This window comes from Lepidochelys kempii, chromosome 10, assembly GCF_965140285.1.
Source record: "Lepidochelys kempii isolate rLepKem1 chromosome 10, rLepKem1.hap1, whole genome shotgun sequence".
NCBI lineage: Eukaryota > Metazoa > Chordata > Testudines > Cheloniidae > Lepidochelys > Lepidochelys kempii.
The window spans coordinates 63,419,041-63,707,398 of record NC_136389.1 but is presented as its reverse complement, the minus strand read 5'-3'; the positions used below and the strand labels follow the sequence as shown (position 1 = coordinate 63,707,398).

Below are 288,358 nucleotides of genomic sequence, written 5' to 3'. Positions count from 1 at the left end.
TAGGCATCTCAGATCTTGAAACACTGAGGTCAGTCTGCTTGCTTGCTTATGCAGCATTTGGGCTGTGGATTTCATATGCAGTTCAGAAAGAAAGAGCTGTGATTTGTAAGTTGCTATCCGAAGGCTAAGCTATGCATGGAATTCAGATACCAGAAGAGAGAAACATTTTTTCCTCTCTGTTGTAGAATTTTTTCATTACCTTATTCATTAACCTTTCCTTGGGCATTAAAGTATTCATTACCCTTTCTTGTGCGGTATGTTCAAGCCACATTACTCTTGATCATATAAATTCACAGCAGGGTAGCATCTAGCTAAGATAATCTTCAAAATGGCAAGCTGAAAGTGAACCACACTGGAGCTTAATGTTGTCATGATAGCTTCTGATAATGCTGCTACAGCTCCAGGGGAGGTTTCAAACCCTCATGTGGCTGAAACTATGTTAGCATTCAAAGTCTAATACCAAACAACCACTAGAAAAAGCAATATTTGACAATACTAATTCCTAAATAGAGTTGGTCAAGAATTTTTCCACAAAATCAAAACTTTTTGCAGAAATGTAGCCATTTTGTCAGGAAGGTTACTCAGGTGCAGGTTGGGATTTCTGGACAAAATGAGAACACTCAGCTCTAGAGTAGAATAATTTGGGCATTCACCTGAGATATGGGAGGCCCAGGTTTAAGTCTGCTCTCCAAGGCAAGGATTTGAAGCTGGGTCTCACTCATTCCAGGTGAGTGCTCTAACCAGTGGGCTCAGAGTCATAAGGGAGGTTTCTGTTGCCACGGCCAGCTAAAAAAAAATCTGTTTGGGTCCTAATAAAACATGTTTTATCAGATTCACCAGAATTGTCCCCATGATTTGATTCAGTTGTACCAAAGCCATAATTTTTTTCAGAACTGCCTGCAAATCAAAAAAATCAGTTATTCATCCAGGTGTAGAGCCAAGTACTTTCACTCTTCTCATCACGCCTAGATGCAACTTTTCTTAGGAATCTTATTTCCTCCAACTGGTAACAACATTGGCGCATCTTGCATCCAAGAAATCCAGGAAGTGACTCAGCTTGCTAGATTTTACAAAGAATATTACTTCAATCTGAGCTACTGATAAAAGACCAGCAAATACTATAATGAAGCTTGGGACTACACACAAGAATCATACAGGGCCTGAGTTTGAAAAGTACAGAGCACTCACAGCTTCATCTGTTATCAGTGAAAGCTGTAGTTACTCAGCACTCCTGAAAATTGGGTCCATAGCAGGAGAATACCGCCATTCTACAAGGAGCTAAGGAGGCCATATTTTGAAAACTGTATCCAGTTCCTGTACCTTTATTATGAAAAGGAACTTAAAAGGATACAGGTGAAGGCAAGTGGAATACTGCAGGCACTAAATCTTAGTTGCTCCTACAGAGGTAGGATAATTTAAAAGAGTGTTATTCCTCCTGAAAGAGTCTTGAATGACACCAAGTACTTGATACAAGGTATATATTTTTTTTCAGTTTAGAGCAATGCAAGACTCCACTTCAGCAGGCTTATAGGCAAGAAACTATTTCCCTTCACATTATTCCCTGTGTGAGTGAAAACTTACTATGGTTTGACAGATATCTGCAGCATTTCAGAAATCTCTGGAGGTGTTCCTACACGGGCTTCAGCAGCAAATAATTAGGTATTTGCTATGTGGATAATAGAATGGATCCTTCCAGAAATATGCAAGCATGAAGGGAGAGTTATACAGCAGTTTCACAATCAGCGAATCAGACATATCCCATCAAAACGTGACCTATTCAAATGGCAAGCAATGTAGTAAGGAAAGATCATCTCAGCAGCTAGGTACATGTAAGTCCAGCAAAACTGTCAAAACCCTTAAAGGCAAACAGCCTATTACAGAGGGTGAACGTTGAAAACTATTAGCACTGCCAAGGTAATTTCAGATAATTTCTCCGGAACTGAGTAACTGACATGTTGTCCTTGAACTTTCCTTATTGAATCTACAGGTAGCAGGGCCAGCTCCAGGCACCAGCGAAGGAAGCAGGTGCCTGGGGCGGCCAATAGAAAGGGGCAGCACTGTGTCCGTGATCTTCGGCGGCGGGCCCTTCTCTCCCTCTTCGGCAGCAAGCCCTTCTCCTTTTTTTTCTCTTTGCCGCTTGCGTTGGCAAAAAAGCTGGAGCTGGCCCTGACAGGTAGATAGATCATCTATTCTGATAAATATACTTAGCACTAGGGACGTTCTCTCCCTCCTGAAAAACGCCGAAAATATAAACAGGTCAATGGCCAGCCCATTTAATCCACAAATAAACTACTTTATTTACAGCAGCATTCCAAGGCTACGGTATCGAAGTCTCTTTAAAACAAAAACAAACTTTTTTTGTTGTTGTGTTATTGTGCGTTATTTAACAGTACAGAGTTTAAAAATCAGCAGGATGAGTACGCTACAACAGCGTGCTGCCTGGTATATCAAGAATACAGATATATTCCAGCACTGATTATCAGCACTCACAATGCCGAACAAAGGCATAAAATAACATGCTAAAACATATTAATTAAGGCATGTTAAATCACAAAGTTAAGGAGTTAAGCCGTGATCATATAAAGACTTTTGCAAGGGCTCAACTTTACACACCATGAGGAGTCCTAATGACTCCAGTAGGGCCACTTGTGTATGTTTTTGTGTACTGGGGTTTAAGTCAGAAAATGAAAGCATTATGGTTGCACATCAGAGTTTAATTTTGTCCCCTTATGCTGTGCGGCATTGTGATATATCTTTAATTATGGGATCATACTCTGTTTATCAACCAACACTACAAAATGCAAAATGTTTTTATTTATTTTGCTTTCCATACCCTAATGCTTATTAATATTTCAGGCTCTTCAATAACTCCAGCCAACAGATAATCCACAGCATTTGCCAGAAAACAATTTGCCTGATTCTTCTCTTTCTTATTTCAGTTTTGACTGGTGTTGCTCCATTGACTTCTTTAGACTTAATCCTGATATGGTCTGGGATGAGAAGAAAAGTCAGACCCTATATACACAGCTGGTTTACAGTGAGTGCAAGGAGATTAGAAAAAACAGGAATAAACACTCAATATGCTAAAAACTAAAAAGAGACTTAAAGAGAACATACACATCGAAATGTTGGACTTATAGAAAGGAAATTGTCCTTTAGACCTTGAAATGACAATTCCAGTATAAATTGCATCTGAAGAGATCAAACAACTTGGCACTTTCAGCTCTTAATGTCTTTGTCTTTAGTATATCATTGCATCTGATTCTTCAGCCAGTCACACCAGTTTTATAACAGAGCAACTCCATTACCCTCAGAGGTGTTAGTCCCAATATACAATAGCTTAAAGGAGAGGAGAAATCAGGCCTGTGTTCAAGAGTTTGGGGGCCGGTGCTTTGTCTCAGAATAGCTTCAAAACAAACAGTAACTATGGCCTCAGAATATGAACGGGTATGAGACTATAGCCAGCAATTTCTTATCCTGAAAAACTCGTTTTATAGAGCCCGGGTCTTTGTATTTCTAGCACTCAGCACTAAAAATGTATAGTGTGTCAGTCAGCACATGTGTGACAGTCAGGGTTCAGACAGCTCATGGGGAGAACAGAGGGTCTGAACCCCAGAGAATAAGCAATTGAATCAACTGGTTGTATACAATGTTATTGTGTATAACAAAATGCCAAGTAAGGCCTGTTATGAAAGCTTGTAATTTTCTGAACTTGATGGTCATTATGAGATATGTATACAGATTAGAGCAAGGGTAATCAATTATTTTTTGTCAAGGTTCAAATTTCTTGGTTCAGGTATAAGTCCAGACTCAGGAGAAACTAATACAAAAATAATAACAAATAATGCTAATAATGAGTAAATGAGTTTTTTTTGTGGTCAATTCAAAAGCATCCAGTGGTCCAGATTTGGCCCGCGGTACGCCTACTGACTACACCTGGTATAGAGTTATCAGTATATGCACTTATACATACAGAAATGTATGCTCATGAGCAGAACTACAATTTCAAGTCCATCTCACAGCATAGAGGAGCTCCTTCCAGGTAACTATTTACATGAAACTAACTTCAAGTACACATCCATTTATCCAGCCAGGAAAAGGCAATGGGGGACCATTAGAGTTAATGGGAAAACACAGAAACAACTTGAAACTGAAAAGAAAACCCCAGTCTTGGAAAACTAATAAAGGATAGAATTTCCCCTACCATGAATCACCTAGTCTAAGAGAAAGGGGAAAAAATGCAAACCCTTAAAAAGAGAAGAGGTTTGAAGTGAAGAACATTCCGAAACTGAGGGCCAGCATCTATGCAGGCTGCTTTCCATGAAATGCTGTAGTCCCTCTATGACATTATGTTACATATCCTGCTCCACACCAATCAACAAAGAATGAGAGTCTGGTAAAGCCCCTAGCTACAGAGAGTTTAGCTCAAGCTATAAAGACTCAAGCTTTTAACTAGAGGTTACCAGCTCAAACCCTGATATCAGCCAAGAGGGTGGCCATGACACTTGTGATACAGCATGGTCAACGGGCAGCAGGAGAGTATTAGAAGGGAGGCTTATTCCCTGTAGAGGGAAGGAAGTTTGCTATAAATTAATTAAAGCACCTGAAGCCAATTAAAGCACCTGAAACAGTCACATGCTAAAAAAAACCCTGCTTCAATCAGACAAGAGGGGAGTTGAAGCAGAGTGGATTGATGTAGGAGCAAAAGGCAGTTTGGAGGCGTTGAAGCAGAGTAGATTGGTATTGGAGCAGAGAGCAGTTTGGAAGGAAGTAGAGGAGAGTTTGGAGAAGTGCTGTGGTGGGCTAAGAAGACCAAGACTCTAGGTAAAGGGACACCTGGTTTGTGCAGAGGGCGGGCAGGAGAGGGAAGTAGCCCAGGGTAAGGAACTGCTAGTTCTAGTGGTTTACTGCTATCCTTAGGGCCCCTGGGCTGGGACCCAGAGTAGAGGGTGGGCCTGGGTCCCTCCCTCTCCACTCCCCTCCTCTAGAACACTAGTGGGGCAGTTAATACCCCAGTTCAGGGGCAAGAAACGGTGCCCTGAACCCCCCCACAAGAAGAGAAAGCGTGAGAGCCATCATAGTAGTGCCGGCAATTTGCCACACACTTCTGTATTCCTCTTAATACAGCAGTTTTTTCTTGTTACATATAGTTCTAAAATTCTGTTACAGTCATGAGCATTTCAAAGGCTTGTATCAAGGTACCACCCTATTGTTCTCAACCTTTGAACTTAACAGGAGATTCTGTAGTAGCTGCATTTGTAAGCAATGACACTTAGTGTGGTGCTCTGTCACCTTCTGGTGGTATCTGGGCCACCTAGAGATTGATGAGCCCGCTACAGCCTACACTGACAGAGCTGGGTCTTTCAGCTCAGGTATTAGATGCTCATGCCTTAAGCTTCACATCTCTCAGGTTCAGGGCTGCATTAATCTTTTGTGTGCCCTGGTGCCCAGACCATGGCCCTGTTCCTCACTCAGCCCCAAGGCCCTGTCACTGCTCAACCTCTTCCCTCCAAAGTCCAGCCTGAACTGGCTCAGTCTCTTCCCCCCCTGAGGTCTTGCCTGCCGCTCGAATGGGGGGTAGAGAGGAGTGAACATGGGCTGAGGGAAGGAGGAGGTGGAGAGGAGCAAGTGGCAGGCAGGTAGGGCTCGGGGTTGAGCACGGGTGGAGCAGGGGAGTAGAGCCCACGGTCCGGACACTGGGGCCCCTTCTGAGTGTGGGCCTGGTGCCATTGGCACCATTCTAAACCTGGTACTGCTCAGGTTCAGTCACTGCTGATGACGACATGGTCATTAGCATTACAAATTTTATGGAGCTCAGGTGTGCTCTGAGATTCAGATCCAATGCTTATGAAAATGGCTTTCTGTAAAGCCACAGGTTCAAAAAATTTCAGCCCTAAAGAATCCCTTTAACTTGTATACTGCACCTACTTATGTGCGACTTAAGGAATTCCAAGCTCTTCTCCTGGTATTGCTGTATTGTTTATGTTCTTTGGTGCCTGCTCTTCATACTTTGGCACACTTCCCTGAGTGAAGTCTTCCTCCAGGAGTATTGCAATCATCTACTTGCCCATGTAACTCATTTGTTCTGTGAGGATTACTAAAACATATGGCAAATATTGCTAAAGAGTTTCTGCTAACATGGATTTGAAATTTTAAATGAACTTGCTTCAGCTATGTTCACTTCTCTTTTGTGTTTGCTTCCATGAATATTCATGTGATTGAACTTCACTAGCATGAATGATCATTGAAAGTGAATTTTAAATTTGCTTCTTTTAAGCATTCAGATTAGAAACATGATTCAAAAAAAGTTTAGACATTTATATGGATGAGAGCAAATAGTTATATTAGGATTAAAAAAATATATATAAATCCTCATGTTTCAGGACATAAACCAACTACAGTGAGATCCTAATCTGTGATTGGTGCCCGTAGGCCACTGGTGGGCAATCTGTGGCCCGTCAGGGTAATCCGCTGGTGGGCCGTGAGACAATTTGTTTACATTGATCGTCCCAGTGGCTGCGTTCACCATTCCCAGCCAATGGGAGCTGTGAGAAGCGCCGTGGGCTGGCAGGTTGCCCACCATTGCCCTAGGCACTATAAATAATAACTGAAAGGATTCAAGAAGAAACTTCTCCTATACACAGTTTGTTCCATAATTGTCCATTAAGCATTTTTAGCACCGTTCCATGAAACACATGGTAATGGTCCAATCTCATATGGCAATTTGTATGTTCCTATTGTAAGAATTGCACTCTCCAGTCTGGGAACAGAAATAGTACCATATGATTTATGTGATCAATCACAACTAACTCAAAAAGTCAATTGTAGGAAGAAACTCCATGGACAGAAAAAGGCTGATTGATAATTATGATTTGATCAGTTATAATTACTAATAGATACCTAAACAGAATCCTTCAAATTGATCCATTCTTGTCATGCTTTTAAGGCAGTTGTTTAGCATTATGTGACATTTTACCAATGATTTGTAAGGCAGTAGTTTGGCATTTTTTACTTTAGTAATATTTAACTTCATTTCATCCACCTATCAACCAGCAGTTACAATTTAAGTCAGTTTGGCAATTAAGAATTACACATTCAAGAATGAAAAACTAATCCACAGGAAGCATTTTGTTTTGGGGAAACATAGATTCTTGATTTCTTCATGATGTTCCCAGCTATGGCACATCATCATCTTACAAAACATGGAGGTACTAAAAAGAAATAGGTCACAAGCTCAGACTTGTAAGGTTAAAAAACCACTATGAATCTCACTTTTTCATCACTAGATAAAAACTTACTAACTAAATCTGACCAAAATAATTCAAATTCCAAAAATTTCTCAATGAAAAAAAATATTTTTGCAAAAAAAAAAAATTCTGTTTTCCAACTATCTCCTTTTGGTATCTTCCTAACAGTAAACTCTGCAATTAATATCTCTATCATTAAAAACTGCAGAGAAATGATGGAATACATTCTACGTCCTCTCTTTCCTGGTTTACTCAGACTGCAATCAGAGACAAATGTATTGGCAACAACACAAAAGCAGAGCATAAACAAGAGTACTCTGAGTGACAGATTTTTTCACACCATGGAGGGAGATTTCCAGGGAGATCAAGCACTAATGCTCATGACTTGTCAACAAAGTCACTTGACATTAAAGCTCAAAGACTTTAATGAAGAAACTACAGAGGATTTGATTGTTGTGGTCTTTAAAGCTGCTGCATTATATTAAAAATGTGATGGACTCTAAGTGACCAACATTAAATTTTAAAGCTGTTTAAGATGCATTTCTGTTCTCCCACATCCTTGACCCTGACTCACGTCCTTCTCCCACTCAATGCAAATACTGCACAGTGTCTGCAATCACTTACAAAAAACAACATAATGTTGGAATAATTGTGAGGGGGAATTGCTTTATCTCTTATCTGGACCTACTGTAACCATGTTTATGATGCATACTCAAAAACAGTAGACTCCAACAGAACAAAATGGAACAAAGATCCAGATGAGGTTTTATGTAAGTTGGAGGTTATATATCGAATATAAGACAGATAAGCCAGTTATGAATAGAAACTAGACATACTATGGAGAGTTTTTGAAAACAGTATTGGTGATGGATCTGGAGACTGAAATTTTCCATTTATCCACATCATAAAGTACAGCAGAGACAGTGGATATGCAAGCTTCCGCATGCAACCCAACCAATAAACCTCAACCCCAGCCCGGAAGGGCTACCTTTAAGGTGAGCCGGACATTCAGTCTACACATCTGTCCACTCCTAGACCTCTCAGCTGAACATGCCAATACAGGTGTCAATTAATGCCAAATAACGTTGGCTTTATGAAGTGGCGTCTGTCCATGAGGAATGAAAGAGGGAATGATACCATAAAAGAGCCACCAGATGGTGACAGATTTCAATTCCTACCAGCTCTGATTAGCAACCAGAGTAGTTTCCTTGTAAGGAAAGGCTATACCCGCTCCTGCCATTCCCAAAAGTTATCCATTCTTTCAGTCAGAGATTTTTGTAATCCACTCTGTGCCTTTATATAGTGTTTAATATAATGCAGGGCTGCCCTAATACGCCTCCTTTTTGTCAAACTTGGCACTGCAACTGCTCCCTGCCTCTGTTTACAAGATGCAGAAGCCCCTTCATTTTCAATTTTAACCGATTTTTACAAAAAACAACCCCTGGGTTTTACTAAATATGTTTTTTTCCAATTTTTACCCTACATTCAAATCTATAAAAATAACTTGTTTTATTAGGAAAATACAATACATTGCATGAGATACATGTATTGTGATAATATGTTACTCTGTGTGTATATGCAAAGCTGCCTGTTGAAGTCCAGCTATGTATTAATCTAGAAGATACACACAATAAACAAACAGGTTTCAGAGTAGCAGCCATGTTAGTCTGTATCTGCAAAAAGAAAAGGAGGACTTGTGGCACCTTAGAGACTAACAAATTTATTTGAGCATAAGCTTTCGTGAGCTACGTAAAAAATAAATAAATTTGTTAGTCTCTAAGGTGCCACAAGTCCTCCTTTTCATTTAATAAACCAACAGGCATTTATGAAAGCTCTGAAGTATGTGCACTTCTAAATGTACTGATGAATCTCACGCCCACCACGTGCACATTTCAAGCTGTTAGCAGAAAACTGTTTAAAGAATGGACACACTAAAATGGGAAGAAAATGAAAATCTGTATCAGAATACATTTCAGAACAAAAGGAAGTACAGTAACTCCTCACTTAATGTTGTAGTTCTGTTCCTGAAAAATGTGACTTTAAGCAAAACGATGTTAAGCTAATCCCATTTCCCCATAAGAATTAATGTAAATGGGGGGGGGGTTAGGTTCCAGGGGGAAAAAAAAATTGCCAGACAAAAGACTATATGTGTGTGTGTGTGTGTGTGTGTGTGTGTGTACACACACACACAATATAAGTTTTAAACAAACAATTTAATACTGTACACAGCAAAGATGATTGTGAAGCTTGGTCAAGGTGGAGGAGTCAGAGGGTGGGATATTTCCCAGGGGATGCTTTACTGCTAAATGATGAACTAGCAATTGGCTGAGCCTTCAAGGGTTAACTCGTTGTTAATGTAGCCTCACACTCTACAAGGCAGCAGGAATGGAGGGAAGGGAGACAGCATGGCAGACAGAGACACACAGTGTGTGTGTGTGTGTGTGTGTGTGTGTGTGTGTGTGTGAGAGAGAGAGAAAGAGAGATGCGCATTTGCCCTTTAAGTACACTGACACCACTGTTAAGTACACTACCTTGTTAAGTTAATCAGCAAGCTGAGACCACAGAAGCTGCTGCCAGGAAGCTCCCTCCATCCTGAGCCTTGTTGTGTGTCTCCTCTGCTCTGCAGATATGGGCTAAGCAGGGTGCAGGAGCAGGGGGGAGGGGGACACCCTGACATTAGCCCCCCTTTCCTGCCCCCCCCCACTGCAGCAAGCAGGAGGCTCTGGAGAGCAGCTCCAAGGCAGAGGACAGGAGCAGCACATGGCAGTGGGGGGAGGGACAGCTGAACTGCTGGCAATTGATAACCTACTGAGCAGCTGCTGCACAGGGAACTTAGGGGAGCGGGGAGCTGATAGCGGGGCTGCCGGTCCACCCTGGTTCCAAGCCCCCACCAGCTAGCTGCAATGGGCTGCTCTTGCTGCAAGCAGTGGACAAAGCAGGCGGCTGCCAAACGACATTATAAGGGAGCATTGCGCAACTTTAAACGAGCATCAGCAACGTAACAAGGAAATTGATCAGCAACGTAACAAGGAAACAATGTTAACCGGGACAACTTTAAGTGAGGAGTTACTGTATTCAAAAGTTTTTAAAAAACAAAAATAGGAGAAAAAGATTAAGTTTGGTGTATGCGCTGCAAAAGGTGTGACCCAAATATTAAATGTAAATATTTATAGGTTAACAGTTCTATGTCTAAATCAGTAAACTATTTAAATGAAAAGTTTTATTTGGGGATTAGAGATATATTTTCTTAAACTCAGAGGTGGCATTGTGTTTTGAGTTCTGTTTTAGTTCTTCAGCAAACCACATTGAATTCCATTAATCTACGGACTACTTTTTCCCCATCCTTCCATCCACCAAAATAAACCCTAATATTTACTCAGAAAAATCAATCATTTTTCCACCGACTTTCACCTGTTTTTGTTGTTGTGGTAATAAACACTGATAAATTTTTTAAAAAAACACCCAAACACGAAGGGCCCAAAAGATACGGCAGCCTGCATGGAGCGGAGCGACCCAGGCCATAAGCTTGGCATCAGTCTTTAAACAATAACAAACTCTGCTGTCTGTGCCTTTAAACCAACCAACGTAACAGGCAGCTGGTTGGCGGCAGTGCTTTCAGCCAAAGCCAGGCACAGGTGCCAACTTTCCTTGGCGCCATGGGAGCTCACGCCCCCACTGCCCCCGGCCCGACTCCAACCCCTCCCTGCCCCTATTGGACCCCTCTCCAAATCCCCACCCAGGCCCCACCTCTTCCCCGCGTGCGCTGCATTCCTCCTCCTCTCCCCTCCCTCCCAGTGTTTGCCATGCAAAACAGCTGTTTCGTGGCATAAGTGCTGGGAGGGAGGGAGGGGGGAGAAGCAGGATGTGGTGGCACGCTCAGGGGAGGAGGTGGAGGCGAGGCGAGCTGGGGCGAGTCAGGGAGCAATTTTTCCCCATGGGTGCTCCAGTCCCGGAGCACCCATGGAGTCGGTGCTTATGAGGCCAGGCCCTGGCACTGAGGTTCTGGCCTGGTGCTGAGAAGCGCCTCTCCCTGGTCCAGCCTCACCCAGCACTCCCCCCAAAAGGAAGCAGCTAGCCTTACCTGGACTTCTAGCTCCTGACTGGTCAACATCTGCTCCTGGCCCTACTAGGCCTCTTGAGGACTAAGCCTTATTGGTAGCTTAGCCTAGGGCACAATGCCTCCAGCAGAGGACAAAAGAATGCCTAATAGGCCCGTATACGCATAGCAAATCCCCCCGTTATACATTTATATCACAGGTCAGAGTGGCCCAATTGCCATCCCATTAATTATCCAAAAAGCAAGGAGAGGCTGTTCTATGTATGCTAAAGGCCGCCAAAGGTGTGGTGGCAAAAAGATGGAAGGTTTAAAGTCAGTGATTTAATGGGAGAATGACAAAGGAAAGCATTAGATTTCTTTCTTTGTTCAACTTTAATGTCTGCACAAGAAGAGCATGGAATATTTTCATGTGAATATTTGAAAACCAGTGAGAGACTCTTTCCCCACAGCAACAAATGGGAAGATACATACCGCACCAGTTTGTTAAACTGTGTCACATTTATCAAAGCAGAAACAAACGTGTTAGCGTTCTATAACCCCAGAGTACACTGTCCAAGTTATAGGACAAAATCATTTCCACGAGATTAGATGGATTTTCTTCTTTAAGAAATGGGTGGGGGTGGAGAGCACATGGAAATGATATTAATATCAGAGTTGGATCACTTTACAAGATTTGCATAGCCATATGCCACCAAGATAAGAAATGACATGGTTGCAGATTAAATCCTTAATGATTGATATTACAGTTCCTATGTTCTAAGAAGAGAATGAAGTTCGGAAAACAGCTTTTTTATTGCTACAAGAATTGGGAAATATTGTAGAGTCCACATGTTCCCTTCCACAGCTTCACTTTTTGCAAGATAATAGGCTGATGAAATGGTTGAGCAGTCACTTTCACTAGATTTTATTGTCCATATTAAGGACATTTCAGCAAAATGCAGGTCAGTCCAGAGAATGCCTGAGATAAATATATCATTGGCTACTATGGAGTTTAAAATACAGTACTAGATGTCCCTCCAGTAATAAAAGTGAGATCCAGTCACCTACAGTATTATTGACCTAATTTTCATTGTAATTGTACTGTATCTGGGAGTTATTTCTAGCATTTAAAATACTTCAGAAGGAACTGGAACGTATTGTACAGTGTATGTTATATACCTGATCTCCCAAAAACTATTGTCCATAATCAGGATTATTATGGTCAAGTGGTACATTTACTAGAAAACTAAGTTTATATTAGAAACTGTCCTAATATGGATATTCAGAGAAAATTGGCTTGTTGGAAGATGAAAGTACCACTGGATGGAGAATATGGTGATCCATCATGACTACTGCATCTTATAGCAATTCTGTAACAGGGTATTCATAAACAAGTGTATGATTTAGGTCAAGAATCCTATCCAATACAAGATTTCACATCTGTCCGGGACAAGTGAAAAATACCAGTTACCATACAGTAGTAACTAAACATGGTCTAAAAGTGTGGTTCTTCTCTGGAAAATGGCATCCTAGGTTTCACACTAGCTTTCCAGATTAACTGTGCTGTTTCATGTTAAAAAGATGGTGGTTTTGTTTTGTTTTATTTCCTAACTACAAAATCTGCAAACTCAGTCTGGGATCTGAGAATCAAGCACAGTTCTTGTCATCTCATGCATCATCATTATTCATAAAGATTCTGAAGACCATATTGCTCCCCTCAGTAATAACTATGCACCTTCATCATTGCCTCCAACCGGTTTGTGATTAGAACTTCGAAAACAATTCTGCTGGTGGTCCACAAGAAGGAACAGAAACCTGCTCTCATACATGTGTTGTCTCCACAGGGCTAACAGGAGTAAAATTCAGTGTAAGCTTATCAGGCCTGAGTACACATAAGGAACAAATCAGCTGAGGAAGAAGGTGTCATTTTTAATTGCAATAATCACTTTCCAGAGCAGGACAACATTTAAAGACACTTTTGAATGTTAAGTTACATCTTTTTTTATTCTTGATTAGGAAAACCTGAACTAGTGACTACAATTGTGAAGTTCCTATAAATGTTATGGGGTTGATTTAATACCTTCAGATAACAAGAATTTGGCAGTTATGGTTTAGAGCTAACAGATCACTATTAAAAATCCAGAGGAGAACAGAGGTTCACTATCTTATTTATCACTTACTTTACCATTGTCTATGAAATACGAGGTCACTTACATTTTTGTGTGACCCATTCTGAATGCTGAGAAGTCAAAATGTTCATCTCATAATTTTTGTAATTTATTCAGGAGAAAGGTCCTCTTTACACTCTGATTTTACCTCATTTGCATAAGAATAATAGAAATGTTGTCAAGAATCCAAAAATATACACTTATAGCGGAGTAATACAGGAATGTTCAAACTTCATTTCAAATGCCAAAGCACTTGTGTTACTGCATATTTATAGAGGCACCCAAATAATAAGAGGGATGAAGAGAAGAACAACAAGCTCTAGGGATGGGGGAAGCAGCCAGTAAAATATAGAAGCAAAGCAGAGGAGATATGTAGAGACGAAGGAAAAAAAGCTTATGCGGTGTCAGAGACCTATTCAACTAATGCACATTCTTAAAGATCAGTATTATTATAGGCAGGGCTCATAGCAACAACTATTATTAAAGTTGCCTGACACATCCCATTATAAAACCCCATTTTCAATAACTTTAACTTTGCAAAACTGTAGCCATCTGAGCTGAAGTTTTCTGTGCTGGCTGTCTGCCTCAGGCTGAATTTTACTGGAAATTTTCAGCCAAAACAGTTCTGTAATTTCTGCAAATGAGGCTAAGGAAAGAAGTGTTATTTTGCCAATGTTAAGAAATGCTGGTGACCATTTCTTTGAAAAACTTTATTGCCTACATAATTTGGAGCAGGGACCTGAGATCTGGCAGAAAGCTGACCTTTCCATCAGGGATGTGCTTTTTTTGCTTTCTTCTTGAAAATCCACCCAAATCTGGCCAAGTTATAAACCTTTGTGTGGGAGGAAATATTTTAAATTGCAGTTTGTAGAAGCTCAATAGAGACTTAGATTTTAGTGGCTAAATTCCCTGCAGATTCTGCCTGCACTGGGATGTTCAAGCCTGGGGTTGAAGAGGAATTTCCCTACAGTTGTAGTTCTGGGCTGCTGTGGTCAATTCCAGGTCTGGATCTGGGCACCAGAATGGAGAGCAGAGAGACTGCCTCTCATGTGTTCTCAAAAAGAAAAGGAGTACTTGTGGCACCTTAGAGACTAACCAATTTGAGCATAAGCTTTCGTGAGCTACAGCTCAGTTCATCGGACGCATACTGTGGAAAGCGTAGAAGATCTTTTTATACACACAAAGCATGAAAAAAATACCTCCCCCCACCCCACTCTCCTGCTGGTAATAGCTTATCTAAAGTGATCAGCTATTATAGATAAGCTATTACCAGCAGGAGAGTGGGGGGGGGGGGGAGGTATTTTTTCATGCTTTGTGTGTATAAAAAGATCTTCTACGCTTTCCACAGTATGCGTCCGATGAAGTGAGCTGTAGCTCACGAAAGCTTATGCTCAAATAAATTGGTTAGTCTCTAAGGTGCCACAAGTACTCCTTTTCTTTTTGCGAATACAGAGTAACACGGCTGTTACTCTGAAACCTGTCATGTGTTCTCAGTAACACCCTTGCTGGGCCCAGGCAGTGTGGCGGAAGAACCTGCCTAATTCAAATTCAGGTCCTGCACTGCAGGGGGAGGGGAGAAAAAATTGGACAAGAGGAGAGTGGAGACAGACTTGATGCTGATGGGGGAAAGATGGAAACTGGGTCTGGAAAATCAGGCTCACCATTCCTCTGCGGTCAGCAAATATCTATGAACCCCATTAGGGCAGTGTCCTATCCCCTCGCTACAGCTTATGCACACAGAGGATGAAACCAGTTACTTCATTAGCTCAACTGGAAGAGGTCTGTGCAGTGGATCTAAAGGCTCCAACCCAGCTGATGATCCATGTGGGTGTCAATATGATGCCAAAAATTGGGTATTCCATTATGTAAGTTTGCTTTTTCAAAACCTAGGAAATTATACACACACAGACACACACACACAAAAAATACATTAAAAGATCATTAAGGTTTCAAAGTCAAGCACACGAAAATTAGGAAATGCTGGAATCAAGGTTGCCTGTGTAATCTTAGGGCTTGTCTTCACTACCACGCTAGATCGATGCAGCTGCACCAATATAGCGCACCTGAGGAAGACACACCAGGTCAACAGGAGAGCGCTCTTCCATCAACATAATTACTCTACCTCAACAAGAGGCAAAAGCTATGTTGAGGGGAGAGCGTCTCCTGCCAACATAGCGCTGTGTAGACAGCGCATTAAGTCAATGTAACTTAAGTCGCTCAGGGAGATTGTTTTTTCACACCCTTGAGTGACATAAATTACATAGACTTAAGCATTAGTGTAGACAAGCTCTTAATGTGCCCTCCTTGTGTTTTTCATTACGACACAGTCTTTAATGGCATGATCATTGATTTTTTTCCGACAGGACCCCTGCCTCATTCAGTTCAGAGGATGAGCCTCCTCTGGGAAGGAATCAAGGTTCTGTACTGAAGGAGACTGTTGCCTGCAGGACCCAGGCTTTATTTGCTGGAGAAGTTGGAAGGTGTGTAGTCAGTGAGGCAGGAGATTGCAGGAAGAGATAAAATAATCTCATGATTAAGTTGAATGATGTGGTGGAGAATGCTGCCTTGGAGAAGTGGATTCTATCCCTGCCTCTGCCATAGAGTTCCTACATGATGTTATACAAGTCAGTTAGTCCAAACTTTGCACAGGGGGTCACTAACTGTGTAGTCCTCATTTTCTGGGAACCTCACTTGATCTCACCAGACTCTGGGGTCTGATCTGGAGAAGTGCTGAGCATTCACAGCTGCAACTGAAATAAATAGGAATTGTGCTTTAAACTTATTGTTGCTTGTAACGGGGTCAGCACCTGCCTCTCACAAGCACCTCCTTCTGGTCGGGTGTTATTTCTTAGTTTGGAATGGGGTGGCAGCCACCTATCACAAGCACACTGCCCCACCGGCCCCTCCAGCCAATGATTTCTTTGGTGGGTCTTCACTGACTCAGATCTCTGGCTGAATCTCTCTCACTGCCTGTAGGTGGAACAAACAAAACCCCTTCGGGTGTATACAGTCTCTACCTTCTCACAGCCTGGTATGGGACTGTGACGGGTCTTGCACCACAGCGGCCCTTTGTGGCAGGGGTGGATGGGGTGTTGGGGCCTCACCACTCCTACGTTCCCACGCCCGTCCTGTAAGGGTGTTCCAATGTGGCCCAGTGGCCGGTCTCCCTGTGCTCACCCCTTAGTCAGGGTAGCGGGACCTACAGGCTTGAGTCCATGTGTCGCCCCAACCATCGGGCGGCGTGGCCCGAAGGCCGGGTCCACATAAATCGCTCCCCATGTTGGGACAGTGCGGCCTAGCGGCCGGAGTCCATATAATCCCCCTCACAAGCGGGGTAGTGGGCACTAGGCCGCACAACACACCGAGCATCAGTGCAGCTTTCACGCTGCCTGTCTCTAAGATGCCCCTGGGTCACTTCCTACCGTCAGTGTCACCTTCTCCACTCCTGGGGGGGGGGGGTCCTCTAGTCCGTCCCCTCCGGCCGAAACCTCCATCTTGGATGTCGGATGCATCCTGGCTTGGCTGTCCCCTGAATCCGGGAGTTCTGGCTGTCCCTTCCCTGGAGCTGGCAGTGTGCCTCCTTCTCCTCTGGTGGTCAGCCCAGACTGAGCACCTTTGTAGGCTTTTATACTTATTCCTCAGTTGGAGCATGCCCAGCAGGGCTTCCAGGGCAGGGCTACCTCTGCCAGGAAGGAAGGGTTAACCCCCACAATACCAGTGTGGGGCCACTCTGCCCCATCACAGGGACCAACAAGGCTTCCTTCCCGGAGACACTGCCTTCTATAACAGTTGAACAGGGGTCCATCATGATACCGTCAGTTGGTGTGTTCTTTTCAATAGCCCTCCCTGGGCTCAGTCTCTAACCAGACCAACAGGGCCCTCTGCTGTAAACTTGCTTGGTCTAACTAAGTTCTGGGCTCAGTCCTTGCTCAATCCCCACAGCCAGCCAGGAGCGCATTCTTAGCTCTCTCAATCTTCGGCAGCCCGCTCAGGCCTGGCCTTACTAAGTTGTCTGTGGTCCTGCTGCTCTTCTAGCCAGCCAGAAACTTGACTTTTCCTCTTCCAGCTCCAGGCAGCAACTGATGGTGCTGTTGCTCCCTTTTATATGGCCCTCCTGACCCCAGATTGGCTGCTCCAGCAGCCCCTCTGGTTGGCTGCCTCCCCTGCAGCCACTCTAGACTGCCTGGAGGACTACTTTTCTTCTCTTTTCTGGGGCAGGGGGAGGCAGAGCTGTGAGGCCTCCAGCAGGGGGCCTCTGGACCTAGTCAACCGCATCACATTACCCCTTGATCCTAGCAGTTAGCCAATATTCAGGGCCTAGAAGGGTTGTTTCTGCTGAGAGAGGAAACTGATGGTAAAGTCACATATATTCTTTGATGCAATCCTGTTTATTTACAAAGTCCTGTTTCCCTGAAAAGAGTAGAAAAATGACAGGAGGCAGTTTCCTTGTTCAGAAATCCAAATTTACCTTTTCAGCAAGTTCTCTGAGGGGAAAAAATAAATCAGTCTCTTGGCTTCTTCTTAGGGTATGTCTACACTAAGGAATAAGGTCAAATTTATAGAAGTCAGTTTTTTAGAAATCGGTTTTATATATTCGAGTGTGTGTGTCCCCACAGAAAATGCTCTAAGTGCATTAAGTGCATTAACTCGGCGGAGTGCTTCCACAGTACCGAGGCTAGAGTCGACTTCCGGAGCGTTGCACTGTGGATAGCTATCCCACAGTTCCCGCAGTCTCCGCTGCCCATTGGAATTCTGGGTTGAGATCCCAATGCCTGATGGGGCTAAAACATTGTCGCGGGTGGTTCTGGGTACATATCGTCAGGCCCCCGTTCCCTGCCTCCCTCCGTGAAAGCAAGGGCAGACAATCGTTTCGCGCCTTTTTTCCTGAGTTACCTGTGCAGACGCCATACCACGGCAAGCATGGAGCCCGCTCAGGTAACCGTCACCCTATGTCTCCTGGGTGCTGGCAGACGTAGTACGGCTTTGCTACACAGTAGCAGCAACCCCTTGCCTTGTGGCAGCAGACGGTACAGTATGACTGGTAGCCGTCATCGTCATGTCCGAGGTGCTCCTGGCCACGTCGGCTGGGAGCGCCTGGACAGACATGGCCACAGGGACTTAATTTAGAGTGACTTGACCAGGTCATTCTCTTTAGTCCTGCAGTCAGTCCTATTGAACCGTCTTATGGTGAGCAGGCAGGTGATACGGATTGCTAGCAGTCGTACTGTACCATCTTCTGCCGGGCAGGCAAGAGATGAGGATGGTTAGCAGTCGTACTGTACCATCTTCTGCCGAGCAGCCATGAGATGTGGATGGCATGCAGTCTTTCTGCACTGTCTGCTGCCAGCCAAAGATGTAAAAGATAGATGGAGTGGATCAAAACAAGAAATAGACCAGATTTGTTCTGTATTCATTTGCTTCCCCCCTTCCCGCATCTAGGGGACTCATTCTTCTAGGTCACACTGCAGTCACTCACAGAGAAGGTGCAGCGAGGTAAATCTAGCCATGTATCGATCAGAGGCCAGGCTAACCTTCTTGTTCCAATAAGAACGATAACTTAGGTGCACCATTTCTTATTGGAACCCTCCGTGAAGTCCTGCCTGAAATACTCCTTGATGTAAAGACACCCCCTTTGTTGATTTTAGCTCCCTGAAGCCAACCCTGTAAGCCATGTCGTCAGTCGCCCCTCCCTCCGTCAGAGCAACGACAGACAATCGTTCCGCGCCTTTTTTCTGTGCGGATGCCATACCAAGGCAAGCATGGAGGCCGCTCAGCTCACTTTGGCAATTAGGAGCACATTAAACACCACACGCATTATCCAGCAGTATATGCAGCACCGGAACCTGGCAAAGCGATACTGGGCGAGGAGGCGACGTCAGCGCGGTCACGTGAGTGATCAGGACATGGACACAGATTTCTCTGAAGGCATGGGCCCTGCCAGTGCATGCATCATGGTGCTAATGGGGCAGGTTCATGCTGTGGAACGCCGATTCTGGGCTCAGGAAACAAGCACAGACTGGTGAGACCGCACAGTGTTGCAGGTCTGGGACGATTCCCAGTGGCTGCGAAACTTTCGCATGCGTAAGGGCACTTTCATGGAACTTTGTGACTTGCTTTCCCCTGCCCTGAGGCGCATGAATACCAAGATGAGAGCAGCCCTCACAGTTGAGAAGTGAGTGGCGATAGCCCTGTGGAAGCTTGCAACGCCAGACAGCTACTGGTCAGTTGGGAATCAATTTGGAGTGGGCAAATCTACTGTGGGGGCTGCTGTGATACAAGTAGCCCACGCAATCAAAGATCTACTGATATCAAGGGTAGTGACCCTGGGAAATGTGCAGGTCATAGTGGATGGCTTTGCTGCAATGGGATTCCCTAACTGTGGTGGGGCCATAGACGGAACCCATATCCCTATCTTGGCACCAGAGCACCAAGCCGCCGAGTACATAAACAGCAAGGGGTACTTTTCGATAGTGCTGCAAGCTCTGGTGGATCACAAGGGACGTTTCACCAACATCAACGTGGGATGGCCGGGAAAGGTACATGACGCTCGCATCTTCAGGAACTCTGGTCTGTTTCAAAAGCTGCAGGAAGGGACTTTATTCCCAGACCAGAAAATAACTGTTGGGGATGTTGAAATGCCTATATGTATCCTTGGGGACCCAGCCTACCCCTTAATGCCATGGCTCATGAAGCCGTACACAGGTAGCCTGGACAGTAGTCAGGAGCTGTTCAACTACAGGCTGAGCAAGTGCAGAATGGTGGTAGAATGTGCATTTGGACGTTTAAAGGCGCGCTGGCGCAGTTTACTGACTCGCTTAGACCTCAGCGAAACCAATATTCCCACTGTTATTACTGCTTGCTGTGTGAGTAAGGGGGAGACATTTATGGCGGGGTGGGAGGTTGGAGGCAAATAGCCTGGCTGCTGGTTACGCGCAGCCAGACACCAGGGCGGTTAGAAGAGCACAGGAGGGCGTGGTACGCATCAGAGAAGCTTTGAAAACCAGTTTCATGACTGGCCAGGCTACGGTGTGAAAGTTCTGTTTGTTTCTCCTTGATGAAACCCCCCGCCCCTTGGTTCACTCTACTTCCCTGTAAGCTAACCACCCGCCCCTCCTCCCTTCAGTCACCGCTTGCAGAGGCAATAAAGTCATTGTTGCTTCACATTCATGCATTCTTTATTCATTCATCACACAAATGGGGGGATGACTACCAAGGTAGCCCAGGAGGGGTGGTGGAGGAGGGAAGGAAAATGCCACACAGCACTTTAAGCACAGCACTTTAAAAGTTTACAACTTTAAAATTTATTGAATGACAGCCTTCTTTTTTTTGGGCAATCCTCTGTGGTGGAGTGGCTGGTTGGCCGGAGGCCCCGCCACCACGTTCTTGGGCGTCTGGGTGTGGAGGCTACGGAACTTGGGGAGGAGGGCGGTTGGTTACAGAGGGGCTGCAGTGGCAGTCTGTGCTCCAACTGCCTTTGCTGCAGCTCAGCCATACACTGGAGCATACTGGTTTGGTCCTCCAGCAGCCTCAGCATTGAATCCTGCCTCCTCTCATCACGCTGCCGCCACATTTGACCTTCAGCCCTCTCTTCAGCCCGCCACTTACTCTCTTCAGCCCGCCACCTCTCCTCCCGGTCATTTTGTGCTTTCCTGCACTCTGACATTATTTGCCTCCACGCATTCGTCTGTGCTCTGTCAGTGTGGGAGGACAGCATGAGCTCGGAGAACATTTCATCGCAAGTGCGTTTTTTTTTCTTTCTTAGCTTCACTAGCCTCTGGGAAGGAGAAGATCCTGTGATCATTGAAACACATGCAGCTGGTGGAGGAAAAAAAAGGGACAGCGGTATTTAAAAAGACACATTTTATAAAACAGTGGCTACACTCTTTCAGGGTAAACCTTGCTGTTAACATTGCATACATAGCACATGTGCTTTCGTTACAAGGTCGCATTTTGCCTCCCCCCACCGCGTGGCTACCCCCTCAACCTTCCCCCCTCCCTGTGGCTAACAGCAGGGAACATTTCTGTTTAGCCACAGGCAAACAGCCCAGCAGGAATGGGCTCCTCTGAGTGTCCCCTGAAGAAAAGCACTCTATTTCAACCAGGTGACCATGAATTATATCTCACTCTCCTAAGGATAACACAGAGAGATAAAGAATGGATGTTGTTTGAATGCCAGCAAACATACAGTGCAATGCTTTGTTCTACAATGATTCCCGAGTATGTGTTACTGGCCTGGAGTGGTAAAGTGTCCTACCATGAAGGATGCAATAAGGCTGCCCTCCCCAGAAACCTTTTGCAAAGGCTTTAGGAGTACATCTAGGAGAACCGCGAATGCCAGGGCAAAGTAATCCTTTCACCTGCTTGCTTTTAAACCATGTATAGTATTTTAAAAGGTACACTCACCAGAGGTCCCTTCTCCGCCTGCTGGGTCCAGGAGGCAGCCTTGGGTGGGTTCGGGGGGTACTGGCTCCAGGTCCAGGGTGAGAAACAGTTCCTGGCTGTCGGGAAAACCGGTTTCTCCGCTTGCTTGCTGTGAGCTATCTACAACCTCATCATCATCTTCTTCGTCCCCAAAACCTGCTTCCGTATTGCCTCCATCTCCATTGAAGGAGTCAAACAACACGGCTCGGGTAGTGGTGGCTGAACCCCCTAAAATGGCATGCAGCTCATCATAGAAGTGGCATGTTTGGGGCTCTGACCCGGAGCGGCCGTTCGCCTCTCTGGTTTTCTGGTAAGCTTGCTTCAGCTCCTTCAGTTTCACGCGGCACTGCTTCGGGTCCTTGTTATGGCCTCTGTCCTTCATGCCCTGGGAGATTTTGACAAAGGTTTTGGCATTTCGAAAACTGGAACGGAGTTCTGATAGCACGAATTCTTCTCCCCAAACAGCGATCAGATCCCGTACCTCCCGTTCGGTCCATGCTGGAGCTCTTTTGCGATTCTGGGACTCCATCATGGTCACCTGTGCTGATGAGCTCTGCATGGTCACCTGCAGCTTGCCACGCTGGCCAAACAGGAAATGAGATTTAAAAGTTCGCGGTTCTTTTCTTGTCTACCTGGCCAGTGCATCTGAGTTGAGAGTGCTGTCCAGAGCGGTCACAATGGAGCACTCTGGGATAGCTCCCGGAGGCCAATACCATCGAATTGTGTCCACAGTACCCCAAATTCGAGCCGGCAAGGTCGATTTAAGCGCTAATCCACTTGTCAGGGGTGGAGTAAGGAAATCGATTTTAAGAGCCCTTTAAGTCGAAATAAAGGGCTTCATTGTGTGGACGGGTGCAGGTTTACATCGATTTAACGCTGCTAAATTCGACCTAAAGTCCTAGTGTAGACCAGGGCTCAGAGCCAGATGCATCACAGCTTCTCCCACTAGAGAGACAAGGAGTAATCTCTTTTATTGGACCAACTTCTGTTGGTGAAAGAGACAAGCTCTCATGCTACACAGAGCTCTTCTTCAGGTCTGGGAAAGGTATCAAGAGTGTCACAGCTAAATACAAGATCAGACAGACAGTTTAGCATAAGTAGTTAGCACACATTCCAAGGAACAATTCAAGGTGAAGTGTCCTGTTAACACCTCTGCAGTCATAGGACAAAAGGGGATTAGGGGATTACAGATTGCTGTAATAAACCATCAGTCCAGTGTCTTTATTGAGACCATGATTGTTAGAGTGTAGCTAAATTATGAGTTTTAGTTCCTAGGCTCATCCTTTGAAAGGGCTGTACAGGTTTCCCACTATCTGCTCACTTTTCCGCTTACATACATACACTTTCATAGTTGATTGCAGTGTTGTTAGTCCGAGGCTACTAAAAAGACAAGGTGGGTGAGGCAATATCTTTTATTGGACCAACTTCTGTTGGTGAAAGAGACAAGCTCTTTGTAACCCAAAAGCTTTGTCTCCTGCACCAACTGAAGTTGGTCCAATAAAAGATATCACCTACCTTGTCTGTCTAATATACATAAATACATACTCTCTCATACACACACACACATACACACCCACCCCTGCAATCAACAAATGTGTCAACTCCTGCATTTGCATTCAGTCTTCATGGAAACCCCTCTGGCCACATGGCTCTTGGCTTCACCTCAGGCCTTGGCATGCCGGCCCCTGGTTTGGGAGGTAATGTCCCTTGGGAGGCATTGTCTACTAATTCAGCTATCACTAAACTGTGGATAATTTAGTCTGAATGAAGGGTGCTTAGTACACCCGTTTACTTTTACCAGGTCTGTGACTGATGGCTGCCATTAACAGTTTCTAACATAACACTATAAAGTGCACAGGCAATCTTAACTCTGGCACTTCCTAATTTATGACTGCTTGACTTTGCAACCTTAATAATGTTATTTTAATGTAGTTTTTGTGTGTAATGTATTATATATAGTTTGCAGTACTACACTTCATAGGGAGGAACCTAAATAGGACTCGGCCATCTCTCAGGGAACTAATTTAGCCTAATGGCAGCGAAAGGAAACAATCACTGTGTAATCAATTAGTATTAGCAAATATTTTGCTTAATGGGGGAAAATATTGTTGGTGATATGAGACTACTGTACTCACCTCAACTCTGCCATATTCCCTTATCTATTTATTAGGAACCTTCTCTTTTAAAACTCATAAAAGAAATTATTTCTGCTGTGAACAATTCCGTTCATCTTTAATAAAACGTTAATAACTAACCAGTGGAGGAATGCTAAATTCTGGTCTTTTAATACAGATGTTACCATATAGAATTTTTTTTAAAAAAAGGATAAACTGAAATGGCCATGGTCATCACTGAAACTTTTGTACCTCTGATCGGAACAGTATTTTTATACATTTAAAAAACCCCTCTCTTCTTTAAATACAGCTGCCTAATCAAGAGGCCATGTCATCGACTGGGGTGACCCGACTCAGAGCTTTCAACACATACTTCCTTCAGATATAGCTTGATTTTTAAGAATCACTAAAATAAACAAAGTTTGAATAAATTCTGTTCAGTCATTTTCTAGTTACATTCTTTGTTCTTTTATCCCAAGCCACTTCAAAGTGAATGAATACTGAGGGACTCTGGCATGCTTTCTTGTGACTTAAACCTGCAGGGACTTCATAAGCCCATCAAACTTCTTAAGGATTTTAGGGAGTCTGAGATATCTAAGATTTAGAAGACATATAATCATGAGGACTGAGCACTGTGCTGAGAGCCCACTGCGCCTGTGTTCTCGTGCCACTTTTGCCACTGACCAATGTCAATAATACTTCACTATAGGGTTCCATTAAATAGGTAAATATGAGGATCCCCATCTTACAGAATCTGAAGTGGAGAAATTAAGGTCTTGTTTTGAAGAAAGGCTGAGCACCCAAAATCGCAAATGAAGTCAAATGGGAGCTGCGGGTCTGCAGCACCTGTGAAAATCAGGCCTTAAGTGACTTGCCCAACATGACATAGTCAGTATCAGAACCAGAATTAAAATCCACATTTCTTGGCTGTTTCTTAGTGCTATGGAGTCACATGGCTCTGAGTCCTATTCCTATTCTCATTCTTCTGTGGCCTCTAGGATCCTCCCCTTCCTCCACTCCACACCACCAGACTTCAGCTCCCATGACGACATGTAAGTGTCACATGTTCTGCATAGTGCAGGAGCTATGATCTGGGTCTTAGCAAGTCCATGGCAGAGCAGCTATGCCACACAGTGTTCCCAAAGCACACTTGCCACTTATGTGCTTTTGACAAAACCCATGCCCAAGAGATGCAGACTTCCTAAGAGCAAGAAAAGTCAACTTGCATTTTAGAAACCCCATGGAGTATCCAAGGTTTGATATTTTTTAATTTCTACTCCATACTAATAACAGGCACCAGTTCTCACCCAGGGAAAGAAAATAGTTCCAAAATCGTTGCAGTTAGAAAAAGAAGAAAAGGTTAGAATTATTTGTAACAAATAAAGCTTCCCACTCATTTCTCTCAAACACCTGATTGGATCCACCTCAGCCTTTCCAGAAAAAATAAAACTGTACAGTAGCCTAAGATTTACATCTGTTATATTTCAAGTTAATTGGTTTAATTTTGAGGAAGTGGGAGAACGAAGAAGAGCATAGAAATGGCCTGCTAGGTCAAACTCAATATCCAACTAGTCCAGTATCCTGTCTCTGATAGTGGCCAGAACCAGAGGCTTTAAAGGAAGGTATAAGAATCCTGTAGTAGGCAGATTTGGAATAATCTATCCCCATGTAGGTCTCTTCCTGATCTTGATGTTTAATATCCCTTCCAAATTTTTTGTTGTAAATAATTAGTATACTCTGGCTATTCTTGATATCCATATAAATAACCAATCTATTTTTTTAATGTTAAGTTCTAGGCAATGAGTTTCTGTGGCAATCTTTAAAACCTTTTATCAGTTTTAAATTTCCTATTTATTTTATTTTTGAGGGGGAACAAAAGCTCCCAATCTATCTTCTCTAGAGAATTCATTATTTTATATTCTTTTAGCATATTGTCTCTTACTTGACTAGTTTTGAAAATAAAACAACCCCAATTTTTTCTCTCTCTCTCCATATGAGAGTTCTTTGAAGCCTTTAATTCTTTCACGTTGCTCTTCTGTGAGCTCCCAGTAAGCTCTGCAATACAGGTGAGTCACATCATACGTGCATTTAACTTACGTGAATTCAACTATACACGCTTGGCAAAAAGAAAAATAACAAGATACCTGTAACTAGCGCAGGCGATTCCGCCCACCATTCCACTCAATGAGCGTATGCCCCAGAGTGAGCGTGAGATGGGAGACATAAATCTGCTGTTCCCTCAGTCGGTGTCAGTTCCTGCGTGCCTCTCATAGTGTGAGCATCTCACCACGCTGAGTGTGATTCTAATGTTTAAAGATACTGTACATATTTTTCATACAACATGGCCCCTAAATGCAAGCCAACGACTTCATCTGGTGCTCAACCAAAGAAACGGTGATCTGTTCCAATGCTGGAGGAAAAACTGGCTGTGTTGGACTTATTGAGAGACGGTATGTCGGTCTCCAATGTGGCACATAAATATGGCCGCAATGAATCTAGCATCTGTGCCATCAAGATTCAAGAGAGAGAAATTCCTCAAGCCGTAGCATCAAGTGCTCCAATAACTGCTAAGGTGACAAGCCAGGTGCATGACAACACTTTAGTGAAGACTGAAAAGGCATTAAACTTATGGCTGGAAAACATAAACCGTAAACATGTGCCTATTGATGGCAACACGTTGCGAGAAAAGTCTCTTAGCCTCTATGCGCTGTTCAAACCTCCCGCTGAAGAGGAACAGCCTTCTGATGAGAAGGAATTCAAAGCCAGCCAAGGTTGGCTTAACAGTTTTAGGAACCGCTTCAACCTCAAAAACATGCAGACTACTGGTGAAGCTGCCAATGAAGAGGCAGCAAAAGCCTACCCCGAACAACTAAAGAAAATCATAGAAGAAAAGGACTATCTTCCAGAACAAGTTTTAAGTGCTGACGAGACAGGGCTCTTCCGGAAAAAAATGCCCAACCGCACTTACACTTCAAAATCAGAAAGACAAGCCCCTGGCTTCAAAGCAGCTAAAGACCACGTGACTGTGTTGTTTTGTGGCAATGTGGCTGGGCATTTAATAAAGCTGGGTTGCTCTACAGGGCTGCAAATCCCTGTGCCCTAAAAAGCAAGAACAAAAATCTCCTGCCTGTGTTCTGGCAATCAAATAAAAAGGCCTGGGTGATGACAGCATTATTTCTGGATTGGTTCCACAAGTGTTTCATTCCGGAGGTCAAGCAGTGCCTCGAAGAGAAAGGACTTGACTTTAAAGTGTTACTGATCGTAGACAACGCTCCTGGCCACCCTGCAGCACTCCGGTTTGTGCAGAATGATGTTGAAATTGTCATCCTCCCCCCCCCCCCCCCAAAACCACTTCTATCTTCCAACCTCTCAACCGAGGCGTGATTCGCTGTTTCAAGGCCACGTACACGAGGCTTACGTTCTCACAGATACGTAGCGCTATGGATGCTGATCCCAATTTTAATGTGATGGAGTGTTGGATGTCCTTCAACATTGCTGATTGCATCACTTATATTAAACAGACAATGGATACAATCAAGCCTGAAACAGTCAATGCATGTTGGTGAAACGTATGGAAAGAACGTGTGAATGATTTTAAGGGTTTTCCGACCATTGACAAAGAAGTGAAACGCATTGTTCAGGTGGCCAGACAAGTGGGTGGTGATGGCTTCGTTGACATCCTTGAGGAAGAAATTGAAGAATTAATTGAGAGCCACTGGGAAACTTTGACTAACAAAGAGTTAGAGGAACTGATAAAAATAGTCTACAGAAGACGAAGATGACAACGACGAACAGGAAAAGCCAGCAAGTTGGAATCTTCATAAATTTGCTGAAGTGTTTCAAGCAGCGAAACACTTGAATGATTTAATTTCTGAATACGGTCCCTCTATGGAACGAAGCCTCAAAATCACGTCTTATTACGGATGAGTTGAGACCGTATCAAGAAATGTTTGAGCAGCTCAAGAGACAACAGCGACAGTTGCCGATCACCATGTTTTTCAAGGAAAAACAACCAGCAGCTGATGAGCCTACACAATCAACTTCTCGAGCTGAACCAGAGCCAACCAATTCATCTATGACTCATAGAATCATAGAATAACAGAGTTGGAAGGGACCTCTGGAGGCCATCTAGTCCAACCCCCTCCCCAGAGCAGGACCAATCCCAACTAAATAATCCCAGCCAGGGCTTTGTCAAGCCTGACCTTAAAAACTTCTAAGGAAGGGGATTCTACCACCTCCCTAGGTAACGCATTCCAGTGTTTCACCACCCTCCTAGTGAAAAAGTTTTTCCTAATATCCAATCTAAACCTCCCCCACTGCAACTTGAGACCATTACTCCTTGTCCTGTCATCTGCTATCACTGAGAATAGTCTAGATCCATCCTCTTTGGATCCACCTTTCAGGTAGTTAAAAGCAGCTATCAAATCCCCCCTCATTCTTCTCTTCCGTAGACTAAACAATCCCAGTTCCCACAGCCTCTCCTCATAACTCATATGTTCCAGTCCCCTAATCATTTTTGTTGCCCTTCGCTGGACTCTCTCCAATTTCTCCACATCCTTCTTGTAGTGTGGGGCCCAAAACTGGACACAGTACTCCAGATGTAGCCTCACCAATGTCGAATAGAGGGGGACGATCACGTCCCTCGATCTGCTCGCTATGCCCCTACTTATACATCCCAAAATGCCATTGGCCTTCTTGGCAACAAGGGCACACTGTTGACTCATATCCAGCTTCTCGTCCACTGTCACCCCTAGGTCCTTCTCTGCAGAACTGCTTCTTAGCCATTCGGTCCCTAGTCTGTAGCAGTGCATTGGATTCTTCCATCCTAAGTGCAGGACTCTGCACTTGTCCTTGTTGAACCTCATCAGATTTCTTTTGGCCCAATCCTCCAATTTGTCTAGGTCCCTCTGTATCCTATCCCTACCCTCCAGCGTATCTACTCACTCTCCATTACCCAAGCTCTCCGTCACCTCCGTCTCCTGGATCGACATCAAGCCCTAATGACCCCCTGTAATTAAAAATACAGTACTGTAAAATTATATTTTGCATATGTACTCTTTATTATATACTGTACATTACTGTATACATTTATACATATTACTGTACAGGGTTGTATACACAAAACCATGTACAGTATACTATACTTTGTGGCACCTTAGAGACTAACCAATTTATTTGAGCATAAACCTATACTTTGTGAGAGATTTAAGGGATTTTCAAGGGTAATTTTGACTATACGCGATTTTCACCTTACGCGCTGACTTTAGAACCTAACACCTGCATAAGATGCGACTCCACTGTATCCTTTTTTGAGATGGGGTGACCAGCACCTTTCTGTGAAGAGTTTAGCTTCTCACTGCTACAGAGATTTAAAAAATCAAGAGAGGAAATAGCCTTTAGTGGAGTATGTGGGGTTTTTAAAAAAAAAAAATTTGTCATATATTTGATCTCCAGCTCTCATTTTCTTTCTGTCATTGTCTGCTAAGGTTTCACAATTTCTGCAGCGAAGTGAACCTCAAAGTACCAGCTGGAAACTGACATGCAATGAACACCGGTAACCACTTATAAAAGATTTTTTTTTAATGTGGTTGTACTCGCCATCTCAAATAAAAAACATGCTCCCTCTCTCATATTTTTCCTCTATGGCTCACTATATCAAATATAGGCAAGGTAGGGAAAGGGAATATCATTCTGGTCCTCCTGACTTTCCACTAGGCCATACATTTTCTTAGAAATGGTTACAAGCACCACCAGTACTGAGATGGCTGAGCCAACTGCTGCTATGTCAAGAGGTTTCATTCAGAACTGGAGTTCTTTTCAGAACTGAAATACCAAGTCAAAGGGGAAAGGGAAGGCAAGGGCTCAGTCAACCATGTAAATGGATCAGAAGAAGCGAATTTGATAGTGTCTATTCATAGGACAGAAGGAGAGGGGAAAAAAAGAGAGTAATTAACATCTGCTTCACCAAGCCTTTTGAAGTCCCTATATGTGCTACAGATGACAGTAGAAGTTCAGACAAACCAATTATATTTTAAAGATAGAGTACCGCAAAATAAAGGCTATACAAACAAGTGCAAGAAAAAGCGACAATGACGACTCCCCAACATGACACTTAGCAGTGTATCCTTGAATACATTAATCGTCACTACAAGAGGAGGTTTGTGGAGGGATTGTTGTCAATTATAAAATACAAAGTACTTTGCTACATTATTTATACTGAGGTCTTTCAGATGACATCTGGTCCTTTCTGTGCTATGAGGACATTAACTGTCCCATGACAGGTTTCAGAGTAACAGCCGTGTTAGTCTGTATTCGCAAAAAGAAAAGGAGTACTTGTGGCACCTTAGAGACTAACCAATTTATTTGAGCATAAGCTTTCATGAGCTACAGCTCACTTCATCGGATGCATACTGTGGAAAGTGTAGATGTCCCATGACACTTTTTGTGAGACTACTCTAACTTTTTAAAGATGGAGAAGACCTATTAGATCTTGCAGTCCATTCCCCAGCCAGTGGATTGCAGAAAGCTATGTCCCCCTCTTTCACTGCTGTACAAGATACTCTGTTTAATCATTTTCCACCCCCAAAATAGCTGGAAGTTATGGGGGAAGCGATTTCCCACTTTGTGTCCTTCTACGCTCATCATCTCAAAGCCCTTTTTCCACACGACTGTATGAGCCAGGATTCCCCTTCTTTATCCAACCTGCCATGTCTTCACCCTTCCCTCCTGAAAGCCCCTCTTTCCAAATGCCTAGGAATACTAGAGCTCCCCATGAAGATGTGTTAATTAACATGACAAAAAAGTCTTACACACTGGGACACATCAGGCTACAATCCTGACTGAAAGAAAGGGAGTACTTGTGGCACCTTAGAGACTAACAAATTTATTTGAGCATAAGCATGCATCCGATGAAGTGAGCTGTAGCTCATGAAAGCGTATGCTCAAATAAATTTGTTAGTCTCTAAGGTGCCACAAGTACTCCTTTTACTTCCATAAAAAAGAAGCTTACAAGAAGTGGAAGGTTGGACATATGACCAGGGAAGAGTATAAAAATATTGCTCGGGCATGTAGGAATGTTATCAGGAGGGCCAAATCGCACCTGGAGCTGCAGCTAGCCAGAGATGTCAAGAGTAACAAGAAGGGTTTCTTCAGGTATGTTGGCAACAAGAAGAAAGCCAAGGAATGTGTGGGCCCCTTACTGAATGAGGGAGGCAACCTAGTGACAGAGGATGTGGAAAAAGCTAATGTACTCAATGCTTTTTTTGCCTCTGTTTTCACTAACAAGGTCAGCTCCCAGACTGCTGCGCTGGGCATCACAAAATGCGGAAGAGATGGCCAGCCCTCTGTGGAGATAGAGGCGGTTAGGGACTATTTAGAAAAGCTGGACGTGCACAAGTCCATGGGGCCGGACGAGTTGCATCCGAGAGTGCTGAAGGAATTGGCGGCTGTGATTGCAGAGCCACTGGCCATTATCTTTGAAAACTCGTGGCAAACCGGGGAAGTCCCGGATGACTGGAAAAAGGCTAATGTAGTGCCAATCTTTAAAAAAGGGAAGAAGGAAGATCCAGGGAACTACAGGCCAGTCAGCCTCACCTCAGTCCCTGGAAAAATCATGGAGCAGGTCCTCAAAGAATCAATCCTGAAGCACTTGCATGAGAGGAAAGTGATCAGGAACAGCCAGCATGGATTCACCAAGGGAAGGTCATGCCTGACTAATCTAATCGCCTTTTATGATGAGATTACTGGTTCTGTGGATGAAGGGAAAGCAGTGGATGTATTGTTTCTTGACTTTAGCAAAGCTTTTGACACGGTCTCCCATAGTATTCTTGTCAGCAAGTTAAGGAAGTATGGGCTGGATGAATGCACTATAAGGTGGGTAGAAAGCTGGCTAAATTGTCGGGCTCAACGGGTAGTGATCAATGGCTCCATGTCTAGTTGGCAGCCGGTATCAAGTGGAGTGCCCCAAGGGTCGGTCCTGGGGCCGGTTTTATTCAATATCTTCATAAATGATCTGGAGGATGGTGTGGATTGCACTCTCAGCAAATTTGCGGATGATACTAAACTGGGAGGAGTGGTAGATACGCTGGAGGGGAGGGATAGGATACAGAAGGACCTAGACCAATTGGAAGATTGGGCCAAAAGGAATCTGATGAGGTTCAATAAGGATAAGTGCAGGGTCCTGCACTTAGGACGGAAGAACCCAATGCACAGCTACAGACTAGGGACCGAATGGCTAGGCAGCAGTTCTGCAGAAAAAGACCTAGGGGTGACAGTGGACGAGAAGCTGGATATGAGTCAGCAGTGTGCCCTTGTTGCCAAGAAGGCCAATGGCATTTTGGGATGTATAAGTAGGGGCATAGCGAGCAGATCGAGGGACGTGATCGTTCCCCTCTATTCGACATTGGTGAGGCCTCATCTGGAGTACTGTGTCCAGTTTTGGGCCCCACACTTCAAGAAGGATGTGGATAAATTGGAGAGAGTCCAGCGAAGGGCAACAAAAATGATTACGGGACTGGAACACGTGAGTTATGAGGAGAGGCTGAGGGAGCTGGGATTGTTTAGCCTGCAGAAGAGAAGAATGAGGGGGGATTTGATAGCTGCTTTCAACTACCTGAAAGGGGGTTCCAAAGAGGATGGCTCTAGACTGTTCTCAATGGTAGCAGATGACAGAACGAGGAGTAATGGTCTCAAGTTGCAGTGGGGGAGGTTTAGATTGGATATTAGCAAAAACTTTTTCACTAAGAGGGTGGTGAAACACTGGAATGCGTTACCTAGGGAGGTGGTAGAATCTCCTTCCTTAGAGGTTTTTAAGGTCAGGCTTGACAAAGCCCTGGCTGGGATGATTTAACTGGGAATTGGTCCTGCTTCGAGCAGGGGGTTGGACTAGATGACCTTCTGGGGTCCCTTCCAACCCTGATATTCTATGATTCTATTCTATGATTCTTTTCCTTTTGTGGATACAGACTGACACGGCTGCTACTCTGAATCCTGACTGAGTAGTTGTGTCACCTCTGCCCTCTAACCTGGGTGCCCTTACAATGCCTTGCTCATGGGAGTTGGGTAAACTGTGCTTTTGGGGAGACTAGCCCACCGGCCCAACCCCTTCTTCCCAAACCCCACCCCCTCATAACAGGAGAATCCCTGAGGGCCCCTCTATGACCAGAAGAGCCCAGGCCTCCCCACCCCAGCCACACTGGGCTGCCCCTCCCGCAGTGCCACCAGCCGCTGCCCCCACTCCCCACCTGCGCTGGGCCAGCCCCAGGTCCCGGCCAAGCCATCTCACTCTCCCACCTGCCACTGGCTCACTGCATCCCTCCTCACTCCCCTGCCCCCAAAGAGGAGGGACACTCGAGCAGCGGGGACCTCTGGAGAGGGAGGGATGGAGTGGAGGACTTATCACAAGGCAGGCAGGCAGCAGCAGGCAATGGGGGCCTCAGGGTAGGGGCAGGGACACCGCAGTCCAGGTGTCCAGCGGCCCTGGACAATACAAGTTTATATGAAGTCTGTTGTTTCTTTAATAGAAATAATATGCACACAACTTGCCACCCCAAATGCAGTTTCCCAAATACTTTAAACACACTGGATCTGATAAAGCAATAAAACCATAAAACTGCAGAGAGAGATTTTAAATGAGTACAAGTAATGAGGCACAGAAGTCAGAAATGGTTACAAGAAAAATAAAAGATAAAACACTACTGGTGCCTAACTTAATAAACTATATCAGATTCAAGCAAAGTTTCTCACCATGTGTTTTCAGCAGTCTTCCTGACCAAACCCTAGGTCAGGACTCCTTCTCCCAGAATCAGATGGAGGATTCCTTTGTCACTTCGGGTGCCATGAATGCAATGGGCATGGGAGAAATATGGTGTCTTGAGGTGTTTGCCTGTTCCTTTTTTATAGTTTCAGCCCCCCTGATGAAAAACATTTCCAGGTGGGTACCAGCGGGCAAAATGTCTATGTGAAAGGATGTTCCGTGCTGCTGCTTTTTTCTCACGTATGTGAGCTTTGTCTCCCCTTCCTGCATGATGACTCTGTTTACTGCTCAAATTTGTATTAAGCAGAGCACACATTCCTTTGTTTAGGACAGACCTGTTTGCCAATTTCTGCTTGGGCAGGGCTGTGGTTTAGAACTTGTGTTAATAACATCATACAGGGAAATCTTATAACTTCACATACAAGGTTGTCGCACATTTTACCAGAACAATAATGACCAGTAAATTATGTGTTTTCAAATGATACCTCACAAGGCACACTTCGTACAAAGATTATTACAATTGAGAGTAGGCACAGGTATATTCTGTCAAAAACACAAAGCACAGGGGTTTTTATTATTTCCAGCACTTTTAATCCTAAAATATATGCTCCTCCGTGGGCTTAATATAGGGGTATCTTGGTGAAATTTAATGCCGTGTGATATACACAAGTTCAGACTAGATGATCTAATGATTCCTTCTGGTCTTAAACTCTATGAAACTAGAATGGGTATTTCAACATTGTCACTAATGTCCTCATCATAATATGATACTCTGTTTTGTATCAAATTTGATACCTACATAAGCTCATCCATTTATTGCATTTTTACAGTACCCATCTCTGTAGTATCCACCACTTCATCAATGAGGCATTAACCCTTACATCACTCCTCTGAAGTAAAATGATATTATCCCCATTTAACAAATGGGGAAACTGGGATGCAGAGAGGTTAAGGGCCAGGTTTACAAAACGTATTAGGCATCTAAAGATGCAGATTGAAAGTCAACAGAAGTTTAGCACCTTACTTGCCTAAATGCTACTAGGCCGCCATCTGAATCTTTAGGTGCCTAAATAGCTTTGTCATTTTGGCCTCAAGTGTCTTGCCCAAAATGACATAAAAAGTCTGTGGCAGAACCAGGAATAGGACCGAGGCCTATGCTATAATCCCAAAGCCCTCTCCCAAGTCAATAACTGGCTAGTATGATATGTCAAACAGTTACAAGTTAATCAATTCAGTTTCTTAAAAAGGATTTTAGAATAAAAGGTCTCCACTCTATGTGGAAAAGCTCTTTAAACAATAAGACAAAGTTAGCACACAACTTCTTTAAATATTTTCCATCCTATCCATTTCTCTCTGCTCCCATCAGAACAGTTCATGACACATTCACTTCAATATTCAGCTTTCAATACTGGTTTTCATAGGTGCAATGCTTTATAGACATCTGGCTTAATTCCTCACGTTTCCTTCCAAATTTGCCATTCATCTGGATTCTATTTTTCACAGTCAATGGCCTGAACAAGACAATCACTTTAAAGTGAAAGGACCCACAATGCAGTATGAGAGAATGACATGTACAAGATCATCCTGTACTACTTAAGCTAATGTGACCAAATCAGAATCTGGAAAACCATTTTGGAACTGTACTAAGTTTTGGAAGATAGTTCTTAATTGAAAAGTTCATTACTAATGAAAGTGTGAGGTGGCAAAATGTTGGACTTGCAGACTAAATCATTTGAGTTAATAATACAAGTTCATTTTAATTCAGTGAAGCACATAACTGGCATCAAGCTTTCAAGATCAGCACACTTTGCTGTGACTGAATCCCTAATATTATAAAACTTCATAATTTATGTATGTAAATATTTTCATTATTTGCATTTTTAAGTTAGGTTACTGTTTGGTAGCTCAGACTAATTATATACCTGTTGATTTTATTGAACCCAATGATATCCACTGACCAGTTACAAATCTTTATAAGTCTAAACTTGAATTCCTTGTAATTATTCTGCAGTCAGCTAGGACTATGGTACAGAGATGAATGAGTCCCTCTGAGATTACTCCACCTTGAATAATTGGAAGAGGTCAATGGGGTCAATTACTGTTTCAGTTTGCTCCATAGCTGCTGCATGTAAATCAGTTTACTAGGAGCTTGGAAAGTGCTTTGATAACATTTATTTCATTACCATTATCTCTGCAATTGCAGGCATTCGTGATGTAGGACAATTAAATTCACAAGTAGAAATGTGCTGAACTATATGGAAATGGTGGTAGCTGTTGAAACACAAGTTTGCAAGTACAGAAGCTTTGTGTAGTTCATAGCAGCACTGATACCATCAGTTTCAATGGTAACAGATGCATCAAGGTCAGATGATATTTTATGGAAGGATGTGAGCTTCCAGTTTATATGCCTCTAAACAATGGATTGCATGTTTCATGTTAGAAATGCCAAGATTTTCTTAGTATTCAAAGTTTATTTGAATATTCATATTTTGATATTGGGATTTAGGCATGTCTGAAAATTTTACCCAACAGAAGTTTGCAATTAATATTCTTAACATAACAACAGGTTACAGTTAAAATTCTTCTAATTTCACTCTGCATATGATTATTACTGTTAGAGTAAATTGAGATTATGAGGATCTAATTTTTTGAAAGAAATGATGCTCAATAAACAACAGAGAGAGAAGTCTTTTGAAACTGCCCATGGCTATTTTGAAATTACTGGTTTGCATCTCCTTACAAAGGCTTACAGCCATCCTTATCAAATTTAGAGAGAAGTAACATATTGGAACATACTAAATAAACATGCTTTAAACTATTCAAGGGAGATGTCCAAAGGCCACAGTGGGAATTAGCTGCCCAACTGCTACTGAAAGTCAAGGGGAATTGGGTGAACAACTGCCCTTTGTGCTTTTGAAAATCTCTCCCTTCAACTTGCTATAGACTAGCACGTACAGTCTTAGGGCAAGATTTTTCCTAGCCTTACTTGGGTGTACAAGTTGGGAAGGTGGGGGAAGAGAAGACATATGGGTGAAATCCTAGCTTTGTTGAAAATAATTATAAAACTCCCATTGACTGCAATGGAGGCAGGACTTTACTTGACTATCTTCACTGCTCTGCAACCTTGTTTGGGGTACAATATGGTCCTTGCCTTCACCTGAGTACAAGGACATAGGCTGCACCCCACAGAGCTCTTAAAAATATTGCGGCTTATTTAGACACAATGTCACCCAGTGCTCCAATTTGTGGCGTGCATTTCCCCCTGCACTCCCTCATGCCAGGCTGGGCCTTAAAAGTACAGTGGAGCTCTCAATTGCATACATGTTTTCAACGTTAGCTTGCAAAGCTGTTAAACATTAAGCCTGACAGATCTACCTTCAGATTTAATTATTTTTATTGCACACGATTATGTAATTTTTATCAATAATTCATAAAAACAGAATACAGTATCTTAGATTCTGACAAGCTCTATTTCTCCATGTCCTTCGAGATTCTAAAAGAAGGGAGAAGGGTAGATACAGTATGTTAACTTTAATTCCTTGATAGCATTTTGGCCAATCTCTGATGTACTCAAGGAGATCTTAAGTCATAGTTAATCAAACTACTTCTGACAAACTAGCATGCTTTCTCTTCCTCACACAGCACCAGAAGAGAAACTGAATACAAAGCTTAAAACCCACATTGTTTATAACATACAATGGGGACACATTTCTTTTATCAGCAAACAAGATCTACAATTTACACTGACAGAGTTTATGAGAACAATAGCAGCCCATTCTCTGAAATCCTTTCCAAAGCACAGTTTAGCAGTAGCTGACATCGTATTTTCTTTTTAATGAATTAAGAGGCATTATTAAAGCCTTTCCTCTGCATTGTTTTCTTTGAGATGATGTCTTTAACTTAATAAAAAAAGAAAAGCCTTTTTTCTCTCTTGGTTTGCCAACAGCTATGATCGTACTCCAGCTCTTAAACTATGTTCGGAGGGCTTGTCTTCACATATAATGGTGCAGCTGCACTGCTGTAGTGATTTAATGAAGACATTCCTACGCCAATGGGAGAGTGTCTTCACTAAGGCACCGAGAGGTGGTAGCTATGTGTATGGGGAAAGCCCTCCTGTCGGCATAGTGCTGTCTACACAGTGGTTTAGGTAGGTATAACTACATTGCTCAGGTATAACTACATTTGGATTTTCACCCTCCCTGAGCAAAATAGTAATACCAATATAGGTTAGTGTAGATCTGGTCATAATCAGAGAATATATCTGCCAGTTTAAACCATCTGGTCTGCAGTTTTGCCCTTTTTGCAATAAAAATTGATTCTGGCTGTGAATCAGGATAAAATGATTTACCTTGCAGATTGCATCTTCCATGCAAGAAACCATGATGGATACATGCTCATGGAAAGGTTCTTAGTATGGGGTGCTAGGGTCTCACAGTTTGATCCAACTCTCACTGGGCTAGACAAGCACCTTGCAATCTGCCCTGTGTAAAGCAGAGTAGGGATTAAACTGAGAGTCACCGTTCAGTCCAGGCTTTCTCTGATTGCTCCAGGCTGGGGGGGGGGGAGTGATTAAGATGTGCCAGCTATTTTCCTGGCAAAGCTCTCCACACTCTGCTATACCACCCGGTGAGTTGGGGGGTGGAGCCAAGACCCTGCCCTTTCCCCACCCACTTATGCTGGAGGGTAAGTAGCAGCCCCACAAGAGCAGGTGTCCCTGCCAGCATTGTGACCAGTGATGCACATACGCCAGCTCATTACCGATCCATTTAAAGTCAACAGAAGTTTTTCCATTGACATCAGGAGAAGCTGGATTTGGCCCTCAGTCTCTGCACTAGAAAGAGGAAGGATAAATATGAGAGTCAGAGATCAGTCCTGATGGCTCTCCACATATGAACCTCCTAATAAGGTCCACAGAAATGCTGTAAGTGGCAGGACTGCATGATTTAGGCTAGTAGCGTGTGGATTATTATATCAAATAGTAATGTGATAATGGGCATCTATTTATAAATGGTATAAAATACTAAAATGTACTGATTTCAGTGGAAGTTAGGAGCCTAAATACCTTTGAGGACCAAAGTTACTACAGTACATTGGCAGCAGAATTTTGTTATAGTTACATTGATCAAAAGGAGCAGAATACTCAGGAACTAAGCAATAATATACCCTTGATTGTTTTTTATAAATAATATGAGACATATCAAAGAGGGAAATAGGAATTCTTAACTTGATTCTTAAGATCATATATATTACATGGCTAGAAATTTAATGGTGACTAGAAACAAAACTAAGATAATTGTTGTAAAGAGGAATTAAAATAGTTTTGTGGTGCAGCAAGGGAATGTATTATGAAATTCAACTGCTCCATCAACATAAGGTGACTACCCATAATGAGCTATCTGATCTTTTCTGCTTCTCTACCCCCATTATTATTTCCATTTCTGCTCTGTCAGTTTAAATACTGAAATCCATAATCCAGGTTATATTTTAATATTAAGTAAGCAATTAGCAGTCAGACACCAATATTAAGATGACATTTGATAGAGATTTTAAGATCCTCAGGGCCCACAGTTCAGCTTGTATATCCATTAACTAAATGCAGTATTTTTTAAGTAGCACATTATTTTCTAGGTTATTTGGTGATGTAATATAGCAATTTAAACAGCGAGCAAATATACCACTATTTCAAATGAAACAAACCAAGCAATGAAAAGCCACCTGCCCCTGTAATAGACCTCGCTTGTCTCATAACAGAAAGCAACTTCTAAAAAACATGGGGTCTAATTCTGATCATACTTACACCAGTTTCACACTATTCCAGCACCAGTGGTCCGGCTCCTCATCTAGTGTCATACCTCCAGTGATTTTAGTGGAGCAATGCCAATTTATGCCAGCTGAAGATTTAGTCCATCAACTTCAACTGTATGGCAAGATGTATCAGTGTCACCTAGAAGCCTATACAGAATGGACAGAAGCCAAGCACTTTCTAAATAAAACTCAGACAAATTAAGGGGGAAATTTCCAAGAGGGTTGTAGCTCAACCTCCCTTTCAGCATGTGGGGGAAAAAACCCTCATTTTTTGTGCTTGCAAAGTACGTTGTGGCCTCAAATCTGAGTGCTCACTCTAACTGCCTGATTTGCATCCATGGGTGCGTCCTCTCTTTGGGTTTGAGCCAACCATGCAATATAGATGTGAGCTCTATTAGTGGGAGGAGAAGTTCCCACATTGCATCTGAAAGAAAATATTAGAGAGCTGGGCAATAAAAAATTTGGGGGGTCAAAATTTGAACATTCTAACATCAATTTTCATTAAAAAATCTCCGCAATTTGCATTAGAAAAAAGTTCCCGTTTTTAATTAGCTGTAGTATCTGCAGACTGAATCCTTTCCCAAAGTCAAAATTTGAAAGTTTTCACCCAGTTCTAGTATGAGTTCTATCAGGAGCACAGTGCATTAATGAACTGTTAACACACATCATCAGGGTCCATGTGGACTAGTCCATGATTCACACCCCAGCTTGCTGCGAACTCAATTTTCATGTAGACAAGCCCTTAAATAACAACCAATCAACTTCTTCCTGGTGGTTTAAGTAGAGTGAAACAGGAGAGGGAGCTCCCCGTAGACCAGCCAAGGATTTGAAGAGCAGCACTCTACTAACCCTAACCCACGAGAGAAGTGGGAGCTGCCCTCCTTTTGCAAAGGAGGGAGCTGCACTCTACTTTATTTTAAGCCCTGTTTCTTGCCAGATCTTGCTCCTGAACGTGGCTGTTTCAAGAATTGATCTCAGCAGGATATCTCTGGTTCCTCTCCAGAGTGACACTCAACACATTTATATCCAGGATTAGAACCAAAGGGACTTTTCTAGCAGGGCTGCCAGCAGAACTCAGCAGAATTCCTCTTTAACCTTATGCAGGTTTCTGGAACTTGTCACTGTTACATGATCCTTTTGAAAATTTGGCCCAAATTAACAAAACCTAATAAGGCACCCACCCTGGATGTATTTGTCAGGGACAGGAGGCTTCCTCACCCCACTAGAAACACAGTCTACACAAGCTGTAGTGAATCAATACGTACTGCTTCCTGGGCTCTGGTTTTATTTAGCAAAAAAAGTCAGAGTAAAACATCACACAATCCAACCCCAGGCTCCTCTTCAAGACCTATACAACCCATAGCCTAGGCTCTCTCTTCCTCTCACTCATACCTCCCTTCTGAATGGGTGGGATAACAAACCACCTTCAACAGCGAAGTGGCAGATCATCTTCTGCTAACGGAATGAGACTTTCAAACGAACACTGCCAGCTGTTACAGATAGAGACTAAAATATGCAATTAGGGAGACAAGGAGGAGGATCACATCATCCTAATATGGAGGTTTTATTAACGACATCTAGTAGAATTTTATCTTAGTGTTTTTCTCTGTGACTTTTATTTGTAGACATTTTATTCCCACCATTATATTGTGCGTCTGGAATTAGAAAGAAGATAGAAATACCTGTAATATATAAAACCACTCAGTACAGTAAAAATCTGGTTGAAATCCAGACCCCTGAAATATGCAATGCTAAGCATGTCCAAAGTCAAATGGCAACAACCTTTCTGGCAGTCTCATGATGAAAGTAATGTTCTTAATGAGATGCCATGAACCCCTGGAAGAACCTTGCACTGAGTGTTGTAACACTTCTCGTAGTAAAGTTTTCTATTCAAGAAAAAATAGAACAGCTTTTCAAGTGTACAGTACTTTGTCTTTAGTTTACCTGTGTAATCGAACATATTGGTATAGAAGGGTACAGCTTGCTCAGGAAGGACAGGCAGGAAAATAGGAAGGAGGTGTTGCCTTATATATTAAAAATGTATATACTTGGACTTTGATTGAGATGAAAATAGGAGACAAACTTGTTGAAAGTCTCTGGGTAAAGATAAAAGGGGTAAAAAACAAGGGTGATGTTCTGGCAGGGGTCTACTACAGATCACCTAACCAGGAAGAAGAGGTGGATGAGACTTTTATTAAACAGCTAACAAAATCATCCAAAGCACAGGACTTGGTGGTGATGGGGGACTTCAAGTACCCAGACATCTGTTGGAAAAATAACACAGCAGGGCACAGATTATTCAATAAATTATTGGAATGTATTGGAGACAATTTTTTATTTCAGAAGGTGGAGACAGCTACCAGGAGAGAGGCTCTTCTAGATTTGATTTTGACAAATAGGGAGGAACTGGTTGAGAATTTGAAAGTGGAAGGTACCTTCAGTGAAAGTGATCATGAAATGATAGAATTCATTATTCTAACGAATGGCAGGAGGGAGAGCAGCAAAATAAAGACAATGGATTTCAAGAGGCAGACTTTAGCAGACTCAGGGAGTTGGTAGGTAAGATCCCATGGGAAGCAAGTCTAAGAGGAAAAACAATAGAAGACAGTTAGCAATTTTTCAGAGAGTGTTATGTATCAGCTCTGTGTTCTTGGAGAACCAGGGCCCAGCATCTGGCCTGTCTGACTCACAAAAGACCTCCCCCAAATCCCCCCAGCCTCTGCTTGAACCAAAGCTGATCAGAAGAAAGACTTACAAAAAGCGATGAAAAGGCAGTGGAAGACATGTCTAAACCCCCCCGGACAAGGGTGACAGAATTAAGGAAACTCCCCTAGCCTCATTTTCATCAAAGATGGGACAGGGAGACACCTCAATTAGCATACAGAATGGAGATCAGAGATTTCAAGGCAAGAACCACACTGAACTCTGAGACCAGAAAAGCAGGGAAGCACTGCATGATGGGGGATCTCTGCTCCAGATATTAATGAACCCACGCCTGCACACACACAGCTCAATAGTTATTAGACCAATTCTAGTAATAAATCCTTTATTGGTATCCAAAATACTGAAGATGCCTAATTGCATTGTGAGCTCCCTCGAAGGAACACCGTCAGTAGCCAGGAATGATCAGTTCCTATTGTCTAGCCTGATCAAAACTATTTTGGTATACTTCCTTAAGCCATCAGTTTACCCATAAACAAATCTAGTTTTCTCACTTGAACCGTTGTTCTTCCCCTACATAAACCCCTACCCATGCACAAGTAAGTGCTCTGATGCCTGGATCCAAAATCTGCATAAATTCCATTAGGACTTCATCATCTCCTGACTGATCATACTGGGGACTCTGCCTGTCTCCAACACTCCGGACCCTCAGCTACCTGGGAACCCCGATCAATTCAAGCTTCACGGAGTGGTGAGAACCCAGCTCTCTTGCTCGGTATAGCCTTCTGATCCTGACTTGTGTGATCAGTTATAGTTTTCTAAACCTTTCTTTTATAATCAAATTTAAGTTAGATTTAATATTATAACTGTTTTGTTTGTTTGGCTCCCCTTGTATGGTTATTACCTGGCAATAAATAACGTTCATGGTTAAGCTGGTTGCTTCTCTCTCTCCCCCTCATGAGTGTTTTTTGGCTTGTGTGTGTGTGTGTGTTCGTCTGATTCTGGGGCTGGAAGGGCGTAGCCCTGGGGAACCTAGATCCAGCAGGAGAGCTCCACTGGGAGGGAACTTGCAGAAGGGAGAAGTAGAGCTCCGTATGAGAACACAAATGACACAAGCAGTACATTGATAGAATTACAGAACTCCTCCCGTCCAGAAGAGTAACCCTAATAAATGAGCGTACTCCAAAGTAATAGGCAAACCTGGTAACAAATTGGTGGAGGAACGCGGTCAGCACATGACCCTAATCACATAGTACTTGTTGAGTAGTTGCTGCAGAGTAGGGAAACTGAGGCACAGACCTGAGCAAACTCTCTCTTCCTTTTTCAGACTAAGTTCCTTTAGTGAGGTCCCTCTCTCATAGAATATTTGATAACATCCTAGAATGTTTAAGTTGAGAATCGTGCTTAGAATAACTGTAGGACGGTGCAATAAGGAGTTAAGAGTTGTACCTTAAAAGTAAAGTTTTTAGAGCAATACTGTGACTGCGTGAAAGGGCTTTTGGTAGAGATTATTAGTGAAATAAGGGAAGTAGAGATGGCTGGAAAAAAAAAACCAAGAAACCCTTGGCTGCTCGCTTGAGACAGGAGAAAATCAACATGTTAGAGAGATGGGGAACGAAGAAGGGGAAATGCCCCTGAGAAAGGGGGTGCTTTAGGGATGAGAATCCCCTGATTGAAGCGAGTCTGAGCTTTGGACAATACTGTACAACCTTTAAGCCATGGGGTGGCACAAAGGATGCAGCTGCTGCATGGGCATTATTTTATGCCTGTCCAGACATGGTTGAAATGGTAAAGGGAAGTCAAGAACTGGAGCTGGAGAAAAAGCAGTTACAAAGCGTTTAAACAAATGTGAGACAGACAGATGTGAATTTATAGCAGAAAAGCGTAAAATGGTGATTGTACTTAGAAATATGCATGAGGAGAGAGACAAGGCCAGCAGAGATGCAGAACAGTATAGGAAAAAATTAACACACAAAAATTTTGTTAGAAGAAGCAAGAGCAGCAACTGGCTTCCTTGTAGACGAGAATAAGGCAGCAGCAGGCCATCAGAAGTGTGAGGCAGAGATTAGTAAATTGTGTGCCCAATTTAGCACCCACAAGGGGGTGGTAGCGGCTGTAAGGTTGAGAGGGGACTGTGATTTGGCGCCCCCTGGGAAAATAGAGATATCCCCTGGTGCTGACCCCAAAACCCATTCAACCCCAATTGGCCACACATGCATAATGTTACCCCTGTTTCCACAAGGGAGGTTAAATTTATAGTTGCAGAAGCCAACCTTCCTACGATGGAGCTGGTCACGGGCATAGTAAGATGGTCTCCTAGTCAGGCCAAGGCTATTGCCGAGAGACTGGGGCCACTGAACCGTGACACTGCCGTGGCACGGCTGGCTCACATTTGGCACAGGTGCCCCTCTGCTGACGACATGGATTTAACCCAATTGGCTCAGTTATGCGCCTCTCCTTGTGATGCAGATGCTCTGGACATAGGCATAGGTTCTTGGGAGCGGACTGCCGCTGGACCCCAGGAACGGATGAGAACTGCTTTCAAAACATTACTGCCTGCTTCTTCCCTCAAGAAACTATATATAATGGGAGAGCAGAAACCAAGAGAGGCCTGCAAAGTTTACCTAATTCAAAAAAAGATGCTGGCAGCTCACTCTGATTAATTATCCCAGACAGATGAGAATGGAATTATCACTTCCCATTATCAGGGACCCGAATTAGTACAGAGCCCTTATGCAGGACTAAATTCTCAGACAAAAATAACTATGCGGGCTGTGGCTGTAGAACACCTACCCCGGAATGAACTAGTGGCAAAAATCAAACAGGCAAGGATTTGCTGTGAGAGACTGGCGTCTTAAAAAGACAAATCATCAAAAAGACTACCTCAAAGCCAGTACAGGTTATCACATTTCTGAATAATGGTCCTCACTCTGCCAGTCTCCCTCCCAATTATAATCCCCTATCTCCCACAACCCTGGGCAGTGCCGACCCAAGGAGACCCTTAGGAATGTGATTTGGATGGAGCTGGTGAAGTTAGGGGAGGATATGGGAAAATATGATAGTCAGCCCCTCAGCATTCTGATGAATGCTTTGTCTCAGGTCATGCAGAGAACCGAGTTAATGCATGGAGCCCCCCCTCAGTCCACTGCCCTGGTACGGAGTGTGTCACCCACACCCACTCTCTATCAAAACCAGATCCCTGCCCCCTCTTCTGAGTGGAGGCTCTCAATGGAGTTGGCCAATCAGTAGGGGTGCCTGGTTCCCCATGGGCCTCCCCAGCTGATCGCAAGACTTCAGTGCAACGTATGGGGGAGACCCACTGTGAGGGCTACAATGGGGAACCCAGAGATATTAGCCCAATTGCTAGTGGACACTGGAGCATCAGTAAACATTCTAAGCCCTCAGTGGATCTCCAGAGGGAGACCCACTGATAAACAGGTTTCAGAGTAACAGCCGTGTTAGTCTGTATTCGCAAAAAGAAAAGGAGTACTTGTGGCACCTTAGAGACTAACCAATTTATTTGAGCATAAGCTTCGTGAGCTACAGCTCACTTCATCAGATGCATACTGTGGAAAGTGTAGAAGATCTTTTTATACACACAAAGCATGAAAAAATACCTCCCCCCACCCCATTACCAGCAGGAGAGTGGGGTGGAGGGAGGTATTTTTTTCATGCTTTGTGTGTATAAAAAGATCTTCTACACTTTCCACAGTATGCATCCGATGAAGTGAGCTGTAGCTCACGAAAGCTTATGCTCAAATAAATTGGTTAGTCTCTAAGGTGCCACAAGTCCTCCTTTTCTTTTTACTGATAAACAGGTTATCAAGGAAAGAATTGGAGACACCTGGCTGACTCACACCAAGGGGCATCAGAAAAATCACTCAGAAGAAGCACACTGAAACAACAGAGCTGATGCCTTAGCCAAATCTGCTGCTACAAGTAACTACACTAGAGACACAGATCAAATAGAACAAATAGAGGCACTAACTACCCAGGGCAAAACTTTAGGCAAAGGAATAGATACCTTGGACATAAGTACCCTTCAATTTGAACGAACCAATCGCACACTAAAGGAAGCTTTGAAAACAAGTAAATAGCTCAGGGACGGATTGGGATGAAAAACTACCAATCATCTTAATGGCTCAAAGAGGCTCTAAGACAATACATGGGTAAACTCCCTCTGAAGTTATGACTGGAAGGCAAATGCGCATGCCTGAAAGTTGGTGGTTGGGAGTGAAACTGCCTAGTGCCTGGGAAAGGAGGGTGGTAACAGATGAATGGGTACAAACCTTAGTAGAGACGATAGCTGCTCTACACAAGCAAGTGGCAGTACAGCTAGACATAGTGCAGCAAAACATGGACAAAAAACTAGGCTGGGGAAAACCTCCTTTAACATGGGAATTAGGCCAACCAGTAATTTACAGAAAGTTTTCAGTGAAGGAGCACTCTTTGGCACGCACCGGGGGGCGACCCCTGCTTTAGCGTGAATCGGGCCAGCCCCAGTGTTTATCAGGTAGAAATCCTGAATGGAAAAAATGGGAAACCCTGGCGGAAATGGTTTCATTCCTCACAGCTCAAAGAGTGGAAGGGTAAACCACCTGATGAACAAAGATTATAATAACAGTCTTCTCCATCCTGCCAGCCACCCTTCTTGGCTAGCAAGAAGGAACGGCTTGGGGCAGTTGGAAAATACATGTCAGGTGGTCTTGTCAGTGCCTACCCCAATGTTGAGGCAGGAAAAGGCCAGAGAAGTCCTCGACTTTATTATGGCCACTCTCACGTAGGTCATGGCTTCATGTTCACCCTGCAATATTGGTCCCAGATTCTCTCAGTATATACAGGGGGAGTGTGGGACCCCGACAGGTCCCAAACACAAGCCATGACCACCATTGCACCAGCACCCTGCTGTTCATAAGTGCCTGGAGTCTGATGCTGTCCAGGCACTATGCTGAACCTGTGATCCCTCTGAACCTCTGGAAGTGATTGCCAGCTGGAGTCCAGGAAGTAAAATTGCTGTGCCAGACGCATGGATTCTATGGGAATGGGAGCAACCCGCAGCCCTGCAGCATTGCTACTGGTTCTATGCTGTTGGCAACTTCTCAGGTTGCCCCTGGGAAAGCACTGCCAATTGCACGCAGAGTGCCACCGGGGAGTCATTCAAGTTTTGTTATGAAACTAAGACCACACCAGACTCCGTCCCATTCTTCTGTAAGCCATTGTGGTCTCAAAAGGGACGTACACCATCAAACGCAACCAGTTAGAGCCCCCCCAGGTGGCGGAAGATGCAGGATAGTCCTGGTTTCCTCCGCTGTTTGGGGAGCAACCATGCCCCTATGTGTCATCATTGTCTTCGGAACCCAGACACCTCCGTTTCTGAAGATGAACTGCAGCTGTCTCTGATCACCCCAGCAGGCAAGAATATCACATGGTTCCTCATAAACTGGGAACCGCTGAACTGGACTTTAGCTGGACATGACCTGATTCAACAAGGTCCTCTAGACTGGGTAGTTCCATTAAAGGGCACACATTGTGATAAGCTCATGCCAACAATTTGGTTTAAGTTCTATGGGCACATTGCCATTTTGGAGGATTCCATGAGTCTGGATTGTACAGAATGGAATTGGGCCAACAACAAAAAACAGTTTTAAATTTTGACCCTCCCGATCACAAACTCACTCCCCTCTAACATTTAAGTGCCGCAATTTCAGGACCCCATGTTTTGAACCAGGTTGAAGAACCAAATGTTCTTGTTGATACAATTTCAAGTCCACTTAGAAGGCATGAATATCTCTCACATTGCACTTGTATATGCACTCCCTTGATTGGAACTAGCCATAACAGTTGGGATGAATGGGTAAGAATGTGGCAAGGGGCTGACCATGTAAATAGAGTAAAAAGGGAATTAAGTGATTGGATTACACCTGTAGAAACAGGAATCTCTTTAGTTAATTGCCATAAACAGAAAAGTTCTGGCTACTAAACTATCATATGCCACCAAAAGGAAAGACGGGAACCCCTTTAACAGCATCTTTGAAACAGTTAAGTGAGGAACAGCAGTTAATAAGGTATTTCCTGTGTGGGAAAGACTCATATTAAAAGATGAAGAGTTAATGATGTCTGGTGTACAGTCCCTCCAGAATTATGTCTCATTGACCGCAGCGTATGAGCAAGCTCAGGCTCTCACCCAGAACGTAATCATGGTAATGATTTAGCAAGCCATAGCAGGACAAATCCCCATGGAGGTAATCAACTTGATTCGGCCCCATGTAACGGAGGAAGAATTAGACCTCCAGCCCTGCTGGAGACTAGTTAACCCTTCGTAAAATCAACAGCAGCAAAGCTTGCAGTTACTTCTGATAACTATAGCAGGCAAAGAAATTAGAGTAATCCACCCACTAGTCCCATTGGGATTACAGATTAATGATAGCTCAGTAATGTACTCCAGAGATCCTAACACTTGGGCCTGGCAGAAAGATAATGTGTGGAACACAGTAAGTGTAAAAGGGTGAAGGAGAAAAGAAGCTTTGGGCTATATCTGTGAAGACCAAGCATTGGAGGAACATAATGAATGCGTCTTCCCACAACCTGGGAATAAGTCTCACTGTCCCTTTGATGTTATCCAGGAAGAGGGGTCTATTATTGTCTATGCTGGTAATATATATATTACGTGTGTGTGTGTGTGTGTGTGTAAGAATGAGCTGTAATATTGTATTGATTAATGGACATTGGATTCAACCCATGGTGCCTTATGTTAATTGCTGTTTCTGTAATGTAACCACTATTGTTAGTTGTGATATTAAGTTTACTGTGCCTCTATGGACTGTGCAACATTTGAAAGCCTATCCTGAGCTCTACAAGGAGGTTTACCCCATTTCACTAGGAATGGGCCTCACTGCCATTAAGGGACTATTAACTCATCCCTATTTACAAATTGAGCTGCAGAAGCTCCAAACTTTGAGGGAGATTGAAAGTGCTGCTTGACCCAGCCTGCTCTGGTGTACTCTATTCCGGTGCAGTGCTCATGACGGCTTGGAGGTGGTGTTTGACCCAGCTTGCTGAGTCCAGGGACATGTAAGGGGTCAGCTTGGGAGTGCTGATGAACCCGGTCCTCTCAGACACACTCTGTTAATGTGACTTTGTTCGTCTGATTCTGGGGCTGGAAGAACCCAGCCCTAGGGAACCTAGGTCCAGCAGGAGAGCTCCATTGGGAGGGAACTTGCAGAAGGGAGAAGTAGAGCTCCATATAACACCACAAGTGACACAAGCAGTACATTGATAGAATTACAGAACTCCCCCCACCCCAGAAAAGTAATCCTAATAAATGAGCGTACCCCAGAGTAACGGGCAAATCTAGTAAAAAGAGACATTACTAAGGGCACAAGAGCAAAAGATAGGAAAGATAGGAAGTATGGCGAGACACCACACTGGCTTAACCAGGAGATCTTCAATGATCTAAAACTCTAAAAAGAGTCCTATAAAAAGTGGAAACTAGGTCAAATTACAAAGGATAAATATAAACACATAACACAAGTATGTAGGGACAAAATTAGAAAGGCCAAGGCACAATCAAACTATCTAGAGACATAATGGGGAACAAGAAAACATTCTAAAAATACATTAGAAGCAAGAGGAAGACCAAGGACAGCATAGGCCTATTACTCAGTGGGGGTGCGGGAATAACAACAGAAAATGTGGAAATGGCAGAGGTGCTTAATGACTTCTTTGTTTTGGTTTTCACCAGGAAGTTTGGTGGTGATTGGTTGTCTAAAGTAGTGAACGCCAGTGAAAATGAGGTAGGATCAGAAAAGGCTAAAATAAGGAAAGAACAAATTAAAAATTACTTGGATAAATTATATATCTTCAAGTCACCAGGGCCTGATGAAATGCATCCTAGAATACTCAAGAAGCTGACTGAGGAGATATCTGAGCCATTAGTGATTATTGTTGAAAAGTCATGGAAGATGGGAGAGATTCCAGAAGACTGGAAAAGGGCAAATATAGTGCCAATCTATAGGGAAATAAGGACTACCCAGGGAATTACAGACCAGTTAGCTTAACTTCTGTACCCAGAAAGATAATGGAGCAAATAATTAAACAATCAATTTGCAAATATCTAGAAGATAATAAGGTGAGAAGTAACAGTCAGCATGGATTTGTGAAGAACAAATCATGTCAAACCAATCTGATAGCTTTCTTTGACAGGGTAACAAGCCTTATGGATGTGAGTAAGCAGTAGATGTGGTATATCTTGACTTCAGTAAAGCTTTTGATACTGGCTCACATGACCTTCTCACAAACAAACTAGGGAAATGCAACCTAGATGGAGCTACTATAAGGTGGTTGAAAAACTGGTTGGAAAACTGTTCCCAGAGAATAGTTATCAGTGGTTCAGTCATGCTGGAAGGGCATAATGAGTGGGGTCCCACAGGGATCAGTGCTGGTTCTGGTTCTATTCACTATCTTCATCAATGATTTAGATAATGGCATAAAGTACAGAGTACACTTATAAAGTTTGCAGATGATACCAAGATGGGAGTGGTTGCAAGTGCTTTGGAGGACAGGATTAAAATTCAAAATGATTTGCACAAACTGTAGAAATGGTCTGAAGTAAATAGGATGAAATTCAGTAAGGATAAATGCAAAGTACTCCATTTAGGAAGGAACAATCAATTGCATACATACAAAATGGGAAATGGACTGCCTAGGAAGGAGTACTGTGGAAAGGTATCTGGGGGTCTTAGTGGACCACAAGCTAAATATGAGTCAACATTGTAATTCTGTTGCAAAAAAAGCAAACATCATTCTGGGATGTATTAGCAGGAGTTTTGTAAGCAAGACATAAGAAGTAATTCTTCTGCTCTACTCCGCACTGCTTAGGCCTCAACTGGAGTATTGTGTCCAGTTCTGGGCACCGTGTTTCAGGAAAGATGTGGACAAATTGTAGAGAGTCCAGAGAAGAGCGACAAAAATGATTAAAGGTCTAGAAAACATGACTGATGGGGGAAGATTGAAAAAATTGGGTTTGTTTAGTTGGAAAAGAGAAGACAGAGGGGATATGATAACAGTTTTCAGTATGTAAAAGATTGTTACAAGGAGGAGGGAGAAAATTTGTCCTTCTTAACCTCTGAGGATAGGACAAGAAGCAATGGGCTTAAATTGTAGCAAGGGCGGTTTAGGTTGGACATTAGGAAAAACTTCCTAACTGTCAGGGTGGTTAAGCACTGGACTAAATTGCCTAGGGAGGTTGTGGAGTCTCATCATTGGAGATTTTTAAGAGCAGGTTAGACAAACACCTGTCAGGAATGGTCCAGATAATACTTAGTCCTGCCACAAGTGCAGGGTACTGGACTAGATGACCTCTTGAGGTCCCTTCCAATTCTATGATTCTGTAATTATTCAGCTATTCAATAACAAGGACCATATGGGCCAGATCCTGCAATGTCTGAAACCTTGGGGGAAAGCATGGATGCAAAAGAGAAAGGCACATCCCTGGAGCACGTGGCCCCCATTAGGATCACCACCACCTCCAACGAGAACTCTCTCCAGATACTTTTGCAGTGGCACTGAGCTATTTAAATATTAGATTATCCTCTACATTTTCAAAATTGCATGGGATTTAAGCACAGGAGTTTTGCAGCTAAATCCTATGCATGCAATACCTTGAAGATTTAGGTAGAAGTGATAGTTACACTTTAGCACTATCTTCTATATATGAACTTTGGTATTCGGGAGCCAGGCTTTCAGAAAATTATCCTTTAATACTTGTCCTTCAGTGCTTCAGAAGAACATTCTTTGCCAGTTTTTCAGTGCTAAAATTCCCCCCTCCTTCTCTGCACATCCTTCGTCTAACCCTTTTGATTAATTTTTCTCTCTCTCTTCTGTTGAAGAAATCATCGTCTCCACCAAATTCTTCAGTACTGATTGTAATTAACAAGCACAGCCTGAGCAACTGTATTTACTTGCTGGGCATCTGGCATTTTTCCTGCAATCAGTGACAGAAAATGAGACTGACATCCTGGGGAAAAAACCCTAAAGAATCAGAGGCCTCATAGTTTATTTATTTGCTGTTTGAATGTTAGGAAATTGCATTATTATATAGACATCAGGCCATTCTTGGTAAAATAATAATAGACAATAAAAGACTGTCATTTTTTTAAACACAGTTGAAAGTAATATAGGTTAAATATAATAAGTCTTGCTGCCTTGAGCTAGTAGAGATGGGGTGCAGGAGAGACTTAGATTCCTTATCTTTTTCTCCTCGTATATTTTGATCCAAAAAGAGCTTGCAATTACAAATCAACTGCAGGGCCCTGGGTATCTCATGCCCATCTCCACCCCTTGCCACATAATTGTATTTGAACATCTAAAGAATCCTTTTTTAAAAAAAGTTTCTAATGCTTATGGTTACAAAGATGATATTGAAAATGTGAAATGAGTGCAAACTCATGTCATGCTGTCTTCATGAGTTTGCAGAACAATGATTCTGAAAGATGTGAACTGACTCTTTAGTTCAATGTGTTGTTGACTCTGAAACCTAAAGATGGTCACCCAAACAGGGAGGACTGGTGAAAAGGAGCTAACGAGGCTAAACACCATCACTAAGATCACAGCAGCATAATGTGGCTGATACAGTGGAGCTTGCAGTACACTTATCTGCCAGTGGGTGATTTCCAACTTGTAGCATATAGACTGCAAGCTTTAGAGGAAAGAAGTCTAGAGCAGGGAACGCAGGTTTCGATGGGGCTAGCTCCACAAGAAGAGTATAGAGTCCTGTACAGAGTCTACACACGGTCACTACAACTTGTACTCTTGCTTTTCCAGACTCAGCACAGTAACAGGGTATTTCTGAGCTGCAGGTGGTGGCTGTCAGGCACAAAGGACAAGGTTTCTGAGTCTGGGAACGATTTTTCTGAGCTTGAGAGAGTGTTGGGTAGGAGAGGGTTCTGAGCTGTGGAGTGATTAAGTGGAGGAGGAGGCTGTCCTTAATTAGATAGGTGTGGGAAGGGGAGGGATGAGTATGAGCAGGTGGGGTTTGGGTTGGAAGTTGCTGAGGGGACTTAGGTTCCGAGACCAGGAGTGGATGAGTTTCACTGGGAGGGCCAAGTGAAAGGGAGAGTGAAGTCAATTGGTGAATGAAGTTGTGGGTAAAATGTTGGTGTCTAGGAGCAGGGGAACTTCCAGTCAGCCACACCAGTGTGCTTCAGAATCCAGGTCTACCTTGCTGCAAACTACATGACCACTGTAAAACATTCCAGACCCTCACCTGATGCAAATAAACCTAGTTCTATTGACTTCAGTGGGACTTCAAGCTAGAATAGAGGGGCTGGTTCATTAGATGGACAGTTAATTGCAGCTGTAACATTGTTGTATTGCTTCTGTGCATTAAGAATCTATGCGCTCTGTAGAATTTAAAAATCAAGAGACTTCTTTTAAATGAAAGCTTTCTCAACCTAGCATTCAGGTGAGGTTTAAGGAGATAACTTTGGGTATGAATATATCGGGTAAGGAGACATTTTTGTGAGATGGGGGAGGAGCTGGTGTTTGTTTTTTGTGACTGATGAGAGGATCAACTTGCAGAAGTCCAGATTCTTGTTGAAATAAACACTAAAAATCCCATTGATTTGTCTACAGAATGTCACTGCTTGGCTTGATTTTTTGAACAAATTAGTGAGCATTTCAGTGTCCTGAAAGAAAAAAGTTATTTGGTAATTCGGTTTCTGGCATTACAAAGCACTAGCCTGGAATAATGGGGTTTTGGGAAGCATGCTGCTGCATCAACTAATCAGAGGGAGTAGTAAAAAGGCATAGAATTGTTGGGAGGTAATAAGGTTCTCTGACATCACAGGCCTTTCCTTTCCCCTTTGAGCATCTTCAGTTAATACCAAGTGAAAAGGAAACTCCTTTGATCTTGGAGAACAGTACAACAAGACATGAAGGAGAACTGTAGAAACCTGGAAGCACCACAATTTTTATAAATGATAAAACAAATATTACAAATCAATACAGCTCTTGATTACTAGAAAAATCCATCCAACTTGGAGGAGAGAGGCAAGTCTTCCAGATCTCTCATTTTTAACTCCCAGAAATTAAGTACAATTTTTCTTTCTAGTAGGATGCCTGTTGCCACCAGTTTAGCCTAATAGCCTCTGTGTAGCATTGTAGTATTAGTGGGGAAATAAACACATTGGATAAATATTGCAAGTTGCCATCAGATTTACTTAGCAGCCACTGTGTTCTGAGAACTCTGGCTGAATGCAGGAGCTACAGAAGCTAAAGTACCACTATGATAGTGCCTAGTACATAAACTTTGCAAGGTGCTTTGAATACGTGAAGTGCTATGTATTATTATAACATTTATGTGCTCTCCACAAATCAAAGGAATATCAAATTGCCTCTCTCCAGTATCAGAGCCAAACAAGGCTACAAAAGGAAGGTTCCCATTTTAAATGACAAATAGATATTGCTACACAAACTGTAGAAAGGACAGCCTCATTCCCATAAATTCAAGCAATTGGCTGTGCTGTGGGTCTTCCTGGTGTCTGGAAAGCTCAGGCCTAGTATTGTAACATTCCCCTGATGAGCGTTCCCAATAAGTTTCTGGCATTTAAGGAACGTAAATAGAGTTCTACAGTTCTTGCCCAATTAAATAAGAAGAAGCATCTTTGTGTCACTGCCTTGATTGCAGAATAATCCTCCTTAGCCTCATGAGAAGAAGGCAGCTAGGTAAACTTCTTCTATAGGAAGAGGACTTACCTCCGTGGTGAGGGACTATAAGAAGAAACATGTTTTACCTTAGCGTGGCTTTCCTTAGAACTCACGTTTAGTGACAGGAACAGGACAGGTTCCTTGTCTTGTTTACCTACCTGGAGACCTGATGGGGTGGAATAAATGACTTTGACCTCAAAGTTTTAGCTCCTGAATGTCCTGGTCAAATATGGAGCAAGTCAGTATGAAGTATAAACTGGTCTTACCCTGATAGGGTCTGGTTGAGAAGATGGCTACCTCTGAAAGGGTTGTGACCACTATACTGAGAATCTCAAAACTGCAGATCAGAATGCTCTGTACCCTACTGTAAAGCTGACTGAAGCTTTAGGGCCATGCTGGCTCACACTTCAGGCTGGCACGGTTTTAGGAAACAAATATGAGACTGGGAAACATTTCAATATCTATTCGCTCCCCAAAAAGTTTCTGGAATCTTTTCCCATCTTAAGAATCGAATGTAAGAGACTTTCAAAATACATTTTTTTTATGACAAAGGTTTTGTCTGAACTTTCTTGATCTGATGGATCAAATGTAAGAAAGAAAAAACCCTTCAAAATTAATTCCTTCACCCCTGAAACAAGTGCAGCTGTTTTAGCCAGCTATTTGTGGCGGAGACATGGATTGTGGAGAAGAGGCCAATGATATTGTGGAAGGGAAGAAATTCTTACCAGAGCTGTGTCTGTTGGCTGCTTTGCTTGTTTGGTTGGATCAGGAGAAAATATCAGTCTGGACCAGGACAACTGGAAACCCAGAAACACCTGTCTAAAGATGGAATGAGCTTGAGAGAAATGTTGTCAGTAATACATAGAGGATACCCTGTTACCTGTCGGGGGTGTCCCTAAATGGTGAGCTTTAAATGCTTTTTAAAATGCAAACTTTATTGCATTGTCATTGCATTCCAGTGCAAGAATTATTGCTGCAACATAATGTTGTCAAAAACCCAGGATATGGCCCTAGGGCAAGCAGATGTGCTTCCTTATTTTACGCTATACTACACCAGGAGGCAGGTAGCCCTAGCTAATTAGTTTTAGATAATGAAGCAGGTACAGTGTTTTGTTGCACTGAAGCAAAATCTGCTAACTCAACCCTGGGTGTAACTCCACTGACTTAGTGGAGTTTCAGTAAGGATTAGTTCAGTCCACAATAAAACATACATGGCCATTATATCTTATTGAATTGAAATCTGAAAGGACTAGCTCATTGTGCAGGAGGTCAGACTAGATGATCATAATGGTCCCTTCTGACCTTACAATCTATGAATCTATGACTGTCATCTATAGCAACTTCTTTGTACAATGAAGTAGTCTCTTCCTGCAGTGTTGATCAGGAAAGTTTCAGGTGATCTTCTTCTCTTATGTGGTGCTGAAATGAAGTATTTCCAAAGAAAATTTGACCAGAACACTCTGTGAATCTGAGTCCTCATTCTTTAATCTCTCCCAGGCTTTGTTTCCCCTTGCCTTCCCACATACAGCCTTTTCTCCTTCAGCACTGACTGACTGATCAGTTGTAATAAGCCTGGCATTGTATCTCATTAGAGATGCAGGTTCCTCTTGGTAAGAAAGAACAGGTAAGCACTTCTTTCTCATCTCTCCTTCCTGTCTCTGTATCCAGCACTAAGTACCCTTTGGCATTTGTAAAATGGCTGCCAGGATGTATGAGAACACTGTAAAGGCAGCATGAGGCAGCATTTAGATGCTCTAACTGGTATCCTGACATTTTTCTTCTTCCGCCTGAAATGATCATATTATTGCTGGCATTATCAAGAGAAGGACATCCTGAAGGATTTGGGTTGACTATGGGGGTGTGTGTCGGGGGGTGGGGGGAGCATTAACACTTAAGCACAGATTGCCTTGGGACAGCTGCAAGGACTAGTGTGGTCAGTAATAGAAGTGTCCAAAACAATTCCACTGCTGTAAAAAACAATGGAGGTTATGAGAAGGAAGGGGAAAATAAAAGGAAGGAAGGAAGGGGAAAATAAAAATAAATAAATAAATATTTTTGAAAGCTTTGTGAGAAGCAATACTTGTTCTGACTTGAATTGCCCCCCCCCCCCATCTTAACAGAACATCTTTCCACCTCGCTGGAAAAAAAAATCATGCCAGGTCCAAGGTCTCTGAGACCCAGCATCAATGAAGAAACCTCTTATGGGTGAGAGGGAAACCAGCCTACCATCCCCTGTTCCTATCTCTCTTGTATTCTGGCATTGCCACAGTGAGACGCTGTTAAAAACATCATATTCATTTATGGCAACAAGAGGATAGAGGAAGCTAGTGATTGCACCCTCAGCTCTTACATTGCCATATATCTGCTACTAAGAGGGCCAAACATTTGTGTGTTTCCAGCATCATGCAGACTAGTTCTAACTATACCATGTGTTTGGAGCAGTGCAGAGGTTCTCAAGAGTCACTTTGTTCACCCATGACCTGTGAAAATCTCTCACATTCTCTTTATGTTTTCAGACAGGACACTAATGGATGCAATATAAGGGCCTAGACAGAGTAGAATAAAATCAGAGATTACATTACTGAGTTTCCCCATGCATCAAGCAAAGAGACTTCTGTCTATTGCTCTTATTCTATAACATCAACATTTGGACCAGAGTCCAGACTAAAGTCTAAAATGGCCAGATTTGCAGACTTATCAGCTAACACTGCAAAGAACTGACAGAGGCCCCTGAAGACTCTCAATGTCATGGCCCTCAAAACTTCTTACCCATTGCATCCTCGCTCTTCTTGCCAGTCAGGGATTTAGAAATTATGCTGTGCTTCCTTTGCATCTAATTTACATCTCAGGCAAGGCTGTCACTCTAAAGCTAAGATGGACACAAAGAAAAAAAGAACACAGTGTGTGCCTGAGAACACAGTGAGGAAATTATACACTGTCGCCAGGACAGTTGTTTAATTACTAGAGTTATTCTGGTTAAAACAAAGGTAGATTCCCCATGCTAATCAGCCCCCTAAGATCCCTTGACCTCATACCAGTTGTGATCAGCTAAATAAGCTCCTACATTTTATGGAAAGAGAAAAACATCAGGATCAGACTCTGTGGAATGAAAATAAAATGTGTAATGAAGGATGCAACTTCTTTCATGCCATGTATACTTTGGTCAGGCTCATCACTCAGATCTGTCATTGCTAGAGCAACAATGTCCCCTTCATGTTACTGTGCCAGTTCTGAACATACTTGTGCAAGCCAAGTAATATAAAGAGGGAAACGTTTTCTTTAACAATGTTCGAGTTTGTTTGTTTCCAATCAGGAAAATTCCCTGAGATCCCTTCCCGTCCCCATACGTCCCCACTTTGTTACGTCTTCCCCCAGAGGGCACAATTGAGGACAACTTTTCCTCTCTATCTTCTGGCTTGGGAGATCAGGACCAATCTAAACTCAAAAACTAAACTGGTATCCATCCCCTGGCAGCACATTGTACAGCTACTGGAGCATAGGGCTAGCTTAAAATAAAATAAATAAATATGGCTCTTTCCATATCACTTCCCTAATTTTGTTTTACATTTGAACAAATGCTGCTTATTGCAGCTACCAAATAAGCATTTCCATCTTTAAAGGATAAAGTCTTAAAAAACAGTGGGACTACTCACATGCATAAAGGTAAGTGCATGTGCAAGGGGAGGATGGGGCTGTAGCTGGGAAGAATGGGATCAAGTAATATCAAGATGGCAGCAATTGCTAATGTGACACTTTTTTTGTTGTTGCAAATACAATGTTAGGTCACAACAGATACTCAAATGGCCAGATTTTCTATTGGTGTAAACTGGCATTGAGTTAAATGGAGCTGTGCTGATTTATACCCACTGAAGGTCTGGCTCATTTTGTTGCTGTTCATTTCCAATTGCTTTGGTTAATCCTTCAGGGCTCGGATTCATTAGCCTTCCCGGCACTATGCAAAGCTCATCTTTTCAAGAGCATTTGGGGCAGAGATAGATGGACAGACTCAGGGCTAAAGGATCTCAGTGGGCTTGCAACTGGGGTTGTGAGGTGGATTTGTTTTGCTATTATATTGTAATGTTTAAGTAGTGCCTTGAGTGTTATGTTTTAAATAATGTGACAAGCTTAGAGCTAAGTGCTAGAAAACAATCAAAATAACTCAAGTTAAAAAAAAATAAAGGTCCTTCTTTGAGTGGTTGTTGACAGTGCTGTTCTTAGCAAGTTCCTATCCACTGGGGTAATGTTTCTTCCATGTTCGAGTTCTGACCTCTTTTATTGTGCTATAGAAGTTTAAATAGTCACAATATATGGTACATCTGTTACTATAACAACTCTGCCAACATGTAATCTATTTTAATTCTACCAACATGTAACCTATTTAAGTTGTCATGGGATAAGAGGGAAGATCCTTTCATGGACTGAGAACTGGTTAAAAGACAGGGAACAAAGGTAGGAATAAATGGTAAATTTTCAGAATGGAGAGGGGTAACTAGTGGTGTTCCCCAAGGGTCAATCCTAGGACCAATCCTATTCAACTTATTCATAAATGATCTGGAGAAAGGGGTAAACAGTGAGGTGGCAATGTTTCCAGACGATACTAAACTGCTCAAGATAATTAAGACAAAAGCAGACTGTGAAGAACTTCAAAAAGAAGCAACAAAATGGCAAATGAAATTTAATGTGGATAAATATAAAATAATGCACATTGGAAAAAATAACCCCAACTATACATTCAATTTGATAGGGGCTAATTTAGCTACAGCTAATCAGGAGAAAGATCTTGGAGTCATTGTGGATAGTTCTCTGAAGACGTACACGCAGTGTGCAGCGGCAGTCAAAAAAGCAAACGGGATGTTAGGAATCATTAAAAAAAAGGGATAGAGAATAAGATGGAGAATATCTTATTGCCCTTATATCAATCCATGGTATGCCCACATCTTGAGTACTGCGTACAGATGCGTTCCCCTCATCTCAAAAAAGATATACTGGCATTAGAAAAGGTTCAGAAAAGGGCAACTAAAATGATTAGGGGTTTGGAACAGGTCCCATATGAGGAGAGATTAAAGAGGCTAGGATTTTTCAGATTGGAAAAGAGGAGACTAAGGGGGGACATGATAGAAGTATATAAAATCATGAGTGGTGTGGAGAAAGTGAACAAGGAAAAGTTATTTACTTGTTCCCATAATATAAGAACTATGGGCCACCAAATGAAATTAATGAGTAGCAGGATTAAAAGGAAGTTCTTCACTCAGCGCACAGTCAACCTGTGGAACTCCTTGCCTGAGGAGGTTGTGAAGGCTAGGACTATAACAGGGTTTAAAAGAGAACTGGATAAATTCATGGAGGTTAAGTCCATTAATGGCTATTAGCCAGGATGGGTAAGGAATGGTGTCCCTAGCCTCTGTTTGTCAGAAGGTGGAGATGGATGGTAGGAGAGAGATCGCTAGATCATTACCTGTTAAATTCACTCCCTCTGTGGCACCTGACATTGGCCACTGTTGGCAGACAGGATACTGGGCTGGATGGACCTTTGGTCTGACCCAGTATAGCCATTCTTATGTTCTAATCAGAATTTTAACTTCTTTTGAATACTTTGAAATTGGGACTGTCACACATTCATGTATTAAGGAAAGCTATTAAACGAGTTTATCATTTTCACTAAATAAGTTAAGTAGGCTGCAAGATCCATTAATAGTACTAACGAATTCCCATCTCAACAAGAAAGGGACTAACTATGCTTTCATTTCAGATAATGATTAGCTTAGGCTTCAGGCAACCACTTTGGTCATGAACAATTCTTTTTGTGAAACCACTTGGAATTTAGAATAAGATTGCATTTAACTGTTTCTCTTTTTGTTCTTGAATGATTTAGCTTCTAGAGAAAAAAAAAAAAGCAGAAGCTCTCTGTTGACCAGAATTTTCAGAATACTAGCAATCAGGATTAAAAAAAAATAAAATAATTAACAATAATGACAGATGAAAAGTAGAACAGTTATAGTCCACAAATACAATCATTTTAAAGGCTAAATGACTGACACATTTCCAGCAGATTCTTTCCCAAACTCTTCTAAAATTAAACTATTCTCTGTATCTAGAATATAATGCAGAAGCCTTAAATATCCAGCTGTCCTGAAGGAAATGGGAGGTTTGTTTGGTTTACAAGATCTCACTGTTATACAACAGAATTCACACTTCAGGGCAGGAAATCTAAAGACAGCTGGGCCCTTACCCTTCTGCTACAGCAATGTAGTAATGCTCATTAAAGTCAAAAGGAGTTATTTGTATCCCAAGGGTGCAACTGGGCTTTAGAACTGTAGGTTAATCTTCTCAGGATTATCCCATCAAAGTGCACCCACTCTATTATGTGGGCTAATACAGTTTGACCAAGAGAAGTTACTAATGTGCAAACTGATCTGTGCTATGCCAGCTGGGTCGTTGCATAGCATGCCTTGTTTTTGTCTTGTATAGTAGCACAGGTGACAGAAATCTATTGTATGAAAAACAAGAGCTGAGAGAAGGGAGACCTGCTTGGATCAGTACTGATTTCTTCATCCACTGAAGATGGCAAGCATATAATATCAAATACCTATGCGTTCATTTGCAAATAGGGTTGGTCTAAAAGTGAAAGCTAATTTTCAGTGAAAGAATTGGCACAAACTGAAAAAAAAATGTTTTGCTTAAATTTTTTTGTGGATTTTTCCATGCAACAATTAAAAATAAGTTGTATGAAATCCAAATGGAATAGTATCACGTGACAGGGATGTGGGCTGTCATGCCTGGTGGTTCAAGAATGAGTCATGCCTAATGGTCAGAAAAGGTGCAAGTTGCCAGGAATCAGGGCCAGGTGCCAGACCCAAGGGACACAGCAGGAATCAGATCCTAGGGTCAGGCCCAGCTTACCTGAAATGAGGCAAGGCATGAGCAGAGCTGGAACAAGGCAGCCACACAAGTTCTCTCAGTCAAGGGGCAAATGCTTTTGGCAGCCAGTGCACTGCCGCTTCTCCTGGGCTTAACAGCCTGTCTGCTGGCTCTTCCAACCAATCAGGCAGCCTACTACAGGCCAGCTGTGCTCCTTAGGTTGTCCGGAGACTGGCTCTGCTGCAGGGCCGGATTCCTGACTGATAGAATCAAACTGCATTTTTGGGGAGGCTTTCCATTTCCCCTCTTCCCTTTCTGTCTCTTTTCAATGGGAAAAAAAAATGGTCAGAGAAATGAAAAGAAAGGAGTGAAAAACCTAGAAAACTGAAAAATGATCACTTTGATTTCATTCGATTTGATGGAATAAAAAGATTCATTTTGAAACACTCCAAACATTTTTTGGTTTTACATGTTTTGTCGAAAAAAACAAAAACAAAGAAAACCTTTCCTTTCAGACAATAAAAAAAACTTTGCAGGTTTTACAGAAGTGTTTACATAATTTGAAGCCATTTTCCATTAAAAATTGGCCAAAAATGTCAGCCAGCTCTAGCTGCAAATATGGAAAACATCTCTCTTCTCTCATCAGCCTCAATATATCTCCAAGCGTTCATTCTTAAAGTCGACAGGCAAACATTTATCTAAATAAACGGCAAGAGGGATCAGATAATGAGACATAAATGAAAGAGGGAAAAGGAACAAAACCTGTAGAACTCACAAAATTCTGTCACAGTTGTAGGTTACATCTCTTTCCATGGTCCTCCGGGGTAAAATCCTTACCCTGTTGTGGTCAATAGGTGTTTTCCCATTGAGTTCTATGATTTTACCCTATCTGTTTGGCTTACTTAGATTGTAAGCTTTTTAGGGTAGGCACCCATCTTATTCTATGAGTTGCTTGTATGTGCATGGATACTTCATATTAAAAAATGTTTATAATAAATAAGCAATATCTGAATGGCTCAACTAGCAAAGGAGATGTAAATTCTGAGTGATTAATTAAAGTAATATTTCTTAATTTCAGCTCCATGTTCCCTGCCACCAAAGTTGAGCTACATGGGTCCTCTCTGCTGGTTGTTCCAGAATACATAGTTTTGTGACCTCTCAGCTACTACTTAATTGGTCTGGATTATGAAGATGCCCTATCAGATAACAGTATGATTTTTTTTATCTATATATATAAATATGTGCCATGGTATTGAAGAGAATTTTAAACATGATTATTATATACCAAAGGTGAGTGCCACTTATCTGACCAAATGGCTCTTCAGCTGTCCCAGATACTATTCACACTATGCTAGAATGAGGCATTCTGGGACTACAAATGTAGCCCGCTAACATGACACTGGAGGGGGCAAAGTAATTTATTGAAAGGTTTAAGTAGTTATGATGAATGTTCTCTGGCTAGCTGGGTCATCCAGCACATAGTTCTGCTATTAGTATGTTTTTGATAAAATTATTTGCAGGTCACTTTTAATGCTCTGGAATGGAACGAGAGCACTCTGAGGTCCTTCCACTGAAGAGCACTGAGAGAATACATTTATGCAAAATACTGTAAGCAGATTGTAAAATCTGTCTACTTTCCTGTTTTAAGTGGAATGTCCTTCTCTTGCCAAATACTGACAGCACTAGTACAGCAGCTCGTTGCTCCTAGTATAATTTTCTTGAGAACAATGACTGACAGCTATAGATGTGGTGTGTAGAGTAGGTTTCAGTTTGTACAACACTGCAGCATCTTTTCTCTAAATCATCCTGTCATAAATATAAAGGGAAGGGTAAACCCCTTTGAAATCCCTCCTGGCCAGGGGAAAGCTCCTCTCACCTGTAAAGGGTTAAGAAGCTAAAGGTAACCTCGCTGGCACCTGACCAAAATGACCAATGAGGAGACAAGATACTTTCAAAAGCTGGGAGGAGGGAGAAAAACAAAGGGTCTGTGTCTGTCTGTAGTCGTCTTGGCCGGGGACAGAACAGGAATGGAGTCTTAGAACTTTTAGTAAGTAATCTAGCTAGGTATGTGTTAGATTATGATTTCTTTAAACGGCTGAGAAAAGAATTGTGCTGAATAGAATAACTATTTCTGTCTGTGTATCTTTTTTGTAACTTAAGGTTTTGCCTAGAGGGGTTCTCTATGGTTTTGAATCTAATTACCCTGTAAGATATCTACCATCCTGATTTTACAGGGGGGATTTCTTTATTTCTATTTACTTCTATTTTTTATTAAAAGTCTTCTTGTAAAACACTGAATGCTTTTTCATTGTTCTCAGATCCAAGGGTTTGGGTCTGTGGTCACCTATGCAAATTGGTGAGGCTTTTTATCCAACATTTCCCAGGAAAGGGGGGGTGCAAGTGTTGGGAGGCTTGTTCATTGTTCTTAAGATCCAAGGGTCTGGATCTGTAGTCACCTAAGCAAATTGGTGAGGCTTTTTACCAAACCTTGTCCAGGAAGTGGGGTGCAAGGTTTTGGGAAGTATTTTGGGGGGAAGGACACGTCCAAACAGCTCTTCCCCAGTAACCAGTATTAGTTTGGTGGTGGTAGCGGCCAGTCCAAGGATAACGGGGGTAATATTTTGTACCTTGGGGAAGTTTTGACCTAAGCTGGTAAAGATAAGCTTAGGAGGTTTTTCATGCAGGTCCCCACATCTGTACCCTAGAGTTCAGAGTGGGGGAGGAACCGTGACATGGTGGCACAGTGGTGGGATTAACCTGAAATCATTTTGAGATCCAGTTGAGATTTTTTGAACTAGAAATACAGATTTTAAAAAGGAATTTGTAGGAAGTCCAGAAAGCAGCTTTGAAACTGAAAGCAGCTTGGTTTCTCTCTGCTTTGTGGCCAAGCAGAGACAAAAGGGGATTATCTTGTGAATTGCAGGTTTTCTTTGCCTGGAGGCAGGGTACTTAACTCCTGCAGGGAAATTCACAGTCTTCCAACCCAGAGGTTTTTTTTTTCTTTTCTTCCTAAAAGTAAATAGGGGGTGTGTGCTCTACCCATTTGCCTGGAGACAAAAGTGGCAGGGTTTTTTTTAGGATTTTGATTTTTTTTTTTTGTTTTACAAAGAGCACAGGTTTGAAAAGAAATTTTTTTTTTCTTTGGGCTGGGTAAGCAGGTTTCCAAGTAGTTGGAGGTTTTTTGCTTTAATTTGGGCCCAGAGCAGAGACAAGGGAATTGTCTTTTTCTGTAGGCTGACAATCACTATCAGAGAATAGGTATTCTATTCCAGCACAGCAAAATTTTACAGCCAAGTTTTGTTTGTTTATTTCTAAACCTCGGGTGTAAAGTTAGTTAAAAACAGAGAGGTTAGAATGGCCAAATCCTCGGCTCGACTACAGCTGGAATTAGCCAAATTTCAGGCTGAGGAAAAACAAAGGGAACATGAAAGACAGATAGAACTCATGCGGCTGGAGAAGGAGGTACAGGAGGCTGCCCACAAGAGGGAAATGGAGGCAAGGAAGCATGTGGAGGAGATGGAGAGGATAAAGGCCCAGCAGAATATACCAACAAACCCTAGCAATCCTTCTCCAGGTACCACTTCCCATCCCAGAAAGTTCCCCACCTACAAGGCAGGTGATGATACTGAGGCCTTCTTAGAAAACTTTGAAAGGGCCTGCCTTGGGTACAACATCTCTACTGACCAATACATGGTAGAGCTGAGGCCGCAGCTCAGTGGACCCTTAGCTGAGGTGGCAGCTGAAATGCCTAAAGAACATATGAACAAGTATGAACTGTTTAAATCCAAGGCGAGAGTCAGAATGGGGATAACACCCGAGCAGTCTCGTCGGAGGTTCCGAGCCCTAAGGTGGAAACCAGACATGTCATTTACCCGACATGCCTACCACATTGTGAAACATTGGGATGCCTGGATATCAGGAGCAAGTGTTGAATCTCCAGTAAATTTGCCCTTCCTAATGCAAATGGAACAATTCTTAGAGGGTGTTCCTGAGGAAATAGAAAGATACATCCTAGATGGGAAACCCAAAACTGTAATCGAGGCAGGAGAGATTGGAGCCAGATGGGTGGAGGTGGCAGAGAAGAAGAAAACTGGTCGCAGTTGGAGCGGAGACCAGAAGGGACCACCCCAGACCACACCCTATTACCGGGGGCCGCCCAAAGCCCCACCTACCTCCCAAAGAACCCTCCAGACCCCTTATCGTCCCACCACCCCGTTCTCCAGCAACCCACCTCGCCCCGGTGACCCGTCAGCTGGACGATGTTTTAAATGTAACGAGCTGGGGCATGTAAAGGCCAACTGCCCCAAGAACCCCAACAGATTACAGTTCATTGCACCGGAATCACACCAGAGGTCCACAGGCCCAGATACCTCCCAGATACCCTTGGAGCGGAGGGAAACTGTGAGTGTGGGCGGGAAGAAGGTCACCGCGTGGAGGGACACCGGAGCACAAGTGTCAGCTATCCATGCTTCCTTAGTGGACCCCAATTTAATCAACCCAGAGATCCAAGTGACGATTCAACCCTTCAAGTCCAACTCTTTCAATTTGCCTACAGCCAAGTTGCCTGTCCAGTACAAGGGCTGGTCAGGAATGTGGACTTTTGCAGTCTATGATGATTATCCCATCCCCATGCTGTTGGGGGAAGACTTGGCCAATCACGTGAAGCAGGCCAAGAGGGTGGGAACGGTCACCCGCAGCCAGGCTAAACAAGCCGTGGGGCCTAGCTCTGTTCCGGAAACTTCTATCAGGGCCCGGTCAGAGGTGATGGACCCGGACCCCAGGCCAATGTCTGCAACAGCAGTAGTGGATCCAGTCCCAGAGACCCAGACGGAACCAGTCCCAGAACCGGAACCAGCCAAACAACCAACACCAGACCCCGTGCCAGCACTGAATCCAGTACTTGCAACCTCAACACCAGAGGGCCCCACTGAACCTGAACTGGCAGCAGCCGATAACCCTACCCAAGAGGCTCAGCCGGAGCCTGAATCCCAACATAGTGCACTAGCGGAGAGCGGTTCACAGTCAACAGAAACGGCTCCATCCTCTATATCACTTCCAGAGGGACCAAGCCTAGGTCCACAATCCAATGAGGAACTGATGTCTCCAGCATCAAGGGAACAGTTCCAGACCGAACAGGAAGCAGATGAAAGCCTCCAGAGAGCTTGGACGGCAGCACGGAGCAACCCACCGCCTCTCAGCTCTTCTAATCGATCCAGAGAATTAAAGGTTTGTCAGTTTACAGCTCAGGGAGGAGATGACGCTGAGTGGCCTGAAGGTGTCTATTACGAAGGGAAATGTGCTGGTGGTGTGGAAGAGGTGAACCTCTCCATGACCCTTGGGCGTATGCAGCGACAGCAGATCCAGGAGCTGTGCACTAGCTACGCGTCAACGTTCTCAGCCACCCCAGGACTGACTGAACGGGCATACCACTCCATTGACACAGGTAATGCTCACCCAATTAGGGTCCACCCTTACCGGGTGTCTCCTCAAGCTAAAACTGCTATAGAACGGGAGATCCAGGATATGTTACAGATGGGTGTAATCCGCCCCTCTGAAAGTGCATGGGCATCTCCAGTGGTTCTAGTTCCCAAACCAGATGGGGAAATACGTTTTTGCGTGGACTACCGTAAGCTAAATGCTGTAACTCGCCCAGACAACTATCCAATGCCACGCACTGATGAACTATTAGAGAAACTGGGACGGGCCCAGTTCATCTCTACCTTGGACTTAACCAAGGGGTACTGGCAGGTACCGCTAGATGAATCTGCCAAGGAAAGGTCAGCCTTCATCACACATCTCGGGCTGTATGAATTTAATGTACTCCCTTTCGGGCTGCGAAATGCACCCGCCACTTTCCAAAGACTTGTAGATGGTCTCCTAGCGGGATTAGGAGAATATGCAGTCGCCTACCTTGACGATGTGGCCATATTTTCGGATTCCTGGGCAGACCACCTGGAACATCTACAAAAAGTCCTTGAGCGCATAAGGGAGGCAGGACTAACTGTTAAGGCTAAGAAGTGTCAAATAGGCCTAAACAGAGTGACTTACCTTGGACACCAGGTGGGTCAAGGAACTATCAGCCCCCTACAGGCCAAAGTGGATGCTATCCAAAAGTGGCCTGTCCCAAAGTCAAAGAAACAGGTTCAATCCTTCTTAGGCTTGGCCGGTTATTACAGACGATTTGTACCGCACTACAGCCAAATCGCTGCCCCACTGACAGACCTAACCAAAAAGAAACAGCCAAATGCTGTTCAGTGGACCGGAAAGTGTCAGAAGGCCTTTAACAAGCTTAAAGCGACACTCATGTCTGACCCTGTACTAAGGGCCCCAGACTTTGACAAACCGTTCCTAGTAACCACAGATGCATCCGAGCGTGGTGTGGGAGCAGTTTTAATGCAGAAAGGACCTGATCAAGAATTCCACCCTGTAGTGTTTCTCAGCAAAAAACTGTCTGAGAGGGAAAGCAACTGGTCAGTCACTGAAAAAGAATGTTATGCCATTGTCTACGCTCTGGAAAAGCTACGCCCATATGTTTGGGGACGGCGTTTCCACCTGCAAACCGACCATGCTGCACTAAAGTGGCTTCACACCGTCGAAGAAACTAACAAAAAACTTCTTCGGTGGAGTTTAGCTCTCCAAGATTTTGATTTCGACATCCAACACATCTCAGGAGCTTCTAACAAAGTGGCTGATGCACTCTCCCGTGAAAGTTTCCCAGAATCAACTGGTTAAAATCGTCCTTGAGATGTGGAAAATATTGTTAGTCTTTATGTACTTGGTAGTATATTTAGAGATGCATGTGTCTTATTAACTCTGTTTTCCTAGAGCTCCAGGAAGAAATCCCAGCCAGTGTTTCACCCTAGCTGAGATTTGGGGGGCGTGTCATAAATATAAAGGGAAGGGTAAACCCCTTTGAAATCCCTCCTGGCCAGGGGAAAGCTCCTCTCACCTGTAAAGGGTTAAGAAGCTAAAGGTAACCTCGCTGGCACCTGACCAAAATGACCAATGAGGAGACAAGATACTTTCAAAAGCTGGGAGGAGGGAGAAAAACAAAGGGTCTGTGTCTGTCTGTAGTCGTCTTGGCCGGGGACAGAACAGGAATGGAGTCTTAGAACTTTTAGTAAGTAATCTAGCTAGGTATGTGTTAGATTATGATTTCTTTAAACGGCTGAGAAAAGAATTGTGCTGAATAGAATAACTATTTCTGTCTGTGTATCTTTTTTGTAACTTAAGGTTTTGCCTAGAGGGGTTCTCTATGGTTTTGAATCTAATTACCCTGTAAGATATCTACCATCCTGATTTTACAGGGGGGATTTCTTTATTTCTATTTACTTCTATTTTTTATTAAAAGTCTTCTTGTAAAACACTGAATGCTTTTTCATTGTTCTCAGATCCAAGGGTTTGGGTCTGTGGTCACCTATGCAAATTGGTGAGGCTTTTTATCCAACATTTCCCAGGAAAGGGGGGGTGCAAGTGTTGGGAGGCTTGTTCATTGTTCTTAAGATCCAAGGGTCTGGATCTGTAGTCACCTAAGCAAATTGGTGAGGCTTTTTACCAAACCTTGTCCAGGAAGTGGGGTGCAAGGTTTTGGGAAGTATTTTGGGGGGAAGGACGCGTCCAAACAGCTCTTCCCCAGTAACCAGTATTAGTTTGGTGGTGGTAGCGGCCAGTCCAAGGATAACGGGGGTAATATTTTGTACCTTGGGGAAGTTTTGACCTAAGCTGGTAAAGATAAGCTTAGGAGGTTTTTCATGCAGGTCCCCACATCTGTACCCTAGAGTTCAGAGTGGGGGAGGAACCGTGACACATCCCGACTCTGTAGAAGCAGAAATATTGGGCCACATTGTATGCTGCCCCACAAAGGAAATGCAGCTAGGTAGGGGAAGAGCAAAGGTGGCTTCATAATCTTGGAATTCTGGGCTCAGTTTCTGGCACAATTTAGGGCAAGTCCAGGGTCCCCTAAATTATGGTGGCCTTGTCTGACTGCTTAAGGCTGCACATTGGTCCAGAACGATTGGAACATGATGCACTCTAGCCTCTCCCCAACCATCCCCCCACTGGGGACTACACAGGAAGGTGCTGGAGGACCATACACAAGCCCTACAGCAGTGGGGGGACTCCGTTAAACAAGCTGTATTCCTATGGATGCTGTTCTAAAAACCATAAATCACCAGAGCATCATAAAGAGACTGTAGCTGGGGACAGAATCAGGTCATTGTCATAACTCATGAGTCTTTCATCAGCAGCTTCACCCAAAGCTCTTATCAACAAATACTCCTCCACTTCTAATCCACCAGTGGCATGGGGTGAGTTAGTACAAACTTTTCATAGCCCCGGGACTGCCTGAGATGTTTATTTTGTGAAGAAATGTATCAAGCAAAGACAGAATGTACCTTTAATACTAATCAAAACTATTACACCATAAATAAGTTCCTCTGCTATGGAATAAATCCTCTAGAATAATAACCTCCCTAGGCAGAACCACTGCAAGAGAAAATGCTTCAGGGAGAGGCCTCTACAAATAAAACCCCTGCTAGGAAACTGCTTACAGGGAATGCCTCTCCAGACAAAATGATCTCGTGGATAGTGAGGGTGAGGCAACCTAGGGCACACTCAATCCAGTACTTTTATTTTGCAAATATGCAACTCGGCAGGGGGTTATGTAAATATGGTTGTGCATATTCATGAGTATGTAAATTACAATATTCTATTTGCATAACCCCTCCAGATTTCATCCTTAATATTTATGATACAGACTAAGATCCCAATACGGCAATGATTTATGCCTGTGCTTAACTTTCAGCATGTGACTAGTCCCATAGCTCAGTGTGGCTACTCATATGCCAGAAGTAAAGCATGTGCAGAATTCTCTGCAGGATCATGACCTAAAACAGAAATATACCCTCTTATCTCAAGCAATCAGACTAAGTTGATGTTTAAGCGGGGGAGAGGGGGTTTACACAGCTGCTGTCTGTATTGTCCATGTCCTGTGGATAATATAGAAATTCACTCAGATGCCCTCAACTTGGCATCTTCCATAAGTCCTAAATTTCACTTAGAAATTCCTCCTACATACCCAGTTTGGTGTGTGTCCATACATATTCATGTACAAAAAAAGCCAGATTTAAATCCTGACAAATATTTAGTTTTCTGTGATGAATGATTAATAGCTTACTAAACAATACAGCCCTTCTACTTAAACAGACAACATTCACAGGTTATTCCTTGTTCCACCTCTTGACTATTCTTCTGTCACATAACTAAGAAGTAATTTTAATCATCAATCAATATCCTTGCTGTAACTGCCTGTGCTATAGACCCATCTTTACCAGTACAGTATGCTCATTTTATACTTCCAGTGAAAAAAGCAGATTTATTCTTTTGGAAACTGGTTTGCTATTTGGCATTATTGGGCGGACTAATCTTTGATATGCAACTAAGGAGTCTTTAGTGTAGAGAAAAAGGGACAAATGCTTTAGAACTATGAGATGGGAATCTAACCATCTGACTGATTCACAGAATATATAGTATATAAAATTGAAACAGTTGGCATCAGTCTGTTCCAAGAGATGTCTAGACAGCATGTTGCTGATTGACAGTCAGACATTTTCCAGTAGACAGACTGGCACGTCATTCTGAGATATGTTTGCATATGTTATTGCTTCATGGGGAAAAACAATTAGCTATGCAAGGCCACAATGCAGAACAGGCATTTCTAATCAGGATGCATCTTTATGTTAGAAGTGGATGCTGTACAGTTCTCTAGAATGTTCTGAAGTTTTCCGATCTCCTTTCCACTTCAACTTTGGAGATCTGAATTAAGGACCAAGCACCTGATTTTCATTCTGGTTGTACAAACATCATGCTCATGAAAGATTCTAGACTGACAGCACTATAAAATGACGTCCAATTTCTTTTACAGAATGGACATAGCATGGGCAGCAACATGCTTAGTCCACGTGCCTCAACCCGGCCCCAGAATGGCCGCCACTAGGGGTGAAAGGGTAATTCATTTTCTACATCAGCACAAGAAGAAATTCCTACCCAGCCATTAAAAGCCCCTATAAGTACACTTTGTGTAAGTAACAAAATGTGGTTGGGCAGAGAAGAATTCAACAAAACCCCCAATCCAAGAGATGGTCATTGGGTTGTAGCTCAGCCCCTCTGTAGCAAATTTTCCAGCCTGCCAACAGGAATAATGTCCGTTGCCCTTTTGCACTCAGATGCAGAGGTTCCCAGGCACTGGATGAGTGTGGATTCAGAGGTCCCTTTCTCAGCCTGCCCCCATTAATCCCCACTATGATAGTTCATTCAGAGCTAGCATGGAGCCTACTTCAACAATGTGCAGGATATTCAAAAGCCAACCTGGGCACCCACTCCCTCTGCCTTTCCTCACCATGCAGGCACATTGAAGGGGGATCTAGGGCTTTGCATTGCTCCTTGGCCAACACATGAATTTTACTCTGAGTACTTGGTCACTCTGCATAGACTGCCAGTAGGGGATGCCAACTAATCCTAGCTGTAATGGCCTTTGCAATACTATCTGCATGCATATTTGGAGTATAAAGGGACTGTTCCTGAAAGATGCAGAGTGCCCTGAACCCCCAGTGAAGTTAGTCAGAACTGAGGGCATATGCACTTCCCATGAAGTTCTCAACACTTTGCAAGATTGAATTCAACAGCGAACAATTCAAACAGCTGGCCATGAGGTGGGTAAAGACAGGTACAAAAGAAGGGATATGATCATGGCTTAGCTGCAATTACATACTCATTGGTGAATCAAGGCAAACAGCCTGGGGAATTTTTAGTTACATTGTGAGTTTTGTTTATTTTGCACAGTACCATTTGCAGCAAAAATAACTCAGCATTGGAACCATCATTGGAAGCACAATAGCAAATGATCCAGTGACATGAAAAGGCATCCATACCTGGCCTGAAAATTCCTTTTCAGAGCAGTGTAAAGTAACCAGCATTTAGTCAAAAAGAAACCTGTTTAAAATAACACTGAGAAAATCTGTACCGGAGTAAAAATAAAATGGATGAAAAGTTACTTAACTGAAAGGAAGTCAGAGAGCACATCAGATAGGGTAATGGCACATTTAGGAGTCATGCTCTAGCAGTTTGGGGGAGGGGATGTAGAAAAGGTAATTCCCTAATGGAAGGAACAGGTTGAGACAAGTTTCCATATTCCGTCCTGTGGAATCCATTGGTCAGTCTATTGCATATTTAGTTTCAATATCAGTTAAATCATCACTGGGAAAGAAGATGTCAGCAAAATGAACAAAACAAGCATAAGAAATAATTACTCACCAAGGTCAAACTCTGGAAAGATGGTGGAAGCATCATTTACAGTGACTGAAAAGCTCAGAGGAGTTATCAGTTTTTCCGCTACGTGCTGGTTCTGTGACGAAGAACGCCAAAGCAAAGCGTAAGGCCACACGAGTTTGTGGTTGACCTCTTCTAATCAAATGATGGGGACAAAATTAATGAAAAGGTGAAAAAGTAGTAAATTAATATGAAGACCCCTTTCACAGTTGTAATGTCTATAGGTTTTCTGGCCAAATGTGAGGAGTGCCAGATTTTGTAATGAGTTTACGTACTCAACGAATAAGTTAAATTTGTCACTTTGAGCTAGAATTAGAAGCTGCCTGAATACTGTCCTATGTCACAAATTTTTAATTTTTTTTCCTAAAGAGATCTCATTGTGTCTTTCAAAGATCAGCATCTCAGCTATATCTTTGGATATTTCCCAAATGTAAGAAAATCATTATTTCAACAGCATTCTCTACTGACAAAACAGATTGAGTTCAGTGGTTACTTAGACACAATTTTCCAGGGAATTCAAACATCATTTTTCAAACTGTGAAGCTGCAAGTCTGGTGTTAGGAATGAAGTTACTTTGGGAATGGATAATATGAAAGAAATCCATAAGCCTGAACTCCCAGATTTGGACGGAGCAGAAACAGAACTACTGTCTCATCGATTGACATGTGGTAGAGCAAAGACCCAGACGGTATCAACCTGAAGTTCCTTTGTCTTTACCATTGAGATTGTCTGTCTTATCTAAATTACTCAAAAGAAAAGTGCAAGATTCCACCTTACTCAGGACGGCATTAATTAGGCTATACAAGCTAATAAAGTGAGAGAATTTATCTGCCTTCCTTTCACATCAGAATTAGATATTAATCAGAAAATGTGTCACTACATGACAACCAGTTCAATGACAAAAATCAGATTCAGGCAAATTGGCACCAGTCCCCTCAACTGATAACTTCTCTGTAAAATGTATTTTGTTTCATGGGCAAAAACCCCATAAAATTGCAGAGAATTTAGCTTTTTCTTATTTGTGGGTTTCATTTGGCTAACATTGCTGTAGAAGAATGGAACTGAACATGCAAGTATTTTTTCAGGATATTTTGTCCCATTCCTAAATATACAGGGTCCCTTCCATTCCCCTGCCCTCCTTTCCCTCCTCAAGATCTGCCTCTGCTAGAGCTGGTCAGAAAATAGGATTTTCCTCCTTGACAAATTTTAACTTTTTGGCAAGATACTGAAAACTAATTATTTTTAAAATTCAAAATTGTTTTGGGTTTACTGTGTGGTTGCTGGATGGTATTACTGGCCTGTGATATCAGTTCAGACTAGATGATCTGATGGTCCCTTCTGGCCTTAAACTCTATGACACCTTTGCAGCTTCCGAATCTTGGATCTGGCTCTAGGCTGCTGTCACCGTGTTCCTCTCCCAAGGCACACCCTGTGGCCCAGGACTGGGTCTTTGCCCTCACCCAGCCTCACCCGCTGTTCCATGGCATAGGCCCAGACAGCAGTAACACAGCCTGCCAGCTAGCTCCAGGATAGTTCACCCCTTCCAGCGTTGTTAGTGAAGAAAAGGAAACAGACAAAAATGAACTGTCACATAAACATGTAGGACTCTCTGTGCTCAGAGAGTATGTCTATACTGCAATGTAAGACAGGGCTGGAGCCTCGGCTCAAGCCTAACCCCTCCGCCCCTTGCATGTACACTACAATTGCACTAAACCAGAACTTGGTCCCAGGACCCTGCAGGGCTAGAGGTGGGTCCGAGCCCTATTGCTTTTCATTGTAGACCCAGCTCTGCTTGGCTTGCATCCTGGGAGTCACCCAGAATTATCCCACAATTACATGGGACAATTTCCTTAATCCTCTCTATCCCAACGATCTGCAATCCACTATGGTGAAAACAGAAGCCACCTCCTGTTTTGCATATGGCAGCAGTTCAGGTCAGAGTTAACCCATTCTCTTCTGATCACCGATCTGCAAGCACATTGTCAGAGAGACTCCTGGGTTTGCAATGGAGAGCGAACTGATCAAGTATTTCACAAAGCAAGCTGCTTCCTGGTAGTACGTAGGGTGGGCAGTGAAGTTTTCCTACAGTGCACTGTGGTCCTAGAGTTAGAATGGCCACATCTGGGGGAGTGGGGTCTTCTAGGAACTCTGGGATATAATTACTAAGACTCAGGTCTGCACAGTGCAGTGTGGGAGTCAGAGCCCTAGGTTCAAGCATGGGTTAGAAAAGTCTTAACATAGGGTTAACATACAATGTAGACGCTCAAGACCTAACACAGGTCAGCTGACTCGATTTCCAATAACCCTGGTCTTCCATTACAGTGTAGACATACCCAGAGAGCCCTCAGTAAGCAGTGACCTCAATCCAGCTCATCGACTAGACTCTAATAATAGTTTCACAACAGTGCTTCAGCATCAGGCCCTTCCTTCCCAGGAATGGGGATATGAGGCACCAGTTGCTCAAGAAGTTCCTGCCTTCTGCAGGAGCTGAAGATTAGAGCCCTGTTCTCCTCTCTAGTCTGCCTCCTACTGTGCTGTGGTCTCACCTTTTAAGCTCCTCCCATCGAGTCTGACATCTCACACAGGTGTGGGTGGGACACGGCTGACTGAGCCCACAATAACTCATTAACCCTGTGTTGCCCCGTGTGGGGATTATTTACCCCATCACAGCTGCTCTAGCTTATGCATGCTGGCCACAGTCCATGGAGATCAGCCAGACTCAACAGCATCCTGAGCTTGTCCCTTTTACTCAGCCAAGTCCTCTCATGCAGGAGTAGGAGGGGGAGGAATAGGAACCATAGTGACAGGCCTATGCAGCAGGAATTATCCACTGCCTAAATCTGCTAGATGTATGGCTGATTTGGGCCAGAAGCCAAATACAAAAAGAATGTGACCATGGTGCTGGCCCGTTAATTGTAAACAGAGTAAACCTAAAAAGACGCAGTGCCTATTCAAATGTATCTTCCTTACCCAGTCTCCTCTGAACTCGTGAGCATCGGGGATGGCACTGCACCAGCCCTGATACTAACCCCAATAACACTACTTTCGGTACTGGCATCATCCAAGTGCTAGGAGAACAGGAAAGGCAGCATCATCAATCAATATGGACGCTGGTTGGAGGTGTTTGTACCCGCCACACGAATAGCTATCACACAAAAGAAATATAAAGGCTAAGCATCATCCTTGAGGTTTAAACACTCCTGAATCTAGAGCTGTTCTTAGTGTTCCTTTTCTCCAGTAACTATAAATAGTGTATTTTCTGCACACTAAGCAGATGTGGATTTCATCATTTTGCATAATAATGTCCTAATTTTGATAACAAATGCATTTTGTTAAGAGGATGTATCCCAGCATTATGTACATGCTTCATAGATTTAGTAAAGGAAGACCAATGACAACAGCAGAGGGATGTAAAATTTGACCTTCAGCTAGACAATGATTGGCACTGACTATAATTCCTTATGAGATTAATCAACATGCTGATGTGTGTGGAGAGAGTACATAATCAGCTGCTCTTCTTCAGAAACCACTTTGTATGGAAAAACAATCCAATGACAGCTTTTAAAAAAAATGTAGGTACCACAGCAATTGAAACTAGAATACAGGACCAACATCAGACATTATAAAGAGAGCTCTGCACATTTTAGAGGGCATTTCTACACAGGAAGAAAAACCTGCGACTGGTCCATACCAGCTGACTTGGGCTTGCAGGGCTCAGGCTGCAGGACTGTGTCATTGCTGTGTACAATTCCAGGCTTGGGCTGGAGCCGGAGCTCTGGGACCCTCCAACCCTGCAGGCTCCTAGAGCCCAGGCTCCAGCCCAAGCCCAGGAGTCTACACAGCAATGGAACAGCCTGAGCCTTGCGAGCCCAAGTCACCTAGCACAGGCCAGCCACATGTGTCCAGTTGCTGGTAGACATACCGAGAGTGTTCAGGGTGTGAAGGGACTAGCAGATTAAATCCTGCAGTTTAGTTCATGGATGCTGGAAGCAAATCAACCCCATCCACCCATTTGAAGGTTCAAATTTGCAGAAGTCTGACTTCCAAAATGATCCCCCTCAGAACTGGTTCTTCTCTACCCCGAACTGTCACCTTTCCTCAAATTCCACTCAAGCCCCCCTGAAGATGAGGGGGGAGTTCCAGAGATGGACGTTAGTTCCAGAAAGTAGAAGCTGGAATGGGGAGCAGATCAGTAGGGTGTTCTGTACCTCATCCATTTCAACACACATCTAGAGATAAAAAAGAAGCTCATCTGTATACACAATTGTGCACCTACATTCTCTGAGGATAATATTTAAATTCTTCCACTGCTGTCATCACTTCCACTATACTACCATCCTTGAAGCACGGGCAGATTGCTGAAATACCTATTGATAAAAAGGCATTTATATTACTAAAACTAGATATTGCTTAACTGCAGACAAATGGCCAGTCAATCACCTAGCTAGCCATTAGCACATGCAGTTACCTCATTTGCATGTATGCTTGTAACAACTGTGGATGAAAAAGTAGACATACACTGCATTGAATTTGGGCCTCCATTAAAAAAATGCTGTGGTTAAATAGAAGGGTGCTGGTGTTTGCGGGTTTATTGAAAGAAGGAGAAATGCCAACTTGGACAAGGAGGAAGGTTCAGTGGTTTCCCAGCTGCATTAACAACCTTCAGCCAATGTTGTTGTCATCATTATTAGAGAAACTAAAGGTATACTCAGTGCTTTAACACCCACATGCACAACTTTAGGGGCACAAAGATGGAGCCTGTTCAAGAATGTATGCTAAGGTTCATGATTGCATTAAACCTCAAAAGCCAGTACCAAGACAAGTGAACTTGAGGTTTGATACAAAAAAGTCCCACACTGCTCTCACTGTGAGCAAATCCACATCAGAATGTATCAGATAAATCAAGAACATCCTCAGTGTTGACATTTTCTTTAGCAAATGTTTTGGTAAGAAGGATTTTAAAGTGAAATGCTTATAGCACTAGAAAAAGTGTATTTGGTTTATTATAAAGTTAATCAGATCATCATAAATGTGGAGATGGGTTCTTCATACAACAGTTAAACCACAGAGGAAGGAAGCTGTCAATTCAAATGCAAATGGATTTTATCTTCATCTGCTCAACAAACAGGAGTTACCGATCAATAGACTGTTGTACTTGAAATAGCTCCAGCCACTATACAGTTCATTCACGGCTCTGATCACGTGCATCTGTGTCAATCAAAACCGCACCCATGTGTCTCTGTACAGCCAGATCCCAGTACATACCCATCTCTTTTCCCATCCAGGGCTTCTAAGCTAATGTAAATACAAAGGTGCTGGAACTAGGGATGCTGCTGCACCCCCTGGCTTGAAGTGATTGCCAGCATATCCAGGGTTTACAGTTTGGTCCAATGGCTCTCAGCCCCCCCACTATAAAAATAGTTCCAGCACCCCCGTGTAAATGTCCTCTGTTTAAAACAAAACACATCCTTAGAGTATACAATTCACTACGGACAGCACTGTAGCATTAGTAAAAGCCTTAGCTGGGAGTGGTAGAGAGGCATATTGCCCCAGTAGGAGCTCCAGGAGGCATTGCACTGACTCACGCAGGGAGTCACGCTACTACAGGACCATTGGATAAGGTGTAGAACAATGTTCCCTCTAATTTTCGACAGGCCACGTGCATGAAAAATTTCTCCTGTGCAAATTGTTGTGCTTCTGTTCAAATGTTTGTGCGTGCGGTGTTTCACCGTGGGTGCGGGGTTTAGGATCAGTGTGCCCGCGCACACGCGCACAGCTTAGAGGGAACAGTAGAATCTGCTCCCCAACGGATTTGCTGACCCAGTGCAGCAGTAAGTGTGGACAGCCCTGCCCCTTCCACTTCGGGGGTGTCAGCACTCACAGCAGTCCTAGCCCTGTAGAGGGCACATTGGAGCACAGGGGTGGGCACGTTTGTAGAAACCCATTGAAAATCTGCACCGGGCCTATATGGCTACAGCTACCTACATGTAATATTTTAGGTCAGAAATTCAGTGCTGCCTGTGTAAACAGGAGAAGTAACTTACAAAACACAAGCGTGCTGTACACCTTTGGAATGAAAAATATGACAATATTTTACTTGTATTGGTTAAAAAAATATCAGTGAGGAGGTCATTTCTATTGGCCTCTTATTAAATTATTCATTGTTGTACACACATGGATTTTAGTACTATAAAAGGTCATCCCTTTTCTGATGCCGCAACTGTTTCTTGTGGAGTGAGGAAGTGCCCTATGAATATGCAGGCGCACACCCCTGTAACACTTCAGTCACTGTGCATTAATGTGTGTTCTCTGTATATTTCAAAGTCAAACAAATAATACCTGTCATGAACATGAATTTCTAATATCTTCTATATTTCATTTTAAATGAAATGTCAAAATGATGGAAAATATTTCTGAGAAAGTTTGCAAAGGGCAGTGTCTAGGAAAAAGCTGCAGTCTGTAATTCTGCCTGGGTGCAAAGCTTCATGAAAGGGATACTGCCACAGCTTAAAGTCAGAGTTGTGAAATCATTATCTTACTTGCCTTTGTCACTCCCTGTACCCTGGAATCTTAATATTGAAATCTCTTTGCAAATCCAATTTGTCGTTCTCCTTTTAGCTTGTAAGATTTGCCTGCAGCCAGGAAAATAGGTGCTGTTCTATTGGTTCTCTTTCTTTGTTCCTTCTGCACCAACATGTTGACATCATAATATTTACAGTACAGAACTGGAAGCCACATTCTTTCCCTTGGAAGGGTTGGTGTTTGCTGTGGTGTTAATTTTCCCAGATAAATCATCAGAAATGAGAGTGAACACATTACTCACTAGCATTAATTAATCTTATGTGCTAATAAAGTTTTAACCCATTTGGCCTGATGTTTCAGAAGCTGTATCATATAAAAGCATGTGCCCTACCTTCAGAGTTATAAATCAGGCCCTAGCAGCAATTCCCCAGCTCTCTCTCAGCTCTTTAGCCTGGCCCACCTTCCCTCCTGCTGTCGCTGGCAGCCCCTCCTTCCTCTCTCACAAGGCAAGTCTGCTGATTGTTCTGGTCTGCCTGCTGCATCCTGCTGATCCTCCCCTCCCCTCAACCCCAGGGGCTGACAGCTGTTGCAGCTACTGCTGGCCACCCAAGACTTCTGGTAGGAGACCCAATGTGCCCATCTCTCTGCGGGGTGTCCAAAAACTCAGTTCTCACCCACTTCTCCCCCAGCCCTACCACCCCCTACCAGTACTGTACTCACTGCCTCTATCTCCAGTTTCCCCATCTGTTCCTCCTTCCCCACCAACTGGCTCTCAAGTACTCCTCTCCTCCACATCCTCTCCACCTCTGCCTTTCATCTCCCACCCACCAAGGCTCCAGCTCCCTTCCTGCCCCCCTTTCCCTCCCCCTGACTCAGATTTCCTCTGTCACTTCCTACCAGGCCAAAGAACTTCTCCTCACTCATTCCCTGCTCAACCCCTCCATTCATGATCTTTGTACATGCACACTCACCCACCCACACATTTCAGAACTGAGGGGTTCATAAGAAACAGCACGTTTCCCCTTGAAAGTTTGAATTTTAATACATGCAGTGTACACAGAAAAGCCAAAGCCAAACTGCGTTCCTCTGGCTTCTTGATTCATAGACTAAAGCAAAGTAATGGACTGAATCCTTTCTACTCTAGCTGCTGTGTCCCATTAAGGCAGTTCCAGAAACTACTTTTCCCCATTCATGTTGTAGCTTACAACCTGGGACCTAGTAAATTACTAATCTCTTTACTCCCTTGCTTTCTCTCAAATGCAGGAAGGCATCCATCATCTGTTGATCTCCTCACAGGGCCCACTAACAGCCCATTCCACTGTCAGGACTTCAAGGAACTTTTGTAGAAGCCCATTAGAATCTGTGGCCACTGGAGCAGAAAGCAGCATCCTGAGGAAAATTCGAATAATCTCCCTTGAACTGGAGTCGCTTTTAAAGATCCCACTTCATGTCTGTTGAAGAGTTCCATGTTTGAATGAGCGTGAGAGCTCACTGAAGGCAGGGAGGAATCATGACATCTTCTGTTTGTATAGGACCAATCACATTGTCAGTGCCCAATAAACAATACTTGCATGAGTAGAGCTGAACAGAAAACGGGGTTTTCACATGCAAAATTTCAGCATTTTGTAGGAAAAATAAAAATATGCAGTTTTCAATTACTGGATTTCAGACCAACAAAATCAAAAAATTTTCACTGAAAGCAGATACTTTCCACGAAAATCCCAGTTTTCCCTAAAAGAGTTTCAATCAATAATTTTTGATCTGCTTTGGTTGTGAATAGCCCAATTTCCCTCTAGGAAGCAAAAGAGTTCAGGGCAGCCATCTGCACCTGTGAATGGTCTCAATAATGTTCAGTGAGGAAAGGATACAAGGAGGAAACAAAACATCTGATGATTTTAAAAGTAGCTTGTTTAAATCTTCTTTTAAACAAATTAGTGACAAGGAAGGCATTGAATACAAACTGTTATGTATGTTCATCTTGGTGCTTGTCGGATTCCCCTTAAAATACCTGCACAGTTTAGAGACCAGCATGCCCTCCCTTCAGCAGGCTGGAAGTGCACTTGTCCTCTTGGTCATTCACTTGAGAACAGATTCTGGCATACTCATGTTGAGCAGTACAGTTCTTTAACTCCTGAAAGTAACTATTACTGACTGAAATCAATGGGTCTGATCTTCAGCTGGTGTAAGTCTTTGTAGCTTCCTTGACTTCAGAACGTTGGATCATATGTTCAGTGGACCTGCTGAGCATCTGACCAGTGACACCACTTGCAGAGTAAGGCACTACTCTGCATGTGGCAGAATCAGCCCTGTTATGAGAAATTTGGATGAGGAAACTCAGATTTCCTTCAATTTACGTGTACAAAGCTTTTCTCTTTAAGTACCAAAGTCAGATTTGAAATACTGTTACCACATTTGACCTAAGTGGTTGGCTACGATTTAGGGTGCTGAGCGTTGTTTCTGTTAGGAGGAAACATTGATGATGGAGGTAGATATTTCTTTGATGCAGTCCTGTTTCTTTACAAAGTCCTGTTTCCCTGAACACAAGAGAGATCAAAGAACAGCTTCTTTGCTCACAGTTTGACACCTCCTTCCAGCCAGCACTCTGTCCAAAAGCTCGCTCTTACCTTCAGGGCTCACTTTGTAATGAAAGAGGTGCTGGGGATCAAGCAACTTATTTTACTTTCACAACTGATGTGGCAAGCCCAGAGGTGCCAGGGCTATGAACTGCCAAGCCTAGAGATGCTGGGGCTCAGTCCTGGAAATCCCTGGCACAATTAAGCCCTGCTTACGTTCTCAGGGTCATGATACACGTACTTATCTGGCTGTCTCTGTGGCTTCTGTGCGTGATTCTCCCTCACACGCGCACGTACGCACAATGCCATGAATAACCCAGCCCCCTGCATGTTTATTCTGCTCCTACTGAAAATCCTCCACCTACATAGCTCAGATTCCTGACTGCCTTGCTTCTGGCCTGTGTTTTGGACAGTAGCTCCTATTGTTTCAACCATCTATTCCATAAAGGAGCTTAATCGCTTTTTTCATTTATCTTGAATGTAGGCTGGCTGTTACACTCACCAATTTCAAGCCGGTTTCACCCAATCCCCAATATAACAACATGCTGTATATAGCTAAATTCTTTGTGTATTGTGCTAATGAATCTTTGTTAACCAAATAAATCCAATTTTCATTATATTAACCATGTTTATGAAAGGAGAATAAGTCATTAAGTCCAGTGACAGAATTTTATCATTAGCTAAGGACTACAGAAGACTTTTTTTTTAAATATTGGCACAGTCTCAGTCAATTTCTTTCAGCATTAATATTTCAGACTTCTTGTGATCCGTCCAAACACAGCTCTCACAGATGAAAAGATTAATCTTACGCACACACAAAAAAAAGCATTGATTTTCATGCAGCAAATGAATCTCTAATGTCCATACTACCTGCACTGTGATCTCAGGGAGATAAATCATTAATGTGAGTGTATGAACATCATTTTGTTGTGATTAGATTTCACTTACATTTTAATTTAAAAAAACTCACAGGGGATCAAAGAAGCAGCCACATAAGATAAGCGAGACAGTCAAAGTTTTATTTTTCATGTTTGTGTATTGGGATTATCTGGAAAGTTATCATTCATGCAGCAAATTACCAAGAACTACATTAAAAATGTGTATAGCTATTTTCATTTTTGAAAGGTTCAAGACTATAAATAATTAAATGGGTGAGACATCTGTTATTTATGAGCTGAAATGACAGTTTTAATTTAGTTCTTCATTTAGCTGAGCCTTACGTACTGAGACTCTGTGAAAGAAAACACAGGAAATATCTAAAAATGACATCTCACTGAGCATATAGACTTACAGGGGTGCAAATCAAACTCTGGTTATTTTTGTTTTCCTTCAAACCTCATCAGAAAACACACTTCATTTATAACCTAATATTACATATCCACGTGTATTCTGCTTGGCTTACATGAAGACCAGCCAGAGCAATTACAACGATTTAGTTTGTAAAGCCAATCTTTATGGAAGCTCTTATGAAATAAACTATTTGTTGTAAATGTTGAGGTCAGTCACCAATGTATTGGCCACTTGGGAAAACTAATTTAAAACCCCAACACCCAATGTGAAGTATATTTACTGCCTCCCCACTGTCATGTGCTGTAAGAGACCCAGTCTTACATATTTCAGAGACAATCTGAAAAATACTAGCAGCTGCTAATTTGCTGGAAGAGCAGACAGGAAGAAATCTGTTAGTGACAAGGAAGAAAAGTGAGAGAAATGACTCTTTCCCATCTGTATTGATAGCTCAGGCCTATTGCTGGTCATTGCTCAGCACGCCTCTGGTCCAATTCCCATTGATGTGAATAGGACAAAGTAAGGACACTGCGGTGAAGGATGTACAGATCTTTCACATTGCTATTTGGGGCATATATAAAAGAAAAGGGAAGTTGGGTCGAAGGGGAAGGGTACGTCCTCTCCCTTCCTGGCTGGGTATGCCTGTGAGAATTATTGTCCAGTATTTTTCAGATGAGTTTCTATTTGTTTTGTAAACGATAAAATGAGCCCTGAAGAACAGGCCTTAAAAGACTTAAAATAACTTTATTCCGATTTCCCTGACTGTTGAAACTACTCACTAGTTTACACTCCTATTGACTTCAGTGGAAGTTAGAGTGGGGCCAGAATCAAGACTTATTTCCAAAGTGGTGGTATAGAGTGGGTTAAATCTTGCTGTCATGGATTGGGTGTAACTGCTGCCCTTTATTTAGGATAAAGATAAAGAAGTGGCTGAAATAATACCAGTCACATCCAAAACACAGGCACGTGGCACAGGTTGAGCAGAAACTGAATCATATGGCCCAAGGAATTTAAAGTGCAAGTGGTAGGGCTTTGATTGGTGGACTGTTTTTGTCTGTGTGTGTACAAGAAACTAGGGGCCAGGAGAGGCCAAAAAACCAAGCAGACAACAAGCAATGGTAATGTAACCCTGAGGGAAAGCTAAGAAAGATTTTGGGCAGACAGTGCTGACTGGAAAGGCAAGTTTGGAATTGTGTGCAAAGGAATTGTCTCCTGTTTAATTCTTACTGTGTTCCAGGAAACAGAACTTTATGCATAATCTTTGCAAATAAACAAGACTACAGCAAAGAAAATATCTGGCTCTCCCATCACTTTCTCCTTCTAGCAGAAAGGACATGCAGGGCCCTGAACTTTAGCTAATGATTCAGGTTAAAAAAGGGTACCTGTGGGAAATTTAGCAAGCTTAAGAAATGCCTTATAAAAATGCTCCAGTACTGTAATATACCAAACCACAGCAGTACCAGTAGTGCAATTTCTTAATAAGACACAGCACATTGGTTCAACTAATGTTTTGGCTCAAAGTATCCTGAAATTCAGCAGCACCTCACTGGCAGTTTCAGTAGCAAAGATAATATTTGCTGCATGAAAACTGTTTGTGTGTTCACCTGCAGTTGTGTGTGTTTTCTCAGAATCTACTTTGAGGATGTTTCAGGTTTTCTGCAATTCTGCAGCTATCGCTATACTGCGTGCAAGCACATAGAAGAAAGATAGGTAACTACAGCAGCTTTAGAAAATCATAATTCACAGCTGTTATGGCAGCAGCAGGTTAATATAGAATACCAACAGCCCTCCACCATTCCCAATCCAGGATAATAAAAAAAAAATAAGCTAGTTCCATCAGCTGATTAAATTGTTGTTGGTATTTCAATATGTTAATTTGTGAGCTTTAAGAACTGCCAGTTGAATGTTTCTATTTTTACATGCGAAGTCTGACTGTCTCTCTCTGCCATGGCATCCTTTGGAATTTAAACAGCAAAACTTCTTCCCCCTTTCATCCATCTCTTTCTCTCCCTTTTCAAATCCCCTTTTCCTAGATCCTTCTCATTTTCTCCCGTTTACTTTCCTTTCCCCTGTCCATACTTCCACTGCTATCCTTTTTCTTCTCTCCACTTTTTTCATAGCTGTGAAAAGAGCACAGTTATGTATATACTTTAAAAGATATATTTATTTGAATAAAACCAAGAATTCAATTGAATAGTATTTACCCACCCCCTTTTATTTGTATTACAAAAATAGTAATACCAGGAAAAAATTGTTTGTAAAACTGTTCATGGAAACGGTCATGAATTCTAATACTAATATGTATTTGCATTGGAAATGTTCATGTGGTCATTTTGGAAGCTCTGTGGGCTTTGGAGTCATCCAATCAGTGTGTTGAAAAATGCCCTGTGACCTACATGACCAGTCACGCACCACAAACAAGTTATGAAGCGTGAATAGAATACACTATGCCATGAGAATACTCATGGCAAACAGTTTGCAAGCAATCCATAGGCTCATGTTCATTAATTATTAATTATTTTAAATAAAGAACAAACTAAAAGGAGCTCATGTTCATTAATATTAATTATTTTAAATACAGAACACACTAAAAGGAGCACTGAATGAGTTATTTGCTGTGAATGGTCTCCCAGCTTTAGATGTGAGTATGTTAGATCACTCAGCTCAATGCACCATGGTGAGATTAATTTTATTATCCCTATACCATCCCTGAGGTGGCTAGTTTAGCCTTGACTGTCCCAAAGAATACTGATTTCACAATCTCCCTGGACAACTTTGTCTATTGCCCAAATGTTTCTACAGTTACAAAGTTTTTCCTAATAATAGTTAACTTAAATTCTCCCTACTGCAGCTTATGACCAGTATTTCTTGTTCCGTCCTCACTGACTCTGAATAATTGGTCCCAGTTCTCTTTATAACATCCCTTTATGTTTGTAGACAGTTAGCATGTCTCCCTTCAGAATTCTCTTCTGAACTGAACTTGCCTGGTTCTCTTAACATTTCCTCATAAATCTTATTTTCCAAACTTCAACATTTTTGTTGCTCCCCTCTGAATTCAGTCCAATTTGTCTATGCCTTTTCAGCTCCAACTCAAATATAATGTTTTAGTTGAGGCCTAACCCATGCTGAGTCAAAATAATAACATCACTTAATTGGATGTGATACTTCTGTTGGTACGACTCAGGTCAGGTCTACACTACAAACTTACAATCGACATAACTATGTCGCTCAGGGGTGTGAAAAATCCACACCCTTGAGCAAAGGGAGGGCATTTCCCATCAACATAGCTACCATCTCTCGTGGAGGTGGGTTAACTATGCTGATGGGAGAAGGTCTCCCAGTGGCGTAGTAGCATCTTCACTAAAGTGCTATAGCCGTGCCACTACAGCACTGTACGTGTACACAAGCCCTTAGAATAACATTTTTTTCCAGCAAGATGGTTTCTCTTTTGACTGTCCCTACCAACCGTCATGTAGTCTGCAAGGCAGAAGGAGAGAGAGGTGCGGAGAGTAAGCACACAGGCATACGTACTGCAAGGGGAGATTGGCGCTGAGGGAGGTAGCCAGCTAAATTAGTTTTTAGTGGGCCCAAGTGAAAAACAACAGATTAAATGAACCATTTTAAAAACCTTTATCTTCTAAATGAAAAATAAAACCTAGGTCACCTGAGTACTCACTCAACACTGGAGCAATGCCCATTTCCCCATAACTCTAGAGGCAGAAGACCAGACACAGATTTATGGGTGGAAGGGAGGCTACCCAGTTTACTGACCAGACTGCAAAATTAATGATGACTTGTCCTGCAGTCAAGTGTGGTATACATGGACCTGCTGTAAGCAGCTCATGGGCCCTCGGAACTCACGCACAGCATCTTGAGCTCAGAGGTGGTGCGCTAGAAGAGCGGAGAGAGATGCAATTATTTATATAGGGTCATCTTAGAGCAGGTCTATCTGACAACTGGCTACCTAAATCCTACTGTTGAGGAAACCAAACTCAAGACAGGAAGGGACCAAAGTAAAACACAGGGGAAAAGCTCTTAGATGGAAGTCGCCTTCAATAGACAGAGGGGAGTGATTATTCTTTATGCAACAAAGTCATCACTCTTGGAAAGGGGATACTGATAGGACATGCAGACAGTCTGTGGAGAGAGGGGATTGATGACAGAGTATGTGGAAAGTGTTCAGAGACTTGCCTACAAAGTGAAAAGGTAGCAAAATTGACAACTAGACAAACTAGGACCACTTTTCCAAAAGCATCCACTAATTTTGGGTGTCTCACATGTGGAGTGATCAGTGAGAGACACTTTAGGCTTAATTTTCAGAGGTGCTGAGTAGTCACAACTCCAGCTGAAGTCAACAGGAATGACCAGTGCTCAACAGCTCTGAAAAATCAAGAACCTAGCAACTGCTGGAGAAGAGTCCGGAATTATGGTACATATACATATTGATACCATTGACACAGTGGCATGTAAGAAAGAGGTCCTGGAAGATACAGTTAGAAAGCTAGGGAAAAGGATTCCACCCATAGAGTCTAAAGTAACTTTATTTGGAAAATGTATAGTTCCACTCATAAGGTCAGCTATTTAAGGGTAAATTTAGAATTTCAAGATGGTATAAAAAGGAAGTTTTAAAATGAATTAAGCACAATAAATCTTTTGCCGGAAAGAAGAGCCTAAACCAGCTGGGATGGGTTCCTTGTGAAAGGTTAATTGTTTGCACAGAAAATCAACATGGGGAGGAGTACAGCTGATCCAAATAAAGTTCTTTCAAAAACAAAAAAAAGGGTTGTATTTTGAAAAAATAAAATAAAATAAATTTCTGGGGGGAAATACACAAATTTTCAGTATTTTTGAATTTTTTTTATGCTGGAATTGTGGGAAAACATACACTTTTGAACTTTTCCCCTTCTCCACCAGTAATCCCGGATGAAAAATTTTCATAAAATTTAAAAGTGAGAAAGTTACATTTTCATTTTTAAAAGTCACACCCTCACTTTTTAACTTTTTCTTCTCTTTAAGAGACAATAACACAAAGTAATACTTTGACTTTTTGTTGTAATAGAAAAATATTACAAAATGAGAGAAATTGGGTGTTTGTTTTTTAATCCCTCACCTGTTTTTTAGGGAGAGGGGCATGAGAGTGAGAGAAAGTGGGGGCGGGCGGGTTCCTCACAACAAAATGAGAGAAAATGTAAATGAAAATTTGAGATGAAAATGTAAAATCATCAAAACATTCAAAAAGTGAAATACACACACAAACTGCAGGTTTCAACCAGTTCTAGTTTGTGGGACTGATTAAAGTAGGATCTGGGGGATGCTGCCAACTGGTCTGAGAAGCACTCAGGTCAGACAAAGACAGCTGCTCTGGATGTCAGTAATAAAGGACAGGACAAAAATCAGAACTGAACTAGCAAGGGACATGGTTGAGATCCAGAATAGTAATGAGGTGCCAGAGGAAAAAATTAAACAACCGTCATACAGTCTGAAAGAAAAGCTATAGAAGAGCACAGCTACGCTGTTTATCCAATGATCACAATCATTTCTGTCAACAAAAATAGGTGTTTCCAGACAGGCTAGAAACTTAGCTGCACAAATCCTGTAGCTTTAAAATTGGGTTATATTGCATGTGAGGCAATCTAGTTTTTGTTAGAGAAATAACAAGTGAGGATGCTGTACACAACTAAACCCAACAAAAAAAACAACAAACAAAAAAACAAAAAACCACATACACACACGCACGCACCCACCCACCCCAGGAAGAAAGAGGGTAGTTAGTAGGATAATATTTCAGAACACCTGGAAATCAGATTTCAACTGGGTGGCTTTAAGTGAAAAGGAAACACTTGTTGCTATCACACTACATGTGGGAACAATTTGACAACTGGCACAGTGCACAACATGACCTGTAGAGACATTCTGCATGTGTAAAACACTTTCAGTGCAGAAACATTATTTTGCAGTACAGACTCATTCAGAGGTCACAGATGTTGAGGAGATATTTTAATATGTGAGCTGAGTACAACATTTCATCTGCTGGTCAAATTGCATTATGAATCTTTTGAAGTAGTATAGTGCAGGCCTAGAAATGAGATAAAAATTGGAGCTGCAGAGCAATGAAAGCCACCTGTATTGCTGATGATATCTCTTGTGCAAAACAACAAAAACTAAGTACTGCATGCCAACAGAAAACTTTATAAATATGGACCAAGGTTCAGATCCTGAGGATGACAAGGTGCTAGTTGCTGGGGTCAAATTTGTTCCCCTGCTTTTTTAATATGAAGAGTAGGACATATCATTTATTTGTTTTGTAGGCATGCCTCAGTGTTTGTCTGTAGCAGGCACAGAAATGTTTGACAGCCTGACAGACACACTGAAAAAGTTTGCCTTACCAGTCAGCAGCCTAGTGGCCTTCAGTTCCCCCATTGCTGCTGCAGTGCTAGGGGAAAAAATAATCCTGTTTTGTCAAGACTCAAAGCCATGAATCAAAACATTGTTAATGCCAGCTGCCTTTGCCACCTGGCAGATTTCCACGGCAAGTCTTGGTGGGAAAAAGCACTGATTAAAGGACAGCTATGTGATATTTATTGTTACTTAACAGCCATCTCCCAAGGACAGCACATGATTAAAAGGAATTTTGATATTTGCTGACGGTAGTCCATTGAAAACTGAACATGAGGCCACAAGTAGGCAGAGAACGGTGGAAATTCTTTGCCATCATAAACAAAAAACAAAGTGCAAGTAGAGATGGGAAAGTGTTCAAATGGGAAGCATCACTCGAAAAGTGGAGGTACAGATTCAGTGCTTGAAGAAATGACCCTCAGAATAACCTTCTATTGAAAACGAACAGGATGAGTTTTCTGTTTGCAGAGAGGACTTCCTAATTCTATAGTTTACAGTCCACCACCAGACGAAAAACAAACCCTTCCATATCAGAATATGGTGTCATAGGAAAGGAGGATCCCAAAACAACTTCTTCCCATCCAGCAATCATTTATTAAAAGAATAACTACCCAGAACAATTATCTAGGACATCATGTCAGCCTGAAAAGGACCAGAGGAATAAGTTAAACTTGTGTGGAAATACTTAAGAATTGGGAACTGGACAAAAATCAGTTCTAGCTATACAATGTTTTCTATTTAAGGAAAGTAATAACAGCAAATTAACTTCCCCTCAGGTTGGTATATGCTTTTCTACTCAAAAGGTAGAGATGAACAATTTAAAGGTTTTAACACTTACTGTGAAACCCAATGTCATAATGAAATGAAATTATTTAATAATTTAAGACTACAGCATTAGCAAGTTTGAAGCAAACAAGTGACACACCACTGTTATGATCAGAATTGACTCTCATATTAAAAGTGAAGGAATGTCTTTTGTTGAATATCATGAAGTTTGTAAATTCCTCCCCAGGTCTCTCTCCAAAACACTATTATTAGAAATGATTAATACTAAAGGTAACAGATTAAAACATAACGAACTCTAAGATCATGAATTTTGTAACTATGCTATGGGTAAAAGAACCTCAATATTCTAAGGAGAAACTACTTCATAGTGTTACAGACGGTCCAAATATATTATATCGAACAAATGAGTGATAACCCCACTTCCTCTGCTAAAGTAATCCACTCTGAAGGGGTCATTATCATCCTTAACTCATCAGATAGCTAAACTGGGGACCTATGGATGGACAGCTGACTGCTTTCCTAAACAGAAGGAAGGGACAAACTCCTTTCCAAATACTGTGAATATTAAGGGCCGGCAAAATCAATGGCTTGTTTTGTCACAACCCCTCCCCCCCCCTTCTACTAAAGAAGGGAAAAGACAGACACAGGTAATTCTTTGGCCCCAGAAGGAGGGAGCAGTGCTGAGTGCACTATTGTTAAACAATACCCATGATTCACCAAGGTTCTTAAGTGCATGCTTAACTTTTTTAAAGTTTTTTGTATACAAAAGTAAAATAAATACAACAAATTAAAAAATTAATGGGAAGCATGTATCATCTTCCCATTTGTATAAATAGCTGCCTTGATTTAACTGAAACCTTCCTCAGAACTTTAGAGCTGAGATTAATCATGGCAGTTTGAGTCAGTAAGAAGTTTTCAAAAATGTATAAGTGAAAAAACAGAGGGTTATAATGGAAGTCAGTTTACACCATTAACTCTAGTGTTTGCTGGTACAGAAATATCAGAAAATATCAGTATACGTCTTTTCCCAAGTAAACTGTGAATGCAATGTAAATGAAACCAAAGAAATTTCTTCACTGGATTTTCTGCAAGTATGAGGTGCATTACTCCAAAAGCAAAATATGGAAGAGAAATGAATATTCAACTTTGATTTCTCCCAGTCATTTCCTTGAGTTCCCTGAAGCAGGAAAAACTGCCTCCAGATGTACAACAAAAAGTCAAGGTCAAAACTTGTTCAAATAAGAACCATGTTAGCATTTCTCATGCGAGTTCTCATGCGACTAGTTATTCAGGCATGAAATAAGAGGTTTTGTTGATCCCGATGGCAGGCAGTGATACTGCTGTGTAGTGCAGTGGCAATTTCTATAACATTGATCAGTTTATACAGATCTTTATGGTCATATCTAGGAAATAAAACATTTGATATGAAGAATATGCATCCTAGAAATAATTCAGCAGTCTTTAGGCCAAGGTCTAATTAGAAAAAAAAGTAAGATTTCCTTGTGAATTGTTATAGATCATTTGGTATTTATATGGGCCTTGATCTCCATATCATTTGCTAAGACTTGTGTTCATAATTTCCAAAAAAGTAATAATTTTAATTTAAAAATAAAATAAGATGTTTTGCTGTTTATAGCAGGAATCCTTACAAACCAACAGAGGTCTGGTTTCAAGCCAGGATGAACTGCACAGGTGCAAAGCACTAATTAGAAGGACTTGTTCTGGTTCAGTTACACCAGGGACTGGCTACCAATGGTTGAAGCCCCCAGTGCAAACAATGCCTAATACTCTTGGATGTAAGAATTTGTACATTCCCTACTTATACTGTCAATGAGAAAACAGATCCCAAGAAATGAGCAAATTAATTTTCCATTCAAACATAGGGGCCATGATCATGTCTGTGTTAAAGTCAATAGAAGTATTCTATCAATTTCAATGGAAGCACAACCAGCACCTACACCAGGGGTGGGCAAACTTTTTGGCCCAAGGGCCACATCTGGGTATGGAAATTGTATGGTGGGCCATGAATGCTCACGAAATTGGGGGTTGGGATGTGGGAGGGGGTGAGGGCTCCAGCTGGGGGTGCAGGCTCTGGGGTGGGACCAGAAATGAGGAGTTCAGCGTGCAGGAAGAAGCACCGAGCTGCAGCAGGGGTGCAAGTGGGAGGATGAGGGCTCTGCTGGGGGTGCAGGCTCTGGGGTGCAGGAGGGTGGGAGGGGCATCAGGGCTGGGGCAAGGGGTTGGGGCGCAGGAGGGGGTCGGGGTGCAGGCTCCAGGCAGCGCTTACCTCAAGCAGCTCCTGGAAGCAGCGGCATGTCCCCATTCTGACTCCTACATGGAGGCGCAGCCAGATGGCTCTGCATGCTGCCCCATCCACAGGCACTACCCCTGCAGCTCCCATTGGCCCTGTTTGCTGGCCAACGGGAGCTGCGGGGGCAGTGGCAGTGTGCAAAACCCCCTGGCTGCCCCTATGCATAGGAGACTGAGGGGGGACATGCCGCTGCTTCTGGGAGCCACATGGAGCAAGCCCCCACCCCCACTCCCCAGCAGGAGCTCGAAGGCCAGATTAAAACATCTGAAGGGCCGGATGTGGCCCCTGATCTTCATGCATTAGTTTAATTAGCTGCATGCATCATAGTAGCTAACACATGCAAGTATAACACACATCAGGAGCAAGGATTGAACCCAAAGCCTCAGAATCTAAAAGTGTAAGTCTGTACTGCTGGAGCCAAGAGAGACAGCGCATTAGGCAAGGCTATAGAAACCTCAGCAACCTTAATAGGTGACCCAGTCTCCAGTAAAGGGGCTAGAGCACCATCCTGAGAGAGGCTTCCTGCATCCCTCCTCACTCCCTCGCCCCTGGGGGGAGGGGAGGTGAGGAGGGACATGGCAAGTGGCAGGGACCTCCGCGGAGGGGTGGAGGAGAGGAAGGAAGACTCACCAGGCAGCAGCAGGTAGTGTGGGCCTCAGAGAAGGGTGGGGTCATCACAGCCCAGGTATCCGGCAGCGGGTTGGTAGCAGTTGTGCCAGAGAAGGTTTAGCCTTCCCCAGCCTATTATTCCTGCCACCCATGAGCCAGAGTAACTTTTAAAAATATTTCAAACAAATGATGGCTCTAGGGGATGTTACCCTTCCTGCTTTTGAAAAAAAGTCAAAACAGGCTGTCTGACCTATTGAGACTAATTGGGGGAAGACATCTATGTATTAAAAGTAGATTTTTAAAATAAAAGAGTTTGCAGAATTGAATCAAAGTGGATCAGAAACCTGAATGGGCTGATGGGGGGGAGGAAGGAGGCATGCTGGGGAAATGCTGCACTCCAGTTATTCCCCAGAGTAAGTGCCTATGTTTAAAAACTTTCAATATCATGGAGAAAGTATCATGACTGAGTGCGGAGTTGAGTTCCCTGAACACTCTCCACCTGTGGATCAAGGTGACTCTGAGCTGTGAAAACAAAGAAAAATGCTTCCACAGAGTGGCCCACCTTTCTTCTCAGGTCAGCTTGCTCCATTCCCAAGATCCATGACCTTACACAGCTTCTGTAGTATACAAGGTTGCAGATCATTACAGCTTAATAGAGCTCTAATCAGAGGATCAGCTCCTTGCTCTGTTCCATGCATCTCTAGAGAAAACTGACATTCAGTAGAATTGTAATCAATACAAACCTGACAAAAATGATGTACATAAATTATAGTTGAAGGATTATTTAGATCCATTTAAACAATACAACTAGCCCTTCAGATGCACTGGAGCTACAGAAATGTAGTTCTTTTTATATGAAAAAAAAATTGGAGGTGGATAACAGGGCAGGGTATTGTTTTGTTTTGTTTTTAAACAGAAAGAGACCTTGTTACAAATTGCATGGGCTTAACTGTAATACAAGCTGTCTCACCAGAGAAACAATGCCCTGGATTGTAGGACGACTCCTACAATCAAAGCCCTTTCCATCAACGCTGATTTGCCTTAAGCAATTAAAAAAATTCCTTAGTCTTGCTAGCTTAGTCTAGTTAGCCCCACACATTTCCTTCTTCATGTCTTTTCATCGCTGTGGTCATCCTTTAGGCCAACGAATGCTAAATGCAGTGCTTGAACACTATGCATATATGGCCATCTCTTTGCTCAAGGACTTGAACTAAGTAAAGATACAAAGTTTAATTCTCATCTCGCTTACACCAGCTTTGCTTCAGGGTAATTCCCACCTGGGTCAGATCCTCAGCTTGTGTAAATTGGTGTCATTCTACAGTCTTCAATGGACCTATACTGATTTACAGCAGTTTAGGATCTGGTCCACTACTGTTACACCAGTATGAGTACAAAATCAAGGCCACAAAGTTTTCCTGAGGACCCACTTTTTCCACAGTGTCTCTGAGAGACTAGCTGAATTATCTTCTTACCTATATCGTGTATTTATCAAATGAGCAAACTGCATATTTCTGCCTAATTCTTCTTCCCTTTTCTATCTTTCACTTTTCCTCCCTTCTTTGCTTCACCAGCGCCTTCTCTCTTGCTCTAGCTATATGTGAGGGCAAAGACAATAAAACTGGGTTCACATATTTCTTTTGCTCTGAACAAGAACTCACTTAGGTACCCTCAAAAATATAAGGCTACAAAGTTTTATGCATGACGACTGCCAAGGTATCAGCTTCTGCCACAGAGATACTCCCTGTCTGACTTCAATGTATTAGCAATGTGCCAGCTTTAAAAAACAGTTGCTACTCTCATCTCATTCCCAATGTGTGGCCAGACGTGTTTGTTAATAAAATAGAATCATAGGACTGGAAGGGACCTCAAGAGGTCGCCTAGTCGAGTCTCCTGCATGGATAATTGTCATAAGCAACCTTTGTCAGCAAATTAGTGTTTGTTAGGTCAGCTGGTAGGAGTACTGAGAACAGTTCCTTTGATGTGGTATGCACAGGTGCTTGTAGGTATAGGAGGGTGTACAAGAGGAGGGAGACCAGCACTAGCAACAAGAGTATAAAGAATTGTTTTGTCACGGTAAACACAGCTTTATCATCAGCTTCCTTGCTCAATGACTTCTCCTTTTCTTGAGGAACACAACTTAATAGCCTGTCTCTGAAGTGGCTCTTCTGATTAAAATGGCTTGCTTATAGTTTAATACCTTCCAGCTTTTAATATCTAATCAGCTCCATGCAAGAGTAAGAATGTGAAATATCCCATTGAAACTTGGAACAAGCAATTCTATTTCCAATTACTATTCCTCGTTGCTTAGTTTGCATTCTCTTTTAACTTCTCAAAGACAGTTACCTTGCCACCAGTAGCAACATAACAAACATGTGGGCCCAAGTCTTGGGTCTGCTCCAACTGCTTTGCAAGACACTGACGTCAGAAAGCAGCTGGAGATCTGGTGGATCCACCATGGCAGGATTTCCCCTGCACAGAGGCAATCCATGGACGGGGAAGAAAAGGCACTAGCCCACACAAACTGTGAGCCTGCAGAACAGGATGTGCTTCAGAAGGAAAAAGTACATGATCAGAGCATATTTACACTCCAGCAATTTCCCGCTGCCAAGATGGCCCCTTTGGATTGTATGGAGACATAGAGAAGTTAGAGCAGCCTGGAGGCTGTTCTAACTTATGTCAGAGCCAGACTAGACTGTGGCTGCTCCAGGATATGGGGGAACAAAAAGAGGTGTACACTGTTTGCAACCCTATTCAGTCCTGGCCAGAATGCATGTAGGTCAGATCAGAGATCTAGTGCCTTTGTGTGTGTATTGTAATTTATACATTACAAGATTCTTCTGGATGAAAGATAACTTATTTTGGGCATCCAAATATGTAGAAATTTGAATAATTGTTACATAATCTGACTTATTTTGATACTGCATAAATCATTATCAAGACCTACTCTGAATGGTTAGCTATTCTGCATAGTCATAATACATCTCACACCAATAACTTGATAAAGTTGGCATGGTTTAGACAATTACTAAACATGATTCTATGCTGGTGTTTTATGTACTACTTATATTTGTCTCATAATAAGGATGAATTATGCTAAGAAACAACATGACTGAGCCATAGGAATAAAGATAACTATCTCTTTAATTTATAGCTTTAGTTGTGGACTTGTGCTGTGTGAAAAACAAATTGTTGGATAGCTAATATAATTGTATTTTTTTTTAAAATAGCAGGTGTCACTAGTATGTAGACACTTTTCCCAAAGGGACATGAGAAAGTTTATGGAATTATTTGATCATTTATATTTGTAGAATTAGTCCCCTGGCAGTGCATTTTATAGTTCCGGTTACAATTGATCATATAGTTGCTCGAATAAAATGGAAGGAAAAGAGCATTAAGAAGCATACTGAAATCTTTGACTGGAGGGGAAAGTATCCCATTGCCAAGTTGGCAGTCAGACAAACTGTCAGTGTTGAAGATCATAGTGTTTCCTGATAAGAGAGAAATGAAGGTCTGAAGGTAGGAAAACTCCAATGGTATCTGATGTAACTGCTGTACATTTAGTTAAATGCTTATCATGTCTTTTTAGCCAAGCCTTCAATGTACATGCCAGATATTGTAAATCACAGTGGATCAGGGTGAACAGCATTAACTGTATATTATCGTCTCCATTTATTAAATAGATTAATACTATTGGACTTTTCTTGGTTAAATTTTAAAATAGATTTAGATTACATGTGATTTCTGCTGTACTGTACAGTATGAGGAGCACACGAATCACGTGGGTGGGACAAGTACTTGGTTCTCTGTCTCTAGTGGCTTTCTGCCTAAGATATCTCATTAAGTTACTTTTCTTTGACTTTTGATGTATAAAATATTAAGCAAAGAGGATTTTTTTTTATTTGGAATTGAAAATCCTGCCTTACTTAATCTCTCTGGCCCTGTTTCATGATAGATTCTATCTATTAAAGTCAGACTTTCAGGGAAACTCAAAGTTTGCTGGAATATTTTTGCAGTTCAAAAATGTATTTGTTTAAAGTGCACAGATAAAGTATGCAAAACATGAAGCTGAGTAGTAGATGCTAAATGGACTCCAATTATCAGAGCTCTTGGTTAGCAGTCAATAGGATTATAGGAAAAGTATTTGCCAAACTCTATATGCTGTACAGGAAAGAAAAGTGGTAAAGACAAAAAATGCATTAGAGGGAACAAATGCAAAATGAAAGCACTGCTCATTTTTTCCAAGAGCAACATCATCTGTTCATTACAGCACTTTTAGCAACACATACAATAAAACAGTAACCAAATTATACCATCCTAACTGAATTTCCAGTCACCCTCATGATTTCCATGCCAGTCCAATGACCTCTGCCATGGAATACTAAATCCTTCACATGAGCTCAACACCTATCTCCCCACCATCATGCCTTGGTAATAAAGGGATAATATAATCATATCTTTACATTGAACATGTTGCTATGGATTTTATTCTCATCTTAGTGAGACTATGGAGTAGTGGAGGTGGAACGGAGAGCGGTGTAACCTGCGGGCCTTGGTACTGGATTGCATGGAAGCTTGGAGGGGATTCTGACAGTTCAGAAAGACAGGAAAAGACTGTACCTATCTTTTTCAGGTATTTCTAATCTGCTGTCACACCGCTGGTTTCTGAGCAATGGACAGCACAATGTAAAGGCAGCACTGAGCATGCTCCAAAAGGGCTCTATTCACTCTTTTCCCCCTTGTTCTTCTTTTACCCTTCTCATGTTGTTTTGCTCTTTTTTCCTTCTCTTGTTTTCACTTTTCCTCCACGTCTCACCACTAAGGCCTAGTTCTGGAGGGAGAGAGTTGAAGAGGTGAGTCCTGCATTTAGACTTTAATATGGTCAAGCCTGGTTTAGTCTCTTCCCGATAAGGCAATACATAACCAGGGTCCTGTTGGAGAGAATGCTAAACCTTAAAAAGGCAGCTGGGTTAGTTGTCCTCTTGCAATAAGCTCAGCTCTCACACTCCTTGCAAGGCCATCCATGCTTTTGTTGATCTTATTGGTTAAATAAGTGCAAGCTCTTCACATCTGAAAGACTTTGTGTAGGTCAGGGGCTGTCAGCTGATTCACTATATGGACTAGCTCTATGGGTGAGAGTTGATGGATACTACTATGAAGAGGGTGGAGAGGATTTCCACCTTCATTGCTATGGCACACATTTAGAGATGCAGATTGTGTTGTTGCTGGTCTGGTACTAATTCAGGGTTTGTGCCCTAGACAGTCTAATCTCTGCTTTTATTTTTTTACTTGAGGTAGTTCAGTTATATTTTATTTTACGTGTTATTATCCAACATAATTTCCAATGTTAGTGGCAAAGGTTTTTTACTGTCACCTTGATGAGATCTATATAGTTCAGCAGGTCTCCTAACTAGAAAATTTAGTTAGCACTTTTGCTCATTAAGAGGCCATCAAGAGATCAAATCTGAGAAATAATTTGTCTTGATTTTCTCCTATTATTAAAGCATTAGCAGTTCAAAGTACACAAACATCTCTTGTTGTCTGCAAGTAAGCTTAAATATTTTTTTTAAAAAAACACTGCAGATATCAGAGTAATGAACCCCTGTGACCTAAAAACATCTTAATGTCTATGTCAGCCCACTTGTCTGCCTACCTAGTGACCCACAAGCAGAGCTGTGTGAAAGATTCATAACAAAACTTGAAACCATGCAAACTTGCTTGTTTTTAGGTTTTGTAACCAAATTAAAATTCAGGTTATGTGAGTCTAAAGCTTTTGAGTGACCTTGGGCCCCTTTTCAACTGATCCTGGGCTGAGTTACAGTTTGCATTAAAATTGTGAGCGCTTGTCAGTTTCACATGATTTCAGTGGATGCCATGTGAAAGTTTGGAGTTTTGACTGAGTTCCACTTGCAGAATTGGTGATACTTTGCTTTTGATCCAGTTGGGTTCATACCCCAAGAAAATGAGTCTATCAAGTACACATCACTGTGGCATCAGGGCTTTAAACATTCATCATCTAACCCCTGTAAAGTTAAAACACCAAGTTTTACATAAGTATAATCACCATTTGATGTTGGGCTTTATCACTGGATTACAAGTAATTATGGCTCACTTAGCTGGCCCCAGATCACTTTCCTTGCCTCTGCCATCTCTTCTGAATCATTGGTATTACCTGTGATTTTTTCCAAAGTGTCCTTTTCTATTTGGAAAGAGATAGCAAGAAGACTTCCCCAAGGTCTTTTAGGGTTGAGTGACTTTTGGCCACTGCTCCGCAGATAGTGTTGCTCACATCCTGACTAATGGCCCATGTGGTGATCTGGCCTTTTCCCCCTTGAAACTCAGTTCCAGGAACCAATACAATTCTGATGTGAAAACCCTTTTTCTATCCTTTCCATGAACTGCCACTGTCTGCCCAAGCATGCCGTCAATGCCAGCTGAGCAAAGCTTAAGTTCCTCTATGAGTTTAGAAATATAACTACCTCTACAGTACACACAATTGGCTCATTGCCAGTAAATAAGGGACAAGGGCCCAACTCAAGCTGTTCACTTCCCATCTCAGAAGTGGAAAGCATAACACCTGCAGCATTCATAGCCCCAGATAGCCCGTGAAGTCAAATGTCCCACAAGTTGCTCTGAAATACAAGTCTTCACTTTCACCAACTACATTAGTCACAGGACTTTGCATGTGTATTTGTCATTGCAATATGTTCTTCAGTACCTTGCTCTGACATTGTGTAATCTGACAATGTTACATGAATTGCTCTCTCAGGGAGAGTCATTTTGTAATATTCCCAGTGCAGTTAGTTTCACTGCTGAGCACAGCCATTTGCAACTAGCTGGACAGAGGATTTGGTTATTGTACAATAATTGTTTCCATACTGGTTAATTTTGCTGCTGAGAGTAAAAGTGGCCTCACCAAACTTTAAAGAGTCTCTCTCCCTTAGGCAGGGACTCTTAAAAATGAAACAAACTGCTGACACAGCAGTGATTGACTTTATAGAGTTCTGCAGTGAGAGTTCTACTGCTCAAAAGTCTTTGGGCTGATATGACATTTTCATCCGAGAGCACCTGAAAACCACTGCACTCTAGTCCCAACTCAGCCAAGCACTGTAAGAACATGCTTAAGTCCCTCCCTAAATTAACAAATCACTTAAGCATGTGTTAAAATGTAAGCACTTGCTCAAGTTCCATTGATGCCTAAAGTTAAGCATATGTTTAAGCACTTTGGTAAATAGGTATGGAAAACTGAGCTGGGCCCTTACAAAAGAACAGCAGTTATGCCAAAATGTGTCTCCATGCCATATAGTTTATGAAGTTCAGTTCACTGAGACATTTTTCTTCATATGCAGTACACTGTATTCTGCATTCTTATCAGAGTTCTTATCAAAGACTGCCTTGTTTTTGCAATGTGTAAGTTTTTTATTTTACAGCTTTTATGTAAGGATTATTGTGATAATAACTAGACATGCAATGTTATCACAGATCTCCCTTAAAGCATATTTCATTGTAGCTTAATTTGAATTAAGGAACAGCTATCACTGCAATCGATGAAAAGTGCAACTCATTAGACCAGATTATTATGGATGTTAAAAAACAACAACAAAAAACTATAAAACAACCTCTCAACTATTTGATTACGGTTCAAAGAAAATTACCAAAACAATTATTACTGGTAACAAAAGTGGCAGAGATATATATTGCCATTTCATATGAGCATCAGTGAGGAGTAATATATCTTTTAATTTAAGTCATTCAAAATAATCTTCACATAGCCTTTTGCACATAGCCTTGCACCACCTAGTGCTGCAAACTTGTAGCTCATTACATTTCTCCATCTGTTGGAGAATCTCTCATACTATACAATTCAAAGATGCATAAAGATGATGAAGTATGATTGCAACACACTTTCCTGACTGCTCCTGCTGTGAGGTCAGGACTTTTTAACCTAACCATAGTTGAATGCTTTTATAATGAATGTTGCACTGTCTCAACAGTTTATTAAATTGCTCGTTGGATTGGAGCTTCATTTTTGCAGGTGATTTACAAAATGAAGTCAAGGGATTATAACGGTTACAAGTTGAAATCTCTGAATTGATCCTAATTTTCTAAAAAAGTCAGTTTCGAATGTGTATGCTTCAGATACATTTTCACGGAGTGCCACATATTTCCCTCCACTTTATTATGGATGGAATTCTAAAAGATCTCCTATTTCCTAAACGGGGGGAGAAGGGAAAAGGGGGTCGGGGGAAAGGGATTATCTGCAATTGCTTTGGAAGAACTTCCCAGTTTAGATGACCAATTCTGATTTCTTTTGATACCTGAATGCAGTTAATGCTATCAGAGATACTGAAATTAATGTTCAGGGGTGCACTGATAGCTAGAGCTAGTCGTGAGTACGTTGAATGATGGAGCTAATATTGAGCGAGCTATATGATAGGATTAAGGGCAATAACTGGTGGAATTAGTTGCTTTCTAGCAATATTGCACAGTTTGAGGAGCACACTAATAAAACAGACAGTAGAAATCTATCAGTAACATTGCAAAGAAATGACACATAAGAGAGTATGAAAAGGTTGGGCATATACCGACCAGAGAGAAAGGAGAGTTTTTAGCCACATGGACTATGGTGCTGGACATGTTTACTTCTTAAAACTAATAGACTGTGAAATTATCGACTGATGAATTTGGGTTGGATGCTGATTATGACTTCGACATCTACCCAGTGCTTCTATGGACCAAGACACAGCACCACACTCCAACTATCTTTTCTTTAATTCCTGCTTGCACACCAAACCAAGTATGCTCATCTTATGCCAAGAACATTTCAAAAGCAAAACATAAATCCGACAGCAAACACTTTCTTACACTCAGTGACCAGCACACAATGGCCACATTATGGGTTGGGGGGGGGGGTGATAGTTTTGGTTTTTTACTTCAGTCATTTTGATTGAAAGACATCATCACTGTTCTCTTCAGAAAGAGATTCAAACTGTAATTGATTGTGGCAAAAAATGGGAACTGTTACTTGAAAATTATACAATAATTTAAAGTGTTATGAAATAGAATGGCAGCACTGTAAAAAATCTAGAGAATTGCTGTCTGAATTAAAGAGGCTCAAATCAGGGATCTCTTGCACTGTGTCCCTTGCTGGGGAAATTATACATTATCTTTGCAACTCTACAGTACTTTATTTAAATTCTGTCATTTGCCACCTGTATGTGACTGCTATTCAGCCAACTGAGAAAAAGGGCACCATCTGTCAAGCTTGTTGCTGGGAGGTTAAAAGGGCAGGAGCACTTTTTGCTGCAACTTTTCCACTCCTGTGGCCCTGAGAGCAGAAGTCTTTCTGGAATGATACAAACATATATTCCAGAGTCAATTTTTCACTGTGAAGGTCACAGGTCTTTGTTGGGAGCTGGTAAAGAATTCAAGCAGGATAAAGCACAAGTGTTCTTGAAGGTCCAAACAGTATATATCTTGAACAGTGCTACCCACTCAGAAATGCTAATCCAGGTCAAATGTACTTTGAGGACCAATTGCACTGCTGACCTAAGTCGGCTCAACTCTATTGACATCAAAACCAGCCAATCTATTGGTATCAATAGAGAGTTTCAGAGTTTATGGCAGAGGTGAATTTGGTTCTAAGTGAGAGCAACATCAGTAACGTGATTGGTTGCATGTAAGCACTTCAGGTTGCTGCCAGCTCTCCACCTATTGAAGGGCTTTGAATTTTAGTTGTTGTTTTTTTAACATAGCTATTTACATTTTTTACGTGACTTCAGTGCTAGCAGCAAGGAACCATATTGACAGCTCTAGGAAGTGAAGTCCTCTCTTTGCACACTAAAAAGTTACAGCATGGACATTGGTGGAGCTGTGTGGGAAGGCTTGCACCACAAACCTGGAAGGACCACCTGTACAGTGCAGCCTCCATGCATAGTCGCCCATTGACCTCTCTGCTGAAAGCCGTTTAGTGCTAAGCATGGCAGTTGGTATGAGGACACCTGTCCACATAAAGACCACTGCATGATAACGTTAGCCTATTCTTGCAACATGCTGATAATGTCAAATGATTTTTTTGTAAAGCAGTATCAGTTCGTAGTGAGTGAAAGTCATCCCTGTAAAGAAAGCTGGCCCACGCAAGGACAATTCACCATGTAAAAGTCCCACTTAAATTCTATTTTTGTAGGCTTTAGTTAGAGATAGGTGGTGAACGGGACTTGTATGGGCCCTTTGTCCAGTGGCCAATTTCACCCAATATGATTTAGGTACCAAATATACTGGATAGAATATAAATTCTTCTGAAGTTGAAAGAAAAGTGAAACAATGTCTTTGCCATAGCTGCTTACTGAAGCTGCTCAAACGCTTAAGAATAAAGTTTAATGAAGTCTTTGTTATTTAATGACAACAAATACATGGATTCAAGGATTTACCTGATCCAGCAGAAAAACCCAGTCTGATATCATGCTAACTTAAATGCTGGAGAAGACTTTAAAGTTACATATATATAATGGGGATGACGTCAACAGAAATGGGCTGGAGAAGCCAAGTCAAGGAGGATGTAAATTCAAAGTATAGTATTGTCCATGTGGTCTTGCATGAATGCCATCTGAGTACTATGATCAGCAGCCCAACCAATAGGAAGGCAAATCATCAGACAATGATGACCTATTGTACTGGCCACAGGGTACTCCTGTGTAACTGTGCTCGGGTTTAGTTTGTTTGTTTGTTTTTTAAATTTTTACTTATATTTTTGAAATAAAAAAAAAGAAAGTTGGATATTTTCTGTTGCCTGATGTAATCCCAAATCTTTGCTGAAGTTTCTTTTCAAAGCCATCACATTTTACTAACGAACTATTAGAATTATTGCAGCTTTGTTCAAGTTAAGATGTTGTGTAGGGAATCAGAACTCATTAAACATTTTAAGTATCTGGGTGCTATGAATCAGAGAACTACTGTACATTTCTGGCTAGAATACAAATAAAATCCAATGTGAGAACAAACAAAGAATCTCACTGCAGTATTTGTGACAAAGAAGCTGATTTCTATGAGGTGGCTAGACTCCCCCGTTAAAAAAAGTTTAATAGAAAAAGTCTCTCAGCAATATTGATCAATCCATTTTTCACAAGGAAAAGCAAACTTCTTCAAACTATCAGTATTGGGCTCTTTGCCTTTACATGTTAAGTCTTACATTCTTTCATTTCAATGCCATTCTTTAAGAAAGGCCATCTAGCTTCAGTGGAACGTTCGGGGAGAAGCAGAGTCTGGCCCCTGTGAGATTCTGTATTGTGTTTCATCCTGACCTGGTGGTATTACCTCTAGGCATGAGTGGGAGGAGGGCACCTCAGTCTCCATGCTCAGTTGTGGTGGTTGGCCTCTGCTGAGACTGCCAAGAAGAGAGACCACTAGTGTCTGCTGGATAGCGATTCCCTAGAGCAATATCTCTATTTCTCAGAGGCCATCAGTTATTAACTAACTCTTTCCTGACCACTTTTAAGCTATATCTAGGCTCTTTATTCTGGACAGTGAGATTCCTTTTAATAGCAGATCTCATTAATAAGCTTGCCATTCCAGTAATTAATACTTGATGCAAATATCTTATGTCAAGTTACAATTTCCATTGAAGTCACTATTGGAGTGTGATGGGGTGAAACCCCATCATGGGCTGGAAAGAGTTAATAGCCAATTATTTATAGCACAGGTGCAACAGATGTTGCTTCTCAGATAGAGGGGAGGGAGGCATCAGGTGATAATATAATGAACACCTGGACCTCATGAAAGGGGAGAGACTTCAGCTTGAAGGGAGGAACAATGGAGAGCAGAAGAAGTCTGCAAGAGAACAGATGCCCAAAGAATCAGTGTTCAATACAGGTCGGAGAGAGGAGAGGATTCTGGAGTATTAGAAAAAAGAGACTGAAGACTAGAGCCTAGAGGGAGGGCTGATTTGTTGAGACATTTTGGACATTAGTTCCAGTAGGAGATTTCATATATATGAATACTTTTTCTACTACCTGGTCCTATAATCCTGAGTTTAACATTTTAAAAAAACAACTATCCCACTCATATGCAGTTTGGAATTTAATACAGTATTTTGTAAATTTGAACATTTGCTCACAACTCTCCCACCTCCACGCTTTACATTATGTTGCATGTGGATTTTGAGAGAGAGATCGGTGAAAAGAAATATCACCATCCCTAAAAGTGACTGTTACGTTTGCAGCTTCCATTCATCTAGAGCTGGTATTATTTGTAACAAATGTTCTGATTAATTGAATCCTTTCTTCTGTTCATTAATTGTTCTTGCTAATCTTTATGAATGTATTTCCAATTCATAATTGTTCAATAAACAGTTGATACAAATATACTTCAGCACAGGTTACTCAAGAACTGCATGCTTTTCATTTTTCACTTTTGTTTTTCAGTGGCGTGATTGGTCACATAAATCACATATTATGTTTACATTCCCTGACTGGACAAATGGATCATTTTTAAATAGGAGAATGATAAATAGCAAATAACCAAAATGAGCCTGGTGCACAAATTCCCTTTTTCATATGCAAATAGCAATATTCAAATAGCCATTCCCTAAACATCTATATGAACCAAAGCTCGTGTGAGTTGTTTGTGGATAACAAATAAACTGTTCAGAATTCAAATGAACTTTCACAACTAGTGTGGTGCATTGGGTTTGGTCCTATTGATGAATGTGGTGTTACACAGTGGCAGCTGGCTTTATTTACAACCTCATTTTCACATGTTGACAACTTTCTGAAACATTCACTCCGCGACTGAAATTTTCCAGGCTTCACCTTTTGAAAAGTAAGATTAAAATAGCTTATGTCATTTTTCCCAGTGCAAAGAAATTCCAACTATACTTTAATTTCTTATTTTTCTAAGCAGGGCTGCAGCAAAAATGGGTATTTGGAAACTGAATATGTGTTAGCGCAGCATGGTCCTCACTGAGGGCTAGTGCCTTTGCTTAGTTCATAGTAAAAAATAGTTTAAAAAAAAAAGTTCTGAATTTTCATTAGGCATCTGTTAAGATTTTTAATGGAGTCTTATGAGTCTTGGTGACCTTATTAGGTTCCCATGAACTCCCCACCAACAGCGCTGAAAAGTGTTTCCGTGTATAAAGGTGAGTTAGGTGGAGGATCACCTACCTGCCCCAGTTACTGTACTGCTGCGGGGCTCATGAGTCCAGGCATGGGGCTGCAGTGTGCATGTGTGGAGGCAGAAACATGGGCACCAAGGGAACTTTACTGCAAAAATGTAGACTCCAGCCAGGTTTGGCAGCAGCTAAGCAGGGATGTTGTGGGTCAGAGTGGGAGCCTGATTCTAGGATTCAGGCACCTAAAATCAGTCCTTTTGTGACTCTAGCCCTGTGTGTTACAGTGTCCTTTTGTTCTGTGGTTGCACAGTGCTAGCACAATGGGACCCTGCTCTGTGAAGGGGGCTGTACTACTATTTATTATAGGGCTGGGCAGGACATGGTTTTCCTATCCCATGAACATTATTCAATTCAGAGAGAATGAAAAAAAGAGTCAAAACCTCCAAAATTTTGGCAACGTGAAAAGATTTGTTTGGGTCAATTGCAATGTTACATTTTGATTTTAGCCCTCTTAATATTTCCCCTTTATGATATGCTTACATTTTGAAATGAAGAGTCATTTGGAACTGGAAAAACAGCATTGTTTTAAAAACATTTACATAATTTCAAAACTTACTTTTCAACGTTTTCTTGAGTCAAAAAATGCATTGAAATGGATCCTTCCCTGCAAAAAGTTTTGATTTGGATGAAGCACCATTTTCCAATGGAAAACCTGTTTTGTCAGAACAATCCTCGCCCTACTCTAACGCCTAACACAATGGGCTCCTACTCCTGTTTGTTTATCCAGCTTTACCCAACATAAATGCTTGATACGCTTTGTACTTTAAACTACAAGTGTTACACAAGCCACTCTTGCTTAAGGGATACTTTCACTGAACTAATAAACCCCTGAACAGAACTCCCGCCCCAAAAGTGTATTACAAGAAGCTGTCATATATGCTGACAGATCATTGGACAATCACAAAACTCTATAAATTGCTGAGCTAAGTTAATAAGAACAGATCCTGTTGCATTCCTTGAACATGTTGCCCTTAACACAAATTAAAAATGCAGACTCTGTTTACTCCTCCATAAGTAACTATCAGTCGGACACCTTGTTTCTCAGCATTATTTTTCTTATTCAATCTTGACTGGCACTGTCAGGGCATAGCAATCTGCAGTGCAATCTCCATGCTCATGATTAAATACCTCCTTGTGGTGTTATTCATTTCACTGGCAGATATGATAGATATATTCCTTAGTTAAAGGGATGCATCTGAAAAAAACATGGTATCTGAATATTTCAGCTCATGCCGTGACAAAATAGGACAGATATAAGAAAATCAATCCCACACCAGCCTCATTCTGATTTCATGGATTCTCTTCTGCATTCATAAGTGAGGGGCACAGGCAATCTGATTGGAAATACTGCCTGTCCTAAATTGATTAGTATTACCCAGAAACGGACAGTGCAGATTGTAATGACTACTTGCTGATGCAACAAACTTCGAGGGCAGAGTGCTTATTTTCAGGTTTATGCACTGGTTTGCCATTTCACTTGCTGTTCAATTCCAAGGCACAGACTGGAGTTAACAACGCCATTTACTGTGAAGCTGTGATTGATATAAGGGCAACCATACCCTGCCAAATTACCCTGAACATCTGAAATTACAGCAATCTTGTCTAAGACCAGAAACATGGAAATGCTTTAATTCATTGAACTAAACTAATATTTTGGGAGGTTGGGCAATTCTCTGAGCAGGCCTCTACATGGGACATTGAAACAAGATCACAAAAATCACAGACACACCCTTTATGCTTTGCTTCCAGTGAAAGGGTTGCCAGGAATTGCTGGGTTTTAAGTTAAGTTACATCTTTGAGTGAAGCCCTATAGTCTTTCCACAGGCAAATGACATCAGTAGGAATTTTTCCCAAGCAAGCACTGAGAGCCATGTTTTCTCTGCACAAAGCCCTAGCAAGTGGGTTTTATGCAGAAGACTGAAGAGAGGATTGGCCGGGGGCATAGGAGATCAGGTGTAAGTGTATGAGAGAAAGATTTCTAGGGGGAAGGGCATTGTTCAGGCTTTCAATACATGTACATCTCTTTGGTACTTATCACTGTAGTATCTGAGCATCTCAGAATTTTTAACATATTTATCTTCACAACACCCTGTGAGATAGGGAAGTGCTATTATGCCCATTCTACAGATGGGAATGGACACAGAGATTAAGGGTGGGATCCATGAAGGTACTGAGGCACCCAAACCCCAGACTCAGGCACCTAAGATGTTTAAGTCCCTGTCTTGGCTCCATCATGATCCACAGAACTTCTGCTGTAGGTGCCTAAACTCACTGGGCCCCTGAGTTTCTCCAGAGTAAAAGTTTCCTCAGTGCCTATGTTCCTGCCTCTGAGCACACACACAACTCCCTCGCTCTAGGCAGCCGGATGCCCACCTCCTGTCTAAGTCCCAGAGTGATTCACAAACCAGGGGAAGACAGGCATTTGGCCGCCTAGTTGCATGCAGGGCCTGATCCAGTAGGCATGCTCAGAGGGCACCTACCAGATTGAGTCCCATTCAGAATCTGGCCAGAGGAGGAAGAAGTGGTGTTGGTGGTGCCCACCTTACAACTGTTACATTAGTGGTTAGAGCACTCACCTGGGATGTGGAAGATGCAGGTTCAATTCCCCCTTGACTGAGGGAAGAACGGATTTGAAGTGGGGGTTTCCCACCTTTAGACTATCCCATAGCTCAGTGGGGCTCCATCAGTCTCACCTAATGAAGCAGTTGCACTCTGGATTGGAGCAGGAGGAGTGGACCCAGGGGCTCCCATGCCAGCAGGTGGGTGCCCTAATCACAGGACTACAGAGTCATTACCTTTTTCCTCTCTCTCCAGACCAAAAATTGTTCAAGTAATTATCCACAAAGCAACAGTGGTTGACTCCAGGCAGCTCCAGTTCATGGACTGCTAAGCAGAGTTGGCTCCTCCCAGGAGCCAGGATTTAGGGGTCTATCAATCCTGCTCTTGTCAGCACCTCCCACTGGCTAACTTAGACATGCTGTCTTTTGTGATCACATTCTTAGGTGCCTCTCTCTCCCCAGTCATTGTACAGGGAACCTCGGCACCTAACAGCTTTGTGGATCGCAATGTTGTTCCTGTGATTTTCCAGTGCCATGATGCTAAGCATTTCAACATCTAAGACCTGTCATGGATCCCACCATATGTGATTTGCCCAATGTTACACAGGACGTCTGTAACAAAGCAGGGAACTGAACCTGAATCCAAATCTAGCACCCTAACTCCTGGACCATTCTCCCTCACATAATGTAATGCTAGATCCACTGGCCACTCCATGCCCTGTCCCAGCTCTCCCTTCCTTCTCCTCTTATTTGCCACAGAAGGTCACTACAGAGCACAACACCATGCTGCAGCTGGGATACAGATTGCCCCTGCATATCCTTTTCACAGCCTGCCAGCCATGCACTTGCACTTAGGGCCTTATGCACACTTGCTGGAGATGGAGATAGGATTTGGCCCTGAATCAGACTGAAGAATTTGACCATGTATTTTTCTGACACATGCACGTTGCTCAAGCTTCTGGCCAAACAACTCTTAAAAGCACAATTATCAAAAAATCACATTGTTCCTGTGATTTTTTAGGTGCCCAAAAGCTGGGCACCGTGATGCTAAGCATTTCAACATCTAAGACCCTTCGTGGATCCCAGCCTAAGTGACTTGCCCAACGTTAGGCAGTCAGCCACGGGGGGGTGGGGGAGGAGGGGGGTGTGAAGGGGGATCATACAATTCCAGAGTCCCTAGATAACCATGGGAGTGCCCAGTCTTGTGAAATGTTAAACCCCACATTCTTGTGATTTATGCTGATCCATTATACCAGCACCAGCCACTCAGGCAACAACTTCTCTAATGCTCATAAACTTACCACTAGATGAGTGGTAGGACTTGACATTCCCAGCAAGCCTCCGTCGGGCTTGCAAGGAAGCACAAATCAGAAGAAAATACACTGTACAACAGAACTATTAACCAAGGGTGAAATTCAGCCCTCCCTGCATGAAGCTGGAGTAAGGGCTTCTTGGGGGAAACAAAGGAAGTGTTGGATAGAATATCTGTTGCAAGGGGGTTCCTAGATCTGTGGGAACGTGGATCCAGTGACTTACCCCTTAGTCCTGCATTCTCACACCTGGTGCATATGGAGTACAAACAGCCTATTATGGCTGCTCTGCACACAGTCCTCTGCACAGTAAAACATCGGGGCTCAAGTGGTGTGGCCAGAGAGCCTTGAGTAAGCCCTGTGATTTGATGAATTCCATCCAATAATCTAAACAACAACAAAATAACGAAGAGCCAAATCTTGCAGTCCGTATCCAGACAAAACTCCCATTGACTTCGCAGGGAGATCTGACTAAGTAATGAATAAGGACTGCAGGGTTTGACCTGATAAAATTATAAAACAACATTTAGCACTTATCTTCAAAGTAATTTGCAAACGTTAACTAATTAACATGAAATTTGTTCAAAATAAGGAACTAATTCACTTATTTGTTTACAAGACCAGGGAGTCAATATTGTAGCCAAACTGGTATTAATGAGAGTGAGAGAGATTTGGGGGGGAAAAGAGGGAGGAGAGGGGAAAGGAAGGAAATTACAAAAGAAATCAAAATACTACAATCAGCCTTTTCCCTAGAACTATCTGAGCCAGAGCAGAAAAAAATAAATTATATGCCAATTCACACTTTAAAATGCTACAGTGTAAGAGAAAAATCAAGAGAACAAATGAAGAACATCAACAAAGAAATGAAGAACATCAGTTAGATCACAAGAAAAGCACTTTCCCCATTGTCATTAATTCTAAGACAAACAGAGGAACCGGGAGCTGTTCCAAAACAGTATTTTAGAGTACATTTTTCTTCATTCACTTTAATTAAGCTTGTTCTGACTTGTGAGTCTAAAGAACTAGGAGAATATGTGCCTTACAAAGCCAGTTTGACCTCATGCAGGGTTTCCCAATGTGTTCTTTCATCTCCAATGTTAATAAGAATACAAATCCTAGAATAAATTCCAGGAAAATGTATCTCTGACCATAACCCAAGGTGGCCACTGGATGTCACTGCTGTTCCACACAAAAAATGCAACCATAGCAGCAGGTTATTAATTCTTTTCTATATATTTTCAGATGAAAGCATTTCTGTATGTTTTTGGCACTCTCAAAGTTTACAATAAATGTCCCCCTAATTTAAGGCCAGTATGAAATGTAAACAGATTAATAAATGTGAGTCCTGAATGTCAAGAGCTCACTGTGTTTCCCCAAGAATCAATACCATGTCTGCCCCAGTTCTGACTGAATGGGATTCGATTTGGCATTCAAGGAAATCTTGCCAAAGAGTAACAATACATGAAAGCAACTGTTTCCATGCAGTCATTCTGAGAACAGACTAACCTAATTAACTGGTGTCAAATGGAACAAAAACCCAATATGCTCTTGTGATAAAAATCAAGAGAATCTTTGTTATCATTTTTGTCAGTGATACTAAAATCCAAAACGTTGACAAGAACTTTTCAATGTGCTTTGTCTATGCATCTGGTTGATATGTAAGTAGAATTTAGAGGCAGGAGTCGATAAACCAGTTCTTTCTTTCTCCAGTAAATTAACTTCCTGTGAACAATATTCTACTTCAGCTTCGGTAACTCAAATGGCTGAAAAGGATTCTTTCCTTAGGTTTTGGGCAGGGTATTGTCAACAACTACAGTCTTCACATGACTGCTTAAAAGGAGATTTACAAACAATATCCAATTCTTCTAAAACTAGACTATTAAAGCACAACCTAAATTTTATATATATAAATAAATGTTATATAATATATATATATATATATAATATAAATTTTTATATATAATGTGTGTGTGTGTATATATAAGCAAACAGATATAAAGTAACCCCGCCTCAGGCCTTCACCCAGATACCCAAGTCATTTATGATGAGGATTAGTGAAAAATCTTATTCATCATATAAAAAAGTTCTACCAATCCCAAAGGATCAGACATATTACTTCTCAGGTTAATGATATTCCAGATCTTACCCAAATACAAGCTTACAGCCAATTCTTATTAACCAAAATAAAATTTATTAAAAAGGAAGAGAGACAGAGTATAAGTTAAAAGATCAGTATACATACAGACATAACTACAATCTTGAGCTTCAGATTCATAGCAGAGATGGTGAGCTTTGTAGATGCAAAGAGTTCTTTCAGAAATAGTTCATAGGTTATAGTCCAATGGTTGTATTCAGGGTGGGCCAGTCAGAACTGGGATCTCAGTCCTTGTGGCTTAGGCTTCCCCTGCATGAAACCTCAAGCGGATCTGAGATGACAGGATCAGGAACCAAGCCATTTTTTAATACAGTTTCAGGCCTTCTTTGACAGCTCAGAGTCCCTTGGTGAACAATAGACACTCATGGTAACTTGAAGTGGACCCATTTCCTAAGCATCACCGGTAATTATTCACACAGATCAACATAAGGCAATTGACTGTTTTTCCACCAGTCACAGATGAATTGCTATACATTTCAAAGAGAGATGAATACAGCGATATCCTATGTTCACAGTTCATTTAAATGTTAAGATGTCCCTTTGATCTCTGAATTAACAGAATACAGCATAGGCAGGAACCGTTTGATTACATTGTTGACCTCTACCAATATATATGTAAATACACAAAAGCACAAACATTATCTATCCATGTGTTTTTAAGGGTTGAATTTAAGTAATATATCCTGCAGGATGCTTCACCCTTTCTGGTCATGCGTCACACCCTACCTATATTTTCCTATGCAGACTATACCTTTTAATTATTCTCGTATTATAAACCTTACATACATAAATATGGACTACAGCGGATTTGGTCACCTGTAGGCATTTCAGCTAGCGACAGTCAGTCCACACAGCTGCAACTTTGTCCTACCAATGAGTAGAGCTTGTTTTAGCCTGGAGTCTGCTCTACAGTTTAGTTGGGCAACATAGATGGACACAAACTATGCATTTGCTTTTTCTTCCTTCTTCTCTTTTTCAGCTACCACATCAGACAGCTCTGGGTACCAATACAGTTTCTGCCCTATTCTGCTTTCAGATTGTAAACTTCTAGCAGATGCAGCAAGTGGGGGTGGAGTGGGAAAGGGGTGAGGGTGTAGGCTCTGGAAGGGGGTGGGAGGGTGCAGAGCTTACCTGGGCTCCGAGGCAGGGCGGGCCAGGGTTCTCCGTGCACTGCTACCCCTAGGCACTGCCCCCGCAGCTTCCTATTGGCCACAGGAGCACTTGGAGGGAGCAGCACGCGTAGACACAGACACAGACCCACCCCACCTAGGCGCTGCAGGGAGGGGCCAGCAGCCACATGGAGCGAGCAGGCAGGAAGCCGCTCAACTCTGCTACGCTGCCAGTGGTGGGGGGAGCGCCCAGGGGCGGAAGGCAGGGCCGAGGGAGAGACCTGGCCTCGAACATTGCTGGAGCCAGGCCCCGGGCCAGGAATATTCTATGGGCAAGGCACCAAGGGCTACAATCTTGAGCTAAGATTGCCCATGCTAAGATGATGCAGATTTTGGTAGAGCAGTGCTCCAATTAGCTATTCCTTAACTCCGACCTCACCTCCAGGGTGGAGCTTGGGAGTCACCTGGTTGAAACAGACATGAACAAGCACTCAAAGAGGAAGAAATGGTTATTCACCTTCTCGTAACTGTTGTTCTTCGAGATGTGTCATTCACATCCATTCCAATACCCACCGCCTTCCCCTCTGTCGGAGTAGCCAGCCAGAAGAAACTGAAGGGGGATCAGGTCAGCAGGGTCCTATATTGAGCGTCATGAAGGAGCCACTCCAGGGGACTCCACAGCCGACCCCACAGGAGCTGTTAGGGGAAAACTTTCTGATGACCGTGCATGCAGTGAACGCACACCTGATTGGAATGGATGTGAACAACACATCTCGAAGAACGACAATTACGAGAAAGTGAGTAACAGTTTCTTACCACCTATTGTATGCCACAGAAACTGCTCCCCATCCTTAAAAGTTCTAAGTTGCTTTCTTTCTCTATGAACTAGTTTATCAAGCACAGTAATATGAACAAAAGTTATTTAGTCATTGCTCCACAGTGACTTTGTGCACTCTTTAAAAATCTGTTTTATTTAGCAAGAAGCCACGTCAGAGTGAGTGAAGCCACTGGTCCTTTGGCCTCATGACTCACACTGCCCCCAAGATATGTACCAAACAAACAGGCTGCTAGTGCAAATCCTCTTGCAGATATTGCTTAACTGCCGATTGGGTTCCTTTCTATATACGCACATAAAGCAGAAGTTGTCAAGATGATTTTCTGGGAAGCTAGAACCAATTTTCAAGAAGTGTAATAGATTGGTTATGTTGACCCCAGGATGAGGAAAGTCTGCCAGTAGTGGAGACCAGTGACTGAGAGGTCTGTTACCATGCCCCCCCACCAGGGAACTCAGAAGCATGTGGCAGTCCCAAATAGATTGCAGAACCGAGCTAGGAGGGGTGAAGGCAGGGCCAAGGTAGATTCTAGATTTTTTTCCAAAACATATTTTAGTGCTGCATTTTCAATGACTAAAATCAGAAGCTGCAGGTGGCCTTTCCGGTATTCCATTATGACATATGAAATGCAGTATCTGCTATGGTGAAGTGACATTCATGTGCGCAGGTTGGCAACTTTCTAGGTGCAAGACCTAACCAACTCCTTTAATTCAGTATTGAAGGAGTAATTGCAAAAAACACCATTTTAATCTAAAAAAATATCATTGAGATCAAAATTAGCTTGGCAATTTAGGGTCTCAAATACTTTCTTAGAATTACTGATAAGAAATGCAATTTTTTTCTGTTTGATATTCTAATTGGTGAGAGGGAGAAGACTCTGTTCTCTTGTTCTTTGGCAATTTTGTTCCTTTTTCACAGTCTTGCTCGGATACGGTTTTCAAGGATAGAGTACAGCCAATGTAATGACACTATTTAAATTACAGTAAAATCTGACTGCAAAGTCCTTGTTTCATACCAATACTGGTACAGCATTTGTTGATAAAGTCCCAAACTTTGTTAAATTTAAAATAGGGGATTTTCTTCATTGCTTGTTCCACCCCAGAGATAATTAAGTCTCTGTTTTCCTTTCCTCTACCACTAATCTAATTTTAGCATCAGCTATCACGTGGTGTGCATTTATATAGGGTCACTCATGTATGCAGTATTGCTGCTTTTCTTTCCCCTATTGCTCTATGACTTTGCTTTATCATCAAGCACCACTTGGCATGCATTCAGCCGAGGAGAGTTGACAGAAAGAAACCAACAACTACAATCAGGTCAAAATAGTACAGAAATACAAGCAAAATTGTCTGATGAGTTTTCTCCCAAAGTGGGATACTACATCATGTGACTATAACCTTGTAACAAGGGGATGGGCCAGATCCTCTGCTGATGCAAATTGATGTAGCTTCGTTAAAGTCACTGAAGCTATACTTATTTATACCAGCCGAGATCTGGCCCAATATACTTCCAGGATAGGGGCCTTTCTAAATATACTAATAATGACTGTTCTAAAGAAAGGTGTTCTGGGATCAGATTAAGGATCCTTATAGCTGACAGCGCTTTGGAGTCTATCAACTCCCCCAAAACAATAGGCAAAGATTTCAGTAACAAGCATCCACAGAAGCAAGGCTTGAACTGTTCCATGGAAAGGCATGGTAGTGACACTGAGAATCTGAAGCTCTAAGGTTTCATTTACAGTGACAGTTTAGATTTGGATACATAATTCTCATGTTGAGGAAGCTAGAGGTTTTAACCAGCTCTTGTGATCATGGGGGAAGTGAATGACTTCTGAAAATATTCCTGAATGGGTTCCTTTGATTATAGAAGCAGATAATTTGACACTAGCCAGAGTGATGTTAAGGTTGCCCTGCGCCGTTTTTCAATTTGTTGGTTTTTCCCCCTCAACTTCTCTCTGAAGATATTTTCTTTGGTCTGTAATAGATTTTTACATCTGAAAAACTCCAGTTGTGCCTCTTTGGACATCTATTCTGGCAGTATGTGTCTTTTGTGGCATGCAACATACCTTGAGGATGCTTAGTCATTCCCCCGCCCCTTCCTGGCTTCTAAAAGAATATTCCATGAGGAAGGATAACAAAGGATTTGAGGATATTCCTTCTAACTGGCCATGGGAGACAGATGTGAACTTGGGGCACTAAATGGAAATTGAAACTGAATGGTAAATCGGTGTTCATTAGTTAAGAAATGGTGAGAATGAGGGAATAAAATGATGTTAAATTCACATTACCTCGGGCACCATAGGAGGAGAGCTTTGGAACACAGCCTGGCTTTCTTCAGCAGTTTCTGCTCCAGAGGAATCATCCCCACAGTGGGATCCAAGGCCTTCATAGCACCTGGTGTAAAGGGGCCAGAGAGGGTAAGGATCTCACCTCTTTGACTCATTTTGACCCTCTGTAAAATGTAGAGCTTGTTGTTTTCTCCCCCCAACAACAACAAAAAGGGAGTGGCGGAGAAAAGTATTGTGAAAGGTTTTCATTTAATTTTTTGACCAATATAGAGATGCGGGGGGGAGAGAGAGAAAATGAGCTTAAAAAAATACGGAAAGTTTTCTTTCTCCCATGTAAAAATTTTGAAGTTTCAGAAAATGTTGACCAATTCTAATGAAAAGGGAAAATCAGACTTTCCTACCTCCCTGAGATAAACCTGCACACCAACTTTGCACTTGGGGAACAAATGCAGAGGCAGAAAATCAGGCCATTAGAGTTCCAATTTTCTTTACATCTAGCCTTGCAGCCAACAGGTAATTTTACCATTGACCACTCTGCATGAAGGATTAAGCTGTCTTAACTGCCCTGATCATCTTTTTATATCATGAGTCATAGGACTTCCATGTAGTTAAAACCTTATGGGAGGGGCTCTCAAACTTCTCCATTGTGTGAACAGCATCTTGATGATATTATTCCATGGACACCACTCCTACCTGCAAACACAGAGACCACCTCTTCCCCGATCGCATTCACGTGAGACCCATAGGGCAACTGCAGCCATTGCTTACACATGCATAAGTAACACTAGAAATGTATTTCTGTATTTTTAGCTGCCTTTAGTACAGTAAGTGTTTTGCCCTTTCTGAAAAAAATAGTCACAGTCTGCATTGGCTCATAATTTCATCGCCCACTCCCATCTGTTCTTTATCTCAGCTGGAAACAAGGACAACCAACGCAATACAACCACTCCACTCTCTGGGGGCTGCTCTGTGGTCAACAGACTCACTCTGATTTTGGAACTGGTGTCGTATGGAGTCCAGGCTTTTCTCAACGTGCTGGAGATGTATGTTGACAAACTTGACTTGCCAAATTTAAGCCACATTTTTCTCCGGTATTAGTGCATTGTGTTGACCGTGAATTATAATTCTCTTACCACGCTTTGTTCTATATTGGATAAAGGTTGCAACTTTTATCCCTCAAAGAGGGAAATAAAGCTGGTTAGAAATTTTCCAAATGGATTTTTTTGGGGAGTTGGAAAATGCCAACTTGCCAAAAATCAAAGCATTCTGTGGGAATGTGGTAATTTTAGGGGAATTCTGATAGAAAGTAGGCCGGGTTCTGGCAGAAACGTGTATGATTACCTGCCAGCTTGCCTACCTGGGTCCCTGGCTGCTTGGGAGCCTGGACTTCCGGGCCCCCGGGCTTCCTTGGTCCCTCAGCAGCCTTCTAGGAAGACTGCCCAGGAGCCAGAGTTCCCAGCTCTTCAGCAGTTCCAGCCTTCAGAGTCCCCAAGCTCCCTACCTGGTAGGCCACCAGAGCTCCAGGCAGCTCAGAGAATCTCAGAAACATTTCCAAAAGGTTGAAGTGAAATATCACCATTCCCATCACATTCCCTCAGAATTTCAGTTTCTTGCCAGCTCTAGAAATGAACTTGAGTGGCTCATATTATCACAACAGTTGCACAGATGGAGTTTCTATCCTAGATGTATGAGTAACTATGTATCAACTTGAATTTATAAATACTGCAATAAGTGATTCTATAGCTACACTGCGTTTAGCAATTTGTAATGCTGGAGCATTTCTTCCAAGCAAGAACCGGCCTAATCTTCACCCTGGCTCCAACAGCTCTAGTGCTCCATCGTGCTACTGGCAAAGCATGAGAACAATGCAGCCACACACCTGCCAGTCCCCAGCAGGTTCCCCTCCTCCCAGACCTACTAGGGGCAGTTGTAGTATCAACTACACAAGCCAGCAACATAGAACATTTGTCATCACTATTGTGATGGGTTAGACCCCCCTTTTGGAGTGCCTCTGGATGTGCTGGTGTCCAGCGCTTTGGAGCTGTGCTCCGGCTCCATTCCAGCTCCAGGCAAAAACCTGCAGCTCCACTGCTCCGGAGCTGCTGCAGCTCTAGGCTCCGCTCCAAAGCCCTGCTGGGGTCCCACTGAGCCCATCGGTCCTACCAGCCTGGGTTTCCCTTGCACTGGGTTGCCGTGCCAGGCTCTCAAGCCCCTTTCCAGCACACACCAGGCAAGGCCATACCCAGCTGCAGACAGACTGAAATCAGCTCTGTGTAGGAGGATTCAGCTAGGGGAAAGACCAGCACTCCGGTGCACACATCATCCATAGTGTAAATCCCAAAATAATATTGTCTTGCGCTGTATAGAGAGATCTGTTCAAAACAAGCTCATAAAAAAAACCCAAAACAAAACACACTCCCTCCCTCAATGGGGAGGATGTTATGCACAGCTTCTCGTCCCCACCCCCGGCTAGTATGAATTGCACAAACTGGGTTTTAGAACAAACTAGAAAAGTTTATTAACTACAAAAGGTAAATGTTAAGTGATTATAAGGGATAGTAAACAGAACAAAGCAGATTACTAAGCAAATAAAATAAAACATGCAACCTAAGCTTAATTCATTAAACAGGTTACAAAATGTAATTTCTCACCCTAAATATTGTTTTAGACAGGTTGCAGAGTTTCTGCAGCTTAGAATTCCAGTTACTTTTCTTTACAGACTAGACCGCTTTCTTAGCCTGGGCTGAGCCCTGGCCTTTTCCCCAGTTTAGTTCCTCTGTCTCTTCAGGTGCTTTCAGAGTCTTCCTTCTTGGGCAGGGAGGCAATGGAGAAGAGCCTTATTTGACTTACTTCCCAGCCTTAAATAGAATGTATATAAGGCAGGAATCCTTTTTCCAGTGGAAAAATACCAGCAGTGTCCAAGGTGGTACTCCATACCAGGTGACATCACCTGACCCTGCAGGGTCAAAGCAACATCCCAGGAAATTTCTCAGGAAGGCAGGAGATTAGTATCTTTCAAGTTTTATCATTCTCCCTAGTGGCCCATTGAGGCTGATTGCCTACTGTCTGATGGGCGTTTCCCAGATACAAACACTTTTGCAATTGATAGAGTTTATATTGCCAACTTAAGATACAGCAACGATACATGCATACAAATACGATAATCACATTCAGTAAATCATAACCTTCCAATGATACCTCACAACCCACCTTGCATAAAACATCTTAGTTATGCCATATTCATATCATAACAATATTTCTAGGAAGAATATGAGGTGTAACGTCACAACTATCTCCTTGCCAAGTGCAGAGTTGAGGATTTAAAGCATTATTAAATTCACAGATCTCAAGTCATGTTGGGAACAGACAAAATGGGAGGTGTTTTGAGCAGCAGAGTGCCATGATTGACTACAGATCCAACACAAATGTTACCTTTTAATATGGTTCAGTGATGCAGTATCTTTGCAATAGATAGAATAAGGGTTGTGTAGTGGATGCTGAACATGAGATTCTCTGCACATTGGATCATTGTTTTCATCATCACATCAAATGTCATTGTTTTGGGGATAGTTCATGTTTAAGTTCAATTTCCCATAGCTTTTCAAATCCACAGCATCCAACATACTGATAGCTGAGTACCTTGAGACTGATGGCCCCAGTGTAACTAGATGGTCACATAACCTTGGTTTTAATTAGTAAGCTCAGGCAGCTCTGGAATTAATAAGTGCTTTTAAAAAACCAAGTTATTTGGCTAGATAAAAATTATGGCAAAGACCCATGAATGACAAAGTGTAGTTGTTTTGATTGTATCACTTAATCTGATAATTCCTGTGTGTTCCCACAAGAATCAGGAGATAGACTTTTTGTTAATCAGGACTAAATGGCTATGCTGAAACAAGGCCATTTTGCTCGGTAATCATTTAATTATGGCACTGCCGTATGGTCCAAAAAGAGAGACAGCTTGCCCTGCTGTTTTAATTACTGGTGTTATTAGATATACTCTCTGGGAATATAATCTTTAATAAAAAACAACAAACAAAAGCCTGCTTTCTCAGCAGCTAGAGGGTAACTGGATGCTTACACAGAAATCGGCACCTTCACTTAAAAGGTGTTAATATTCATGAGAATTTCAAAATAATGGACTCTGATCAAGTCTTTGTTCAAAAGAAATAAATATCTAGAATAAACCAAATTCTCTGCAAGCTTTAATGGAAACAGAATTACACTACAAGCTTCCCTTTTCAGTGCAGCAGTTCTTTGTGAACAGACGGCGGCAGATCTGTGTGATGCAGTGGGCAGGGTTTCCATATCATGTTTCTGGCAAATATGATCAGTGTTTAACTCATATTACACACACACACACTATATGTACACACCTATGCATTTCGGTATTACTGGTCTGATTTTCAGAGATGCTGAGCGCACACCGCTCCAATGAATTCAACTTTAGTTGTGAGTGCTTGGTAAGTCTGAAAATCTGGCCACATATATTCATAGTATGCCTCTTCTTGACTACACACTGTCCAACTGGCTTCCTAACTTTTCTTTTATTATAGCAGAAATAAGTATAAAACAATAGCTCTTATGCAATACTTTTCATCCACAGATCTCAAGGCACTTTACATAGGAAAGTAAAGGGCTTATCTACATGGAGACTTTGGCTTCTGTTTTCCATCTGTTAAATTGGGATCTGATACTTAGAGGGAGTCTACACAGAGATTTAATGTGCCTCAAGCTGTGGTGTCAATCTACAGCCAGCTAGCCACACAATGACTGGTTGTGTGGACCTGTATACACAGAACTTTTAGTGTGCAATAACAGGGTCCACACAGGCAGTCAGGATTCACAACACACATTAAGTCTCCATGTGGACACCAAGTATCATCATCATCCCAATTTAACAGATGGAAAACTGAATCTCAGAAAAGTCAAGTGACTTGCCTGTGGTCATTCAGCAAGCCAATAGCACTCCGAGAGTGAAATTCTGGCCCCACTGAACTCAATAGCTAGAACTCCCTTTGACTTCAATAGGGCCAGGATGTCACCCTCAATTTCTGGTTCAAATTAAAGATTTTAAATAGATTAGCCAGTGTGCATTTTCCGTAAATCCAGTATGTTTAACATGAATAAGGGCAATATTTGCTCCATTTCTCATATCCTGTTTGTGCACATAGCAAGTGCATGTTTCTTTTAACTGTATCTTTATTACAATCTCAAAACTGGGAGCCAGATGAGAACAAAGAGTTCTCTGCCATCCCTGAATAATCCTGCAGAATAATTGTGTCTTTGCAATACTAGAAAGATGCACACAAAATTTCACTTCATCTTGCAGTGCAGAATTTCACAGTTAGGCTGGCAGAATTTGATAACATCTAACATGCATCTCACCGAAATGCTAGGCTTGGGAATCAGCATGCCATACCTTTCATTACACTAGGAGGCTCCACATGTCATCAAATGCTGCAGACCTCTCACATTTTGTTTAAGGAATTCCCAGTCAGTTGCACTCTCCGATGTGTAGTGTTCTGAGACCGCTAGATATGAAAAACAATGTTTTAATGTATTGTGTAATAGTCACTTTCATGGTCTAGAACTTTGATAACTTATTACATACATAACAATAAATGTCACAAATTAATAAACTATGCATGAGACAGAGAACACATTCTATTAATTGATTGAGGAACTGAAAGCTCCTGGAGAATATCACAAGCGGCGGGACAGCATCCTTGACCTTACTTCTGAGGAACCTCTCATGCACGGTTTAGTCTAGCAAATGAATATATGGACAACACTTCGTTCATCAAATATGTTCCTGATACATCAGCTTCAGGCAAAGGTAGGCAAATGACTGGTGCATAGGAACTCTAAAACCGCCAATTAATGTCCCTCTTTGTCCATTGTTGCAAAGGCTGAAAAGCTCTTCTGTTGAGCGGATATTAAAACAAAGCACAAAGTCTCCTGCAGGCTCACTGTGGCAGGTGGGGCTCACTAACCCTCCCTGGTGGTCTAGGACAAGTGGAAGTTCCTCTCCCAGAGATGAGCAGGAGGTAGGACGGGGGCAGTCCTGGATGGGGTACAGCTGACACGACGGAGGAAGCATAAGCTGAGGTTTCAGAGTAGTAGCTGTGTTAGTCTGTATTCGCAAAAAGAAAAGGAGTACTTGTAGCACCTTAGAGACTAACCAATTTATTTGAGCATAAGCTGAGGGTTATGCTATGCTACTGTTAACGAGTTACCAATAAATCCAGACTCCAGGAAGAATGCAAGTCCGAACACTAACTCAGACTGAGACCATGACAGGATGGGGTGGTGACTCAGCCCATTCATAGCAATAAAAAAGGCAAAGATGGGCACACTGTTTCCTTCCCTTGTACAGTCACATTTGAAAAAGTAAGCCTCTCCCTTTATTACTTAAGCTATTATTAATCATTATACATATTGCAGTTGCACATAGGAACCCCCAATTACAGACTGGGGCCATTGTGCTAGGTCCTATACTAGGGGTGGGCAAACTACGGGGGCCGCATCCGGCCCTCCAGACATTTTAATTCTGCCCTCAAGCTCCCGCTGGGGGAGCTTGGCCCAGGATGGCGCTCCAGCTGGGGAGCGGGGTAGCAGGCTTTCCCCATTCTGCGTGGCTCCCAGAAGCAGTGGCATGTCCCTCCTCTAGCTCCTATGCATAGGGGCAGCCAGGGGGCTCCACACACTGCCCCTGCCCCAAGCACCACCCCCGCAGCTCCCATTGGCCGGGAACTGTGGCCAATGAGAGCTGCAGGAGCGGTGCCTAAAGACAGGGCAGTGCGCCTCCACATAGGAGCTGGAGGGGGGACATGCCTCTGCTTCTGGGAGATGCTTGAGGAAAGTGCCCCCCACAGCCTGCATCCCTGACCCCCTCCTGCACCCCAACCTCCTGTTCCACCCCAGAGCCCACACCCCCAGCAGGTGCCCTCATCCCCTCCTGCACCCCAACCCCCAATTTCATGAGCATTCATGGCCCGCCATACAATTTCCATACCCAGATGTTGTCCTCAGGCCAAAAAGTTTGCCCACCCCTGTCCTATACAAAAGAACTATCCATTCCCGGAGGAGCAACTTATGTCAACTACTTATCTCTGCACTGTGTAATTTCACTACTGAAGTATTCCTGGTGATTTCAAAGCTTCCAAAAATTTGTAAAAATGAGAGGCAGCTCAAGCTAACTTTCCAGTACTTTCATTAAATACAAACGTAGCTCATTACTCCAAAAGTTGGTTGGTGGTCATCCACATATTGCCAGTGTTTGTTGTAATAAAGGTTATTACTAGAGCTGGTCAAAAATTTTCCAATGGAACAATTTTCCCATCAAAAAATGCTGACAACTGACATTTTCCTTGGAAACAAGTTGATTCCATTGAAACTTTCAACTGAAACCTGGCCAGCCAGCCCGACTCCCTGAGATCACCATCTCCTTGGCAGCCTGGCTTACTGGGCACCTGACCCAGAAGTTTTAGAAAAATTCCATTCTAGTTCCTCTGAAATGCGTTTGGGCTTTTTTTTTTTTTTTTAATTTTCCATTAAGCTCAAAGTTTTGCATTTCTGACTTTTCTTTCCAGTTTGGAATGAATATTCTCAGAAATGCACATTTTCTGTGGGAGGAAAACTCTGATTCATGCACAGCTCTAGTTCTTTCTAAATTTATGCACAGTTCCATTAAAAAAAAAAAGAGCTTCCATCATACTTTTAAAAATACATCTATTTGGTCATTAGCTAGCATTATTAATGGGTTCATATTGATTTCTCATACAGAGGCATATTTGTGAGAGGCGACATTGAAATGGATTAATAGAATAGTCAAATTATTCATATTTGCACTGACAGACCCACCGGACCTGTACATGTAAAGTGTTTGTTTCATCAGGAATTCATTAGTTATTAACTCGCTAAAGTTATCCTCCTCGCAGAAAGGCAGTCTGCTTCTTCCACAGAAGCAAAGAACTGACCCCTCAAATGCCACTGAAGCTGCACAGCATGATTAACCGTTTTCTACACTGGAGCTACCGATGGTTTGATTCTTGAATGTTGGCAGGGCCGGAGGGTTAGCACTTCAGTACTTTCACATTAGCAGAGTTAACAATTAGTCCCTCAAAGAATTACCAAAATGAATCAATCTTCTGGCTCAGCAGTTGGCACACAGCATTACTGGTCAGTTAAAAAAATACTGATGTATACTACACATCCTGTGTGCATTACTGGTCACCCCAACTCAGAAACAATACTGAAGAATCAGAGAGGGTTCAGAGAAGGGCAAGTAGAATGAGTTGAGGGGATGGGGAAAAAAACTCATAAAAAAGAGGGATTGAAACGATTTACATTGCTTAGGGAACATGAGAGAAGCATATAAACTAATGATTGATCTGCAGAAGGTAGATCAGCAACATCTGCTGTCCCCTTACATGTGGTGTGAGGGAAATTCAATGAAACCAAAAGGCAGCAAATTCAAAATGAATTGAAAACAAACAAACAAACCACAACACTTTCACACAATGAATAACTAGACCATGGAACTCATTGTTACAAGACATCCTTGAGGGCCAAGAATTTACCAAGATTTAAATAGAAATTGGATGTTTATATGAACAAGAATATCCAGAGTTATAATAGTGAACACAAAAAAAAAGTATTGGAAAGAATATAAAACCTAACGCTTCAGGGTTTAAACCAAGCTAACTACAGTACTAGGGATTAGGAGGAAGCCTTTGTTGGGGGTGGGGGATACAATTATCCCCCATATGTTTACTGGGGGGATTTCCTGTACTTCTGAAGCTACTAGCACCGGCCTCTACTCCACAATCCTCTCTCTGACAGACAGATCCCAGGTCTGATCCAGTCTGGCAATTCCTATGTTCCACTGTCCAGGAGATGATTCTGAGCCAGCTGCCGGAGTAAGGTTATACCCACGTAGGAATAAGAAAGGGCATTTGTTTGACACACACACAAATCCTCACAAGTGCAAGATTGTGTGTGGTCTAACTTTCCAGCCTTTGCTGTTTTTTTAAAATCCTACTTCAAACATGATGACTGAAGAACAAAGAGAAAGGGGGAGGAGGAGGAGGAGGAAAGAATATTACACGAGTTAAACAGTATTGTAGAAGTTTTTGTTTAATGAGAGCAAATATTTTTGAAGTGTTGCAAAGCATGTGAGAAACAAATGTAAATATTTGGTAAATGTTGAAGAACACATAATGATCCATTTTTTGGAAATGAAAATAATGGACTCAATCCATAAATACTTTCATACTGGATCTACATCTGTAGCTCACAAAGTGGTAGCAAAAATTAAAGCTAGAGCATAAAACAGGGCTCAGACTTTTTTTTTTTTTTTAAATATACACTGACAACAGCTTAACGAGCACAGGGCAAAGTTTTCAGAAGTGGCTAAGTAACTGCACACTCTTAGGGCTTGTCTTTCGTTACCAGGGAATCAACACATGTCGATTGATCCCCTGAGGGTTGATTTAGCAGGTCCAGTGAAGACCCACTAAATTGACTGCCGATCGCTCTCCCGTCGACTCCGGTACTTCACCAGAATGAGATGCATAAGGTAAGTTGATCGGAGAGTTTCTCCTGTCAACCTTGCCCTTAGGGGGCTAAGTCACTTTGAAAGGTCACTTAGGGCAGGTCTACACTATGGGGCTAAGTCTACCTAAGTTACGCAACTCCAGCTATGTGAATAACGTAGCTGGAGTAGATGTACCTGAGGTTGACTTATTGTGGTGTCTATACTACTCTGGATTGACGAGAGAAACTCTCTGATCGACTTCTCTTACTGGGGGATCGACAGGTGAAGCATAAGGTGAGACAAGACCTAAGTCTCATTGACCTTCAATGAGATTTAGGCTCCTAGATGACTAAAATCACTTTTGAAAGTGGTTATGCCTCCAAAGTCATTAGTTGCTTTGTGTGATTTTTAAAGTGTTTAGGTGCCTAAGAAGTTAGGCACCTAAAAACTTTTGAAAGTGCCTCTAAGGAACTATCTACATCTTCGACACCTAAATACCTTCAAAAATGGGCCCATAGCTGCTTTTGAAAATTTTACACCCAGATTTAAAATGCCTAGTTTTTGTCTAAGCTACAAATTCTGCTGTTGCCATCATCAGCAGATCTCCAACAGTGATGAATTGCAGGTCCTAATTTCCTTATACAAGTCCTAGTGTTTGCTGGGTGCCCATTGACTGTTTAGCTAATTTATTCATGGTATAATTTCATGCAAGTGGTACCTGTATATCTAGTTAATATTAGATAAAAAACAAGGGAAGGGGGATGCAGTTACGCTAGTCACGATAAATCACCTGTGAGGAAGATCTACATTATGGGCTAGAGGAGCCCTTTCCCTCTGGGATACCTCCTCCAAAGGAAAATGCCACTGGTTCTGCTTCCCGAATGCAGAGTAGCATTGCCAACTCCAAGTGTTGAAAAATAGAGAGTCAGGGTTCCCTAAAAAAAAAAAGTCATTAGACAGAGAGTTAAAGTCAGGAGATAAAAATAAATGTGGGTTTTTTTGGGTCTTTTCAGCCTTTTGAACTTGGAGGGTTCACATTTTCAAACTTTTCTCTGCAACCATGAGAAATAAAAACTTTTTTCTTTAAATGAAAGCAGAGATTCTCATGTAATCACAGGACCTCATGAGCTACAGGAAAAACACCAAATATTGCAGGACTTGATAAAACCATTGAGCTGGCAATACAGGTTGATTAGTGCAGTCCAAGGCATTCAGCACCCAAAAAGTCAGCTGAATAGGGCAGTGGTACTCAAAATTTTTTCCCCGTGGACCACTTGAAAATTGCTGAGGGTCTCGGCGAACCATTTTAATGATTTTTCCAAATGTTGTCTGTACCGTTAGCTAACTATTGTAAAGCGCTTTGGATAAAAGTGCTATATAAAAAAACCCCCTAATAATAATAAAAAAAATGTTGTTCTAGAAATAAAAGCAAACAACTCATATTTTAATATCAGTGTCTTACCTTTCTAATGCGATTGATGTGCCCCCTCTCCCCCGCCACGGCAGTCCCCAGGCTGGGGCTGGGAAGGCGGGTATGGGGGGTCTCTTCCCCACCACAGAGCTGAGGCTGGGAAGGAGGGCTGTCTCTCCCCAGCAGCTGCAGCCCTGGAGCTGGGGAACATTGTCTCTTTCTCTGACTGCCGCAGCCCTGCATGTCCCAAATTGCCCCCACCCCCTCTTCTCACCCTACTGCCCCCTCCCACCTACCCCTTATTCCCACCCCCAAGGCCACCACCCCACCTTACATGTGCATCTTCTCCAGGGTCCAGGCACCTAATTAGTGGAGCCACAACTGTGCAGCATCACTAATTAGGTGGGTGGCCCTTCATTTGCTCATGTGCAGCCGCCCAGGCATGCACCCTAGAGGGAATTATCCACAGACCACCTGAATGGAACTCGCGGACCACTGGTGGTCCACGGACAACAGTTTGAGAACTTCTGGCCTAGGGCACTGCCCTCTCTTTATAACAATTAGTGTCTGGAGGCTGGCACCAGGCAAATCCCTGCTCCTCCTGTAAAATAAAGTGTCTGTACTGCATATGAGCATAGTCTCCATGGCATACTTGCTAGGATTCCACTCAGCCTACAGGGCTAATTCTCCAAAGCCTTGTGCTTTGTGCAGTCATTTACACCTGTGCAAAGGAGGAGTAAAGATGATATTTTGTTCTGACCCACCATGCACTGGTGTACATCCATAGTAGGTACAAGGCAAGGAGACCAAGCTGAATATGTGCGGTGCACTTTGCATTCCTCTCACGACATACTCTGGCTAATGTGAAAAACTCTGAGCTCCAGAAGAAGCAATATGGGACTGGTTACTTCCAAATCCAATTTCTTCAGTCATATCATAAGGGACCTCCCTCACTGCAGACTAGAATTTCATATACCCCAGTGCAAATTCACTGGACTGTAATGGAGATATTCCACATTTACACCAGTGCAAATGAGATCAGGATCTAACAATTCTGTGGCAAACAAAGTTTTAAAACCAAGTAATTTGAGAGCTATTTGAAAAGCAGAAACAAGTTTATTCATCAAGTTCACCTTTCTAGTGTTTGTCCTCAGCTGAAATGTTAGCCCAGAGTATCTGGCTTCTTATAAGTCTTTGAAAATCGGGGCTTGTGACACAACTGCTTCCTCAACAATCACTACAGTGTTGCTACAGTTATGCTTATAATAGGGCTATCGGGATTGAATATCTAGCCTAGGCCTGAAAACACTGTCATAGTAAGTTGATGACAGGGAGGCTCCTTCTGGTCTCCTTTAGTTCTTGGACATAAGCCTAAGCTATAAATAAACCTGTGTAACAGTTTCTTTATCTCCTAAGGACAGAAGATGCCTGCCTTTCAGAGCTGTAGAATTTAAATCCTTACTACAGCAATGATGAGACAGTTTCATTTTACCCCTTTTAAAAACATACATTCAGTATTTCTTTTAAAAAGATCTTTTTAGGGTCAATTCTTGAAACATTTCCCCCATACGTCTAATGTCTCCAAGTCACGGAGTCCCATATGAAATTAAATTATATGCAGAGATTCATTTGTCAGTGAATTATTACTATTTATAACAATGTCATTCCATTAAGTCATAATTCAGAATAGCCAGTCAAGAAAAACATAAAAGCAATTTTACTCCGAATCTCTTCACTTATACATCCACTCTATCACATGCATGTATTTCCAGGTTCAAAGTGCTTGACAAAGTTGGATAAGATGAGATGAACAGTGGTCCCAACAAGTACAAAGTAGGATTCTTCCATTTGTGGTTAGACACAGGGGAAATAAAATGAACATTGGTATTAAAACAGTGGCTCTTGCTATTGCACATGGCTCTCTCAGAATCTGTTTGTTTAAAAGTGCACATTCTTTCAGTTTCACTACATTTATGTGCAACACAAGCATGCAATCCAGATAAAGAACACACAGGATCAATCCAGGCAGTAGCATAGGATTAAAAATTAACTAGTCCTATCAAGGTCCAAGGTCTTGCTGCATAACACTAAGACTCCAGAATTAGGTTTACTTTGGCCTTGCTCTCTTACCACGCAGATATAGTTACAGCTGGGGAATCACTAAACATCACTAAATGTTAGTGATGTGAGAGAGACAAGGTGGGTGAAGTAATATCTTTGGCTGGACCAACTTCTGTCTCGTCCACCAACCGAAGTTGGTCCAGCCAAAGGTATTACCTCACCCACCTTGTCTCTCTAATATCTTGAGACTGACATGGTTACATCACTGCATACTAATTAGTGATGTCATTCCTTGAAAACTCTCCATTGTGGAGTGGCCAAGTGCTGAGATGTTCCATGTGCATTTATGAGAATGAAAGAATATCATCTTCTGCCCAGGAAAATGAAAGCCTCAAGTTCTATGGTGAGGTTGATGTGTGGAGAAAACAAGTGGCACTGGTGGCAACCTACAGGTCCCTCCTTAACTGCACAGAAGGGAAAACATTTTAGTAAATGAAATAGTAATTAAAGCACATTATGCAAACATTCTTTGGATTAAGTGCCTTAAATCCTTTGAGAGAGGAGAACAACCAGTTAGTGCTAAAGATCTAAGCACCCACACCATCCTTCAGTGATGTTTAATATGTAATAAAAGAGGGTGAGATAAGGATGAATGCCCACCCAGATTCCTTTGTTTTAACATAGATCTCATAGAACCAATGTTCCCACCCTCCTCAGCTTATTTAATAAAAAACAAGTATCTGCCTCTAAGAATTGAGCATGACATCAAAACCCAACATAATTATTTAAATTCTCATAACAATTAGCTTTCTTGCTTTGAAATGAGGAAACTAACATCTAAGGCTGTTTACATTATACTACATTTATTTCAAGTGATCAGAAGTATTTCACCAAATACACAGTACAGACTACTGAAAAAAAGTGCATGAAAGGTAGGAAATAACCTGAACAGCAAAGTTTTCAGGAGTGTGAAACAAATAACTGTCCCTGCAGGTGTGTATCCTCCTAAGATCAGGGGCTGGGTCTTCCTTGGTGAACAGAGAACACTGGCAACACAGAGCAATTATAAAATAACCTTAAAAGGTTGCTTTGATGGCCATCTTTGGTTCTCTGTTTGTACAATGTCTTGCACAACAGGGTCCTGGTTCATGATTTGGGGTCCTCAGTACTACCACAATGCAAATAATTAATTAGAAGAATATCACTGAAGTCAATTTTTGTTTCATTCCCTGCACATTTAGAGATAAAGGGCTAAAATAATTACTGGTGTATCTTCATTGAAGTCAGCTGGGTAACAGCAGTAATGAATGTGGCCCAGAATACTTGTGAATAATTTAAAACATGACAATATCTTGGAAGAATTGTGAACCACAACAAACCTGTAGAATCCTAAGCAGTCTGTCATTTACCTCTTTAAAATAACAGATCTACGCATTTTAGAACAGAGGCATATTCTATTTTTACATGGAAAGGAAAACTGTAGTATAATACCTCAGTTAATTAAATACATATTTGCTAAAGACTGTGTCCATAGTTTCTAGATTTTTTCTGAACAGGTTATGGAAATACCTGTCACTGCTTCACTGACTTCTTACTGTAGTGATGATTGCTCTCTTTGTGAAAGCTTCTGTTTAAAGGATACTTCCCAGAAGCTCAGGACTAGTGATGTACTGTAGGACACAGTGAATGCAGCTGTCATTTGAATGCATGATGGGACAGAATACTTTCGTGGTTAACAAAGTAAGTTCGCATTTTTAAAAATAAACTTTTTGGGGATTAAGTGGAGTTCCAGAGGAAAGGTCACTAATAATCAATAATAGCACAAAAGTGCTGATAGCCTCTATTTCTTCTCTAGAAGTGAGAGAAGATTATCTTCTGAATCCTGATAAAAGATAAGCAACACTGGACAAGTAATAACTCAAAAAGGAGGAGTTTGACTGGGAATTGTAACAAAATATACTCTTGGAAACTACTATTGGCAACTAGAATCATGTATTCACTAAGGGAAGGATTTTCAAAAGCATCAACATTGCCCTTTGTTCCTATCAAAATCAATTGACAAATGGTTTTCCTTTAAACATGGGCTTGGCTTCAATAGGAGCAGAGTTAGGCCAACAGTGAGTGCTTCTGAAATCTTGCTGCTACCTTTACTCGGGTGATTAATATTTACTCATGCAAGAAATCTTATTATCCGACTAAAGGTAGCAGCAAGATTTCAAAAGCACTCACTGTTGGCCTAACTCTGCTCCTATTGACATTAAAATAGTCTTAATCCAGACTGTAAAACTGGGACCTGACTGTTTAGTGAAGGACAGGCATGCAATGCTCAAAAGCATTTAAACTGTGACAGAAGGGTGGAATGGGGTGAGGAGAAGAGAACATTTTATTTGCAGGTGAAGATACAGAGCAGTCAACAATCTAGATAGACATACTAAAGAATCTAAACATTCCATAGAGACACATTCACTATATTTCTAGAATAGTTCAGAGTACAGTACTATATAAGTCACCCTAATCCTTGCATAAGCCTTTGAAGTATAGTAAAACTCAGTGCAGTGCTGAAGCCTCTGCAGTATATTTTGGTTTCTTCCTGAATAGGATTTTAACTGTCAGCTACAGTTCTTTTTTCTTCCAACTGGTAATTAGGCCAGGATCCTCCAAGATAAATCCTACAAAACACAAACAGGCACAACAGAAGGACACCTACAGAGATTGACCAGAATCAACCCCTTCCAGATTTCCAAAAGTATTAAGCATAAATGTTCTTTGGATATTAGGTTTAAACCTATTTATAACACAGAGTGTTGGGCTTGTGTATTCTTTCTCAATAAAGATGCAAGATGTTTGGGAGCCATAAATAGATTAATGGAGTCTCAAAGATTTTTGTTTAGGAGTGGACAGCAATATCCATTATCCCCAAGAACATTAAGATGCTAAACTCAGTGGCTGCTCTAACATGAACTAACTGAAACCTTAGGGACATTTGTCAGCTGGTGGCTGCCAGAGTGCATCATACTCCAGCCCCTCCCGTTCAACTCCAGGAGCTGCAAGGTGGGAGGTGTACAGTTGACACTGTGCCGAAGGATATGACGCCCCTGCAGGGATCTTACTGGCAGTTTCCATTCACTTTGTACCACTCATGGGAATGGCACAAGGCAGAGAATCTGTTCCACAATGAGTAGACTAGATTAGAGCTGATTAGGGAGTGGAGGAGAAATTGATCAAGTTGGGAAGAATAAAGATCTTCAGAAAGATGCAAGTCTGCATTATTTAGATGTTTTATTATAACTTTAAAAGCACAAAATAATCACTTGAGTTACTATATATAAATTGGCAGCAGTGGAGTGGCAAAGGACACTGCTCAGAGTTTAGGCTAGTGGCAGAATACTAGCCGAAAGAGACTGTTTTTCAGTCAGGATCTGAATGTTTCAGTCCCTAGATACTTGTGAAAGATTTCTTGTTCATAGAAGAAACTGACCACATCTGTAGTCTTCCACAGTTACATGCATTTTTGTTTTACTGCGAGGTAACCTAGTTGAAAACAGCACTATACTCCCATCTGTGATTGACCTCACCTAGTTTATCAAGTCTAAAAAGGACTGACCTGAACAAACAGCCTCAAATCAGGATTCCAGAGGAGAAATACCTTAAAGTAGCTGAAAGTCTAGTGGTTTTTTCTCTTTGGATTGTCTTGGAGAAACCACTAGTTATCTTTTCAATCTGGCAGGACGTATTTTGTGGATTATTTCAGCCTTATCATTATCCAACTTGGTGGAGGATAGTTTTGAATCATCTATCAAAATCTTGTATATGACAGAAATTACAGAGTAAAGTTCCCAGGAAGGCAAAGATTCAAAGGGGTTCTAGAGTAAGGCTTATTTTACCTTGACTTTTGAGATAATAGAAACTTCTTTAGAAAGCAGAGGAAGGGGTCAGGAACCAGAATGGGTTTTTTTTTTAAGTGCCTTTCAAAAAGATGTCATCTAAAACTTCAAAAAGATCAAACATTCTCAAGAGTCTGTTTCTCACCATGTTGGCCAATATAACATTTTGAGAGAAGATGAAGCAAAAGTTACATAAGAACGGCCATACTGGGTCAGACCAAAAATCCATCTAGCCTAGTACCCTGATGTCTCTCTCACATTTGGCTTGCGAGCAAGAATTACTGGCAGCCTTAGTATAATAATAAATAAATTAATAAGTAAGTTGACTAATAGAAGACTGGGCTCCAAACCAAAACTCTCACTGCTTGCATCCAATTGGATAGGATAGTATGACTAACTCTGGAGGTGCTTTCTTAAATTGAAGGATGTTTTCCATCAAAAGCTGCAACTTCTGGCTTTGCTGAATTTCTAGTGTTTTCTGTAGGTTATACTGTTTACATATAATTCCACTTAATGCCATGGCTAAAGTGGTAATTATCCATTCAAGGGTCAGATCCTCATCGGTGTCAGATGACATAGTTCCATTGACTAACAGGTAGAAACACCAGGTAACACCACCTGAGAATCTGGCCCCAAAGATCTAATTTATTTCATAGAATCATAGAATATCAGGGTTGGAAGGGACCTCAGGAGGTCATCTAGTCCAACCCCCTGCTCAAAGCAGGACCAATCCCCAACTAAATCATCCCGGCCAGAGCTTTGTCAAGCCTGATTAGCACTTACCTAAAATGAAGTGCATCAATGTTAATGGCATATATACAGTGGGAGAGTGCCTCGATCAGAGGAAGTACAAATACAACAATGATAGAATCATCTCTGCACCACTGGTAGCAATTGTACATTTGGATAGCATACTAGGATAGTCAGAGTAGTTATCACACCAAATGTATCCAGCATAGATAAGGGCATGATCCCATTTCCTTTGAAATCTGACAGAACTTTCCTTGACTTCACTAGCAGTAGACTTGGGTCCTGAGTACTTGAAGTGCCAAGAGTGATTAATGACAATATTTTTCAATCTGAATTTGCTTTGCTAGAAAGTGACTGGAAACATGAGCTTGATTTATCTGTATATTAACATGATTAAGGTTATATGTTCAATTAGGGCAAATAAAATCTTTTTAGAGGAAGCAACAAAGTGCAAGGGTGCAATCCTGAAGTCCTTACTCAGAAAAACGCACATTTACTTATATAGGAATTTTATAAGCACCTCAGGATTGAACAATAATATGGTGGTAAAAAATGTCTGAGCTTTGACTACACTACAGCTCCCACTGTTGTTATCAACGGTTGAGTTGTACTGGCAGTGTAGTGCAGATCTATTTTTGTTGAGTGTAAAAACAACCTTGTAGTGTTTCCTTAAATCTTGGTGGATTATGTAATGGTTATTTCCCTAAACAGTTTATAGATCTTCAGTGGTTATTTTTCCTCTTCTAAGACACAGCATTCTTGACATTCTTACGGTTGTTTCAACATTGACTACTCTGCAAAGTCTTTTGTAAAAAAGACCATCCTCTCAGTCATTACAAATACACTGAATAGAAACATACCTACTAGAGCTTAAGATACTAGTGGAATTCTTGTCTCCGATACCTCGCTGAAATTAATGCAAAACTATTCTTTCTTGTTTAATACAAATTGATTCCCCTCTGATACTCAAAAAAATGCCTCCCCAAAACATTTTCCTCCCTAGTTCCAGTTAATAGAACGATACAGTTTGAGCACTTAAAAGTGAATCATGGAACCCTCTATTCCCCGCTATAGCTACACCATTTTACATGTTTCTCACTGACACAGAAAGCAATGATAATCTTTCCTACTACCACGGGCCCCATTCTTGAGGTCAATAATAGCTAGTTACAATTAAACCACTGAAGGATTAAATGCATGCTGCACATAAGTATTGGAAATCTGAAACTGCTGCTCAGTTTTTCCACACACTCTGTGTAGGTATTCCCACCCCAGGGGTTAAGCACAAACGAGTGCCAATGCACAGATTCCAAGGGACAGTGCAAGGCGCTCACGTCCCATGTGCTCAGTTTCCAGAGGACTGCATACACCTGTGGGGGAAGCTGAGAAGGATGGGGTGGTGCTTGGTGGAAGCAAATTCCCCAAGGCACTATGCACAATATATTTTGGGGGCATCAAAAGCTATATAAGACTTACAGTAGTGCAAATAAACAAGAGACCACAAGCACCTTAAAATCAAAGCTCTGCCCAGGACAGGGCATCACAGTGCGTCTGAGGTTTTAGCTCATGCCCCTTTGTTAAAACCCCCTTTACTAATTCAGCAGCAGATTGTCTCACTTTTCTTCCAGGCTCATGCAGTTTTTCCTTTTAATGGAGTCTCAGCACTTTTGATAATTTAGAAAAAGATTTTTCTACCACCACTTCCTACTATTTTGAACACTGGCGTGGGGGCGGGGAGCTCAGGCTGTATCTCATTAAATATCTCCTCTCAGGCCGTAGTTGCACAGATCTTGCTCCCATTGCAGCCCTACTTTAGGGACCCTGGTGAGATCCGCTCCACTGGGGGCTGGTGCGGGCGTACGAGTGTGCGCGCGCGCACGCGCTCCCACACCCTGCGGAACTCGCTCGGGATCCCAGGCCGCGCCCCGCCGAAGAGGGGAGATCCCCGGCACACGGCCAGCAGAGGGCCTGGTGCACACGCCGCACGCAGTGCCACGCACACACCTGGGGTGCAGTCCCACGCACTCTGCTGCTCCCCCCACCCAGCGCGCACGCGCGCCGCGGCCCTGTACGCCCACGCCCACCGGCGAGTGCACCGCGCGCGCGCCAGCTCACCTGGTTCGCGCGCCCCACGGATCACCATTGGCTGCGCTCGCGCGAGCCGGTGACTTCCCGTTCGGTGCGGCGGGAGGGAGGGAACACGGAGCCATCCGGGTCCTGCTCGGTGCTGGCAGCCGCCGCGCCGCACCGCACCGCGCCGCCGGCCCCGGGGAGCTTGGCCGGCCGGCCGTCCCCGCCGCAGCCTGTAGGTCTGCGGGGCCGCCATGCATCTGCACCAGGTGCTCACCGGGGCCGTCAACCCCGGGGACAACTGCTACTCGGTGGGCAGCGTCGGGGACACCCCCTTCACGGTGAGGGCGGCGCGGGGGATAGTGGGGCGGGGGTGGCGGGATTGCGGGGAGGGGTTTAGGTGGGGGTAATGAAGGGTGGGGCAGTGGGATGGGATAATGAAGGGTGAGGCAATTAGCTGGGGGTAATGAAGGGTGCGGGTAATTATAGCTGGGGCAGTGGGATGGGATAATGAAGGGTGAGACAATTAGCTGGGGGTAATGAAGTGGGCGGGTAATTATAGCTGGGGCAGTGGGATGGGATAATGAAGGGTGAGACAATTAGCTGGGGGTAATGAAGTGGCGGGTAATTATAGCTGGGGCAGTGGTGCTGACTAGGTGCATGGTGGTGGGTAGTTATGCGCTCATGGTAGGCTGGGAAATTCATATTGAGATGCTCCAGTACAGAAAGTGAGTGGGGAGAGAGGGGAAATAACCCATCCATTCAGTCCTTTGGTGTCTGTTTCCCGTGCAACAATCCCCTAGCGCCCACTTGGGGAAGCAAGGGAGGGAGGGATCTGCTGTTTTACTCTCCCAGAACACAGCAGCAGACTGGGGCTGGGATTCAAGGATGCATTTGTCACCTCTAGCTAGTGTTGAGGGCCCACCTGACATTGTGAAAATGAAAGAGGGAGGGAGACCAATCAACTACATGTCCCTGATTTTGTGTTCAAGGAATAAAATAGCTAATAGTATGACTATTTGCGATGAAAAGGAAGATTCAGTTGGAACAATCTTCTTAAATACCCAAAAAGAAAAGGAGTACTTGTGGCACCTTAGAGACTAACCAATACCCAATCTGCTGTTGGAGAGCAATTGGTCTTCTGTTACTATGAGGCATTGAAAAATTAAATATTTATTCCTTTACTAAAAGCTTCCCTTAATATAAGTGAAAACAGATAAGACACATTTGAAACACTTTGTTAGAGCCTAGTAATTTATATTTTGAGTCTATTTATTTACCATCCATGGGCCTCTCTTTCCCCCATTTTAATGTAAACTTAATTGTCACTGATTTGGGTTATGATGTGGCTCTATCTGATTTCAATGAGGGATCAGCTTCTGCAGTGTTTAGCACAATATAATTTAATCAGTGTTTTACTATTTGAGGGAGAATTGTCTTACTAGGTTTTGTGATAACCTTTACCAGCCATCATTCCAGGCCTGAACTAGTTCTTAGCTAAGTGATATAAAGCATCATTTTTATTCTAAAATAACTGTGGGCAGACTAATAGGACATTTTAAACCCTGCTTGGTCTTATCATAACTGTTTTTAATAACAGATGGTTAAAAAGCTACAAGATACAAAGGGAACTAAGACTGAGCATTTTCCCTCTTGTGCTGCTATGCAGGGCTACTGACATCTAAGGGCATTGTATGGCTGCTGTTACTTTTGACAGTCATATAAAATCATATTATAGTGTTCTTTCAATTATAATGTCCTGGAGAGTCAGTTTATAATATGCTGTCATTGTGATAAAATTTATTTTTGGTAATACCTGTTAGTTTTACAACACTCACAACAAATTATATCCTTTTGCAGCTTAAGCAATACAGTATTAGGTTATGTCGATTTTCCAAGAATACCAAATACCGAATTTGTTTTAGACAAATGCAAAATTATATGGTTCACTTTAATTGTAGAATTACATGAAAAGAACCTGAGCCTCTCCTCTGGCTATTGTCTGCAACTTTATTATGTTAAATTAAAAAGGAACTAGCAGGTGATATGTAAGAGAAAACGTATCTCATGATCTTGCTCTGTTGTAACTCTCTGCTTCCCATTCTGTCTTATTTCACTCTTGGCGTATTATTTCTTGTTGTTTTAAGCCCTGAGCCTGCAATAAGCTTTGTGCAAGCATAAAGGTCTTCCTGTGCAGAACTCATTCCAGGCTCAGGGCCTATGGCAGACCTGTTAATGTTGATTTCTTTTGTTAAGCACCATACACACCTGTAGTGCAGTATTATTATAGGTAGGGCCTTACCAAATTCACAGCTGTGAAAAATGCATCACAGACCATGAAATCTGATCTCCCCTGTGAAATCTGGCATGCAGTCATGGGCTCCTACCCTATACAGGGCTCTAGCTGCTATTCCTGTAAATTAGGTCGACATAATTTTGTAGCATAGACATGGCCCATGAGTTCCCATTTTAGCTCTTCTGCTGGCTGGTTCTAATAATTCTATGTACCTCATAGCTCCTGATGAAGGAGCTAGTAACAGATGAGGTAACAGGAGAGGTTGGACAGTTACTCCTGCTGGAATTCTGTGCCACTGTGCAATGCAGAATTTGTTCAGAATTCATGTTCTCCACAGAATTTTATTTTTCCCCACACAATTTGTGATTTGCACCAAAATGCTTCTTTTATGGTTTTCCGTGTTTCAGATGTATTAGTTAGGTCTACACTTAATGTCTTTGCGCACACAAGAGTACTCTTCACCCTGAATTCCACTCTGTGCATGTCTGACCCTAGTTGCACTGCCCTTTCTTTTATTTCCTGCCAGCCTGAAACCACCCCCCCTCCACTTTCATCTATTGCTGCAGCCTTTTCCCAGCACTTTTACTCGCGCCTTGCATGGGTGCATGCATATGACTTCCAGAGAAGGAGTGTTGGCTGGTGAACCATGTACGCAACCCAACCCACCCCACACAAACCCATACTACATTCTACCCTGGGTTTCCCTTCCCCCTGCTAACCACCCTCTACCCTACAGCTAAACTACCGCTAACTCACCAACTCCCCTTCTGCTACAGTGGCGTGACCCAAAAATCTTACAATACACACAGAAGATTGAACTTGGGTAAGACATGGCAGACAGACACAAAACAGTTCTTAAGGACACTAGTGCCCTCTTAAGCCAAGTCATTACAATATTTTTGTATAATGACTTTGTTTAAATGAAATGTTTTCATTTAATGATTAAAAGATGTCTGCAGACAGTCTGAAACAGAGGAGAGGTGGGAACAGCCTGCTGGCCCACAACTTGTCCCCCCACCAGAGCATACAGATCAAGCAGTGCACTGAGAATTAGTCCTGGGTTACGGGAAAGAATGTCTCCCCTCCTGCCCCTTGACCAACCCCAACATGCTTGGTACTCCTACTCCACTCGTGGAGATAAGAGTATCCTTTACTCTGCTTGTGATCCTTCCAATTAGGAGGGGAGTTGGCTAGTGGAACCCCTGTCCCCAAATACCTGTTGTATAGTGGTATTCAGAGAGTACCAGTGCAGCTGAGCTCAACAGGTGCTGGGGTAGTGGCTTCCTTGCATAGCCTGCTGAAATCCTGCTTCACATCATCATGTACAGTACAACTGCGGTGGTCCTGCTACAAGAGGCTTCCCCCATCCACACTTCCCATGAAAAATGGGGCTCTCATATTTGTGTGAACTCTTCTATTCATCTCATGGGGTTGTGAATTCTGAAGTCTGTCTCTTACTCCTCAAACTTCTATATGTATGAGGCCTGTTTACCCGCTAATCCTTTGTAGTGTATAGCTATACCAGCAAACCCTCCAAGTGGAGATGCAGCTTGTACCAAGAGTCCTTTTACTTTGATACAAGCTATACATTTCCCAAACATGGACTTTTTCCAGTATAACTATCTTCACCAGGGCTTTTACTAGCATAGGTTGTCAATTAGTCATGTCCCCACCCCCCCACATTCCTAATCCAACATAGCTATGCCAGCAAAGCTTTTAAGTGTAAACCAGGCTTCAAAATACTGGGAAAGTGTCCCATTAATTTGCACCCTCAATTTTGCACAAGCTTCAGACACTGTTGGCAAGTAGATTAAATCTTCTGGCTGCTGTCTAACTGGTCTATAATTCCCTGTGTTATCCTTATTTCCCTTTTATAAAATGGCACTATATCTGCTCCTTTTCCCATTCCTCTAGAATCTCTTGTCTTCCATGAGTTTTCAAAGATAATCGCTAATGGCTCAGATATCTCCTCAGTCAGCTCCTTGAGTATTCTAGGATGTATTTCATCAGGCCATGGTGACTTATTTTATCTTTCCAGAAACCCTCACTTCTAGACCAGGATATGAGCCCAAACATGTCAAAAACAATTCACTGAAATTTAAATTTTTCAGAAACGTACGTTTTAATACAGCTTTTGTCAAGTTCAGATTGGAATTTCTGGTAAAAAATGAGAGAGAGAGAGAGAGAGATATCATGGGCACTCTGCCTGATTCAGACTATAGTCGCTCTCCTGTTGGCACTGTTTCACTCTGTATAGATAAATATTCATTGGGTCAGAACAAACAAGACACTGGCACTATAGGAAGGTAGTTAGGAAACACTCCTGAGATGTGAAAAATTCAGGTTCAAGTCCCTGCTGGACCTTATTTGGAGCAGTTACTTGAACTTGGGTATTTCACAGCTCAGGTGAGTACCCTCACCAATGGGCTGCTGGCTTTTCTGGGGTAGGTGTCTCTCCAGCTCATATTTCTTCAAGAAATTTTAAAAAGGTCTAATTTTCATTCCTCAGAATGAAAAACAGATTTCAAAACCTAGAAAATATTTGTAAAACAGAATTTGTTTTCTGGCTAGCTGTATTATCGAGAGGATAAGCTTTCATAATAAACAATGAGATGACGACAGTTCTGAAAAAATAATAGTTTATCAACTCTGGATATTTAAATTGCAGAACCTAACAGTAAGGCAGCTGAGAGGAAGCGGTTTATGAATGAACACACATACCCTATTCCCTTCCTAATATCTAAGAATGGAGGTAATGGATTAACTGTTTTTAAGTAATTAACTCTTAGTTTGCGTCAGAAATCCTGCTCTCCCAGGGTCAAGTTTGCCACCATTGAACTCAATTATAGCTCTGTCATCATTCACTTCCATAGATTCAGGTCTTGGCCCTTAGCAAGAACATTGGCAAACTGCAGCTTGTTAGTGGCTTGTGGATCTTGAAAGTCATCCTTGCTTCTAAATGGAGTAGCAATTGCCAGAGTTTTCTTTGGAAGATATCAGTGAGACTAGAAATAAAACTGATGTTAGTTTCCTTTTGTGTTTTCTGACACTGTTTGAGGTTTCTTTACTGCTCTCATCATTGTGGATCCAACCACCTTGTTTTCCCCAGTATTTGTTTTTCATTTTTGTATCCTTTATAGCTTTCTCCTCTGTCCCTGATGCCACCCTAGTGTATTTTTATTCTGTTCCCAATAGCAATATACTACTGTATTCAAGCTCCTGTGTTGTTGCCACTGCTCTTAGCCAAGGAGGCTTAAACATGACTGACTCAAAGGAGAGACAGTCAACTGTGCTCCTAAATAAGAGGGAGAGGGTACTATTAAATATTACAGGACACTTCCTCTTCTGCAGAGTGAGCTGCTTCTGAGTAATTCAACTCAAGGAGCAAAAGGCCAGAATTAGTTAAAATCTCAGTTGATGGATTTTTTGGGGGGTTGTATTAAGTATAACTAGACTATATTTTAGGAATTTCTAACAGTCAATGTATTGAATGTAGCACAAAATTCAGATATACTTGTGCTCAGATATATGGAATGTGTCTTGCAGTCCAGAAAAGTATGTAACGCTTATTTGAGTGAAAGCTTTTTAATTTTGCAGGTACACCAGCTAAGAAGGGAAGATTGCTTTAAAAGCAAAGGCAGATTTGCTTGATGCTGGGATTTTAATAACAGTTGGTGTTAAGTTTACATGTGCTTTAAGAAAGTGTTTTTCAAAACCCAAAAATTGCCGCAAATCAAGTAAAAATGCACCTCGTCAAAACCAAGAAAAACAAAGTACTGGCCCCTAAAGAGTTTACAGTATAAGGCCCTGATCCTGCAGTTTAAAGCCCAACTTCAACAGGGTCATTTAAAAACCAAGGGTCCTCTGCAGATGCAGGTGTCCATCCATGCAGTCATTTGTAGTACTGTTGCCAAAGAAGGGAAGGAGAGAAAAGGGGTGAGAAGATAAGTAACTCAGAAAGAGGTCTTCAACTTGTCAATTCTGTTCAAAAACTGTTTTTGCTTATCTTCCCCTTTCTCCCTACTTCGTCAAAGCATGATGAAATACAATACATCTAGCCCAAAAATATTAGCTTCTTGGCACAGGAAATAGTGAGAGAGGAAGGCATTTTAAAAAAAGGAGGTATTTACTTTGGTTAGAATTACAGAGCATGATGGGAGTGCGAGATAATACAAGAGCCAGAAAATCTTAACAAAATGTATAAATGCTGTTAGAGCTACAATAAGCATAATTAAGTTAAAATTGAGAAATCTTTACCTAAAGATGCACAGGAACATGGTTTGTATAATACTCTTCACTTGGTTAGGGTTGGTGTAGTGGTACATCAGAACACAGCTTGACTTTCAGATCCCAGGTTAAATTAGCAGGGCTGGCAGTTAGAAAAAACAAACATCCTTGTACATGTAAATAGCAGATTTGAGATGAAGGGCATTGGGAGTACTGCCTGGGAACTCTTCAATGCCAATTTTACAGACTCAAACAGCAGTTTAAGACAAATTCCCTGAAGACATAATTTAAAGGTTGATCATTGGAATGAATTCTAACTGAGCACAGACAAGCCTCTCTCAATATTTTTGTTGTCTAGTAATGTACCAGCACTTCCAAGCAATGAGGCTTCTACCACTTACTTGAAAAGATCAAAACTGTATTGGAAAAAGCACTAGAAGAGGAAGTGCTTCTTTTATTCTTCCTACACTTCCTAACAGGAAGTGTTCTACTCTGTTTTTTCTCCATCCTTCTGCCTGCTGTTTGGGTAAGGGTATGTCTTCTCATCTAGCCCTGTCCAGCCTCTTTTTATGATATCCTCTCAATAAATAGTTCCAGTGTCATTACTTTCTGCTCCTTATAGCTTTGGTAAAACTGCAGTAGATGCACATGAGTTGTGCGCTATTGACTCAGGAACACAACACTATAAGTTTACATTTGGAAGGTTTCAGAGTAACAGCCGTGTTAGTCTGTATTCGCAAAAAGAAAAGGAGTACTTGTGGCACCTTAGAGACTAACCAATTTATTTGAGCATAAGCTTTCATGAGCTACAGCTCACTTCATCGGATGCATACTGTGGAAAATACAGAAAATGTTTTTATACACACAAACCATGGAAAAAATGGGTGTTTATCACTACAAAAGGTTTTCTCTCCCCCCCCCCACGCTCCTGGAAATGTGCTGGAAATGGCCCACCTTGATTATCATACACATTGTAAGGAGAGTGATCACTTTAGATAAGCTATTACCAGCAGGAGAGTGGGGTGGGGGGGGGAGAGAAAACCTTTTGTAATGATAAACACGCATTTTTTCATGGTTTGTGTGTATAAAAACATTTTCTGTATTTTCCACAGTATGCATCCGATGAAGTGAGCTGTAGCTCATGAAAGCTTATGCTCAAATAAATTGGTTAGTCTCTAAGGTGCCACAAGTACTCCTTTTATTTGGAAGGTTATTGTCATGGGGTCACCACCTCCCAAGCAGCTTCTCTGGCCACTGGTCTGTTTTTTCCCAACCAAGGTATGGTCTAACTCCCAATCTTCCCAACCTGGCCTTTTATTTTTTCCAATCAGAGGTATGGGACACAGAACATTCTCCCCACACGTTGGGCTTTGTACAGCTTTATATGCTCTCAAAACAAACAGCCTTTTGCCCATGTGGGCTTGCTGCTGTGTTATTCAGGACCCCAATCAGTCTTTCATCTTTGTTCTTACCTCTCTTCCATGGAACCCTTGCAGGAGCCTTCACTATCTCCTGCAATTCCTTCTCCATCCTGTCTTTCAGGGGCTCCTGCAGGAGCCTTTGCTCTCCCTGTGGTTTCTTCTCTCTAGCCTTTCCTGGGTTCCTGCCAGAGTCTTTGCAGGATCACTACTAGCGTTTCCTCTCTATTGAACTTTGCTGCTGGCCTTTAGAGAGGCCAGCTATCCCTCATTGGGCCCGATGAGGTGGTGACTAATTAGTCACAGGCCGCAACAATTACTTTGTAAAGTTTTGAAAATCTACTTTTTGTGTATGTAATTGTATGCCTACTTTGCATATCTGATTATTGCAAAAGGATGCAAATTGGACATTTTTGTGCACCAGTGGATATTTAGCGCCATGTGTGTAACCACATCTCTAGTTTGTGTACACAGTTGCAACAGATATACTTACAAAGCAGGAGAGAAGTTGCATGCACAAAAATGTATGCAGACCTTGGTTCTAAGTTTCCTGTAGCTTCACTCATGACATTTTGAATAATTAATACAATTTTTAAGGGTCCAAATTTCTTAGCTAATTAAGAGTCTAGCTTTGTATTTAGGCTAGCAAAACCTACTCATTACCATTTCTGGCTCTTCAAATGTATTGGGTAATTTTCTTGGTTATCTAATGTGCCATTGGCCATCCATTGATATAACAAGTTGTAGATGCACTATCTGGCAACTTGAAGGGAAAGGAGGAGGGAGGCAGGAGTATTCTTTGTTTGAAATAGAGACAATGGGGAATATATGTCCTTGTATTTTGGTAGCAGAAGGTCTTCTACAGACAGTGGGTCAAATCTTGGCTTCATGGAAGTTAGTGGCAAAACTTCCTGTAATGGTTAGTGTTAGCTAACCAGTGACCCCTCTTAAGTCTCTTTTTGGTGAGGTCTAAGGTTTTACCTCGCTGGGGTGGAAGCCCACAATTCTCCCACTTGCAGACCTGATCCCCAGGGTACGGTACCTCTATTTAAAGTCTATTTTTCCTCACCAGGTTCAACTGGGTTTGGCATCTTCAAGTCTTTTCAAGAATTTTCCTTTCAGGTGCTGTAACCAGAAAGTAAATGTAGTGACTTGTTACAGCTTCTTCAAAACAAAAGTAAATTGTAGTTAACAGGAACATAATTTCAGAGAAGATGGTTAAACAACAAAAGGCCTCCATGCATATGTCTTACCTTAACATATACCTCGAAGTTCGGCTGACCCAACACATCCCAAATACTTTTACTTCTTGGGGCCAGAGTTTGAGTCTGCTTCCGTGCAGACATTACCTCTATTCATGTTCATTAGGGACTGTGCTTTTAACAGTTTCCAAGTCTTTTGTTTCAGATTTCCTCATCTGAAGACCCTCTTCCAGCCTGGTTACTGGCCTTGACATCTGTATTGTCCCCTTAACTTGACCACCAGTACTTATCTATGGCCATTGTCTGCGTTTCTGCAGACATGAGATGAACTCCAGAATCTTCACATTCTTTGCAGTCCCATTGGTGGCAGTGGGGCCATAATTTAATCTGCTTTGAACACCATGAGAACTAACTTGAAATTCATCAGTTGTTGAATTCTAATATGAAAGAAGCAAGAGGAAAGTTAACTTGATAAAACAATTTAAATCTGGGCTGTAAAATAAGCTATGTTTATAAAGATACAGCTTCAAAAGATACATGTGTAAATACAGACAAATGATTAGAAAATAATTGATAAGGGCTAGGGCATTGTTAATTTTAAACAAATTGGCTAGATACTGTAGTGGAGTCAATAGCAAACTTTTTTATTTTCAGAAAATGGAACTTGTGGTTAGTTCATGTTTATAAAAGCTATTTAGTTTAAGTGGATGTGAAGAACCGACATTGTGTGACACAGATGCTACGATATGGGTGTTAAGTATAACAGATCATTCAGAGTGACTAGGGCTCACCGGAACACCATAACAGGTAAAAAGCTGGCAGACATAAATATAGTCATTTCCTACCAGAGACAAGCAAGCCATTGTCTGATAACGTTTTCTTGGACAGACCATATGGTATGTGTGTTTTGTACTGTGGAAGATGCAATATATTATACATGATCCCTGAAGTAAACTTTTGTTTGTTGTTTTACACTCTGCTAATAAAGTATACTTATTAGAACCCAGAAAATCCCAAATGTGAGATATTTGGAGTATGTAATCAATAGAAGCTTCACTTTTTAAATAGTAAAAAAAATCTATTCAGTAATAAATAAATCTGAATAAAAAACAATTGTTGGCCTGAGAATCCTTATACATTAAAAAAAATTAAAGGGAGAAATCAATTCAGAATTTAATTCTTGAGGTAATTATTTTGCAGTATTTGTTTTTACTCCATTTTTTTTAATCTAAGGAAATTTACAGCTTTTCAATTAGCTATCCTTTTGTCTGTTTCCCCCCCCCCCCATAACTAACTTCCTGAAAAGAATGGAGATCAGCTATACTTTTTAGTGTCTGTTTTTGTTTAAAAATCAGCAGCAGTAGAATTATGTAATGAAGGGTACATTTCATGCCTGTCTTTAGGCACTACTTTCATTTCTAAAAAGAACTGTGGGAAGTCCTATCTACAGTGACCACATTGCCATTTTAGAAACAGAGCACAAATATTTGAATATGGTCTTAGAGGGAAATGGTAAACAATTAATGGAAGCTTCTTTTAAAAAAATCATGCAGGAGAAGAATATCATTATTTTCCCTTGAAAACAGAATAGAAAATTCTCCATTTAATAGGATGAACTTTATCCATTTTATATTAGACTTAATTTATACACAGGTATCTGTATTTCACACATACAGTACAAAGCTATATAATTCACAGGTGAGAAGGCACTTCCATTCCTCTTACTGACACATTCTGATAATTCACAGGCATGATATCAGGCACATTCTGCTGATAAGAAGCATTCTGGAGCTAGTCCTGCTGGAGAAGTAAAAGACTGATGTAAAATTAAAGACACATTTTGAATTGAGAGAATGTGGGACGGTCTGTAATTTCATCCTAAGGAGTTTGGTGACCACACAAGAAGAAAAACTCAAGTGGCTGTTTGTAGTTTGACATCACCAAATCCCTTGATAGAATTGCAATTATACAATTCACAATTAGTTGTTTATGATCATGCATAGCCTATAAAGGGGCCATATTAAATTGTTGAATGTAAATCACTTGTCTATTTTGCCAGTTCTACTTATACAATGTAATCTGTTTATAAAACAATGAACATTGGTTATGAAATGATGTAGCAAGGTACAGAATATTATAGTTCAGTATTCTTGCACTTTCTTTTTTTTTACATCTTTAGTATAGAAGATGCAAAATCATTGGCATAATTGCCAGACAGGAAGTGGTGTATGTATGTCCCTGTTTGGAAACTAAAAATATATTACTGTTGCTTGTTACTATAGTTGCAGCGAGAAAGGAATTAAGAGGTTTCTATACTATGTTCAGTTCTAATATTTTATTCAGATGCATGTTTAGGTAGTAAACAGGAAGAAAGCAAGAAAGATGTGGAATACTATTAGTTTAATTTACATTTATCATATAGTGTGACTTCATTGGTTGGGTCTGAGAAAGTACTGTTTTAAAAAGTCTGCAGGACTTGATACTGCTTCCCATTGAAAACTCCCACTGAATTATGTGGTGCAGAATCAGAGCATAATTGAGCCATCCCAGATGATCCCATCCTACTGAGCTGTACTCAATTGTAGGTCTGATGGCTCTGATTTACATCTGGCTTTTTTTGCCCACAACCTACTGGACATTCCTGCAGCTGAGGATTACTGAGGTGTAGGCATACCCCAACCACCTCCCTTTCCTCTTCCATGGTTTCTGCACCACTGTGAAGGGGTTGCATAATAAGTTACTGTGGCTGTACACAACTTTGGCTGAGAGAATATTCAGTGGGCTGGTTGAGCCAGCTGGATCAGCACAAAGCAGCTGTAGTAGGGGTGAGGAGCAAACTGTTACTCCTGGGCGAATTCCGCACCACTGCGCACATGCAGAATTTATGTCCCCCACAGATTTTTGTTTTCCTGCAGAAAAATGAGTTTGATGGGGAAGCAAGGGGAAGCCACAAGAGTGGTCATGCGACCCTCCCCACCAGTATGTTTCAGGTGCCCAGGGCAGCTGGCAGAGAGGTAAATAGCTGTGGGTCAGGGGGTGGGACTGGGGAACTGGCAGGACTGCATAGCATCCAGGGCCATGTCAGACCCACCCCCAGATTTCTCCCCTAGCTGTAGGAAGCTCTGCAAACTTCCTTCCCATGCTTACTGCACCCATCACTTCTCAGCTGCAGGGGGAGGGATCCCTGTACAGGGAGCTGCTCCCCCATCCACCTAACCCCCATGCATCCAGACCCTCTCATGCCCTCCCGCCAAGCATCACTCCCCCTCACACCCAGAATCCCCCATCCCCCCGATGAGCCCCACTCTCCCTGCACCTGGACCACCCCAGTGAGCCACCCGCACCTGGATCCCCACCCTACTGAGCCCCCTACACCCAGACCTGCCTGCCAAGTTCTATTCCTCCATACCCAGACCCCCCCCACTGAGCCCCAACCACCTTCACTTGGACCCCCCTGTGGAGTCCCATTACTGTTGCACCCAGAACCCTCCAACAAGCCCCTGTACATCCATATGCCCCACTGAGCCTCCCGCACCAAGATTGCCCTACATAGAACTCTCTCAACCCACACCTGGATCTCTCCTCCAAATTTGGATCCTGCCTTGCTGAGCCTGCCTGCCCCCACATGCTGCACCTGGCACAGAGAGGAAGGGCCCTGGTGTGTTTCCAGGGCAGGGTGGGGCAGGCCCAGCCCTTGCACTGTGTCAGGGTTGGGTGAAGCCTCACCACCGAGTCCGTGTCCCAGAGGGAACTGCACAGTGATCTCCCACCTCTCTGCAACCAGTGGCCTGTGCTCCGTAATGCCATGCTGGAGCCTCCCCATTTATTTTACAAATAAAATTTTTAGAATTTTAAAATATTGTGTGCAGAATTTTTAATTTTTTGGTTCAGAATTTAACTTTTTGGCGCAGAATGCTCTCAAGAGTAAACTGTGTATGTTAAGCTAATGTACTTTACTAGTGTGAATAGAGGTAGAGATTTAAGTGTGTATTCATGATCATAATGCACTTTGAAAAAAAGTAATAATTCTAAAACTAATTTACTAAAATGTAACCATTGTGGATTAACATTAGATTATATATTTATTTAAAACTATTACAGGCATATGGCTCAGGCTGTGATATTGTTGTTCTGGCAAACGACTTTGAATGTGTGCAGATTATTCCTGGTGCTAAGCATGGAAACATCCAAGTCAGCTGTGTGGAGTGCTCCCAGCAACAAGGCAGGGTAAGGTCTTTAATGAGTCTGAATAAAGTTTTAAAAATGAAATGTATAAACAGACACTGTTTGACATGTTGATGCTGTTGCTGAGATGGTAATTTCATGCTAAGGACCTATTTTTGGATACTTACAACTTTCTAAATAAGTCTTTTTTGGTTAAAAGTAATGATTCTTGTTTTAGCCCAAAGTGTTTTATTTTTGAAAGTTTGATAAAACTGAATTTGGCCCATTTTCAGCTACCTGAATATGTTTCTATTTAAATTTTTTTTTCCACTATTTAAAAGTAGAAAAAGCTCTTCATGTTCAGATAATTTATGCCACTTTTAAAAATTTTCATTTGTATGTGTCTGAATATCAGCAAGGGATGCATCAACAGCTAATTCTGAAAGCCACATGCTTTTCTTTGTAGCAAAAAGGTTCAGACCCCATTTTGTAAGGGGTCTCATAAAATGTGAAGAAGTACAGCAAACTTTTCTGAACACAGTATATTCTGGGATGAAGACCATACTCTCTCATTTGTTTGCAGATGGTTCTTGGATACTTTAGACATCAACTAAAAACTTTATATTTTGCTGCATCAAAATGTGTTTCTTTCAACAGCAAGTTAAATGTTACTTAAAACAGAATTAAATGGATTCTAGTTTTCTGTAGTAGTTTACACTACTTTGTTTTGCAGGGTAACATATAGTATTCCTCTTCTCCTACCTCCCAACACATTATTATTCTGATTATGCCCCTTTTTGGAGTTTGCAGATTTTCTCCATAGAACCAACTTGATGCTGTAAATTGGCATGTCAGTAAATAGTTTTTGTCAAAAGTGGCTGTATTTTTTGGTGCTCAAATCATGAGACCATGTGGCTCAAGGAATTGAAAACTATTAAAAGTAGAATACTGTGTATGCAAGTAATTTTTCCATTACTATTCATTTGCATTGAATACAGTTTCATTTATTTCAGCGTATATAATCACATTCATTTCTCAAACAACACTGAAAAAAAGAACATTTATAAATAATTTCAGTAAATGTGGTTGCAGTGCACCAGATATGTGTATGTCAGCCCAGCTTATGACAGACTTCTGCCAAAAAAGCACATTCTAGTAAAAGTTTAGAAATCTAATACAAGAGATCAGAAGCACTTCTCTTGGAAGTGTGCAGTTAAAATAGCATATGCTTTGAAACATTAAAAGAATCACCATGGCTTAGGTTCCCTTTTAATGGCATAGTTTATAATCAGTTGTACTACATTTAAACTATGTATTATTACTGGCCATGCCTCCTGTAGTGTCTAAAGTGGCTAAAAGAAAAGCCACATTTCTAGTCAAGGAACAATGAAACCATTTACGCCTGTGTTCTGGGAAGTGGTGCAAGTGTGTGTTTTTTTAAAAGTACCTAGAAATGCTTAATATGTGTACTAGCATAGTGAATCCTGATAAATGTGCAGACCCAATGTAATTTCCAACAGAGTTACAACTGAGTATTGACCAAGTTTTATGTGGACACAACTGACCATATTACAAATTTGGTTGTAATATAGACAGACAAGGCCTTAGGCCAGGGGTGGGCAAACTTTTTGGTCCGAGGGCCACATCTGGATATGGAAATTGTATGGTGGGGCATGAATGCTCCCAAAATTGGGGTTGGGGTGCAGGAGGGAGTGAGGGCTCTGGCTGGGGGTGCAGACTCTGAGGTGGGGCCAGAAATGAGGAATTCAGGGTGAGGGAGGGGGCTCCAGGCTGGGGCAGGGGGTTGGTGTGCAGTCAGAGGTGGGGTGTGAGGTGAGGTCTCCAGCTGGAAATGCAGGCTCTGGGGTGGTGCTGGGGATGAGGGATTTGGGGTACAGGAAGGTGCTCCAGGCTGGGACGAGCTGTTCGGAGGGTGATTAGGGCTGGGGCAGGGGGTTGGGGCACGGGGGTGCTGGCTCTGGCTGGGGGTGCGGGCTCTGGGGTGGGGCCAGAAATGAGGAGTTCAGGTTGTGGGAGGGGGCTCCGGGATGGGATATGGGGTTGGGGTGCGATGGGAGAGTTGGGGGCACCAGCTGGGGGTGCTGGCTCTGGGTTGGCGCTGGGGATGAGGTGTTTGTGTGCAGGAGGGTGCTCCGGGGTTGGGATCAAGGCGTTCAGAGGATCAGGCTGGGGCAGGTCGTTGGGGCACAGGAGGGGCTCGGGTGCAGGCTCTGGGCAGTGCTTACCTCAAGCAGTTCCCAGAAGCAGTAGCATGTCCCCCCTCCAGCTCCTACGCAGAGGCGTGGCCAGGCAGCTCTGGGCGCTGCCCTTGGCCTCAGTTCCCAGGCAGTGGGAGCTGCGGGGGCAGCGTGCAGAGCCCCCTGGCTGCCCCTCAATGTAGGAGCCAGAGGAGGGACATGCTCCCAGAAGCAGCAGCTGCGTGGAGCTGCACAGAGCGGCCCCCGACCCTAGTTCCTGACTGGAACACGGGAGCGGGGCAAGCCCCAGACCCTGCTCCCCAGCGGAAGCTCGAGGGCCAGATTAAATTGCCTGGCAAGTCAGATGTGACCTGCAGGCCGTTGCCACCCCTGTCTTAGGCAGTGTTGCAGGACAGTTACTGTTAGGGAGTCCCTGACATTGCAGCTCCACTAGAGCCACAGTACCAAGGGGAAGGAAAGATTAAGAATGTTTTTCTGGTGGCCCTGAAATCCATGTGGATCCTGCAGTATTCTAGGTCCATGGGGTTTGAACTCCTTGCCGCCTCTTCTGTGTGCTTTGAGGCAGTGGTTCTCAACCAGGGGTACCTGTACCTCCTGGGGGTAGACAGATCTTTCAAGGGGTATATTAACTTATCTAGATATTTGCCTGGTTTTACAATAGGCTACATAAAAAGCACTAACAAAGTCAGTACAAACTAAAATTTCATACAGACAGACAATGACTTGTGTATATTGCTCTATGTAGTATACACTGAAATATAAGTACAATATTTATATTCCAATTGATTTATTTTATAGTTGTATGGTAAAAATGAGAAAGTATGCGATTTTTCAGTAATAGTGTGCTGTGACACTTTTGTATTTTTATGTCTGATTTTGTAGTTTAAGTGAGATGAAACTTTGGGGTTTGATAGGAGTTTTTAGGAAAATGGGTTAAAACTTGCAGATTTCTGCGCAGGAGAGACTAGAGTCCTAAATTGGAAGTATTTAAACAACTCCTAATGTATCTTCTTAAGTAAAATTTAGACTTTAAAAAAACAGTCCAGCCATTTTTGAAGTGCAGATAAGCACAATGATCAGACATATTCCCAACCAAAAAGTCTTTTGCAGATGTGGTTCTTCTGTGAAAGAAATAGATTGGAGAAACTAGGGAGTCCTACTTGAAGTATGCTAATAAGTTTCCAATAGTATGTTCAGTATTCTGTTTCCATATACCAGGCTTTTCCTCAAAATTGACTGAACCTAGCAGCAACAGAATAACATTTGCTCCTGTATTCTTGTATTTAATATTTAGTGATAGGAAATGGAACTTGGAATCACACTGAGGACCCAAACATTGATTATTAATTTACTAGTTTTCTGTGAAGTAGAGCAAGAGCAGAAAGAGCAAAGGCAGCAGCTTTCCATTGTGCATTAACAGTAGCTACTCTGAAGTAATAGCAGATTAACAGGAGTTAGCACATGTCCTTTTGTACTCGGGGTCTCTTGTTTACTTTAGATCTTTAACATGGGATTACTCAAAACAAACAAGTTATGTATTTTTCAATGTTTTTTAAAAGCAATCAATTCTACATACAACACCACTAAGTAATGTTTGTATGAATTTTGCTTTCCTTTAGCACCTACGCTTATAAGTTATTGAAAATTCAGTGAGTATCTGAATTCTAGAGAGTTCTATTATACTTTTTTCCTGAGTTTAACATTTTACTCATTCAATCTGTTCCAGATTGCAGCATCATATGGAAATGCTATTTGTATTTTTGAACCTCTTGGTATAAATTCTCACAAAAGAAATTGTGTAAGTATGTATTACATGATTAAACTATGTCTTGTTTTGTTGGAGCAGATAAAAATATGCCTACCACTTGTTAAAGCCCCATTAGAATGGAACAGGGGAGATTAACTGAGGAATGTTAGTTAAAAACACATATAGTTCAGAAAATTGTATAGTGAGAAATCAGAATTAATTTTATTCTAAACAATCTATCTAGCAAATATTCCTTAAAATAAAAAGCTCTCATTTGAAAATAAAGGTTAGAAAATATAATTTTCCTTAGTTTTCACCTATTCTGTAGGAGTATTTTATTTAGTGAAACATGGCTGATTCTTTTGTTTATATTCCTCCTTCCCTAACCAGGGATATGGTATTTAGCGAGTCCATAGTATTTTGAATAATGCTAGTACATATTTGTTTGGAACGTCATACCAAAATGGTGAATGTTCAGTTTTCTGCTGATAAGAATTTTAGTGCTGCATTTATTCATTATAAATCAGTTGAATGCAATTATTAAATACTTCGGCAAAGAGTCCTGTGGCACCTTATAGACTAACAAATGTATTGGAGCAGGAGCTTTCGTGGGTGAATACCCACTTCATCGGATGCAAGTGGGTATTCACCCACGAAAGCTCATGCTCCAATACGTCTGTTAGTCTGGATCTGTAAAAGCGGCAGAGTCCTGTGGCACCTTATACACTAACATGGCTACCCTTCTGAAGTTATTAAATATTTGATTCAGCAATCTAAATTTATTTTCAATTGAATTACTAGGAATCTGAAACTTACATTTGTAACTTCATATAGAAAGTAAAAAATGCTGTTAATTTATTGCTTTGTTGCTGTTAACTAACCCTTTATTCCTAATGTTTTTATACCACAGCAACTGAAGTCTCAGTGGCTTAAATCGGGGCAGTTTTTCCTTAGTTCTATGACTTACAATTTAGCATGGGATCCTCAAGGTAATGTGAAATTGATTAGCGTTTGTTCAAAATTTATAACAGTAGAATGATTCTAGTTTCAAATAATTTTTATTTAAATGAAATTGGAGTGTGAATATATATGTATTAGATAAGCAATTCTCAAACTGTGGTAGGGACACTACATGTGGTACATAGGTTGATATAAACTTGAGTATCACACTAAAAATCCACTGCAGTTACCATTTATGAAGATGCTATGCCAAGTACTTTTGAGTTTTAGATGTAGTATGCTAGGTCTCAGTTTAGGAACTGCACTCTTAGGTAGCTAACTGATATGATTAGCATATATTCTGATAGGAAAACTATGTATGTTATGTTTTAAAATTTCTAACATTATGTCACACTTGGAATTTGACCGGTTATTGAACTGTGTATAGTATTCACTCTTAAACATAGTGCATTACTGTGACCTTCCCCTCTGGTGTTATCTGGACCAGTGATCTGCTAGGTCACTCAAATCCTTGACTCTGGGAGCCAGCCTTACCCTGCTCTGCTGTGAGAAACCCCACTCCTGGGCTGCTCACACACAGCCTCTGGCATGTAAGCTGCTCCTTGGATTGTGCAACCAAATGACACTAGCCAATACCCCTGGTCCCAGACACAACCCTAGGAACCTCCTTCTTGCAGTGTCCAGTTATGCCTGCTGGATGCTGCAAGCTTATGAATTCATCAACTTAACAAAAATTGATATGTACCAGGCTTGTTCTCCCAAGGGGAGTCTCTGATATGCTTCAAACCAAACACAGTGCTTCACGTAGCATAAACAAACAGATTAACAACAAAGATCAATTTTAAGTGATTATAAGTCAAAAAATAACCGGTCAAATGAAATAAAAGCAACACACATTCTAAGCTGATCTTAACGCTTTCAGTGCCCTTACAAAACTTAAATGCTTCTCACCACAGGCCGGGTGGTTGCTCTTCAGCCAGGCTCTTCCCTTTGATCAGTACTTCAGTTGCTTGGTGTAGTGTCCGTAGATGTAGGTGGAAGAGGGAGCATGGCAAATGTGTCTCCCTTTTATCTTGTTCTTTCTTCCCTCTGGGCTTTGCCCCTCCCCCCTTTCAGAGTCTGGTGATTATCTCATTGCAGTTCCAAACTGACCAAAGGAAGGGATGTGACCCCCTCAAGAGTCCAACAGATTCTTTTGTTGCTGCCTAGGCCAGCATCCTTTGTTCCTGTGAGACTGGGTTTGTCCCATACATGCCCTGATGAGGTGTGAACTTCGTCTCAGCTCTTGGAGAGTTTGTGCCTGGGCTTATTTTAAGCCATAAGTCTACATTTTCAGCCTCATAACTACATACATGAAATTATAACCTTACTGTAACAACAGTGCTCAGTGCATCGTGAGCCTTCCGAAGACACCCAACATGACAAACTTTGCATTGGGTACCACACAATCATTTTACAAGGATGAACATGGGGGTGCTGGATGCTCCCTCATACGGAGCGTCACAATTACTTGAGAAAACTATTTTTAAAATGTCCATCTTAACAAAGGGGTACATTTTCCTGTTTTGTCAGTTCCATGTCTCAGAGCAAGACATTACCATTTTCCTCCTGAAGGATGTTGTAAGTGCCACATGTTTTGAGTGGCAAAAAGGAAAAGCTATTGATGGGAAATAGTTAAATAAATGGAAAGTATGACTTCACAAGGTTAAAAATATTTCTACTATGGATCTGTGCTACAGCTGTGAACAGCAGAGGAGAATGTGTACCATCTGATTTTATAGTGATCAAAGAAACTTAAGTTCGTTTGTACAAAGATACAGATTAGTGTGTCAGGGTTGATGAAGTACAAGTTTGCTCTAAAGTGACTAAGAACAGGAGAGTGAGTGGAAAATGGATTAAGGGGTGATCAGCGTGTTCATAATAGAAGAAAGACATGAACAATTTTGAGGGAACTGGCAAAATCAGTTGTGCCCAAGACCAGGCAGTCCTCCTAAACTAAATTTAGGATTGGGTTATGCCTCTAATCCCCTCCGTAGGCTATTAACAAGGAAACCCAAGGTCCTGCCCTGGCACACCACATTGGGGCACTCAAGAACCCACTAGTGTATGGGTTGAGACAGACACCCCTTACAAGCCTATCAGTGTGAAAACAGTCTGTATCTCTTCCTGAGAAAATAAGTCACATTCTAGCCAGACATTTATGAATCCTTGCTGGTTGGCTTGATGATAACTTTGGGGAGGCAGGAATCACCCTTTTTTCTTCCTTTCTCAACTACATCAGCATGAGAAGACATGATCCCCTACCTAATTATGCTTAGATACCCAAGCGTTAAGTATCTTAAAAATACCAATGTTAAACAAAATATTTGAAGTGTATCTAACACTCTTGCAAGGACTCTTTCACCCTATGAAGTGCAGCAAACAATTGAAGCTAAGAATGCGGGTCCAAGAGACCATATCAGTACCTGTGAACTCAAGTCTTTTCTTCAAGCATTGCCTACACAGCTCCACATTTTTCGCTCCACATTTTTCACTCCACATCTTAGCAGGAGCCATCTAGAAAGCTTAGATCTTTGAGGTTGGGCACATACTTCCTTGTGGTACTTGAACATTCAGACCTGAGGGTATATAAGACACAATGACTCTATCCCTCAGTTCCTTCCAGCCACCACAGTGTACCTAGTTAGAAAATAGGCATATAGACACACATAATACAACTACAAATACAACTTATGTCCTTTTCATGGCGAGTGGATCTTGTCAGTTAAGAGGCTTATTTTCTCATTATCTCTACAAATGAAAGTAGCTAATTACCAGGTTCTTGTGGCCAGATATGATTATTTTAAATGGGGCAAATTCCAGTGGCTTCTGTATAGAGAAAAAAAATTGCAAAGTGGTCATCTGGAAGACTAAATAGGAGACAGCAGATGTGAGTACTTCAGCCCTTCCAGCTTTCAACAGACATTTTTCTATGGGCTGTAATTTAGTAATGTAGTAAGTTTTTTAAAAATCAAGAGGTCTAGTTTTCTCCTTCACAATTGGGCTTGTTGGTATGGATGTGTACAACACATTAGAATGGATTGCTGGAAAAGTTTCTTCTTTCCCTGTAAAATGGGTTCTGTGAGAGTACCCCTAGTAATTGATATGCCTGATTGGTTATTGATATTAACTAGTCTGTTAGCATGTTAATTCTTGGACAGTCACTTTCCTGTTGCCTACGTATGCCTATAAGCAATGACTTCTTATACTGGGAGATTTTTTTCCCCCCTGCAGTTCTTTGACTGTCAAATGGACAAATTACCTGTGGAGAAAGGACAACTAACTAATATTTATACTCTAATAGAAACCCATTTTACAGGAAGGCAGAAGTTCCTTTTGAAGTTATAAGTTTTAAAGAGAAGTTTGATCCTCTGACATTCTGGAAAAATTCAAGAACTACCCATATTTGAGACTAAACTTGTCTGTTTAATCTCCCTTTGTTTTCTTCAACTTGCACACTAAAAAATTTAAGAGGGAGATTTGTAAATTTTTGTTTCTAATACAATGGTGATATTTGTGAAATCTGCACATTTTTCATCATCTGGTTGTGGAATTAGAGTTTTTGGCAGAAAAAATTCCCGATAGCCTACAAAATTTTCTAATGGATGGACTGAATAACAAGGCCTTATCACAGACAGTAACAAAACATGTTTTAATTTAAATAGCTCCAAATAGTGTGTTGGCTTACTGATATACAGGGAAATAAATCTGGGCATCGGAAGAACAAATGTTTATCATCTGCCATTACAAATGTTTAAACGTTTGCAAGTTTAAATGTAGTATGACTCAGTAGCTGTGTCTTTTGGAAATATGAAATCAGTATAGTTATAAAATTATTGGTTTATTTTTAATTCAGATGGTTTAATATCCAAAACAATATCAATTATTTTCATATTACTGTATTCATAATAGCAGGAAAAAAGCACTCTTGCTTAAAATAAAATCTAAAAAATTTAATAAAACCAACTGGAGCTGAGTGTGCCATGTCTGAATAATCTACTGTAATCAAAATGGACTTCATAAAGTTGTGTTCCTAGGCTATTTTTAATTACTTGTCAAGATCGGATACGCTACATAATCTTCCAATATAAATGCATCCAGAGTTCCTCATTCTGTTCTACAGCTTCAATTAATATTACTCACTTTTAGGTAACAAGCTCCTGACAGCAACTGACAACTTGCAGTTGTGGGCCCCCCCATGTAGTGACATTCTAGAAGAAGAGGAAGAAGAGGATGATCCTGACAGTCAGATCAAAGATGATAAAGTTCTCCCTGTTCTGAATGACTGGAAATGTGTCTGGCAGTGCAAGTAAGTGAATCTGTAATCTAAGATGTGTTAACTAGATGTAAAAGACTGCATTTTAAATGTGTGCAATTAAAAGCATTTCAATATTTAGAGACCTGCGCAGATACAAAATTTTTATCTGTGGATATAAAGCGGATATCCGTGGTATCGCAGGGCTCTAGCAACAACAAGCGAGACCAGCAGGGCCATAGCCAGCAACTGGGTCAGGAACCGCAGCGGCAAAAGCAGCAGCATGTCGAGTTGCAGGAGCCAGCGCCCAGCCCAGGCAGCTCCTCCAATGTGGCTGAACCGCCCGCAGCCCTGCCCACTGGGGCGAGCACCAGGCTCACTGGCAGCTGTCCCTGGTCATGCTAGTGTGTGCAAGCGGCTTGCATGCCCCCAGACAGGAGACGCAATCACCCTTAGTGATTAATAATGCTAGTTTTGAATATCATGATGGAATAAGTGAGGAGAGCAAAAAAAAACCAAGAATTGAAAGAAGAAAAACAGGAAGGGGAAAAAGAATGGAGTTAAAAGGAAAGGGTGTGTGTGTAGGGCAGGAGAGAGGACAAAAAAAGTAGAGGCACTTAAGCCAAGATATGGTGCAAGGGGACCTAGGTAGGATGCTAATATGGTAATTTAAGGTGAAGGGGACTCTAACCAAAAAAGGGCAGGGAACCACTGAGCAATGGAATTTCTTCCATTTACAGAATTACAAAGGAGTTTCAGATATATATTTCAGAAGGATATACACGTTCAAATACCCAGAAAAAATATTATATATTGACGGACTGAATCATTTAATGCAATCAGAGGGGGAGAACTATCATCAGAATTTTAGTGTGTTAAAAGAAATGCATCATTATAACCTAGTAACTTTTCCTGATTTATAATTTTATAATTATATAAGGTATAATCAAACAAATATTCTTTCTATGTGAGCCCCACCCTATCCAGATGACAATCACCCAATTGAAGAGAGATTTACCTTTAAAGACATTGTTTTTAAAGGTAAACCAGTCGAATTGTTTATTTGAATAATGTTGAGAATTTTTTTTTCCCTTAAAGAATAAGTAGCTCTATGATATTTCCTCTTCAGCTCCCATTCTAGCAGAACTTTGTGTTGCTTTCTATAAAGGAGCTGGACTCACCCCTGCAGCACCTCCTGTTGGTCATTGGGAATTAGCTCTTTTCCAGCCTGGAGCGCTCTTTGCAGACCAGTGACCCACACAGCTCTGGCCCCCCCATGTCCCTCACAGACCCCGGGCCCCTTTCTTTGGGGTTCTGCCCCTGGCAGTACTCCCACACTCTGCCTCTGGGGTTCCCCTTCCCGGGGTACCCCAACCCACTATCCCCACCTTGCCTCAGTCTGGGCTACTGCTAGTCATCACCAAGCCCCTGCTCCCTGGAGCAGACTGCTGTGTAAAGGCCACTCATCATAGGCAAGGGGGTTTGGACCTGTTGCCTTCCTCTACCTCCCAGTACCTCTATGGGCCTCGGACCAGGCCCTACAGCCTGGAGAGTTGCCAGCTTCAAGCGCCCCTGCTCCGCCTGCTCCTTCCACAGCACAGCACCCCCCTCAGTACCCTGGCAAGCAAGCCCTGCTCTCTCCCAGCTTGGAGAGAGACTCCTTGGGCCTCTGTCACAGCCTTTTATACAGGCCAGCTGAGGCCTGATTGGGGTGTGGCCCAACTGCAGCTGCTTCCCCAATCAGCCATCCCCAGCCACAGCCCTCTCCAGGGCTGCTTTTAACCCCTTCTATTTTAGGAGTGGGGTAGCCACCCTGCTACACTTTCCCATAAGCATTCCAAAGTCTGTTAGGAAGGATGTGCATGTCAGCCTGCAGGTCTAATATTCCAACTGCATTTAACAAGGTTTCCTCCATACCCTCAGTTCCTGTTATTCTACTTTTGCCTTTGCTCTCATCTTGACTGTTCATTTAGTGTAATTTACATTTCTGTTTTAATTATTATTGTATTTGTTACATAGATTTTTAAGACCAGAAGGAACTATAATTATCATGTAGTCTGACCTGTTGTATAACAAAGGCCATAGACTTTCACTCAGTAATTACTGCATCCTGTCCATATCTTATGGTTGAGCTAGAGTGTTTTTAGAAAGACATCCAATCTTACTTTATAGACTTCAAGTGATGGAGAATTCACCATGTTCTTTGGTAAATTACAACAGTTAATTACCTCACTGTGAAAAATTTGCACCTTATTTCCAGTTTGAATTTATCTAACTTCTACTTCCAGCCATTGGGTCTTGTTAAGCCTTTCTCCTAGATTAGAGTTAAATTGCAATCAAGTCAACTATTAACCTTTTCTTGGGTAAACTAAATAGACTGACCTTATTAAATCATTGTAAAACAGGTTTTCCAGACCTCAAATCATTCTTGTGGCACTTTTCTGACCTCCTCCGCGCCCCCCCCCCCAGTTTCTCAACATCCTTTTTTAAAGTGTGGACACCAGAGCTTGTCTGCTGTATTCCAGTAATGGATCGATGCCATATATATAGACGTATCCCCTCTGTATGCTTAATTAATATTATACATCCAAAGGTTGCATTTAGTCTTCTTAATCACAGTATCCACTGGGAACACATGTTAAGATGGTTATCCACTATGACCTGTAAGTCCTTTTCAGAGTCTCTATCTGCTGGGATACAGCCCACCATTCTGAAAATGTGACTGACATTCTTTGTTCTTATGTGTGACCGTGCATTCTTGTGTTGTTTGAATGAGCTCAACTCATTCAATTTAGTTGGGGATTGGTCCTGCTTTGAGTAGGGGGTTGGACTAGATGACCTCATGAGGTCCCTTCTAACCCTGATATTCTATGATGCTGTGAACTCAACCAAGCTGTGGATAGAAGCCCCTTCCGTCCTGGCTGAGCATTTTATATCACTCAGGCTTGAATATTCTCAGCTTACTGTTATGGGTCTCTGGCATTGTCAGAAAAATAAGTGATTTGGTAGTTACTACCCCAGAAAGTTTTCAGAGGGTCACCATTCACACAGAGGTCTCTAACTTGTGTGATAACAGATAAATGCTGTTCTAGATAGGAGTGTTCATTTATGCACCTCAGTGTGTCTTGGCTCTGAAAGCGAAAAAAAGCCAGCCTAAGCATCAGTAACTTGGAATTTTGGGCCATAAAATTGCCATCTGAACTTTCCTGCCATGAGAGGTCATTCAAACTATCATGGACTGAGTGGCTGCCATGTTCTAGATGAAACGAGAACTGACCTGTTCTTCAGTCCCAAGTTATAAGGTACTCTGAGGGACTAATACAACCAGAACAATATATGCTTCTGTTCTCCACTTGGCAGACAAGGAAATTTTCCAGGTGGGTGACTTATTCTACCAGTTTTGGGACCAACACAGTTGATTCTTGAAAAATGCTGTGCTAAGCCTTCTCCTTTCCAGATGGGGGTTCCTTGAAATTAGATGTCTTTACTTCTTCAGGCAATGCCAAGTGCCTTACATTTTGTTGAGAAAGAGTCCCAGACTGACTAGGAGATGTTTTTCTTTTGCACTTGGATCAAGAGCTTATGTGCTTTTGCTCTGCAAAAAAAAGTTATTTTCTGCCCATTCTCTTTTCTCAATGTGTCAGATATTTTTGTGCGAAAATAATCCTAAACTGCTACCTCTGTTTTTAGCTGGATGCAGCACATAATAGCTGAGACACATTGGAATGACTATAAATTATCAAAATGCTTCACTTAAATATTACATAATGTTACTTCATTAATTGTATATTTGGAGCAATAATATTATAAAAATACATACACAGTAGTCAGTCAAGGTTTAAAGCTGAACTGTCTTTCTTCCCTAGGACTGCAGTATCTGTACATCTGATGGAGTGGTCTCCCGATGGTGAATACTTTGCAACAGCTGGAAAGGTAAGGACAAATAATAGCTAGCTAAGTCTTCGGATGTGGATTCATCACAAGCTTTTGATAATTAATATGCAAAAATTATGGACTGCGTGCAATTACATAGCCATAGTTAAGCAAAACTAATCCCAATATCTAAATAATTACCAAACAGTTTCAAATGTATACTGAAGACTGAGTTTCAACTTCCATTCTTACCTCCATTTCAGTTTCTCTTATCTTTCTCAAACTGCTTTTGGGATTAAATTTTCATGTAACAATACGTTTTTATTTCATCTAAAGTCCTGTCACTTGAGTGATCTTGAGTTTACATTCTGATAGTTCAGCTTTTGTTAGTCATACCGCTAATTCCACTAAGGGAAAAGATGAGTTTGAGGAACTAATTTTTTTATTTACCGCAACTCTTCTCCTTAATGGTTACCTTGAGTCACCGGCATGGTGCTTATATTGCTGTTACAGACGTGTGTGTGTGTGTGTGTGTGTGTTAGATTCACTAGGAATGTGCCCACTGTAGTATTGTGGCTGGGTACTACATCTTAAGATCCTTGAGGTTAGAAAGTGACCAAAAGCTAGGCTTTGAAAGTCTTATACTTTGCATATCTCCATCTGCTGTGCGTATACATTTGTACAGATAAGATTCCCTGACTAGATAATTGTAGCAGATGGTACCAGAAGCCCATTCTCTGTCTCTGCATCAGAAGAGGCTTCCATTTAGGTTGCAACATATAGCTCTATCAGATGTATAGCTGTAATCATAACTCTTAACATTGCTGCCTGCTGAGCATTTTTGTTAGTCCTGCTTGTAGGATCTGTGGTCAAGCAAATCTTGTGATCTCTTTGTGGGAATTTTATCTTTTAGCTGGGCTGTGAGAGGTCTGTAATAGATTTTTTTTTTTAAACTTGATTTCCTTCCATTTTCTACTCCCTATCTCAGTCAGTCCTGCAACTCAGAGAGCTATTTTCCTACCATTGTGTAATTGTATTTACACTGATAATTATTGGGCACGTAGACATCTCTTAGTGCACACAAATGCAGGTGTATGTCAGTCTAACCTACTGAAAATCTGGTGAAAAGAACCTGAAAAGGGTCAAAAGGGGGGCAAAGGAAGAAATTGGCTTGTAGTTTTATTTCTGGTACTATCTGCTTCAGTCATGAAGCCAGAGATTCTAAACAGCGGCGAGGACAGATTAATGAGGAGAATGATAGAATTCCTAGGAGAATTTAAGATTTGAACAAAGAGTAAGGTAGCATGGAAGAATAATGTTCTTCCATCTATTCAAAAGGCCAAAAAGACTACTGCTAAAATTCTCTCTCATGCTACTCTTAACACATTTCCATGCCTGCCTCTTCACTGGCTTCCAGTTTCTTATCCCTTCCAATTCATCCACCATGTCCTTACCTTAAAGACACTATGCAAGCTTATCTGTGTTTTCCCAGACCATGCATAAGTAGTTTTTCTTCTGGCTTCCACACTTTTTCCTTCATTCTCTGTAATCATCTCTTTACTGCTCTCTTCATGTTTCTTCCATTGTCATTTTCAGGCCTTCATTCATACTATTCCTATATGTGGCGGTGGTGTTCTGTTTGTGCTACAACTGCTTTCACTGTCCTCCAAATCCGTTTATAAAATTAACATCTAATAGAAATTTTTTCCTTTGTTCTCTCTCCCTCTTACCTTAATTGTGTGCCACATCTTATTTTGTCTGACTTACGGAGTATTTCTTACTAGGAAATGAGCTCTAAATGTATGGTGCTATGTAGGTGGGGCCAGATTCATAGTTGGTGTAAATTGGTGACTTACACCAGCTAGATCTTTCTTTCTGCCAGACATTACATCAGTTTCCTGCACTCACACAAATGCTTGATCACAAATAAAAGCTGTCAGTCATTTTTTTGCTCATGCAGTTTTGATATTTGCTGTCCACCATATAGTTGTACTGTTATATAACTTTTGGCAATTTTAAAACATGAACTTTAATCTGCTACTGTAAATTAATTCTCCACACACATTAAAAATATACATTTTTAATAAGTTACTTCTTGGTATTGGTGGTGATGCTATATCAACATTTCAACTTGATTTTAATTAACTACGTCACTAGATGTATACCACCAAGCTAACTTCATCCATACTTTTGGGTTTCCTTTTTGTGACATTTGTATATATGTTTTTCTTTGCCCAGGATGATTGTCTCTTAAAGGTATGGTATCCAATGACTGGGTGGAAGTCATCTCTTCTACCTCGAGAGAGTGAAGAAAAGAAAAAAAGCTCAGCACTTGTTCACTTTTCCTTTGTTTATTTGGCACATCCTCGAGCGGTGACAGGATTTTCATGGCGTAAAACTAGCAAGTACATGCCCAGGTTAGAAAGTTCCTGTAAGAAATTTTGATCAAAATTTTCAAGTGTGGGTGCTTAAAGTTAGGCTTTTAAATAGGTACATGAATAAAAAACTTCATTTTCAGCAGTTTCTCATTCACTTTTTGGGCCATTTCTAAATTAGACCACGTCCATTATCATACCTACATCTAAATTTAGGCACCTTAATTTTAGACATCCAAATTTAATAATTTTGGCCCTTGTCTTCATAATAGTTTAAATACACTTACGTATTATACTGAAGATGTAGTGCTTAAGGATGTGCACATATAATTTCAGCTTCTGTTTGTTATGATGGTTATTTAATCCAATAATCTAGTATTTTCCCTACCTCTTTTGGAACTAACACGCATTTTCATTGAATTGTAGGGCCCCAGTTCTGCAAATACTTATATACATATACATCTGTAATTTATTAAAAGGTGACAAGTCCTGAGTTCAAGATACTGTGCTCTCTCTGCACTTTAAACATGTGCCTAGTCCCATTGACTTCATTGGGACTACTTGTATGCTTCAAGATAAGCATGCGTATAAGTAATGGCAGGACTGGAGCATAGGTCACTCTTTAGTAATCCTTTACTACTATTTGAAAAGTATCAACTTTTCTATACATTTCAAATAGTAGCAAACCATGATTGTAGGTTTCCGAATGTTTAGGCAACCACTGTCCGTCACAGAATTGCATACAAATATAAGAAGATCTAATAAAGGGAGCTGAAAAGCTGTCAGGCCAGCTTCTTAGCTGCACCTAATGTTTGTGTGGGGAAAGGAGGGTGTTGCAAAGACGTTCAAGCCACCTTTTGCTCCACCAGTCCTGGGCCACCTGGGGACCAAAAGGGCACGAAGTAGCCAGAGCTTTTTTTTTTTTTTTTTTTTTTTGGGAACCCTTATAAAATTATAAGAAACTATATATAGACTTTAAATGTAGATCTTAAATTACATTTCAAAATATTTTAGAATGATCTTTTTCACTTACTCTCTAGGACCTGAATTCAGGGCCCTAAATATTAAGTTGACATTGCACCCAAGAGGGATGGAGAATATAGCTCCTTGGCTTGTTTTAGAGTGGTCACCATTAAAAAGGTTGCTTTTTTTTTTTTATGGTAACTACTGTATGTGTTAGTAATGTCATCAGCTATTACAGAGGGAGCACGGTATTTTGAAGGGTGAAGTTATGCAACGCTTATTACATTGGTGAACATTTACTCAATTTACCTATTGACATCAGTAGTGCTATAAAATCTGATCTAAACTTTAGTACATTAAGTGTAGGAAGCACAAGTATAAATCTTTTCTTCAGGAAATGGAAGGAATTCTTCAGGCATTAGAAGGAAAATCCGTGTAAATTGTTAATTATTAACAAACTCCTTTCTAAAACAGACATGATAGATGTAGTAGCTTACAATTTCATTTTCACTCCTGGAGTGATACAGTATACATGCTCAGACTTTACACAACCCAGCAAACCAGATAATTATAACTGTAACTATAAACTTGCTTATAGTAGTGTTCAGTTAATTCATCTGAGTTGATGTTACTATCAGATGCACTTTTGTTGGTAATCTACAATTTGCCATTAGCTAGCATATTTAAATTGTTACGACTATTATAAACATGTTTCAGTTCCAAAAACCTTCCAAGAAGCAGATCATAACTGCTTAACACTTGTATGTTTTTGTATTTTCAGTTGTGTAACTGTACTTCATTTAGTTACCTGAGGTAATCCTGAAATGTTTATTTTCAGGGGGTCTGTCTGTAACGTGTTACTTACTTCATGCCATGATGGTATCTGTCGGCTGTGGGCAGAGACTTTATTACCAGAAGATAGTCTTCTGGGTGAGCAGATCAGTGAGACTAGCACTTCCAGCAGTAGCAGCAGCCTGTTGCATTCTGGAAGGCAAAAAGACAGAATACAGCATGCTCTAGAGGTACTCTTAAATATTTATGTTGCTAATTATTTTTTATTTCAGTAGTTAAAATTTTGGGTAGGTAAAATTTAAGGGATTTGGAAAACTGAAACCACGTGCTGTCTAGCCTCTAGTATATAGTAGATCAGAGTGTAGCAGTCTGATCAGAGTGTAGCAGTCTGAGTTCTTTCACATACTCAGTTTACAACAAATCATTCAAGAAGAAAAAGAAAATTTATTTTTGCAGACTTGAGAATAAAACCCTTAAGACTCAGATGAAAAATGGAATGAATCTGCTTCCTCCTCAGCTGAGTGTAGAGTTGTTAGGAGCACATGATGTTAAATACTGCACAGTAAGTGGTAATTTCATTCTGGTTGGAGAATGAGATTCCATACTTGTGACAACATCCATGGAAACCAAGAATTGAAACATTCTCTTGGACGTATGTAAGGAAAATATTCTTACCCCTTAAGAAGATTAGATATTAGCATATAATTGACTTATTCTTAAAAAAATATCAAATTTCCTGTTCATTTGGTTTTCATTGCATTGTTTACTAAGAAGACAGTTTCAGTACAGGGGAGGTTTTTCAGCTCCCTCCAGGTAAAATGTATGCTATCAATACAAACCTTTTCTTTCCATCTCTAAGTGATTTGGTCTGGTTAATGTCTTTAAAGGGCTGTTCTGCTTTGAAAAATGTCTTTGCAAAGATGGCATTGTGGTGTTTCATGTTTGAGTCTCGGTGGTATCTGTATCAAATTTTTAGTTTGGAGGGAAGAAACTACCAGTTTTGAAAACTCATCCTGGTGTACGAAAATCATACTGGGCTCTTCCCTTCTGGCATATCACCAGTAACAAATATGTAGCAGGACAAATTATGCCGATAATGATGATGATAATAATAATAATAATGCCTCAATTGAGCTTTTAGAAGCCATTGTTTTTAAATTATGGCCTCAGTTATATTTGTGCCACTCCTGAAAACTGAAGACTTTTATGAATTAATCAAGACAAGTGTGAAGATTATATACAGTAATATAAAAATAATACAAATCCAAAGTGTGTTACAAAGTATGATACCCCTGGAAGGTCATTGGCTCAAGGTTCCTTTATCACAGTGGTTCTCAACCAGGGGTACTCGTACCCATAGGTCTTCCAAGGGGTACATCAACTCATCCAGAAATTTGACTAGTTTTACAATAGGCTGCATATAAAGCACTAGCAAAGTAAGTACAAACTAAAATTTCATTCAGCCAGTGACTTGTTTACTATTCTACATTTTCAGCGGTTCTCAAACAGTGGGTTGCGACCCCAAAGAGGGTTGAGAATTCGTTTTAATGGGTTGCCAGGCCGTGTGGGGCTGAAGCCAAAACATGAGTTTAAGTGGGGTGAAACTTGGGGTACATAAGACAAATCAGACTCCCGAAAGGGGTACAGTAATCTGGAAAGGCTGAGATCCATTGCTTTATCAGACTAATAGATGTGACAACTTTTGGAATGTCAGCTTTCATACTAAGACATACTTACCCTGCTGGTAGACAAAAGTTGTGACTGCTCTGTCACTGTACAAATGCTATCACAAAATTAATATTTTTTTGATTAGAGCAGAGACTTAAAGGCTTTGAAATGTGACTTTGATCAGAAAAAATGTGCACAGTTTAACAACCTCAACCAATCTGCATGCAGGGTCTTCACATCTTAGGTATTAGGATTTGCATAGATATTCTCATGATCAACTTCACAATGCGTTGTTTTCTTTTAGATTTAAATATGATTTTTCTTTTTACTTCAGACACTTCATCACTTGAAAAATATGAGAAAAGGACAAAGAAGATCTTCAGTTCTTATTACTCACACAGAATTATTGCCTGATCAACAAGGCTCGCATGAAGTTCAGCGTCATATTTCACATCATGCTAATGCACTCTGTCACTTTCATATAGCAGCAAGCATCAACCCTACCACAGGTGAAAATACTCTTTTTTTTTTTTTTTCCCCTTTAAATGCCCAATAATAATTTATCCAAAATGGAAATGTTACGGAGATGGTATTGGCGTAGTGCTCATGGTTTGATCTGCTTTCTTGAGTATTGTCCATAGCAAAGATGTCATTTCAGTAGTCTCTAACTATCATAGAGACTTGCAGGACAGACAGCACCTGAATTTCTAATGTAAAAACTAAAACTCTCGCCCCCTCTTTTTTTTTTTTTTGGATGAAAAACAAAACGTTTGGGTCATCTTTGTACATAATAAAGAAGCAAAAAAGGCACAAACTCAAGTTTGGTTTGTTCTTGGGTTTGACGGGGAAGGTCCTTTGCAGATCTCTTAATGTTCTGGGGGCAATAAGTGGCACTTAGAGTATGTCCACACTGACACTGGAGTATAATTTCCAGCTCAGGTAGATGTATGTTTGCTAGCTGTGATCGAGCTAGCGTGCTAAAAATAGCAGTGTAGATACAGCCATATGGGCAGCAGGACAGACTAGCCGCCCTGTGCACAATCCTGTCTGCAACCCTAGGTACATACTTGGGGGTGGCAAACCTGTCCTGCTGCCTGTGCACCCACGGCTACACTGCGATGTTTAGCACCCTTGTTCAATCAGAGCTAGTGCAGGTATGCCTACCCAAGCTGGGAATTTCACCTCCAGCTCCAGTGTAGACATACCTTTAGGTACGATAATGATCGGTGCTTTGGGAGAAATATGCACAAAGGTTCAGGGACATGCCTGGGAGGCACTGTGGCCTGTCGGGTTTGTCTTTAGCAGTGGAATCAAGTTACATTGGTTCTAGTCTTTAGTTTTACTTCAATTTACTATAGTTTTTGAGCACTTCTGAAGATAGTCATGTCCACTTACAAACACAGCCTAATATAGGTACCCATGGAACATATGCATCCTCCGTGGTGTACGTTGAATGAGAGAGTTCTGTACAAGTCTTTAGTCAGCCACCACTCCCTCCTTCCATCTGGTGATATGTCTTATCCTATTTGTTAAATAGGAGTCTCTTTAACTACACTAATTTTAAAAATAAAGCATTAACAAAACCTTGTGAAATTCCCAAAACAAGCTTCTTTTTTTTAAATTAAAAAAACCCTTCTTTTAATTAAAGAGGTTGTTAACCAATAGCAATGTAGTCACTTATCATATTTACAGAACCCTGGCACTTAAAGGATATAAATAGTTAAGGACATAAATTATACCCTGTTCACATAACAAATAGGTTGTTCTTGTCAAGTATAAAGAAATGCATATTTGATCGCAACACAACAATCTTAACTCTGACCCAAAAAACATTATATTCTTACACCCATAATCTCAAACTATAAATACAAAACAAAATACTGTTGAAAAAGAAATTATAAAAGTTTATATTTATACATTAATGTAGCACATTGAGTCTCAAGTGCAAGTCAGCAATATGTGTATAATTTTACCAATTAATCTACACTTTTTTATTAAACTACATGTACGGCTGTATTAATTTGAAAGTGCACATAAGTATTATACTGAAAAATTGTCAGTTGATAAATATATTAACTGAATATTTTCCATTTGACACTGTCCCTAAAAGAAACATATAGATATGAAAACAGAGAATAAGTTTTAAGAATAACTTATTATCAGAGTTAGGGCTATGTTATGATTAATATTTGGTAAGAATGTTTGTGGGCAGCATAAGATTTTACACTTGTCTTTAAATGGTTTGGTTTTATGAATACTTTTATACATAACTACAATGTTTTTCATGTAGAGAACCATAACTTTTGTTATTGTAACTGGTTTTTGTTTATGGAACAAAGCTAATTTTCTTTCTTCACCTTATAACAACCCATTTCCATTAGTATCTGTAAATTATCCACTGTCTCGTGTGTGTATAACTTGTTTTAGCTTACAGGTATAAATTTACGAAGTTCTGTGTTTTAGGTAGCTAATTTGCATATATTTATGTTGTGGTTTTGGTGGCGATTTTTTAAATTAAATTTTATTTCCACAGATATTCCATCAGTGTTAGCTGGGACAGCTTTTAATGTAGATGAAGGAAATGGAGGCTTTGTGGTTCATTGGCTGAATAATAAAGAATTTAATTTTACATCCTCAATTGAAGTATTTATGAGGCATCTAAGAAAACTTGCTGAACAACAACCAGAACAAGATGCTGATGATGCTGATGGTGAAGAGGAGGAGGAAATGGAGGAGAAAGAGAGAGGCTTACATATGAAACTAGATCATGGTTGGTAATCCAGGTTATTATTTTATAATGTCTATATTAAAATTACTCTGGCGAACATAGTACATATGATGTCACACATCACAAATATAGGCATTTATAGTTTAGGTTTCATGTGCTGTAGGCTGCAACCGCTAGTGGGCACGGTAATCTCCTGCATGAAACAGGTTTAACAGTCTTTCTTTTGGAAGGTTTAGAAGACTCTCTCTCCATTTTTTATAGATTATAGTGAAAACCTAGGTTTTATATTAAGGGGTTTATACTGAATATTGTTGTATGTCTGTTTGCATATCGGTGGTTGATTATTCTCTTACATTCATTTAGATTCTCATTGAGGAAATTATGTGTTTAACTTCAAGTATGCTTTTCTGTTAAAATGTCTACTGGATATTAATGTATAATTATCTCTTTCCTTAGCCTAGAGAAAGTGGCATTTGCACACAATAATAAAAGGTTGCTAATTTTGGGTCGTTCCCTTTACTATATGCAAAGGAGAAGATAAGTACAAATTATAGCCAAATGTGGCAGGCAAGCACAAATGAAAGGAAGTTGGTAGTGGTATCCAAAATCTGAACTGGACTGCTTCACATCGGGTCATTAGGGCCATCCCATCTAGTTTCTCGGAATCTCAGCTTTCATAAATAAAATACTAAGGCTATCCCCCATATAGTTGTGAAGACAATCTTGAAAATGTGAAGTAAGTGCAGTGCAGTGATGTCTACCAGATGCGCACAGCCTGTAAGAGTATCTCTGGGAGGTGTGAACTGACCCATGTTAAGACCACTGGCGTTAACTCCGATGCCCGGTGGTATTTCATATATTAATATTGTTCACTGTCCACCACTGATGTAATGGCACAAGATATGTGGAATGATTTATAGTAAATGGATGCCCAGACTACTTAAAGGGACAATTATACAAAGCCATGGCAAGAGGGATCAGAGAGATGGGCAACCAAAGAGAGGCACCTGAGAAAACTTGTAGCCATGGAAATGAGATGTTTGAGGGCAGTGAGGGGGTGATGTTGCTGGACCAAATGCAGAATGATGTTATCAGTGAGAAGCTGCAAGAGAGGAAGCTGAGATGGTATAGACGTGTGAAGGATGTATGAAGGGAATTCTGTACAGGAGAGCACTTGAGATTTAAGTTTGTGGGCAGAGAAGGACAGCCAAGAAAATAGTGGATAGACTGTGTACAGCAGGACGGAGTGGATATGGAGTGAGCGTTGGACTGGCAAGTAAGGAAAAGACTGATCTAGTGACCTAACCCCAATTAGCTGGGAAAAGGGGAAGAAGAAAAAGGTTTCACCACTGTCAGAGGACGGGGACAAGCATATTATGAATTTCTGCCTATTGTTTGGAAAGTAACATGAATGAATGATGCTTGAGAACACCACTACTACTTTCCCCCCATGGAGCTAAAAGGTCACCTGGGAAAGGAACGAAGCCAAGCGGTTCATCTGAGCCCCACTGAGGGGGCACACCATCAACTTACCATTCCAGAGCGCCCCCTTGTTAAATGTCATAGCATTTCCGCAACTCTCTTGCTATCCTCTTCAAGGCTTCAGTGGTTGGGTACCAGGGTGAGTGGGCCCTCCAGCCACGCCACACTATAGTTGCACTCCTTTGGGGGTTTGTGTCCAAAACAAATCGTGTCCAACAAAATAATGGCAATCAGCACAATGTCTTACACCCCTCCTAGGCTCCTCTTCAGTTTCTCCTCTTCCAGAACAGTAGTGGCTCACAGGGCTTTTTCTGGAGTCTCTCAGCAAAATTAAAACAAACAATGAAATGAAAATACAAACTAAGCAACTTCTGCCTCTCCCAGATGAGCTTTTAGTCAGTTTTCAGCCATGTCTGTATGTACAGCAGCACAGCTGTACTGATACATCTGCACAGCTGCAGCGTGTGTGGTGTAGACACTCTGTGCTGAAGGGAGAGCAAACTCTGCGAGTGGTAAAAGCTACATCGGTGGGAGAAGGTCTCCCGCTAACATAGCACTGCGCACACAAGTGCTTATGTCAGCATAATTTGTCACTTGGGCTTGGTTTATATCCACCCCTGAGTGACAAAAATTATGCTGGCATAAGCTGTAGTGTAGACATAGCCTTAGGTTCTCCCCAGTTCTGTCCTTCTGCAAAACACCAAGCAACAGGGCTCCCTCCCCAGCATCTTGCCCCTTTTTCAAGGCCCACCACAGGAGATAACTCCGCTCTTTAGCTTATCTCACAGTTCTTCTTATTCTACCTGTTTTTTGTCAGGCCTTCCTGCAGAGAGGGGACTCCAAACCACATCTTTCCTAAATTCTCCCTTCCACCCGAATTGCTGAACTCCTTCCTTTTAACTGCTCCCTGAACCTGGCACAGCTGTTAGGTGTAACAAGGTGGGGCTAATAAGCTCTCAGGTGTCAATTGCCACCTTTTTGGCATTTGAAGTTGATACACCCCATCACATGCAGCCAATTCTGTCAGACCCAGCAGTGCATGCAAGCCACACACCCCATTCAGACCAACCCACTCAGAGTTGGGAGGGTCAGTTCACTTCTTGGTTCTTCCATTTGCTGTAGGCCATATGCATGCTCAGACAGACATCACTAGGTCAGTTATACACAGTTCACTTTTTCAGCCATTCTTTGCAACAATGAAGGCTTGAAACATATTTTTTAAAAAAAAACAAACCCTGAGATTCTGATGACATCACATGACTCAGCTAGCTGGGACCTGTCAAGGTTCCTCCTCCACTCTGAACTCTAGGGTACACATGTGGGGACCTGCATGAAAACCTCCTAAGCTTACTTTTAACAGCTTAGGTTAAAACTTCCCCAAGGTACAAATTAATTTTACCCTTTGCCCTTGGAATTTCCACTGCCACCACCAAACTTTAACTGGGTTTACTGGGAAACATAGTTTGGACACGTCTTTCCCCCCAAAATCCTCCCAACCCTTGCACCCCACTTCCTGGGGAAGGTTTGGTAAAAATCCTCACCAATTTGCATAGGTGACCACAGACCCAAACCCTTGGATCTTAGAACAGTGAAAAAGCATTCAGTTTTCTTACAAGAAGACTTTTTAATAGAAGTAAAGGAATCACCTTTGTAAAATCAGGATGATAGATACTTTACAGGATAATTAGATTCAAAACATAGAGAGTGCCTCTAGGCAAAACCTTAAGTTACAAAAAAGACACACAGACAGGGATAGTCATTCTATTCAGCACAGTTCTTTTCTCAGCCGTTTAAAGAAATCATAATCTAACACATACCTAGCTAGATTACTTACTAAAAGTTCTAAGACTCCATTCCTGTTCTGTCTCTGGCAAAAGCAGCATACCGACAGACACAGACCCTTTGTTTCTCTCCCTCCTCCCAGCTTTTGAAAGTATCTTGTCTCCTCATTGGTCATTTTGGTCAGGTGCCAGCGAGGTTACCTTTAGCTTCTTAACCCTTTACAGGTGAGAGGACTTTTCCTCTGGTCAGGAGGGATTTTAAAGGGGTTTACCCTTCCCTTTATATTTATGACAGGACCCTATGCTGCTGATTTGGGTTTTAATATGGCCCTGTCTGTGGATGCATTTTTGAACCTCACTGAGGGGACATTGAGCTTGAGGAACCCAGCAGAGAAGGCATGGTCATATCTTGAGTATCTGCACAATCTACTGTGAGAAGTGTCTCGTGGGCAGAATTTAGCCGAGTGCCAGTTTCTTTTTTCGAGTTCAAGTCCTGAGCCATTTCAAGCATACGGCATTGTTTTCCCCAAGACAATGAAAGCCCTTACACTCAGGTTATGTACAGTTGAGGTTTTGCATAATTTCTGGAGTATGGGGTTGAGATTGGGCACCACCCTTTAGACACCAATTGCCACTGTCAAACCAGAGGATTTTCTAGTGGAAAAAATCTGATTGTTTTTAATGCCGCTCAGAGTAGCATTAAATTGGGCTCTGCCATCTTTTGCCCCCCACTTTCACTTGGGAGCTGCCTGGTGCCCTGTCTTTAGGGTTCGCAGAATTTGATTTTGCCTTTTTATATATGATTTCAATTGATAATATCAATGTTTATTTTAAGGTCTTTTTTAGATTTTTGTGAATTTACATGTTCACGGTTGTGGGAAATTATGTGTTTGTGTGCCAGAAAATTATTTAATGACAGTAGGTGTTCAACACACAACAGAACATACCAATAACGTACCTATCTGGGATGGACATAGAAAAGGTCTGATGTTTCACATATCATGACAGCACTGTAAGTACAACAGGCGGAACAGACAAAGACATTAAAGCCAAAATATCAAAAGACAGATGTGCCTTTGTAACTCTAAAGGCAGTCTGGAAACAGAAATCTTGCCCTCCAAACTAAACTTCAAATATTTAACACCATTATAAACTCGGTCTTACTATGTGGCACTGAAACTAGGAGACTTGACCTTACTATCTAAACTTTAAATTTTCACAAACACCTGTCTTAGACAAATCCTCATGATCAGATGGCCAATAAAAATCACAAATGAAGAACCCTGGGGAGGACAAAACAAACTGACAGGATAGGAAATTATGGAGTGAAAATGGAGATGTCCACGGTACACATAGAGGAAAGACCTGAATAATATAACAAGACAGGCATTGGACTGCAACTCCCAGGGCAAGAGGCAACAAGGTAGATCCAGGATCACGTGGAAAGACACAATAGCTATTAAAATGATATGGGAAGAAGCTAAGACTGCAGCAGGAGACCGGCAAAGGTGGAAGGCTGTGGTGAAGACCCTATGTTCCACATGGAATAGAGACATGAGAGACAGGTTGAGATTCAAAAAATTAAAGCTACCTAAATGGTGTCACTGTTCCAGGTCTGTTAATGTTCGTGTTACAATATGTTTTATGCACATTAAGGTGGGACTCTCATAAGTTCTCAAGCAGCATTTTTCTTTCTTTGCCTATCGAAATTTCTGTTAGTTTCAATGGAAATATTTTTTCATTGGTTTGGGGGGGAATGGTGAAATTGATGTTTACTGACGTTTACCAGTTAGTCTTTAGACTTCTTATGCTTTTCATCACTATTCTAAATGAATGAAGACTGCACTGTGCATTTATACTGTAGTTAACTTAGAGACGTAATAAGAATGTGTATTTTGTCAGGCACACTGTGAATTAAGGCAGGAGCCATTATTAGTTTGGTCAGTACCTTTAATTTAGTTGTCTGGTGCTACTTCCATTTATTTCAAATTTCAAAAAAAGTATATTTTTTTAGCTACACAAGCTAAAGGGGGAAAATCACCTGGGAAACTCTAAAACCAAAAATCTTTGTTTCAAAAACCAAGTAAGGTTAATTCATGACAACAGTAATTTATAAAAAAAAAAAAAAAAAAAATCCAGGTCCTTAAACACAAGGAAATAAGTAGTTAAGGGCATCACAATTCTTACAGTATGCACACAATACCTTTTCCCTATCAACTGTAAAACACCACACATTTCATGACAATCCCCTTATCTGAAAGGATCATATTAATTTGGGACGAGTGTGTGTGGGAGTTTTGTAGATGATGATTTTGTCATTAGTGCCTAGGAAACTCCGTCATAAACCATTACCCTGTTGTGCTAGGCATTGTACAAAGAGCAAAAAGACAGTTTCTACCTCCAAAAGGCTTAGTGTGATAAACATTGTTATTTAGCACCTTAATTGATTTTTTTGTTTTGCTTATAAATTATGGCAAGGAAATTTCTGCTGTAGTATAAGACAGTTTGTGTTTATCTGTTTCAGAATTATCTATCGATAGAGAATCTGAGACAGGAACAGCTACAGGCTCTTCAGAACATGAAGATGGAGAAAGAGAGGGGAGCCCCAAAACATCTCCATCAGCCAGCCCACGTATGCCCCTTCCTACAGTTTTGTTAGATCGGAAAATTGAAATGCTTCTTACTGAATGGAACAGGAATCCAGATATGCTTTTTACTATCCACCCCATTGATGGTACCTTTTTAGTGTGGCATGTGAAATATTTGGATGAGTACAATCCAGGAATATTTAGACAAGTTCAGGTACGGTACTGGAAAACGTAATTATTTCTTATTTTAACAGATATTCACTGTATACTTGTTATTGAAACATATGTAAATATAAATTTAATCTGTAAAACAAATATAATATAAAACAGCAAAAATATATCAACATTTATGGTGGGCTTGTGTTTAAAATGTTGTTTTTTAACTAAACTTTTCATTATTTTGGGCTTTTTTTTTTTTTAGATTTCATTTTCTTCTCGGATTCCTGTTGCATTTCCATCAGGAGATGCCAGCTCCCTTAGTAAAAACATCATGATGTATGCTTGCACTACCTCTACAAAAGATGTCATTAGTGCTGTGCATCAGACGACAGCTAATATTCCAGATAGCACTCTAGGAATTAATGGACCAAGCTCTTCCCAGGATAACCCAAATGTGAATATAATGGCTCCTATCGTGATGATGGTTTCCAAACATATAGATGGATCCCTAAACCAGTGGGCAGTTACTTTTGCTGATAAATCTGCTTTTACCACTGTGCTTACTGTATCACATAAATTTAGGTACTGTGGTCACCGATTTCATCTCAATGACCTGGCTTGCCATTCTGTTTTACCTTTGTTATTAACATCTTCTCATCATAATGCTCTGTTAACTCCTGAATCAGATCATCCATGGGACGCTGATAGATTAAGCAAAATAATGGATCCTATTAAACATTTAAAAGGTTCTTCTAGGCAACATCTTAGAAATGCAGCAACTTGTACGTTCCATGACCCAAATGCAATCTACAGTGAGCTGATTCTGTGGCGTGTAGACCCCATTGGACCTTTGTCATACACTGGAGGAGTATCTGAATTGGCTCGAATTAACTCGCTTCATACGTCTGCCTTCTCTAATGTGGCCTGGCTTCCAACTCTTATTCCCAGCTATTGTCTTGGTGAGTGTGTTGTACTTTTTTTTACATAACAATTGCATGTAATCTGTTCAAACAAAATATTTATAATTTATTTTAGTCATGTATCGTAATTATTTCATTATTCTAGGCATTATCTGTTTTGTTATACATTATATAATTTCATTATCCTTCCTTGTTTTTTTCAAGAAACTCCCTTTGCTTTGAACACCTCATTAAATGAAAACTAATTTTTTTGGTTAATTTTTTGACTTGTATTATCTAAGCATACCTTGTACTAAAATAGGAAACTTAAAATGTTGTATAGGTAGTAACACATTGTTAGAACAGTTGGTATAATATCTTCCACTGTCCTTTGGAAAAAGATTATCTTTATTGTGAAATAGCTCAAAACTTTGGGCTTTGAGTGCAATGAATTCATGAAAGAGATGAGACCGGATCTGTCCAGCTTCTGGGAGCTTCCTTCAAAGAGCTGACTTCAACTAACTTATTATGGAAGAAAAATAACACTAACTTTTTTGATTTAAGAATATAGTTGCAAAATTGATTTACAATATACTCCAGCAATCAATTTGTTTTAAATCATCACTTTTATAATATATAGGTATGGATAGGATTTTTGTCATGGTAAAATTATGCATAATTCTTGGCACAGCCAAGGTAAAATATAGATAATTTCACACTGTGGTCACAGCAACAAAAAATTGTCAGCTACCACACATTAACAGTTTGTTCTTTTGCTTTGATCTAGTTGCATTTCAAAGAGAACTAAATAACAAACTGTTAACATGCACAGGGTTCTCACAAAGAATTTGTTTCAGAGTAGCAGCTGTGTTAGTCTGTAGTCGCAAAAAGAAGGTGCCACAAGTACTCCTTTTCTTTTTTAAAGAATTTGTTGGATTTGATCAGCTGCTGTGCATTAACAGTTCATTAGTTTGCTCAGATATAGCCTTCTGAAATGGGACTAGATCAAAGCGAACTAACAAACTATGAATGTGCTGTGACAGGGTCCATATAAATAGCAAAATGTCTCTGACAGTGGCAACATCTGTGTTATAATTGTATCCTTTTATATAGGGAATATTTTTAAACTGACACTTAAACCTGCTCAACCCTTCCATAAACTACTTAATGTCCTCTATGTTGGGAGCTTTCATATATAACAGACTTCTTTCCACCTTTTTCTGTTTTAAAAAAGCCTGTTTCTAAAGCTGAATAAGTTTTAATAATCAGGTACATTGACTTTTTAATGCTGAAGACATAAGGTTTTGGAGGGGACAGAGGATTGATGTGGGAGGGGACACCATTATGGTAGGTCATAGTTTTGTGCTATGACACTAGAGTATCAGGTTTAATAAATTCTTTAATTCTTGGATTTAATTTTAGTGTTTTCTAATATTACTACCAAGAAAATCTTCCGTATAAAATTTTTAAGCCTTTTCAGTCACTCAGTTTTTACCTTCCAAAATACCATAAACAAGTTTACCATGCCATATCTGTGCTGGAAAGTTTCATCTGCATAGCAAATGTATAGTATTTAACTATATAATTATTAAATTCAATAACCGTGTTCAGACTAAGCTTGAAAATGCTAAACACTAATAAAAGATAAATTAAATTACTGAATCACAACACTGATATGCGTAAGCATATTTCTTAAAACTGTAATTAAGGAATATTGGCTCTGAGTTTTGTTTTGTTTTTTCTTCTCATCTTCCCAGACCTTAAAAATGAACTGCAAAGCAAACAACAAACGCTTCCTCCATATTTTTGCTAGAGAAGTCAAGAAAAAGAGTTTTTCAAGACTTGGAGTTAAATAGATTTTAACAAAAACAACAAGCCCTTCCCCAAATGTTTAATGCTCTGATTAAATATCCCTTTCTGATCAAGTTTCAGTCTTCTGTGCTGCCATAATCTCATTAAGTTCTTCAGTCCTTTTAAGGCATTCTGCAGCCAAAAAGAGCTGAGTCATTAGAAAAGATATTTCTAATGTAGAAAGCTAAGCAGAAAAATGATTCAAAAACAAAAACTAAATCCATTGCATCAGACCTATTTTATACATCTTTGAGAAGCCAAAAGGACACAAACCATTACAGGTCACTTGAATGTATACATTTGTACTGTGTGCATAATTTCTCCTCTTCCCCTGTATTGCTACTTTTAACATTAGGAGTTTATATTTTCCAGGTCATTTTCCAGGAAGGATATTATTCAGCTGGATATGGTACCTGCTGGTCTTTGCTCACTTGCAAAGATTTGTTTGTTTATAAACATTCATTTATATGTTAATTCTGCTCCTGGATTTTGTGTCTACTTAGATTGTTTTGTATAACTAAAATTTATCATAAAATGTAAATTAAGACATGAGATTACTTCAATATTACATTATTATATTTAACTTACACATTTTCATGACATTTGCCAATATTTCAACAATACTAGTATGATCATTAAATATAGTTTCATGCAATAAAATAGATTCTAATTGGCTACATAATGTCACTTCAGCCAATAATTGAGGGGAAAATGGTATCATAATCTGTTTATATGCTAAAATTTGTATTTGGTGTTTTGATTCAGGTACATACTGCAATTCTGCTAGTGCTTGCTTTGTAGCATCTGATGGCAAAAATCTGAGGCTTTATCAAGCAGTGGTAGATGCACGAAAACTTCTAGATGAATTGTCTGACCCTGAATGTTCTGTAAGTTTACATACAGTTTATTTGAGACTTGAAATGCAAAAGGCAAAAGTTTAACATATTAGTTTTGTTCCAAAAGCTTCACTTTTCTCATAGCTGCCAAATTTTGTGCAGGTCCATGTGATGTCATGTAATTTTTACTTAGTTTGCATGTGTCCATAATCATTAGTTTTGAAAACACTGGATTTAGTATTAGTGAAAGGCTAAGACTAGATTTCTGCGACCGGGTTCCCCAAACAGTAGCAGCAGATGTGCATTATGCCTAAAGAGAGAGGCAAAGGCATGTGCCAAGCCAGCAACTTGGGAGAATCTAAGGGAAAATGAGCTTTCAGAGGAGAGCAGAGTGGGGTTGTTGGGCAGGACAGAACCTGAAAAGGGGAAGAGGGAGTGCTAAGGGTCACCATTGGCTTCCCTAGCCGCCCCCTCCCCCCCCCCCCCCCGCACCTCCAGCTCTTGACCTGTCCTGCACTTCCACTGGCTTCTGTCATCCCCATTCTGTCCCCTTATTAGCCCCTGTCCTTCCCTTAGCTCCTGCTCCTCTTTAGCTTCCTCTGGTAGTCCTGTCCCCACTTCCCCTCTTTTCCCACTAGCTCATTGCACCCCTTCTCTTCACTCCTGCTTCCCTCTCAATAGCTCTTGATTCCCCACTATCCCCCGCACCTCCCCTGCTGGGGCATTGACACTGCCATAGCACCCACTGCCTTCTTTCTGCTGTATGCCACGTGCCTGGGAATGGCAGGGAGAAAGGCTGTATGGCGGTCAACCCGCACTGTAGACAAAGCCCTGTCCTTTCCTGAAGCTCTACTGGATGTGTAATATTGCGACTTGGCTGTGGGAATGCAGAAGGGGCACCCTGCATGCTTGAACAGTTCGTTTTATTGAAATCCTATGTGGCAATGAAAACTTTTTCCCTATTGATATACAAAGGAGGATATGGACACTCTTGTAAGTTGTAATTGTGGGGGAGGGGCGTGAGGGAGAAGGGTGGTGTATTGAAACTCCAAGACTAAAATCCCCTGCCCAAAATCAGAAAAACTTTACAAACTGCACCCCGGTTCTCCAGTCAATGTGCTAGTATGGACAATTGCTGCCACGTCACATACCATTGACTGGGGTTCTGTGCATGGTCAGGGGTCCATACTAATGTGCCTATTTTCAGGATTTGAAGCCTAAATATTAAGGGAGTGGGTTAGCGGTGTCCCATCCCAGCACATACAGTCCTACCACTTAGAATTGCCAACCGTCCAGGATTGTCCTAGAGTCTCCAGGAATTAGACTAATCTTTAATTAAGGTGGCCATAAAATGAAATCTCCAGGAATATATCCAGCCAAAACTGGCAACCGTACTGCCACCTGCAGGATTCACTAGAAGAAAAGGAGTACTTGTGACACCTTAGAGACTAAGCAATTTATTTGAGCATAAGCTTTCGTGAGCTACAGCTCACTTCATTGGATGCAACCATGCTCAAATAAATTGGTTAGTCTCTAAGGTGCCACAAGTCCTCCTTTTCTTTTTGCGAATACAGACTAACACAGCTGTTACTCTGAAAAAGGATTCACTAGGTCTTTCCCCAAACACAGTCTCACCACCTACAGGATTCACTGGGGTTGCTACTGCTGCATCAACACATACCTATCCCCTGGCTTCTCTAATTTTTCTGCAGAGACACTGGACTCCAGAATGTTCTCTGGGGTTTGGTTCAAACCCCAAAGAATGAACATCCTCTTCTCTATCCGAGTCACATCCCCCAACTTTAATACTATAAACAGGCTCTTCCCTATCCTGCTTGCCAAACCCTCTGTTTAGCCTCAGTGGTGTTTTCTGCTACACAGACTACACCAGGGGTGGCCAACCTGTGGCTCCAGAGCCACATGCGGCTCTTCAGAAGTTAATGTGCGGCTCCTTGTATAGGCACTGACTCCGGGGCTGGAGCTACAGGCTCCGACTTTCCAATGTGCTGGGGGGTGCTCATTGCTCAACCCTCGGCTCTGCCACCAGCTCTACCCCACTCCACCCCCTCCCACGCCCTCCCCTGAGCCTGCCGTGCCCTCACACCTCCCCCTCCCTCCCCGAGCCTCCTGCATGCCACGAAACAACTGATTGGCTGCTGGTGGGTGGGAGGTGCTGGGAAGGGGCGGGGAGCTGAGGGAGGGCTGCTGATGTATTACTGTGGCTCTTGGCAGTGTACATTGGTAAATTCTGGCTCCTTCTCAGGCTCAGGTTGGCTGCCCCTGGACTACATGCTAACACAATTTCTGTGATACTTGTCCTAACTGCATATCTCTCCTTGCCTTTGAGAGGTATAAGACAGGTTAGATCTGAAAACAATACCATTCACAGCCTTTTCTTCTCTTTACATGCCTCTAATGTAGATCCCTCCTTTCCATCTACCCAAGTTTAGGTTGTGCATAGAACAGAGTCATTTATGAAAAACAGGCCTTGCAGTAGATTACTGTTTTTCTGCACCGTGACAAAATCTGAAATTAAGCAGGAATGAAGCAATGGATTGGACAGCATTGTGTTTAAAAAACATGACAACTCATTATAAAAATGGTCATAATCAAAGAAGAAATCGTTGAACAATGAACACAAAGTATCCATAAAAATTAATGTTCCAAGAAGTGTTAAGGCATACACATGGATAGATCTAGTACAACAATGTTAATTTCATGCTTAATGCTGCATTGTTCATAAATATCAAAATGAAACCAGTAAGAAAAGCATGACTATTTGTGCCAACAAGGAAAATTAGAAGCATACAACTACTGTACATGATTATATTTTCAGCTAATAAATTGGGATTGCTGCTTTTTGAATGAATAATGTTCTAATCATTAAAAGAAAAGGAGTACTTGTGGCACCTTAGAGACTAACCAATTTATTTGAGCTTTCGTGAGCTACAGCTCACTTCATCGGATGAAGGCATCCGATGAAGTGAGCTGTAGCTCACGAAAGCTCATGCGCAAATAAATTGGTTAGTCTCTAAGGTGCCACAAGTACTCCTTTTCTTTTTGCGAATACAGACTAACACGGCTGTTACTCTGAAACCTGTACTAATCATTATGTCCTTTTGCTCTGTTTCAGAAACTCATTGGGGAAGTGTTTAACATTGTGAGCCAACAATCTACTGCTCGACCAGGATGCATTATTGAACTTGATGCAATAACAAACCAAGTAAATAACTGGCTGACCATTAATGGTGGCATATAGAAGTGTTTAATGGTTTTGGCTGATAATTAACCTAATCTACTGAAAAGATAAAATATTTTTTCAAAGTAATGCTAATTAACAGGTAAAACAGAGGACCTTTCTCTCCAATCCTAATAAGCCCATTAAAGATTACTTTCTTTCTGTTTCCACATGATTAAATTACCTTGAGAGAACATCTCCTTTTAATCTTAACATGTTAACGTGAATATACCACATTTCCAAGAAAAGTTAAAGGTATACTACATTTTTCGTGTATATTGATTATGTAGCTACAGTGTTTTATGTAGGTCTAAAATAGCTTATGTTTAAAATAAAAGTAATATCTCAATGTAATTTTTGAATTTTTCTAAGTTTTTAGTAATAACCGAATGCTTATTTCCTTGACACTTTTAAAAAAAATTGAGAAGGATTTTCTATTACTGCTACTCCAAAATCTTTTAAGAATACCACCCTTTGAGATAATTTACTTACAGCTATAATGTTCTAGCTGGGGTGGTGCCAATCCCTAATGAGACTAATCAATCAAATGTTGTTTTTTTCTTTGCCTGTGTAATTAAAGGAAATCTGAAAATCTGTCTGTTTTAGTAGAGAATTTGTAACAGAATTTCAAGGAATTAACCTGGGCTAATTGGGTTTCATTTTTCCCCATTAATGACTGTTTGCTAATTTAGCAGTATGTTGAACACTTTAGCCATTCAACTCTCCTTAGTTAATGGGAACTGTGTAATTAAACGTATCCTGTAACATTTATTCCTAGACATACATTTTAGTAAAAATGGAATTAAGATTAAGAACCAAAAAAAAAAAAAACCAACCACCGTTAGAATACCAGGGAATTCAGAGTTTAACCTTAACTTAAAATTAACCCAAACGTTCAAAATTGTAGACATGCATAGCAAAGGGTACCCATATGATTAACTCTGCCTTTATAGAACAGACCAAACAAACTGTCTATCCATAAATTTTATCTTATCCTGAGTATAATCATTAGAATGCCTTGGTCTTAATTGTACTTTTTATCATGATTGCACCAACTCCTGTGCTGTTTACAGCAGTGTCCCATCCAGCAAAAAAGATGTATTTTACCAATTCCTGATTAGACATACAGCGTAATGAAGGAAGTCTTTTGGAACTCTTTAGTAAGATTCCATATCTTCACAGGGGTTTTGTAGTTTTTGTTGTTATATTACTGATCTGTAACTTGAACTTCAATTGTGTGGGGGGAAGGTTTGAGAATTTTCTGTCACTTGCCAGTGACCTTCCTTCTCTGGGGTGGTATTGCAGAAGCATCTATTGCTGGTTGGAGAGCATAGCATTGAATGTGTCTGGATGGAGGAAAATCTGATTTCTTCCTGTCTTAACAGCCTTTCCTAACAATTTGTTTACTACATTCTGAAGGCTGTCTTCCCAAGGAAGAGAGAGCTAGAAATTTAACGTCTTAAAGAAAATAATCTTGGGTCTCCATCAGTCAATTGGCATCCATTAAAAATTTGACAGCGCATAAAAGATCTTTCTGGTAGTGCTAATTTGCCAGTTAACTTTCACAAATGTCATTTGGGCTAGAAAATTAGTCTAGCATAGTAGATCTCACAATGATTATTTGTTTTTCCACATCTTTTAAGTATATAAATGTCCTGCCATTACTTATTAAAGAATGGCAGTGGGTAACTTTGGTCTATAACAATACTAACGGAAAAGGAATTATTCTAGTATTGAAAGATGTTTTGTATAACTATTTTGAAATTGTAACTACTGTTCTACAATGTTTCCAGTGTGGCTCAAATACACAGTTGCTTCATGTCTTTCAAGAAGATTTCATTTTGGGGTACAAACCACATAAGGAAGATGTGGAAGGGAAGGAAACAGAAACATTTTTCAAACCATCACAAGGTACAGTATAAAAATAGTAAGCAATATGAAGTAGGTGTCTAAAGTGTTCATGAAGAACACTGAAACATCTCATGCATAAATTGAACAGATTTATTTTTAAATATAGGCTCTTTAAGGTGCAATACAACATAAGTAGCATGTATTTTAAACAATTATTTATACTATAGTAACATTAAATGTGTTCTGATTTGCACAAAGTAGAACCATTTCCAATTTGCATAAAATGAGTTGTACACTCCAGTTCATTTGTTCAGTTTATCATTTGTATGAAAATAGAACAGGTTCTGATGTCATACATGAACTTGTTTATATAGAATATTTTAAGGGTACATTTTGTATTTAATTTGTAAAAGGGAATGGTAAAAAGCTAAGAATTAGCAATAATTAGTTCTGGCTCATAGGATGAGTGATTCTGACTTGCCAGCTATTTCTCTAGAACATGACTGAAGAGTTTGCTAGTAAAAAATAAAAAGGGAGGGGGGAACAGACTATAAGGCCCAGCAGAGATGTTTAAAGGGGGTACTGTGAAGGCAAAAAAGCCTGAAAATTAGATTTACTGGTTGTGTTTTGGGATGCATTATGATCACTCCATCTCCTTGCACCCAGGTATAGGAGAAGTAAAACAAGTACAATATTGAAATATTCTGAAAATCCCCTTTGGGTGTTCAAGACCTAACAATATTCTCAGTAAAAGTTAATTCTCTATAACCTCTGTAAGGTACAAAAAGTTATAAAATCCTGAAAAGAATTGACTCTGAAATTTTAAAAATTATAGCCTCTGTTGTTTGGTGGAGATAGCGTAGGTGCTACGTACATGTCCATCTTTCAAACAGTTTAATAAAGCACAGAAAGGCCAAGTGTTTTTGTCCTTTGGATTGACAAAGAGAATTTTAGTGGAAAATAACTTTCAAGCTACCAAAACCTGAATATGGGGAACAGTGTTTGACACAGATTCAGAATAGAGCACTGTGATGGCATATGTACCCCACCCTGGCCCTGAAAGGAATAAAGTGGCCTGAAAATCCAGTTAACTTATTGAGCTATACCTGATAGAACTCTGTTACCTGGCTTGGCTGGAGAGCCAGGTCATGCCAATGGCCAAAGAAGGCACGGGAAAACTGAAGCACGGCTTTATGTGGTGCTGCAACAGCTACCGGGGTTTGCCATGTGGGAGCTCATCCAGGATCTACAGCTACTCCCTCTGAAAAGGGAAGAACAACAGAAAAGCTGCAAAATGGAGAAAGTAGTTCACATGTTGGTGGGAACAGCAGGATCAGACCCAGTCTCTCTTCCTTCAGCTACTGCAAGAACAGCAAAATCAGTGGGAAATAGTTCAGCTGCAGCAGGAGCATTTGCTGCATTGTGTGGAGAAATGAACCTCAGGAAATCAAGCATCTCTTGGGGAAGAAGGTCCCAGCAGGTCAGTCCCAGGCTTTAGAAACTGGGGGCCAGACAATGACCCAGAGGTTCTTTTATGTACTTTTAAACAGGTGGCTAGTGCAGCAGGACAATCATTCTGGGTGGCCTCATTTCTGTCAGGAGAGGCCCAGATGGCACACAGGGCCCTATCTAATGAACAAGCAAAATCATATCTTATGGGGCTGACACCTGAAGCCTATTGACACTGTTTTACAATGGAACAGTTCCCCCCAAGAAGCATGGTCCAGGGGGTGTTCAGTCGTTCTGAGACATGGCATCATGCTGTGCCCAGAGATGAGTTCTCCAGAGAGAATTTTGGAACACATCATCTTATAACAATGTCTGCAGGTTCTACAAGCTGGGGCCCAAAGTTGGGTCTGGCAGTTTCATCTAGTTTACAGCAGCACTGTAGTGGAAAGAAGAGAGGCCTCTTTGGAAGCAGATGATCTGAATGGTGGGCCAGATCAAGATCACCACCCCAAAAAAGGTAGGAAGAAGTCAAACCCTGATCTTTAGAGGCTGGAGAAAACACACTAGGAGGAAGAGTCCTGGGCAGACCTACGTTCACATTCGACCCCCTTTCCAGTCATTTCTTCAGATCAACAGGAGTATCCTGGGCAATAGCCAGGGAAACCCGGACAGGTGTTTCAGGTGTGGCCATCCCTGATAGAGTGTGACGATGATGATGATATAAAAGTTTGTAGTTTGGGTGGCTCCTTAGGTGGGATCAGATGCCACCATGTGTGGCGTCCATCAAGTAGGGGAAATAGGGAGAGAAGGGCCTGATAGACTCAGGTTTCCAGGCAAATTCTTATTAGGGGAAACGGTCTTCTATCTATCTGGCAAGATAGACCAGCACATTCCAGTCCACGTATCTCATGTGCGTGGCAAGAGTAGAGCATACCCAATGGCATTGGTGGAGCTGGAGATACAGAGCCAGTGTGGCCAAGTGAGAGTCGGAATGTTGAGGTGCCTTCTGTGGCCTGTGATCCTGGGCAGAGACTGACAAAGTTTCACAGCCCTGATAGAGTATGGAATGGTGCCTGAGCCAGCAGCGGAGAAACCTACCCATGTTCCGGAACTACGCTCAGGGTTACTTGGGTCTTATGGGCACACACAAGAGGATTGGAAGGACTTGTTAGATCATCTGGAGACCACTGAGAGAACTAAAGAGGAAACTGAGAGATCTTCACAGCTTGCAGGAATAATTACAGGAAGCTCAATGGGACTTGGCTGAAGTATGTACCTCCCAGTAGAAAATAAGATGGGTAGAAAAATTAGAACAGGACAGGGTTCAGATAAAAGTGGAGTTGGAGCACAAAAAGCAACAGAACTGTCTCTGCTTCAGGTGACAAAAAATGCCACAAAGCAAGGGCCCAACGTTGAGCCAGAACAATATACTGTGGAGATGCAGACCATCCCCTCCCTTCCTCCGGTAGAAGCTATCAAGACCCCCTCTGCAGTAGAGAAGCAGCAGATGGAGTAAATGTAAACAGCAGCAAGGCTGCAAGAAAAGCTGATGAAGGTGGATCAGGCTTTGCAGGAGGCCTATTGAGAATAGGCAAACCTAGAAAAGGAAAAAGGGAGTTAGAATTCCAGATGGAGCTCCTGACGTAGAGGATATGAGAGGTTCATTGGACAGCTGGCTGGGAGCCTTCTGGGCTGGGGAAAAAGATTGCCTTGTTTTGTTCCCTTTGTGCCTCTCAAGTAGCACAAATAGAGCAGAAGCCATGTGCAAGCCCTGCTGAAGAGTCCCCTGGAGGTGAACAGTTGGCACATCTACCTCCTATGTCTCCCTTGTCGCTAACCATGATGCAGGAGAAGGAGTGGGAAGTAGAAATGGATGCATTCTGTTCCTCCTTTCCTCAGCTGGGATATGGACCTTTGGTGAACATAACCAGCTGGTGAAAGTTAGAGTAACCCCCAGGCATCTTTAATTTGTGTTTGGGTGGGGCTTGGCCAGAGAATCAGAAGACCCTTTGGGAAGAACTCATAGAATATCAGAGTTGGAAGGGACCTCAGGAGGTCATCTAGTCCAGTTCCCTGCTCAAAGCAGGACCAATCCCCAATTTTTGCCCCAGATCCCTAAATGGCCCCCTCAAAGATTGAACTCACAACCCTGGGTTTAGCAGGATAATGCTCAAACCACTGAGCTGTCCCTCCCTCTTGTTCATCACTTCCTGCTCCTCTCCCACCTTGAGTGGCATCAACTTTAATCTTTTTCGGTAATCTTTGATATTGTTATCCTGACATACACTTCAAACCAAGAAGAATGTATTTCTTACATAAAATGAGGGTGCAATATATAACCTTGCTAAAAACCACTTTTTTTTGTGATGTGTATATTTTTAGTTTTTGTATTCTTATAAATAAATAAACAACCAACCAAAGCAACATTTTGGAAAACTTAAAAAGACACCCTCTCCCCCAATCACATTCTTTAGGTATCAGAGGTTTTCACAAAAATTGTTTATTATTTAAACCATTTTTATTGAACCATTAACTTCATAATTATGTGTTCGGTTTAAATAACAGGGTATCGTCCACCACCTTTCTCAGAAAAATTCTATCTTGTAGTAATTGAAAAAGACAGGAATGGCTGCTCAGTTCTTCACATGTGGCATCTTCATCTTAAATCTGTGCAAGCATGTTTAGGTGAGTGATTGTATTTTCTCAGAGATGGACATGTATTTACCTTAAATGTTGCACAATTGATTTTAAGCTAGTTAGTTTTTTTAAAAATAGATTTCCTCATTAGTAAACAGATGAGCAGCATCCAAGCAATCAGTTCAGTTTTACTAAATTTTTAGATTTTCACTTTAAATTCTGGAGGACATTTAAGTAACGTTAGTGGAAGTTATCAGATGACTTTCTGTTACACAATAACTTCAATTTTTATATTATATTTATATGTATAAAACATAGAGGACCACTATACTTGCACAGCTCAATTTCAGTTATATCACAGTGTTGGTCAGATGGTTGAATTCTACTACAAATAAAGCACTGGAAATTTTAGACTAACTTGTAAGATCAATGGAAAAGTTTGATGCAGCTGAATGACTGCTGCTTACCGAAGTTTTAAGGAAAATTAAATCCACTCTGTGCCAGTCATAAAATAGCATTTTTGTTAAGGGGACAAGTGACTTTTTCAAGCATGTTTTATCTTAAAAATGTAAATGTTTGAGAAAGTTATGATCATGTAAAAACAAGGACTAATAATCTAAACTATTTCCAAGTAGAACAAGAGCAACCCAGAAGTATGCTATGTGCCTGTTCTATGTGACTAATGCACTCCTAAGAAAACAATTTTGTCTATAGGATATCTAAAAGTTGGCTGTACACACAATTTATAATACCGTTTCTAATGCTTCTTTCAAGCAAAAAAACCTGAAGTTACTTCATCAGAGAATCAACTTTGTGTACCTGAACCAAAGACTGTGGAGTCTTCTCCAGATACCTCACCTGGCTCAACTCCTATGCCACGTTCTTCATCAATTGCTAATCTTCAGACTGCCAGTAAACTCATTCTGAGTTCTAGACTTGTATATAGCTATCCACTTGATCTTCCAACTGGTGTAGAAGTAATAAGAGCAACCCCTTCAGCAGGTAAAACCATATTGTTCTATGCAGTCTCCCAAGTTTTGGCAACAAATTGACTTCTAGTTAGTAGTAAGTACTGTGTTGTACAACCTCATTTTGCCGAACTTCTGGTTAACTGACATATATGTCCTTCCACGATAAACTATGTTCTGAATTTGAGGATCTGCACTCTTGGTCTCCTAACCCCAGTAGATTAGAGAGAGTGGCAGTTGACCTTTTCAAAAGACTACACTAGTTTTTATGACTTCTTTAATACTAATTTATAAAACTGTTAAAGTTGGGTTAGTAAATAGGTCAAATTTCCAGCTTTACCCAAATACTGTTTTCCCCCCTGATGGTTTCAAATGTTCCCAGCACCTTCAGAAGACTGGAATAGTACATGCTGTGTGAATGTCTGAAAGAACGAGGAAAGCACCGTCTAGTGGTCTAGCATAATGTTTAAGTCCCGTAATTGCTTTGGTATCATTTCACCCCATATGTAACCAAATTAAGAAAATCCCAATAATTTGAAAATCTGTCCTAATATTCCTAATCTAAACCACAGCAAATAGTAATGGTATATTTTATTCATGCATCTATTATATTTTATATTACTAATAGTGAATTCTGTTTGATCTTACTTTAGGTCACCTGAGCTCATCATCAATATACCCAGTATGCCTTGCGCCTTATTTGGTAGTAACATCCTGTTCAGACAACAAAGTGCGGTTCTGGAGATGCACTGTAGAGATGGATCTAAATAGTGGAAAAGAAGTGAGGGAGACATATCATTGGAGAAAATGGCCTTTAATGAATGATGAGGGGGAAAACAACAGCAGTACAGTACACATAATAGGAAGGCCAGTTGCTGTTAGCTGTTCTTACACAGGACGTCTTGCTGTGGCATACAAACAACCTTTACAGCATAACGGTTTTGTTTCCAAAGAATTTTCTATGCATGTTTGTATATTTGAATGTGAGTCTACAGGAGGATCAGAATGGGTTTTGGAACAGACAGTTCATCTGGATGACTTAGTTAAGGTTGGGAGTGTACTTGATTCAAGGGTCAGTGTAGATAGTAATTTGTTTGTATATAGTAAATCAGATGTATTTTTAAACAAGGACAAATACCTTATGCCCAATATCAAGCATTTGGTACATTTGGATTGGGTATCAAAAGAAGATGGCTCACATATACTTACAGTTGGGGTGGGTGCCAATATATTTATGTATGGACGACTTTCAGGAATTGTGACCGAGCAAACAAACAGTAAGGATGGAGTAGCTATTATTACTTTACCACTAGGTGGTAGCATAAAACAAGGTATAAAGTCCAAATGGGTACTGCTGAGATCTATTGACTTGGTGTCTTCCGTAGATGGCACTCCTTCATTGCCAGTTTCTCTCTCTTGGGTACGAGATGGTATACTGGTAGTGGGAATGGACTGTGAAATGCATGTGTATGCACAATGGAAACATGCTGTCAAATTTGGTGATGGCGAAAGTGATGTTTTTACTGCTGAAGACTCAGCAACTCAAGATCCATTAAAAACAAGTTTGCTAGCAAAGAAGACCAGTGTAATTGATGGAGCAGGTGTTGTAGATGATGTCTTTGGCACTCCAACTGTAATTCAAGATGGAGGCCTTTTTGAAGCTGCTCATGTCCTTTCCCCTACACTTCCACAGTATCATCCAACCCAGCTGTTAGAATTGATGGACTTAGGTAAAGTTCGCCGAGCTAAAGCCATTCTGTCCCATTTAGTTAAATGTATTGCAGGAGAAGTTGCAATAGTTAGAGATGCAGAAGCTGGGGAAGGTGGTGGACCTAAACGTCATCTTTCTCGTACCATTAGCGTAAGCGGTAGTACTGCAAAGGACACAATCGCTGCTGGAAAAGATGGTACTCGAGACTATACTGAGATAGATTCTATTCCACCACTGCCATTGTATGCGTTGCTTGCTGCTGATCAAGATACCACATACAAAATTTCTGAAGAAACTTCTAAAGTACCTAAAGGATTTGAAGATCACACTAAAAGAAAAACAGAGGATCAATATTCAAATTTATTCCAGATGCAGCCTGTTACAACTGATGACTTCATTGATTTTGAGATGGAAAAGAGAGAGAGTAAATCCAAAGTAATTAACCTCTCTCAATACGGGCCATCTTACTTTGGCCGAGAACACGCTAGTGTCCTCTCAAGTCATCTGATGCACTCAAGTTTGCCAGGCCTCACTCGCTTGGAGCAGATGTTTCTGGTTGCTTTGGCAGACACTGTGGCTACAACAAGCACTGAACTTGATGAGAACAGAGATAAGACTTACTCAGGTTAGTAGTGAGTGTGAATTCTAATGAATGCCCATGTATTTCAACTGATAAAAATAGAATTATGCATAATGACTAATCATAGTGTTTAGGTGAACTTAGTACTCCTAAAAAGGTGTTGGATTAACAGAGCTGGTATCTAAAACCATCGATTTGACAAGATACAGCAGAAGCAATGGTAGGGTAGGCTTTCCCCTCATGCTCTTGCTCAGTGTGCCTCAATCCTGATCTGTTAGTAAGTAGAGGGATGAATTCAATCTCCATATGTGTTCACAAGTACTCCAATCAATTTTTTTATTTTGCAGGCAGAGATACATTAGATGAATGTGGCTTGCGGTATTTGTTGGCTATGCGCTTGCATACATGCCTTCTGACATCACTGCCACCTTTATATCGAGGTCAGCTGCTTCATCAAGGTAAGCCTTGCAATGTTTTATGTTCGTATGAGCAGACAGAAAATGTTTCAGCATTATCTTCAATATCTGTATTATCCCATTTAGGAATTTTTATGATGTGTGTTCACTTAAGCCGTGATCCTGCAAAGACTTACGAATATGTTTACCTTCATCCACTGTGAATAGGACCATTGACTTCATAAGTTCTTTGATACAGTCCATGACCAGGGTAATGGAAGGAGAGCTATAGAAAAGTCATGAGTTGGAAAGTGTGGTAAAGAGATTATGGCTTGTCTGTTGAAGTTTGGGTATTTTCCCCAACAAAATTAAGTTGTTTTTTTTAAATCTCCTTTGCAGAAGAAATAAAAATAAGACTGTTTGTTTATTTTTCCTAAGCTATAATTTGTAATTTTCATCCCAGCTATCTGCTTCCTGGTTGAAGCAGGGGCTGAGTGATGCTGTTCTGAATCTGGGGTAGGAGAGCAGGCAGCACCTGAGGAGCAGACAGATTCCCAGCCTCTGAAGGGACTTGTGACAACAGGGTATTTTCCCTTTGTCTCTGCTTCTCACCCTAGTATTCCAGCATGTGTGGGAAAGGAATGTTGAAAGCACTAAGGCTGCTGCATTGAGCACCAAAATCTTCAGGCTGCAGTTGGAGTCAGGAACAGGAAGTAATGGTGTTTCGAACACAGTTTGCCATCAGTCATTTCAAGAGCTTGAGAAGTGGGTCAGGCAGCATATTTCCCAATATCCTTTGGCTGTGTTGCTGTACCGCACATTTCCCTTCCTGGCTTTTCGGTCCCGACAGTGGCATGTGTATGCTCACTTCTCTCCGCAAACTTGGCAGATACGTTGAGAGAAATGTAGCAAGTGGAGCCAGTGATCAAGGGGAGCTGCTACTGAGGGAGAGTCAGCAGGAGGAAGGAATTTAGGCCTCTTGGGTTAGGACACGCTATTCCTTTTGACTCTTAAAGCAGCAAGCTTGTGTCTTCTTCCTTGTATCACACCTGCCCTCATAGCTGCTTGTAAGCTTTGCGGTGTACACGCAATAGCCTTTAGACTCTGCCCATTGCAGTTGCCTCCCAAATTAGTGCCTTGTGGGGGGAGAAAGAGGGGCAGAAATAAAGCCTTATCTCAGGTGAGTTCCCAGCAGAGCTGAGTTCACTGCCTGTTTGCTCCCTGGGCATTGCTTTGCAGTCCTGCATCACACTACTACCCTTCAAAGCCCTGCTGCAACCAGAAAGTTCAGGCAAAGTCTGGAAAATAAGAATTAGATTATGAATTAAATGCTTTAAAGAAAAAGAAAGATACTTGTTAGAATCTTTTGGGGATTTACTGAAATAATTGCAGTCTACAATCACTACATTTACTGACATAATACAATTTTGTACACACATAGCAGTGTGTGTTCAAAGCAGGACCCTCTCTATCTGGAGTGTGCACCACCATTAGTAACCTGGTCAGCAGCACCACTTCCTCCTGTTGGGAATGACCTGTCTAAGAGCACCCCACTCCTCATCTGGGAATCCCTCCTCTGTTTTGCTAATTTGCATTCATGATTTAAAAAAAGAAAAAATTTGCTCCAGGATGCAAGATTGTAAACACTTTATCATAAGTACAAATTTAGACTCAATGATAAATTCATGTGATGTGGCCCATATGCAGTCTCCCTCCTATTTTTCATTTGTTTATTAACAACCTTTTATTTGCTGAATATTAATTGTCCCATGTCACTATTTAGGTGTATCTACCTGCCATTTTGCCTGGGCTTTTCATTCTGAGGCTGAGGAAGAGTTGATCAACATGATTCCTGCTATCCAGAGAGGAGATCCACAGTGGTCGGAACTAAGAGCAATGGGTATAGGTTGGTGGGTCAGGAATATTAACACACTCCGAAGATGCATTGAGAAGGTAGTTTGAATCACTTACGTTAAAACTGTGCTATGTTTTGTATAATTTAAGAAATAAATTATAGCAAGATATGTATTAGATATGCCATTCAGAACAGAAATCCATGATGAAAGTTAGTGTTAAGATCTTCAGCATGTGTTACATCTTTTGTCAGTAACTGAAAAGATACATTGAAAAAGTACTTTAAGGTCAACAATAAGTTAAAAGAAGTTGCTGATTTTTCTCTTTTTAGAAAATACTTTTTTCTTAATCTTTTTCTTAAATCTATAACACAGTGATTTTTTTAATCTCAAACAAAAGGCAAAACTTGCATTACCTTCAGTAGGATCAGAATTTTACCCATTGAATCTCCCAGCTTTGTAACTTAAGTCCCTGATCCTAGAATTAGATCCATGTGGACAGATCCTTGGGTCTAAATGAAAACCCACTCACAACATTAAATGGTATGTGATATGGTAGCGAATAAATAGTTGTAAATTCTAATGGAGCACCAGTGGAGCCCAAGATCATAGATTCACAGAAGCGTAGGGCTGATAGGAACCTCATGACATAATAATAATAAAAACACAAGAATGGCCATACTGGGTCAGACCAAAGGTCCATCTAGCCCTGTATCCTGTCTTCTGACAGTGGCCAATGGCAGGTGCCCCAAAGGGAATGAACAGACAGGTTATCATCAAGTGATCCATGCCCTGTCACCCAATCCCAGCTTCTGGCAAACAGAGGCTAGGGCCACCATCCCTGTCCATCCCTGCTAATAGCTATTGATGGACCCATCCTCCATGAACTTGCCTAGTTCTTTTATAGCCCCTGTTATAGTCTTGGCCTTCACAACATCCTCTGGTAAGGAGTTCCACAGGTTGACTGTGCGTTGTGTGAAAAAACACTTCCTTTTGTTTGTTTTAAATCTGCTGCCTATTAATTTCATTTGGTGACCCTTAGTTCTTGTGTTATGAGAGAGTAAAAACACTTCCTTATTTACTTTCTCCACACCAGTCATGATGTTATAGACCTCTATCATATCCCCCCTTTGTCGTCTCTTTTCCAAGCTGAAAAGTCCCAGTCTTATTAATCTCTCAGGTGGCAGCCTTTTCTGAACCTTTTCCAATTTCAGTATATCTTTTTTGAGATGGGGCAACCACATCTGCATGCAATATTAAAGATATGGGCATACCATGGATTTATATAGAGGCAATATGATATTTTCAGTCTTATTATCTATCCCTTTCTTAATGATTCCCAACATTCTGTTTGCTTTTTTGACTGCCACTGCACATTGAGTGGATGTTTTCAGAGAACTATCCACAATGACTCCAAGATAGCTTTCTTAAGTGGTAACAGCTAATTTAGAACCCATCATTTTATATGTATAGTTGGGATTACACTTTTCCAATGTGCATTACTTTGCATTTATCAGCATTGAATTTCATCTGCCATGTTGTTGCCCAGTCACCCAGTTTTGAGAGATCCTTTTGTAGCTCTTTGCAGTCTACCGGGGACTTGACTATCTTGAGTAATTTTGTATCATCTGCAAATTTTGCCATCTCGCTCTTTACCCCTTTTTCCAGATCATTTATGAATATGTTGAATAGGACTGGGCCCAGTACAGACCCCTGGGGGACACAACTATTTACCTCTCTCCATTCTGAAAACTGACCATTTATTCTTACCCTTTGTTTCCTATCTTTTAACCAGTTACCAATCCATAAGAGGACCTACTCTCTTATCCCATGACAACTTACCTTGCTTAATAGCCTTTGATGAGGCTTGTCAAATGCTTTCTGAAAATCTAACTACACTATATCCACTGGATCTCCCTTATCCACATGTTCGTTGAACCCTTCAAAGAATTCTAGTAGATTCGTGAAGCCGGATTTCCCTTTACAAAAACCATGTTGACTCTTCCCCAACAAATTATGTTCATCTAAGGTCTGACAGTTTTGTTCATTATTATAGTTTCAACCAGTTTGCCCCTAACTGAAGATAGGCTTACCAGCCTGTAATAGCAGGGATCACCGATGGAGCCCTTTTTAAAAATTGGTGTCATATTAGCTATCCTCCAGTCATTTGGTACAGAAGCTGATTTAAATGATAGGTTACAAACTATAGTTAGTAGTTCTGCAATTTCACATTTGAGTTCCTTCAGGACTCTTGGGTGAATACCATCTGGTACTGGTGATTTATTACTGTTTAGTTTATCAGTTTGTTCCAAAACCTCCTCTAATGACACCTCAATCTGGGACAGTTCCTCAGATTTCAGAGTAGCAGCCATGTTAGGCTGTATCAGCAAAAAGAACAGGAGTACTTGTGGCACCTTAGAGACCAACGAATTTATTTGAGCATAAGCTTTCGTGAGCTACAGCTCACTTCATTGGATGCACGCAGTGGAAAATACAGTGGGGAGATGATCAGGTAAGGTGAGCTATTACCAGCAGGAGAGGAAAAAACCCTTTTGTAGTGATAATCAAGATGGGTCATTTCCAGCAGTTGACAAGAACGTGTGAGGAACGGTAGGGGGGGAAATAAACATGGGGAAATAGTTTTACTTTGTGTAATGACGCATCCACTCCCAGTCTTTATTCAAGCCTAATTTAATGGTGTCCAGTTGCAAATTAATTCCAATTCAGCAGTCTCTCGCTGGAGTCTGTTTTAGACTTTTTTTGTTGTAATATTGTGACTTTTAGGTCTGTAATCGAGTGACCAGGGAGATAAAAGTGTTTTCCAACTGGTTTTTGAATGTTATAATTCTTGACGTCTGATTTGTGTCCATTTATTCTTTTACGTAGACTATCCAGTTTGGCCAATGTGCGTGGCAGAGGGGCATTGCTGGCACATGGCATATATCACATTGGTAGATGTGCAGGTGAACGAGCCTCTGATAGCGTGGCTGATGTGATTAAGCCCTATGATGGTGTCCCCTGAATAGATGAGTGGGCACAGTTGGTAACGGGCTTTGTTGCAAGGATAGGTTCCTGGGTTAAGTGGTTCTGTTGTGTGGTATGTGGTTGCTAGTGAGTATTTGCTTCAGGCTGGGGGGCTATCTGTAGGCAAGGACTGGCCTGTCTCCCAAGATCTGAGCGTGTGATGGGTCGTACTTCAGGATAGGTTGTAGATCCTTGATGATGCGCTGGAGAGGTTTTAGTTGGGGGCTGAAGGTGATGGCTAGTGGCGTTCTGTTACTTTCTTCATTGGGCCTGTCCTGTAGTAGGTGACTTCTGGGCACTCTCCTAGCTCTGTCCATCTGTTTCTTCGCTTCAGCAGCTAGGATTGTAAGAGTGCTTGATAGAGATCTTGTAGGTGTTTGCCTCTGTCTGAGGGGTTGGAGCAAATGTGATTTTATCGTAGAGCTTGGCTGTAGACAATGGATCGTGTGATGTGGTCTGGATGAAAGCTAGAGGCATGTAGGTAAGCATAGCGGTCAGCAGGTTTCCGGTATAGGGTGGTGGTTATGTGACCATCACTTATTAGCACTGTAGTGTCCAGGAAGTGGATCTCTTGTGTGGACTGGACCAGGCTGAGGTTGATGGTGGGATGGAAATTGTTGAAATCATGATGGAATTCCTCAAGGGCTTCTTTTCCATGGGTCCAGATGATGCAGATGTCATCAATGTAGTGCGAGTAGGGGCATTAGGGGACGAGAGCTGAGGAAGCATTGATTATTACTACAAAAGGTTTTTTCTTCTCTCCTGCTGGTAATAGCTCACTGATGACTCCTTAACTGATGACTCCTGTTACAGTGTGTATGATAACACCCATTGTTTCATGTTCTCTGTGTGTGTGTATGTGTGTGTGTGTATATATATATATATATATATCTCTTCCTACTGTATTTTCCACTGCGTGCACCCGATGAAATAGGTTTTAGCCCACGCAAGCTTATGCTCAAATAAATTTGTTAATCTCTAAGGTGCCACAAGTTCTCCTGTTCTTTTACCTCAGATTTGTCACCTAAAAACAATGGCTCAGCTTTGGGAATCTCCCTCACATCCTCAGCCATGGAGACCGATGCAGAGAATTCATTTAGTTTCTCTGCAATGGCCTTATTGTCCTTGAGTGCTCCTTTAGCATCTTGATCGTCTAGTGGCCCCGCTGGTTGTTTAGCAGGCTTCCTGCTTTCCAAAGTAATAGCAATTTATTTTTGTCTTTGGCTAGCTGTTCTTCAAATTCTTTTTTGGCTTTCCTAATTATATTTTTACACTTCATTTGCCAGTTTATGCTCCTTTCTATTTTCCTCACTAGGATTTATCTTCTACTTTTTAAAGGATGCCTTTTTGCCTCTCACTGCTTCTTTTACTTTGTTGTTTAGCCACGGTGGCACTTTTTTGGTTCTCTTACTATGTTTTTTAATTGGGTTATATGTTTAAGTTGAGCCTCTATTATGGGGTCTTTAAAAAGTTTCCATGCAGCTTTCAGGGATTTCACTTTCGGCACTGTATCTTTTGATTTCTGTTTCACTAACTATCTCATATTTGTGTAGTCCCCCTTTCTGCAATTAAATGCTACAGAGTTGGGCTACTGTAGTGTTTTCCCCACCACAGGGATGTTTAAATTTAATTATATTATGGTCACTATTACCAAGTGGTCCAGCTATATTCACCTCTTGGACCTGATCCTGTGCTCCACTTAGGACCAAATCAAGAATTGCCTCTCCTCTTGTGCGTTTCAGAACTAGCTGCTCCAAGAAGCAGTCATTTAAGGTGTCAAGAACCTTTATCTCTGTATCCCGTCCTGAGGTGACATGTACACAGTCAATATAGGGATAGTTGAAATCCCCCATTATTACTGAGTTTTTTATTTTTATAGCCTCTCTAATCTTCCTGAGCATTTCACAGTATCACCATCCTTGTCAGGTGGTCACTAATATATCCCTACTGCTATATTTTTATTATTCAAGCATGAAATTACTATTCATAGAGATTCTGTGGTACAGTTTGGTTCATTTAAGATTTTTACTGCATTTGAGTCTACTCTTTCTTTCACATAGAGTGCCACTCACACACCAGCACAACCTGTTCTGTCCTTCCGATATATTTTGTAGCTTGGTAGTACTGTGTCGCATTGATTATCCTCATTCACCAAATTTCTGTGATGCCTGTTATATTTAATACAAGGCACTCTTGTTCACCCATCTTATTATTTAGACTTCTAGAATTTGTATTTAAGCACTTTAAAAGCTTGTCACTTTTTAAGCTGTCTGCCATTACATGATGTAATTGAATGGGACTTTTTTTCTGACTGTTTCTCATCAGATACTACCTGTATTTTATCATCTTCCATCTTCTCCTCCTTACTATGACATAGAGAATCTCCATTAATAGATCCTCCCCTAAGGGATATCTCTGTCCAAACCACATGCTCCTCTGCACCTGTCGGCTTTCCCCCAGCCCTTAGTTAAAATTTAAAAGGTCATAGAGCAGTTTTTAAAGTGCCAGAAATCTGGTTCCATTTTGGTTTAGGTGGAGCCCATCCTTCCTATATAGGCTCCCACTTTCCCAAAAGTTTCCCCAGTTCCTAATAAATCTAAACCCCTCCCCCCTACACCATCGTCTCATCCACACATTAAGACCCTGCAGTTCTGCATGTCTAACTGGCCCTGTATGTGGAACTGGAAGCATTTCATAGAATGCTCCGATAAAGGTCCTGGACTTCAATCTCTTACCTTGCAGCCTAAATTTGGCCTCCAGGACCTCTCTCCTATCCTTCCCTATGTCACTGGTACCTACATATACCACGACCACCGTCTCCTAGCTGTCTCAAGATAACTGCAACCTTTACACCAGGCAGGCAAGTCACCATGCAGTTCTCCTGGTCATCGCAAACCATCATCGCAAACCATCTCCTGGTCATCGCAAATCATCGCAAATGATTCTAGTGATAGAATCATCCATTACTAATCGTTTCTTCCTAATAACTGGAGTTCCCTCCCTCAGAGAGTTATCCTCAATGGAAGAGGATACCACAGCATGAATTGCCAAATGAAAAGTATCTCATCAGGATTGAGGGATGAAAGATTTTTATTTGCCTTTCTGTAACTTCCCATTATGTTTTTAAATATATGCATCAGTATTATATTTTCCAAAGGCCTTAAGAAAAACTAACATTTACAGTGTTATCTGCTCCCAAACTGTATAAATAGTGTCTTCTGCAAAATATTCAGAAGGCACTTTTATAGCTTTATAGAAACAAACACACACACACACACTCTCTCCATGCTGTCCTTTCCAGCAGAGTTTGTGTATTTTTTAACTGAAGGCAGCTTTTTTGCAATAATTCTGTTCGCTCTCCATTTGCTACTGTAGGTTGCAAAAGCTTCATTTCAAAGGAACAATGATGCCTTGGATGCTGCAATTTTTTACCTTGCTATGAAGAAAAAAGCAGTGGTGTGGGGTCTGTTTAGGTGAGTTCCGTTAGCCTTTGACTTTAAAAGTAGTAAGAATAAAACTAATAGTGTAAAGAAGAACTCTTTTTCAACTTATTATTTCAACTTATCTTGAATCAAAAGATTAAAAGATATAATTTAAGTAGGGTTGTCAGTTAATTGCAGTTAACTCACACGATTAACTCAAAAAATTAATCATGATTAATCGCACTTAAATAATAGAATACCTTTTGAAATTTATTAAATATTTTTGGATGTTCTTTACATTTTTCAATATTGATTTCAATTACAACACAGAATACAAAGTGCACCGTGATGACTTTATATTATTAGATTACAAATATATGCACTGTACAAATGATAAACAAAAAAATAGTATTTTTCAGTTCACCTCATACAAGTACTGAAGTACAATCTCTATCATGAAAGTATAACTTACAAATGCAGATTTTTTTTGGTTACATAACTGCACTCAAAACCAAAACTATGTAAAACTTTAGCTTCTACAAGTCCATTAAGTCCTATGTCTTATTCTGCCAATCAAAGACAAACAAGTTTGTTTACATTGACAGGGGATACTGCTGCCTGCTTCTTATTTACAGTGTCACCTGAAAGTGAAAACAGTTGTTCGCATGGCACTTTTGCAGCCGGCGTTGCAAGGTATTTACAAGCCAGATGTGCTAAACATTTGTATGCCCCTTCATGCTTTGGCCACCATTTCAGAGGACATGCTTCCATGCTGATGATGCCTGTTTTAAAAAAATGTGTCAATTAAATTTGTGACTGTACTCCTTGTGGGAAGAATTGTATGTCTCCTGCTCTGTTTTACCCGCATTCTGCATATATTTCAAGTTATAGTGGCCTCAGATGGTGATCCAGCACATGTTCATTTTAAGAACACTTTCACAGTAGATTTGACAAAATGCAAAGAAGGTACGATGTGAGATTTCTAAAAATAGCTACAGCACTCGACCCAAGGTTTTAAGAATTTGAAGTGCCGTCCAAAATCTGAGAGGGACGAGGTGTGGAGCATGCTTTTCGAAGTCTTAAGAGCAACACTGTGATGTGGAAACTACAGAGCCCAAACCACCAAAAAAGAAAATCAGTCTTCTGCTGGTGGTGTCTGACTCAGATGATGAAAATGAACATGTGTCAGTCCGCGCTGCTTTGGATAGTTATCGAGCAGAACCTATAGGCAGCATGGATGCATGTCCTCTGGAATGGTGGTTGAAGCATGAAGGGACTTATGAATTTTTAGTGCATCTGGCACGTAAATATCTTGTAATGGCAGCTACAACAGTTCCATGCAAACACCTGTTCTCACTTTCAGGTGACATTGTAAACGAGAAGCAGGCAGCATTATCTCCTGCAAATTGTACCAACCTTGTTTGTCTGAGCAATTGGCTGACCAAGAGGAAGGGCTGAGTGGACTTGTAGACTCTAAAGTTTTACATAGTTTTATTTTTGAATACAGTTTTTTGTACACAATTCTACATTTGTCAGTTCAACTTTCATGATAAAGAGATTGCACTACAGTACTTGTAATGAGGTGAATTGAAAAATACTATTTTGTTTTTTACAATGCAAGTATTGTAATAAAAAATATAAATTGAGCACTTTACTTTGTATTCTGTATAGTAATTGAAATCAGTATATTTGAAAATTTGGAAACATCCAAAAATATTTAAAATAAAATGGTATTCTATTGTTAACAGCGCGATTAATCATGATTAATTTTTGTAATCACTTGACAGCCCAAAATTTAAGTTATAACTAAGTACTCTGTGTTGAGTTTTTTGTTTGTTTTTTTTTAACACAGGTCTCAGTATGATGAAAAGATGACCACATTTTTCAGCCACAATTTCAGTGAAGATAGGTGGCGCAAAGCAGCTTTGAAAAATGCTTTTGCTTTGTTGGGAAAACAACGCTTTGAACAGTCTGCTGCTTTTTTCTTACTAGCTGGTTCCCTGAAAGATGCTATAGAGGTATATAAAGTACTGTGGAGTTTCAGAACTGAACTTGAGAATTACACTGATGAACATTGTTGTTTGTTAATCATTTCACAAAAGCTGTGGCAAAGAAAATTGTACAGTGGAGCAATGAAAAGTCAGGGTTATGCAACGTTATTGCTGCCTCTGTGTGTGTGTGTGTGTGTGCATATTACAGGAGTCTTTATTACATGATATCAGATATAATTCTTCATACGGTTCAGTACCAAAAAACCTCCAAAAAACTAATGTTCATGTAATTAAGGCTGAAAATTTGTGCGTAAGCCTGAAGAAAAAAAATCTTCTATTAGATTATTGATACATTGATACACTACTAAATAAACCAGAATTTTATAAAAATCTGAAAAAAAAATCAGCACATCCCTAACCAAACAGAGGGAGAAAATATATTTGGATACAGGTTTCTGACCCCAAAATTTGATGTACCTTTTAAACTTTTTACATGATGGGAAAATTACTCTTTATTCTAAATGTGGGTGGTTATTTAATTCATTCATTCTTTGAGAGAGAGGCTTTCCTAATCCAGCAGCTTGCTTGTCATGCTTTATGCCACAGGTGTGTCTTGAAAAAATGGAAGATATTCAGCTGGCCATTGTTATTGCTCGTTTATATGAATCAGAATTTGAGACCTCCCTCACTTATACATCCATTCTTTATGAAAAAATTTTGGGTTGCCAGAAAGATGGAACTGGATTCAGATGTACTAAATTGCATCCTGATCCCTTCCTGCGAAGTCTTGCCTACTGGATAATGAAAAACTACACTAGAGCACTTGACACTTTATTGGAACAAACACCTAAGGAAGATGATGAAAATCCAGGTAGGGGAAATATCAGTGTTGTAATTTTCAGATATATTTTAGCATTAGGATTTATAGATCTTTCCATAATTAAATATAATAATTAAGCATTTAGAAGTAAAAACAGATCCTTAAATATGAAAAAGGCAGCAAAAATAGTTAAAGTAGCTGGTACTGTCGTTGTAATTCATTAATGCAATAATTCTCAGTTAGAAACCTTTACAAAAGGTTTCAACAAACAGAAGCTAGTATCTGTTAAAAATCTGCTTAATTCTCCATTGTGTTGTAGTTATATGAAGTGTGCAATAGCTACAGTATACTGTTACCATAAGCTTATTAGAGTATAATTATTTCATTTTTACAAATGCTTCTTGTTGCGGTTCATGAATGAGTGATACCTGTGATCTCTGTCTCTCTGTGGGCACTTCCTTCAAGTGATAGGCCTACACCTGCACTAATCAGAATGGAATCCTGAGATTCACCCACCTTTTGGCTGGACCTCCAGGGTACAGCATCCCGTTTCCCCAACCTGAGCACTACTGTTCTGGATCTCTGCAGAACTGAACCTTTAGGCCACATCTCACGGACAGCGCTGCAGTGGCACAGCTGTACTGCTACAGTGTGTCCAGTGAAGTGGCTCTATACCAATGGGAGAGAGATTTCCTGTCAGCATAAAAAAAAAAAAATACCACCTCTCCCGCCAACATAGGCCTTTGTGTGTACAGTGCTATGTCGATGTAACTCATGTTGCTTAGGGAGTGGAATATTCACACTTTTTAATACAAGAAAGCTGATTTTTTTTTTAAAAGAGTAACTAACATATATAACTCAATTTACAATTTTTTTTTTTGTCAGTAAACATTGGGCTCATTCCTAGGATCCACCAGGCAATCTTTGTAAGACCAGAAAGGGTGGAAACAAAGGTGACACTTTACATCCCCTACCCTTATCCTGGGGACAGGTTCAATCTACATTGCTGGTTAGAGCATCCTTGAGACTGCTCTAATTTGTGCCCAGCTATAGTAACCTTCAGGCAGCTGTTTCTGTAGCCAAGCCAGCTTTCCTCTATTTGAGTTGCCTAAGTGCCATAAAGCAGAAGAAACAGAGGCCAGTATCTGACAACTTTTTATTCTTTCCATAATGAGTTCATGTTATCACTTTTCTTGTGGGATGTGATTACTTTTTATATTTACAAATATGCTAGACTGTTTTCGTAAGGTTTTATAAAGTGGCAATTGCAGGGGTGCAAAACAACCTTAAAATAATACTCATTTGTAGATATGTTTCAGTAGAAGTCATATTTGTTTAATTCCTCTAGTTATCATCAAGTCCTGCAATCCTGTGGTGTTTAGTTTTTACAACTACCTTCGGACCCACCCTTTGCTCATCCGAAGATATTTCAGCTCACCAGAAGGGACTCTGGCTACTTTAGGCATAAAAACTGAGAAAAGTTTTGTTGATAAAATTAATCTTATAGAGAGAAAATTATTCTTCACCACTGCAAATGCTCATTTTAAAGTGGGATGCCCTGTTTTAGCTCTTGAAGTTCTTTCCAAAATTCCAAAAATAAGTACAAAGTCCAGCATTTCTACCGAGAGAGATCAATCCAGTTCAAGTCCTACTAGAAAAACTGATGTGATTCTAGAGTCAAACACTGAGAGTGATGGTGCTGAAAGTAGTAATATAGACTGGTCAAAGCCATTTTCAGCTTCATCTGCCTTGGAAAGTAGCACTGGTTCTTCAGCACAATTTGATTGGAGTCAGCCAGCAGTAAAATTCGATGAGGAGTCTCTTACTCTTGACTGGGGTGAAGACAAAGATGGCTCAGGGGAAGAGAAAGATGATGTTGGTTTAACAATGAAAGGTTCAAAATTGGACTCTAAAAATGGAAAACTAGATGAGAAGAGTGCACACACTAATGTACTGCAGACACCTCAAGGGGAGGACTTTGATGCAGGTGACACTGAGGTTGATGTAATTGCCGAACAACTGAAGTTCAGAGCCTGTTTGAAGATCCTAATGACCGAACTGAGGACTTTGGCTACAGGGTATGAGGTAGACGGAGGGAAGCTTAGATTTCAACTGTACAATTGGCTGGAAAAAGAAATTGCTGCTATGCATGAAATATGTAACCATGAAGCAGGTAGCAAAGACTATTGTGAAACGTATACTAAAGTAGATGGTGACAGACTTGATCATGAAGAAATTGTGGATAAGCCAGATATTGGCTCATATGAACGTCACCAGATAGAAAGACGTAGGTTGCAGGCAAAACGAGAGCATGCTGAAAGACGAAAGTGGTGGCTGCAAAAGAATCAAGCTCTCCTGAGAGTTTTCCTAAGTTACTGTAGCCTTCATGGGGCACAAGGTGGTGGTCTAGCATCTGTAAGAATGGAGCTCAAGTTTTTGTTGCAAGAGTCTCAGCAGGTAAGACAATCTTTTAAATGACTTTAAATTGAGATTAGTTCATTTTAAGTAGTTTAGGAATTTTAGTAGTCTTGCAACCCCAGCTTATCAGACTGATTTTTGTCAAATCACTCACCCTAACAAGGTCGGGCCAGGGTAGTACTTAGATGCGACATTTCTAGGGTACTGCAGTCGGGTTGGTAAGTCAGTACATGGTACTCTTCTCTCTAAGACTAAAGTTCTAACTTCTCAGGTGGAATTAGGGGGCACAGTCTGGTATTTTGGGTTGCTGCTTTTGCATAAATCTTAAATCTGGATCCTGGCCATCTATGATTATTAAAGATCCTGTTTCATTATTTTCAAGTTTAGAGTGTACTAAGGCACCTACCAGCATAGCATTTAAGCTGGTATCCAAGTGTTAAGACTCAGTATTCTATGCACATTCCAGTTTTGGTAATTACATTTTGTCCACCTATGTGGTTTCAGTTGGAATTTGGAAAGATCTAATACCCCCAACTCTTGCAAATAATGCCATGAGACAAGTGATTGGGCTTGATTTGTGTTCTCAGCTATGTGACCATTTTACCTACTGTATTTTCTTTTAAACAGGAAACTACAGTAAAGCAACTTCAGTCTCCCCTTCCATTACCCACAACGCTACCACTGCTTTCTGCAAGTATTGCTTCAACAAAAACTGTAATAGCTAACCCTGTGCTGTACTTAAATAACCACATCCATGACATTCTTTACACCATAGTGCAGATGAAATTTCCACCCCATCCTAATGTCGAAGATGTAAAGGTAAGACAAAAGACGTTACTCATAAGTGATGACTCTTAAGTTGAATAATACAGGTGGACTCAAGAAAAATCAAACTCACTTTTAAACTTTGTGGCGATATATTTGTTCTCCTGTAATCTGGGTAAATGTTGATATCTTGACACTTGGCTGTTTCCCTCCCATCCATTCACTAGTGCAAAAGCCTTTTAACCCAAAGCATGAGTGACCAAAAAGCCAATCCTAAATCTGGACCTTTGCTACATCATTTAATCCCAGTGTTTATGTTGATCAATAAAATAACTTGTTGCAGAACTGACCACCAACAATGCCTGGGGTGGAATTAAATGACAATTATATAGTGTAGTCGGTCTTAAAATGTATTCTGACTTGAAAGTGCATCCTCTTAGCTCAGGTATAAACCCTGGGCCTGATAAAATTGCCATAAATTGAATTGTTGATTTACACACACTGAAAATCTGGCCCCATATTCTGAGCTGAAGAAACTCTGAAGCTAAAGGCCAATGTGTTCAGAGTAAGTAAACACAGATGACAAAAGTCCCAAAGTGTTTAATAGACAAAGACGTGGTTTACTGGTGAGTTAACAGGAGTTACTTTCAGATTTTTATACTGCAAATTTTAATTCAATATTGACATTTAAATGAAAAAAAATAAAACACTGGAAAATCGAATGGGTTGTCAAATTGTTGAAAGACCATTTAAAAAAAAAAACACTTTTCTGGCATTTCCCTCTCCAGCCGATCATCTCTCATTCTCTCCATCATTTTCCTCCTTTCTCTCCGTTTAGCTCCCTTCCTCATGTCTTCCTTTCTGCACTACAGCTCAGCCAGTCTTTTCCCCGATAATAACTGATGTTTTTGCATGCATTTTATTTCAAAACTGAATTGAAAAAGGAAAGATGGTATTTTCCAACCAATAGTATAACGGTTATTCTGAGGGCAAGAGGAATGATGGAAGGGGAGATGGAAATAAGTTAAAGGTTTTTTAAATAAAATAAAACCTCCAGCGCTTTAACAGCACCATTTTCTTTGCTTTTTGGACTCCATTTTTAATTCTTTTATGTAAATATTGGAAGATTTTTGCCTCCACTAATGGCAACGAGAAGCCAAAGTATTGTCCTTGCTGGCAGACGGCTAGAAAATTAGGCAAGAAAACTTAGAGAAGGGTGATTGTAGTTGTGAGAGTACAGATGTACATATACACACAGTACAGTTATTGCAGAATTGCAAAATAGCCATACAGTGATTATACAGCTCTTTGTACTCTTGGCTAACGGCTATTACTAGCCAGTCAGAGTATAGGGATTTATTTTACAGATATTGAGAAATAACTGTATATCATTGATCTAGATCAGAAGCCTAGAACCAATCAGAATGGTCAGGATATTGCATAACAGAAAATTGCAGTTATTTACTTTGCACTCACTGATGGTGGTAATTCTATTTCAGTGTAATCTAAATTATTTTGACATTTATTTAATTACAACATCAGTCTTAGGCACGTTGGGGAGAATGAATAAAATAAAATCACAACTAACAATTCCTTTCTTCATGTGAAGTATAACTAGTTAACTCAAAATTTGTGTTTAACATTCAGATTTTCTCATTAGTCAGTCTCAATTAGTTCACTGTGATTTTAAGAAAAAATTGCAATTTCCTACAACTTTTCATATAAAATTTAATATTGGCTGGTTTTTTTTAGGTGCATACACTTCATTCATTAGCAGCTTCACTTTCTGCGTCTATTTACCAAGCTTTATGTGACAGCCACAGCTACAGGTAAAAATTGAGCTCTTCTTACAGTTACGTTTAAAATGTATGTTTGGTTTTCATGTAAGAGTAAACTTTCACATTTGTAAATAAATGCATAAAGAACTAACATTTTGAAATAAGCACATGTATACTTGTGTGTATACACAGCCAGGCCTAAGTTCAATGTGCACTCATGTATATAGTGCAATTAATGCACTATGAAGAAATTGTGATGTGAATGAAGCTACAGTTATGTTCTCGTAACATTTTCAAAAACTATATGGGTGCCTTCCATTTGCCCAGACAGTTCTACATGAATTAAATTTAATACCAAAAATTGTTTAGTAGATTTTATGGCACAGAATAAAAAATAAAAATCTCTAGTTACTCAATCTATGATTGAGGCTCTGTGAGGCTCTATTAGAAGGAAAACACTAAAAAGGCAATTTTCCACAGTGGACACATTGATATATAGGAGCAATTTCTTCTTGTACCTGACAGATGAGCAAGTTTCAGATAGATAGTTATATGGCCATCTCTGAAAAGATTAGAGAATAAATACACCTACAGATGTGAGGGCATTTTGCAATTTTCACAACACATTTTCTGATTACTAAAATCTTTGAAAGTGAATCTTTTTCTCTTGCCCAAAAACAGACAGACTGGAATGTAAAACATTGCATGCAGACTAAGATTTTTAGCACTAAAAGTTTTTTTACATTGTAAAAATATAATGACTTTTCTAAAACCGCTCCTACATGCTATACAGAATTTCAAATGTATTTTCTGAAAAATTAAAGACTCAAATGAAAATAACTTGCCATATATACTATACTTCATTACAAGAATATTCTAAAATCCTTTCTCATTAGAAAAAATTGATTTGTGTTTAGCAGTCAAACGGAAACAAATCAGTTTACAGGAATGGTTTATCAAGGACTGCTTTTGAGTGATCGACGCAGGCTGAGGACAGAAAGCATTGAAGAACATGCAACACCAAATTCAACTCCTGCTCAATGGCCTGGTGAGAAAAAACTAAGTTATTTTTCACAACAGCATGCCAAGAACACTTTTTCAGATGTCCCCACACAATCTGTTTCTCACTTAATTTCTTGATTTTTTTCTTGTGACTCAGAACATGCAGTGACATCTACAAATGCGCACCGGGCTTAATGTTCAAGCCAACAAGAATATTGATAGCATACATTAGTCAGCTGAAGATGCAGATATTATCAGATATGCTTCCCTTATAGAAAAATCTATTTTGCATTCTTGCTTCTTTTTAAATCTTGGGTGAACTCCATTAGCATTTAACTTATGGCTCACCTATTCGAACAGAGAGATGCTCACCGTGCCCCAGATATCTTTAATGAGAGAAAGATCAGGATCCAGAATGTACACTTGATTACCTGATTATTTCTTTTCTGGGAATGACCATTCCCCTAATCTATCCCATCCAAGAGAAGTTCTTCAAGTATTTTGGCCATGGCCGCCTCAGGTTTTAGGTATGTATTTTGTAAAGTTGCACAAGGCATTATAATTAATCTAATAAGAATTAGGTGTTTACAAACAATTTTGGAAATACTCATATGGTGCAAGAGTAAAGGAGATGAGACCTACTCCTAGAGCCTCATGGATAAATCTGAACTGCCTGTAGTAACTGCAGGAAAAGAGGTACAGTTACAAAAAAGTCTCAGATGGCGTTAGAGTGCCAGACCGTTTAAGGCCAGAAGGGACCACCAGATCCATCTAGTCTGACCTCTTGTATATCACAGGCCACCAACACCATCCAGCACCCACACACTAAACCCAAAAAATTAAATTAGATCAAAGTATTACAGCCCACTGGAGATTAGATCATTATCTGCCACAAGCAGAGAGGAGGGACCGGGATGCACCAGTGCCCAAGGCCCCTGCAATAGCAGAGATATGCTTAAGTGAGATATACACAGATAATCCTGGCAAGTGACCCACAGACACATGCTACAGAGGAAGATGAAAAAAAACCCAGGGTCAGTGCCACACTGGCCTGGGAGAAGATTTCTTCCTGACCTCACATCCTGAACATCTGAGCAAGACCCATTCAGCCACACACCTGAGACAGAGAATGCTTTCAGGAAAAGGTCTGTCTTGGAAAGGAAAATCATCAAGAAACAAATTTTATAATCTATTCAGAAATAAGGGTAATAAACTTAATTTAGATCAAAGTACTAAATGGCCACTCATAGAATTCTTTGTTTATGAAATGAATATAAGAAAAATGCTTTTCGTACTTCTGCAAACTTCTTAAAGTTACATCTTTTCTTTTTTATTCTTGCAGGTGTGAGCTCACTTATAAATCTCTTAAATTCAGCCCAGGATGAGGACCAACCAAAGTTAAACATTTTACTCTGTGAAGCCGTTGTAGCTGTTTACCTAAGTCTCCTGATACATGCCCTTGCTACTAATTCTTGCAATGAATTGTTTCGGCTAGCAGCCCATCCCCTGAACGGTCGAATGTGGGCTGCTGTCTTTGGGGGAGGAGTGAAACTTGTTGTGAAACCCCGAAGACAATCTGAAAATATTCCAGGTACTTTTTGTGTTGATTCAATTTCAGACCAATAATGTGCATTTGTATAATTTTGGGGAAAGAGAAGAATTTAATTTCCTTCTTTTAGGTTCAGGAATATTGTTTAAAAATAAACTTTTAAATTCATCATGTTTGATAGTATGTGTCTGATATCATCAGTTCTTAACCTCCTCCCAGGGTAAAGGTATTTTTAGGACTTGCATAATCATACTGAAGGAATTAATGGGAATCTTAGAATTCTTGATCAGTATGGATTGGCAAGAATACAACTTTTAGCCAAGATTATTTAATTTAGAAGAGGGGGGAAAAAAGATGGTTAGCTCTTAGAGGTCGGCATTGTCTTCATATATTCCACATAGCACATTGTGGGTCGTTAAATATGATACAAATATTAGAGTTATTGACTTAATGAAAAAAGCAGTTGAGCAATTGGCATAGTAAAGTCTAAACTCTTTACTGCTCTCTGGCATATTTGTTATCCTTTTGTGTCTGCATGAAAAATGGTAAGTTTGATGAGACAGGGTTTCAAATCTCCCAAAACTTAATTTTAACTCTTCTAGCTGATTTTATCTATAAACTTACAGGACTCCTAATACAGCCTTCTAGGGAAAAGTCATTCGTGGCTAATGGTTTTCAGCCAGTTATCACTGCTAGTCCAGAGCATGTTAAAGGCTCGCCAGTATCTGCAGCTCTGTTTACCATCATTACTGGTCATCAGGTGTGTGTCCTAGTCTGTTCAGTTTTCTAGCTATTACATATGAGATTTGAGTGTCTGCTTGGCTTAAGTAAGGACACCTGATCATTGATTTAAAACTGAACATACTGAAACAAGAAAAGGAGTACTTGTGGCACCTTAGAGACTAACCAATTTATTTGAGCATGAGCTTTCGTGAGCTACAGCTCACTTCATCGGATGCATACCGTGGAAACTGCAGCAGACTTTATATACACACAGAGAATATGAAACAATACCTCCTCCCACCCCACTGTCCTGCTGGTAATAGCTTATCTAAAGTGATCATCAAGTTGGGCCATTTCCAGCACAAATCCAGGTTTTCTCACCCTCCACCCCCCCACACACAAATTCACTCTCCTGCAGGTGATAGCCCATCCAAAGTGACAACTCTCTACACAATGTGCATGATAATCAAGTTGGGCCATTTCCTGCACAAATCCAGGTTCTCTCACTCCCCCACCCCCATGCACGCACAAACTCACTCTCCTGCTGGTAATAGCTCATCCAAACTGACCACTCTCCAAGTTTAAATCCAAGTTAAACCAGAACATCGGGGGGGGGGTAGGAAAAAACAAGGGGAAATAGGCTACCTTGCATAATGACTTAGCCACTCCCAGTCTCTATTTAAGCCTAAATTAATAGTATCCAATTTGCAAATGAATTCCAATTCAGCAGTTTCTCGCTGGAATCTGGATTTGAAGTTTTTTTGTTTTAAGATAGCGACCTTCATGTCTGTGATTGCGTGACCAGAGAGATTGAAGTGTTCTCCGACTGGTTTATGAATGTTATAATTCTTGACATCTGATTTGTGTCCATTTATTCTTTTACGTAGAGACTGTCCAGTTTGACCAATGTAAATGGCAGAGGGGCATTGCTGGCACATGATGGCATATATCACATTGGTGGATGTGCAGGTGAACGAGCCTCTGATAGTGTGGCTGATGTTATTAGGCCCTGTGATGGTGTCTCCTGAATAGATATGTGGGCACAGTTGGCAACGGGCTTTGTTGCAAGGATAAGTTCCTGGGTTAGTGGTTCTGTTGTGTGGTATGTGGTTGTTGGTGAGTATTTGCTTCAGGTTGCGGGGCTGTCTGTAGGCAAGGACTGGCCTGTCTCCCAAGATTTGAGAGAGTGTTGGGTCATCCTTTAGGATAGGTTGTAGATCCTTAATAATGCGTTGGAGGGGTTTTAGTTGGGGGCAGAAGGTGACGGCTAGTGGCGTTCTGTTAGGCCTGTCCTGTAGTAGGTAACTTCTGGGAACTCTTCTGGCTCTATCAATCTGTTTCTTTACTTCCGCAGGTGGGTATTGTAGTTGTAAGAAAGCTTGACAGAGATCTTGTAGGTGTCTGTCTCTGTCTGAGGGGTTGGAGCAAATGCGGTTGTATCGCAGAGCTTGGCTGTAGACGATGGATCGTGTGGTGTGGTCAGGGTGAAAGCTGGAGGCATGCAGGTAGGAATAGCGGTCAGTAGGTTTCCGGTATAGGGTGGTGTTTATGTGACCATTGTTTATTAGCACTGTAGTGTCCAGGAAGTGGATCTCTTGTGTGGACTGGACCAGGCTGAGGTTGATGGTGGGATGGAAATTGTTGAAATCATGGTGGAATTCCTCAAGGGCTTCTTTTCTATGGGTCCAGATGATGAAGATGTCATCAATATAGCGCAAGTAGAGTAGGTGGGAGGAGGTATTGTTTCATATTCTCTGTGTGTATATAAAGTCTGCTGCAGTTTCCACGGTATGCATCCGATGAAGTGAGCTGTAGCTCACGAAAGCTCATGCTCAAATAAATTGGTTAGTCTCTAAGGTGCCACAAGTACTCCTTTTCTTTTTGTGAATACGGACTAACACGGCTGTTACTCTGAAACCTGTCATACTGAAACAGTCATCCAATTTTCCTTCATTTAGAGCTAAGCAAGAATGAGCCAAATAAGGAATTATTTATGCTCATGAATGAAGCAGTTCTCAGCTGTAGAATATAATTTTATTCTACATAGCACTTTTGCTTTTTGGAGTGTCCAAAATCCTTGTATAGAGTATGAGATACTGGTTTTGTGACAAATGGCAGATGCACTCTTTTAGCATTAACTCAGACACCACCTTTGTCCTTGTGCAGTGGATCCTCTAGCTCCCCCATCCCCAGCCTCTGCCCTGCATGCGTGATGGATTCAGAAGCAGACACTTGATCTGATTTTTGAACAAGAAGAGAACACATAATTTGTCGTTCATAAAGGTTCTGAGTACTCTGAGCTGTAACATGGATAGTTTCCATTTGTTGGAGCACTAAAAGATAGTTATTATTATCTGTGTTGTGGAAATACCATGGGGCCACATTGTGCTAAACACTGCACATAATTATCATGAAAAGTCAGTACCTACCTCAAAGATCATACAGTTTAAGTAGATTGTAGATATGAGTCCCAGGTATGAGGTAATACGTGCTACAGTATGCATACCATTCTGATGAATTTGTGGTTGTGTCTCTCAGCTAGTAATTGGGGAAATATCATTAGTTTTATTTTGGCAAACACTGCCCCTTACTCATCTAAACTCTTCTCCAGCTTTTAATTAATTGCTAATTCATTTTGAGAAAATTAAAGGAATGAAAAATATATTTAAGTGAAGTTGAATTAAGCAGGAAGTCATTTTATGTGTGTGACATCAATTTTAAAACTGCTCTGATATAAATTATATAAACGTTAAATCTAGGTTTATAAAATTTTAATGGCACAATGGACACATATGGCAAATAAACCCAGTCTGAGGATATTGGCAAGCAGTCTACACATTTTATTTTTATTTATATTCTGTACTGAATTAAACGGGTTTGTTTAAAAGAAGAGTCTTAACTAATTAAGGTAGAACCTCAGTTTTGAAGCTTTTGTAGTTGAATTTTAAAAATGTTTTATATTGCACAAGTTAGGCTCTTAATAAATCATGGAAAACAACCATGTAACTTAAAATTTCACCTGTCAACTGGTAGATATTTTACTATTGGTAAAATATAACAAGAACTACTAGAGTTGGAGCTAGACTCTACTGGAACTCTAAAGGTGATCACTTTTGATGGTGGACTTTGGCTGCCACTTTGGATACATACTTGTAATTATCCTCCCAAGTAGATGCACTTTTCCTTGAAAATCATTCTCTTTCTAAAACTACACTGGAACAGTCAGTGAATAATCAATCTCCTACTCTACCTAATTCTGGTAAAACAAAATGCTTAGACAGCAAGACAGAAAATAAAATACTGTTAACAAGTGGGTGCTACTCATCACACCAAATAACCTTGCCAAATAGCACTGCAGCTGCTGCTGGCTGTGACAAAGAATATTTACCCCAGAAGGTTGGTGAGCAGCTTATATGCGGATTGCTGTGTATTTTCCAGTAGAAATGTTTTAAAAAAATGTTGACATAAGGCATGAATTTTAAAAACAACTGGGATTGTCTTTCCTTTGTAACTGAGTTTCATATTTACTATGAAATTGTGGAAGAAGTAACTCTGAAAAGTAATTTGAATTCAGACATTTTGGGTGAAACTTTTCTGATCAGTATTTTTATTCTCTACTAGTTTTTGAAGCTTGCTAGTAACTCAAGTTTTGCAGGGATTACATATTTTAAATTGATTTTTTTATTGGATTAAATAATAAAAAGTCTATGTTGGGTAGGGAAATGCGGTAATGATCTTATTTATACTGCTTAACTTTTGCAATAGCTAGAAAAATATTCCTAGTTGTATAGTCAAAGGCTTTCATTCAAGATAGATTCTGTTTTCTTTAAACCTACTAGCTGCTGCTGCAGTTTCTGATGTTTCAAAGGACAGTAATGAAGGTTTGTAAAGATTTGCAGTGTAGATGGATGTTAGTGTGCTTTAAAAGAGGAGAGTGTTTTTAAATCGCTATCTTTATAATAAAGTAAGTGTAAATCTTCAGTTATGCCTATCCAAAACAGCTCATTTTCAAAGTCCACATTCATATTGTGTTTAATTACATTAAAAATATGTTAAAATCAGTCCTCCCCCATAGATTTTCCTAAAATGCCAGGGTAAATTGTCTGGATTTCCTTGTTTACATTTCTGAAAATGTCAAACAAAAACATGGATTTTTCTAAAGGAGAAAACATTCTCAATATGGTTTCAAGCAGGAATTGGTCTAAAACTTATAAGTTTTCAGGAGCTACAGGTTTTAAAAGAGAGATTACAATTTGTTTTCCTAATGCATGTGGCAAAAGAATAGTAACTCTACTTGGATTTATTGTAGTTGGACTGTTTATAGGATTACACTTACTTTATTTACAGACACATTTAAGGAATAGTACCTGAAATGTAGTTTAGCTTTGAATTTGTTTTAAACCTACCAGATTTTGTTATCCAAACACCTTAACCAAAATTCATGGTTTTGGTGACTTCATTTAAATTCTAAAATTAATCCATTTCTAAAAATAAATTATGGATAGCATTTGTTTCTTACTATGGTTTTAGCTATCTAAATTCTTTCAATTTAGCACCTCCCGTTCCTTCAGAAGAAATGGATAAGCATCGTCGTCGATTTAATATGAGAATGCTTGTACCAGGGAGACCAGTAAAAGATAGTGTTGTACCTCCACCTGTGCCTGCAGAAAGGCCTTCTTACAAAGAAAAATTCATTCCTCCAGAACTCAGCATGTGGGACTATTTTATGGCAAAGGTAGGGCATTCTGGGTTGAACATAGTGATCTCACAAGAATGCTGACTTTTAAAATTTGAAAATATAAAATTAAATACTTTGTACAGAACACATGCACTTTTTTTCCTGTTCTAAAGGACAAAAATAAAATTTCAAGAAGTGTTTTCATTAATGTGCCTCACAACCTGTAAAAAAAAAAGTTTGCAGGTTGCTTTCCCCCCAGAAAAGATGAAACAGTTACATATCTGCTATATAACTTCCAAAATATCAATCCAGCACTCTTCTGCCAAGCAAAAAATAGTGGAAATAAGCATTTTGATCCTTGCTACACACTTATTTTTGAAGGGAACATCTAACTTACAATTTAGGTATATTAATAGATTTACATATCAAGCTGCTCTGTTTCACTACTAAGTTATTTAAGTGACATCTTAAATGTTTAAAATATTGACAACTCTGAAGAGTTATTATAACAGGTTTTTGTCTTACATTGCAGCCATTTCTTCCTTTATCAGATAGTGGTGTTATATATGATTCTGATGAAAGCATTCACAGTGATGAAGAGGACGATGATGGTGCTTTCCTTTCTGACACACAGATCCAGGAACACAAAAATGCCAATTCTTACAGGTTAGTGGAAACTATACCATAGTTAAAAAACAAACTTACTTATGAACGTGTTTTGTGTTCAGCTTTTCGTCCAAAGCGAAAGATGATATCATTAGGCCTCTTTTCTGCTGTGAGGTATATTTTACAGTATCTATTTATTTAACAGCTATGGGTTTGCAGAGGCATTACTGAGATAAGAAACTTGCCTGAATAATCTTAAATTACTGACACTGATGTGCAAAAAGGAAATAATTCACCTTGACTTTAACTTCCGATTGAGTTTGCAAGTATAGCAGCTAGGTTTTTTTTCCCTTTTGCATTCACCTGAGCAAATAAACTGAACAAATTGTATTTCAGTCATTGAGACACAATGAACATCCCTTGATGCCAGGTTTAGCGTTACTTTTCAGAGTAGAGACCAATTTTAAGTTAATTTGAATTTTCTGTGTTAATTTCCTTTTTTATGTGGATTAGAAAGAACACTTTAAAAAAATGTCACAAGCATAGGATGGCATAAATTAATGAGTCACATCCATTATGAAGGTGGATGAAAATAAAAGGTCTTCCACCTACATTGTATCATGTCTTTTCAAATCCAGTAGACTATAAATGGAACTATTTCATTGTACTATGAGAGTGGAAAAAAAAATCTTTGATTTATATCATAACAATGATTCCTTTTTATTCATTTTGATGGATTCATTTTGATGTCGTGGAAAGTTTTGTAATGTGGACTTTCATTGGCATTGCCATGAGATTAATATTTGATTCCTGACTTTACATATGCTTCCCTCTTTCACACCCAGGGATCTATGTCCAGGTGCCCTCTGCTAGAGGGAAGAGGATGATGATCTGGGGTTTGGAAAAGAGGGAGGGGAATCTTCTGGGCTCCAAGGAGAGAGACTTAACATGTTTAAGATAAGAATCTTACCTTGTATTGCAGTATGGAAAACTCACTCAGTAAGCACTATTCATTATTTTAGCAGGTGGTTGGACTAGATGACCACCTGAGGTCTCTTCCAAACCTAATCTTCTGTGATTTGTTATAAATACCTTTCTCATAGATCTGCATGGTTTGGTGAGAGAAGCTAAACTGTGTCCTGCAGATAACTGAATTTAAATTGTACTTTACAAAATGGAAACTGTTCTTTTTCTACAGCTGGTCTCTCATACATTTGGTGATAGTAAAACTAGCTCTGTACAACATAAAGAACTTTTTTCCCATTGCTGGTTTGGAATTCTTTGGTGAGTTAAATTCTGACTTCTATTTTACTTTGCTCTATATGTGAGTTAGTAAAGTATTGGCATTTATATATGAAAAGTTGTTTTGCACAATTGGTAACAGATGGAATTGTGTTTTATTTCAGGTTTTTTAAATGCACTCATCCAATATTTTTTTTATCTTTTTCTGTAAGTTCTGTGGAAGCGCACACATCTTCCCTATGCTTATTAAACGTAAGCAGTAGAATACTATGTCAGATTATGGTTGTGAATTTTTTTTGTTTTTAGTTTTACTTAGTTGTTTTTGATATCTGAATAAATTCTGCCCTGGGCTGCTATATTCTTAAAAAAAAAAAAAATCATAATATTGTGTCTGCATTTTACTGCAGGATTCATTTATTGCTATTAATAGTATAGGGGTTTTATATTGGTACTAAACCTTTGTGTTCACTTTAGATCTGCCTGTGACATCACCATTGGGTATAGCTGTGATTAAAAATTTGGAAAACTGGGAACAGATCCTTCAAGAGAGAGTGGATCAGTTTGAAGGCCCACCACCGAACTACATCAATACCTATCCCAGTGACATTGGAGTGGGAGCTGGATCAGCTGTTCTCCGCAACAAAGCAATGCTTGAACCTGAAAACACACCATTCAAGTAAGAAAAGCTTTCAATAAACTGCTATCCAGACTTTATTATAACTTGATATATGCACCTTTTGTGCAGAAACAGTCAACTATCTAGTGGATTTTTTTAGTTAAAAGAAAACTGAGTTGGCTAAGCCAAATAAAACCTAATCTACAGTAGCTTTACAGTTGTACCTTAATGAATTCAGCATAATACGGTGCCTATCTTTACTGATGATTATGTTTAATTGTTACAAATACTGTTACAAATACAGTGGTATTCAGGTGCTTAAGTCCTTTTATTAATCTTTGGATAACTTCTTCCCACTGTTTTACTTGCATTTTTATTCTACACATACTTTATTTATTTCTGCTTTTTCATGCACTATTTAATAGAACAATTGTGTAGTTGATACTGCTACAGATTTTTGTTCACAATTTCCTTTCTACTGTTACAAACATGCATTAAGGGCCACTTATTCAAAAATGTGAAGCTTCGGATTTCATTTTGGTTCTTAGGTGATCTGATTAAACCCTTATAGGCCAGCAGTGGACCCACCGATTTGGTTGACTTAATGTACCTTCTCTACACACATGCTCATTTGAAGGCTTATTATGTGTACTTTAAGACAAAGTTTGATGTGGAACTGTCAAGTGGTGCCACTACCATAGCAAAGGGGATAAACAGTGATACCATCAACACGATAAAATGACCACTAGGAAATGCATACATTTCTGTGTATTTCAAGACATAATATTGTATTTCTTTGTGACCTGAAAGCATCACAACAAAAAAAATCACTAAAATGTAGTAGCACTGATGACATTCTAGTCAACATCGTTATCATAGTCTTGTTCATCATTATAATATTTGTCGAGAGCGTGTGGGTTACCAGTCTTCATTGCCTTGGTGCGCACACAATTCTGTGCAGGGAAGATAGTTCTGACTACAGACAGTTGATTGATTGTTCAGGTTTCAGAGTAGTAGCCGTGTTAGTCTGTATTCGCAAATAGAAAAGGAGTACTTGTGGCACCTTAGAGACTAACCAATTTATTTGAACATAAGCTTTCGTGAGCTACAGCTCACTTCATCGGATGCATTGTTCAGTGATCTCTACTGGTAAAGGCACAAATAAGGTCTTGTAGAAGTTCAGATGACACTGGGCACCCTATAAAATTAAAGCAAGTAGTTCATCATGCACAGTTTTACATCCATATTACAATAGTGATCCAATATCCTGTTTGCCTATGAGTGAAGGCATCCAAATCTTTGTTTGCCAAGATGCTCTTCAAAACTGGAATGAACATACCTCGCTGGAGTCTTTCTACTTCAGGTTTTGCAGCACTAGTGATGAATCCCCTCAGCTCATCAAAATTGATGCAGAATCCATGAAAGTGTAGTATGTCAATTAAATTGAGACACACAAAATCAAGGTATAGCTGTGCAGCAAAGCTTGTGTGTGGTGGTATGATCATTTTGGAACTGTTTAATACTCTTCACTCTACAGTTGAGAGGCACCTTCTTTGAATCTGTTCTGAATGAGGATTCTCATTGCTGGCTGAATTGTATGCTTCTTTATGTATCAAGGAAAGGACAAACTCCTGCCCCATTTAGGGCACAAAAGTAGTTGACCTCTGTAAACTACAATCACCTTGCTTTGAATAATAATCTGAGGCTTTTATTTTGGCAAAGGATTGAAGTGGCATTATACAAAATCACTTGTTCATTTGAAAGCAGTTAAACAGGCTCACTCAAGAGAAGTAGATCCAAAAAACATTTATAGATGACTTAACTCCTACTACAGATTACTTGCAGTTTGGATAGCATTAGCTATTATTGCACTGCATAGAACAATGGTAGGCTTGCCTTGTCCATACTGCGCATGGAATGAAATTGCAGAATCATAGTGTTTTTCTAATCTTGCCTGGAATAGTTTACAGTTTCCACATCTGAGGTAAGTAGGACTTTATATCTTTGCATTAGATCGTTGTCTGTCTCTTCAATCAGCTGATAAAATGCAATTTCATAAGGTGACTGTTGCAGTGTAACAAGGTGGTTTTTCTTTAAAATTCATTTTACTCAAGTAGGAAGAAAGCAATCAAGTCTATCATTCAACATACCTAAAGATGAAGTTTTTCACAAATATTCTGCGCAACGTGTCATCATCTCCTCCTTGAAGTGCTGCCCCCTTTAGATTGGTTGCTCTCTCAGATGTTTCTATTTTATGAAGTTTCTAGTCTTCCTTATGTTTTTCTCAAGCAAACAAATCAATGGGACCAGTCTCTAGAAGTTGTGCTTCCTCTGGTAGCTATAGAAGCAGGTGAACATGATGCACTTCGATCAGATTCAGAGTGTTTTCTTTCCTGGGTTCTATACAACTCTGACATGTCCCAAATTCAACTTGTGTATTTCTGGAAGCAATTCCTGTGATAGAGTATTGATGGCACCTCTTCTAAAATAGAAAACTCATCTAGGAGCTGCCAATATAATTAATCTCTCCTGGCTTCTGCTGCAAACACCACAGAATTCTGTCCAGCACTGGTAGTTTAACAGTTTTGTGTTCTTTTGATTTTCTTTTCCCAAACTATGAAAAACGTGTTTGTGTCGAGTCTGTCTCTTCGATGTAAGCTTTAAGGGCTTGTATCCTCCCACATACTGTAACTTTAGTGGTAATGGTAAAATTCCCAAAGTATATTGTTAGCATTTCCACCACCATCATTATTTTTTAGTCTATACAAGTGTATAGACTTGTGCTAAAATAGATATGAATTAGATCTATACGTTGGCAATTTTAATACTATTTTTGTTTAGTGAGCATTTTGATTGCTTGAACCCCCAATATGAAGCTGTGTACTGCCATCTCTAATACTGACTTGTGCATAGGGTCACTGAATTAAAAAGCTAGTTTTTAGAATATAGCCAAGGCTAGTACTGTATGCATAGGCAATTACAAATTGAAACCTTCTACCAGGCAGATTAGATGCTACATTATATATTCAAAAACATACAAATGAATAAAATATTAAGAATCCATGTATACTTATTTATATCTATTACAGTCACTTATGAGATACTTTGATAATTAAGAATATGCAATATGAAAACATTTCATTTTAGTATATTGCAAATGATATTTGCCATTTGTCACATGCTAAATAGCTCCATCATTTTTGAAAAAAATACTTGCTCATGAAAAACCAATAAAAATCTTACATTGCCATTTGATAGCTTTGACCAGTAAACACCACATTAAAGTGTTTAACTTAAATAGTAAAAACTGTAGTCATAGTAATTTGCAGTGTTTATGGAACTGCAAAAAAGGACACACTCATTTTGAATACTGTTGTTTCACAGGCTTATTTACAGTCTTGCAGCAGAATTTGACAGCTCCACATCGTACCTCATTTAAATGTATATAAAATAAGGCTTCAAATGATATATGATGTGTGTGCACTTGAGGAGGGCGCGTACATTACACTCCAAAAATATGGCCCATTTTGGAGAATTGCCAAACACCTTTTGAATATTAGAAGAAATATGTAAAAGCATTTTACATGATTTATTTGTGTCATCCTGGTGCCACAATTGTAATATGAGAGTAACTTCACCACAGTGTAAATATATTAATGTATGTGAATCAAGGAAACAAGTTCTGGCCCACAATCCCTTTGAATTCAGTAGCTCTGTGTAATGTGGTATCACAGAGGAAGTCCAGGAAAGTTTTTATTCCTTATGACTTGTCTTGGATAGAACACAGAGCATACAAATCCATCATTTTGTTTCACACTGAATTGCATCTAAAATGGTTTGGAGTCTCTTCACATTTTTGTCCACATTTAATTATATTATGACCATGATGAATTTTATATTGAAAATTATATTTAAAAAAAACCAAACATTTTTTTCTTTCAGATCAAGGGATTATTCATCACTTCCAGTTAAAAGACTATGGCATTTTCTTGTGAAACAAGAACTTCTTCAGGAGACCTTCATAAGATATATATTCACTAAGAAAAGAAAGCAAAGTGAGGTAAACAAAACTAATAATTCAAAGGCTTTTTTACATTTCCTTAATCTTTAAGTGTCTCCATTCTAATTTTTGTTTTAATATTTTCATTTTGGTTGGCATTTCAGTTTCCTGTTTTTCACTTCAGCAATGTTTAATAAACAGCATGCTATCATGGTGATTTTAAAAGTACAAATCAACTAAAAATGTATATTCTTGGACAAGGCATAGCTGAGTTTACAATGCAGTATATATATTTAAAAACATTTTATTTTGCTATAGGATAACAGTAATAAATTAATTGAGTATTGTTGAATCTCTGTGGCTTGTCATATATAATATATTTAAACAAATAATTTCTCATTTCAATATATGTATATATGCATGTGTAATATATACATATACATAATATTATATAGTGATATATAATATTGATTTTTATGACTATCATAATTACAACTGAAATTAGTTGCAATTAAATTTAAACCTTGATGTGTAACAAACTGGAAACAAGTGTACTACTTACTGTCTTAAAACTTCCTGTAAGTATGAAGTTTGTGTGTGTGTTGCTCCTCCTTTTATTTGTGTCATACATTTTTTTAAAAGAAAAGGATATAAATTTATTTGCAAGTCTAATAAAATTGTGGGATAAGTACTTTTTATACCATACATTTTGTGTTCATCTAAGAGGCATTACATTAAGTGAGTTTGTTTAGATTCCTGTCTTAGTTTCTGTGCCTTTTATAAAAAATTACAAACACATTTGTCATCATTTACTGAGAGGGGTGGCCTTTTAAAGCTAGTTTGGAATGTTTCATTCTTTTTTTATATTTGTTTGTGCATGTGTTTTGTGTTTGTGACTGTGTGGTGTTATGTAGTCTGTAGAAGATCGTGTGGAGCAGGTCAAACAAAACTGCGTAGCAGAAGATCACAAAAACAAGGTAGTATCCCTTCTCCCAAACCTTTAGCACATTCTTAAAAGTTCTGTGGGACTGGCTGTTCTTTTCTAATATGACTGACAGAAGCTAAATGTTCTATGTAGTCTCTGTGTGGCAGACTCTTAATCAGTGCATTAACTTTGGATGTCCTATGATTGGGATAAGTGAACCCCTTGTAAATTGTGTTACTCACACAACTTGTGGGGGGTTTTTAAACTTTAAAATATACAATTTTTGGCTTTTAGAACACCAGTGAGTGCAAAAAGTCTGAAGTTTAGCTTCCTAACCAATGCTGAGGCCACTGAACTTTTCTTGCATGAATTTCTATAGATTTTGCGGTCTGTCCATACCACTACAAAACATTGTTTATACACCAGTTAAAATTACCTGTCAATGTTTTGTAGGTTGAAGCAGATCTCGGCTACCCAGGGGGAAAAGCAAAAATAATTCACAAAGAGTCTGATATGATAATGGCATTTGCAGTTAATAAGGTAAAAGCCAATAACATTACTACTAACTGTGTTATTAAATCACTGTGTTTGTGTTGCTCTAAGTTCTTAATTAAAATTAGTGTATGTTATCTGTTTGTACTCTGCAGGCAAACAGTAGTGAAATTGTTTTAGCATCTACACATGATGTGCAAGAACTTGATGTTTCAGCTCTGTTGGCTGCTCAGTCATTTATATGGATTGGGGAAGAATATGACAGAGAATCTAAAAGGTTAGTTTTTCTTTCTTTGCAATTATATTTAAGGTAACTTTTTACTTTGACAGTATAGACACAAGTGCAGATAGTTCACATTTTTGTTGTTATCAATAATAAAACATACACACTTCTTCCATAGATCTCAAAGCACTTTAAAGGCAGCTAAGTACCATTATCCTCATTTTATAGATGGGGAAATGGAGGCACAAAGTTTTGAGTGACTTGCCCAAGGTCACACAGTTTGTTCAAAGCAGGCCCACTGACAGGGGCAAAGGGGGCAGGCAATTTAAAAAGGCCCAGGGGCCCGTGGTGGCCGGAAGCCCTGGGCCCTTTTAAATAGCCCAGGCAGGCCGCAGGGCTTCTAGGTGCGCGCTACTGCTCTGGGTCCCGCACTTTGGGGGGCCCCCGAGGGCTGGTGTGATTGGCCAGCACAGTCAGTCCCAGAAGTGACAGATGTGTCACTTCCGCCTCAGGCCCTGCATCCCTGTAGAGACGGCGCTGGCCCTGAGGCCTGGAATTGCTGTCGGCAGGCCTGTCACAGTGTCAAGATTAACTGCACCTTTGGAATTTCCCCGCTCTTGGTTTTCCTGGAGGGCACCCACTTTCACCCACCCATTTCAGGGTCCCATCTGTCACAGCTCCACGTAGTGGTGACCTACATCTTTCCCCCTGCAAACAGAATATTTAGGCTTGCAGTCCCTTGTGATTTCCCCAGCAGGTCTGACTAGGGTCCAGCATCTGTGGTTAACTTTTTTCTAGGGGCTACAATGGTGTACACCAATTACCAACCACCCTTTAAAGCAAAATACATTTATTTTTAGGGTAAAAGCGTTACAGAGAAAACATCTAAACACAATAAGTTCCTATACGTGTGCTAAATGCTTACCAACAGTCACCTATCAGGCTTTGGGGGTCTTAGTAAGCTGAAGTCCTTCCAACCCTTCCACATGGGTTTGGGGCCCCCATTGGACAGAAGGTCTGTCCATTTGCTGAATCAAAATGAAGGCCCCATGACAATTTAAACTCAATCTTTTTACACCAAAAGACTTTCTCTGACTGCTGGTCTCTGAAAATCCCATTTGAACCAGTATATGCAAGCCTCTCTGGAGGAGTTTACAACCTGAATGATTAATTACCATTCCCCCTCCCCACCACCACCTAGAGGCACTGTGGTAGCCCTTCCCTCTGGAGTTGCATACAGTCCCTGGCCCACAATGATACATAAACCATTTGTAAACTTAATATAATATGATATGATCTCTGAAGATATAGCATGCAGTTGCAATCTGTCACAGCCACTATTACTTAAAAAAAAAAAAGATGAACAGCAAAATGTAACAGTTATAAAGTGTTACACTGGTATATATATATATATTTTTTTTACAGTTCAGATGACCTTGACTTCCGTGGTTCTACCACAACACTCACTCAGTCAAGTGCACCATCATTTGGAGTGAATCAGATGCAGCCGTCTTCACCGATGCCATGGTTAGGTAGCGGACAAACTAGCACTGGAGCTGGTGTGGTATGCAGTTTGTTTTGTTCGCTATTTATATAGTTAGTTAATAGAAAGATCTACACTCAGAAGCACGCTTTCATTTTATTTCATTGGATGGTCATAGGATAATCATCAGCTGGCAAAATAATGCCAAACTAATTAAATATTCTCTTACATTAATAATTTTGGGTTGGTATGCCTATAACTTACTTGTTTCATCAATCAATGAATAGTATAAATTATGTTCCCACACTTCTTAGAAAATAAATCTCCAAAAGTTTTTTTTTTTCTTGCACAATAGATTAATCTACTGAATTCCTACATGTATTTTGATTGTATAAATCAGGGGTGGCCAACCTGTGGCTTCAGAGCCACATGCGGCTCTTCAGAAGTTAATATGCAGCTCCTTGTATAGGCACCGACTTTAGGGCTGGGGCTACTGGCGCCAACTTTCCAATGTGCCGGGGGGTACTCATTGCTCAACCCCGGCTCTGCCACAAGTTCTTCCCCCACTCCACCCCCTCCCATTCCGTCCCCTGAGCCCGCTGTGCCCTCGCTCCTCCCCCCTCCCCACCTCCTGCATTCCATGAAACAGCTGATTGGGAGGTGCGGGCATGAAGGGGGAGGCACTGATTGGTGGGGCTGCCAGTGCGTGGGAGGGGGCAGGAAAGCTCATGGGGGGCTGATGATGTATTACTGTGGCTCTTTGGCAATGTACATTGGTAAATTCTGGCTCCTTCTCAGGCTGGCCACCCCTGGTTTAAATTAATACCCTACCATTATTATCTTTCTCCGTGACAGATTTTTTTTTTTAAATGCCAATTGAAAGGCAATATGTAACTTTTGTTTCAGATCTCAAATCTGAAAAGCATTTAAGTACAGGGTCCTTCAGTGGGACATGCCTAAAGTTGAGCGCATGCTTAAGTGCTGTCCTGACTAGGAATCCTTTGCTGAATTCAGTCCTTAGTTGTTGTGTTGCAACTAAAAGTAATTGGATCAGAGTATGGTTAACAATTAACCATCTATAGGTAGAGGACAAAGAGACAGTTCATTGTGTAGTAATATATACAATATCCTGAGTTCATTTATGTTTTCCAAACTTGTTCAAAAGTAGTTAATCTTTGAATGTGATATTTCTTTTATATGAAGCTCATTAAAAGAAATCTGAATAATGTCAAGAGAATGGCTTCACATCCAGTCCATCAGTATTGTAAGTAATTTCTGTTTAACAATGTGAAAGTGAAAAATGTATTTGTTTTTCAAAACATAATACAGAATAAATGTTATGATATTTTCCTGTTGATTAATAAATCAACTATATTTCCCTTTCCCCAGATCTCACAGGAGCCCAAGATGGTAGCGTTCGAATGTTTGAATGGACAAGGCCACAGCAGCTGATATGCTTCCGACAAGCTGGCAACGCAAGGGTTACTAGAATGTATTTCAATTCCCAGGGCAATAAGGTTAGTCCTCCCCAAATATGGGTTTTTCTGCCTCTTCTTTTTAAATGAACATTTGATTGTACTGTGGACACCTTAGCCAGTTTTTAAACTAGGGGAGCACAAAAATGTTTAGAGTGTGTTAGAATGTAGAAGAGATTTGGTTCAACACATATAAAATACAGAATACAATCTAGCAAACACAAATTGTTAAAGCTACATGTGGATATTTAAGGTCAGACACTCTTCAAATATACATTTACTGCTGTATTGAATAAGCAACTTTCACTATTCATATTAATGACCATTGTAGAGACTAACTACTTTGACTAATCCTAGAAATAGTTATTACCATGAGTAATCCAACTTTAAGTCACTGGAGCTACTCACTTAGTAATAATTTTTGTAGAAACAGGTCCTTATTTAGATGCATAAAGCCTCATTTAGCAGGAGCCAAGCTGTCAACCCCTTGCTCTCAGTGGTGAACAATTACTCATCTAAATATGAGTAATGGGTTCAACATTTTGACCTTAAATAGGATTTTGATGAAGGGCAACCAATCTGGGAGATGGCCACATTGTCAATGATTGAGTATACAAAACAAATATGGAATATTATGGCAGCATATATCCTCATAGTACTGTACAGAAACTCGTCCAAAAAAACGAACAAACAAACAAAAAAACCCTCTGATTTATACCTCCACTGTAGTCAGTCAAGCTCAATATTGAGGCTATTCCACCTTGCAGTTTTAAGTGCAGAGAGACGTTAGCACTAGTATTAAAGTGTTCAATTGAGAATCATAAGATATTTTTAGGAGAGTGGCATAAATACAATTACTAGATTTGTATTTTCTTTTTATAGTGAGCACATTTTGCAAAAGTCTCAGCAGAAAAGCTGTAGTATGATTACAAATATATTTTTGTTATTTCTGTGCTATAGAGATGCAGATGGCTCAAACTTTAAAAATCATTTGGGCTTGATTCAGTAGTGCTGTCTGTCTGCTTTGTGCTGCTCCACTGGAACAAAGAAGCTGTAAACATCCTTTAATTCTCCTCAACCTTGCGGAATCCTACAATGCACAGAGCCACCATTGTGACACATACTTCACTTCCTGTACCGGTCTATGGTGTTAGGATGCCCAGCTACCAGAATGGCTCTGAGGTCCCGTGAGCCACCAGACATTACTTAAAGCAGACTTCGGGCTGCTGTAACTTATATTGGTGGACTCAATCCTTGCCCAGACAGCCCAAGAATTGGAGAGTATAACAGTGGCTTTAAAGTCTTCTTCTCCCTCAGACTGAGGATTAGTATTTCAGGTAGGGAAAGAACATCAAGAGCAGAGGAGCCTCTAGACAGGAGACATGTTCTGGATTTCATTCAAATATCTGTACTGATTAAAAAAAAGAGAAAACAGAAGATATACTGGACTAACAGAACTGGTTTTGAAAGTTTTTCCTGTAAGGTGATAGTGATCCTAAGGAAATCATTTAATAGAAGTTACAAAGTGATGGTAACTGATTGATTATAGACCTAAGTAGAGCTCATTGAGAAAATGCCCCACAAAAATGTTTTGAGATTTCAAAAATATTCCCATTGTGCATTAGGACAGAACAGAGAACTTTCAACATTTTTCCCAAAAAAACAGAGTGACACCCAACCCAGAACAGAAGGGAGCCTCATGGTTAGGGCACTTAACATGGATGTGGGAGACCCAGTTGCAAGTCTCTGCACTGAATCAGACTTGCCCCAACTTGAACCTGGTCTCCCACAACTCAGGTGAGTGTCCTAAACACCATTCTGTTGGCTGTTCTGGAGTGGGTGTCTCTCTGGTGCAGACTAGAAATTCCGTTCTGGACCTGAGACATGTTCCTGCAAAAAGTGTCAACAAACTCGGCATTTTTCATTTAAAAAAAAAAAGAACAGTCAAAGTCACAGTCAGCTCTGAAGTGATAATGATTTGCAGGTCAGATAGTTGTGCATTCTTGACTGCCTCATCTGTATGTTCTTCCCACAAATCCATTGCCACTGGGACTACCAATTCCATTGCCAACATGCAAGCAACTTCCAAAAAGCCATCACTCTTTTAAGCCACTATACATTTCCTTCTCCATCTCAAAATTCTTCTAAATTTTAATTGGGCTGACATGCAAGATGGGTAGCACTCAGTCTTGGACCAGTGACAGATGGTGGCAGATTTTAGGACAAGGGCTATGTGGGTGAATGACCACAAGGGTGCCCAGTGTGGGTTTTAGGGTAATGGAGAGAGCTGTAGATGTATATTTGGTCCTGGCTGGAAAGCTGGAATGGCAGAGGGACACCTGAAAAGAAGTTGATGCTAGTGAATAGCTAGAGCTCCTTCCCCTTAGCCTGGACCAAGTCTGGCCAAAGAATCCCCTGCCTGAAAATGGAACTCACTGGAGTCCCTCCAGCATGTGTGATCTCCCCACAAACATAGGGCTAGGTTAGAAGTCTTGTGTATCCTGAACAATTTCTTTTGAACAGCCTCCAAATTCAACCAAAATCCTTCATTTATTGGACCCATTTATGTTTATTACACACACCAATTTCTGCCTGCTTCCCTTTTCTGAAGTAGGCGGATTCCTCTTCGCCATCGTTTTAATGTAAGATTAAAAAAGAGTAAGTGTTCATTCACGGATTCTTTCCTGCTGGCCATCTTGCAGAAGTGGGATTTATTCAAACTAGAGTAATTGCCAGCTGGCATCTCCTGCTCTGCTTCCTGGATAAGCTTAAGTCTTTGAAACACCTCACAGTACCAAACAAATATATTAAACCCTCCTGTTCAAAGGAGGAAGGTGCTTGGGGTTGAGCCCACTGTGGAGCCATTTAGGGAATAGGAGTCCTGTCTGGCCCCACCGTACACGGTGGAACAGGGGAGGGGATGGGAGGAGGAAAGTAATGTAAATGGAGCTCCCCTGGAAGCAAGTCTGTGGGGGTGGAGGGGCTCCAGAGGATTAAGAGGATCAGGAGGGAGGAAGTGACTCAGCAGGGAACAGATGCCCAGTTATAAGAAGGAAGTTGCCAAGCAGTTAAGAGGAATTTGCCAACCCCTCTTTTTTGTTTCCTGCAATAGCCATATCTTCTGATTTTTCAGGACTGGTTCTGTATATTTTACTGTGTATGTGAAGACAAACTAACTTTGTTTGACTTTGATTAACCTTATTACAACCTTAAGTGAATAAAAGTGACTTGCTGTGAATTAGGGATGTTTTGGCATCCCTCTAAGCCAGTTACAGGACAACAAAAAGGGTCATCCCAGAATCCCGGACAAGCCCCACATTTAGGGGCAGCTAGAAACATAAAACCACATCATGGAACTAATGAAGCCTGACTTTACAAGTACAGGGATTTGAATAGTATCAGTGAAATATTTTAAATGTTCTTTAAAACACTGTCTGTGAAGCACATACAGTGTACCAAAGTGTGATCTAAAGGTTTAATTGCTACTCATTTGTGTTGATCTGCAGAGCTCCCTGTGGCTTTGCCACACATAGTACAATGCAGTTATTGTATAATCATTCCTAAATCATTTTTATAGGACATCATGTGTTTGGTTTTTTTTAATTAAACTTGTTTCATTAGTGTGTTGGGGTATCAGGTCTAACATATGCTGAGGTATTTAAAATTAAAAATTTAAAAATAAAATCTACTTCAAACATATAGGAAATTTTTTTCAAAAGTACCAGAGTCCCAGTCTCAAAAGAGGGCTGCATCGTATAGGAACATTTCAAAGAGACTTAAGGCTTATCTGTTGGTGTGTGACAAGCCGGTGTTTGGACATACAGAGCACTAGCTTGCTGCGCACTAAATGGCTGTGTGGACCTTGCCACCGCACACTAGTAGTTCCATAGTGCGCCTTGGCCTAGCGCTGGGACTCGAACCAGACTCCCATGTGAATGTGCTAACAACTTGGCTATAGCTTTATTGTCACGCATTCTCTGGCCCAATGAATATTTAAGTATTTATACAAAGAGGAACAGCTTCAACAGGAGAGATTGTGGGACAGGCACCCTCGACTATCCTCTCGCTCAGTGGCAGGGCATTCACGTGAGCAATTGGAAATCTGAGTTGAAGTCCCTATTTCAAATCCGGCAGAGTGGGGATTTGAACCTGTTTGGGTTGCCGGGGGGAAAGGCCTAGTTTATGAATCCTTCTAGGGTTTAAGCATGGAGCCACTCAGCAGCATCAGGATGTAGCTGGCTTTTTGCACGCTCATGGATAGAAGTTTAGGCACCAGCTGAGCAGAGTTTTTGAGGTTCTAAATTTTGGACTTAGGCCTAAAGCCACAAAAGGATTTAGGTGCCTAAGTGCCCAAGTCACATTTGAAAATGAAACTTAAGAGTCTTGAATCACATAAGTGCCTTTCAGAATTTTACCCACTGTATTTAAATATACATGCAGCTATTTCAGCTTCTTGTTAAATATCACAAAAGTGATGAAAAGGTAAGACTGGCCACTGGAGACCTTTTCAGCAGTTTATAGAATAAATGAAATTATTTTCTTGCAGTGTGGCGTGGCGGATGGAGAGGGATATTTAAGTATTTGGCAAGTCAACCAAATTGTATCTAATCCTAAACCATATCTGGTACGTAATAAAATCATTCTTTCTTTTTATAGGAGAAATGTTTAGGAACCAAGACTGAGTGTCTCTTACTTTACAAAGCTTCAAACAGGTCAAAAGCAGGTTCAGATAACGTTCAGATTCTTGATTAATGTTTTTCTCTGCTGTGCTAATTGGCAGACTGTCAAAACAAGTATAGTGTTTGATGGACACAGCTTTGAAGAATTCATTTCAGGAGTAAACAACAAGCTGTAATGTGATGACAGATGTAACCTAAGCATTGTCCTTGAATTTACTAAGACTGAAATCTATTGTAGTGCACATCAAGCTTTTTAAAAAAAAACAAAAAAAACCCACACTTCACTCTTCTCAATTCTTTGCTGTTAATTATACAGCACACAAAGCCAGCACTTAATTGTGAATTCAAATTGATAAAACATACTGTACTCTGTATTTGTCACAGTTTAATTACATAGTGAATTATTTTTGAATTTTTCTTAATACTAGAATTTCTAATAAAAATTTATCTTTTTGTTCTCTGCACTTTCAGTGTTGCTTCCTGTAGGGATTTTAGTAATGAATCAAAGTAATCAGAGTTTGTATTTAAAGTCCTTGCTAGTGATATGCCATTAGTAGAAATACATATGACTAAATATATTTAAGTTGTTAGAAACTTTGATGTATAGGTGATAAGATTGCATCTTGGTGATAGTTTTTTGTTTCATTTTATAGAGTTGGCAGTGTCACACTAAAACCACAAGTGACTTTGCGTTCATTACCTCTTCAAGTCTAGTGGCTACATCCGGGCAGTCCAACGATAACAGGTGTGGTAAATTGTGGAAGAAAACAAGTCCTTACTCTGCGTTTGTTAGCAACAAGCCAGAGGCAGTTTATTATGAGCAATTGCAAGGAAAGACTGCGGTCGGACAGGGGTTCCCCCGACCTTAGGCAGACCTTCCCCCTACAAGCAGTAAAAGACAAGTATTTATACCTTCCTGTTACCTACGTCAACGGCTAACGTTGTCAGTTTGTTTATATAAACTCCCTCCGGACGCTACCTTATCTCAAGGTTTCTGCCTAAAGCAGTATTCCATCCTTATCAGCTAAAAGTAGAGGCAAAAACAGCATTTAAAAGTAGAAGCGAAAACAGCATCTTCTACAACTCTCGCGTTTTTAGGGTTTTTTCTTTCTTAATTTCTCAATTAGTAAAAACATCTACCCTCAGACCCACCTTATTTTCTTTCTTTTTTGCTTCTTCAGTATGCAGTCAAAAATAGATAAAAATATCTAGGCTGAGAAGTGAAAGGCTTTCAGCAAAGCTACCTGAAACAGATCTTTGGATCTTGAAGCCAGAATTTTGAAGCCCAGTGTTCTAAACGCTGTTGAATTCCCTTACTAGCTGTATGTGCATGGCTGCCTGCTTGTGTGTCACTCCTTCAGTTACTTTCCTTCTGCAGACTGGTTCACCTTATTCTGTTGGCTTCTCAAAGTTCCTTATCACTAAGTGCTAAATTATCCTTTTTCCTCCTTTAATTAAATACATATTATTGAGATCTACTGCCTGGAACCAAGGGTTTTTGACTGAGCACCTCTTTTTGTTTTATCTCCTCTTCTGGTTTCATTTCTAATGTGGCTGTCTTTATCATTACTCAGAGGTCTCCATACATCCCAACTGCAACTCGTTCTGACGGGTACATTTGTACTGGGTTGGGGAGGAGCTTATTTAGTAAATGCAGGAGGCAATCCTTGTTATGATATTGAATGGCGTGTATGTTTCCCAGCCTTCCTGTAAGACTAACAACAAGGGCTTGTCTACATGTGTTTTAGTCCACACTAGCGTGTTGTGCACTAACACCTGGTGCACACTAAAAGTTCCCTGTTGCATATTAATGTAGTCCTGTTTCAAATTGTACTATGTTGATGTGCACTAGAGAACTCTTAGTGTGCAGGATCAGGGGTCCACATGGGCCAGTCAGTGCACAACACGGTAATGCAGACTAAAGTTTAAACCTCTCCAGTGCAGACCAAAGCACTGTGTAGAGAAGCCCTTAGCCTTCAAGGAAGGCAGAGTCAAGCATAGTCCCCAATGGGGATTTCAAAGTTTTTCAAAGACTTGAATGACTCAATCAACTGGAGTTAGGCTCTTAACTGTCATTTGTGCTTTTGCATGTCTTCCCCCTGTGACTGCGAAGGTCCTGCACAAGTCCTCCTCATCTTCTAAGTGACCCATACTAGCCCAGGGATCATTTAGCAAGTTGCCATCATGACTTGTTTTGTTTTTCCACCAGAAATGTGTGCTTGTGGGACACTTTGGTATCCCCTGGTAACAGTCTCATTCACGGTAAGTACTGCACTAAAACATATTTCGGTTTTTTAATGGTTAAAGAAGCAAGTGGGATTTGTGCGTGGATTTTGAGAGGAAAATTTCATATGGGGCTAGACTAAACATCTATATTACAAGTTAATCAGTGCAATACCAGTACTGCTGAGTGTCTTGAAACAGTAGATTTTATGGCCTCCAACATGAGTCTACTTTTGTACATACCAAAATGTGTAAAAAAAAAAAAAAAAAAAAAAAAGCATCAGAAAAGGTCACATGCAAGGCCATCTTGTGAAGGTGTTTATAAAGGGTTAAATATTTGAATGCAGCTGTTCGATTTTGGCACCGAATGTTCAAATTTTTTAGTCATCATTAACAACAGGTCCATAAGTCTGCATATAGACCTCTCCTGAAACTGGCAGTTAATTAGAGCTTTCAGCACTGCTTTGAAGCAGGGGAGCTGTATGTTGGTGGTTGTGACTAAGAAGTTACAGGGCCTGTCCCAAAGAGCTTTACAGTCTAATTCAGGCATGATGCCCACTTAAGTTTAACAAACAAGGTCAAGGATGGACACAAGAGTTACAGGAAAGATTGTATGGTTGGGAAGTTGTATGTGTATCTATCTTGACGGTATAGAATGTTCCATGATGGATTTTTTCCTCTTCATGTTAATATAAATTGTGACGAAAGAGGATTTATTTTTGAGGTCTTTGGAGTGAGGGAAGCTGCAAGGATGGGAAAGATTAGATGGAGTGATTACGGTGAAAAGGGGGGAAAGTCCAGCAACAGAGGAGTTGTGATTGTGGGAAAGGAGCAGCATGAGGGAAGGACATGCAGCCAAGAGAAAATGTAATAGTCTGAAAGGGGATTCTGATGTCAGGATATTGCTCCCTGTGCTACTTGATGTTGATCAGCTGAAGAGTGAAGGGCTCAGAGTGGGGCCTTGTTTTAGACCATCATTAGCTCCTCCATTGATGTTCTTATCCACATAACCAGTAAAGATAACTGCCTTGGACTTGGTGTTTATAAAGGGTTTATAAACTTTTCTTTATTCTTTATTCTGCTTGTTGGGGAATGAAGACCTTTGGGGCTGGAGTCTTTTTATATGCCACATACAGTAGAAAGAGGCTGATAGACTTGACTGTGCCTGATATGGTGAGTGCTTAGCCACCTGCCAGCCATCTTATAACCCAGGCTGGGTCTAAGTTTAGAAAGGAATTATGTTATTGGCTGCCAGACATTGTAGAGTCAGTCTTCTGGTGCCACATTAGCAAGCCAGCTCTGATTGTGAAGGACAGCTCTGAGTATTGTGCTCATAGACGCATCTTGGAATACCATGAGTGTATATTGGTACAACAAAGCAAATCTAATTTAGCATTTGCGGTTAACCCTGTGTTTTAACAACGGATGTTTTTGTTTCATGAATGTATTTGCCTCTGTCTAGTACTTTCATCTTTTACTTCAACAACTCAGAATTGAACTTGTGCTTAAATTTTCTTGTCTTAAAACATTTTTTTAATAAGTATGCATGTAGCTAGTAATCACTGCATTTGCTCAAGCAGCTATACATGCGAGTTACAGGCAAATTTTTTAACACATTTAAAAAATATGGGCTGTAAAATGTAGTTAGTTTCTGTACGATGTCACAGAAGTATTGGATCTCAGTTTTAAGAGAAAATGAACGAAGCAGAGGTCCTGTGGAGAAAATAGCGTTTGATCCCATAACTGAAGATCATCATAATGCATGCACACAAGATGGCTGAATTAAGTTTGCACAACCTTTTTTTGGCATTTTCTAACTGAGTGCTCCGCTTTACAACTTCCATATTTTTATTAGAGTTTTTTTAATGTAATTTAACATACAGTATGAATTTTATATTTTCTCAATTTTTATAATTTCAACTAGGGATGTGTGTTTAAACTATAAATCAAAATTAACTGATTAAAGGAATAATAGAATCCATCTCACTCTTAGTTCTCCTGGCTCTGCAGCTCTAATGAGTGTAAAGAGTTATTGTTATGCATGTAGCAGATATGACTGTATACACACACCCTCAAAAGGAGCATATCTATGGAGTAAAAAACTGCCAGTCACCTTTCAGACTAGAACTGTACTTTAAAATTGAAGACTACACAAGACTACAGATCTGTAACAATTTTACAATGTGTCTCAGCCTTCACTTGTCATGATCATGGTGCCACAGTGCTTCAGTATGCACCTAAGCAGCAACTGTTGATTTCTGGAGGCAGAAAAGGATGTGTCTGCATCTTTGACATCCGACAGAGACAAATCCTGCATACCTTCCAAGCGCATGACTCTGCTATTAAGGCTCTTTCGCTAGATCCTTCTGAAGAATACTTTGCAACAGGCTCAGCAGAAGGTAACATGAAGGTAAGATTATTGAAGTGACTGAATTTTTATATGAATTTTACATAGAGAAAGCACAGTGCATTATGCTGATTTATCTTAATTTATTATGGTCTTCCTTTCTGAATATGTTCTTGTTTTCCTTTGGATTTCTTTTGCCTGCAACAGTGCTATAGTAATTGTTAAAAAACAGCCAGCTTGATCTATAGGGTAGTCACAGTAGCTGTATAACATCAAATTCTAAATAAGAATTTTAACTAGTTGTATTGGGGTAGTGCCTAGGAACTCCAGTCGTGGGCCAGTACGCAATTCTGCTTAGACACTGCAAAAGCACACTCCCTGTCCCACAGTGTTTGCAATCTGAATACAAGAGGAAAGACAATAGGTGAATGCAACAGAGAGAGAGCGTGCAGAAGCTTTGCCTTAGCTAAACCATGCTACAGAGGTGCAGTATGTTTTATAGTCAGATAAGACAGGTTTCAGAGTAACAGCCGTGTTAGTCTGTATTCGCAAAAAGAAAAGGAGTACTTGTGGCACCTTAGAGACTAACCAATTTATTTGAGCATGAGCTTTCGTGAGCTACAGCTCACTTCATCGGATGCATACTGTGGAAAGTATAGAAGATCTTTTTATACACACAAAGCATGAAAAAACGGGTGTTTACCACTACAAAAGGTTTTCTCTCCGCCCACCCCACTCTCCTGCTGGTAGTAGCTTATCTAAAGTGATCACTCTCCTTACAATGTGTACGATAATCAAGTTGGGCCATTTTCAGCACAAATCCAGGGTTTAACAAGAACGTCTGGGGGTGGGGGGGTTAGGAAAAAACAAGGGGAAATAGGTTACCTTGCATAATGACTTAGCCACTCCCAGTCTCTATTCGAGCCTAAGTTAATTGTATCCAATTTGCAAATGAATTCCAATTCAACAGTCTCTCGCTGGAGTCTGGTTTTGAAGTTTTTTTGTTTTAATATCACAACTTTCATGTCTGTAATCGCGTGACCAGAGAGATTGAAGTGTTCTCTGACTGGTTTATGAATGTTATAATTCTTGACATCTGATTTGTGTCCATTTATTCTTTTACGTAGAGACTGTCCAGTTTGACCAGTGTACTTGGCAGAGGGGCATTGCTGGCACACGATGGCATATATCACATTGGTGGATGTGCAGGTGAACAAGCCTCTGATAGTGTGGCTGATGTTATTAGGCCCTGTGATGGTGTCCCCTGAATAGATATGTGGGCACAGTTGGCAACGGGCTTTGTTGCAAGGATAAGTTCCTGGGTTAGTGGTTCTGTTGTGTGGTATGTGGTTGCTGGTGAGTATTTGCTTCAGGTTGGGGGGCTGTCTGTAGGCAAGGACTAGCCTGTCTCCCAAGATTTGTGAAGAGTGGGGTGGGGGGAGAAAAAACACCTTTTGTAGTGGTAAACACCCGTTTTTTCATGCTTTGTGTGTATAAAAAGATCTTCTATACTTTCCACAGTATGCATCCGATGAAGTGAGCTGTAGCTAACGAAAGCTTATGCTCAAATAAATTGGTTAGTCTCTAAGGTGCAACAAGTACTCCTTTTCTTTTAGTCAGAAAAGAGAACCCCTGCCTCCTAATGGCCTAAACCTACATCACTGAGCTTGAGGACTCTCCACACTTTGCAGAACTGGGTCCCAAGTCAGAAACTCATTATGCACCAGTGTTAATTAAATTTGAGCCAGATTCTGTGCCCCTATTCCAGCAGAGGGGAATTCTTAGCTGGCATAAAAGCAGTTTGTATGCCAGACACCCCTCCCATCTCCACTCCCATCATATGGAATAAATCAGAAGTGGGGGCATAGGGTGCGGCATGCAGGTAACAGAGAAGGCCAGGATGAGGTGGAGGAGAGCTCAGCTTCACTACATGAATTCACAGTTGGTGTATGGTCGCTTAAGAGACTATGGACAGCTGTCATCCATTAAAGCAGCCCCTAGGCTGCTCTAATTTATGCCAGTAAAAGAGCATCTTGAGAATCCTGGAGCTGTACAACTTCCTCTCTGACCATCCATATTTTCTCTCCCTTCTTCTGTGCTGAATGGGTTTTGATGCAGCAAAGGTTTTGATCCAGATTCTCAATAGAAAGGGCACATTTTAACCTCATTCTGTCTTGTCTGTCATTCTCTTAATATAGGTCTGGGGACTCACAGGCTACGGGTTAATTCATTCCTTTAAAAACGAACATGCCAAACAGTCCATATTCAGAAATATTGGTGCTGGAGTCATGCAGATTGAAACTGTGCAAGACAATCGCATCTTCTCCTGTGGAGCAGATGGCACACTGAAAATGAGAGTTCTACCTAATGCTTTCAACATCCCTGCAGGCATTTTTGACGTTCTGTAGATTTACGCTGTTTAGGCCTGTTTTCTATACAGTTCCGTTAAATAGCTACAATGCAGTAATATGCATTAATGAAAGGAATTATCGTACATTGCTTTCAGAGCAATTACTGCAGCATTAAATATTATATGAAACACAAAAAGACTGACTTTTAAAGCAGGGTTCTTGAGCACTGCATACATAGATTGGTGGGAATGGAAATGCATGTTGTGCATTGTAAAAAACAAAGAATAAAACCCATTGAAGTCATAGGTAGGTTAGTGCTCAATAACCTACAGCAAGCCTCCCTTAGTAAGTATCTTACACAGATTCTAACAGTAGCTGCAGACATATACAAGCACTGTGGCTAAATAAAGTCAATAAGCAGTGTGTAATGTGATTCAGGTTTTATTTTTCTTCCAGTTCTTGCCACTATGAAGCATGTCTACAACCACTCATTTAAAAAATAGCCTGTTGTAATGAAGGGTATTCAGAGTATGGAAGAATTTGTAGGCCAGGAAAGTGTAATAGATGCAAAAGCTGTGGAACAACGTGCAATGAAGAAAGTACTATGAGACACATGTATCGTTTTATGCTGATATTTTTACCAGGTAGTATTAAATACACAGTTGATACTATACATTGCACATGGACACGTTTTTAAAATGCAGTGTTTTCTTTATTTGCACATGACTTTTTCTTTGATGGCTGTTTTATATTTTGGAGATCTGCCTTTACATTAGAAATGTAATGTGAACATTAAATGTTTGTAGTGAAGAGAAACAGGTTTTTAGTTAGCTTTTAGTTTTGAAACTCTTATTTGTCCAGGGAAAACAAAGACTTCCTTAAATGAAGCTATAAAAGAGAATACCAATGTAACATACAATGCCACATTTCAGATAAATGTCAGGCTTTATGTGGCCAGCTAATAAATAGTTGATAAAACTGGTAATTTAAGTTATTACCGCAGCATATTATATAAACTATGCAGAGTTCAGTATTGTTTGCTTGTAATATACTAGCCACTGTTGTTACATTTAGATGTATTTTTCCGTGTAAACAAAAACCGTGTTCTTAATAAGATATTGGAATGGATGTCTGTGTATTTAAATGTTAACTAATTGTCCTACTTCTTCAATGAGAATTTTGGTGTCTGTGCTGCAATGTAAAATATAATGGGATAAAATGTACCTTTCTCCAAAGGGGATTTTAATTGCAGGTTGTGAAGTACGGATATGAAAGAAAAGGAAGTGTCATTTGTTAGTTTTACCTTTAAGTTAAATAAATTCCTTTTATTTCATGGAACAGGTTAGTTCCTATGCAGTCTTTTGTCTTGCACTTAAACAGACTTGTTGAAACTTCAGTATCATGATTAGATCTGTAGTCACCATTAGAGCTAAAATTGCCATTGGCAAGAGAAGAGGTTTGCCATCCGACTTCCTCTTGGGTTTCGCTGCTCCCAAGGGGTGCAAGATTAACAGAACTGAAGTTCACTTTCTACAGCACAGGCAGCTGCACTCCACTCTCTTCTTACATCATCCTGCCAGCACAGATTCGGTCACTTGGGTGAATTAATTCGCCTTCCTGCTTGTTCAGTCCTTGGGCTCTCTGATAAGGTTGCCCACAATGGTGTCAATTTGATGGAAACAGTAATTGGTCTGAGACCCCCTAGTTCATTTGACATGCCTCAGATCAGAAAAGTTTCCCTTTCCAGCCTGCATTAAATTTGTCCTAAAGGTGAAAGGTTTCCTAATCCTGCTGCTATTTTTCCTAGCCAGTGTCTCCTCAGTCAGTTTTTAATTACAGTAGTACTGGTAATAAATCCCAGCTCTAAAATGTGAAATTTAAAATAAGTATTTCATGTAGTCAAAATGAGCAAAACAAAAACATTCTAAATTTGTAGTTTAACAGCCTAAAGCTAAATTAAGTAGATTCAGTATATGTGATTCTTTTTAATATATTGAACTTGCAACTTGAGGATGTTACTCACAAAAATGAATTAAAATATAGTGCAGCAAATGACAATGATATTTAATGCTTCTGATATTGTTTCTGGCAGCAGTTCCTGCTTCATCTAACCACTACATATTTTGAAAAGGGTTAATATAACTCAAAGCAGGTTAATTACGTATCCGGGCACTTGTTACACACAACACTTTCAAACGATATCAAAGCATCTGACTTCAACTTACAATCATCAGAAAATCAAACTTCAGGTGGAAATGCATCCTTAGTACACCTACTTTGTTTTCACTGCCTATGGTTCAGTGATTATGTTCACAGCAAATACACTGAGCAACCTTCCCATTAAGATCACACTTTTTGTTGGGTTGGAGGTGGAAAATGTTATATGCAAGATCCCCCGCTCTATCTCTGGATAATTATTTTTACTATGGTTATGTGAAGATGAACTTTCAGCTGAAACCCATAAAGTCGAAGGAACTTTGAGTGAAGTTTAACAACAGATATATGTAGTCTTCATTCAGAAAGATTAAAATGAGCTTTAAACTATAGAGATCTGTTCTTCCCACCATTTGGGAATCAGTCATTGATGCAGTTAAGGAGGAAACATTGTGGTAGCTATGCTGATATAATTGATTAGAAACAGGGGAAGAATGTACTTATATGGAATTGAGATAGCCAGCAATTCATAGGGTGTTATTCTTGAGTAGAAATGCTCATTACTCTGCCCACTTGTATTTATTTTTTATGCTCCCTTTTTAAAAAAAAGTTAGTTGTTTACATAGTCACAATTCAATTCTTAAGAGAGAAAATACAGGAGTACACAGAACAAGTACTCCAGCTACAGTGCCCTTCACTCTAGTTCACCTTTACCTTGGAAGGTCTTTGGTGGGGTCCAACTGTGGTCAGTGAGCTCTGGCCTCCTTAAGCTCCTGAAACAGCTTCCAACAGCTTGAGGTGGTGAAAAATGACCAACAAAAAAACCCAGAGGGCCGCCCTCCTGTCCTTTTATAAACTACCAGTCTCCTGTGTCATGTGACTACCTAATCACTCTCAACAAGTGAGCATAGACCTCTACCAGGTGATGCCCCTGATAAACTAACTTCTGGTAGAAGTCAGCCTTTTGTCTAGGATCCTCCAATTATCGAGAACTATCAATATTTAACACTCGTACATTGTTAGCCCTGTGCTACTACCCCCCCCCCCTTGGGAAACATGGTGGTAAAAGGACATCAGAGAAAGAAAGCAACCAACCCCCACATTCAAAATGGTGTCTGCAGGCTGATACAAACAGATGTTCATAATTTCAACAGAATTCATTTGTTGTCCACATAAAATTTCCCCAAATCATCACAGAAAGCTGTTGCAAATACCCTACTGTAGAGAGTAAGATATCTTGTAGATGGCACATCACTATTTTGTGATGACTCTAAAAATATGAGTGATACTGAGAACATAACCCATTCAACAATGTTCCTTTGCCTGGTGTTTAATTTGAAAGGTTGGTGCTGACTTCTTTTCAGTGTGTGGGAGTTGAGATGGGCAGGGGCAAATTGCTAGTGAGGGTCACCTGCCTGTGCAGGTGGCTGCATTGATGGGGGAGGTTTCCATTCTGTAATGCATTTTAGGCCAAATTCTCAGTTTAACGTAGTATAGGTCTGATAATCATATTCAATGTGCTTTGCTTTTTTTTACTGAGATATGCTCTAGCAGCTGGCCAGTACAGCAGTTCCTGGGAACTGTTGATTTGTTTTTATCAGCTTGTAAAGATACCAATGGATCTGAAGTTAATTAAATTCCTTCACACAGTGCTGCCGAACACATGGAAATTGAAACTCTGGCCTATTTGCCTTAAGCACAAAGGCCTGATTCGCCTCTGCCTTGCACTGTCATTTCTATCCATTTAAAAGTGGGTGTTAAATACTACCATTCTAATGTGGTAACATATTACACCCACTTTGCACAAGTGTGACTACATGACTATGCAGGGCTCAAGCCAGTGACGAATCCGGCTCAAGCAATAGGAACTGGAGCAGAGTTTCAAACATAGTAATTTAAACAAAAAGCTGCATAGTCTAGTTGCTAGTAGTCAAACTATTAAATACATTATTCTTCAAGGCCAAACAAACTTAATCCCTTCCAGCCTCTAAAATGTCATTTTTCCTAGTGATCAAGATCAAAAGTTCCTGGCTATATTTTCTTAGCTGCAACTATCATTTATTTGAATGCAATCCAAGACTAAAGTCAAGCAGGACAACCGGTTTCATCAACAAGCACGTTGACCAGTACATTCAGTCTCATTCAGAGTTTTAGGTGGTTGGTTTTTCTACAATATGCTAATCCAATGGTACAGTCTTCATTTGTGACTAGGAGTTTTGTGTAAATTTGGGCCAAATTTGTTGGAAGCATAGTAGGGCAAGTTACACGTCCATAAAATGGTGAGAAAGAGGAGGTTAGATCAAGATAAGCAATCAAAAAAATGTTAAATAAAAGGAGCTTCACCTGCCCTGGCTACATTTCCTGCTGTAGCACCTCCTCCCACAGAATACCTAACTTCACATTTCACTAGGAATCATTTACATCAACTCTGTATTTGCTTTTTGGTTATTTACTAGTTAGCCAGATTTGTCAAATTTCAGGATGCTTGCTTTTTTCTATTTTTTTTTCTATTTTGACTTATAAATATGGAATGAGTTTTTAATAAATTTATTACTTTTGTCTTTACGGTATTTACTTAAGTACAAAAATTACTGTTCCTGATCATTTTAATAACTGTTCATCAATTTTTTAAAAAATACCGCAACTAAGCAAAATTTAGAGTTGATGCAAAATATTAAATGCAAATGATACAAAGAAGCTTATTTGTAAACATTGTTTAGACATTTGTACTAAACTATAATCACTGACTAGAAGATAATTGCAAACAGTAATTGCAAATTAAGAGTAAAAACAGACCCTATTGAACATAGTATTGTAGACTAATCAGTATACAGTAGATATAATTATGGCCTGCATGGTAGGGAAAAAACAAAAATAAGTTTCTAACGCACAGCTCTTTCTCTATAAAGCCAAGAACTGCCTAAGTATATTTAAATGACACAAAGGGGTCTTGTCTCCCCTTTATGCACACACAAACAACCACTAACCTTCAATAGAAAATATGTGTGTATACTAAAGGGAGGAGATGTATAAGATATAGCTTTAAATAACCTACTTAGCCCAATATGGCCAGCATGGTGGATCATTTTAAAATAGCATTCAGCTGTCAAAATGTACAGGGTACTGCATTAAATAGCCATTCTCCCATGTATACAAGTCTCTATCTCTTAGACTATAGGAAAGCATAGCAAGAACAGATTGTGCCAATCTTAACTCAAAGCTTGCATCTATTTGCTTCTCTCTCAACAAATCAAAAGCAAAAGTTACCCTCATATCCTTAGTATCAGTAACATATAGCACTCCACATGCTATGAATGCATTGCCAGCTTTGGACTTGGGGTATGTAGTGTTGATATGTTGAACGACTGAAAATGTCTCTTCATCAATATGTGCTACAATGATATTTTCATCAATAATTGAGGCATAGATAATCCAAAGACCCTTTTCATCCACTGCCACGTTGAAGTACGTCTTGGAGTTAGAAAAGAGGTAGTGGCGACCATCGTGTAAGGCATTTTCAATTGTCAGGGTTCTGAATGATGCTGTATCAAGCTCAAATCTGAAAGAAACAAAATAAATATTTAAGATGCTTTTTTAAGAATTTTCTTTTCATACATAATTTGGATAAATTCTTAGTAATGAAGATGTCTCTCGGGAAGAACTGCCTTTCCTTTATAATTTTTTAAAAACAGGACAAAACCTTTGCTCAAAGTGTTTAGGATTTCCTGACAAAAATAATCGTGTGTGCTCATATCACGCTGCTTGTGCTTGTTAGGGAAAAAGCATCTCTCAGAGTTTAAATAAATACCATGATAATCCCATCAAAACAGTTAATAATCCTTCATCTGTTTTCCCTGGATGTCTGGTGAGAGCATCGTAACAAACCGGCACCCAACACTCACATCTCTTTCCTTTAGATTTGTGCCCTGTAAGCTGCCACCCCCAGTTCTGGTTTGGTATCAGAAGATCTTTTCTGGAATGAGGCACGAGAGAAAGGGACAAAACATTCTCATTAGAGGAGATCTGCCCCTGGAAAGACTGCCAGAGGAGATGAGACAAATCCAGAGTTTGATAACTTTTGGAAATGCTGCAAAACCTTGTTCTTTGATAAGGTTTTTCCAACAAAGCAACATTCGCAACATCCCCCAGCCAGCTCCCCCTACACTGAGTCCCTCACATAAAACTATGACCCCCCACAAGAAGAACTTTCTAGAACCCAAAAGGGAGAAGAGCTAGAGACTCTATGAAGTCCACTGAAGACTTTGCCAATCTATTCTGCATGGAAGTAGAATTTCTGCCTGAGGTACTAATAACTGAAAAGTGCGGTTGACAATACAAAGGCCATCTCTTAGCAGTAGGTACCCTATCATATTACATTGTCAAGATAAGTCGAGGTTGTTCAGGTAACAAAGTCTGAGAACATTTAAGGTGCAAGGAACTGGAAGCGTCTTTGGCAGAACAAACAATGTATGATCCCAGCAACCAGTTCACAGTCTTTTCTCACTGTATCCCTTTGATTAGGTGCCAGAGATACACACCTGCCTGGGGAGACACTTTAAAATACAATGGTGTTTTTGGCTCAGATCTCAGAGACTCAGCCGGAAACTTGAAAGCAGTTGGAATCTTTAACTTGTCCTTGAAGTCCATTTGCTTGGCTCTTCCCACAAGGCTGAATTTTGTTTTTGATTAGCACTGTCTGCTCAACTCCTCAATAAAAACTAACAAGACACAGATGTGGTGGCATGAGCAGTTCCAGGTTCAGACGTAGCAGAGGTGGGGTGGGAAAGCCATAGCAACTTTCTAATTATGTGCAATCACATTGTGAAGTCGGCACTCTACAAGGGAGCTTGTGGGCTCACCACGTTGCCTTGTAATCACCTGCCACCTAAGTACCGGTACATGGCAGTCTATGCTCAGCACAAGTTAGAGACCACTACTAGAAGCACTAGATTGCATGTGACTTTGTGACTGACCTACTGCACTGCCATGCATATGTGCCAACTTAACAAGAAGGCCTGGCATGCCAAGAAGCTCCTGTGCCAAAGGCAAGTTGCACTGTGTCCTACATTTCATAATTACGTGACGTGATGAACATGATCCAGGGGGGTGTCTGAAACAACAGACGATCAAGACAGTGGGCTGAACTTTCTCGGGGCCAGCTGAGTGGGAAAAGGAGGCTCTAAGCCACCTGTTCACCTCCCCTAGTCATGGGGCTGAACCAGTCCCTAGCATAAGGTAGGGCTTCCGTATGAGTGCTCTAATTTACACTGCTTTGAGACCTTTTTGCACCGCTGAAACAGCAGGGCTTGCCCCTGCGATGAAGATCTAGCTAGCTCAAAATAGTTAATGTTTGTAAAGACTGATTCATTTCCTTGCTTTCTTTCTCACATGCTTTTTCTGTGCCCTGATCCCATCATTAGACCTCCACTCCCCAGTTGGAGCCTCGTTAACTTCAGTGGGATTCTACCCAGGGCAGGGGTCCAACTGCAGGATCAGGGCCTAAATTTGTCAGAATGATACAAGTTATAAGATGAGAGCCTGTTGACAACTGATTCTCCTGTCACACATTGTGGGCTCCACCTCTGAATTTGGTGGCCATTTCTAGTAGCAGCTAATTGTTAGATACCACTATCCATTCACCTACCCTTCCTATCCACCCTCTCTTTCCATCCATAATCCCAAAAGAAACCCAAAGATACTATAGAACATGTAGACACAGAGAACGGAGTGTATTACCAAAAATGTTGGGGGGTTTCCCACTGAAGTTCATCTTTGCCCTTTTAATCTCCATTCACGTTCCCTTTTCTCATTACTTCTTGTGCCTTCCAACCAGGGGAATGCAAAGCTGCCATCAGGCTAATCTTTGACTTACTTCACAATGATACTGGTTCCTCCTTTTTGATAGTATAGACAGTTGTTATATATCACATGGCCACATCCATAAAAGATCCCCGGGAGGCTAATGATCCTGTAGCTGTCATTCAGCAATGCATTTGCATTCTCATATTCTTTTATGATGTTTCCTTAGAGGAGGGAAAAAAGGAAAGAAAACCAGCCAGTTGGTTTACTGAACTATCTGACATCTCTACTCTCATCCAGATACAATTCTATCAGAATCAAGTTCCTGTCAATCATAGCCACATTTTTTAACATTTCTCAGAGTGCTGGAACACAAAAACCCAGAGACAAAGCTCCATCTAAGACCAAATTATTGTGTTTATTATTCAACGTTTGTATTGTGGAAGCATCTGGATTCTCCAACAGTGGACTGGGACCCAGGTCACTCAGAATCCAGCCCATTTCCATGTTTTTCCTGTTCTCTCTCTTTTTTTTTCCCAATTTTTTTAAACCCTTAAACTTATGAGCCACAATTTAGGAAACTGAAGTCACAGGGAAATGGTAGGATTGATGTAAAAATGAACAAAAATAAGACATTAAAATTAGGCTTGGTTGAAAACTTTCCCTTTAAACTATTTTGACAGAAAATTGGATTTTTCAAATGAAGGAATTTTTTTGCAAAACTTTCTGCTTTCCACAATTATTTTAATTTTTTTTTGGTCAAAGCCCAAAAGCAGTTCAGCTGAAAAATGTTTGGTTTTCAGCCAAAATTTTTCCTCTTTCCACTGAAAAGTCAAAATTTTCCAAAGCCCTTCCACATTTTCCAAGCAGTGCTAGCGAATACCTTTCCTGAGGCTCCAATAGGTGTGTCCAGATATATTATGAAAGCAGATGAAGTTTTCAAAAAAATGTGACCGAGACTTGGAAAAATTGAGGCCTCCCTCCACTCACACTGATTCAAGTTTCAGAGTAACAGCCGTGTTAGTCTGTATTCGCAAAAAGAAAAGGAGTACTGTGAGCTGTAGCTCACGAAAGCTTATGCTCAAATAAATTGGTTAGTCTCTAAGGTACCACAAGTACTCCTTTTCTTTTTGATTCAAGTTTGTTGCTATTCTTCCAGAACTCTTCTGTTGGCTAAGGTGGGGTCACATGACCCTGTGAGCCAAGGTAAGGAAGTCACAGGAGAAAGTCATTGATGCTGTGGCACATTTAAGGCACAAAGGCCTTTTAAAAGGTTATACTAATAAATTATTAGGCAGACAATGAGGACTGTTCCAGCCCTAGTTTATAAGAAGAAAAAATTATACTACTTGGGTTTAAAAATAACCTCCACTGTGCAGTACTGCTCCTGGCTTTTCAACCTGTGGGGCAACAGACCTCCCCACTAAAGCTCACTTTCACTCATTACAGGTTTTTACACACCTATATTTCTAAAAATACTGATTTGGCTGAAAAAAGGAAAAAAGCAATATAGGAGCAATCTATCCACAATTATACCCATGGTACCTGAAAAATGCATTGTCAGCCAAATTCGTTCATCACTTCTATTTGCAGGTTCCCTCATCCATGTTCCAAATGTTTGCTGTATCTTACCCATCTCAGTGGGGCTTCCTATTGATTTAACGACGCATTCTAATAGCAAAGAGAAAAATAAATTTGGATCACTCCCAACCTCTGCAAGTAAACAGTAGACTTTAACAGTGCATCATATTTAGAATAAGTTACCAGCTTTTTTTGGGTGGTACCCATTGGTTTTCTCATCAGCTTTTCCTACGAGCGTGTCATCGTTTGGTATGGCACATGTCTCACCTAAAATTGGGGGACAGAAAACAAAACCTCTGAATAGGTTTGACAGATCTGGGGCACATTGTCAGTTGGTGTAAACTGCTCCACTGAAGTGCATGGACTGTGACAATTTATACCAGCTGAGGATCTGCCTCTGTGTTTCTTATATATCAAGATTTCTTGCAAGCAAAAAAAAAAAAAAAAAAAAAGCGTGGAATATGAAATACAGATCATTCAGTTTAATACTTATCCGCCTCCATTTGTCACTTGTTAAGGTTGTGTCAAAATTGAGAATTGCAATTTTATAAAGTTGGCTATAAAGATAAGTTTGGGGATAATAACACTAGCATATGCTGTGTGGCTTCCATGTTTATCACACTTTAAAACAATAATTCTTGCTTTCTTTAAGCTAAACATGTCAATTAACCAAATTAAAATACTTTTTGCACTTGTCAAACAAATCCTTACATTTAAAAATACACATAAGTGACTAGTAATGCATCCAATAATAAGACAGGCGTAGAAGCCAGACATGGGGAAAGTCTTCCCTCCCCACTATTTCAATATAAAAAGCAATTCTCTTCACACATACGCCCTTCCACAGATTTCAGTCTGCTCCAGTATGGCATATTGTCCCTAGGTGTATGTGTGCAAAGCTGCAGCCAGAGCCTTATGCTTCCACAGTTCTCATACCTGATGCAGCAACATCTTATATGCAGTCTCTCCCTTTTACAAATAAGAAAGTCTTCCTCAGACCTTCGTGGGAGCAAGGAATCAGAGGGCTTGTCTGCACTGTGCTTTAGTCCACATCAGAGGGGTGTAAATTTTAGTCCATGCTAGCATGTCATGCACTAACTGGTCCATGTGGACCCTACTGATGCACACTGAAAGTTCACTAATGCACACTAACATAGTACTGGTTGAAACAGGACTACATTAAAACACACAAGGGAACTTTTAGTAGATGCCAGAATGGTCTACATGGGACAGTTAGAGTGCATCACGCTAGTGCAGACTAATATTTACATCTCTTTGGGGCACACTAAAGCACCATGTAGACAAACCCAAAGAGAGCCCCAAACTCTGTTCCTCCACATGGAATTACATCTTGCTGACATTAGGTTAGTGTCATGAGAAGCAGCACAATCTTGTGGACTGAGCACAGGACTGGAGCTATGAATCCATGAATTCTAATCCTGTTTCTGCCACTGGCTCACTCAATGGCCTTGTCTAAGTTATTTGGCTTCTCTATAACTGTCCCCAGATGAAGCAGTGATGCTGGCACAAGACAGAAAGTGGTGGAGAGATTTCATTCAGCCCCATTGTCTCTGCTGAGCTGACAGACGAGAATCAAAGAACAAGATAATGGTCTCCACCTTATCTACCTATGGGGTGGCTGTAACGTGTTTGTGTAGTACTTTGAAGCTGTACACTTCTGAGCCAGTTCCTACCACATTTGATTGTACTGATTGATCTCTCTGAGCCAGATGGGCCCCTACAGAGGAAAATCTCTGGATTTAGGGTGAAAAGCAATAGAAGGGGAAAGAAGTGCTGATTCCACCCCTACAGAAGAAGCAGAGGGTTCGATTTCTAAAACCTTCACACTCTACCTTTCTGTCTGCCTTGGACTATGCAGTGAAATATACAACTTGACTTACAGGGGAACTCATTTGAGTGTTCACTACCACTGCAGCCTTTATTCCCTTCGTTACCCTGATAGGAAGGTTGGGCTGGTTTCGTTTCCCTCCTGAAAAGTTTTCAGCCTATCAGTCTACTTTGGGACTACATAATTTTGTTAAACAACAGAAATGTAAATGCCTTGCTGTGAGTTGCTAGGGAGCATGTGCGGCACCGTTACAGGTGAGGCAGATGAGAAGGCAGGCAGCTGTCCAACTTGTCCGTTGGTATGATGAAGAATGTTTGTTTGGGAACACTAGAGGCTGATAAACTCACATGTAAAACAGCTACAAACCACAAGAGGGGGTATCCTCAGCGGGCAGCAGGCTCAGTCCCATTCCTGCCTTTAATGAGAGTACCTCTACTAATGCACACCAGAGCTTGGCTTAGTGCTGACAGAACATGGGGCAGCCGTCTTACACTGCTTCTTTTCTTAATTGTAAACAATGTGGAGGAGGAAGGGAGCTTATGCACTATGTATTCTTCCCCCCCCCCGAAAAGCAGTTCATAGAAAGAAAAGAATAGAGACAAAGCTGGAAACATTTTCCTATTGGAAAGGACTCTGTTGTTGTTTTTTTAAAACATTCTTTTGTAATGTTCCCTAAACTATTCAGGCTCCTTTACTTATTCTGCAAAGCCACAGCTGCCTTTTCAGCACCAATTTATGACCCATTTTTGATTCACTTACAGAGAGCCTCTCTAAGGAACAGTTCCCAGTTCTGTTTTTACTTTAGCATGGCTGGAGGTAGCCCAAGCTCATTGTAACGCCATTCTCCCAACCCATGCCACCCTGTTGATCTGTTTTGTTCACTATTTTATCCTGTCTGATGTGTCAGTTGCAAGCTCTTTGCGGGAGGGACTGTCTTTTGTTAGCTGTTCATACAGTACCCGGCACAATGGGGCCTTGATTGAGGTTCCTGGGCATCAAGGTAATACAAATATTACATTAAAACAGTGCATTTGTTGAACTGCATGCAACTGCAGCTTGACGCTCTGGAAGGAAGAAATAGATTAACTGATCCATTTCCCCTGCAGTGCTTCTTGCTCTTTCCTCTGGCATGCCCCTCACACCCACCTCTGGTGCAGCACAATATGGAGGATTTCTGATACAAAATGAGCAAATGAAATCATACTTTACCCCATCCTTTTACAAAGGGCATAGGGATTCTGGTTTTGGGTGATGAGGTCAGAGCTGTCCACCCTTGAGAGCAGATGCACAGACATCCCATCTCAAAAAAGACCCAACAACTCAATCCAGATGCAGCTTTTGGAAGTGTCCACAGCCAGACTCTAGTAATCCTTATACAGCCCCTTTCATCCCATGATGTCAAAGTACTGTGCCAAAAAGGGTAACTAGAGTTACCTTCACTGTACAGATGGAGGAAGGATAGAGCAGGGGTGGGAAAATTTTTTGGCCCGAGGGACACATCTGGGTATGGAAATTGTATGGGGGACCATGAATGCTCATGAAACAGAATTGGGGTGCGGGAGGGGGTGAGGGCTCCAGCTGGGAGTGTGGGATCTGGGATGGGGACAGAAATAAGAAGTTCAGGGTGCAGGAAGGAGCTCCTGGCTGGGGCAGGGGGTTGGGGTGCAGGTGTGAGGGGTCCAGCTGGGGCTGCAGGCTCTGGGGTGGGGTAGAGGGGTTGGGGGTGCAGGAGGGTGCTCTGGGCTGGGACCAAGGGGTTTGGAGGACAGGAGGGGGATGAGGGCTGGGGGAGGGGGTTAGGATGCGGGAGGGGGGTCAGGTGTGCAGGCTCCAGGTGGTACTTACCTCAAGCAGCTCCTGGAAGCAGCAGCATGTCCCCCCTCTGTCTCCTATGTGGAGGCGCGGCCAGGCAGATCTGTGCTCTGCCCCATCCGCAGATGCCAACCCTGCATCTCCCACTGGCCGTAGTTCCCAGGCAATGGGAGCTGTGGGGGTGGCACTTGGGGTGGGGGCAGCGTGCGGCGTCCCCTAGGAGCCAGAGGGGGGACATGCCACTGCTTCCGGGAGCTGCGCAGAGCCATGGCACGTGCAGAGTGGGGGCAAGCCCCATCCCCGCTCTCCGGCTGGAGCACCGGAGTGGGGCAAGCCCCAGATCCTGCTCCCTGGCCCAAGCTCGAGGGCCAGATTAAAATATCTGAAGGGCCGGATGTGGTCCCCGGGCCATAGTTTGCCCACCCCTGGGATACAGGTTCAATGACTTGCCCAAGGTCATACAGAAAGTCGGTAAAAAAGTGAGAATAGAACATCTCTGTCTCTACCATATTAACCAAGACAGCACAACATCTCAGCCTCCTCCATGTTTTGAATACTCTAATAAAGAGTTTTAATATCTCAACACAGATGTTTGTCTTTGCTGAACCCTTCGCAAGAAGCAGAATGGCTAGTTTGGAATAATATTGTATCTTATACTTGCCAGTCACTGGGAGCCAGATACATAGGATTTGATCATCTTTTGAAATTCTCATATCAAAAGCTCCCCAGAGCTAAGAAATTACACCCCTGAAGTTTATGCTTCCCAGACTAATTCTAATTAATGTAGTTAACTGTACAAGCAGCTCTCCTAGATGGCAGTTTATCTGAGACTGTGGAACAGTCAAGGACCAAGTCAGTGTTCCTGATGAATGTGCAGTATTTGGGTTTGAGAATAGTTATATTCTCCATGAACTTTTAGCTGAAAGAAACCAAAAGCAGCTAAGATTAAAAGATATTTTGCACTTTGAGATAAACCACAACTTGAGAATCTGCCATTTGGAATTTTCATTTCTTACCTTGTCCAAAAAAGATTAGCACCCTGTATATTCTGACCATAAAATATTCTGTCTGAGGTTAATAGAGTTTATATGACACTAAAACCACTGTTTTTGGAGGGATGGGGGTGGGGAGTTGTGTGTTTGGTCAGAGTTTTTTAAACAGTTAATAACAGCAACACTATTAATACAAAACATGCTCGGAGATGCATTTCCTAACTAGTTATTGTCTTCTTTCTGAGGAAATCAAGTTTTCTTTATTAATTGTTTAAAAATATTAGCTAACTAGATTCTTTTTAGTATCTGTATTAGCATCTGAAACCATCGTCTTAATTTCAAGTTGTCTTTTTCTGGTTCCTTTTTGGGACACTAAATGTAACAAGTTAGTTTAGTTAGTTAAACTATTAAGTTAGCACATATATATGTTTACTAGACAGATGTGCTGGCAGGGTAAGGGACCTGTGGACAGCCAGTGATAGTATGAAGTGTTTTGCAAAATTGATCAAAACTATCAATGTTTTACCAGAAACACTGTGTGGATTGAAAGGCGGCCGTTTCTCTAAATTGCAATGTTGTATTCACATTGTGCTAACAAAAACAAGATACGGAATCTATGATTATTGTGTCAAGAGTTAGTAAAATAAAGCCTACACTGTATATAAAAAGTGCACAATTAACATGTGGAACTCACTGCCACAAGATATTATAGAAGCCAAGAGCTGTTAAGGATTCAAAAAAGAATGGACAGATTAAAAAATATACAGAGTTACATTAGCTAGGATAAAAATGTTTACTATCTCAATGTAACCCTGATGTTTCAGGACATAAACTAACCATAAATTGCCATGGTTAAAAATAAACTCCTTCTGTAGGCATGACATTGCAAAACCATACCTTGGGAGGGTATTACATCTTCCTCCGAAGGACCTTGGATGGGGCATCAGATTGGTGACAGGATACCAGATTAGACAGCCCATTATTCTGATCTGTTTATTCCTGTGTTTCTATATTTCAAGTTGAAGTCAGACTTCTGCTAAACTGTTCATTTTATTGTTACCTAATCCTCTCACCTCATTTGTCTGTTTAGTCCACCTGTTGTCTCCTGTCTGATACCTATACTTGAAGTTATTAGAGGCAGGGACTGTCTTTGTCACTTCTCGGTACAATGCCTAGCACAATGGGACTCTGCTTCTTGATCGCTACTATCAGAACATGGATAATAAAAGAAAGAGAAAAGAAGAGATTGAAACATACTCTGTTTGATACTAACTCCGTTAACTACTTACAGTGACAGCTCATAATAAGAACTGCATTTTCATCCTAGCAAACGCTGCAGAATCACAGTGAGAAAAACTACATATATATTTCTAAAGCAAGTACTAGCCTTGGTTCACCTGAAGTCCTTTAACCTAAGGCTGACATTGCTAATGGCTGTTAATATCCACTTCCCCAGTTATCTTCCTTTCACTAGATAAATTATATGGTAGACACAGCAGACAAAGCAAGGTAAAGGGCTACAGCAGCTGAAATGGCACAAGATGAAACCGAGAGCATTACTCCCAACAACTATCAAGAGCTCTGTCCTGAATGCTGCAAAAACACCATGTTCCCACTGCAACCCTAATTACTAGAATATGAAATCCAGTATTAATGGTGAGATCTAATGATAGCTTCACATGCTTCAACATTAATGACAGCATCAAGTTATTGTGACATTCACCTTTGAGCTGAACTACAAAACTAAAAAAGAAAACCCACTTTACTAAGTATGTTCACAGATTATTTCCATTAGTCATTATTAAATTCACCTTAGTCTGCATCTCCACATAGCAATTACAGCATTTATCTTCTGATGGAGTTTGGGGTGGACTACTTTGATCTCGTTAAACAGGGACATCATCTGCTCAGCAAAATTCTTCCCAGAGCCACTAGGAAGATTTCAACTGTGGCTATAAAGCCTGAAATATTCATTGGTTTCAGTGGATGTATTGTGCATGTAGGGAAAACAGGACAGCAGGGTTCATTATGAGGACCCAAGAGGAAAAGTTAGCTTGCATTCCCAAAAGCGACTAAGCAAGACAAATGTGATGGTTTTGTAGTATCTTCTCTCTACTTTCCTTATCCTGTGGCTATTCTGAGCTGAGATCTTTTAGGATTATCACAGTACATTGTCTTGCTTCCAGCACCCATCTGCTTGAGTCTCTTAGTCATCACCTCCAGCTCTTCTAATTGTGCCAACTCTCCATTGGCAAAATCTGGCTCATTCTCTTCCAGGATGTGGAAATGACTAGAACTGGGTCCTTAAAATTTCATTTTCTGCCATTTTTTTCCACAGGAGTGTCCTGTGATGATCGTGGCTTAGAGTTTAAATAATAATGAGTGATTTCAACTGGAGACAGCTTAAAAGGCCTGATTTCCAGAGGGTGGGTGCTTAGGACTTTCTGAGCAACATGCTCCTTGTCCATGTCTCAAATTGGGCACCCAAAAACTGAAATATCTAAAATCAATAGTCACTTTTGAAAAAACTTTGGTCCCTCAAAACAACAACACTCAGTACTTAGACAGTGATTATTTTCAAAGGCAAATGCTAATGCCCAATAAAACACCTCATTCTCTTTATTAAAAACTATCTCCTTCCTAAATATACAAAAAGAAGACACTCAAATATATCCAGAAAGCCAGTTTAAAATGCCAAGCACAGAAGGAAGCATTTAGTTTAGACAGGCAATAATAGATATTAATACATTCTTTCATAACATGCTGACACCAACCCTTCCTTCCCACAAAAGTGCTTAGCTGAAAAGAATACTAATATCTTATTCCTGTATTAAACTCTGGTGGGGTGGCAAGATGCTCAGCACATTTATAACTGTCAACTTTTTTACGAAATACTCCTGCTGCATAGAGAGCAAGTTGTTTACTGCTAGTTTTCTGGTGGAGAAGAGGATAAATGGAAGAATGCTAATTGATAAGACACTGCTCAAGCATAGCGAAGAGGAACTCTTCCAGAGATTTAAATATACTTCAGCTATGAGGCATAATTTCAATCTATTTTTGATTGAAAAAAGAGTTATCTTTATAAAACATGGATAAATGCTTTGTTTATCATATGCTACTGTGACTAAGGACAGAGAACAATGGCAAGGAGTGTATTACGTAAACGAAGAGCATGAAGTATCATTGTTACATATTTGTCATGTATACACTGCCTCTTGTAAGCGTAAAAGAATTACAAACTACGGGTGACACCTCAGCCCATTGGGCCCTGTACACTGGGTAAAAAGCCCCATTTTCGGCTGAGGGAGGAAGACTTGGCTTTACATGCTGGTTCTGACAATTATTTGCCATGTGATGTTGGGCTAATCACCCATCCCAGTCGAGCCTAAGTTCTCCTAGCTGTACCATGGAATCAATGATATTTCCCCAAAGTAATTACAAAATGGAATCAGTTGTATCTCCTGGAGGTGCACGAGACCTACCTAAATAATATCTGTACAGTATTTTTATGACCAGTGACCAGGAAAGGTGGAAACAGAACTCAGGAGTTCCTGATGCAAAGTCCCATGTTAGGGTGACCAGACAGGAAGTGTGAAAAATGGGGACAGGGGGTAGAGGGTAATAGGCGCCTATATAAGACACAGCCCCAAATATCGGGACTGACCCTATAAAATCAGGACATCACCCTACCCCATGTTCATTTCTTTTGGACATGCAGTCTCTGAGGGTGGCACTACCTTCTCCTCCAGCATCAAAAGTTCTTCAAGTCTAACTCAATTCAGCAGCTGAGTAGGCATTTCACTACACAGTTAATATCCGCACACATACATACACCACATGAATATTTAAGATTGGCGTATAAAAGACAACAGTTTAGCAAAAATTTGTAAAAACAAAAAAACAAACAACAAAAAAAACCCCAACACCTATTTTCAAATTTTTACTGTTATTTTCATTCAGCTTTCTCAGAGCCTTTCCCTCCCATAGCACACACTATTGATATTTGATGTGTTGTTTTCGAGTTACCCTTCTTGGGAGTTAACTCTTGAATCCCCATCCTCTCGTAATTCAGAAATTTCACTTATGTTCCACCCTTATTCCATCCAGCAGAGAACACCACATGGAAATGTGTAGCCCCACAGCGAGAAAGGGGTGAGGGTGAGAAAGCATGGGGTTGCTATAGAGACTGATTACAGCCTCATCTTGGCCAGGGCACTTAAGTATTTTCTTAACTTTAAGCATGTGAGTAGTCTCAGTGGAGCTAGCAGAGTTAAGCACACATCTAAGTGCTTAGTGGAAATGGAGCCCTATAACAGGTGTAATCCTGCACCTGCCATAAAGGAAAGCATGAGAATAATGGAGGATACCCCAGACATCAACACTGACCTGTGCACTTGCTGCTGTACATGTTCTCCTGAACCTGGGATTTTGCTTTGCGCTTCCCTGGTGGCCCGGGAGGACCTTGTGGCCCTGGGGGTCCTGGGGGCCCTGGCTCCCCCTTTGCACCTAGGTAGGAAGCAGAATAGATGATTACAGTTGCTGGAGGTGAATAGACCTCCTCTCAGCAGGGGACACTGTATGCATTGGATCTGATGTATTGAGAGAGACTTGCAGGAACTAAAGCCCTTACCCATGCCTGGAAATGACCCCAGCACAGCGGCCTGCTTCAGCAGATACTGGTTAGAGCTGGTTAGAGTTCCATCCAGCAGTGATATCCACTGCAGGAGTAACAAGCTGAATGCTTGTCTATTCCCAAACAGAGACCTCTCCTCGTTTGTGTTTACAAGGGAGCAAATGGCTTTGCAGTGACAGAGCAGCACTAGGTATCCTGTCTGCTCTTGACAGACATCGATTTTAATAGCACCCAGTTTTTTAAAGAAGCCTGGTGCTTGTCCCACTGTCACAAATAAACTGGTTTCCAGGTCCTTTCAGTGCCTGGGGAACAGCAACAATGGAAGAATGGAGAGAACACTGAGTTTTAATTTAAAGCAGCGTTGCCTTATATCACTTTGTTTTCTGAGCTCTCAGCATCAGAGGCTACAGTGTTTAGGCAGCATTTATTTGTAGCTGCCAATGGGCTTCCTGCATGCATTCCTGGGTGGAAATCTGCCTGTCATTTTCTAATAGGAGAAAACTACACTGTGAGAGAGTAGGAGGAAATTTACTATGTGAAAATGTACGGGACAAGGATGAAATTCACACAGCCCAAAGCCTGAGTAAAAAGGCTTTTGTGGGGAACTACACTAGGCTGGGGAGCATAATCCCATGGACAGCTCTACCAGCCTGCTTCAAAACCCTCCTACATGCTGGGCTGCCCAGGGGTGAGATGCAGCCCAGCCCTGCTGAGCACAGGGTGTGCAGAGTCTTCCTTTGCACCCGCTCGCCATTCCCCATGCCACAGAACTGCTATAGTTCCTCTTTACTGGGAACCTCCTGAGGCCCCAGCAGGCCTGTGGGAATGTCACTGCAAGTGACGACCATGTTTAAGACCATGAAAGCGCGAATGCAGGTACGGTAGAAATACCGTGGTAGTGCGGCTATAAATGGTAGTGTGTGGCACTGGCCTGCAGAACACTACAGCACTAGAGAAGGGTAGTCTATTTTACTGTGTTGTATATTTCTGTGCTGCAGGAGAGATCTTAAGGGTGCTTCTTCCTACCTTCTGATATCACGTCATTGTTTGCATCCCCTTTGTCCCCCTTCGCTCCTCTTGAACCTTTTCCTCCTGGCATCCCATCTTTGCCAGGTAAGCCCAGTTCACCAGGGTCTCCTTTTTCTCCTTTCTCTCCTGGATCACCTTTTGGTCCTGGTAAACCTAGGCATGAGAAATTTGTTCGCCATGACTGGGAGTACATACATTTATAAGACTGTCATTCCTAAGGTCAACGTACCTTTCTTTATATTTTTGAAACTCACATCATGTATTATTTATGCCGTACCAGCCCAGTTGTTTTCTTCATTCTGAACTTCCTCAGTTTTGTGGCTTTGAGCCATTTTTTTATGATTTAACATAGCTTTGTAGCCAAATCATATACACTATCCATAAAACGTGTTAGGATACATGGTATATGATGCATAAAGCCCAAAGGCTACATTTTTCAGAAGTGTTCACTAATATTGCAAGCCTGGCTTGAGATACCAAGGTTCTGATTTTCTGAGGTGCTAAGCATCCACAGCACCCAATGACCTGAGTGTGTTCTGGGTGAGGAGGGAGTATTCGGTTAAAAAAAAAAAAGTAAGTATTATTTTACCTTGAAGTCCACTACCATAAGTTTGTTATCACTTGGGGAAGGAAAAAGAGGGAAACGTCTTTGACAAGAACCCACTCAGAACTAGAATATAACCCAGGAGTACTGACCTCTAGCTGTCTACTCTAGCCCCTAGTCCACAGTTCCTTCTTTCATCATTATTTTTAGTACACAACATTTCCTATATGGATATACGTATACACACACACACACAAAACTTTGTTTTCATTCTTTCATTTCTCTTTCTTTGTTAGCCAATGAAGCCTTCCTGATCCCTAACTTTTTTCTAGCATTTAGGAAAACAATTTCTCCTAATGCTTCTTTTATCTCACAGATGCTGACCATGATTTGCAGGGCATTAAACAGTCATCTACACAGCTCCGCTTGCCTTTCTTTTAAGACAACACTGCACTCATTGTTGGTAGACTAATAACTTGTGCCAACGAAAACAACCCCTTCCCTTTCTATTAAAATTACCTTTGTTGTGTTCTTCACATTTTATTTTTCTGACATCATGACAGAGCACAGCCTTCATTTCCTAGTAATGTCCTCGTGCTGCCTCCTCATCCTGCCTCCACACTAGCTACAAGCATGATCAGTCCATATACTTTATGCAGCTGATTACCATTGAGTAAAATATTCAACAACATCTTCTATTGTTGAGTCTTATGACTCCCAGCCACCTCATCAGCACATTTTGCAGTAAGGGGGAAAAAATGAACAAGACGGGTTTGTACACAATTCGTGTGCCAATATTTTGTCCTGTCTGCGTCTCTTCCTCTTCCCCAAAGCTGTGCTAACATTGGAGCTGTAAATGTATAAATCGCTGTCAGCTGGAAATGGATCATGTAGGTTGGTGGTGGCTACTGATTGTAGAGAACCTCGGGTTTTTTACATGTAACTCAACTATTTAAAATGATGCAGTGAAATGGGGAATATACTTAGAGTTCCTGACTCCACTGAATTCAATAGTGAAACTACCCCTGGATTCAATAGGGCCCAAATTTCACCCCTGGTTTCTAACTTGCAAAATGTGTTGAAAAGAGCTAAAATCTCAGCCCTGGAGACTGAAGTCTTCTGCTTTTCCATGGAACTGGTACCACACAGGCAGTGTCAGTTCAAGCTTCCCCATACCAACCTGACAATAGCTTCTAAGGGGTGGAGAACAAAGGCACTTCAGCCTCCATGCCCATTCAATCAATGGCCACTTTGCGGAGACTGCCAACAAGGAAGGCAGTCATGCCAGCTCCTTTGGTACTGTTTGTGACTGAGACACATGGTCGCTGAGGAATGCACCCCTGACTGCTGTCACAATTTTTAACTCGCATCTCAAGTGTTGTCAGTCACATACCGATGCTGCTAACTGAGATCAAAAACCAAAGACTGGCCTGCTAACAGCAGACCCTGCTGCAGTGAGTGGGCAGGAGGCAGGCTGATAACAGCCACTCTTTCACACTCCCTCAGGTGGGCACAGCATGATTTTCAGCCACCTTTGTACCCCACCATCCAGACTTGTGCGAAGTGCCATAATGGAGAATCAAGGTCAATCTGTGACTGGGACTCTTGGGGTCTATTCCCAGCTCTGCCACAGACATGGGTGTGCCTTGAGCAAGTCAGTTAGGGTTAGAGTCACAAAAGGACTTGGTGCCTACCTGCCGCTTTAGGAGACTAAACCCCAGAATCAGGGCCCACTGGAATTCATAAAATCCTCACACAACTGCTGCCAAACCTGTAGGCGCCTAAACTCAGCTGGCGCCTAAATTTTTGCAGTAAACATTCCCTAGGTGCCTATGTTTGTGCCTCTGCATATATGCAATGCTGCCTCATTCTAGGTGTCTGGATGCCTCAGCCCCAGCATGATGCATGGACCTGGGAGAATACAGGCATTCCTCCACCTAACTTGCCTGCTAGGCCCAATCTGGTAAGCATGCTTTCCTACTGGATTAGGCCTCCACTGGCAACCTCACACAAAACAGCTGACGAGAGAAGAACCCCAACCTCTCCCATAACTCTTAGCCTGCTGGTTCGGGCACTCACCTGGCTCAAGTCCCCCTTCCACCTGAGGGGGAGAAAGGGTTTGAACAGAGATCCTAACCATGGGGCCAGAGGATATTCTGATTTGTGGCTCTTTCAGTGTCTCCGGTTGGAGCTTTTCCACTGTGGCTAAATAACTGAAAGTCATTGGAGCACAGGGACTGGATCCTGGGTCTCCTACCTCCCAAATGAGTCCAACCACCAGGCTACAGAGCTTTATTCTCTCTCTCCCTCCCTCTCTCGCTCATGCAGTCTCATATATTCCCTACCCACTGTACTGAAAGTAATGAGGAGTACTTGTGGCACCTTAGAGACTAACCAATTTATTGGTTAGTCTCTAAGGTGCCACAAGTACTCCTTTTCTTTTTGCGAATACAGACTAACACGGCTGCTACTCTGAAAGTTATGAGGGAGGTCCCCCTCCTTGCACAAATGGCATTGGCACTGAACTCTCTGAGAAGGGCAGGACTTAGGATACACTCCTCTCCTCAGCATCTCCCATTACTTAGCTTAGACAGGGAGCAGCCTAGCATGCTGGTTTTTGTGAATCCCATTCTCAGGAGCCAAGGCTCCTTATACAATGACTGGGGAGAGATAGGTGCCTGAGAATGGGATTCACAAAAGCCAGCATGGCAGGTTGTGAATCTCAATGATTTCCTAAGCGCCTAGAAGTCAGGTGTACTGATGCTGAGTGTTGCCATGCCTATGTTCCTTTGTGAATCTAGCTCCTATCCTGTGTGTTCACGTACACGTCTGTTCTGTGAGGCATTTGGGGATTAACAGTAGTGCAAAGTATTATTATTATTATTATTATGGCCAGCCCCAAGTTTTCAAAGTGTTTGTATTATTCATATTCTGGTCATGCCCAGAGGCCCCAACCAAGCTCTGGACCCCACTGTGTTAGGCACTGTAACCCCCACCTAGTAAGAGACTGTCACTGACCCAAAGAACTTACAATATAAATTGGCAAGATAGAGAGAATGGAAGTAAAGCAGCATTCTTGCCACCACTCCATTCCACTCACACACTGAGTGCACACCTGCCTGCTGTCACGGTGACATATAATAAAGACAGGGTCTCCCCAAATTGCTGAAACCTTTTCAAAGGCTAGCTGGAGTCTCAAGGCCATAGACGGGGGGGGGGGGGGGGGATGAAAAACTCTTATAATGACAGAACACAACTCCCATTAATAATAATTATTTACATGTGGAAAATGCTAAGATTTAATTAAACTGCATTAGATCTCTCTCTCTCTCTAATTAGGACTGTACTATACTCTCTAGAGTATATCGACTGTGGCCAAATTCTCCTCTCAGTATAGTGTAAATCAGGAGTAAGTCCATAGAAGTCAATGGAGTGGCACTGGTCTAAAGCTGGTGAAGTCAACGGGAGTTATGCCTGTAGAAGAGAGAGCAGAACTGGGTACTATATGTCTTATTGGTACAGGAACTCCTCACTTAACGTTGTAGTTATGTTCCTGAAAAATGCGACTTTAAGCGAAACGATGTTAAGCGAATCCAATTTCCCCATAAGACTTAATGTAAATGAGGGGGTTAGGTTCCAGGGAAATTTTTTTCATCAGAGAAAAGACTATATCTATATACACATACACACACACACAGAGTATAAGTTTTAAACAAACAATTTAATACTGGTACACAGTGATGATGATTGTGAAGCTTGGTCGAGGTGGAGGAGTCAGAGGGTGGGATATTTCCCAGGGAATGCTTTACTGCTAAATGATGAACTAGCAATTGGCTGAGCCCTCAAGGGTTAACTCTCACACTCTACAAGGCAGCAGGAAAGGAGGGAGGGCAGACGGAGACAGACACACACACCCTGTGTGTATTTGAGAGATAGAGATGCGCATTTCCCCTTTAAGTATGAAGAGTGGCATCAGAAGTACACTGCCTTGTTAATTAGATCAGCAAGCTGAGACCAGACCACAGCTGCTGCCTAAGGCAGCAGCCCCCTCCATCCGTGTGTCCCCCCTGCTCTATGGAAGATGGGGTAAGCGGGATGCAGGAACAGGGAGGAGGGGGACACCCTGACATTAGCCCCCTCTTCTTCCCCTTCTTCCCCTCCCCGGCCCCCACAGCAAGCAGGAGTCTCAGGGAGCATCTTCAAGGCAGAGGACAGGAGCAGCACATGGCAGTGGGGGAGGGACAGCTGAATTGTCTGCAATTGGTAGCCTGCCAAGCAGCTGCTGCATAGGGAACTTAGGGGAGCGGGGAGCTGATGGGGGGGCTGCCGGTCCATCCTGGTTCCAACCACCCACCAGCTAGCTGCAACGGGCTGCTCTTCCTGTAAGCAGTGGACAAAGCAGGCGGCTGCCAAATAACATTAGAAGGGAACATTACACAACTTTAAACGAGCATGTTCCCTAATTGATCAGCAACGTAATAACAAAACAATGTTAATTGGGTCAACTTTAAGTGAGGAGCTCCCATAGTCTATAACATGTGTAAACCTTTCCTGGTTTCCTGAAAAGATGGGGCTGGCAATAATAATACATATACTGAAACTTATTTCCTCTGCTCAGAGTCTATAAGTAACTGTACTTGTGTATAATATTAATGAACTCTTGGGTAAAACAGGATATGTCTGGAAAGTACCTATTTTTCCTCTTCTTCCATTTACTCCTGGTTCCCCCTTTGGCCCTGGGATGCCAGGGATGCCATCTGATCCATTGTAGCCGGGTAATCCATCGAGTCCAGGAAGTCCTGAACAAACCAACAGGAGAGTGTAATTTACATTAACCAAATACTATTTACACTTCATCCTTAAATCCACTGCATTTACTGTATATCAGCAGTTCTTAGAACCTGCCATTATTTGGGTTCAGAGTGTAGCATGTCCTACATTCCAGTGCAATGGCCTTCAATTTCTGATAACCAAGCATGAGTCCTAGCTTAAAGGTAAAGGGTAATATTTTCCCCGTGATCTTTGAGCAAAACTGTGATTGACATCAATTGGTGCTGCATCTTTTGCCTCCAGAACAGTACAGAGAAGCAGTTTGGGTCTTGTTCATGGACTCTTAAAATGAGGGTCCTGAAGAGGCCCAGTGGAATCATGACCACACTCCTTGTCTCTATGACTAGATGGGAGAAGGAAACCAAAGTTCTGGAAGGGGGTCCCCAAACCTTTTTTCTGTTGTTATTTCTGGGGTCATTTAATGGAAAAGGTTGAGAACCACTAAGAAGGGACTAGGAGTTCAATTGTCTGCTCTCCTCTGACTGTATGGTCTTAGACAAGTCATGTGTGTTGTAACCTTAACCTCTCTCAGTGCCCGTCAGCCTATCTGTAAAATAAGAATAACACTTACCTACCTACTGGTAGGATTAAGTAATTCCAAAACTTGGTTGGGCTGACTTAATGGGGGAGGGCACTACGAGTGGTCTGTCCCCCTCCACCACCCTTTGGACCCCACATACAGGAGGGAAGAGAGCCAGATACTTAACAGAAAATGGTTCTAGGAAAAACTGCAATTACAAAAGCAGGGAAAGAAGGCAAGTAATCACTCTTGTAGCCTGGCAGCTGCTTGAGGGGGAAGAGAAATCAAAAATAAAATGAGGAGAGATAAGGACAAGGAAAATATAAACAGAAAAATCACCAGCCAAAATTTTAAAATGTAGCCAATTAAAACAGAGGAGTTCAGTTCTACATACTTATCTCCTTAAGCAAACGCTGCTTAAACCCTATTTCATGTGTTTAATGTTTAACAAGTGCTTAGTGATAGCGTTTTAAGCTAAATCTGAAGCATCCCCTTGTACAAGACCCAAAATACAATAAAGTTAGTGCAGTTCTGCTGAGTGGTGGATGAAGCACAAACACAACTGCACAACCCTTATGTGGCATAGCGCAGTGCACCTTGTCAACTCTCTGGGTGGACACATAAGGCAGGGGATTAGAGGACAGAGGAGTGGCCAGTGGGTCAAAGCCCACCAGCCAAAAACCCTACATGGGGCACATGCAGCAACAGGGGCTATGATCACTACTACAGTCCAAAAAGAAAAGGAGGACTTGTGGCACCTTAGAGACTAACCAATTTATTTGAGCATGAGCTTTCGTGAGCTACAGCTCACTTCATAGATGCATCTGTACAAGTATCCCCTGCCATACCACTGTGTTGGAGTTAAAAAATTCCATACAGCAAACCCTGTGTTGTTCCCATGCCCGAGCCCCATCTAATCTAATTTGGCATGAAGATTGGCATTTGGCTTTTAACTAGGAAAGCAAGACCCAGCAGTTTGTGAAACTTTACAACTTTTTCTTAAATTTAGGATTTTATGAAGCTTCTCGAAGTTTCACAAAAGACTTTCACAAAAGTTTAAACCATTGTTTAAAAAAGAAATTGAATTAAAAGTCCTGCATGTCCAAATAAATGGAAGCTACTCTATGCAATTAATAACTGTTTTTCACTGAAAATCATCCCTGCCTCTAGGACCAGCAGGGGAATAAAATGGAAAACATTCAGCAGTGCACGACTTGTACTTGGATGGCGGGAAACAGAATGTGAACCGCAAAGATTTCAAATTTGTTCTAAAAGCTACATTTTTTGAGGAATTTCCCAGGCTTCAATCATGCAAAGGCTCATGCACACATTTAATTTACATGAGATCCTCACATATGTAAGCGTACAGGAGCTCCTCAATGAAAGTCATCCCGGTTAACATTGTTTTGTTGTTACGTTGCTGATCAATTAGGGAATATGCTTGTTTAAAGTTGTGTAATGCTCCCTTCTAACATCATTTGGCAGCCCCCTGCTTCATCCACAGCTTGAAGGAAGAGCAGCCCGTTGGAGCTAGCTGGTGGGTGGTTGGAACCAGGGTGGACCGGCAGCCCCCCCATCAGCTCCCCGCTCCCCTAAGTTCCCTGTGCAGCAGCTGCTCAGCAGGCTACCAACTGTGGACAATTCAGCTGTCCCTCCCCCCACTGCCATGTGCTGCTCCTGTCCTCTGCCTTGAAGATGCTCCCTGAGACTCCTGCTTGCTGTGGGGGCCGGGGAGGGGAAGAAGAGGGGGGCTAATGTCAGGGTGTCCCCCTCCTCCCTGTTCCTGCATCCCCCTTACCCCATCTTCCATAGAGCAGGGGGGACACACGGATGGAGGGGGCTGCAGTGGTCTGGTCTCAGCTTGCTGATCTAATTAACAAGGCAGTGTACTTCTGATGCCACTCTTCATACTTAAAGGGGAAATGCGCATCTCTATCTCTCAAATACACACAGAGTGTGTGTGTCTGTCTCTGTCTGCCCTCCCTCCTTTCCTGTTGCCTTGTAGAGTGTGAGAGTTAACCCTTGAGGGCTCAGCCAATTGCTAGTTCATCATTTAGCAGTAAGGCATTCCCTGGGAAATATCCCACTCTTTGACTCCTCCACCTCGACCAAGCTTCACAATCATCATCACTGTGTACCAGTATTAAATTGTTTGTTTAAAACTTATACTGTGTGTGTGTGTATGTGTATATAGATATAGTCTTTTCTCTGATGAAAAAAGTTTCCCTGGAACCTAACCCCCTCATTTACATTAAGTCTTATGGGAAAACTGGATTCGCTCAACATCATTTCGCTTAAAGTCGCATTTTTCAGGAACATAATTACATTAAGTGAGGAGTTCCTGTATGTAGTTTGGGCCTAAACTTTGGAATTGGTGAGACTGTAATGGCTGCTGTTTCTTTATAAACTGATTGTCTTACAAACTAAGGCGCCTCAGCACCATTCCCATTCACTGTGTAAAGAGATAGCTCAGTGCTAGGAGCCAAAGGAGATGTCTGATCAAAATACATACAGCCATTTGATCCAACTACATGACACATGCACTGCACTACCGCATATTATATGTTTATTTATTAGATCAATTCCGTGCAAAGTGGTCCCAAATTAAATAAGGCATCAGGTAAATATTAAAAATCATGAAATAAACAATACATATATGTAAGTTGTCATGTGAAAACACACAGTGCAGCTATAGTTTACACTATGCGTTTCATAATCTTTAGTATTCAACTGATGCCTTATGAAGGGAAAGATCATTTTACGCAGAAAAAATGTTCATGCTGGAAAACAGACATTACGGGATTAGTATCCTGGTTATTTGATGTGGGTCAATTTACTAATAAAGTTTGGAAGATTCTGCAACATGGATCCTATTCAGAAACATTCATATAAAGACAATGGTATAATAAATTTAAAGGGCCAGAGTCTCCAGTATGTTCCAGCAGCTTTGTGACACTCTGCCATACACTTATTTTAGTTAGCCAGTTAATTAAACTGGGTTTACAGCTGCTTTGCATCACCAAAATGGAACAAAGCAGCTGGAACTTCCTGGGGAACCTAGCCTAATAGGACGAGAATAAGAGGCAGCGGTAGCACCAAAAGCGTAGGCAGGCAGGCAGGGGAGACGATCTCAGATTTATAATCCTTCTTGCTACTCTGAGACAGCCACGGTAGAGACACGGGAAACTCTGAATGGTTGTAGCAGCGCAAAGGAGGAAAGGTGGTCCTGTGGTTCAAGTACAACATTGGGAATTAAGGTATCTGGGGCTCTCTTCATGGCTCTGCAATAGATTCTGTGTGACCTTAACCCTGGTGTTCCCCAGTGTTCTTATCTGTACAGTGGAGACAATTGAGGTGACCAGATAGTCAAAATGAAAATAAATATACACTTGACACTCTTTCCCCAACAATAAGCCTGTTCCCACACTGACCTCCTTCCCTCAGCTCCTGGGCTGTGACCTACTTCCGCTGGGCTGGTGATTCTGAAACAACCCCCCAGGTTCCCCCTATAACAGTGTGGGAGTGGCGCCCCGCAATTCTATCACCAGCTTCCTTCTGGCAGTGCTGCTGTGGCTGTTTTCCCCAGGGGCTAGGAGAATGGCTTTGCAGAGCCTACAGCAGCACCCTCTGCTGCGGAGAAGTGCTGAATGTTGCTGTTGATTATAAATTGGTTTGGCAGAATTCTGTTTGTTTATTATTTCAACAGACAATGTTGATGTTTATTTTTAAGCATTTTTCCTATTTTATCTATTTAATTTTTCAGAGTTGCAGGAAATTATAGGAGGATCAGCCAATGGGGGGTTCAGACAATAATTACTGATAACAGGAGATGTTGAGATTCGAAAAGTTAAAGCTTTAAAACCACTAAAGAACAAATTATCAATATATGTCAATAGATACTAAGTGTAAAAATATCCTTAAGTCAAACTCTAATAAGTTCTGAAGCAGCATTTTTCTTACTTTCTCTACCTGTAAACTTGTATTATCGTTGATGGAAATATTTTTTGTCGTTGCATGTTTGTTATGGTGAAATCGACATTTACCAACATTTACCAATAAAAATCGAATTCTTCCAAGTCTAACTATAAAACAGCATAGGTGTTGCATTTTAAAACTCAAAATGCTGAGGACAGGCTGAATTTTACTGAAAAATGGGGGGAGGGAGTTCACTGTCCAGGGGAAGGAAGTACAACAAGAGGCTATCTAATCACTGGAAGGATAACGACACTATATACCTCACATGATCGTGGAGAGGCTAAAGTTGTGAATGTTTGCAAAGCATTTTGAGATCTTCTTATAGATGCTGTAGAACTGCTAATATTATTCTCATTCTCCTGGAATAGCTAACAGATGGGTAGCAGTGGATTGGTAGGCAGGCCTGGGTACCACGAGCTCACCGCACTCAGCCAAAACAAGAATGAATGGGAATGATCAGATGCAGAACAGAAATATCATAAGAAAAAGCAGAGAGGAGAGCAGAGTCTTTTTTTCTCTTTGACATAAACATTATACCACTGGGCCACATCATACAGTCAGGCTAGAAGCACTTCTAGATGTTCAGCATCCAGATATTTTCTTATTTCTTATTAGTCTTAGGAAACTTTGGTTCATAGACTCAGGGCCAGTCTTCAGGAAAAGAATGTTTTTTGATTCACCCCTCTCTCACACTAACCTGGAGATCGCTTTGTCTAGGGTATGTCTTTATACAAATATTTTTTAAACCACCAAGTGAATCAACATCATACCTACAGTATTACAACTGAAAAGGTATCTTACCTGGGGAGCCTGGAGGGCCTAAACCAAAAACAAGCAAAAGAACACGGGAAACAAAGAGAAAAAATGGTGAGTGTAACTTGGCAGCTCAAGTAAAACCAACACTAAACTCAGCTGATTAGCATTAGACCAAAACAAGACAGAAAAGAACTTTCAAACTTCTGAAGAGGCACTTATGGGTTAAGCTATTTTGAATTAAAAGTAAGTACTGAAGCATTAGTGCAGATCCAGCCAGACTTGCAGTATAATTGCTTGTGAGGATAATCTTTCAAAACACCCACTTTATATGCCAAGCCCAGTCATTTCTTAAATTTCCAGTGATAACAATTTGACAAGAATGGCCTCTGAATTCTCCATTCTATTGAATTAATTAAATCAGGAGACAGGTGTTTATGTGCCTTTTCACAAATATGCCCCTAAATCATCCATTAATTATTATGTTTACATTTCTTAGTGCCTCATAAGGAGTTCTCTAAAGCTTTGGTTGTGGTAATGGAAGAACAGGTCTACAGTGTCTCAGGTTAAACGTTGCAAATGTCATGAGAAATTTTTTTTAGAGAATATCCATTCCAAAGTACACACCTTCCTGGGTAATCAGCAGGAATTCAGAGGTTTGAAATAGGATGGTTAAATATTTTCTCCTCTCTAATCCGCAATAACTTTATGGCTAAATAACAAACAGGCTCCTTTTACTTGTAATTGTTCTCTGTTTGGATTGGATCTGGTTGCCTGTGGGAGTTCACCGTTTGGTAATACTAGAAATTGGATTCACTCTAGTAGTTCAAGGGATATGTGTAATACAAGACATTCCAGTGGAAGCTGTTGAAGTCTGTTCTGTCTGTGACTTCAACTACATCGAAAACAAACCTCCACTAGGTGTATGCAAAATATTATCATTCATTTTCCATGGAAGAGAAGCTTAGTGCTACTATCACTTGAGAGCCCATAAATTAGGGTAGCTTTTACAATGTATGCCTATGCTATTACTTTGCCCTGCCAGAGCAATATAAAGGGTCCTTACTGTACATGACTTCCATGCCCATAATTCTCATGAGGCAGGAGTAAACAATTAATACAGGGCATAATAAGAATTATCTGTTCTATGTAACTTCTGGTAAAACATACTTTGATCAAAAACCGGGGGAAGTTGGAAGATAAGAAGAGAGATTACTGCTGGGATTAAAGAACCAAATTCTCTGTACTAACATTTTTACCAGGGCTACAAAGAATCTTTTTAAATCTAAAATTCTACATAGAAATTAAAGAAATAAACAGATCTCGGACACTAAACCTGACAATTTTAAGCATTCATTAAAAAGCTTTATCGGAAAAGTGAAGCACAGTTTAGAACTGCACTAAATCTGCACTGATTTTTTTTATAATGCTGGTAGATGCTAGTTAATACCCTTTTCAATACCCTTTTCAGTCAATTTTCCAAGAAATGCCTGATTTTTTCACTGCAGATAATTTTTTTCCTTAGTACTCTCACTCACTTTGTCATCTTGAACTCACTGAAGACCCTAGATGTCCTTTTATCAGATAGATAAATAGGAAAAGTACTTGAAATGTAGCCAATGTAACGAAGACAGGTAATGTCTACCGTGTAAGTGAGCTATTGTTAAAGCCAATGTTGGAGTGGGCTTATCTAAGATGAAGATTCAGGGAGTGCATAGAAAGGGATTTAGCAGGCCCCGGAGTAGTGTGAAGTCAGAATTCTGGAACCCAACACAAGATACATTTAAGCTGTACTTGACAGTGGAGTTGTCTTTGTTCCAGTCAAATTTCACCTGCGCTTTCAAAAGGAGTTTTTGTGTTTTGTCTCCAATAAATCAAGGCCAGATCCATACAGGGGAATTTCCCACAAAATTCTACTCATTTTGAATTCAGGTCAGTTAAATTGATATTAAACCCTGTTGGATCAGTAGTTCATACCAACTGCAAATGGCCTGAACTGTTTTACTGAACTGGTTTCCAAACCTAAGTGGTTTACTTATTTTCTCATTTTCAAGTACGTATATCAGCTCCAGCATCTCAGACTTCTATATACTTTGGCTAGCAAAGCCAAGACAGAGCCCTTGGAGTAGCTAAAGCTTTACATTTTCTTGTTTTCCCAGACCATATGCAAACTTCTCATGCCTTCAGCCTGCCCCAGCCATCAAGTATTTTGAAATTCCTATGGATTTCTGAGAAACCAACCTTAGAGTTTCATGATATGACCATCATCATCCTTCAGAGTCCACTACTTCCACTCCTACCTTAGCCATAGCAGTTGCTACAGTGATACAAGGCCCTCCCTCCCTCTGGGTTGTCCATCCCATGCTGATCTAGAATCAAAAGGCTAAGCTCCAGTCATTAATGGTTGTATAGCACCTCGAAGATGCCGAGAGTTATTAATGACAGGTTTCAGAGTAACAGCCGTGTTAGTCTGTATTCGCAAAAAGAAAAGGAGGACTTGTGGCACCTTAGAGACTAACCAATTTATTAGAGCATAAGCTTTCGTGAGCTACAGCTCACTTCTGAAGAAGTGAGCTGTAGCTCACGAAAGCTTATGCTCTAATAAATTGGTTAGTCTCTAAGGTGCCACAAGTCCTCCTTTTCTTTTTGAGAGTTATTAAGTACCATTACTGAGATCCCAATTCCGTAATGAGCTCTGCAAGGGTGACAGGAAAACTATCTAGGAAATAAACATCCCCAGGAACAATGTTACTCTGGAGACTTTTTAATCAGATCAATAGTATCATTCCTATAATAATTTTAGTCCTACAGCCTATAATTATCTCAAGCCAATTTTTCCTCCAAAAATTATTTCATCACCAAGCATACAGCATTCAGCATAATACTATAGTAGTATTTGAAAACGTACCTGTTAAGCATATCCCTTTTGTGCTGTTACATAAATCCACCATCACACGGACCTAATATTACAAAAGTAAAATGTAAAATTCACAACAGTGCACTGAGGTTCAGTTTCTACAGAAAGGACAAACAAAACCTCTCTATGGTTCACTTCACTCTTCTGTGTGATTGCTGTGCAAAAAGCAGTTGGGGAAATTATCTACTTTACAACTACACCACCTTGTAGAATGTGAGCGAACTATTTAGGCCTTAACTTTGGCCTTCTGAAGACCGGCATATGTATTTGTCAATTATTCTATCTTTAAAAATCTGTGTATTGTACCATTTTAACAGCATTTAAAAAAAATACTGGATGGGCACATCTCTGGATGCAGTCTGGGTAGAAAAACTTACACCTTATTTCACTTAGGTTTTCATGGCTCTCTATCTGAGATAGGTTATCAAAGATTATCAAAGCCGGCAGCAGCCAAATATGATCTGTGTTTAACTCATACATATGTCCATTTATGGGTCATTTTCCATCATGCAACATAACTTGCTTACCAGATCTATAAGGTGATTTTTACTAATTTCTTCACTTGACATAATACAGAGCAGCATGTGAATTTGGAATTAGATTATTGGAACCTCATCCATTTGTGGCACTACAATAATTGGGGCATTTGTTTGGATACTTGTAATCGAGAAAGAGCCACAATTCACCATCTCAACAAGACCATCTTTATAACAATGTCCTTAAGTTGTAGTAAGTATGCCTACCGATAAATTCTGGTACTGTATTTTTGTCTACATTTCTTTCTTTTTTATTTACTTCCTAAGAGTGAACATTGTACTAATACAGGGCTCAGCACTGTGAGATGATGAGTACTCTCAACTCCCAGTGATTTGAATGGCAGCTGGCAATGTTCAGTGCCTTGCAGAATCAAAGAGTCCTTATGTAAGTGCTAGCCAACATTTCTGATTTAAAATATGCTTTACCTCTTCCTTCACTATACTTACAACATCTATCTTCAGATGTCACAAGTATCCTTCCAGGGTAATATAAAAACCACTGCATTCTCTTTTAAATTGTATACACTGTCACTGTTGTAGCTAAGTTTATTTTTTATAAATCAAAAGATACAAAGGATAAAATTTTCAGCCTTCAATTGTGCTTGAGTAAAACTGCCTCCACTCAGCACACATGCATGCATTTGTTTTTGCATAACCTTGTGTGTGCCCTTTAAATAATCTAAGGACATGCAAGGTTTACCATTTGCACCTGCAAAACCTATTGTCAACCAACTGTCATTTAATCTGTTCTTCAATCAGCAAAGTTACTGGGGTAGAAAATGCATGCATCATGGGATCAGTAATGGGATATGTACTGCAGCTTTTGTTCTGTTGGTTATTGTTTCAAATCCAGCCCACAATGGTATTGACTAAGCTGTTGCTCCTCAGCGACAGTTCTGAAACCTGTGTGATTGGTGGCCTCCATGTAACGCCTACTAGACAGGTGTCCAGGTCATAAAAAACAACCAATAAATTTAGCACTTATTAGCACCCTTGTTGGTAAACTCAAACAAGGAGACCAAGAATTCAATGGGTATGGAGAGTAAACTTTCCTCAGACCACCAATAAGTCAGAGTCAAAGCTCTTTAGCTGAGGAGCAAGGAGAAGTTTATACCATCTTCCCTGCTGAACTTCTACTGTGGATGGAGAATTTCTGTCTCCATGGCTGTCAATACAGCCCTTTTCATCCACTCTAGGCTCACTTTAAACTTGGTTTAAAAAGAAAAAGGAGAGAACTCCAAACACAGAAAATGAGAGAGATACCAGGCTTCAAAGAGTTCTTCAACAAAATCAAGGCACTCAAGACCTGATATATCTAATGTAAAAACACAAGTCAAGTCAGTTTTTAAAACAAAGTATGATGCTGTCTTTATAAATAATTTAAAATAAAAACTCAGGATACATAAACAAAAACGATCTGGGACACAACGGTGGTTTGGTGTTTTGTTTTGTTTTTGTTTTGTTTTTTGCTTTGCTATGCTATTCACCTATCAGAACCACTGCCTTCCATTTTTTTCTCTCTAGATCATGTCTAGGGGTTCTGCAGCCTTAGACAAACTGGCAAAACACCACCCCTACTAGTTCACTGTCATCCACACAGAACACTAACTGAATGGTTTACTGGCCCAGATGTTGCTGCTCAAGATGATGGTCTACCTCAGAGGTTTTCAAACTGTGGTCCGTGGACCACCAGTGGCCCGCAAGCTCCATTCAGGTGATCCGCAGATAGTTCCCTCTAAGGTGCATGCCTTGGCGGCCACACACAACAGAATGAAGGACCACCCATCTAATTAGTGGAGTCGCACAGGCGTGGCTCCACTAATTAGGTGCCTGGATCCTGGAAAAGACGAAAAGATATAAGGTGAGGTGGTGGCCTTGGGGTAAAAAATGGGGATAGGTGGGAGTGAGCAGTGGGGTGAGAAGAGGGGGTGGTGGGAATTTTGGACATGCAGGGCTGCAGCAGACAGAGAAAGAGGCGACTTTCCCCAGCTCCAGGGCTGCGGCTGCCGGGGAGAGACGGCCCTCCTTCCCATCCTCAGCTCTATGGCTACTGTGGAGGGGGAGAGACCGCCCCCACTTCCCAGCCCCAGCTTGGGGGCTGCTGCAGTGGGGGAGAGAGGGAGAGACCCCCCTCCTCCCCAGCCCCAGCTCAGGGGCTGCTGTGGCAGGGGAGAGAGGGCACATCCAACACATTAGAAAGGTAAGACTACTAATATTAAAATATGAGTTGTGTGCTTTTATTTGTACAACAAAAAACGTTAATTATTAAGGTTATTTTATATATAGCACTTTTATCCAAAGCGCTTTACAGTAATTAACTGACAGTACAAACAACATTTGGAAAGAGCATTAAGCAGTCTGCTGAGACCTTCAGCAGTTTTCAAGTGGTCCATAAAAAAAAAAAAGTTTGAGAACCACTGGTCTACCTATTTGATATTGCCACTCTTACTCACACAATCAAGGCAAAGAGCACAACTGTCTGAAGTGCCAATAAACACCAAGTGGACAACATCATATGATACTTTCTACTGAGGCAAAGTTTCCTTTAGAGGCTCTGATTCAGCAAAGCACTAAGGGCTTGATCCAAAGTCTATTTAAGTTAATGGAAATCCTTCTAATGACTTCAGTGGGCTTTGGATCAGGCCCTAAAATACCTGCTTAACTTTAAGCATATGACTCAAACATCTTTTTAAAGTATTTTTCTTGACTGTTTTTACCTTAGAAATATCAGATCTTGACTTCCTTGTCTTTGCTAGAGAACTCTTCATAAGGACTGTCTGCCTTGGGTAAATGGGACTATGCATGCAGATTTTTAGTTCTAAGTTTGAAGGGGCTTTCTGAGGGCCAATCCTGCAAGGTGCTAAGTACTTCTGCAAGGAACAAAACACCTTCAAATTCCACTCACATCGGTGGGTGCTCAACACCTAGCAGGATCAGGCCCTCTTCTTCTGCAGACCTGTGTTGACAATTAGCATGTGTTAATTTTTTCTGAGGATCTTTCAGATTCCAAGCTGCATTTCAGATCAGACAGAACAAAAATGTTCTTAACTGGCAAACATGCAAAGTAGGTTCATTCACTTACAGTATTTCTCTTTCATTTGTAAATCACTAAGTAAAAATATAAGATGATATTTCCAAAATGGTTTTAAGGCTACAGAAAGTAAAATGTTCTAGTAAAAACCATATGATCTTATGCAAAGGATTTCTTTTTCAATAAAAAGAGTTTAAGACAATATATACAAACCTGATCTTCCTAACATTTGTTCTGAAATATGAGAAAATATAACATAAGCTGCTTAACTGCATAAGTCTTTGTGTTTTGTACCTTTAATCAAGAACTTGCCACACAACATTCTGATGCAAAAGAAAAATCAAAAGTACTTCTGTTAAAAATGTCAAGCCAATAAACTTCTATATTATCATAATTACATGAGTCACTTTTTGCAAGTAATCTCATTAAATTCAGTTGTTAGAGTGATAACATTTACATAAATACAAATGTCAATAGTTTATTAAGCATAACAGTTACCGCGTTTAGTGTGGCAATACTGAAAATCCTTACTTCCATAAGTAATCCTTAAAGTCATTGGGAGTATTTACATCACTAAGGGGAGAGAGGGCGTCAGATTTGCCTTTTCTTGTTATTTTTGAACCAGGGCCTGCAGTCCTTACTCAGGCAAAACTCACAATGAGTTTCCCACATGTTGATGGTATTTTTTACTGAGTAGATACAGTAGAAGCAGGCCCTAGAGCCCCTGTTCTAGAAACACTCATGCACATGAGTGGAACCCCATATTCAGGAAAAATTCCCATTGAAGTGTGAGAAATTCAGTGCCGTTTTGCCTGAGAAAAGACCTCAGAATCTGGCCCAACACTAACAAAGAGCTAATCCTGCTTTCCTTACCCATGCCACTAATCCCACTGATTTTAGATAACGACAGGTTTCAGAGTAGCAGCCGTGTTAGCCTGTATTCGCAAAAAGAAAAGGAGTACATAATGCATCCGATGAAGTGAGCTGTAGCTCACGAAAGCTCATGCTCAAATAAATTTGTTAGTCTCTAAGGTGCCACAAGTACCCCTTTTCTTTTTACTGATTTTAAAGCTTTCTCAGTGAATAAGGTTTTGAAGGAATGGGCTGCTAAAGGGATGACTAATATGCCTAATAATAAAAAAGTGGAAATGTGTGTGACTGTAATTAATTATTCTGAATTATACAATGAGATTCAAACTAGTGGTGTAATACAGGGGAATATTTAGAATTTTAAATTCCTGAAAATTGTCATTTTATTTGAATTTATTTGTAAAGGTCTCTTTTTTACACATATTGTAACTAGTTTGAAAGCTTCCTGTAGTATTTTAACTAAATCCAATACTGCACTTTTTAAATAAATAACAATTAAAATAGCCGCCTCTTTCAGGCAAAATTGGGAATCCTATCAGATCCTGTTAAAAGCTGTTGCTCTTATTTTGTCTGCACAATAGTCATCTTAAAAAACTTTAGTTACAACCTGCAAAACAATATAGTCTGTTTTATGGATTTCTCTGCCTTAATATTTGCAGGCTATAACCAGTGTTAATTTTTCATGGAAATTAGACTGAAGAAAACATTGTGATATATCCTGTAGGGAACACAATCCCTGCAAGGGCAGGGGCTGACCAAACAACCAAACAGTCTTTTCTCATCTCTGACTTCTATGATATGGGAAACAGATGAGATTTGCTTTGCAATTCTGTAAATTTCACCTGCTTTTTCAGATTTGGGAACAAAGATGAGAAAGATCTTAAAGGACCATCACAGTGGAACACTAGAGAGATCATTAAGGGAACATGGAACCAACTACTACAAAGGCCATAGGTGCTGGAGGTTAGGGTGGCTTAGGCAGTCTTGTGATCCGGCCCTGCTGCAGGGGTCACTGTTTCTCCTCACTCACACATACACACACTTTTCCTGAGATGGAAGAAAGTCCCACCACTCTTCATTTAAGTTTCATGTTAACATTTATTTCTTAAAACATCCTCCAATAAGCTGGTGAATTTCACTAGTAAAGTTCTCAGGGCAGCGCCTCCCCGGGAGAGAATCTGACCCAGCCCTTCCCTTGGGGGAGGGAAGCAGATATGCCCTGGGGACTCCACCTTAGGCCACAGACCCTATCTCTTGGTGGAATCTCTGATGGACCCTTCCCCTGACACCAGCTCCTTGGAGATGCTCTCAGGGCCCAGCCCCTACCCCTAGGGGCGCACCCTACCGGCACCATGGAGTAGGTCATCATCATAAGCAACTCATCGTTCTCGGCCCGAACGTGGCCCCTGGCTGCCGCTCCGCGGTGGCTCCTCTTGTGCCGGGCGGCCCCTGGGGCCGCTGCCCCTGGGGCGGTGGGGCCCAGGAGGGACCGCAGGATGCTGTCACTGTCTCCCCCCTGGGGCTGTGCAGCCTCCAGCTGCCGCAGCGCCGCGCTCAGCTCCCTCCACTGGCCCAGCAGGAAGAGCGTCCCCGCGGCGCTGAGCGCCGAGAGCAGCCCCACTGCGGCCAGCAAGCAGCGCAGCGCCCGGCCGCCGTCCCCCTGCATCCCCGGCCCGGAGGCGCGCTCGGGCAGGGTCCTGCGAGGCCGAGCGGCCGCGGCTCCCCGGCGCTAGCGGGCAGGCGGGGGCGGAGCGGCGCTGGGGACTCGCTGGCTCCGGCTCCGGGACGGGCTTTATGGCCCCGGGCACCGTGGGCTGCTTCCACCGCCAGCCACAGAGCTGCCCGGGGTGTCGAGGCGGAATTAATGGGAGAGGCGGGCGCTGCGGGGACGGGGAGCAAGGGGCAGGGACACTGGGGACCTGGCACCGGGGCAGGGCGGGGAGCAAGGGGCAGGGACACAGGGGACGTGGGAACAGGGGGCAGGGACACGGGGGACCTGGCACTGGGGCAGGGCGGGGAGCAAGGAGCAGGGACACAGGGGACGTGGGAACAGGGGGCAGGGACACGGGGGAGCAAGGGGCAGGGACACAGGGGACGTGGGAACAGAGGGCAGGGACACGGGGGACCTGGCACCGGGGCAGGGCTGGGGACCAGGGGGCAGGGACACAGGGGACGTGGGAACAGGGGGCAGGGACACGGGGGACCTGGCACTGGGGCAGGGCGGGGAGCAAGGAGCAGGGACACAGGGGACGTGGGAACAGGGGGCAGGGACACTGGGGACCTGGCACCGGGGCAGGGCGGGGAGCAAGGGGCAGGGACACAGGGGACGTGGGACCAGGGGGCAGGGACACGGGGGACCTGGCACTGGGGCAGGGCGGGGAGCAAGGGGCAGGGACACGGGGGACCTGGCACTGGGGCAGGGCGGGGAGCAAGGGGCAGGGACACAGGGGACGTGGGAACAGGGGGCAGGGACATGGGGGACCTGGCACTGGGGCAGGGCGGGGAGCAAGGGGCAGGGACACAGGGGACGTGGGACCAGGGGGCAGGGACATGGGGGACCTGGCACTGGGGCAGGGCGGGGAGCAAGGGGCAGGGACACAGGGGACGTGAGACCAGGGGGCAGGGACATGGGGGACCTGGCACTGGGGCAGGGCGGGGAGCAAGGAGCAGGGACACAGGGGACTTGGGACCAGGGGGCAGGGACACGGGGGACCTGGCACTGGGGCAGGGTGGGGAACCAGGGGACAGGAAGGAACACAGGGGACCTGGCATTGGAGTGAGGGGAATACAAGGGGAAGGGACATGGGGGACCTGACACCAGGGCAGGGCAGGGGAGTAGGGGGCAGGGACACGGGGCAGGAGGGATACAGGGGATCTGGTATATGGACTGGGCAGAGGACAAGGAGGAGTGACAGGTTTCTGACACACAGGATCCGAAAGAGCGGTTCCAGGCACACTAGGGTCCAGGGCCCAGGGCAAGTACAGGCACACAGGAGTGGAGGACCAGCGACTGAGAAGTGAGTATAAGGGTCGGAAGAGGACAGTGGCAGGGATACAGCTGAGTTGACATGGGTCAGTGGATCAGGCATAGGGGTTAGGAGTACAGCGAAGCGTGGATGCAGTCTGATGGAAGGGATTGGGAGATGAAGGGGAACAGGGTACCAGAGTATGGGACAGAGCCTCAGGACAAATACAATCAGAGACTGGCGCAGGGAGCAGCAGCATAGGACAAGGTTAAGGGAATGAGGATGATGGAAAAAGATGTGGAACATGGGCACAGTGCTAAGGGATAGGGAAAGAGGGGCAGAGGATCTAGGTTAGGACACTCATTACAACCTCTGGCTGAAATATTCATAGTGGGCATGTAAAATTATGATCCCAAAATCCTTATTTACATTAGGCACCTAAACAAATCAAAGTTAAGCATCCACTTTGAAAATGCATGCCTTGACCCTGGAAATTGAAATTAGGTCAGGATATTTTTATGGGAAATTGCAGGACAGCCAAGGGGAAGACAACCTTTACTCCTTGTTGCCTCCAACCATGATAGACATTTAGGTGCTTAAGTAGACATCACTACTTCCACTGGCTGGGGTACTATTGTGCTTTTGGCCATATTATAAAGATAGCTGTATTACGTCCCATTTTGCTGCTTGTTATATCTACAATATAATTTTGTAATTTAGAAAAGCAACTTGACGTTTTCAAGAGGTACCATATAATTCACTAATAACCATTTATATTATGTTATGGCTGTAGAACTGGGCACACCTCCAAAAGCTTTATGTGATTTAACATTTTATGATCATCAATGAATTATTTGACAGCAGTGTGCTGTGTGGGAGAAATAAACCAAATTCTGCTCCCAGTTACTAATGTAAATCCCATAGTACCTCCATAGAAATCAATGGAGTTACTCAGGATTTATCAATGCTGTAAATCAGAGCAGAATTTGGCCCATAAATGTTACAATTTTCATACAAATCTCCAAGAGACCCTAACCCTTGAAAGAAGAGTTAAAACATCTAATTATTAAAGAAAAATGTGTGTATGTATAAACACACCAGACCACACACAGTAATTCAAGGTCAGTGCCAAAGCCACTGCTTTTTCCCCTTTAACAATTAGGTGGGTTAACTCTTCTTAAGAGTTTGCTAGCTTTTGGAGGTTTGTAAGACCACTTCTGGGCTGAATTCACTTTCATTTACACTCCATTAATTTCAGTGGCATTACTCCAAATTTACATCAATGTACCTGCAATTTGGCTATATCACACATACAGAGCACAAAGAGATTAAAATAATTAATGGATGGTTATAAAATGTTTATTTATAGTCATAACTGATGGGCTAGAAAGATTTTCCCTCCCACTTTCTGATCAGAAGTTTGGAACACCCATAGCAGAGACTACCCAAAGCATTCACCCCAGACTTTATACCAAGCCTTGTGCTTGCTTTGCCAGGGCTTTGGAAGTTTAGCTAGTATTGTGTGAATAATCTTGCCACGCAGGAATATTAAATAAAGTTGATTGATTATGTATTAGGTTACAGCCTGGAAATGGGCAGAGGTGAGGTTTCAGAGTAACAGCCATGTTAGTTTGTATTCGCAAAAAGAAAAGGAGTACTTGTGGCACCTTAGAGACTAACCAATTTATTTGAGCATAAGCTTTCATGAGCTACAGCTCACTTCATCAGATGCATACTGTGGAAAATACAGAAGATGTTTTTATACACACAGACCATGAAAAAAATGGGTGTTTATCACTACAAAAGGTTTTCTCTCCCCCCACCCCACTCTCCTGCTGGTAATAGCTTATCTAAAGTGATCACTCTCTTTACAATGTATACGATAATCAAGGTGGGCCATTTCCAGCACAAATCCAGGTTTTCTCCCCCCCCCCCCCCCGCCCCCATAGATCCAGAGCTGGAATGTTTGGTTCAAAACCAAATCAGGGCTTAGGGTTTGATGGTGCTGAAACCTGTAAGCTGTTCTTGCAAACTTATCGCACCAAATGGTGGAAGTGTCTTTAAATCAATTGATCTTAAGAACTTTCCACCATTTTGAATGGGAGAAACCTCACAAGAGGGGTTCCATATTCTTAGGCAGAAATACTATCAGAATGGCCATTCTCTGGAAATTTCAGCCACCTCTCAACCAGAACCAGAAAGCTGCAGCTTCAGATCTGACCTAGAATTTGAAACAACCCTCAAATGCCTCTGATTTTGGCTTCTCTCTACTAAAGGCAGTTCTGATCCAAAACATTTCACATGTTATAAAGGAGCCAAGTTGCGGGGCCGGGGGTAGGGGGGATGGACGACGGACAAAAATACAGCTCCACTGTACTAAAGCTTCGATATGTATAAAAAAACGCAACATGAAAAACAGTTGGCCACTTCAAAAGTCAAGTTAAAGAATACACAAGCAGGGATAATTTCCTAAATTCGTTGTTCCCATATGTAAGTATATGAACCTTGTAGGCAGGGTGGGGGCAAAGGAGCTTAACTGAGGTCCTGAGTGATAAAATTTCCATTGGCTTTGATGGGAACAGGGATGGACCCTGGGTCTTGTTTACTTGACCATTTAGATGACTTTTTAATGTGGCTCTCTTATATAGCTGTTGGTCCTTCTAAGTTAGCTACAGTAGATTAGTTTAGATTTTACATTAGTAATAGTGGCTTATTGTATCTACCTGCATATCCACCTATCTGTCTATACAGTGTGTAGTGTCCGGGCAGCTTTCAAAAAAGAGCTTAAAAATGAGGTCCTCTGTTTCTCTTCCTCCCCTTTCCCAATTAGTAGGAGTTTGCCACTTTCTCTGTCCCTCCTCATTCCACACCCATCTCTAAGTGAAAGCTAAGACAAAGAATGAGACTTACATTTCATTCTGAAGGCAGAGAGATTCAGGATCATACTGCTCTCTTTCATGAGTGAATTCCGTAGACAAGGACCTGATGCCAAGAAGGCTCCATATCCCAAGCTTACAAATCCACTCTTATGCTTGACAATTCTGTTGTTCCATGGAACACAGCTGTTGTATGATGCTTTGATCATGAAGCAGGAGGCAGTCTTGCAAGTAGCTCAGACATATTTCTGGTAGCTTGAAAAATGCCTTTTATGCCTGTTTAGAAAGTAGATTTGGAAAATATGTTTCAATATATTGTGTAATTATTATGGATTGTGCTCATGATATGTCAGACGACATTAAATCCTCCTTTTTTTGAACCTCCTCCATCTCCCAAAATGTGTCAGGATTCCACACACCTCAAATTAACTGATTTTATTTTTTATGAGAACCCACATGTACAATATACAGTAAACTGTGCAAAATGTCAGGATAGAAGGAAAACTGCAGCTACAGACGCCAAATATCTTCACACCTCTTTGGGGGAGAGTGGCAGTAGAAACGTGAACAAAAGACATAACAAATAAGGACAATCATTAAAATTTTGATCATGTTATGATACAGTATTGTCTGAGCTCCCACAAGGCCACCGCAGATAAACCATTAATGATGTCATTGTACAGATATTGTCATGTGTAGCAGATATCTTTTTGTGGAATGAATGAGTGGAGTCTCAGAGCGTCTTCTGATGGTAGAATGTAAAGTAGTGACATTCACGGCAAGCAAGACAAAAAAAACTAAGTGAAGCTATCCAACTTGAATTAACTACACTGAAATTATCATAAGGTTTTATTTACATTTGAATAGTTTTTCGTGATAATGAAGGTAGCAAGTAGACTTGTTTACTCTGTCAACTGATAGCCTAACCGATTATAGAAATGTACAGTTGTGTTTTATTTTGCTCAGCCTTGTGAAAAAGACAATACAACCATGAATGCAAATACATAAAACAGACTCTGTCCTAAACAAACATAATTTATAATTACATTGATACAATAAAATCACTAAACATCCTTCATAACAGCAAACTAAAACCTGTCTCCTTTTAAGGACATAAATGGCCCTACGTGGAACTGCACTCCAGAGACTGTATAATGTAACATGCAATGATTCTTCATCTTTTATTGTCCATTTCAGAGTACAATGACTGACTAAAGAGCATACTAATCACGAGCCGCTATTTGGAGAATAGTGGAAGTGATATAGCATTCTGTTTATCCATCTGTCCAATCTTGAAGGGGATTTGGATTTTATCTTTATTATGGTTAAACACTGGGGTACATCCTGCTCCCTGTGAACATCCCAAGTAAGGCTATGAGCAAGGAAATTCCTTGGTTGTCAGAGGTGCTGAATCTTCCCCCTTCAGTCCCAGGCCACAAGGCTGCATTGGATCTGTTCCACAGCTACCAATATAGCATGGAATCTGCAAAGGCCTCGGTGACTGCTGTGCCACTCACTTCACAGGGGACTTGCATAGTCATGGATACATTTGCTGCACCTTGCCTAGAAACCTCCTCACCTGGTGGAGTGCGAGGAGCCTCTACAGAGCACAAAGCTACAGCATATAGAAAGGCATGAAACCCCAGCATGGATTCCCGTAGCCTTTCCACCAATAGTAGTAAATACTTATATTATGATAGTGCATGGATCAGAACTGGGGCCCCATCATGCTGGGTGATGTACAAACAGAAAAGAAACAATACAGGTCTTGAAGAGTTGATAGTCTAAAGAAAGCTTGGGGAATATGGACAAAAACTAGCCCACTCTGTTGCAACATCTGTAAACAGCTTTTCAAAATGTCACTAACGTAATCCATGATAGATTGATTGCAGTGGAAAATTAAATTCTATTTACTCACTAAAACAGCAGAAAAAGTTCACAGTGGAAATTCAAGCATTCCCACAATCCCACACCAATGTACCATATGTCTGACTCCTGACTTGTTTGAATCTCATCCTCTAAGAGTGAGAAAATTCGTAGCCCTCCCGCCCCATCCTGCACATTCAGTTGTTGGTTTGTCTGCTGGGACTGTCCAAAAGCATGCCAGTAAGTAGAGTTTCAGTTTATGTGGAGGGGTTTCTATGGGGACATTTGGGATCAAATTTTCAAAAGCGTGTGCTCAATTCACACATGCATTAGAATTTGCATCAATGGAAGCCTGGCACATGAAAGAGTGCTTAAATCTAGCCCATGTTCTTTAGGACCTAGATTGAGACCATCAATTTAATTCATACAAGCCACAGATCAACTATCGTATTAGGTCAAAATCTACCAGAGCAGCCATAGTTCAAACTAACAGCAAAGAGATGAAAGGCTCAGTATCCTCCTGGCCATTCCCAGGCGATCCTGCTCCCCTCAAAAATACTCGATTGCTCAATTATTGGGGCAGAGGATGGATGCAGAAAGGCACACCATCTTGCTTAAATAATTCTCTCATACAGATTTTTTTTAATTGTTACTGTGCAAAAATGTAATTGTATATTTCAATCTATTCTACTCTCAATGTCTTACACTGGAAAATGGAGCAGGCTTTGTGTGACAAACAAAGATGAAAGCTGAATTGAGTCCTGAGACAATTGAGGATGAGCTGTGTGTAAGATAAAGGACCAATCTTCCTCTCATGATGTTATTAAAGGAAAAAATGAGTCTGATTTTTAAGCTAATCAAATTTTGCTCTCTCTTTATATGAATTCTTAGAAATAAGGAAATATAAACCTTTTCACTGTACTCATTAAGGGAAAGAAAAAAGACATGATATGTCCTTATACCTTTCAGTGGAAACCAATAGATTTGACTATATTATTCTCTGCCAAGATGGGGATTCAACATGTGGATTGAACGTACTTATTTTAGGATTCTTCTGTCAGCTAGCAGCTGTTTAAGTGGAATGGAAATCATCCTTTGGATTCTGACAGATGGTGAAGAATAGATGAACTGTTCAGCAGGATGGATCAGTACCTCACCAAACGCTGCTTGAAGCATGGTTTCTTGTACTGTTTTCTGGAGTATCTGGTACTGGCCACTGTTGGTGACAGGGCACTAGACTAGATAGACCACTGGTCTGATGCAGTTTGGTGATTCCTGTGAGAATCATCATGGTCTTACTGTGGCTGTTACTTTGTTTAAAAATGCTAAAAGACCCCTTTCAGCATATGAGAAAGGGAGATGTCCGAGTTTTGAATCATATTAGATCCTGTTCTATTCACCTTAGAAAGAATCGCTCATGCATGTTTGAAATGTCTTTGCAATATTTATGGGACAGTTCCAGCAATAAGTGCATCAAATTCTACACAAATATGAAGTAATTCCATGTGGAATTACTCCAGAGTTATATCAGTGAATGAAACTGATGTCAGAATCTGGCCCATTCCATTTCTGTATAAAGGAAACTGAGCTGTTTAAATTATAGACAGAAATAGGATGATTTTGATCTTGTTTATATTCAGGAGAGATCAGTCTTTTCATGGGAAGAAACCACACATACCCATTTAAAATACACTAGAAAGAATCATAAGATTAGTATTTATAAATATGTATCCCATGATGCAAGACCTAAGTGGGAAGACACTTACTGGAGAGAGCAGTGAAATAAATATCCAGACGTGTTGGCAAAAGGACTCAAACAATAAGAAATTCCATTCAAATGAAGTGATGGGCCCTGAAAGAATGTCAATAGAAACATAAGAAATGCATACTTTTACCAAAACAGCAATCAATAGAAAACAAAGAAATCACTGTCACAAATTGTACATTACACATTACTGGAATAAGTGAAGGACATGGCAGGAACAAACATCCAAATGTTTCCCTATATAGGGTAACATCTAAAAAGCAGCAAATTTACATAAAGATAAACCTGTTGTGGGAAAAAATAAAATTTGCCTAC

The 288,358-nt window shown here is 41.1% G+C and overlaps 4 protein-coding genes across 21 annotated transcripts; 1 reads left to right on the top strand and 3 right to left on the bottom strand.

The window, feature by feature from the left end:
- Nucleotides 1-17,811: 17,811 nt before the first annotated feature.
- Nucleotides 17,812-22,404, bottom strand: LOC140917950 (uncharacterized). The gene is made up of 3 exons (XM_073361476.2): nt 21,855-22,404; nt 21,027-21,266; nt 17,812-17,861 (listed from the first exon to the last, which is right to left on the bottom strand). The coding sequence occupies exons 1-3, from the start codon at nt 22,402-22,404 to the stop codon at nt 17,812-17,814; spliced, it is 840 nt and encodes a 279-aa protein (XP_073217577.2).
- Nucleotides 22,405-55,655: 33,251 nt separating this feature from the next.
- On the bottom strand, nt 55,656-137,044 carry LOC144930925 (uncharacterized). 7 transcript variants are annotated; one of them, XR_013636429.1, is made up of 4 exons: nt 136,755-137,044; nt 127,324-127,468; nt 122,989-123,128; nt 118,470-122,526 (listed from the first exon to the last, which is right to left on the bottom strand). XR_013636429.1 is itself a non-coding variant. In XM_078854663.1 (3 exons), the coding sequence occupies exons 1-3, from the start codon at nt 136,963-136,965 to the stop codon at nt 55,690-55,692; spliced, it is 402 nt and encodes a 133-aa protein (XP_078710789.1). In that variant the 5' UTR covers nt 136,966-137,044; the 3' UTR covers nt 55,656-55,689. The 7 variants fall into 7 exon arrangements, 1 of the variants encoding a protein (XP_078710789.1); XM_078854663.1 differs by lacking the exons at nt 118,470-122,526; nt 122,989-123,128; nt 127,324-127,468 and adding exons at nt 55,656-55,730; nt 73,080-73,229; XR_013636427.1 differs by having other exon boundaries at nt 118,470-123,128.
- On the top strand, nt 136,781-242,083 carry DMXL2 (Dmx like 2). 10 transcript variants are annotated; one of them, XM_073303880.2, is made up of 44 exons: nt 136,783-137,050; nt 149,954-150,079; nt 153,962-154,033; nt 154,893-154,971; nt 159,131-159,290; nt 163,103-163,169; nt 165,348-165,526; nt 167,286-167,469; nt 169,242-169,416; nt 171,441-171,677; nt 177,423-177,700; nt 177,908-178,604; nt 181,161-181,282; nt 184,365-184,454; nt 186,263-186,380; nt 190,335-190,454; nt 191,181-191,408; nt 192,028-193,710; nt 194,013-194,123; nt 195,844-196,013; nt 202,313-202,410; nt 204,212-204,377; nt 205,080-205,221; nt 206,519-207,627; nt 208,216-208,407; nt 210,106-210,182; nt 211,049-211,179; nt 212,476-212,724; nt 217,959-218,140; nt 218,616-218,749; nt 219,888-219,973; nt 220,406-220,607; nt 224,490-224,607; nt 225,462-225,524; nt 225,926-226,012; nt 226,120-226,241; nt 227,613-227,751; nt 228,874-228,934; nt 229,060-229,187; nt 233,692-233,769; nt 234,478-234,569; nt 236,034-236,086; nt 238,240-238,457; nt 240,593-242,083. In XM_073303880.2, the coding sequence occupies exons 1-44, from the start codon at nt 136,964-136,966 to the stop codon at nt 240,800-240,802; spliced, it is 9,120 nt and encodes a 3,039-aa protein (XP_073159981.1). In that variant the 5' UTR covers nt 136,783-136,963; the 3' UTR covers nt 240,803-242,083. The 10 variants fall into 10 exon arrangements, 9 of the variants coding, with proteins under 9 accessions (XP_073159979.1, XP_073159984.1, XP_073159985.1 ...); XM_073303876.2 differs by having other exon boundaries at nt 204,957-205,221; XM_073303878.2 differs by lacking the exon at nt 233,692-233,769 and having other exon boundaries at nt 136,781-137,050; nt 204,957-205,221.
- A 3,519-nt stretch (nt 242,084-245,602) lies between these two features.
- Nucleotides 245,603-280,409, bottom strand: GLDN (gliomedin). 3 transcript variants are annotated; one of them, XM_073303886.1, is made up of 10 exons: nt 279,916-280,409; nt 274,125-274,176; nt 271,265-271,282; nt 265,830-265,937; nt 260,592-260,747; nt 259,319-259,438; nt 250,463-250,546; nt 250,244-250,369; nt 248,772-248,922; nt 245,603-246,458 (listed from the first exon to the last, which is right to left on the bottom strand). In XM_073303886.1, exons 1-10 carry the CDS (start codon nt 280,234-280,236, stop codon nt 245,999-246,001), a joined length of 1,596 nt encoding a protein of 531 aa, XP_073159987.1. In that variant the 5' UTR covers nt 280,237-280,409; the 3' UTR covers nt 245,603-245,998. The 3 variants fall into 3 exon arrangements, with proteins under 3 accessions (XP_073159987.1, XP_073159988.1, XP_073159989.1); XM_073303887.1 differs by lacking the exon at nt 271,265-271,282; XM_073303888.1 differs by lacking the exons at nt 265,830-265,937; nt 271,265-271,282.
- Nucleotides 280,410-288,358: the final 7,949 nt, after the last annotated feature.

What these genes read in the sequence shown, in the direction of transcription:
- LOC144930925 (XM_078854663.1), bottom strand. Translation starts at nt 136,965, where the DNA reads ATGGCGGCCCCGCAGACCTACAGGCTGCGGCGGGGACGGCCGGCCGGC. An exon ending in CCGTGGGGCGCGCGAACCAG is followed by an intron (nt 73,230 to 136,754) that starts GTGAGCTGGCGC and finishes TCATTTGATTAG; the next exon opens with AAGAGGTCAACCACAAACTC. An exon ending in CTTTCCAGAGTTTGACCTTG is followed by an intron (nt 55,731 to 73,079) that starts GTGAGTAATTAT and finishes TTCCATCTTTAG; the next exon opens with ACAGGTGTTTCTGGGTTTCC.
- LOC140917950 (XM_073361476.2), bottom strand. Translation starts at nt 22,404, where the DNA reads ATGATGGAGTCCCAGAATCGCAAAAGAGCTCCAGCATGGACCGAACGG. An exon ending in AGGCGGAGAAGGGACCTCTG is followed by an intron (nt 21,267 to 21,854) that starts GTGAGTGTACCT and finishes TTCCTCCACCAG; the next exon opens with CTGCATGTGTTTCAATGATC. An exon ending in GGCTGAAGAGAGGGCTGAAG is followed by an intron (nt 17,862 to 21,026) that starts GTCAAATGTGGC and finishes TACTCTTTTCAG; the next exon opens with GGAAACAGGACTTTGTAAAT.
- DMXL2 (XM_073303876.2), top strand. Translation starts at nt 136,964, where the DNA reads ATGCATCTGCACCAGGTGCTCACCGGGGCCGTCAACCCCGGGGACAAC. An exon ending in AACTCCTGCTCAATGGCCTG is followed by an intron (nt 211,180 to 212,475) that starts GTGAGAAAAAAC and finishes TTATTCTTGCAG; the next exon opens with GTGTGAGCTCACTTATAAAT. An exon ending in CTAATCCTAAACCATATCTG is followed by an intron (nt 233,770 to 234,477) that starts GTACGTAATAAA and finishes TTCATTTTATAG; the next exon opens with AGTTGGCAGTGTCACACTAA.
- GLDN (XM_073303886.1), bottom strand. Translation starts at nt 280,236, where the DNA reads ATGCAGGGGGACGGCGGCCGGGCGCTGCGCTGCTTGCTGGCCGCAGTG. An exon ending in TGACCTACTCCATGGTGCCG is followed by an intron (nt 274,177 to 279,915) that starts GTAGGGTGCGCC and finishes TTGTAATATTAG; the next exon opens with GTCCGTGTGATGGTGGATTT. An exon ending in GTACAGCAGCAAGTGCACAG is followed by an intron (nt 250,547 to 259,318) that starts GTCAGTGTTGAT and finishes CCCCAATTTTAG; the next exon opens with GTGAGACATGTGCCATACCA.